Source organism: Epinephelus fuscoguttatus, linkage group LG19 (assembly GCF_011397635.1).
Source record: "Epinephelus fuscoguttatus linkage group LG19, E.fuscoguttatus.final_Chr_v1".
Taxonomy (NCBI): Eukaryota; Metazoa; Chordata; class Actinopteri; order Perciformes; family Serranidae; genus Epinephelus; species Epinephelus fuscoguttatus.
Window position 1 is genome coordinate 9,140,150 of NC_064770.1, and position 288,358 is coordinate 9,428,507.

Sequence of the window (288,358 nt, forward strand, 5' to 3'; positions counted from 1 at the left end):
ATTTAAAAAATTAAATAAAATGAACTTGATCTTAGAGGGGGGCGGGGGGTGCTGTAGGGGGTGTCGCCCAGGGCGCCATTTAGGCTAGAACCACCACTGGGTGTGGATGAAACAAAACAAAGCAAGTACACAAATTATTTTCTATTTGACTGCTTACGTGTGGTTTTTGGTGAGGATTCCTTTCTAGTCTTCATTTCTCTCGTTTTTTTTATATTCTTAGAGTAAGTAGTGGTCTCATATATAAAAATTAAGTGTCAGAACAAACTAAAATAGAATTACCTCCTCATGATTGCATGTCTCCACGTATACAGTAGGTCAAGTTGCAGTTACAGTTTACACCCATGTCTGTCCAGACTCATGTAGCCGTGACAGTTGACATTGCTTCAAAGAAGCTACAAATTCTAAAACGCAGATGCTTCACAAACATCTTCAACATGGCAGCACTGATGATCTACACAATTAACACAGTTTCAATGTGGGTACCAATGATTAGTGTCACCAATTCATTCATTCATTCATCTTCTAACCGCTTCATCCTCTTGAGGGTCGCGGGGAGGGGCTGGAGCCTATCCCAGCTACATTGGGCGAGAGGCAGGGTACACCCTGGACAGGTCGCCAGACTATCACAGGGCTGACACATAGGAACAGACAACCACTCACGCTCACATTCACCTACCTACGGACAATTTAGAGTTATCAATTAACCTAGTCCCCAATCTGCATGTCTTTGGACTGTGGGAGGAAGCCGGAGTGCCCGGAGAGAACCCACGCTGACGCGGGGAGAACATGCAAGCTCCGCACAGAAGGGCTCCGGGACCGAACCGGCAACCCTCTTGCTGTGAGGCGAGAGTGCTAACCACCACACCACCGTGCCGCCCGTCACCAATTCAGTATCTTACCAAATGTCTCCCCTTCTGTTCCTGAGTTATGGAGTTTAATAATGTCCAGAAAAATGTTTTTGCAGAACATTATGATGTCACAGTAAAATAAACCTTTTGGATATTAAATCTCATGACTTAATTATATTATTCTAATAGACATGTTTGAAAATTTTTAATTAGTTCATGAATTTTTGAGTTATGACCAAAAACATGTTTTGTGAGGTCACTGACTTAAGACCACCAAATTCTAATCAGTTCTGGGGAAGAAACTGGGGTTGGCTTTTTATTTCACTGGTGAGCATGTTCACGAAGTCACCGACAATCCTGCATAGTATATCTTAAACTCCTGAAACTACGATCAATTTTGGACCACAAAAGAAGACTTTTTTTTTTTTTTTTTTTTTACTTTACCATTCCTTCTTTTCTGTATTTGAATCCCCTTTAACCAGCCCCACCATAGACATACATGTCTATGAGCCCCACGCTCTTCACTTATCACTTATCCTGACCTCTGTGAGGGCATGCCCAGGCATTACATGTCAGGCAGAATTTGTAAAACTACACTTGAATATATCAGGTATCAGCTGGTCAGAAGTCTTGACTATTGTTATTTATTAATATATGTTCAGAGAAGTTGTTGCATACTATTTTAGAAGTTACCTGGCTAACTGAGTAATCCTACCTAATGTAATAGTTCCACCTGGACTCTAGTTTCTGACTGATGGACGTTGTGTACAAATCCAGAGCTAAGATTCCTGCACTTTCCCATGAGTAGTGGGGTATTTTATTTTTTGGTTTATGTATGACCTGTGAACAAGTGTGCACTTTTTGTAATGAACTCAACTGGCATTTTTTTTAATGGCATGTGACTTTTTTGTATATTTTGTTACAATAGTAGTTTGAACTACCTTTTCTGAGTAGCTTTGATTAACTAAACTAGATTGCTCCCTCGAATAGCTTTGCACTAGTTTAATGTCTGCCAGTGTGAAGCTACTGGCAGCTTGCAAAGCTATGCTTACAAAGTAGCTTCCCCAACACTGACAACATACTTCGGTGTCCAACACTAATGCCCCTCACAACAACTTCACTTCAGCTGCAGCATCATCACTGTCTGCACTGATGATAAAAAGTGTTGAAGTGCTTTTATTTTGAAAACCAACCCTTTCAGAAGAATAGCCTTCATAAAATGATGCTGCATTCATATCACATAACCCTGAAATTGAACGGTGGTGCAGTGGTTAGCATTGACGCTTCACAACAAGGAGGTTCCTGGTTTGAACCCAGGGTGGGGGAGCTCTTCTGTGTGAAGTTTGCATGTTGTCCCCATGTCAGCGTGGGTTTTCTCGTGGTACTCCGGCTTCCTCCCACAAACCAAAAACATGCAGATTAGGTTAACTGATTACTCTAAATTGTCCATAGCTGTGAATGTGAGTGTGAATGGTTGTCTGTCTCTATATGTCAACCCTGAATGAATGAAATTGAAGAGTTTCACCCTCTTTCAGCTACTGATACTTACTTGTGGGTGATGTCAAAACAAATCTGCAAAAACAGGTTCTGTCTCCATAACAGTCATTTATTGATAGCTACAATGAGCAATTTTAACAGTGTTTCTTCCCAGAAGCTGAGGGGTACAGCATTTTCCTATATTTCCCACAGCAACTGGATGCAGCGTCACTTTTGAGCAGTTTGTCCTTGTTTCGCTCTCATGCTCTTCTTCATCAGTTGGATTTCGGAAGTCTGTAGACGCCTGCAGAGACCATCAGTTGATGCTCCCTGACCTTCCTCTGCAGGAAGGCCTCTAGCTCATTGACGTCCATCTCTGTGACAACGGGTCCCGTGGCAACAAACATCCGGAGCATAGAGTGAATGCGGTCCAGCGTCATGCTGTCCAGGTTGGTCAGCATAGCCTGGATGTAGGCCCAGAACAACTGCAGAGACAGAGAATGAAAGCTTTAAGAGGCTTCAGGTAGTCCTTCACTGTGCTGTTGTGCATGTGTGTGTATGTGTGTGCGTTTGTGTATGTGTGTGTGTTGTGGGCACCTGCAGCTTCTCCTCCCTCTGCTCAGACTGGGTGGTGGTGTTGGAGTCTCTCTCCTCATCGCTGTCGATCAGCATCACACCTCTCTCCATCTTCTCTTTGGACGAGCCCGTCTCCACCACGTAGTAGCGGCCTCCTGCCTCCTCCCTCAGCACACCGTGCTGCTGCCACAGAGCCAGCTTCCTGTGCACCAGCTCCTTCGGGGCGCCCAGCTTCACGCTCAGCTCCTCCAACGTCCAAGAAGCTAATGAACAACAAACAGGTAACCAGTCAAATCACTGTTGTCCAGCTCTGATGCGATCATTGCAGGAGTTTTTGGTGGGAAAATTTTGCATCCACTTACATTTTTTTAACTGACAGCTAAATCACAGCATAGATTAAAAAAATATTAATTAGTGTCTTGTGCCTGGTGTTTTGTCTCAAAGTATGTATGATTACAAAAACTGGATTGGAATTGAGGTGGAATATTTATAAGTGAAGCAAATGTTAAAAAATATCCTCAATTCTGGTAGCTGTAATTTTCTCTTGAAAATTTAACTCTATTGACTGCTGTCTATTGATATAAACCAAAATCAAACTACCAGGAATGTGGTGAAATCATATGAATGTGTGAATTCCAGTAGGAATCCCACTGGAAGGATTTTATTGCAAAACAGCTGCATAAAGTGTTTCAAGAGTTTGACGGCTGCTTGTGCTACACTTTAGATTTCAACATTTATATATATATATATTAGAGTATATATATTAGTCACTCATCTTGCATACCCACAGCATGGAGCACAAATCACCCAAAATAATTAGATTACAGTATCATTTTAAATCAATATGATCTGATGTTATCTCTCATAAAGATAGCAAACAAAGAGCTTTTCAAATGTAAGCTACAATATGACTCCCTATTTCTCTAGTTATATTTCATACAGAGGAAAACTTTGTACTTTTTTCCTGAAAGTGCAGGATGATGGCAGCGTGGATGGGGGAGACGGTGATGTTGGCGAGGGTGCGGTCCTCCAGCTCCAGGTCCAGAGTGACTGAGCCCAGGTGAGGCTTCCAGCTCAGTGTCCTCATGGCCTGAAACACAGAAGAAAAACTGCTGGTAAAGTTTCAATCCAGAGCAGCACAGAAGTATTCTGTGGTGTCTAAAATAATGCAAATAAAACAGAAATAATCTACTGATTGCTCAACTAGTCAAAAAAAAGAGCCAAGGGCAGCCCTTATAATATGAAACAATACACGCATGAGCTGCTGACAAACTGTCTCAAAATTTAATCCAGAGAAAGCAATTAGCAAACATGGAGGCTGAAAATGATATGATGTGTAATGCAAGCTGTTTCTTTCATTTAAAATGTTGCTGTTAAGCAGCCAACTCTGAAATCTCAGGTGGTGCAGTGTCATTAAGTGCAACAACAGTGAAGCTTTTCAAAATAAAAATTGCACTTCTATGTGATAATTATACCTATGGCAAAAAAGTCATAACATTTTGGCTAATCATTTGGCTGCAGCAAGTCTCATGTCTAACTTAATAATTTACCAGTTGATTATATTATTATATACAGATACAGATGTACAGATTATATTAAAATTAATTTGAAGAAATAAGCTCAAAAGTGGGGATACACTCTGGAAAATGTTCATGTTTTAACAAAAAAATCTAAAACATTCAAAACCACCCTGTTGGAACCTATTCGTCCTTAAAGAATATTAAGAGAGAGGTGGTGTAAAGCGGCAGGTGAACTCCACCTTGAGTTTCTCATAGCGGTGTGTGTAGGCTTCCATGGCCTGGCAGACGAGTGGGGGGAGTTCCAGCTTCTCCTCCTTCAGTGGAGGCCAAAACTCAGAGGACAGGATGATGGATGACAGGGACAGTGGTGGCTGCTCCTCCTCGCTCAGCCTCGATTCCTCCTCGCGGATGTTACTGTTGATCCTTCGAGAGTCCGCCATGTCCTGCACAGGAGACAGGAGAAAGGAAGGCGTGAATATGACTATGGCTGACAAATTAATATTCTTATTCTTGAATCTAGTTTTCATTTTTTAGATTAATTAATTGTTGGGTTTGTATAATGTCTAGCACCAGAGGTAAAGTGTTGCATGTTTTATCTGATTAATAGTTAAAAACCCCAAGTTAATAAAAATAACATGTTATAAGATGCATGTTTGGGAGCTGATCGTTTTGGTAAGGGTGATGCTGCACACTGAACTGTTTAAAGGGGATTATAGTTACAGTGTTTACCTTCAGCATGACCTCGCAGTAATGCATGTGAGACTCCCCAAACCTGAGCTTCAGCAGCTCCACATTACGAATTTCCCTGCAAACACAAAAGAGAACAAAAGTATATGAAGAACTTCAGACTTTGATATTTTGGACAAAGCCCACATTGCTTCTGTCAGGAACAAACAGTCACAATGATCCAAAATACAAAAGTTAACTGATTTCCATTTGTACATTTTTCAAACAAGTTCTATAAAGCTCCACCTGCCATGATGCCACATTCCTGTCATATCAGTGTTATCATCATTTCCCATTTCCAGCTTGTACACCTGTACATAATTGCACTTATTCTCCATACATTATACTGTGAATGTTTGCACATTCCTGCACAAAACCGTTCTTGTTTTCTTTGCCGTCATCTTCACTGTAAAGGAGCTGGAAGGGACAAGTGAGTGAGTATGAACTCTTCTTTGTTCCACTAATGTCATGCACACAAATTGGACACACAGCCTGACCTGCAATCCTTGTTCCCCACCCACATGCCCCCAGCACTTTTCTAGTTTTTGTCTGTTTTGTATTCCTCTGCTTGATTTATTATTTTCACAGGGACATATCAGAGAAAACCTCAAGCTTATCTAGCTTAGCTTGCTATAGTGTGTTTGTTCAGTTGTACCTGGCTGTGTTGTAGTTGAGTTGGTGCAGCAGTCTGTCGGCCAGCACTGCTCTGTATTCATCTATAAAAATGTCCTTGCTGCCATAGATGCTGACCAGCAAGCTGATGATGTCTGATGAACGACGTTTTGAGCCCATCTTATCTGAAATAAAACATTCCACTCTCAGTAAAACCCAGGGGACAATAAGTACAAGCAGCTGAAAAAACATGGTGCATTTACTGACCGGGTACAGCGTCGGTTGGATCTGGAGTCCAGTCCTCTGGGTCGTTGCCTTCTTCATCGCTGTCCTGCATCTCAAGAGTCACCGGATCTCCTCTGGAAAGCTCAGAGGCCAAGTCTGTGCAGCCTTCAGCATCTCCGGTCAGACCGGCCACAATCTGTCTCACTGTGTCCTCCCGAGTCCTTGAACACACCACAGAAGCTTTAACAAAACTCAGCCTTAAACATGATGATCAGCTTCCTTAATTTATCAGCTCTTTTGTTTCAAACATTTTATGCAGTGTATTTAATTGTTCATGCTGTTAAGTGCTGTATAATCTTTCCTTAAAACATTTCTGTGTATAAATGAAGTTTGATACCAACTGATGTCAAACTAGAACACAAAGATCAGGGAGAGATTAAAGCTATCAGCCAGAAAGAGTTTAACTGAAGATAAAGCAGTGTTATAGAAACACACTCAAAATGTACTCACGTTAAAAAATAATGTTTCAAAAACCCCGTACGAGTAAAAATTGACTCACCTGAGGTACTTGCGGATTGGCTGGCAAGCAACCTGCAGGATGACCATGGATGGGTCCAGCTCTCTGAGGGCCTTGATGGCTGAGATATAAACCGTGAGGATGTCTGATGTATGGACTCCTGAGAATCAATGGTAAAACAGAAATGGGATGACGAAGATACACTTGAAAAAGCATCTTGTTCTGCTGTGTTATTACTAAACAAACACTTTACTATACTTTAATCTCAGCAGCCAACTAACCTGGGTGAAGCAGACGGCTCTCGAAAGCAGATTTTAATGATGTGAGAAGCTGCTGTCTCTGGTTGGTTCTTTCAAGACAAAACTTGAGATCTTCAATAGCAGCTTTAGATTCCGGGAAATCTGAAAGAAAGATGGGAAATATGAAAATAAGCACAAGAACAGGCAGGCAACCCATGCCTGTGAATCTGTGCATGTGAATGTAGTAAGTAAAATCTAAACCGCTAACTCCTATTAACTCCTAACTTATTTCACTACAGTCCACTGATTTAAAGATCAGCGACCTGTCCAGTACAGAGACAAGTCTAGGACCTATTTAGCCTTGCTTAGCACAAAGACTGACAGCAGCAGGAAAAAAAATCTATTTCATTTCTGCCAATATATCCTCCTAAATCATACACATTAGATCTTTAGATATTCTGTTAGTGCACAAAATCTTCAGTTTTGGAAAAAAAAATACAATACAATACAATTGTAATTCATTTCTAATTACCCAGAAAGAAAGATTTTTTTATTTGTTTATAGAAGAATAACATAAACACATTGACCTCCTTAAAATAAGCACAATAAACCACAGTCTTCTCTTTCACCTCGGATTATACTGAAGAGCTCTTCGATCCTCATGTTGACATAGATCCTGCAGAAGAACTGGTGCATGTGGCATCTCCACTGCTTCAGGACGGAGCTGCTGCCAGGTTGGCCGGTCTGAATGCTGGGAATACTTGGGGTACCAGGAACACCAGGAGCAGGTGCCAGACCGTCTCTGTCCGCCTCACTTGCAAACACTTTGCTCAGCCAGCCCAGCACCAGCTCCAGCCACTGCTCACACAAAACACAACAGCCAACAGCTAATGAAAGGTTTATCCAGACAAGACTTCACATCACATTCATTGATCGTGGGGAGATGGACAGATGATTTACCTCCTGGAACTCCAGCAGGAAAGAGCGTTCGTACTCGCCCCTGCAGTGCTGCTCCATTCGTTGCTCAATGAGCTTGTGGAGGATGGAGGTGACAGCCTCGGAGCTGACCCACTCCAGCAGGTGGAGTTTGGAACTATAACAACGTGAAACATAGCTGATGATATTCTGTATTTTTCTTCTTCTCATCCCAAACCAACAAGTCATTTGATATATATGATTTGATTTTAATATAAAAGGTAGTGATCAGTTCAGCCCCAGGTATTGACAAATGAAAAATGGCACTACATTATAAATATTAGCTGAGTCAAAATGAAAAGGGTATATACATTAGAAATTGAAAAGGTACATTGGAAACTGTCACCAGGATTTTATTTGTTCATTAATTATCTTTAGTATCCCTGTCCCTGAGTGAACTCACAGTATGTGGCTGAGCTCCTGCAGCTGCTCCAAGGCCTCCTTACACCAGCACTGCTGTGTCGGGACCCTGCAGCCTGGGCAGACCACTCGCTCATCACTGTCTGGAACCTCGGCCCCATCCTCGGCCTGCCCCTCCTGGCTCATATAGACAGAGAAGGTCCTGCTGTAAAATTCCAGCACTCTCTCCTGGAGAACAGGGGAGGGGGAGAAGAGGAGAAGAGCCCTGATGATGGTGAAGGCTCGCTCCTGAAGGCCCTTGTGACCAGGGCCACATAGACTGCCGCGGCCCTCGTCCTGCCACATCCCCAACCTCTCCAAACCACCTAGGATGAGGAAAGGGGGATGGTTGAATAATGTTGCTGTTAATATAAATCAGTAATCAGCATTGAACTAACTGACTCATTATGCTTTTTCCACTTGCCCAAGAAAGGGTCCAGTCGGCCTAACAGAGTCCGAAAAGCAGTGAGGAGAACCCAGGCCCTGCCTCTCTCCTCCAGCTCGTTCTCTGGCTGTTTGAGTCCAGCCCAGAACTCAGGAACCACAGAGGAGGACAGACGCATTTGTAAAGTCTCCAACAGCCAACCGCTCAGCAGCTGACCCAGACCCTGACTACACAGCAGGGCTAATGAGTCCGAGAGGCCCTGCTCCGTCACTGAGCAGCCAGGAGACGTCTACAAAATAAACCAAGATAAGTTATCTGTTCTGATAGACTCTGCTGAATTGTAGTAGCCTATGCAATCTAATATCTATAAATCTACTGATCTATCCATGCTGATGTCACATGAAAAACTACAAGATGCCTGGCGAAAGACATTACATAGACTGGACACTTTTCAAGGTGGGTTTACAAACATTAAGACTCCTTAAAGTGATGACTTTATTTCCACACCTGGACATGAATAAGAATACTTATCCGTTGGTGGGATAATCAAATTTAACTTGACTTAAGCTGTCCATAGTCTGAACTCTTTTTTGCATAGATACGCAGGCAAATGGCTAGTGTAGTGTTGCACATAAAGATGGATTAAAACATTAATGACAGGTAAATAAAGACAGAGACAAAGCCGCAAAGACATCATTACATATGCCGAATTCAGCCGGATACCCCTACTATTTATTGAACTGTCCTAAATCATGTCCTGTCGTGCATTAACCGGTGCTACAAGCAAGAAACTTCAAATCATTCAATATTTCAATGGATTCCGGCGACTTCAGTTCACTCCATGTTAGCGTCTATGCCCATTAGTCGACGTGAGTCCACTCACCAAAGCTGCGGTGACAGTTTCCCAAGCGTCAGCAACACCTTGTTGTGGTGAACATCCCGACGTTTCAGCTGAGTCCGACTCCATCCCAATCTCCTCCATTTTCTTGCACTTTCTTCAGAAACAACGAACTAGCTTGTGTGAGTGAAACATTTAAACTCTGGATTTGTTTTGTAGTTTTACAACGTCGCACGCGTTCATGTACAATTTCCCATTATGTGCTATATATATATATATATATATATATGTGTGTGTGTGTATATATATTACTTATTAATCTCTACAAAATAATAATTGTCAGTAAAACCCTTCTGCTATGAATTTGAAATATTGTTATATGGTTCTTCGAGCTCACGTATCGCGGGTTTACTTCTTCTTCGTCGTCTTCTTCGTATTCTTATTCTTTGAGTGGTTTACAGGCTAACTGTGCGCCAAGAAGCTCAAGGCTGCCCTCTGCAGGTAGGTTGGTAACTGCAGCTCTGCGTTGGTGTTAGTTTTATTTTTAAAGATGAAAGGAAGTGTTAGTAGTTTTGTAAATTGAACATATTCCAATATAACAGTACATTGTGTAGATACATATTTAATTATATAACACCGAAAAATGATCATTTCAACATCACGTGTCAAACAGCAAACTCAAACACAACAAAACCAAATTGTAATTGTACGAGGTAGATGAAAACCTAGATATAATACACCTCATTTGTTTGTATTAGATATAATTGTATCAGCTATTTGAGATGTCATAGTAGCTGTCTTTTTCATTGTTGTCTTATCTGTTAGCAGAGTGGAGGGGATTTTGTAATTCAACACAAACAGACAGATATTTGATGTAATCTGAAACACTTTAGCCTCATGGATGTGATACATGCCAACAAGACATACATGCTTGAGAACACTGTCGGTAAAAGATAAAAGGAGAACAGAACCCAGAATTCTCGAAAGTACACTAAGCTTGTGGAAATGTTAGTGATATTGTGTCTGTCTTCACTTTAACTCTGAGGGACTTGACAGCTGAGCTGAGTGTAAAATGATCTGAGTGCCCCGCAGTGGTCACAACAAGGAACTGCAGGACTCAATTTAAATGTCTGGCTTCACACAGTATTAATATTTGTGTAATTAATATCTATATGTACACATAAATTGTGTGATTATTGCAAAGATTTGAAGCATCAATATTTATAATGAATATATTAATACAAATAGTTTTATGAATAGACAAGGTGATTATGTGTGTATGATCTGAATCACCAGTGTGGCTGCCCTCTAGTGGCCACAGTGAATAACTACAATAAACTGGAGCGTCGTAAGCATAGTATTACTTCGGGTTAAAACATTCAATATAAAACTTTTAATACAGTTGTAGTTTTTTGGCCACCTCAGGGCAATGTATACTCATAGTTATAAATGATCAATCAATTTCAATCAATTTTATTTATAAAGCTCAATATCACAAATCACAATTTGCCTCACAGGGTTTTACAGCATACGACACCCCTCTGTCCTCAGGACCATCAAATGATGGAAACTATAATTTTACATTATGTAAATTAAAAATAAAACTTTTCTTTCTTTTGATTCGAGCACAGAAAAAAACAACAATATAGAAAAACAAAACAAGATATATAAAATGTACACAATAATAATATGAACAAAATAATTATTCTAAGAATTAAAAAAATACAAATAATTAATATTACACTGTGCAGGGATGATATACAGAAAAATCAGCTAATGCACCCAAAATAATTGTCTTTTTTTTTTTTTTTTTTAAAAATTGTTTTTAATTATTCAAATTTTATATAATAGTATATATTGAATTAAAAATATTTTCCCACACTTAACTTTTTTTTCTAGTGATTTTTATATTATATCAATCAATCAATCAATCAATCAATCAATCAATCAATCAATCAATCAATCAATCAATTTTATTTATAAAACCCAATATCACAAATCACAATTTGCCTCTGAGGGCTAAGGAAAAACTCCCCCCAAAAAAGCCCTTTAACGGGAAAAAATATATATACCACAAATTGATTAATGGCGAGGCACTGCCCTCCAGTGATCACAGTGAGGAACTGCACAACTATGTCAAAATCTGAGGTTAATACCAGCATAAGCATTTTTTTTATTAACAGGTAGAACTAAATATTACACGTGAAACAGGGGCATCAACATTTGTATGCATTGCACTGACATATAGTAATGTTTCAGTATTTTTTATGTCAGATCATAGAGTGTCAGATCTGTAGTTAAAGTCACTTTTTCCTGCCCCCCTAGTGGCCTTTGTGTGGAACTACAACAGCATGTCACTAGCATCAAGCTAGACTGTGGGAAAACTTCCGGTTAAACCATAAAATAAAACTTCACAGTTAGTGCAGGTAGGTGACCACCGGAAAGCAGCGTATCCTAAGAGTTGTACAGCTACACCTTGTTCTATAATGTATTAGTTTCTTTGACCTGTGCGGGAATGGTTTTGTTTTAATATCCGATCCCTTTCAAGAAATAATTGCAAAAAACGGAGATGCAGTTATACATTGTGTCCACTGGAGGGCGATGAACACCTTCTGATTTCAATGACCGGCAACTCTACAAACGTCAAGTCAGAAACATGACACTTCCGGTGAAGACATTCAAAATAAAAGTTTCAAATTAGACACCGGCAGAAACTCTCCCTTAGCCTACATGAATATGGATCTCATGCTGATAGCAGACGTAATAAAGGTTCAGTGTGTGGTGTCACTGCTGGATTTCTAGTGTGTTGAATCACTAACGATACTTCATGGCGGTGACACTTTTGTTTTGAAAGCTCCGCGTCGTACATCAGTTGTTTGCAGCAGCTAACTAGCTCAGCAGCGGCTCACTCAGAAAACATCATCATGGCAGCGGAGTGCGAGTGAGTTTGTTGACAGCATGATTTTTCTCATTTAAACCTCAAAAACCCTTCTGAGAACCATTTTATATGTTCAACAGCCAATATGGTCAGTGACTGTCATTGTGCTCTGAGTAAAATCTGATGAAATGCAGACGGTCTGCTGTTGCTAATGTTCACTAGCAATAGTGTGTGAGCTAACACGCTAACGCTAGCTTGATTTGTGTGAACGTTAACCTGTAAAGGCAGCAGGAAAAATCAAATATTATATTTATTTCTCCGCAGTGTGCTGTCTGAAATTGAGGTGCTGGAGTCGATCTACCTGGATGAACTGCAGGTCAACAGGAAAGAAGACGGGTGAGACAGCTGAATGCACATCAATTTGCTTTACTCGCTTTGATTATAAGTTATGATTAATTAATGCTTTACAGTACAGAGCAGTGGTGAAATGTAACTAAGCACATTAATTCAGGTACTGCATTTAAACATTCAGATTATAGTTCTTCATCCCCTTTCCTGTCCACTGAAAGACATGTATCTCCAGATGTATTGATGTTGAATGTTTCTGATAAACTGTTTATTTATGTGCTGAGAAAATTCTCCTACTAAAACCTCTTGGATCAGCTGGAAAATGCATCGTCACAAAGCTGAAAACAGGGCTGTATCTCTGACACCATGAAAAGTTGACTTCTTAACGATATGTGGTCCTCACAGGACAACCACGCGACTGGTACATGATGATTTTATAGAATATGATGCATTGCTGTAACTCAAACTACCAGCAGTACATAAAGGAGCTCAAATGACCGAAACCTTACACATCTACAGCAGTGAAAATATCAACTTTATTACTAAAACACTGACAAGAAACATTTTACCGCACAATACTTTTTACCTGAAGTACTTTTGATGCATTTTGCTGATAATACTTACATACGTTTACTCAAGTTAGCGTTTGAATGCAGGGCTTTATTTGTAGTGGCATATTTTCATTGTGTGGTACTAGTACTTTAACTTGAATAAAGGATCTGGACACTTCTCCCACCCCTGGTCCAGGATAGGGGTGAGGACTTATACAAGTGGGGAAGCTCTGTAATAAAGACACTTTATCAGTGTTTGGACCTGTATTGATGCCCCAGATTTTTGTGTTCTTCCCTAAGTCCCAAACCTTTGCCCTAACCATAACCCAGCCCCTGCAAAGATAACCACATCTGCATATCACGGTAACACTATTTGATGTGGAAACCTCATACAACAAAGCTGTCCTGGTGTTACACCAGATTTTGTGACCCAAATAGTATTAAGATAAGGCCTCAAATTTCTAAAGCAGTTAACCTAAAACTGTGTATATATATATACATACATACATACATACATACATACATACAGAGAGAGAGAGTCACACATTGTGTGCAGAACTGTGGGAGCACAAAGTTTAATGAGTTTAGGTGTGTCTGCAGAGCAGTAGCACTTCACTTGCTAACATCTACTCCACACTTTGGTCTTTTTCATCCAACTAATTGATCTGTAGTGGCACAGAATGCCATGGTAGCACCATTTTTTTGGCATGTGATCCAGTTTGGTGAAAACATTTGCAGTGGCACTATACCTGAAATTCATTTTCAGGTCACAGAATTTGGTGTAACACCCTCCCAAGACCTTAATGCAGCTTACAGCTAGCAGCTCTGTCGTCTCTACTTCTCAATTTAAACAGCTGCTAGATAAAATGAAAAATGATACAGAAAAACCAAAACCGTTCTCAGTGCTGTCATGATGAGTGGAGCTGGAGGACAGACTGTAATTAGCTCACACTGAAAACTTAACCAAAGCTCTGCTATCTAACAGGGAGAGTATCACACCAGCCTCCACTGAATAATTTGTCCGTTTAACACTGTAAAGTGCTCATCAGATTCACATACCCGTTAGCACATGACCTAATGTTTTTTGATGAACCACAACAAGTAAATTGGTGAGTACAGAACGCTCAAAGATTATTATGAACCAGATCATTTAATTCATATTTAATTTAAATAGGTTGTATTTTGAGAATGGGCAAATCTTTTCAACAAATTAATCTTTCGGTTAATTAAAGATCTTGTCTATAATGTAGAGTTTTTAAAATGAGCAAGGAAACAATTATTTTCACCTGTTTTTTAATAGAGTTGTGCACAGAGTGTCTGCACAGAGAAAATGATTTCTGTAGCTTATTGGGCCTTGTGATGCCGTGTTGTTGCATCAGCCTGGCTGATATCTGATGACACTTCAGCTCTGAGTTTTAACACTTTCCCTGTCTTCTTTGGCTCCAGATTTTTGTCTGTTTTGTTTAAGCTGCTGTTCTGTTATGTCCTCCAGGGGCTGGGATGTTAGCCTGGTCCTGTACCCATCCACAGCGGAGGACTCTGTCTCCCAGTTTGTGCGTCTCACCCTGACTTTGACCCTTGATCAGCAAGTACGCTCTCCATTATCTTATCCTGGTCCTTGTAGAGCTCAGCAGTGAGTTTCCGTAAGTGAAAATCCCATTCATACTCTGAATCGAGTATTTGATTATTAGCTGTAATGTCACAACCATCCAAAGTAGAGTTACCACAATTTTTGAAGTAGTGGTATATGCTCCTGTGGAAGCCACAACTCTGCAGTGGTTTATGGGTTGGGTAGTTCTATCACTCTTAGGGTAATTGGTGGCTTGGTTCCAGGCATAAAACTCTTTACTAAAGGTGGAGTGAATGAATGGGAAATTCACAGAACTAGAGCCGTTCAAATATGGTTTGTCGCTGTTGAGCTCTATTTGGGTTTCAGTATTTCAGTGTCAGTGTTATGTTTTATTGATACACTGCCAACATTTTCTCTCCATGACTTGGTGATAATTACCTCCGCCAAGGAAGTTATGTTTTCGCCAGGCGTTTGTCTGTAAAATAGCTCAAAAAGTTCTGAGCAGATTTTGATGAAATTTTCAGGAAAGGTTGATAATGGCACCAGGAACAGATAATACAATTTTGGTGTTGATCGGTTGAAGCGAAGTGGATAAAATAATAAAATGGCAGGAAATCCGAGCTGCCTGGTGGAGGTCTGCGCTCTCCGAGTGCTCTAGTTTATTTATCTATATTCTATTGTTAAGGACAGAACCGCTAAATTCTAAATCCCATTAAAAACACCAAAACCAATATTATATTTATCTGTCTTTAAATACTTTCTGACTTCCTGTCTGTGGCTTTGAGCTTCAAGCCTCTTTGTTTACTACTGAAGATGTAAATCTTTAAAAAATACCTCAGAAATATGTAGTTTCATTTAAAAAAAAAAAAAAAAAAATCCTAAAACAGCTGGTCACTGTAGTTTCTATCAAACAGGAGAAAATAGTGCATTTGTTGTATTGTAAGTGGAGGATTAATCTACATTTGGTGCTTTAGTGAATATTTTGGGCTGCAAAATGATGTGTGTTTGTTTAAGTCAAATTAAACTGGTGTGGGTGTGGGTGTGTGGGTGTGTTCATAGTAATGAAAGAACACATCACCTGGCGCCACAGTGTGACTCATCCATTTGTTTTTAATAAGTTTTGGACAACAATGGAGCTCTATGGCACAGAAGAAGACAAAAGCTTTGATACATAGATAATACTGGATATTGGTTTTGTTTTTTTCATGTTATTTATAGTCAGTGATAGAAAATGTAAACTATCACCAGAGAAATCATTTAAAGCTCAGCTCACTTGATCAGGAAATACTAATGAACACAAGTTTGACTCTCTCCTTCCTGTTTGGTGTGCTTAGTATCCCTCGTCCTCTCCAGCCATCTCCATTCATAACCCACGGGGGCTTTCTGATGACAAGATCAGCAGGTAATGAACTGAAGCTGTGGACTGATTAGATCAGTATTAGTTCTTTCTGCTCAGGAAATGTTTAATACTGAGTGTAAAATCTTGTAATCATGTGCACCCCTTTCTCTTAGTGTCCAAAAGTGTCTTCAGTTGGAGGCTCAGTCCTGTCTGGGTTCACCTGTGTTGTATCAGCTCATTGAGGTCACTATATTTAGAGCTTTTCTTAACATAACATTTGAGGGAATTTATGATTCCAGTGGATGATTATCTTTTGAATAAATACAAATAAAGTAATGATGAGCAGTATTGCTGAAGTAATTTTTCTAACTTTTCCTCTGTTTTTTCTCTCCCAGAAAGCTAAAGAAATCCTGACTGAGAGCAATATTCCTCATGGAAACTGTGTCATTTGCCTCTATGGCTTTAAGGTACACATGACAAAATAAAAATATGATTAATTTATAATGTCATCATATGTCAGTGTTGTGTTTACAGCTACTCCCTCAAGTGGGCAAAAAATTGAATACAGGACTGTATTCTGCAGATGTTTTGAGAAATGTTTCTGAAATTTGCTTCCGCTAAAAATCTTAGCAAACCTATTCATGCGTCTGTGTTCTGTGTGTCCTCAGGAGGGAGAGACGTTCTCCAAGACTAACTGCTATCACTACTTCCACTCACACTGTCTCGGTCGTTACGCCAGCCACTCTGAGATGGAGCTCCGCCAGAGGGAGAAGGAGTTAGAGGAGGACAAGACTAGAGAGAGAACAGACTATCAAGTCAGCTGAAGAGTTCTGGTCAAAGAAATCTTTTTGTGTCTTTCTTTATAAGCTATTTAATCACTGACTCCTCTCACAGGAGCTGACTGTGGTGTGTCCGGTGTGTAGAGAGCCTCTAAGCTATAGTTTGGACCAGCTTTTGTCCTCTCCTGCCCCCCAGCTGCCTGAGGTGACACCATCTTTTATAATCTTACAACAAGGTTCTTAAGATGTAGTTTCCAAGGTCAAGACGAAACATTCAAAGGCTTTGTGTTTTCTTTTGCTCAGATGGACGAAGCAGCAATCGGCTCAACTTTTCAACAAAAGTGGTGTGAACTCCAGAAGCTTTTGGAAAGACAGAGGTCTAAAGGTGGGATCATTGACCCGGAGGTGGAATCAAATCGTTTTTTCATCCATACCAACGAGGTACGAATAAATCAGAAATATATGGCTGCATATAGATGCATTTAGGTGCCACAAACCACACATGACATCTGTGAAAGTAACTGAATGCATCACCGAAGAGGTATATGGTATATATATGGTATATAAGTAAATTTGGGTTGTCTGTGATTCTGTCTTTTGATATTGTCTGACACACTGACAAATTTGGATACATGTTGCATGTCTCACCTTTCTGATCTTGTACCTTTTTTACCAGGAGTATGTGGGGTCAATGTCATAAGGCCACACACATGTTTAGAATTGTTTTAATATTGATAAGTTATTAACTTCCCAACGTAGATTTATTTCCTCAGTCATATATTTTAAAGTAAACCCTTTAAACAAATATAAAATGGTCTTTTCATCTACTTATCACTGACTTTGATAGATATGCATTTCTAAAATTTGTTTTGTGAAGAGTGTTAAAAATATGAACTCAGCAAAAGGTAGGAAATCTTCTTAGCGACTTCTCATTCTGAAAAACTGGGTTTTAAGTACCAAAAACTCAGAGTGAGGTGTCTTTCACTGCAGTGTAAAATCAAAGTTGCTTTCACATTTGCACAGTGGTGAAACAGACTGAGACAGAGTTGGCTTTAGTTGTTCAATGCTGCAGAGTGTGCTGGTCGGTCGGTCTTGTTTATTAACGTTGCTGCTGAGCACTGCCCCTTTCCGTTAATTTAAGTCTGAGTTGAAATATGTTGTATGAAAAAAAACAGGCCAACTTGATCAGTGGCCATTTGAGTACATTTGTGTCATACGTTTCTGTTTGCAGCAATATTGAATCAATATAGTCCAGACTGGAACCCTGTTCATTCTACAAAATAATACATCTTTTTAAAAAATTACATGTATTTGGCTGCATTTTAAACGTAAAAACTTCACGCTACTTACTAGGGGAAAATTAATCTTTTTGGAAATCCTCCTGTTTGCTGTCAAACCCAGAGTCACATAAGAAGATAAATATCATTTTCATCTCTGTGCTGGAAGAAAAAGCTGAAAGGAAGTGCCAACTGCTTACCTAGCTATCATCACCTATCAAATGTGTCAAAAATCCACCATCATCCAACTCCAACGCTGTGTTATCAGCACTGTTCCTATATAATGTTGTACAAAACACTTATAGTGATACATGTCAACTCCCACAGACTCCATCTGCTGCTGAAAATGGAAACCTGGACGCAGATGTCTCTCCTGGTCCCCCAGTACCCTCTGCGTCTAATGTTTCCTCTTATGAAACTGGTGTCAGAGCAGACCAGTTTGTTCCTGGACTGTCCCACTGCAGAGGCGGTCAGGGCCAGAAGCGTCAGAACCAGATGAGGGGGCCAAGGAGAGGAGGCAGGTCCAAACCACAACACCGGAGAGCTGCCCCCATCACAGAGCACCTGGATAAACTGTCTCTGTCCTCAGACTGCACTGAAAGACCAATAAAAGCCAAAGCTCAGGGTAACCATGGCCAACAAGTACAAGTAAATGCAGAATTATGTCAGTCTAAAACAGGCAGGGGTGTCCACGCAGAGCAACAAGAGACCTTAGTGTCTCCAGATGATCAGCCAATGTGCCAGGCAGCCTTGGAAACTGAATGCCCAAAAGATGCTGCAGACTCTGGAGGCGGTCGTGGTCACCATGGAAGGAGAAGGGGTCCTCACCGATCTGTCCCGGACAACGGAGCCCTTGGGCCCGCACGCTACCACTGGGATGGGCGAGCTTCTAGAAGCAGGGGAGGAGGGCCCAATAACCTGTACAGCAGAGGAGGGGGCCCCCGCCGGGGTCATGGCAGGGGCTTTCAGCACAAAGTGGTGGAGCGAGAGAGGGGAAGAGAGGAGGTGCTATGACAAAGGGCAACAGGAGGGCCAATGAACAAATGTATGTGTGCCTCCATTATCCGTTTGCATAGATTAAAGCCCTGCACCAGAAACGACATTCACTGTAGTATCCTTTCCTCCTGTACATTGCCGTTATTCTGGTCTCTGGTATGCACTTTAATGCACACTAATATCGGATACAGATGGTTGTTGCTTTTTGTTGTGGTGCAATATGACTTGGAAGAACTACAAATTAAATTTCCTCTGGATGTCAGTGCGTTGCAGAGTGTGTGTATTTCCTGTAGTTCTCTATAAAGAAGGTTAATTAAGTTCAGTTACACTAACTGCTGCAGCTTTGATTATGCTGTTATGTGAAGCAACTGAAATTGTGCAGGAAATATTAGCAGAGAAATACTCCAGACAGACTGAGGTCATACTTTTACTGTTATTGCCGAATTAAAGTAAATGATAAAAACTACAATACTTCTACAGTACTTTTACATAAGTATGTGCATGTTACACTGTGGCATTGCTACTAGTACTCTGGGAAATGATCTGAATAATTTTTCCTCCATAGGAGAAGAGATAAAGGGCCAAAAGAGACATGCTATAGACCTACAGTCAGTGGGGCTGAATTGGATAAACTCCCCAGCCCGACAGGACTTGAGTTATTGGTCTGAAAAGGACAATTTTGCCCTGAGTACTGTAAGTCTGGCACACAAAAATAGTGGTTTTATCCAAGTTTCAAGTAATTTTTGGTCATGCATAACAGATACAGACAAGCAATGATGTGCTTTGAAAATCTGGCGGAGGTCTGATACATTACAAATTGTTTAATACTTAACAATAGTGAATATACCACATGAAGCATAGTATAAAAAGTAGTTACAGAGGGTTGAAGGTGGCACCAGCATTAATGCATAGTCTTTCCCATCTTTGAGATGGATGTTGAGTTAAAATACATTTTTAAATCTTTATTATTCAGTGTCTATTGTGACATTTATTTTCATTCAAGTACCAACAAACGAATTTCTTACCAAAACATACACAATCAAAGTGGAGGAAAGCACAGCTGGAAATTTAGATTATTTAAATGTATTTACTATTTATGTATTATTTAAATTTTACTCCTCAGTTAGCCTAATGGGCAGTCAAAGTTGAGCACCTCATTTATTAAAGAGCAACTTGCAGGTCATTTTAGAAAAATAAATTCATACTTAATATTTACTGAAAAGTACTATTTGAAAGGTTATTGCAGGATTAAATATGGCAAAAATGTAAATAAATGTACAAATATTGTAGAGCTCAGGCTTATGGGAGATGTAGTTGTTGAAGCATGCTGGGAGGAAGAGAGGCGGAACCTACGTCCCACCGACGCCATCTTGGCAGTTTTTTTTTTCCTGTTGAAGACCAGCCCCTCTAAATAATCTGCGCAGGATCGCAGAGGCGTGTTGTTGTTTTTGAAACGACTGGGGTTATGACTGGCGGGAGCGACTTTCACAAAAGCTACAACAACAACAAGGACTCTGAGCTTAGAATGGATGTAGACATGGACTCTAGTCACATGGAAAGTGAGCGGGGGGAGTTGGACAGTAATATCCCGGCGGCGTGCTCCTCAAACGGCAGTGGCGGGGAAGAGGACGAGGCGGAGGCCGTTGGCCGTGTGAGAGAAGCCGGGGGCTCTAGTAGTCAGCACACCCCGGACGGAGGCGGAGTGTTCTGCAGCGGCAGGGAGCAGGAGGTGTCGGTCGAAATCGGGGAGACGTATTTATGTCAACGAGCCGACAAGACATGGCGTAAGTGATCTGGTCAGGATGTTTCACCCCGGTTTCAGTAAGCAGGTTGTTAATGTTTGTTGCGCGCACTCTCCTTTGTTTTTGGAGAGAAATTCACACCAAACTCCATTAAAATGTGGTGCTAAGTCTTACTGATTCTCTTGAAACCGTGGCGGTAAGACTCCATTGAAGGATTTTTTTGATTTACGATTGGTCAGCCGGTCTTTCTGGAACATTCGGCATGAATGATAAAACCATAATAGAGCAAACAACCCGCCAGTCAATTATAGAAGTTAACATTTCATAGGAGTACATAGGATAACGTTACAGTTTGGGGGATTGTGAGATTGCCGAATTGAATAATGACTCAGCACGTACCCAGTCACATTTTATCCGGCAAGATCACAATAAGCATGTTTGCTAATAAGCAAGGAAATATTCCAAGTCATTGAAATCTGAATGGAGTTTGGTGAGACGTCCCATCAAGGAGATATGAAACTTGCATTTGTACTTAACATAAATGACTTTGTTGAGAAGTCTCATTATCGAGTGGCTCTTGCTTTTCTTTTCAGACACAGCAGAGGTTATTCAGTCCCGCTTGAATGAACAGGAGGGCAGAGAGGAGTTCTATGTTCACTATGTAGGATGTGAGTACATCTTCTTGGTGAAGCAACGCATTTAATTAAACCTTTATTTCTACATCATCATTATCCTGTTCCACCCTCATTTTTGTCACTCTCATACCTTGATTTGTCTGTACCTTCTCTATCCTCTCACTTGCTGCTTTACAATGATCCCTGTCTTCATTCTTTTTGCATGCAGTCAACAGGCGCCTAGATGAGTGGGTGGGTAAGGCCCGCCTGGCACTCACCAAGACAGTGAAGGACGCAGTGAGGAAGAGCACAGAGATTGGAGGTGTCGGTGATTTGGGTGAACAGCCAGAAAGAAAGATCACTCGCAACCAGAAGCGCAAGCATGATGAGATCAACCATGTACAGAAGGTAGAGATATTTCCTGTAGTTATTTTGTGCTGTTTGTGTGGTGACACTCTTTTGTATTACATGGCTGATATTTATCTAAGGGAATTTTCTTTTGCAGACGTATGCAGAGATGGACCCAACAACAGCTGCCCTGGAGAAAGAGCATGAGGCGGTAAGCTGGTGTGTCTGTGTGTGTCTGTGGGTTTCTCTTATTAAAGTTTATGAAAGTATGTTCACTTCACTCCTGCTGAATCCTCTAAATCATTTGGTGAAAGTGGCTAATGTATTTAACTTCCTAAATGTTTTGTTAATCATTTTCGTCACTGCACCACCTCACATGTCTCTCCATCAGATCACCAAAGTGAAATATGTGGATAAGATTCAGATAGGAAACTTTGAGATCGATGCCTGGTACTTCTCACCGTTTCCTGAGGACTATGGCAAGCAACCCAAGCTGTGGATCTGCGAGTACTGCCTTAAATACATGAAGTATGAGAAGACCTTCAGACATCACCTGGTGAGTGCAGCTTTCACTTCAGTGTAGGATGTAGGAAAGTTTGTGATGTTTGTACATCCTGTGCCACCTGAATACAAGAGGTTTGACCTTTTGGACTTTTGTCTCCTTAGTCCCACTGTCAGTGGAAGCAGCCTCCAGGCAAAGAAATCTACAGAAGAAGCAACATATCAGTATATGAAGTGGATGGGCGGGACCACAAGGTGAGTACACCTGGAAAGTCTTTGCCACACCCGAAGATGGAAGCTGTTAAAAGGCCAAGAAACACCAAACCAACATCAAAGAGCGAGTGATGACAAAAGCAGGCTGTTGCATTGCCTCACATCAACTGTGCCTTGGCAAAAAGTTGCATATACACACATTGCAAAGACTACAGCAGACAGCCAACCAGCACATACTTTCTGCACCTGCGTGAAAGGCAATGACTCTCCACACCAGCAGATGGCGCTAGTCTGTAATTGTCATGCAAAAAGGGAAACCGTAAGACCGCCATAACGCTATTCAGCCAGTTAGCACGTTTTGCAGAGTTGAAAGAAGAAAGCATATGTACTGTGTGACAGTGAACAATAACATAAATCATCACGAAATGTTACTGTTAAAGAGCTCAAGAAAGAAAGAAAAATAATCTTATTCTATGTAACAAGTTTGTTTTAGTGTCAGTCCCTCTTGACTTCGGCTGTTTGTCTGCTATCCTCACTTTCGTTTCTGCCAGTCAATGATTCTAGTCACCGGTGAGTTCTGCTGTCTCTGACATAGGGCTGCTCGATTATGGAAAAAATCATGATCACGATTATTTTGGGCAAAATTGAAATCACGATTATGCAAATGATTATGCGGAGCACATGATGACTGATATTGTTTACACAACGGCATGTCATTTCTGTCTCTACATGGTCGTGCGTTCACAATTCTCCTTTGCTCTCTGTACCGCGGACGGCGGAGTTCGGCCTCAATGTGCACACAAACAGACACGTGCATGCACACACACACACACAAACAGACACGTGGGTGCACACACACATACACAGACCAACCTCTCGCTCTCCCTCTGCCATCTTCTGCACACTTTTTGAAATCTTCTGCGATCACCTGCCCTTTGCATTATTCGTAGTTCACCTACTTGACTGACTGGCTCGTGGAGTTAATAGAGGAGAGGAGGAGGAGGTATTGCACATGCACGACTTCTGTCCCTGACCAAAAATTGTTTACCCCCAATTTCATTAATTTTGAAATGGTTTGACCTCAAAATCGTAATCTCGATCACGAGACGATTTATTACACAGCCTTATGCTGACACTGATTCTGCATGCTGAATCAGGCACAAAAAAGCCAACAAGGGTCAACATGGGGCAATGGCTAACAGTTGGCTTGGTGTGTCAGGGCCCTAATGCTAAATAATATTGATTTGTTTGCTTCTGGTATCTGTGTCCTACTCTGTGTTTTTAGTGGAAATAAAAGTGGACTTCCATTTGACTTAAAGAAAATGTGTGGATTCTGTAAGAGAGAATTTTTTGTGATGATGTTCTTCATCGTTGTTTTTCATTGTTGGTCTCTGTTTGCAGATCTACTGTCAAAATCTTTGTCTTCTAGCAAAACTATTTCTCGACCACAAGACACTTTATTTTGATGTGGAGCCCTTTATCTTCTATATCCTCACTGAAGTCAACAAACAGGGAGCACACATCGTTGGCTACTTCTCCAAAGTAAGGCCTGTTTCTAATGCTTTTGACTCAAGTTGACTAAAAAATATTTACCTTTTTATATACATCTGTCACCCTTTGCAGTTAACGTGTTTTTTTTTTTTTTATCAGAACGTAATGTATGTCCTTGTGGCATGAGTATCATGTTTAATACATTTCTTTCCTCATACAACATTTGTAAAGCTGAACTGTTGTTTTCATCCATGTACAGTATTTCCTGGCATATTGCCCCAACCATCTGTTGATCAGCGAGTGTAGCAGTTTAAAAACTCTTCAGGGTTCCTTTAATTCCATTTGTACATTAATCATCACATTTTACATTTGTAAGAAGCTCACTGATGTAGTATTGTCTCGAAACCGTGAAATTGTTGAAATGTAAACATGCAGAAATGTTTGACTTTAACAGAATCACACCTCAAACTGGAGTCATTAACAACTGTCTTAATTTCTGCATTTTGCCTTTGCTTTTCAGGAGAAAGAGTCTCCAGATGGGAACAATGTGGCATGTATTCTCACACTGCCGCCTTACCAACGCAGAGGCTACGGAAAGTTCCTCATAGCTTTTAGTAAGTGAGAATATTTCTAAAAGTGCAGTCTTCAGATATTTGTCAAATAAGGTGGTCATTTTAAGGCGATGATCAGATGCAAACTAACTGCTAATCAGCATTAGTTGTCGGTTTGATTCCTGTGAATGACTGAGCAGTTTTAGTATGAATATAGATTAGGGTTGGGTCAGTATGAGAAAAAAAAACGGTCCGGGTTTTGTAAAAAAAACCAAAAAAAAACCGCATCAAGTCAGTAATACCAGATTTTCGCCACTTGGGGGCGCAATTGACTCATTTAAAATAAAAAAAACGACATTAGGACAACAGAATGACAGTAACAAGTTGTTTCTTTTATTCCTTACAAATAAATTTTGCAGCTTACTCAATCAGTGCAAACAAGGGTTGCCTCCTTCGTCTGGCTCAAAGCCAAAGTGTTGCCATAGTGGCGCATTCCTTGATTTTGTCGAGACTAAATTGTCCGCCATTATCGACTCCCCGTCACTATTAAACAAACTCCAGGCTACAGTAGAGGCGCATGTGCACTCGCACCTCCTAGCTCAGTCCCCGCCCCACCCCCCTCTCTTTCCTGCTTGCTGTGCGCTTGGTGAAGAGGCAGACACATGCTCACAGACTCGGGCTTACTATAAGCAGAGTGGACTACGTGAAACTGTCCGTGAAAAATCCCCGCGGTGTGAAAAATACATGCTGAACAGTCTTTTGTGTGACACTGGTGCGCAGAGCAAAGTCCGCGCGGTCGTGCTTTGCGCGCACAGGGCTTGCGGACGTCCACTTTTACCGGGCGGACCTCCACGGCGTCCGCTCCGCGTACGTTCTGCCCGAGTATGTGGTCCGGTCGGTCTCAAAAAATAAAACCCGGTCCAAGATGGAGTACCGGACTGAATTGGTATTACCAAGAACCGACCCAACCCTAACATAGATGTGCGCAGAGTCAAATTCAGGAACATCAGCTTTCTTTAAACACAATTTTGGCCACATGTATTTTAAGCAAAACACTGTTGGAATGTGTCTGTGATTGCTGCAGATAGGGATAGGACTCACAAATGAGTCATCTCCTCTGTACTAACATTTCTGTTTTTGTTGCTGTGTGTTTAGGTTATGAGCTGTCTAAGCTGGAGAGTGCAGTTGGGTCTCCAGAGAAGCCTCTGTCTGATCTGGGGAAGCTGAGCTACAGAAGTTACTGGTCCTGGGTCCTACTGGAGATCCTGAGAGACTTCAGAGGAACGCTGTCCATCAAAGACCTCAGGTAGACACGTGCATGCGCACACACACACACACACACACACACACACACACACACACACACACACCACCGTCAGACACCCGGTCATTCTTTTTTTTTTTATCTCTTAAGCTCTGATTTTTGATGCTCATATCAGATCCTCCGCCCTCTATTCTTGCTCCCCAGCCAGATGACCAGCATCACGCAGAGTGACATCATCAGCACGCTGCAGTCACTCAATATGGTAAAATACTGGAAAGGTCAGCATGTTATCTGTGTGACGCCCAAACTGGTGGAAGAGCACCTGAAGAGCGCCCAGTACAAGAAACCACCAATCACAGGTAAGCCCAGACCTTTTATATTTTCAGTTTGTGTTCTTTTATTCCCTAATTACTGACCTGGTTATAACATGGACAACCAAACCCAAACTTAAACTTTTTAAGGAGGTAGAGTCAAAAAAGGTTAAATGACTTATTTATGTTACAATTATTGTAACCCTGAAATAATGCTGGTAAATGCCAGTAATTAAGGCTGAACAAACTGAAAATTGATAGCCGCATTTAATTTTTTCTGACATTTTAGATATAGACCCAACAATTATTTTATTATCTGAAAAAAAGTTGATACATACAGATAATGAAAATATTGTTGAGTTGAAGCTCAAGGCAAAACACCTTATTTTGCGCTAGACAACAGAAGGACAGACACACAAACACAATCACTTTGGCTTTTCACAATTGTTATTACAGCATGATGTTCTTTTTATAGCAAAAAAACCCCCAAAACACTACATCTACACCATGTCAGCAGAATGGGAGAAACATAACTCCAACTTGGGCATACACATGCATGACTCCAAGATGGTTACACCCTCTTCGAGCTTTGTAGTTACTCCATTTAAGCAGCCTAAATTAGCTGCTCTCGCTGTGTTATTATGGTATTTGTAGCTGCTGACTAACAAGTGAAACCAGATACAAACAAACTTTGTCAAGGTCATTTTATATCAGCTGAATTTGTTTGATTTATGTTAATTTGTTATTTTATTTAGATTTAATTGGCAGCATTGGTAAATTTGTTGCTGGTTTATTGACACTTGTATAGTTTTTTCACCATGCGGGAGATATCGGCACTGTCAGAAATGACAAAATCTCAGTCAAAATTATGACTGAGGTTGACACGTTTTCCCATCAGTTGCTTATAAATACAGTCTGAGACTGTCTCTATTTCAGACTTGTAAAAATATCCCTGCTGCATTGTTTGTGTTGTTATACAGATATAGTTTATCTTGTGGTTCCTATTCCCTTTGTGTCTTTTGTTTATCATCTCTCTCGTATGTCGTCTCTTTCACAGTGGACACTATGTGTTTGAAGTGGGCGCCCCCCAAAAATAAACAAGCAAAGTTATCCAAGAAGTGAGAGGCGGAGCCAGTGATGACACACCTGTCCAACAAATCAACCTGTTCATACCATCTGCCAAGTTCCCCCTTTTCTCCTCACCTGGCAAAAACCCTGCTGTTATGAAAACCCAATGTATATAGTTATTAGTAGCATCTGTTGGTATTTTTTAAAATATGTTTAAAAAAACAAAACACACACTTGTCTCCTGATTCATCCTTTCCAGGGTATCAGCTAGTTTTAAAGGTCTGCAACATAGTCTTTAAAAAATCTGTTTAAGGCTACAGAATAATTAAAATCTTGAATTTGTAACTTAATAACTTTCCGTCAGCTCTTTTAATAGAATATATGTAGGTATGTTGACAGATAGATACCATAATTGTAACAGGAAGAGTTTGAGCTCTGTTGCTCATTAAAAATTTAAAGTTAAGATATACTGATGCATACATAGCCTAATGATGATCTTAAAATCTCACTGTAATTTATTATCTTACTTTAAAAAAAAAAAAAAATCGTCCTTATTAAAGAGACATGGATAGAGTTAAAGATGTTCAGCTGACCTCTGAGTTAAATAATGGAAGGACTACATACGTATGTCCCAGCAGACATTTTGAACTGTCAGTGGTGTAATTGATAAAGGAAGCTTTCCATTTAGGTTTTTCAGTTCCAGGGCTCTGATACTGTGCGTCCTGGGTGACTCGAAACACAACAGAGCCATATTGATGAGACTACCCACACCTAAGGCTTCTCCTGCTGTGTCGGGTGAAAATGTCTGCTCTGAGGAAGATGTGAAACAGAGAAAACGCGTTCAGTGAGATTTTTCCACTGCATAAGTTCAAAGCCGTTTATTCCAAGTGAAGAATGTAAAAAGGGGCTATTTATTAGAGATGGTATTTTTGAGAGAGCAACATGCACTCCTTCCCTGTTGGGTGAAGTTTTTTGTTTGTTTTTTGTTTTTGCAGAAAAATTGTGAATTGGTAACAAGAGTATACCAGTTATTTTTAATATTCTGCAGTAGCTGCACTGTTGACAGCTTGTTGGCATTAAAAAAGGGTCAGAAACACTTGCTGAAAGTAACAGTTCAAGTCTTAAAAAATATTAAGTGCTGTCATGTGGTGCTGTGTATCTCAAATTTAGAGGAATTTGATCCACAGTCCACAGCTTGGTTTCTATATTTTATGATGTTTTGTCAGTTTCAGATAATGGAAAAATTATGATTGCTAAGCTTTAACACTCCAGGTTAAATAGAAAAATGGAGATCAGTAAACTGAACTGGCAGTACATTGGCTGGTGTAACTATAATAATAAATAAATAAACACAAGGGGGCGGCAGTGCACCAGAGGACAGAGCAACTGGATGGCGAGTCAAGAGCCACAAGATCATATCCTGAATTAACCGATGACTCAGAAACACCCTTCCGTCCCTCTCTAAATCCTTATTTGCTCAGTGTTGTGTTTATAGGTGTATTAACTATTCTAGATAAATCAACAGTCATAAATTTACAAGCTATTTTACTATACTTGTCTACTACTAGGCCTACTACTACAACTACTGTAGTAATCTGTTATATTTGTATATAAATTAGTGTTGTGCAGTGCAGAAACACCAAAGTTAAAGTAATCTCCACTTTCGGAGGCTAATTTCAACATTTCTAGATCTGCATTATTAGGAATGGTTTAAAGAATGTCTGCTCACTATCCCCTAATTATAGTACAACTTATCTCTTCAATATATAAGGAACATCACTCACATAATCTATTTTATGATAGTATTATAAAATATATAATACTGCTAAACCATAATATTGGCAGATTCATTTCTGAGATGCTAATAATCTATTGTGTATTTTCCTTGTGAAAATGGCCTTTACAGTGTCATAAGTATTACTCCTGCAATATTCATCAAGAAATATATTTATATAATTATTTAAGTAAAAAAAACTCAAACCAAACTCAAAGAAACCATATTCATTGACTAAGTATTTGTTTTATTTTATTTAAAATTCGACCAGGAATAGCCTCATTGAGATTAAAAATCTCCTATACAAGAGAGTCCTGGCCAGAAGTTACATTTACAGTTACAGTTACAGACAATTGAAAAAAAAATCTTAACCACAGCATGCCAAGAAATCGGGTCAGCATATCTAAGATGACATGGGGGCAAAATCATCTTCAACCTGCTCCATCTTCTTCCAACTCCTTCAATCAAAAATAAAAAGTTCATATTCTGACTAAGACTAATAAATTAGCTATAGAAAGAAAACATAAATAAATATTCTTAAAACAATAGAACATGAACACATTGTGATTCCTGTATTTGTACCTCAATATTATTTTAATTAAAAAAAAAAAACAAGAACCAACAAATAATCATACAACATGAACATGAATTTACACTTAAAATCTCTTGTAAAACCATTGTATAACCATAATCCAAAATAAGCCAAAAACATGAAAATCAGTTTCTGTGTGTTCACAACAGAAAGTGATCAGTTTCATACAGATATGATGAAGTAATTACAGTCCTCTATAGACTTCTGTGTGTGTTTTAAGTTATGGCCAGGCACATGCAGACTGACAGATAGCTGCTAACTCTGCTGCCACACTATAATAATTAGCTCAGTCCCTCCAGCTGTGTGTCATCGATCAGCTGTATCGATGGTTCCATCACCGCTGGCTGTCGCTGCTCTTCACTGCAGATATGGAGCATTTGTGAAAGTTCAGTAAGAAAGGTTAAATGATCTTTTTCACACAAACTTAGCAAGGAAGATCTGAGTTGAGAAATCTCAAAAGTACTTGTGATGTTCTATATTTTTACTTACAACAATTCCCATAAAAAGACCAAAATCAACAATGTGTTAGATCGTCTCTCAATACTGTCTGACCATAGGCTCCTACTGAAGATGCAAATCTTTCACAACATAGAAAATGTGCATTTGTTGGGAACTATTTTCAGTGATGGATTAATCCACATTTGGTGCTAGTCACTACCATCCTGCTGCCCCACATACTCACCAGTCTAGTTAGTTTCTGGGGCAGCAGGACAGTGTATGTGGGATTGAGTCAAAATAAACTACAGTGTGTGTGTGTTCATGGTAATAAGGGGACATGTCACTCAGTGCAACAGTGCGACTCATTGATGTGTTTTTAATAGTTTGTGGACAACAATGGAGCTCTATGACACAGAGGAGGAAGATATATCAGGCTCTGATGCTTTAGTTAGTAGATTAGTAGATACTTTATTGTTTGTTTTGGTCTTTTCACTTACTGATGACAATGAAAAAACAATGGGATGCCACCAGACTTATAAAGCGTATGTCACAATTTAAGCTGCAGTTGCTCTAATGGTCACTACATGCTGCTCCAGGAAAATTGACTATGTCAAAATGCTCTCTATTTACATAAAGTCAAAAGAAGACACTCTCTCCTCAGCCCCACCCAGTTTCTGCCTATGAATTTGGATTTTCTGGCGCAGTGATTGCAACAACCAAAACTAAAACTTTAAAACGCCCTTTAAAAACTCTTTGATGATTTCACAAACACTGCAGCCACATTATTATAAAAAATATGATCAAAATGCCTCAGACAGTTCTAAAATAGCACTAGTTGCTTGCAACAAGTAAGTTGTGGGAAAAAGCAAACATAGTAATTCAGTGTTGTAAAAATGCCTCATTACATAAATAAGAGTCCTGGATTCTCAAAATTCTTAAGTAAAGTTATCTAAGAATTTATGTATTCATCAGTGGTGGATGAGGTACTTGACTTTGGTAGAAGTTAAAGTCACCTATTAGAACATCCATCCATCCATTTTCGTAACGGCTTGTCCTCTTGAGGGTCGCGGGGGGGGGGCTGGAGCCTATCCCAGCTGACATTGGGTGAGAGGCAGGGTACACCCTGGACAGGTCGCCAGACTATCAGAGGGCTGACACATAGAGACAGACAACCATTCACACTCACATTCACACCTACAGACAATTTAGAGTCACCAGTCAACCTATCCCCATTCTGGATGTCTTTGGACTGTGGGAGAAAACCCATGCTGACATGAGGAGAACATGCAAACTCTGCACAGAAGGACTCCCTCCTGGGCTCAAACCAGAAACCCTCTTGCTGTGACAGTGCTAACCACCACACCACCATGCTGCCCCTATTAGAACATACTTTAGTAAATTATCTGATATTTACTGTGTCAGAAGCAATTTTATTTCATTAAATGCACTTAAGTATTAAAATAACACGTAAATGCTGCTAATAAAAAAGGAAGTGGTCAGAATTTTGAGAATTATAAAGTTTGTCTTCTTGCCATGTGAACATTTTAAAAAAGCTGAGCCTACTTTACACTTGAAGTAAAATGATATCTTTTTTCACAACATAAAGGATTTAAATAACAAAATCCAGTCCGTTCCTTCCTACTCTCCTTCCTTCCTCCCTTGAGTAAAAGTACACATTTTATTTTGGAAATGTAGTGGAGTAAGAGTGAAAGTTGACAGAAATATAAAAACTCAGGTGAAGTACAGATGCTCCCAAAAAATAAATAAAATAATAAAAATAAAATAGCATTATTACTCTGTTACATTACACCACTGGTATATAAAAATAAATCTACATAACGTATTAAAAGTAAAATTACGTGTTAGGCAGAGTGTTACAATATGACACATTAGATTAGATTATTATTACTGATGCCTTAATGTGTAAGAATACATTTCTTTTTCACTAGGAAAAATACCCCAAGAGTCAGCGAGAGCAGGGGTGGAAGATGACTCACAGGTGGATCACACGGTAACAGACATTGGAACGGAGACGACTACGCATTGGATCTGTGACTCAGTGAAGGATAAGGGCACGGACCTATCCACCAGGGCTAGAATTAGCAGCACTCAGGGCAAGGCGAGCGCATCTGTAGAGGATAAAAGTAGCACAGTTGAGAACAAGATGCTTCAGGTTTGTCCTTGTGGCTGGCAGAAAGTAACATCAGTGAAAGGCCTCAGAACTCATCAGGGAAAGAAGAAGAAGTGTGTGGCAAAGAAAGGGCAGAGTAGCCGCATTGATCAGTCAGTCGGGTGAAGTCCAGCAGCAGGTAGAAAACCACAGTTTGCAGGATATCAGTAACGCTGCCACTGAGGAGGAGGAGGAGGGGGTAGTAAGAGAGGATACAGGTGACACTGAGGCCAGTGTGCCAGTTAGAGAGAGAACCATGGAGCAAAAGGTTGGAGTTAGATGGCCTAGGGCAAATGACAGTAAAGAATGGGAGATAGTTAATAGAGATTTGTCAGTAATCTTGAGTAGGCTTAGAGGAAATGCAATAGAAAGGTTAGAAAAGATGGGAGATATAATGTACTCATATGGTGTAGAGAGGTTTGGGTTGCATGAGAGAAAGAGGGGTGAGAGGGTACAGTCAGGTAAATTTAGGCAGCAAAGAGAAATAGAGGCGCTAGTCAAGGAAAGGAGACAGTTAAAAAAGGTGTGGAGAAAGGCTACAGAAGAAGAAAGGGAGGGAATTAAGGTGTTGCAAGAGGAGTTGAGAAGCAGGCTAGAAGTTCTTAGAAGGGCAGAGCATCTCAGGAAAAAGAGGAGGAAGAAGGAATATGCTAGGACAGGTTTTTTCAGCGACTCTTTTAAGTTTGTTAAAGGGTTGTTCAGCCAGGAAAAGGGAGGGCAGCTCAAAGCTGAAAGGCTAGAGGTTGAAGAATATTTGAGAAATACATATTCAGATTTAGAGAAGAATAGGATAGTAGGTTTCCCACCCGATATCCCTCCATTAGAAGGGATAGAGCATGAGATGGATGTCAGACCACCTAGGTGGAAGGAAGTTCAGGAGGTGGTCAGGCGTGCAAAGGCTTCTTCGGCCCCAGGACCTAATGGAGTCCCCTACCGGGTTTATAAAAGTACGCCTGATACCCTTAAATTTTTGTGGAAACAGCTAAGAATAGTTTGGGTGAAACAAATTATACCAAGAGCATGGCGTAGGGCAGGGGGTGTCCTCATTCCTAAGGAGAAGGAGTCTGTGGACCTTAACCAGTTCCGGATGATTTCTCTCTTGAATGTGGAGGGGAAGATTTTCTTTAGTGTAGTAGCGCAGAGACTAGCTAGTTACTTAGAAAGGAATAGCTTAATAGATACCATGGTGCAGAAGGCAGGAATACCAGGTTTTTCAGGGTGTTTAGAGCATACTAGCATGATCTGGCACCAGATTCAGGCAGCAAAGATTAAGAAAAGGGACCTGCATGTAGTATTTTTAGATCTTGCAAATGCGTTTGGTTCAGTACCGCATAGCCTCATTTAGAGTGTTTGACTACTTCAGAGTGCCACAGGTATTTGTTAACTTAGTGAAAGCATACTTTCAGGATATTAGGTTGTGTCTAAGTACAGCAGGCTTCACAACAGGTTGGCAGAGGCTAGAAATAGGCATCATGGCAGGGTGTACAATTTCTCCATTAGCATTTACTATGGCAATGGAAGTAATCATCAGGGCTTCTAAGTGGGTGGTAGGTGGGGAGAGACGGCAGAATGAGTTGCATTTTCCACTAGTTAGGGCTTACATGGATGACATGACACTGGTGACCACAACAATACCATGTACAAAGAGGCTACTAGAGAAGGTAAATAAGAACCTCAAGTGGGCCAGCATGTAGATCAAGCCTAGTAAATCTAGAAGCATCTCGATACGTAGAGGGAAGTTAAGTGATAGGAAGTTTGTCATAGATGATGAGGAAATCCCAACAATTAGGGAAAAGTCAGTAAAGAGCTTAGGTAGGTGGTACAATGTGGAGTTGAATGATGAGGAACAGGTGGTGAAATTTAGGAAAGATGTGGCAGAAGGATTGGATAGAATAGATAAATCAGAACTTCCAGGAAAGTTGAAGTTGTGGTGTTTGCAATTTGGGCTATATCGTTAATGTGGCCACTGTCAATTTATGAAATTCCAATATCCGTAGTGGAGAGAATTGAAAGGTCGGTTAGCTCCTATATTAGGAAGTGGTTGGGCGCTCCTAGGTGCCTAAGTAGTGTTGCATTGTATGGAAAAGGGATACTTCAGCTGCCAGTATCTAGTTTAACAGAGGAATTTAAATGTACCAAGGTCAGGACAGAGCTCTTGTTATCTGGGAGTAAGGACGTGGTAGTTAGGAGTATGGTCCCAAATCCAACCAAGGGGAGGAAGTGGAACCCACGATCGGCAGTTCAGGAGGCAGAGGCAGCTCTTAGGCATGCAGAGATTGTAGGTAATGTTCAGTTTGGCCGGGGAGGCCTGGGGCTTGGCTCAGGTAAACCAGTATGGAATAAAGCAGGTCTCAAAGATAAAAGAAAGCTGGTTGTAGAACAGATACGTAGACAGGAAGAGATGTTAAAGGGTGCAAAGGTAGTGGCCCAGGCTAAACAGGGACAGTGGTTGAATTGGGAAAGTGTAGAGAGGAGGAAGCTTAGTTGGAGGGACCTGTGGAGTTTGGAAGAGAATCGTATTAGATTCCTGGTAGGGGCTACATACGATGTGTTACCAACCCCCCAGAACCTAAAACTGTGGGTAAATGAGGACCCGTCATGCCCATTGTGTTCAGGTACCGCAACCTTAAAGCATATTTTGTCAGGCTGTAAAGTTAGCTTGTCACAAGGCCGATATACATGGCAACATTACCAGGTGTTGAAATGTTTAGCTGCGGGCATCGAAGGGAAACGAAGACAGGTGAATTCAGAAGGTGTTAAGGATAGGAGTTTAGTAATTCAGTTTGTCCATGAGGGAGAGAAATACAGAAGGGATAAGTTAGTGAGGAGGCAAGGGTGTGGCCGCCTAGAAGGTGCTTGTGATTGGGAAATGCAAGTAGATTTAGGGGGAAAGCTTGTTGTTCCCCAGGAAATAGTTTGTACCAGGCAGAGGCCTGACTTAGTGTTGTGGTCAGTGAGTCAACGGATAGTTTATTTCATTGAGCTGACAGTTCCTTATTGTAAACTTATTGTAGTTGCGGTCCACAGTTCCTTTAGAAACTCCAAATTTATACTTAATTTTACCGGGAGCCACTGATGCCCTCAGCAGTACCTGTTCATACAAGAGTGTGAAATAAACTGCACAGGCAAAGAATAAAGGGAGATTCAGTTTTATTTTCAAAAATTGTACTTCAAAACCGCTAAGGTCATTTATAAGGCATTCACAACAATTCGTTTTTGTTTTTGGACACTTGAGACAGTTTTTGATGCTTTCAGAGAGGGTTTCCTAAAACAGGAGTACAGCTAAGGCACAGCACTACTCCCAGAGAGAGAGAGAACGATCACGAAAAGCAAGAAAATAATAAAACAAAAAGGCAATACTTCAGAGATGGCACTGAAAACAAACAAAACAGGTTTGTTTGGTACTGGATATAAAAGAAACAAACAGCATTAAAGTGTGAGGCAAAAATAAAAAGTATGCAAAGAAAAAACCTCTCAGCTGGAATTTTCTTCCAGAATCTGAAGACTTTATCAACATCTTTGTCTTTCACACCAGAGAAATCTCTGAAAAACAGTCACATGATCTTTGTGGCACCATCATCCCAGCACTCCAAAGAGCCGTACCTTTCTATGTCATTAACTTAAAAACTGTACATAGTCTTTTGAGTATTTCGCAAAATACTGATTAACAATCGACTCACTCATCATATGAAAAATACCCATCAGACATAAAATGGCTCTTAATTTTCACATCAACATCAAGCAGGAACAGAAAAAAAATTAATTTCTTTTTCTTTATTTTTTTTTTTGTAATTTTCTCTAAAGTGTTTTAATTTCTGGGACTTTTTTGGAGACTGACATTATGCCGAAATGACTGCTGACATACAAAAATATTTTTTAAAAATGACTGTATGTATGGATCAAATCATGAAAGCTGCACGCGTCCATAGTTATAACAATAATGATAAAACCTAATAATAAAAATCTTTTTAAATCTAAGAATTTGTCTGAAATGAATGATGCAAGACTTAAACTAGACGAACTAAATTAAATCAAAACTAAAAACATGTACAACTTAAATGTAGTTTTGTCCCTAGTCAGGTTTTAACCATTTGATTTCAGCACATCAATAAGACTTGACTTCCTTTAGTTTGATTTACAGTCTGTGTGGAGAACATCTTAACAGCCTGTTTATCCGTCACACCACATACAACTATTCAGAATTCATTGTTGTTTATAGGCTATGGATTTAGAAATTTAATTATAATTATATTTTTGTTAATGTTTGTTTGGATATGAAATCAAAGGGTTAAAAATACCCTGACTGTATCTCTTACAACCTTATTAATCCTTAATCCAGTGGCAGTAAACGACGATCCTGTACACTACTGTATTGTTGGTACAGTCTAACAGAGACTGGCTCTTTCAGCGTTAAACTCATTGACACTGTGCTGATCCACAACCACAAATATCTGGTAACATCTGCAGCATACATCCATCATTTCAAATCATAAATTATATGTATAATAGTTAATCTTTTCTAGAATAAATACGACGTACTGTTCATGTCCTTTAAGTGCTGACAGTTAATTCTAAGAAAGCCCCCCACTACTTTCCAGTTTTGGTCCCAATAATATTGTCATATGGCAACTACACACACTGGAATAATAATAAAAAAAATATTAAATATTAGTTTTTATAGTAATGAAAATATAACTAAGTGAGGATGGATTGCACCAGCAAGGATTAAGATTTGTTAATTTAATATTACTTTCTACTAGTTTGCTTTCAAATCACAATTGGATAAATAAATGGTTAATGTTACGCTTGGCACAGAATTAAAAGTAATTAAGTAATATTTCCACCATTTTAGAACACTGGTTCGCTTTATTGAGAATTTGATAAGATCAACACCACTCTGTCTGTAGATTATCTTATCTTAGCATAAAGACTAGAAGCAGGGGGAAGCAGCTTATTCTTACAAAAACTGAGATTGGGGTTCACAGATTTCGCTATGTGCTGGACAATTTTTGGCTAGTTGCAGTGACTTTCTTAAGTTAACCAGTGAGCTTTGGAGGTGCTGTTGGGCAGACTTGCTGCTGCTGCGGCTTCATTTTTTACTGCACAGACATGGGATTGGGATCAATCTGAGCAGCCAACTCTTAGTCATTCTCAAAGTGATTAACTATTGCCTTAAAGGGGCTGTCAATATTAGCCCAAAACCCTTTTGATGCAAATTGATCTTAAATTATATCCACTTATGAGCAGAATATGATTGTTTTTTTTTTTTAATCCAAATTAAAATGTTAGTTAACAGGTTTAACTATTGCACTGATTTTAGACATGAAGTGGAGTTGTCTTTGTGAATTGATTAAACAGTCTTGTTTACGTTTAGTGTTTCTCACTAAAATTCTTAACATGTTGAATCAATGTCCCACCACCAGAAAACCATTAGCAAAGCCCTCTTAAGAATGTTAATAAACCTGTTTTGCTCTGGTCTTAAAAACCACACACTGTAACCTTTATCCCTACTGGTGCAGCCCAGACTTGCTATGAATATTTTATGTCTTGGCACAAAGTCAGTCACTGAGCAGCATGGAAATCTGAAGGTGCATCTAAATGTCTCGGGTGGCCTCCTCCTCTCTGCCTCCTCACCTGCTACATCAAACTCAACTCATAGGAAAGTCAGATTAAATAATATATGCATGTATAAGTAATGATTAGTATGGAAGGATTAGAATATGATTATTCAGATAAATATACAAACTATGAAAAGTTGTACACAGATTTAATTTTTGCCCATCAACTTGTTGGGGTCATTGCGATATGAATTTAACACAGAAATATTGAATCACTGTTGCAGCGATGTCTACATTTTTTCAAACACTTATAAATGTCAAGCTCTGAAACAACGTGCTGACTGGTTTCACAGAATATTATCAATTTATGTAATAATCAACCTTCTTCAGTTTAAATCTCCATAAATAAGATTTTCTGCTTTTATGTAGTGCCATATTAAAAAATTAAATACCTTTTGGGTCTTGGTGCATAGAGTACAAAATACTTTTCTAAGGCCTCGCTCTTGTATCTGCTGATAAGCATTTGCAATTATGTATTTTTTGCAAAATATATTTTATTTTAGAGAATAAACGGTTATGTTAAAAAGGACTGAAAGACCACTTAATACAAAATATTGTAACTGTTGCTGACAGACTCACAAACGTCCAGTCGGAACATCATCCTATAGTTTAAAATATGTAGCTGTACCTCAGCTCCGTGGTCGTAATAAACTTGTAGCTGTAAAGTAGTTGAAATGAGAGCAGATGAGTCAAAAGGCAGAGGAGAGGAGGCCAGTCCCAAAAGTGACCGACACAAACATTTACCATCAGTCCTGACAAACACCGGAAGGCCTTTAGAAACAAAGGCAGACGTTTTGTCTAAAAAAACCAAAAACAAATCTCACCCGCTGCAAATATCAGCATATCAAATATTAGTCACTGACTAAAAAAGAAGGAAAAAATGAAAATAAAAGAAAATGTTTTATATAAACTTCTGAATAAATTACTTGCGTAGCTGTTGAAGCATTGACACAGTTACATCAGTTTCTACAGCAAGAGCAGATGACAAATGTGTGTAAAGTGAAATAAAAGAGAAGGTGAATCTTTTCTGAGGTTCCAGCATAGCGGACGTCTCACACTTCAAGTCTGAAGGATTCAGACATGGCACAGAATATAACAAACAGCAGAATACAGAGCTGCTCAGTGTCAGGGGAGAAAAGTTTCAACTAGTTCTGAACAGGTGGTGTGTGAGTGGTGGAGAGTAACCAAGTACCTTTACTCAAGTACAATTTTAAAGTACCTTGAAAACAAATAATTTTTTCCTTCACTACACCTATCCACAGCTATAGTTATTGGTTACTTTGCAGATTCATATTTTACATAAATGTACAGTAGCTAGATTTAACAACCTGTCGACAGTATATAAAGTAGATAGAGTAGTAAAATTAGCTCCACCTTGATCAACTACATGTTAACATGCTGTTTCCACCAGTAATAAACCCATTATTATTATATATGTAATATCAAAATGTAGCAAAGGAAGACTCCTTCTCTGACTTTTGCACCTGACAAGAAGACAAACATAGGACAGTTTATTAAGACGCAGCTCATCCTATGCCTACCATATCCAATATCAAGACAAACATTAAAAGGGGCCTTTCTACAAAATTGGCACTTTGCTTAGTAACACTTCTGTGCTTTGAAGGTCTGGTGTGTAGGACTTAGGTGATATATTGGCTGAAAAGGAATATAATAAAATTTGTTTTCTTTGTATAATCACCTGAAAATAAGAATAATAAGAATCATGCTGAGCCAGTTATATCTACATAGGGAGCAGGTCCATGTGTGTGGCGTCCACAGTGCTGCATCACCATGTCTCTACAGTTGCCCAGAACAGACAAACCAAGACTGGCTCTAGATAGGGCCATCCTCACTTTTGCATCGGCCAATGTAGTTAGCAGCCCCTCTAGGATGAGCAGTTTTTGGAAAAACACTAATTTAGTAACATAAATCTGTTTTATTCTGTGTTTTTACAGGTTAACATTACTGAATCTGTTGTTGTTTTTCCAAGTGGAAGAACGTTATGGATAATCGATAATTTGGCTTCCAGTAGAAACCTCCTGAAAAATTAACACTGAAGGAAATCTTAACTGGAGAAGTTTCAGCTGGTTGTAATCTACAGGCCTCACAACTAAATGCCACTAAATCCCCCTAAATCTTACACACTGGACCTTTAACTGAACATAATGAATACTTCTAATGGTGGTTTTTTTTTTTTTTGGTAATAGAAAATTTACTTAAGTAAAGGATCTGAGTACTTACTCCACCACTAACAGTTAAACAGTGTTTTTCCAGTAGTAGCGAAAAAAAAAAATCATCTTCATAGTTAAAAGAAACAAACACTGACTGTTGTTAGAGAGGAAATGTTAACTGTGGTCTCTGCTGTTTTTAACATCAGACATGAGGCTAACCCAATATAGTAAAAAAGAAATATGTATGTAAACAGAAATTTAGTAATTTGCGTGAAAAATGTAACAGAATTCCCCCCTGGCACCTACCTGGCTCTGTATGAGAATATCCATAGTTGCTAATGATTTTCTAAGGCTCATTATATCTGGATCACAGCTGAAGAATTTTGTCATCTCAAGGACACAAATAGTGTTACTATCTGGTGTTTCAGGCCTGTTACCCCAAGATTTAAGTGCACCATTATCTCAAGAACTCAAACATTATATTTTGGTGATGAGGACTTAAATTATCAGCCGTATTCATGTTTTAATTCATGTTTCAGCCATTGGACCGTCAAAGCAAAAATAAGTTCAGTAGGCCCCCACAGATAGCTCTAATCTTAATTTTGTCATCTTAAGATAATAGTTTGATCTTCACAAAATAGTTTTTAATAAATTTTAAGCTTATTATTGTACATGGTAACATTTGGGGCTGAAAAAAGCCTTGACAATAAGTCAAAGCATTACTGTTGACTCTTAATTTGAATTTTAAAAAGAATACAAACTTGTGTCACCTGTCTTCAGCAAGTGCCTGTACATCATCCAAAATCATCCTAATTCAGCTTCACCTCATGCCTGAGCAGAGTTGAAACTTGAGGTTCTTGTGTTCACTTTCTTTCAGTCCTATGACTAGGAAGACTAAACCTTTGAATTAAATGGTCATCTTGGAATAAAAGTCTGAAAACAGTAAGTATGATCACTATAAAAACATAATTAGGAAATTTAAAATGAGGACATTGAGACCTAACTAAGCCGTGATGAATGTTTTTCGCAATAATGGGCCTAAGAATGAGCAACCAGGTGTGTTTTCAGCATCTGAACACACACACCTTAACCCAGGAAAACACGCACAAAAAGAGGTATAGAGTTCTTCTGGCACAACGCTTCAACACACACTTATCCTCTCTCTCTCTTGCTCTCTCTCTCACACACACACACACACGGCTTTGAGCAGTAGACTGAATGAGGACTGAAGGAGAAGACTTCCCCACTGTTTGAGTTTGTTTCTCTTCTTCCCGTCACTGCCGCCAAAGTTTCATCCATTTCCTTTCACACATGTTGCACAAACTTTAAATAAATAAATATCAGAAACAAACAGGACATTAGCCCCGTGTCTTCCTTCATTTGTTCCTCTCATCTTCCCTCAGTCTGTCTGTCTGCTACCTGATGCGTCCGTCCTCTCTGGGCGGTGTCAGTTCAGACTTGGTGTCAGGGCTGGCGGAGCTCCAGGCAGTGAGACGACAGCGCTGCATGACAGGACAGACGCTGGGTCCCATTGAGCAGACATCTGCAGCCGACCAGTGGCCCTCCAACAGCCCGTCCAGCCAGCGACGCAGAGGTGCCCCTGTCAGCCCAGCGTTGGCCTCAGCCTCCTCCACAGCGCCTAGGCTCACTGGCAGCCGCAACACCGGGTTCAGGCCGTGGAAACTCTGCTCCATATAGGAGTTTCTAGCTGGGCCGCTGTGCAACCGTAGCCCGTCCTCTGGATCCCAGGGCCAGATGTTAGGAGAGGGAGGAAAAAGATGGGGGAAAGAAAACAAGAATGATGAAGAAGGTGGATTAGGGAAACCTTTTTCCCTTCTCCAACTTCAACATAAACTTTTTAGGCATTCACCAAAAACTGAACTACCATCAAATTTCATGTTGAGCATCCAGTTTTCAAGTTTAATGCAGTATTTCTACAGACATGTGGGCACACTGGATGGAAACATTAAAAATGTTCTCATCCAATCAGACAGATGATGAAAATACCTTAGAAAATGCAAACTGCTGTAACTCTCCCAAGGTTTGTGCTGAAAATTCTATTCTATATATTCTATGTGACCGAGTCATGGAATTACATACGGAGTGCCAAGGTTCACCAGCAATCTTTAAAAAAATCCATAGAAAGTGAAAATGATTTTCACCCTTTTTTTCAAGTCCATAATGGCAGCTGTATTGCTTAGTTTTATATGTATATTTTTTGGTAATTTTTTTGTATTCATACTAAACAATGTATCAATATTTTGCTTGTCTTCTAAGATGGATGATCCAGATGGTTTGAAGTGTCTTCTGGAAATATCAGCGGTACGTTTTGGGTTATTCAAAGATCAGATTTACTGTATCATGTATGCTGCATTTTAATATGCAGGCACCTTTTACAGAGTGCCTGGATACTCCTGTAAAAACACAATGTCACAAACACACACTCCGATCAGATCACGTCACATGCCACCTTCACTTTATAACACTAGCCAATAAAACCTCTCACTGTCTATTCATATACCAGGCTTTACTTAGAGTTCTGCAGTTATCCCCTGTACACACACACACACACACACACACACACACACACACACACACACACACACAGAGGCCCGAGGAGGTCAAACAAATCAAACAGGGGAGGCTAATTCAGATAGAGGTGACCCTGTGTGTGCGTGAGTGAGTGACTGGATACTGACACTATAAATATGAGTATGCATGGTGTTGACGGCTGTGACAGGAGGGCTTCTGCTGTGTGTGTGTGTGAGTGTAATTTAGGAATTAGATCTGCCACTGACATACAAACTTCAGTGACCCCTCTAAAGCTGTTGAATATCACTCCAACTGGTGTTTCCATGAGAGTTTCTGCAGGTTGATGCTTAAACTTTGTGTCAAATGAGTAATATTTTACTGACTCTTTGAACAAAATAGTAGTAATATGGAAGCAGTGTTCACATGTAAGTCCACAAAGTTAGTGGACCCTGTCATAAGATTTTAGTTTTTCATCAAAAAGCTCTCTGAGCTGAATAAATCTATATGCATTGATTGAATATATATCTGACACACTGAAATAGCAGGTCTATGCTACTAAATCAAAATCATTCACGAGCTACTTAAAATACTCAAAGTCCTCATTTGATACTATGAAACTGAATAGCTTTAATTATTTTGATCACTGGTGCATTCAATTAATTTTTCACATTCACACATCCATTAAAATGTGTCCGGCTCAGGATACTCCTAACTACATATACTGTGCTGGAAGACATCTCTATTCAATGTACAACTCCAGTTCTGTGTGATCTGTACTGTCCTTACCTGATTTCCTACAGTTATCTATTTTCTTGTGGGCATGTAAACACAGTGACGATGTTGGATTGCTCACCTTGCTGTAAAGGCTGCTGTCGGTGGAACTCGAGTGGTGCCACGATGAAGGTGGTTTGGCCCAGTGGGTTCCAGTGGTGCAGCACCCTCAGTGTCCACAAGCCAGGCCTCAGCGGCGAGGTGAGTGGCGGTCGGTAGTGAGTGACCTCAGCCGAGGCGTCCACCAGGATGTCGTAAGTGGCAGCAATGACGTTGGTGGGATCGATCCACACCACAGTGGCCGTTAGGTTGCTCTGGCTTCTGCTCCAGCGTTGCACAGCTACCGGCTCATCCTTGGGCCCCAAGAGACCCCCCCAGTTCCTGAAGAGACGCTCCTTAGGATCCCAGTCTGCCCCAACCTGAAAGACAGGGAGCGTGTCAGGATCACTCTGACTCTCAGATTGCAGGGGTGCACAGTGTATCAGTCCTCTTAGCTGTATCTGGCAATAGCTGCTTAAAAATGATTTATAACATTGGCCTTCGGATAATTTTAGAATTAATTAAAATGTTTTTGTTCAATTTTAAGTATTACTCATCACCCCACTGTCGGGGTCCAGTACAGTCCCCATTGAAACGTAAAACAAAAGGCTTTCAATTTTCTTTTTGAGCCCAAAAAGAAAATCTGACATAAATATTTTCCACATTACAGCAACAGTGTGCATGAAATTAAAAATGTACATATAAACAAGCAGCTGAACAATATAGACATGCTGAACATGTGGGTCTATGTGGTCCAAGTAAATATGAATATATTAGCGTGTGTATGTGTTAGTGTGTGTCTGACCTGGACGTGCTGCAGCCTGTTGGTGGTGTGGGGTGGGCTGGCTAGGGTGAAGTGGTCTTTGGGTGTCACCCAGGTCTCCAGGCTCTCCAGCTGGGTGGAGGCTCGGTTAGTGGCCACATGACGCACCAGGTAGCCCTGGAACTGGTCTGACAGGAAGTAGACGTGGACTGACACTGGGTGGCTCATGGCCACATACCTGAGGGAGACGCATACATACTAAACTTCAGAATCAGAACTGCTGTATTCACCAAATGTACAATGTACACAGGAATTTCAGTTGCTGATGCAGAGCAGTGAAACAGTACATCTTACAAAGTAGACAGACAATATCGCAATATAATGGATACTTTCATCCATTAAAAGTTAAAGCTGGAGTGTGGGACTTTTACATATAAATGAGCATTCGTTATGTTCAAGCCCCTGGAGTTCACAAAATGTGAAAGAGTCAAAGTCAGATGTCTCATGCCACCAGGGAAACTCTGAGTTTGTTCCAAATTGCATACTTTTAGTATGTACTTCATCTGCCCTTAAAAAGTATGTACGGTTGCATGCATTATGCGCACAATCGGGACATACTACCTCTTCATAACATTGCGCACTGAACTTTGACCCTCTTGCTTTTATATCTGTTACCTTGGAGATGAAACAAACGCCACTCATTGAGTTCTCCAGAGACAGAGATCAACCCAGAGAGCTCTGCTGTTGTAACTTTGCAATGTTCTCACTGCAGTTCTCTCATTGTTATTTCTATAGTTATGTCCTTTTGTTGTTTGTAATATTTATGATTATTTTGTTCACTTAAACAATGAATATTCCTATTATTAATATTTGACTGGTCATCGGTTAAATGCGTTGTCATCCATCATTGCAACTTTGGACAGTTGTCAATGAGCTGTCAAGCCGTCATCTGTCGACTGAGTGACTTTCCCATTCTGGCACAACAAAGTGATGTGTTTTTCATCAACCAGCCAAAGCTAAAGGTAGCAGTAAGTGGGAAGAGACCATAACAATGGAGCAGAGCTACGAGTATAGTGGAAGCAGTGGTGGAAAATCCTAAGAAACGTATTAGAAAACTTTCTGGAGTGGATGTTCCAGTTAAAGGGGCAATAAGCAGAAATTCATCATTTCTAGATTGAAGGAATTAAAAAATTGCTATGTGAAGAACTAGACGTGTAATTTCATCTGGAGTATAGCATGACGTCACACACCCTCTCTCTGTGTTGATCTCCAGCCCCTTGTTTACAAGCCGGTCCGGCTGCACGTTCATGTACGTTCATGTGAATCGCCGCCTCCTCCCTCATCTCGGAGCCCTTGGCCCTCCCTCCCTATAAAAGGCTACAGCCAGTGAGCAATGGCAGCGCGTATTTTCGAAGCGAAATGGCGCAGAGCATAACAAAACGTTCACCTGAAGACGACCAGGATCCGACATTACCTCTAAAGAAACAACGGTCGTTGGCAAAGAAGTTGTCAGATAAAGACAGGGACAGAACCCAGATTAACATTGGCCTTGCATTTGCAAGGTGGAGAGCACTGTGAGAGCTAAAGGGGCTACAATTTGACTCAGAGCTAGCTCTTCTTCTCCTGGACAGGTAACATCCAGTAACAACACAAAGTAAAATGTCTGTTTTAATTAGTGTTACAGTAACGTTAGGCACATGTGGCTGTGTCGATTCAATTAAATTTAATGTTACAATCGTAGCATGGGTTAATGTCCGGAGCTTGAGTTATTAGCGGCTCGGCCGCAGCAATGGGTCAGGCCTTACGATCGTGTTAGGTGAGTAGTCCGGCAGCCCAGCTAACATTTACAATTAGCATTGTAAAATGTAACATTGCTCTCACTCACAGAGAAGAGTAGGAACGTTAGCGTTAGCGTTAGCTCCCAGTGTTAGCACTAGCCAGGATCCGGCGATGGCTCTAGCCGAGTCGGCTGCCACCAGCCAATGGAGTAACTTATAGCTATGGAGCGCTTCTACCAGCTCTTCTATTCACTGAGCCTCGCCTCCATCTCAGCAAATATATTACATTTATTACAGGTACCATCATCATTGAAGTAGGCAGGGGAATAGCTAAACACAGCAGAGACCGAGAGTGAGTGAAAGACATCCCTAACTGCTAAACATAAGTTTAGATGAGGCGAGTGGGGTGGGGGGTGGAGAGCAGAGGTAGAGGGAGGTGTGGCTCATGACACACTTTGTTTTGGTCTACAGGCAGTGCACAACAGCAAACTTAGCGGTGAAACGATTTCGCTTTTTGCCCCTTTAAGAAAGAAACTCAGTGTTCAGAGGAAGGATTAAAAAAACACCTAGTATTACTGCCTCGGAGTTGTATGCCTCTGCATACCAGTCAAGTTGCAGTTACAGTTTACATCCATGTCTGTCCAGACTCATGTGTAGCCATGACAGTTGACAATGCTTCAAATATGGATGCTGCTGTAAAGAAGCTACAAATTCTAAAACATGGATGCTTCACACACTTGTAGTGAGCTAACTTGCAGGCATATGTCATAAGCGTGTCAACAATGTTTGTGTAATTTCTGTTACTGCCAGAGGATTTTATTGCTACACCCAGTGGTGGAATGTAACTACGTACCTTTATGTCACAGTTTAGTATGTCGTAAATCATATAAATGTCATTAAAAAAGGCATAGTATAGCATAGTATATGCAAATATATATAGTATGTTGTCAAAAAAATCATACAACATACAACCCCTTTGGAAAAATATACATACTGAAAACAAGCTACAAAATTTAATACGCATCAGCTGTGTGGAAACATAAAATGAGTGATAACAGTGAGTCACATAAGACTAAATGGGAGAAAAGCAGTAACAGACTCTGTTTGTTGAAGTGTCAACTCCATACAAATACACTGCTTACAAGTTAATGGCAGCAATGCACAATTTTCCAAAACAAAAGAGGAAGAAGAAATTTCACTGTTCTCTTGTTTTGGATTTAGGGGCGTACCAAAATCTGCAAGGAAACTGTCAAAGTACTTATGTTGATGGAACCATGTTTCAAATGTATCCACATTAGTGTGTGTATGTGGTCTGAGATGTAGCTTGACTGAAATCACAGGTTAAAGGGAACAGACTAGTCCTGTTTTAACTCCCCCCTCATCTCCCCCTTCACACACACTTCCCATAATGCTGCCCCCACCCATTCTAGCCACCAATCCCCACCCGAACTCCAACAAGTACCTCCTTGTACCTACTGTGGGTCTCCACCCCACACACGCACACACACACACACTCACACTCACACTCACACACACACACACACACACACACACACAGCCGGAAAAATCCAGTCTGTGCAGACACTGTAGCCTGATTGTACCCCAGGACAAGCTGCCGTTATCTTTATATTTAATTTGGACTCACAAACACACACAAACACCAGTGGTGGTGAGTTTAGTGGAAAGACACATTTCATCTGCCAGTCCTCCTCGCTTCCCCCTAATTGTGCAGTTTCTCTCTCAGCCTAAATTTCCTGACCCAAGGATGGGATGACTATACAAAGGACCCCATTACACTGGTGACAGATGCAGACTGTACAAGAGGCCGATATTGGCTTTACAATTCCAGCATAGTCTGTTGTTCTTGCATCTTTAGTTTGCTTCATTTGGTCCAAACCAACTGAAAAATTATCCATTGTTGCCTTTTAGTCCTGGTCTGTTTCCTGTTCACATTGACTAATTACAAACAATCCGTAAACATGAAGTCACATTCACAGACAGGTAACTCACTGACTGATAGACTGATGGATCCACGTGAGAAATCAAATTTCTGGTAACTGACACCAAGTGATGCTGCACTTCACTGAACCGTAAGTGTTTATATATATTCTCTGAGTTCATAAATATGATAATTAATAATCAAGATGATGTTGCTTCCTAAACAATTCACAATAAGTAGGTGGATTTAAAAGCAGTTTTTCATTTGAACTTTTGCTAAAACCACCTATCTACCATTACTAAATCATGTTATTTGCCCGCTTTGCTTTCACATATCAAACAAACTGCACCAGAAATCTCTTGGAATCGAGCCATACCAAGGACCCCAAGTGTTTGTTTGAAATTAACCGAACAGATTCAGTGTGAAAGCATAGTGTCTCAAAACACCATTTCAGTCTTCTAGATATAGAGCTGGACAGTGATTGTATATAAACCAAAGATCAGTGTCAGTATTATGCACTTTTAACTGGGATTGGTGATTATATGGCTCAGCCAACACAAACACAAAATGGGTTTTGGATTTTCTGCTTGACCTTCACTTAACTGACTGCAAGGCTGACTCTGCCACATCACATCCACCTCCCAATAAATCCACATCTGGATGTTTATACCTGCAGCTGTTGTCATTGGGGTGGCCTTGTAGTGAGCTGGCAGCGCGGGACAGTCCCATGCGACTGAAGGCATGGTAGTGGCTGAGCATGGAGTCTGATAGGCTGGCAAGGCCATCTGTCTCCTCCTCATAGATGTTCTCCCAGTAGGCATGGAGGCCCAGGGTGCCTGAGTCGTACGATCCGAACAGGTAGGAGTCCAGCTGGTTGATGATCTCCTGACTGACGCTGGCCTCAAACTTTCTGGCAAAGAAGGTCGGTCTGGACGCTTGCTGTGGTCAGAAAAGACAGAAGGAGACAACAAGGGATGATTATTGTGTAATCAACCCTGACCAACCAGTATAAACTAGAATTACCACCATGCAGTTGTATGCCTCTGCGAACATGTCAAGTTGCACTTACAGTTTACATCCATGTCTGTGAAAACATGTACATCTTCCTCCCGGCAGCACGGAAGATCTATACCATTAGCACAGTTTCAAGGTGGACACCCAAGATTAATGTCATCAATTCAGTATCTGACCAAATGTCTCCCCTTCTGTTCTTGAGATAAGATGTTGAGTAATGGCCAGCAAAGTGTTTTTGCAGAACATTATGGTGTCTGCCTGTTTGCGCTCATGAAATGAGTTGGACGCAAGGTCACAGTGACCTTGACCTTTGACCACCAAAATCTAACCAGTTAATCCTTGAAAAAATTGGGGGAATTTCACTCAAGGTGTTCTTGAGATATCATGTTCACCAGAATGAGACAAACAAGGTCACAGAGACCTTTGACCTATGATTACCAAAAACTAATCAGTTCATTGTTGCGTCTAAGTGAACATTTTTGCCAAATTTTGAAAAATTCCCTCAAGGAGTGCTTGATTATGGGGCAGTTGGATAATGGATGCAAGCTATAGACAGACAAGCTGAAAACATAATCCCTTGGGCCACAGCTTTCACTTGAGCAGAGGCATTAAATTTGTCAAAATATAGAGAAAGCAATATATAAATAAGGCAGAAATGTATAACCCACAAAGGAAAAGTTTTAAAATCATGAAACAAAGTAAGAGAAAATAAGATTAACAAGTTAAAACACACCCTTTGTTAAAATGAGAGACATCCCAAGAGTGAGAAATAAACTCATGCAACACATTAACATTCAGGTTTTAGTGACATTCATTTCTATTTTTCCAGCTGTGAAATCACTGAGTTACAGTTTATGTAAAGCAAAGAGTAAAAATGCAAGACAAATCTCCAGGAAGCAGTTCTGACAGTTTTAATGCTTCACTTCAAAATATAAAAAAATTACAGGCTGGAAAGATCAACCAGTTTGTTTCAAAGTGTCACTACATATTTCCAACTGTGTCTCCGGGCTGAGGATAATGACCATCATGTAATCAAACAAACAAACAGCAGGACAAGTATTATCACACCCTCTAAATTGCCGTATATACAAACAATCCCTATATATTATCAAATATCCTACTGCCATTAATAGGAGCAAATATTTCCATAATTTTAAAATGTCTTTTTGAATGCCTCTTCTGTTAGTGTGGTGCATTTGATTTCAACATCAATGTATAGTTCAACAACATTTTACTGGTTCTCTTTTAATGATTGGCTCTAATGTAATATTTTGATCACATTCCATACAACAATACTTTGAACCAGAAATAAATTTGCTTTGACCACTTTACAGTCCTTATAAACAATAAGCAAGCAAGCAATCTTCAAGCAGGACTATTCTCATTTATAATGCAGACTTATGGTTTTAACCTAAGAGTGGTAAACAAACTTTTGCACCTTGGCAAATATGGGTCATGTTGAGAGTCCAGCAGCCAGCGTGGTAGGTGACTCTTTGCCTGAGGAGTTTATGAAACATGCTTATTCACTATTCTGCGTTTACATCTAACATACTTGCATGACCACTTGTGTTAATCGGATCTGAATCAAAGAAAACTGAAAATAAGCAGCATCAGAGCTTGATGCATTGTAGACATTCAAGTAGAATAGAACTACTGTAAAACTGTACCTAAATGCTGTTCATTAACACAGATTACGGGCTGATTCAGAGCCAGTCTGCTACTGATGCCACTGGGCCTTTCCACTGCTGCAGTTGGGGGTTAAATGCTCCTAAGTACCTTGTCACTAACTGTTGTAGTGGGAGAAAACAGTGAGGAAGACGGTGTCAAAGACAGGCCAGTGAGTTCTGCAAAAGGACAGCTGCTGACGGTCTACCGGGCTGGTTCTCTCTACGTGTTCAGTACAACTCACTGTTTGAGCCAAAAACAGACAAACTTTGTATGCAGCTTTACACATGTGTTAACAGTCACTGTAATGAGTGACCTTCCCCTATGTTCATCATACCCAAACTATTTATATTCAACAGAGGAAAAGCTACGGCTTGAGTTTTTATTCATCTTATATTAAACCCAAAACACACACACACACACACACACACACACAGAGTGAGTCTATGGCCAACACAGTTTGACAAACTTTAATGTGACTGTACGGTGGCCCTGAGAGCTCAAGGAACTGCAAACTGACCCTTCACTAAGTCCCGCCTCTCAAGCGTAGACTAGCAGAGCATCTGCCAGCTCTGACAGGGGGGCCGACAACTGCACGGCTGTGCTCCATAGACTCTTGTCCAATTGTGTCAGAGTCCCTTAATGTTCCACAGGTTTTATGGATTTTGAGCGAAACATTGTACCTGGGGCACATGTAGTAATGATACCTGTTATTCAGAGAAGTTGGAGGGAGATAAACTTTTCTCCCCTGTTCCAAAACCAAAATCAAACTCTGAAAAGTGTAGGGTTAGCTAGCTAGCCACTTAGGGTATAGCTTTCTGAATGTATACAAATGCTACTTTTGCTGAACAAAGACCTGCCCTGCTTTACAGGAACCAGCTCTTTGGCTTGTCGGCTATCAATCGGTGTTGGAGAATGATCTAAATGTTATGAGTTTTGATTTCTTTTTAATTGTGATGGCATGTTTCAGATAACATAACAGATATGTGCTGCTAGCCTGTCTTAGCGTTTTGCTTATTCAGGGTTTCCCACTCATTCATTTATTTGCGGTGGCCTGCCATAATTAAACCATCTGCTGCCACTTTTTGAATTTATGTTTTTGGAGCTGGACCAGTCATTAGGAGCACTGTTGGAATATATACACCATTCGGTTATTCATTGTTCCACACTCTCACACCGCAGCATATACTCTGGGCACAGACAGAGCAGCAGAACTTAAGGCACAGTCAAAGTGAAACTTAAGCATTCATTGCACTGGGTCTAAAAGTTAGCTGTCACTCACAGACAGCTACTCCTCTCATGCATTGATCTGATCTGATCAACTCTGATCAGACCGACTGATCAATTATTATATTATTACCTGGTGACACAAAGCTCTACAAACTGCTGCTGAGGGAAAAATAAGCTAATGAAGAATTCCGCCTGTACTGCGTTCATGGACCCAAAAAACCTTGTGTGCTGTGTGCATAACTTTTTAGTGTCTTTTGGAAACAGTTTCTGTTGTGTTGTTAGCTTCTCATGGCACTTTTTGTTGTCAAGTTGGTGAAGACGTTACTTCATTTGCATGTGTTTTCTTGATTTGCAGTGCGCTGAGCTCTTAGAGCCACCATAGGACTGATCAAGAAGGACATTTTTGGCCTGTTATGCATTTATCTTAAAGACGTGTTAAAATACAGTATGTGTACTACTGCAAAGATTATGTTTTTTAATAAAGAAAAAAATGTCATCCTGTTTTTTGAAAAGGCTCTCTGATGTATCAGTGATCAAGATTAACAGTATTATATATACATAAAACACTCAAAGACTCTTTACGTATGGGAACAGACAAAATCTATCTGACAACCTTCTATGGAAAACCAAAGTAAGGACAAGTGAAATCATAGACACACACACTTTGTCATGTGGTCCAGTCTGGAAGAAAGAAGGGCGTGGTTTATGATGTCATCAGGAGGGTGTGACCTCACCAAACCAGCTCTTGGTGGGCCCCGGCTGCACCAGCGAGCCAGGAAACCCCAACATAATGAGAGCCATGCGGACTGCCCAGGCTGCAGCGGAGCTCTTTATTCAGCAACACAGTTTTATCTGTGTGGTTATTCTGGGGCTGTTACCTTACGATCTGTGTCCTTACACAGCTAAAGACAACTGTGGCAACCACTAGTTACAGGGTCAGGAGGGATTTTTGTTTCCTTCATCTGAAGATCACAGGGAAATTATATAAAAGTGCCTTTACTGTATGTTCTTTACTCTCCCTAAAGGAGGTCAGCCAAATATGATTCAAGCAGCTGCTCTACTGTTGGAGCAGTTGAAGCTTTATTAAGTCAAGACTGAACAGATTTTAACCCTGTGAGTATTCTACTGTGGATTTTACTTTTTCTCTTTTTGGTTGTTTTAGTTCATTTTTTAATTTACGCTAGAGCAATAGTTTTTTCATTATTGATTTGTCTTTCAACTACTTCGATTTAAAAAGGTATAACAGTCCAAAACCCCAAATTCACAAAGATATGAGATATATATAGATTTTAAAGGCTCATTATACTAATATTAGGGCTGTAACAAGCAATCATTTTATTACTGATGGATCATTTGGTCGATAAAAGAACAGAAAATAGTGACAAATGCTGATCACAAGTTCCTAAAGCCCAAGTTATTCAAACTGCTTGTTTTAAACACTAACAGCCCAGAAATACGTCCGACTTTACGCTTGTAGAGGACCAGTAAATATTGACATTAGAGAAGCTGGAACCATTTAAAAAAACTGGCATTTTTTGCTTTAAAAACAAAACAAAACAGGAAGATGAGTAACTGAAGGATGCATTTCATAATCTCCCAGAGCCCAATGTGACTTCTTCAAATTAACTGTTCCAATAACTTTACAATCATATAAAACAGAGAAAGGCAACAAACCCTTCAACATTAAAGAAGCTGGAACTGGGAAATTTGCTTGGTGAATTATGATTTATTGATTATTGAAATTATTGCAGATTCATTTTCTCTCGATTGTCTGATCCTTTTAGCAGTAAGTTGCACTTCTCCTCACTTTTTGGTTTATGTAACTTTAACTGGATCTTGACTCTGTACTGTCTGTTGGATGTTGCTGATCCTTTTTCTCAAGAACAATAAAAAAAAAAATCTTCCTTTTTAAAAATCAGGTCTCCAGTTTATAAGAGTTCGAATCTAAAAGAGTCTCAACTGGTTACATATAGGGAAAAAAAGTGTGTGTATAGTACTGTAGATACTGTACAGTGTGTCCCTGACCCTTAAATTCAGGACTCAGTCTTTCTAGTTGGCAAAACCCAGCATTATGATAATGACAACCTTACAAACCTCAGCGGCAGCTAGCTACAAAGCTCTAAAAATATCAGCTGCCTCAAGTGTACAGCTGTTTCCAGGATCAGCTCTTCATATAGAAACCATCAGTAGCTCGACCACAGACGCTGTCTTAAGGTCTGTCGTTACAGGGAGCCAAAGACCGCCTGCCGTAAGTAAAAGCAGCACTGCTAATTTGTGAATACGAAGTTATTCTGGTCTCAGGCCACCGAGGCCCTGAGAAGGAAGGTTGGACAGTTCAGAGAGACTGAACACGATGACTTTTATCTCTATAGATGTTTTCTACCACTCATTATATGGCTGCCACATGATCATGTTTGATACAAAAAAAAAAAAAATCCAAAAAATGTTCTTTCATGTAAAGCTTTGTGATTACTGAGAAGTTGAAACCACATCTGTTATATATAGCGCCCAATTTAATCTATATCACACTGTCTGAAGTGCGTGGCACAAGTGCATTTAGGGTTTGTCCAACTCCACTTTGGCTATATGTTACATAATCTGGATGCAAAGTAAGGCAAAAAGGGCAAAGCCGTTGTGTTTAGTCCCTCAAAAAACAAGGTTCGCCTCTACCTGCCGCATTGCTATTTACATGGCGAATTCGGCAAATAGGAAAAGTGAGCAGTTTTCTCCTGAGAGTAATGCAGTAAGAGCAGTAACGCCACGACAGAAAATATTGTGGGACATTTAATCAGCAAAACTAAAACACAGTAGCTCTAAACTTGACAGAGGAAACAGAACTAAACATTTAGCTTCCAAAATAATCAATGAAGCTACGCTGCTCTTAGTGCGTAAATGCACACAGCATCTCATTAAAAGGGAAGTTGGACAGCAGCTCTGCTCTGATCTCTGCTATGTAATGTGATAAAGGCCAAAATATGTCCTGCAACAGACGATAAGGCTTGTTGTTGTTTGCTAAGCTGATTATCAGCCTCTGACTTGCTGGATAAGGGGAGTGAGGAGTCAGCAGTCATCGACAATTATGAATAACCACAAGAGGTCTTTAAGCATACAGTCATACGTATGCACACAAAATATGAGGCAGATTGGTCCAGTAGTTTTCAAAATAAGTCGCAAACAGACAGAAACACATACTCACTCAAATGCACACTCATCCCCTGATCCCCTACAGGCTAACAATGCTAAAAACAGGATAACAATAATGTCTTATATATAATAATATACCTCTGCCAAATTACTTATAGTGCGTTTCGCTGTTAACACTTCACAAGTCACAGGTCAGTGTGCCTCAGACAAATGCCACTATACTAGTGATGCAGAGCAGCACCACTAGTATAGTGGCCCTTAATCTTGGTCAGTAGCCTGGTGACAGAATTTCACCCGACCTGATACATTTGTGTAAGTGCTCGAGCAGGCAAACACATGCCTGATTCTTTCAGTATGCATATATCCAATAATAATATTCAGATTTTGTGAAATATTCAAAAGTCTCTAAAAACTTGGCCAGTTGGCCCAGAAAATCTTTTCTCACCTGGAAGCGTGGAAGGTCAGAGGGCTTGAAGTCGTTGGGTGAACAGCCACACCAGTCCACAATATGCTTGTACTGGCATTTACACCCCAGTTTGCGGTTCCAGTTGGTGAGCCTCAGGTTGTTGTCCACCATGGTCTCACAATGTGCGCTGTTCTCCAGCACGGTGTGGAAAAACGACTGGAGGTGGAGGCGAGCACAGGGAGACAGACAAGTTTATACACATCTTCCAATCTCAATAAAATATCTTATCTACAAACAAAATAAGACATAGGACTGAGTTATTTTTATGGTTTTAGACCGTTCTTAGGTTGTCCTAAGGGACAGCTCACCCCTAAATATAAAATACATATTTCTCATTCTACCTGTGGCACCATTTACTATTTATCTAGATTGTTTTTGTTGTGAGTTGCAGAGTGTTGGGGATATCAGCTATAGAGAGGTCTGCCTTCTCTACAGTATAATGGAACTATATGGCACTTGGCTTGCGGTGCTCAAAGTGCTTGGCCAGGACACTCTCGATAAAGAGAGAATTTCCTAGTCTAGTAAAAGTTGAAAAAAAAAAAATTTAAAAATTAGAATTTAGAATTAAAAATAGAACAAAAGATCCATCACAATTTGCAAAGTAATACACCAGTTTATTTTAGAGTAAAAAGTAAACACTTCCCTCTGAGATGTAGTGGAGTAGAAGTATAAAGTAGCATAAGAGAAATTCTCAAGTAATAAACAAGTACCTCAAAACTGTCATTAAGTAAATGTCCTCGTAGATGACAAATCCATTACAAGATGGATTATGCTGTTGATAATCATGTCCTCCTCTAGGGAACACCAGCAGATACATGCGCTGTATTTGTATCTTGAGTCTGAAGGGTTACTTGACTACGTGTGTGCGAGTGCGTTACCTCAGCAGGCAGCAGTGTGTAGGCGTAGAAGCGCTTCATGCTGCTGACCAGCTCGTCTTGGGAGTTGACCACATAGTCCACAAAGGGCCGGTTTAGCAGGAACCAATCGGAGCCTCCGTCCACCGCAATGCCCTCTGGGATCTTGCGGTCCCCAAGACGCCACATGTGGGTGTCACACTCGTAGAAGAGACGGTCCAGACCCTGTTTACGGATGAAACTGAGAAGACACACAGTCATCCAGTGTTTAGCTGATTACGCAAACTGACATACTGTATAAATACTTTCAGCTGAGACAGATTTACTTCCAAACTGTAAAGAGACATATGCACTGCATCTCTATAAGTTAATTAGTGAAGACAAGCTAACTATTCAGCCAGTGATCAGTTACTGATCCCTGAAGTGCTCTTGTGACCAAACCTGATTTTCAACCAAAAAAAAAGACTAAAGTTTCAGCACTTAAATAAATCAATAAATAATAATAATGATGATAATAATAATAAATAAATTGCTTTAGCAAGAAAGACGTAGAAAAGAAAAGATGTCCTAACATCTTGTGTCCTTTTACTGGATTAACCTAATAATCTGTAATTTTGGGGCATTTTTACTGACTAATTTTTGTGTTAATCAACTAATTGGCTAATCCATTGCAGGTCTACTTGTACATTGAATCTAAAAAGCAAATTAGAAGAATTAAAGGCACAAGGGTAATAACACTTTCTCGATAATTCAACTTGTACCTGATATTGCAGTTAACTAGATATTAAAACACCGTCTAAATAAGTGCAAACCACTACTAAAATCTCAATTAAACTACAATTGTTTTTAATAAACCATTTCCTCATGGGAATGGCAATAATATCTTTACATTTTGTTCAAAAGTCTGCATTGAACTCAAGACAATTTATTTGCTTACAAAAAATAACATCAAAGAAAAAGAGAGAGAAACTGTGATCAAGAGACACAGAGAGTGACCGACTGTCTCTCTCTCGCTTACCGTGCATTGTCTCTGCCGTGAGATTTGATGAAGTTCATGTTACGGTACTTGGACAGGAAAGCCACCAGCTGGTCATTGGTTCTGAAGGGAGACAGCTGCTGTCAATCATCAACTCAAGACAATCAGCTGCAGATCTGACATCACACCGATGAACTCTGGTTACACTCATATGTCCCTTTATTGATTTATGGGGCAGATACAATGTTTTGTTTTTTTGTGACTCTAGCTAAGTGGTTGTGGTGATGGCAATGTCAGTCGATCATTCCACCACTTTAATCCACACTGAAATATCTCAGCAACTATTAGATGGATGGCCATTAAATTTGGTGCAGAGTGAAACATTCATATCTGTCAATGCTTTTAACTGTCCAACTGTCATCAGGCCAAAAATTCCCACTTAGGAGGGAGAAATACACCAGTAAGCCATGAAATAAACAAGCAATGTACATTCCCAATAGCTGTTTTTTAAACAGTGCTCAAGGGGGGATTTTTCCCTTTAATGGATACACGTCTAGGCAGGATGCAATTAAATATTTAAACAATTCATGTCTTTCTTTTAAACAATGCAAAACAATATTCCATTTAGGGGAATTAGAGTGAGTCCAAGTGACTCTATTTGGGACAGCTGGACCAGTTTATTTAGCTTCCTCCTCCAGCTGGGAGCAAACAGCTCCGCTGCAGTGTGGGGCCTGAAGTGGAGGCAACACATTCAAAGAGCCATTCCCTGCATGTAGTGTGAGCTGTAAGCACATGGCTTGAGCCTGCTGTCGTCCCAGAGAGTAGACAGGATAGCAGACAGACGGATCGCTTTGATTACATTTGATTACAGTCGTTAAAACGAACCGCAGGCATGCATGTGTGCGTTTGTGGGCATGTTTGTGTTCATCAGTTACTCACACACATTTAAATCTGACTGAGACTGCTTCAACATATGGTCATATATCACAGAAGATGCTTCTCATCTAGGATTTTTATTTTTATTTTTTTTTGCAAATTATGATCTTTTAAATTGTCATAGCTGAATTAAGACTATAGATACCTGAAGGAATAGTTTGCTTATTGATGACAGCAATCTCATATCTCTCTGATCAATTTGAAGCTACAGCCAGCAGCCAGTTAGCTGCCAGCACCACTAAAGCCCACTGATTAGCATGCTATATCTAATTTGCACATAATGTGTGTACAAAAAACAAAGTGTAATGGGAGGGTATTTGCTAAACTATTTCTTGACTGCGTCCACTGGTGGATGACATATTCAGATTCTTCACTTCAGTAAAAGTACTAATTCCACACTGTAAATATAGTCCACTTCAAGTAAAAGGCCTGCATTCTAAACCTTCAAACCTTAAGTATGAAAAGTTAAAGTATTCATTGTGCAGTAAGATATTCCCAGCTGTTATAAATGATGTTTTTGGATCAATATTACTGCTGCATGGATCTCTTTTAGCTCACTGGCTGATCTTCAAAGAGTCCACTTGAAACTACTTCAAATAATGTTGCATTGTTTAATCTACAGCACTGCATTATATTCTATAGGATATTTGTTTGTAGCTTGGGTGATCCGTGAGAGCAGCAGATTTCTAAATAGTCAGCTTTTCATGGTGTCAGAAAAACAGCCCTGTTTTCAGCTTTGTGACGATGCATTTTCCAGCTGATCCATAAGGGTTTTTAAAGAGTTTATTAGCTTAAGAAGTGGGAGAATTAAATTAAAAAACACCTCACCCTTTAGTTTATCACTCTCACACACATTCAAAATCAACACATCAGAGATACATGGCTTTCACTGGACAGGAAGGGGATGAGAAACTGTGATATGAAAAGCAACTAAAGCTTTTCGCTCAGTCAATAATGTTGCAGTTAGCATTGTAAGCATCGTAAGCTGCTGACCACCGGCTCAGCCGGCTCTATGTTGAGAACTGTAAGCGGAAAACCCTAGCTCAGACTGAATCATACATATGCTCTGAATGTCGTATAGAGCTCCATTAAAGGTGCTGGTAGGGGGATTCTGTTCGAATTCGACAGGTTAGCTGTTTCCCCCTGTTCCCAGTGTCTGTGCTAAGCTAGTTGACTGTAGTATCAGTCTTCTTATGTAAAGCCTGATTTATGGTTGAGTGTCATTGGACACTTTTCTTTTATGTTGTGCACCAGTAAAATTTGGTTATGTTGCGCACATCGTCATATTTTGTCACACAATGTGATTGGTAGTATTACTATCATTGCAATGGAGATAGCAGTTTTCAGTCTACACCATTCCCACCTGTGTTCAGCGGCTCTGTCCACAGAAGCAGTCGTCTGTCAGCAGCAGCTACTGTGGAGCTGAGAGGACAGCGGCCAGTCAAACTGCCTTCACCAGGCTGACTGACAGCAGACATTAACACAACCAATATATTTTTCATGTCAGCTCCTCAGGAAGATATGTATTATACTGTTTGTATAGACTAGTTCACTGATTTCATTTCCTAGCCCTCCATAGCAAGTGAGAAGAATCTGCCGCCTACAGACAGACTGGGAGCTGACGCACGTAACGTAGATACGTTACTGAGTTAAAAATATATACAGTAGGATATTTGTGTGATTAAACAGTTGTCTGTGATTAAGCATTACTAAACGTGACAAAAATAGACTCTGAGTGTAATAAAAAAAAATGCAGGGGGTCTGGGTTACCATGAAAACAGCTTAAAACCTTTCACTGAAGCATAAATTGAAAATGATGTGCGACAGTTTAATTTCTGTTGAGCGGCACTTATGAAAAGCGCCCTGCCATAAATCAGCATGAACACTTGGACTACTCCATTAAATTCCCTATATTTTTCACTGTCTACAAGCTTTATGCAGGCATTTGCTTTCATGTAAAAGTATAGCCAATATTACATCCACTGCTAAAATCAGTCTAATTGGTTCTTTTTTTTTCTGTCAGTTGTCCGATCCTCTGAAGGCAGCTGCTTTTGATATTTAAAATGTTTGTGTGACCTTCTCTTGACAAAGAAACATACAGCGGCTACACACACACACGCACGCATTTGCACGCATTCGCGCGCACACGCGCGCACACACACACACACACACACACACACACACACACACACACACACACTCTTCCATTGACTCACTCTGCATGTGCGTCAGTGATGTCACAGCTATCGATGGTGTTGTGTAAATTCTGTGGATGTGCTATGGATTTTAGCTGGAAGGGTGTTCAAACAGTCACTTTGATGGGAGGACAATAAATGGATTAGTGTGCTTGCGTTTGTGTGTTCTTGCATTTCTATCCTTATGAGGAGCCCTAACAAGAGTAGAAACACATAGAACTTCAGAGACTGGAAGAAGAGAAAGTTTAGTGTTTAGCACTTTAAAAAGAAATACACCTTGGAGGAAAAGGTTAGTTTGGGAATAGGATTTAGTTTGGGGTCAAGAATGTAGTAAGGTTTAAGCAATCAACTTTATTTTACCTAAATTTAATTAAACAGCAACACAAGCTGCCAGAGCTTACATGCTGTAAACAAACCCCAGCTTAACCCAGTCATATCTAAATATGACTAAATATCATATCCGGAAGCAAAACAGAGGCACACCTAAAATGTCCATAAAACCTGCATACATACACAATCATGTAAATTAAGTACGAATGTTTGCTTAATCTAATGGACATTTACAACTGAGAGTTTGAGTTTGTTTGTGCTTCCAAGGAATTTGGTTTAGATAATATGGTTAAATTGGGGACTTGTTTAAATCCTGTTCTCAGCTTCAAAGCTATCCAGCGGTGTCACCAAATTCAAGTTTAAATGATTAGTCATGTAACCATAAAATTTATTGGTTTATCTGTTTTTAGCTTCCCCAACATGGGGATTTTTCTCTTCACATTACTATTAATTAAATATTCTTTAGATATTTGAATGTGTCAATTTACATTCTGGGAAACTGGACATTTTTCCGTATTTAAGGGACCCTTACCCTTATCAGATTAATCCTGAATGATGCACCACCATTGGCTATAAATGGGCTGATGGAATTGTACTAATTTCATTGATTTAGAACTTGATCCAAGTGATTCTTTCTGAGCTCACTGTTTGCTCAAATGACTTATACATGACTGTCGAGATGTAGGAGCTCCACAGAGGTCAAAGCAAGCTCATATGTAGTTCTCCATTTCTGGAACACAGCTGAGTTTACTAACACTCAGCTGCAACTGGCCCATCTCTGCTGGCTATCTGGTAAAGACAGAACCAGCTGGACCTCAGCCAAACACAAGAATGACCTCCATAAACCTCTACATGTTACCTCTTCACTGCTCCAGCTACAGTGAGCGAATCACCAGTCAATACCTCCGCTGATCACTGCCAAGATCAGATCCCATTTAAATCCCCAAGCAGCAAGACAGCCATTAACAGGGCTCTGCTTCATAGCTATAGACTCCCAATCCATTCAGAGTCAATGCACTTTAGGTCTATTGGCCACGTAACCTGATCCATAAGACCTTAAACAAAGCAAACAAGGCTTTAACAAATCAATGTGCTGTGTGTTTGGATGAAACTTGACATGATCGATAAATCTCCTACAGTCTTCTAGAGGGATAGAAAACAGGGAACAGTGGAGGGAATTTTCAACCAAACCTTTACGAATTAAAGAGTCTGTTCCAGTTATAACATTTTGGTTTAAGTTCAAATAGAAAACCTGCTAAGGGCCATTTGTGTACCGCGTTAGTTTTTTGTATGGTAACAACTGGTCGTGTGTTTCTGTTATCTGTGATAATGACATGAAAACATGAACAATGAAGAGGTGACCCCACAGCTGCTTCCTCTGCTGACCCAGTCTCTCACCTGATGGGATAGTCTGCAGCACTGAGGTTGATGAAGAAGTCCCAGGACCAGTCACTCATTTTCAGAAGGTCCTCCATGCTGCGTAGGTACATGGTCAACAGGCTGGCGCCGCCCCAGATGGTGGACATCCGCCAGGAAGTCACCCGGACGTTGGGATACTGGCCAGCCAGAGACAGGACCTCTCTGTGGAGGTAGTTTGACCTCTGAGAAGGGTAGAGAACAGAAGAAGATGAAGGGTTATATTATCATATATGTTATATGTATATAAATATATAATTTGTCCTGTATGGTTGTCTTGTCAGTTAAAGAAATATTCTGATTTAAGAGATAGTATATCGGTAAGTAATCTGTACAGCTTTGTCCATCTTATTTACATCTGTCACTATTTTTCTGGCTCTGGCTTATTTAGATGATGTCCCCATTTGTAATGCCTCCCAAAAAAGAAGTTGTTGGATGCTTCTGACACAGAATGAAAGTCAGCAGTCTCACCAGGTCTACATGGATGTAGTAATAGTGCGAGGTGTGGTAGATGGCTTTGAAGAGACGATGGAACTGACGAGAGGCTCGGCCATGGACGACCAGGACGAAGGCGATCCGTGCCGGCACGACCTGGGCAGCATCTGAGGGCTCCTCATCCCACTGTACATTCACATTAGCCTTACCTGGACAGAGAGGATAAGGTCTTCAGCTCATGAAACACAAAATTTTGTAGAGGGCCGGTAACATGATTTAAATCTAATGATGCTTTTATTGATGTGTTCATGTCCTGTTGAAAATACAGTTCATGTCAGCAGGTGGTGGGTACAATTGGCAACCATTTAAAAAGTCTTTTTCTTGAAGAACATTCTTCGGGTCCAGCTTGTTCAGTTGGTCTGACAGAAAAATTCCATTTTAAAACATCACACTGGGCTCCACAAAATTATAAAGTGCAATTTCCACAATTTTCTGACTTTTTATTGAATATTGTAAAAAATCGTGGCAGCCCTCCTGCGGTCCAAATGTAAACTGTAATACATTCATTGAAACAAAACAGACCTAATCAGCAATTTTCAGTGCACATTGTTAGTCACACATCTGAAAAGAGAACAGCAAGGCAGACACCACTTGTTGCATTATTACTTCTTGGTTGCAAGACAACATCACTGTCACTGTGAACCCTGCTCTCCACTCCGTCACTTCCATCTTTCCTGGAAAGATTGTGCTGTCTGTGGCTGGCTGAGCTAAATCTGCCTCTTGTATATACAAACCCTCTGACAGCCTAATGCTTCTCCATCATCACGCTAAAGATGGCGCGGGCTGAGGCCTGCTTGGCCTAATTAGTGACCTTCCCGGGTTGTGGGGCATGCTGGGATTGCGAGTTTGAAGAGAAATGACTGTAATCAGGCAGCTCAGTAGAGCGCTGCTGTGCAGACAGAGGGAGGCAGGGGGAGCGATGTCGTGCATGGACAGGGATGTATACTTATGTCTGCATGAGTACAGATACACAGAACTTTGTTTCAACAACCCTCTTGTTCTCTTTAACAGACTGAGCACATGTCAGTCAATCTCAAATGTCAAACCAAATCATCTTTCACTGCTGCTTGAGCCTGTGGATATAATGACTAGTGTATCATCAAAGCAACCTATAATCATATAAATTAAACCTCAAACGGCTCAGGGTGGTTCCGAAAGCATGACTACAAGTAAATCATTAGTCAGCCCTTCTAAAAATAAGATTACAAACTGCTTGTCTAATTGGGGTGTAATTACGTTGGTTGGGTATCATCCTTGCAGTGTCCATCCATGCTTTAAGTCCCTGAAAATAGAACTGGAAACAAACTGGATGCCTCTTCATTGGCTCTGGCACGTGCCGGGTTAAAAATGCTTCCCAAAGGATAAATTTAGGAAAAAAGAACATCTTTGACTTTTTGCAACCTGCCACTTCAAAGCAGCTGTTCATCCAATTCCTTCGCTTTCTGTCTTTCAGGCTGTCACCCTTTCATTTGTTGACTGGCTCAATCACCAGCTATGTTACCATGAGGGGATGAATCAGTCCTTAAATCATAGGTTAATACACATAAACCAACTATGCACAATAACTCTGTGTGCTCATATTCTGGATAACACCCGTAAGTATAGACTACATTAACCTGGAAATATGCTACACCAGTCTTGGTACAAATTCAGCCTAACAGGAAAATAAAAAGATTTTGTCAGCGTGATTTGACTTTATCTGACTTAACCTAACATCAGAAGCTACATGAAATAATGCATTTTGTAGACTTAAACTTCCAGGAAGAAATCTACTAATGTTTAGCCAACAGTGCCTGTTGTCTAAAATAAAGCTTTAAACTTTTCTTATGAAGCAAGTTTTTTAAGGTTTCAACTAATAATTTATTTTGTTGATTAAACAGACGATTATTTTTCTTATTAATTTATTAATCATTTGGTCTGTCAAAAAAGGCATTTAGTTAAAAGTTCCTATCCTTGCATTGGTTAAACCTCTTAAAAAACTCTGTTCATCAAAATTACTTATTTCATTTTTTATATCTCTGCAATGGCAACAGCTGTGGCTGGAGGCATTATGTTTTCAGGTTTTTCATCCATCTTTCTGTCTGTTTCATTCAGCTTGAGGGAATTCTTTCTTTTGCAGAGGCATACAACTGCAAGGCGGTAACTCCAGTTGTTCCATAAAAAAATCTCTTCATGTCCTAAAATGGCTTAGTATGTACAGATCTATAAATATGCAAATTAGCCCACCTCCCACCCCCTGCTTGCAGTTTGACTGTACATGTACCTGCTCTCCTTTGACTCAGCTCATCAAACACACAAACCCCTACTTGTAAACAGCAATATACAACATGAGCCTTCATCTTGAATATGTTATCAAACAGCTAATAATGTGTTGCCAATGTTAGATAAATCTTGCTCCTGATAACCAGCTGACAAGCTGAGGTGACTGTAGAATTAAAGGATTGGTTCCTTGGGTTTATAACATAACAAAACCTAGAAGTCTGGGTTTGACTTCTTATGTAGCTCATGATATGTCTTGTAACATATAAAACACTATATGGATATGTTAATGCGGTTAAAAAGTTGATTTTCACTGGAGGGGTCTTAAAATATCACATAAAACAAATGCAGCAATCGTCACTTTTGAGAAGGTGCAACTAGAGCATGTTTGGCAACTAATCAATTGACTTATTCATTAATGGACTATCGTTTCAGCTCTAGTTGAAACACATTTACTGTATGAGATTGCACAAAAAATATTGGGTTGGAAAGAGGAGCTAAAACAGTGTTATTACTCTCCCTTCAGCTACAAGAAAAACATGCATAATCCTTGCCCTTTTTGATCCCCCTTTCCCCCTTACAATTTCCCAACAGTTCCTAAAGCAGCTGTGCAAATGTGTCATAAAAGTAGGAGTTTGGTTGCTAACTCAAATAAAGCTTAATCTTAATCTAAATGTGTATGTTTTTCAGGACTTTTTTTCATAAATATAAAATACACTATTATTAAATGCATATTGCATATGCATAAAGTATTGGTTCTCTGTTCTCACCTTCTATGGGACAGTAGCGAGGCACTTTCTCAGGCATCAGCGCCTTCTCTTTGTGCTTGCAGTAGACCTCCACTATCTGCTGCCGACACTCGCGACTCTTGGCTCGGGACAGAGCAGAAATGGCTTCTTTCCCACTGATCTCACACTGCGGCTGCTCCTTCCTCGGCTCCAAACCAGGTGGCAGTGCCGTGGCTGACTTCTTTTCCTGGTACAGCGGTGGATCCTGATTGGACCCCTGGACCAGTGCTGGGATGGTTGGCACCTGAGGGTGGGGTTTATGGATGTTGGTTCGGTTATGATTGTGACCCAACCCTCTGGGTTGGATGGGGGGGTACTTGAGGACTTCGTTTGCAGATTTTCCCAGCATGCTTTGTGCTTGGACCTTGTCGAGCTTGCGTTTGATGTTTGCGACTGGCACTCGCTGGCGTTGTGATCGAGCTCCCAGGTTGCTGTTGCTGTCGATGGTGTCAAAGTCTTTGGGGACTGAGTTCTCATTGTTGTTGCTGTCCAGGCGAAGTTTTTCTTTTGGCCGGTGGGAATGGTAGACATCCTGTGAGGGAGAAGATAAAGTGAGTATATAAATCATGACAATGCCATCCTGTAATCCTGAAAGATAGAAGATAAACAGTCAGACATGGTGATATACTGAAGTTTCCTTGTCCACATGCTTTCCTTTCCACAAGATACAAAAAACCCCCAAAATGATCAAACCTGTTAAATAAAAAAAATGCTATTTGCAAACAAGGCTCTATGGATGGATCACAACAACTATTGGATGGATTGCCATTTATTGAAGACATTCATTTTCCCCAAAGGATGAATCCTAGTGACTTTGGTGATCCTTGGACTTTTATCTGGCTTCACCCTAAGGTTCAGATTCATGGCTGTGAGTGAGAAGTCTCCACAACTATTGGATGGATTGTGATGAAATTTGCTTCATGCATTCATGTTCCCCAGAGGATGACCTATATTAAATTTGGTGATCCTCTAACTTTTCATCTAATGCCATCATCGGGTCAACATTTTAATGTGTCCAATACTTTGGTTTATGACCAAATACCTGCAGAACTAATGGCATTCCTTCAGCCTCTGCTGTGCTTTGTGTTTATTGCTAATTGGTGAACATTAGGATCCTAACACTCTTAACTAACAAGGTGAACATAATAATAATAAACCCTCTAAACATCACTGTAAGTATTTTAGCATGATCACATAAAGCATTTAGCTTAAATCTTCACTTGTTAACCTATGTATAGTCCTAATCAAACAGTCCTGCTAATGTTTCACATTAAAAGCCTTTCAAAAGCAAACCACTGGGAGTATTATTGGGTTGTCGGTGCACATTTGAGACCATAGTGTTGTATCCCACACCACTGGCCCAGACACAGGTGACATGGGGTAATTCAACAGTCTGCCTTCATTGGCACTAGTTTCTTTAATGTCGGTTTGGTGTATCTGTAAACTGTTGACATTGTTTTAGAGGTTAGAGACGATCTCCTAAATCATGGTTTGGTTAAAACTGGTTTCTCCACATCTTTGTTAGTTGGGTTAGTTTCCAAAATTATTAAGGAAGAACAGTGAAGAAAGAGGCAGCCACACAGTGTGTGGAAATGGAGATAGAATACAGTTAAAATCATGTTACACAGACACATGATCATGTTCATACTTTTCTCAAACCACTTCCAGAGCAAATGATTAAGCTCCAGCCTAAAAAAAAACATTAAAACATGCAGGTACATGCACAGTATCTGTGTGAGTATATGAAGCCTTTTATTCCTTTTGGACTAAATCACAGTGTTGTCCCTGTGCTTCACAATAACAGTTCAGGTTATAAGTTTGGAATGCAAATCTTCCTGCTCCAGAAGGAAATCGACAGCACAGCAGGCAAATCAGTACTTTTGCATCAACAACGGATCAATGACTATGTTTATATGAAGGGCATTGCTCGTAGTGATGACACTACAGAGACTTATCACAAACTCTTGTTTGTTTACAGAGGGTTTTAGCATCTCTCAGCTCACTGTTTTGGTTTTATGGCCCAAGACTTTTATGTTTTTATTCACTCTGAACACTCAAATCAAGCAAACAGCAGACAGACACAGTTAGAGACTGACTGTCTCTAAGACAGCAACTAAAGGGACAGAAATTACCCTCAGGAGTTGCTGGAGACCAAAAGCCAATAGCAAACTGCCCACATGTTTGCCATATAACCATAAAGGTGATAACAGCTTGTAAATGCAGGTTTAAACAGTATTGAAATGTTTGTTACTTATGATGAAACCAATGGTTTGACATTCTTATGCTGAAGGAAGGAAATAAAGACAAACCCATAAAACTGGACCACGAAACTACCACAAAATACCTGACACTGACAACTATAAACATCATAACCCTTACACACCAGTCCTGAATGACTCCCAAAGGACACAAAGAGATGACAAGACATATTATCTGCTATAAAAATCATCTCATTTTCTGAAGGAATTATGATTGTCATTTTGTTAGGATATGTGCACATTTATTATTCATTTACTTAAGTCCCTGAGTTCCTCACATAGGTCAGTCATTAAATTCAGTTTCTCTTTCTAGAAAAAAGAAATGGACAGACATGAGAAGAGAAAAAGTAAAAGCTCAATTGAGCACAAGTGACCTTTGACCCCAGAGACACAGACAGATGTGGCCTTGACCTCCTGGAGTCAGGTGGTGATATATAAGAATGTGTGTGTGTGTGTGTGTGTGTGCATGTGTGACTTTCAGTGGCAAAGCCACATGACCTCGGTGGGTATTTTAATCCCACAGATTGCCCTATATCTGTCTTTTCCAGGGATAAAGAGTGTGTTTCTCACACACACACACACCCACACACACAATCAGAGTGCCTGTGGGAAGGCAGTAATATCAGCTCTTGCCACCTGCTCCTCAGACAACCTTTCATTATCTCATCTGTAGCCTAATATCAGCTTAAAAGAATGTGTGTGTGTGTGTGTGTGTGTGTGTGTGTGAGTGAGAGAGAGAGAGAGCGCACCTGTGTGTGTGTGTGTGTGTGTGTGTGTGTAGAGTTACAGCAAATATCTCTGGCTTTCCTGCCATTATTGTGAGTATGAAAATACAGAGGAAACCAGGAATAAAACCTCCAGTATACAGAGAGATTAAAGATTAAAGACTCACACACATCAGTACACACACTCTAGACAGAATTAACATTCTGAGGATTTATCTATTCTTAGAGCAAATAAGTGGTGTTAAAAATATAAAGTTCGGCCTGAGGGTGGCGCTAAAGGAATGATGTTTGGTATGTTTTCCTAAAATCTGGTAAGTTAGCTGCTGTCAGTCGTGGAAGAAATATTTAGATCTTTCTGTTGTAGCAATACCACAATATAGAAATACTCTGGTATGAGTCAAAGTCCTACATTAAAAAAAAAACTATTGACAGCAAATTGTATTTTAAGTATTATCAAAAAAGTATTTCGGTGGAATGGTACCCACTGATGCTTTAACACATTAGGAGCATTTTAACATTACAGCTGGTGACAGTGGGACATATTTTAACTGCTTTATCCTGTTGGGTAGTTCTATCTAGCACAGTATCATAATTTAATAAATGAATCATGTTTCGTCAATAAAATCTTAATGTTAGATAAATGTAGTAAAGTAAAAAGTGCAATATCTACCCCTAAGATGTAGAGGATTAGAAGTAGCCTGCAACATAGCAATAACTTTAAATACTCAAGTAAAATTGTACCTACATACAATACTTAAGTAAATATTTTTCCCTACTAGCTGCAGTGATAAGTTACAATCAATCAAATCTGCCAGTTATTTTCTTTGTTAATCAACAGATCATTTTATATAAAATGCTAACTTTATTAATATTTATATTTTTGTCTTACAGTCCAAAGCCCAGATACTACTATCAAATATCATTAACAAAATCAGCAAATTTTTTGAATTGTAAATTGGAATCTGATTTATTTTTTTTTTTGACATTACCACATCAAAATGGTTCTCTATTAACTTTCAGTTCATCAATGAATCGTTTCACATCTATTTCTTCAGCACCTCCAAGGGCTCCATGTCACGATCACAAGAATTAGCGCAAACTCTACCACAGTATGTCCTCTTACTGTCCAGGGGCCATAATCTACATCAGAGAAACTGAGTTTATAAAAACACTGATAAACTCTTTTACACGCCCTTAATGTACTGCCATGTGCTCATAGAAATGAGATTCACCCGCCGTAGCAAGTGTTTTGTTAGCCATTCGGACGCCCCAGAGTCAGAGTCTAATTTTGTCTATATTCTGATTTACAACTTACAAAAGATGCTAGAATTGAAGACTGATAAAGATGCACAACAGTGAAATGTCAGGCAAAAATGAAAAAGATAATCTTGTTTGAGCTTTTAAATTACTGCTTTTCTGTTTTGTATGATTGTAAATGGGATATCTGTATGTTTTGAAGTGTTGGTCAGACAAAACAAGACATCTGAAGACTACACTTTGAGCTCTTGGAACTTCCAAGTTGCAGTTGACTATCTTTGTCAGAGCTGAAACAATTAGTCCTTCAATCAACTAATCTGCAGCTTGTTCCAGCCTCCAGAGATTTCTCAGTCTTCCATTATGGTAGTCTGAACAGCTTTTGGTTCTGGACTGTTGGTTGCACCAAACAGGGAATTTAAATACATCACTGTGGTTTCTAGGAAGTTCCAATGGGCATTTTAGAGACCAAACAAGTAATGGATAATAGAAATAATCATTAGTTGCAGCCAAAATACAGATATTAACTGTCTTAAAAGAAATTCCATCTCTTGATAAATATCTCTCAGTAATTCACTTCTCCTCCTAAACAGAGCGTCTCAGTGTACTCTAACCTGTAAAAATGTCCTCGAGTTATTCTTTGATTCGCAGACAGAATAATACAAACTGCTGTTTCTCTCTACTTCACGGATCCTTTTGCGTTTTTTCCCAGAAGGCTGTGCATTCCATGGAGACAGACCACAGCTAAAATACCACTGCTTACCTACAAAGACATCATTCTTTATACTCACCACACACATATACACACACACACGTGCACTGCTGTCTTGCTAACTGTGTGTCTCTCAGCCTCTCTCCTCCTCAGCAGGTTCTTATTGAAGTCGTCTTCAGACCTCCTGCTGCTTGATGATAAAGGCGACAGAAAAGAAACAAGAGAGGCTGTTCCCTCAGGCGCCTGGGGCGAGAGGCATTAAAGAGGGGAGAGAAGACAGAGAGAGAGAGAGAGAGAGAGAGAGAGAGAGAGAGAGAGAGAGAGAGAGGAAGGGTGGAAGAAAGCAGACCTGTTGCTCTGACATATCTGTTGTTTAGAGGCCATGTTCACACTGATGCAAATGAATCTGAAAATGCTTGAGATATTTTCTAAATGTTTGCTCTGTGGGTGGAGGATGGAGGAGCGAGCGATACCACCTTTCAGTTACTTAAAAGGAGAAGATAACTGAGCCTTCTCAACATGCCTCATGTCTCAACAATCTCTATCAGATTTTATACATAATTTTCCATCATTTGAAATTTGACTGGAGCTTTAACAATTGCATCTATCATTTGTAGATGGAAACATACATTCATTTGCATTTTGTTTTGGAAATTTCCTGTAAATTTGTCTAAAATGTGGGCTACCTTTGGTTGGAAGCTTGGCTTGTGTTCAGCAGATGTTTTGCAGTGGAGGTGGTCTTTGGAAGATGTGAAAAGTTTGTGAAAAAAAAAAAGATAAGTAAGTCTTTTCAACTTGCTTCATGTCTCTAACAGCATCAGAAACTTGTGGCAAGAAAAAATTAAGGCAGCCTTAACTGTCAAATCAAAGTTCTTGTGGCCTGTCTTTTCCCCTGACATTGCAATGTGCTGCTCTGATTAATAGATGAGCTTCTGTGCAAAGTCTTCTCAGAGATGCGTGTGAAACTAGGGGGCAGAAGGCAGCACAGAGCCAAGCTCCACAGCAGAGATGACAAAGAGTTATAAGTTCATTAGGAGTTAGGTGTATGTATTGGGCCGTAGAACTGTCTTAGGTTTTTGTTTTTGTCTGTAGTACTGTGTTATTTAGTGTACTGCGGTGCACGGAGATGCAATGGGGTGGAGAAATGTGATGTTAAAATGGGGCTCCAACACTGATCAAAAGCATAGATATTTTTTGACCAAATACAGACTTTAGATGACGTTTAGTCGAGGTGCTTTGTAGCAAGTAGCAGACACACACAAGCCTGTGGTGACATAACTAGGTTAATGAGCATGAACAACACTTTAATGTCAACTCAGCAATAGTGTAGCTGGCTACGCTGTTGCATTGTTGCTTGTTATGTGGACACAACATAACTGAGAACTAATCTATTGATGTAATCGGAGCAGTCCAAGGTATCAATCATCATGTTCCGATAAACATTATGATCTTATCTTTAATATCACAATCCAAATCGTATCAATAACGTAAACTACTCCTATGAAGTGCAGAGCAAAGTTTTGTTGAGCAGGTATGCGGAGAATTGAGATGTGTGGTGTCAGATCCATGGAAAAGTAACGGTAAACTGGTTGGTAATTCAGGATTCAAAATTCACCCTTCACTCACTCTAATTTACTGAGTGGACATGCCGCTCCACCAGAAACATTTCATGCAAAGTAGGGCGCAGATTCTAGAGATTTTTTTATTAACATCTTAGTTCTGATTGATCTTAATATCAGTGTAGGAAAAAACAATTGTTGATCATCCCTTCAATCGATGATATACGATATGACTGCAAATTGGCACAAGCCTAATCCTGATGCATCTCATCCTATGATGTAGTTGCTGCTATAGAATAAAATAAAATACTTAAAATAAAATAATAAAATAAAATACTTAACAGAAGTTCCCAGAGCTCAAGGTGACACTTTTTTTTTCCTTTCTGTAATAACAAAACTCTAAAAAGCAAATATATTCAATTTACAGTGACATAAATCAGAGAAAAGCAGCAAAGGCACATTCGAGGAGCTGGAACCAAGAGATGATTACTGTTTCTTCTTAGATTATTATTGAAATGATTACTCAACTCATGACCAATAATTTGATCGATCACCTGATTATTGCAGCTAGTGTCTCCTAAACACTGTTCATTACACTTCATACATGTTTGCTGGCCACAGTGAAGTGTTGAAACATTGCACTGTAGTTAGTTAAGGATGGTAGGAGTGGGTGATCTAGAAAATCAATTGAGAGCAGTTTTTTTTATACAATAGCCAGCAGTGAGAGTCTGATTTAGATTAATTTGGTTAATTACCTGACAAATCAAGGTTTATTATCATATTGATGACAAAAAATCATGTAAAAATCCTATATTACCAGTCAGAGAAGTTCAGAAGTCCCTTCAAAGTACTCTTGCACACAATCAATCAGTTTAATGGAATACTTAAGTACAGCATGTCATAAACAATTCAACACTACATCTCAGCTGTGCAGCACATTTTCAATCCATCAGTCAAGTCAGTGTGATAAAGCTTTCCCTTCATATAGGCTATTTAGTATGTGCTTGGGTGGAGTTGGGCTTTATTAAAATAAGTATATAAAATTTTGTCAAATTCAGTTTTCTTCATGTAATTTTGTCAGTCAATGAGTTACTGTGGGAATAGTCCTCAAAGTGTAATTTTTGGACCATGCCTTTCAAAGTTGCCTTTGTCAATCCTGAGTAATGATTTTTTGAGGCTAGTATTTCATGGTTTTTAAGAACTCACGCATACAATTTTAAGAGAAACACTGAAAATGTTTGCAGTCCTCCTGCGTTAAAATATTCCACATAAAGACATATTAGCTTAAACATTGCAAAACAGCAGCTTCAAATCCAAATAACATCCAACTTTCTCACATTATTTGTCGTGCAGACAGTGAAGGAGGAAGTCAACTTTGTTTTCTTGGCAAATAATTACCAAGACAGTTTGTCTCTTCACGAGTAGTTCATAATGAATAGTTGAGTATGTGTTTGTTTGAGAGTGTATGTGTATGTGTGTGTGTGTGTGTGTGTGTGTGGAAGAAAGAGAGAGAGAGAGAGAGAGAGAGAGAGAGAGAGAGAGAGAGAGAGAGAGAGAGAGAGACCTTCATATCAAGCAATAAAGAGCTCTTTCACCAGGCTGTATACAGCATCAAGAGGCCCCAGTTATGCATTAATCAAAAACTTGTGCATGTGTGTGTGTGTTTGTACTTGGGATACCTGTGGGAACTTACAGCCAGGAATTTATTGCTGTTGCCCAGTGAAAGCCTTACAGTTTAGCTTGGCTGGGGTGGAAAGGTTTTTGTATTGATAAAAACAAACTGCAACATAGCGCAATGGAAACAGACGAAGCAAACAAATCATGACGGAAAGGAAACATGTGAAGAGACGAAAACATTTGTATGGAACGAGCAGGAGACTATAACCTTCCTCACATTAATGCATGAAACTAGGGCTGGCACAATATCACATTTTAACTACATGCCCGTAGTGGCCAAAAAGAGTTCATTATAATGGTATTATTGTAATATCTACAGAGAACTTGAAAAAAACCCACAATTACTGCTTTGAGGTTGTATGCCTCCACAAACCAGTCAAATTTACGAGTTTACATCCATGTCTGTGAAAACATGCTTTCCCCCGGCAGCACAGAAGATCTATACAATCGGCACAATTTCTTGGTGGACCCTCATGATTAGTGTCACAAATTCAGCATCTGACCAAATGTCTCCCCTTCTGTTCCTTTTAGATATAAAATGTCATCAACCTTGTATCCTATGAGACATTTGTGTGACTTTTTGTCATAATTAGTGTAAGATTTCTTGGGTTACTGTATGACCGATAACATGTTTTGTGAGGTCACAGTGACCTTGACCTTCGACCACCAAATTCCAATCAGTTTATTCTTCAGTCAAAGTGAAAATTTTTGCCTGACGAACTTCCCTTAAGTTGTTCTCGGGAAATCGCGTTCATGAGAATGAGATGGATTCAAGGTCACAGTGACCTTGACCTTTGATCACTCAAATCGAATTAGTTTGTCGTTGAGTCCAAGAGGATGTTTGTGCAAAATCTGTACAAATTCCCTCAAGGCATTCTTGAGACACTGCATTCTCGAGAATGGGAAGGCCGGACAACCCAACAACAACTCCTGCTGAGGCTATTGCAGACACAAAGGCAAAAAAACCCAACTAGGAGTCTGAATTCATGCTACTGTCTCTGAAACACTGCGAAACATGTTCATTAAACTCCACAATATGAAGGAGTGTGACGAAAACAACAACATACTGATGATTTAGTTACGAAGCCGAACTACCATGAAAAGAGAGAGAGGGAAAAAAAAAACCACAATGGAAGTGAACTGCGGGAATGGCCATCAGGTGAAACTCCTCTCTAAGTTTGATGCCAGCAAGTACCAGTACATTAAGTTGTTACATTAAGTGCTAGCTTGCTGTGCATCTGACTCTAGCCTGTCTGTCTTGCTAAGCTAAGCAGTGTATCCCTTGGTCTGTCTGTGTCCTGCTCACTTGACAGTCAGTGAAACACAACTATTTATTACCTTTGATAAACAGTGTGTTTATAAACTACAGCTCTAAAAACATAACTGAATCGTATGTGAACATGCCTTTATATGCAAACTCACGATATGAAACTTTGGGTTTTCAGCAGCAACCACTGTGGGGACCAGTCCAGACAATATGGACATTATTTGGCAGACATAGTTTTAAAACAGCACAATAATTATCTAGTCTCTCAGTCAAGGTTTAGTTACAACATTGGATTGATAAAAGATGGAAATCAATGGATTTACATTGACTATTGAATAAATATTGAATTTAAAATGATTAAAATTGTTTTACAGGAGGGAAGATTGTAGTGTGAGCACTGGGGTGTCAGGTCTGGCAGTGTTCACCATATGCATCTAAGAGTTAAATCGAACATTTATGAAGTGTTTTAGAGTAGATTTCAAAATATCGAGATATATCGTGTATCACTATATAGCCTACAAATACCACAACAATATTTGTCGGCCATAGTGCCCAGCCCTATAAATCTGAGGTATTTTTCCTTTGGGTATTTGAATTTTATTCAGCTTTAGACTTCTACTCCTCTACATCTTAGAGGTGAATAATGCACTCATTACTCCACTACATTTGTACTGTATCTGATTATCATTATCTCTCTTCATCCAGAAAACAGTCAATGGAAATGAATTAAAGTTATCTGTCTCACCAAAACGCTGAAAATAGAGCTGATGAGACAAAGGGAAAAAACAGAGACAGATGGACAGAAAGTAAGCTAAATGGACTATTCTGAGAGACGGGATGGTGCTGTGAAACCTGGCTGTAGTAGTCCCAGGACCCGCAGGACGACCCGGGATTACAGCATGGATTTAAGTCATCTATGCCAGATTTAGTGAGAATTATCTCAAAGAAAATAGAAAAAAAATATATAAAGCAGCTTTTTGGTTTTAACGTTAGTGCGTTGTGCTTAATCGCCAATAGAGAGAGTGACATGCCACCATGTCGTGTGCTATGCAGAGGGAACATCTGAGACACTACAACCTGCAATTCTCACTAAAATAATAAATCATTATAAATATCATAAATATATACCCCCCCCAAAAAAACTTGTAAGTATATTTCACAAAATAATCACAAGACAAGAACTATGATTAGTGGCGAATATCTGGTGTCAGAATGACAGTTTACATTTTTTTTCTACAAAGGTTTTTAACATGATCTACCAAACCAAAACATATTTAACACAAACTACTATCATCATTATTAGCAGTAGCAGCAGTAGCAGCCACATTGCAGGGTCTCCACTTGTGTGAGATAACTTGTGATAATCTGTCTAAAACAAAGATGATTCATTCCCCTTAAACCTCGGCCTCTCTTTTATTTTTAACTGGAATGAAAAAAATTGCTTTAGTGTCATTTGGAATAATAGGCGCTCAAGGCTGTACTTCTCCCTGCTCAACGTATTTGATGAAAGAGGTGGTTTAAAACCTTAACCGAGACAATGTGTACATAGTACTCAACTTCCTAGGATCTCCATGGCCCCAGAAAAAGTCTTCTATCGAATGGAATTAAGGAAAGCTTGGCATACGAGAAATGAAAGCATATCAGTGCAAACATCATTAAAACCACCAATGTCCTGGATGAGAACTGAATGCCACTACCACATCTCTAGTGAACTCAGTACCTGTACAAACAAATCTTCAGTTGTCAACGAACAAATCAGTATTTTTTAGCAGTAGAGCTCCCCTCAATTTAACGATTATTTACTACATCCTCCTTATAAAGGAATACTTCACCCACAAAATTACCATTTGTATATTAATTAGTCATGACGAGTTACCTTGAATTTGTGAAGAAAAAACTGTTTTTCTTGCATGCCTGAACAGAACACAGTTAACATATTGATTTAAGATTGACTGAGGAACACGCTTAACAACAGCAAAGCTATATTAAAACATCTGTTTACAAACTCTCACAGAACTCATGCTGTATAATCCAAGTCTCATTGTAATGTGTTCACATACTTGGCAAATAAAACTGCCTCTGATTCAGAACTGAACAAAACAGCTTAGACCACAAGTGGACTGAACGTTCAACTGAACTGAAGACAGCCAGAAACTGCAATGAAAATCAGGGCGTATGACAGGTGATGAGTTCACTTACTGTTGTACGTACTGAAGTGCATTTTAACAGTGATGCAATCTCTGAGTTTAGGAGAAAAAGTGAAGAAACTGTGTTGTCAGTGACTACGAATCTTAGAACTGATCGAAAAGAAACGATTTTAATCAGAAAAGGTGATTTATGAGTTCCACGTCAACGCATCTCATCTCATGGTTAATTTATATCTGTACTCAGCTGAAAAGAACTCAAATAATCCACACGTAATGACCACATAAGGATAGGATGTCCAGGAAAAGGTGTTGCTCTGAGTTTTTTGTTTTTTTTGCTGCTTTGAGCTCCACGGACCTTTACAAGCATCACAGCTACATTTCTAATCCAAATATATATAAATATCCTCACTTTCAAAAAAATGTTCTCACTGTCAAGGTCTTAAAATGGTCCTCACAGATACAGAAGAACAAGAGCTCTCTCTCAGACTCAGTCTCTCTGACACACACATGCACACATACACACACAGTATCTAGGGATTATCAAACAATCTAAACTAGATTAGAAAGTATAAATCCCATCAGAGAAACCTGATCCAAACCAATCCTTTAATCTGATCTGACCTGGCTGTTAGGATAGGAATCAGCTCTGATACACATGTGGTCAGCACTGTGTGTGTGTGTGTGTGTGTGTGTGTGTGTGTGTGTGTCCATCTCAAAGGTGTGATGAATGTGAGAGTTGTGCAACTGTGGCGCCATCCACAAGTGCTATAAACATACTCAACTGGACATCAACAGTCAGTACACATGTTACACACGCACACGCACGCATACACACACACACACACACACATGCACGCACACTTTTTCTTTTATTGGAAACAGGATGCTTCTTCCTGTCAATAAACACACACCTGGCCTACACACGCGCGCACACACACACACACACACACACACACACACACACACACACACACACACACACACACAGTTCATCACCTTCACACATGTTCAACCTTCACTAGAACTTTGACAGTATTACATTGGATATCTTTAGGTTGCGGACAAAATAAGTAATTACAACAGGCCTTTTTCTCTATTTTCTCACATTTCATAGACTAAACAACTGAACAATAACTGAAATAATCATTGCAGTCCAACATCAGCATCATATCCAATCTTTGAGACCCTTCTGCATATCGGCGCCGATCACGTTATTTTTACAAAATCGGAATCGGTAATAAAAGATCGGAGGAATCAAAACAACAAAAATGGCCAGGTTTTTCATCTATGTTGTTCATTGTTGCCTCCGCTTTCCAATGTATAATACTTCCAAACTGCTGACATTTTCGCTGCCATTAGCATGCTGGCTGTCCATGCCACAACAACAAGTTATCTGTCTGAACGTCACTCCCCCGCCTGCCCAACATTAACACGCTCATTTCGACACTCCTTTACGACAGGCCCTGCCGCAAAAGAGTGTTTTTATGTTGTGCAGGCGGGCGAGTTCAGATGGGCAGCTAATAACGGCAGCAAAATGTCAACAATATGGAACATTTATACACTGGAAGGCGAAGGCAGTACAACAGCCACTTGTAAAATGAGCAAGTCTAGCATTTCGCGAGGGGGAAAAGACAGAGCTCATTTCAACCAATTTGATACGCCATCTGGAAAGGAAACATCCATCACAGCATGCCGAGTTCGAGGCAGCAAGTAAAAAGCCACAGGACCAACCAACATTGGCAGAGGCTTTGAAAAGGAAAGACAAATTTCCCCAGGACCACGATAAAGCCAAAAAGATCACAGCCAAGATAAACAAATCTTATGGGACAACTTGGATGCATTCTTTTTTTTCCCTTTCTTAATGCTTTGCAAAGTATCGGATCGGACACTGTATTGGACTCGGTTTCAAAATAAAGGACTCGTATCGGATCAGATGCAAACAAAATGTGATCGGGACATCCTTACTTCTGCATTGTGCCATGTAATCAACACTGAATGTGAGCAAGTGGATGCAAAACATTTCCTGCAGGTGATGCAAACTGAGGCAAAGGCCTTTCTGGTAGAGTTCCAAGTCCAACCTGTTAAACAAATATCTGAGACCCATTCAAAACATGATGTGGTTCCAAATTTTTAATGGTGATAATTTGCTGCTTTTTGTTTTCTCTGATCATACATTAGGTTGAATATTTTGGGGTTTTGGACTGCTGGTTGGACAACAGGGAAAGCTGACATTGAAGATGTCTTCCTCAGCTCTGATGGACATTTTGACCTATTTTCTGATGTTTCATAGACAAAGTGACTCAATGAGAAAGTAGAATAGCAGAATATCTGATGATGAAAATAACTGTTAGATGCAGCCCTACACTCTTAGCCCACTCAAGATAAGAAAGCTAAATTATATTCATGTTGTTAAATCCGTCCAACTCCCTTCCCCTATGTAGATTTCTAGACCAAATGTGAAAGAAATTTTAGAGGAAACACAAGTGCCAGAGTTAATCGAGAGTACATTTGTTGAGAATAAAGTGTGTCAACACAGGCAAAAAATGCATTTATCTCAAAGCTGTTGGACACTTTATGGAAGTGTGGAAAAGTAACCAGGGGAGAGAGAAGAGTAGAAAAAAAAGAACAGGAGTTTTTGGAAAATTGTTGATTGTTTTAAGGTTTAAGGTTGTAAAATTAATCAAACTAAACAATGAATGAGTAAAATACTGGTAAGGTACGTTTGATTCAACATCAGATCTGGTCTTAATCAAACCAACACCGTCACTGAGTAATAAACAGTGAAGATATTTCATTGCTCAGCCATGTCTTATGATCTTTTTAATTACTCATTTAGCTCTCACATTCTTCTTTGTTTCATTTTATCCTGTGTACTCTCCCTTCGCCTCTCTTCACCTCCCAAACTCCTGTCCTATAAAAAGTGCTGGCATGTATCTCTACTGTTTTAAAAGCCAATAACTGTCAGGACATGATATTACCACCGCTCTCTCTCTCACACTTACACACTCACTCACTCACTCACTCTCTCTCTCTCTCTCTCTCTCTCTCACACACACACACGTACACACAGAGGGAAGATCACAGGGCATCCGGTTAACTGTAATGAAAGGACGTAAAAAAACGGATGCCTGCAATACAGCCCACGTCTCCCTCTTTCTCTCACACACAGAGCAGCATACAGTACATTCATGTCCTAACAACATGAGAGAACACCTGGATCTCACAGGCAAAGCAACACATAAACACATAACACTATTTTCTGAGCATAAAAACATGAAGGACATCTCCCCCAGATCCTATACATGAACTGTACAGTTATTAGACAGTAGATGAATGTAAGCCACACACATACACAGTAGGGTTGCAATGGTATGAGATTTTCACGATACAATAACATTTCAGAAATATTGCAGTTTCAAGATATGACAGTATTACAGAATTTGTATTGTTATCAGTCAGAATGACCCATAAGGATTAAAAACGGAAGGTTTATCGTTGGTTGAACAAACATGGGAGATTCAATGTCTGGCATTTTTTTCAGTATTGTAGATAAGCATATGTTCAAGGTATAATAACTGCCAACTTTTATATCACGAAAGCGGTATATCGCTGCAACTCTAAGAGTAAGAGAGCTTGACAGGTGATGTAGAGGATGCATACTGAGCTGAAGAAAGAAGACTTTTAAGTTTGCCTTGGCAAGCAACATGATATTGTTTCCAAGTTAATATAAATTGCCATTGTCTTTTTTATAGCTAATATCAGAAGGGAGACATTTCGATTCAGGAAAACGGCGTAATCATTTCCCAGTTTCCTAGTGTGTCTGTAGGGTCCCTTAATATTATCAACAGAAGGGATTTAATTAAACCCCTAAATCACAAATCTAGGAACAGACACTCGTTTAACAGTTTTATCCCTCACAGTTACTCATCATGTGCTGCAGTTACCTTAATATGAAAAGCTGAGATAACTGTTCAGGTTTAGAATTAATAGATTAATAAAAATAGGCCCATGTTGATTTGTTACACTGAAAGTAACGACAATTATTACAAGCGAGAGAGACTGTTGTCTGTTGAGTGGAGAAATGTCAAACGAAAGTCCGTTAACAAAACACACAATTATATATGCTCTTGAATTTCACCGAACAGACATATAATGAAGATAGGCATGAAGACATTTTAGGACAGTACCTGCTTTACTTTAACATTCGGCGTGTATATTATCTATAATCTGCATTTACTTTAGCAAACATCACCATTTTTTCTGCTCATGCTGACTGTACGCTAACACCAAGGAGTATAAGAGAATACTGGGTGAAACAAACACATTGATACTAGCTTTAAGTTATTAAATTGTTTAAATGCCGTTTGTACACTGGATATGATTGCACTTAACTGGTCAATGGCTACAAGCACCTGGAAAGGCAGGCGAGTTCCGTTTTACCAGATGTACTGGCCATTGATCGATACCTTAAATTGGCAGATTTTGATATTAAGTTTGGCCTAGCGACACATCTCTCCATACAAGGGAACGAAAGCGGCCAAATTGTGTTGATGCAAATGCCAAAACAACAGGCGAGCAGCTGCAGCCACTCAGTAGCATCTTCTCTGTGGCTACCATGCGGTTTCCCTCGGGGACAAACGTTCATTTTCCAGTCGGTAGAGGAAACACAGGTGTAAAAATCTAATTAAACTCACACAGCCCGGTTCACCGTGAATACTGAGGCTGATATCATTCAAACCTACCGCCTGCAGCTTGTGCCGAACAGCCGCCTTTCCGAGCGGCGGCGGCGGGTCGCCCTTCTTCTGCAGCCCCCTCCGCGGGTGCTCCCTGTCGGCTTTGTTGAGCCCCCCGGCTCGGTCCTCTCTCTTCTCCCGGCTCCTGGCGCCTCCGTCCCCGCCGGCAGAGTCCAGGCTGCTGAAGTTCCACACGATGAGAGTCTGGACCAGCAGGACGGCCAGAGCGGCGACCAGCAGGGCGGACTTGGAACGCCGGGCCAGCCTGCGGGCACACGGGTTACCGTTCATCTTTCTCCTCCTCCTCCCTCCGGCTCAAGCTGAGAGCCCCATCCGCTAAACGCCGACAGCGGGGTGTGAATGCTCCCCTACGCGGCCTGAGAGGGGCTACTGGCAGGCAGAGAGGAGGAGGAGGAGGAGGAGGGAGGAGGGAATTTGGCAAAGGCTTGAAATGAGGAGAGAGGTTTGGAGGCGGCAGACAGGACACAGAGGCCCTCATGTGGCCGTTAACGAGTCAACAGTTTAGTGAAAGCATTTATTTTGTCATTTAGAGCGAATGACGTCGCTGCAAAGAACCAGTGAAGAGGAGACGCATCAGGAGTCCCTGCCAGGGCCGGAGACAACATTTCTACGGCCCCGGGCAGCATATTCACACCTGCCATAAACAGCATAATGATAATAATAATAATAATAATAATAATAATAATGATATGGTAATAAGAATGATAGCAACGCAATTTGTTCAACACCTCTCTTAGGCTGAGGTATTTTACATTAAGTCACAAAAGAAAACTTTTTAAAATATAATTTTACAAAAACAAATGCATATGTAAGATAAAATACGATAAAACTAGGGATGCAAATTGTAAGTACTTTTCTTGATCGATTCTTGGTAAAATTAACAAGTGATTAGTTGATTGTTCAAAAAACATAACAACTTTGCTTATACCAAACAATACCAAATAATGCTCTTGTGAAAGTTCAGAGAGGAAGACAATACTTTCTCTCTCACCCTGCCATTCACTCCTTGCATGCATGCTCACTCACCATCTCTAGGTGTCATTAGCCCCTTTTACACTGCCAGATTTTCCGCGAATGTTGGGCCATTTTGCTGGCCAGCTTTGAGCATCTGTACACACAGAGGCGGAATGGCGAGTTCATCCGAGGCGCCCATTTTTCCACCTCGTAGGGTAGTTATATTGGCGGAACCCTTTTAGTTTAAACAGACCGAGGCGACCTTCCGCAACGGGAGGGGCTGTTGATGACTTGTGGGAGGAGCTGTTGATGACGCCACATGTGCAACCCACTGGCGGTGGATAAACAAGAAACAGCTGATAGCAGGAATTAGCAAGCAGCTAGTAGCAAGAGGGAAACGCAAACCTGACAGACACCGTAAAGATGAGCAGCTGAGGAGAGGAATTGTGCGCCCTCCTTGCTCTCGCAAACGAAGAGGCCATTAACCGTCACATGATGGGGACGGTGAAGAACGGCCGATTTACAAGAGAATCTGTTTTGAATTTGCCGCACTCCCTGATTTTGTTTTTATACTGCCAATGCTGAAAAAAGACTGATTGGGCTTCCCTGCAAATTTGCACAATTCCTATCTAAAAAGGGCTATTGTCTGGTTAGCTCAATTCAGTCATCAGCTTTTTTCATCATATTCACCATCAACCACCTTCTCTGTCAGCCTATCATCTTACTGCTCCTCATTTTAAATATGTATTCTTCTTCCTGTGCCGTAGTTCCTTCTTGCTGCTGTTCTGTGCCCTCCACCTCCCTATCACCACCTAGTCTTTACAGATTCATCATCCTCATCTGCCTCAGCAGTCAGCAGCCTCAAACTCAGCGGCCACCACCACCAGTGTCTGAACTCCATGGGGGGATTAATTTTGCTGCCGTCCAGATGTCCCTTGATCACAAAATATCTCCCTCAGGTGTCCAAGCGCCAGAGATTTCTGTTAAATCTTAATCAGCACAAATCATCTGTTAACGTGTACACTCATATTTTGTATTAAACATTATTTTTACGTTATTCTTCTGTCTCTCCACATTGAAATGTGTTTTTTCATCAATCAAAGCTCACAGCAACATATTGCATTTACTCTGACACCATTACATAGCCTATTGGTTGATTAAATTTCACATGTTCGATCAATTCAGAACGACCGATTAATGATCGTCGATTTTTTTATCATCCCTAAATAAAACCAAATTTAGTCTGCAGACACAAATATGTGCACAAATTTAATTTACACAAATGCAAGTACAAGAAGTCCAAATATTTAAAATATGATAATACATAGAATGAGCTGAAATACACCATTCATGGCAACAGCCAATCTGTAGCTGGCCAACAATACACAACACTACATAGGCATGTTATTGATATATATTAACATATGTGTGTATATATACACAATAAACTGACCATTTATTATTAGTTTAAGATGTTATTTTGAATAAGTAATTGAATTTGTATGTATCTAACCAGTGCAGTCAGTCACTCAGCAATGTTGGTCCAACTGATGAGAAATATAATGAAATTAGAATGATTTAGTAGCCTTGGACATATGATCTGAGAAAATGATTACCTCTCCATACTGTACATTAGGCCCGATGTATCTTCAACCAAGCAGTAGCACACACACACACACACACACACACACACTTAAGCAGTTCTATGAATTTTGCACTAATACACTTTCCACCAGATTAGTCTGATTTCATGCATATTGCAGAGAAGTGCCAGGAATCTAATTGAATGAACATCTAAAAATAGACATGACTTCTTCCCCTTTTCACTCTTTGCCCTCTCTCTCTCTCTCTCTCTCTCTCTCTCTCTCGCTCTCTCTCGCTCTCTCTCCATCTTCTTCCAGACATCTTGGAACTGGATCTTTGTCCTCCAGGAGACTTTTGTCTCTTTGTCTCCACCTGCGTGAACTGCGTCCTTGTGCTTTGCCTCTTTGCTACCTTCAACATTTTATTCACCTCAGTTATATTAAAATGGCAGTAGTCATTTCAGAAGTGAACATCACAAAATAAAAATATACTCATCACACTCTGCTTTCAACATAACCAGACAGCAACTGAGATTTAATATGAACCATTTATTTTTCAGGTTACAGTGACACAGTAACAAAGTGCAAATGTCTTTTACCTTTTATCCAAATATATAAAAATACATTTGAACATACAAAACAAACTGGTAACATCTAACAGAGCTCACATGTAGCATCGTGCACCATATCCAACTGAGGATTGGGTTGGCCGTGGTTTGATGGTTTTAAGGATCTTGATGCGACTGGGATCCCAGACACAATCCTCCTCCAAACCACTCTTCACCATTCCACACATGGGTGGCACCCACGCGGTGTCATATCCAAAGTCATGCCAGGTCTTCTGATGAGGGTGGCCTTGATAATTGATGGCGATGACTTTCCCCACATTGACCACAACCTTAATGACAATCCTGTCATACTCAGGGTGATTAATGGGATAGCGGCTAGCTTTCTCCAGGTCTCTGCTGAGGTAGACACCGGGGCCGAGCATCCCGCCAGCAGACCGGCGAAAACAACCGCTGGCCAGAATCAATTCAGCATTTCTCTTGGTGGTGCCATGGTACATGATGTACTTCTTGTTATTAACGGGCTCAGAGAGGCCCAGTCGACCCACCCCATCAGGCACATCAAAGTCATCTTCAGCCCACTCGTACAGCATGTTGGTGTCAGTGTCACTGTAGGAAAGAGGATTATTAGTGTTGAGACTTCAGAAGGATCAGAAGGAATAAAATCATTAAGATAACATTAAGAAATTATTCAGTGATAAGTGATTGCACTGCTTGATCAAAATTGAATAACATCTTGGGTCACCCTGTAGCTCACCTGGTAGAGCAGGCGCCCGTGTACTAAGGCTATGTCCCTGCCGCAGCAGCCACAGGCTCTATTCCAACCCAAAGAGATAAGATAAACAGTCTATAGCCATGCTAGCAACTCTGTGTAGTGTTTAGACAGAAAAAAATTCTGTGTCAATGGGGGCCAGTGTAAAGGTTCATCAGATGCACAGAGGTTTATATATTTTGTTGCAGTGATCACTAGGTAAACATTAAAACAATAGTGTTCACATTATGAAATACTCTACCAGGAATATGTGCTTTTGTATATCTGATTGGTCAGTCTAGCACCTTGCTGGATGACATCACATTGTGGTCCAGCAAAAACTGATCAAGATTAAACCTTTTGCATTTTTTAATCAGAGCCTCTGGGTTGGTACCCCAGTTGTGTCGCTGGACTGGCCTGATTTAAATGAAAGAGAAGGCTGCAATTTCCCTCCCACGGCCTGAACACTTTCCTAGGCACAGCAGTACTTTGAGTTGACTGTTCCCATCAGCATGCTAATGACATACAAATGACAATGCTAATATGCTAATGTTTTAAAGGTTTTATGTTTACTATGTTCACCATTGTAGTTTAGTGTTTTTGGATGGTGATATTTCTTAATTAGCATTGAACACAAAGTGCTTTTCCTGTAGCACAGGGGTCAGCAACCTTGAATATCAAAATAGCCATAGCCCATATTATTTTATAATGAAGTTAATACAACCTATTACAGGGAAACTTCGGTATTTTTTGACCTGGATCATATTTTCCCATGTTTTTGTTTAAGTGTCAATGGAGAAAATAATTCTTGAAATTGGTCCAGTATTAAGAGGGACCACTGCAGCTGCAACAGCGAAACAGGCTGCTAACATACTCCCTGTGGGCAGTTTGTGCACCATCGATTCACATCCCTTAGTAGCCTCTTGCTCGTATTTCCTATCAACAAGCTCAGATTGCTATTAGAAATGTCTGATAGCATTTAAAAGACCTTACACAGAAGTCTCAAGGAGAAGTCTCATTCTGAAATCTAGTGGGAGGTGACTTGTTGCAGGAAAACTTTGCTGAAAACATTAGTGAGAGTTGGAGAGGGAAGTGCCAGGAAAAGTTTGTTGTGTTGGAGTACAGAAAGCATAGCTTAGTGTTATCTCACAGATTGTCAGTGTCATAGCTGAATATTTAGCTGATTTCTGAGACTTGATTACACACAACAAACCAGATCCAAAAAAAGGTAGGGAACAATGCTTAATTTCTCTGTGGGATCTTTTCAGTAATGTTGTCAAACACTTCTGATAACAATTTTAGCATGTCAGTGGCAAAAACAAGCACTTTTTTTGGGGGGGGTCGTTGGCGGCTTAGTGGTAGAGCAGGCGCCCCATGTAGAAGGCTGTTGCCGCAGCGGCGTGGGTTCGACTCCAGCCCGTGGCCCTTTGCTGCATGTCACTCCCTCTCTCTCTCCCCCTTTCACACCTGTCTGTCCTATCCATTAAAGGCTAAAAATCTAGTATGTGCTATATTTGGTGTGTACAATATCAAGATCTTCTCTGATATCAGATTTGTGTTGAATAAACACATATTATCAAAAAAGAACAACTGAGGCTCATCATTCTTTTATCCATCAAAGTGAAGACTGACCAGAAATACAAGTTTTAACCATCAGCGTGGGTCCCTTATGGTAAACAATAGAGTTTATACTTGCTAAACATCAGCATGTTAACATTGTCCTGGTGAGCATGTACACATATGAGCATTTAGCTCAAAGCACAGCTGTGTCTTTGTGAAGCCTGACAGAGCTGTCAGCATTACTATAGATTCCAGTGAAGATGTGGACAAAAATGTAGGCGTTGCTTTTACTGGGGCCAAAAGTCATGATAGTCAAAGTGAAGTGAAGACTTTAAACCGTTCAGTCAAGTCAATTTATTTATGTAGCTCAATATCACAGATCACAGATGTACCTTTAAGACGCTTTAAAATCTGTACAGCATACAACACCCGCTGTCCATAGGCCCTCAATTAGGAATAAATCCCCCCAAAATAACTGATAAGTACACTAATGTATAACACTATTAGGCTTGTGCCAGTTTGAAAATTTTCCAACCGGTTTGATTTAAAGCCAAATATCTAACCGAACCGATATATCGAATTATATACCTAATTTTACCACTGGGGGTCGCATTTGAGCTTTTTTTTCCCAATAAAAGCCCATTGTAGGTGTAATGCGCTTCCAATCCACTAGGTGGCGATAATGCTGTATTAACCGCCAATACACACAAGGTTAACAAGAAGAAGAAGAAGAAGAAACAGAAGGACACCAAGAATTAGGGCAAAGACAGTGGATAAACCAGTAATAATAGTAGTAATAGTACAGTATAGTACTGTATAATACAGTAGTAATCCAGTATCTTTGGTTAGGGCAACAAACTGAAAAAAAATTTCTTCTTCGTTTATCCGGTTGACGTGAATTAAACTGGGTGGAGCTCTTAAACCGGACTAAACCGGTTAAACCGGAAATCGGCACAAGCCTAACACACTATCCCATTTGAGTGTAAAGATCACTCTTTTTTCTGCTTTGCATATATTCATAAAGTTCTTTGACATGGATTGCTTCTCAGTTTTCCTTGATCTTACAAAAATGTTGTTTTGCTGCAGCTTCTCACTGGGGTTAAAAACAGTTCAAAAGGAGCATTTGTTTAGACTTGCCAACACCAGGATACATGAACTTTTATTAGTCAGGAAGTTCAAAGCTGAGTCAGTCAACATATTCCACCAAAGGTTTAAAAGTCGGTTTCCACAAGACTAACTAACTTTGTGTCCTTGTACACACTGTAGGCCTATTGCGTCTGTAAAAATGCACCTTTGATGGAAAAACAAAGTGTGTTCACCTACCTCTCTCTGCGTTCCTCCAAGAATGCAGAGAGTGAGTTCACTCTGCTTTTTATAGTCAACTTCAGGCTTCAGGAAGAAATGTGCCTTTATCTTTCACTTTCGTTTCAGGTTTTGCATGATATTATAACTTTCGTTTGGGTGTGGTCAACAAAGCGGTTGTGTTTGTTTGGCTAGCAGCAGCAGCACAGTGATCAGTGGTTTCAGGGCTTTATTTGCGGATGTGAGCGTGGAAGTTAAGGGACTTGCCAGGTCTCCTCTATTAGGTGCCAGATGTGGGTTTTTACTGCTACACGAAAGCAAAAAATTATGTTTTTTGCCCAGATGTTCATGAACAGTGGCACATTTAACCAGTGCAGTGAGTCAGCCTCAGCAGTGTTAGTCCAAATGACAAGAGATTTAATGAAATGACATAGAAGAATGATTTAATATGATAAACAAACAAAGCCTCCTTTATATGATCAGAGGAAATGATCACCTTTCTGTGTCTTTAACCATGCAGTAAGCACACAGGAAAACACGCTCCAACGGTTCTATGAATCTTGCTCTGCTCCACCACTGCTTGCCTTCTAATACACTTTCCACCAGATTAGTCTGATTTCATGCATATTGCAGAGAAGTGCAAGACATCTAACTGAATGAACATTTAAAAATAAACATGATTTCTTCCCCCCTCACTCTTTGTCTTCTTTTCCTTTCTCTCTCTGTCTTTTTTTTTTTTTTTACTTTCTCCATCTTCTTCCAGACATCTTGGATCTGGATCTCTGTCCTCCAGGAGACTTAGGTTCATGTTACTGTCGATTATTATAGCTGTTGTAAAGTGTTAGTATGTCATAAAATGTCATTAAGTTAAGTCAGTTTTATTTAAGGTGTAATTAGATATATCAAACAAGATAAACATGAAATATCATATAAGATAATAAAGTATTGCATATATAAAAACAAGCAGAACATGATAAAAACAAACAAAATAAGATGGTATCATTATTCTTAAAAAAAAACAACAGAGATAAAAACAATAATAATGATACTAATTCCTGAAACAAATGAATATACACTTAAAAGCCTAACTAAGAGCTTCCAAAAAAGAGATATGTTTTTAGTTTTGTTGTGGCAGAGTGTAGTTCAGGTGGAAAAGAAATCCACAGAGTGGGAACATAATGACTAAAAGCACCACAATCTGATTGAGAGTTGGTGCAATGTGTAGACCTTTATTTGATGATCTAAGAGATCTCTCTGGTGTAAGCATGTCAGCAACACAGGAAGGAGCTAAACCATTATAACATCAAAAGACAATAGGAAGTATTTTAAAATCAGTTCTCTGTTTTATTGTGAGACAGCAGAGAAGATAAAATAGGAGTTATGTGGTAAAACTGTTAAAACTTAACAATAAAGAGTTCTTTTAAAAGTTATAGTATAAAAATGTCATAGTATAACATGTCACATATATGACACAAAACATGAAGAACCCCTGATCTGAGATTTTTGCTTTGAAAGGCAAATGACTTGATATCAGACCAACATGCTAAAATTACATAATCCATCAACTATATGCAATATTTGCTATATCACAGCTTGATTTATATAAAACCTTTATATAAAGCCAGATAGTGTTCACAACAAGTTACATTTATAATTAAATCGTGCTGGGGGAATAAAACAAGAGAGGATCCAACCAGTTAATGCATCCGTTGTCTTTAATTATTCATTCATTTGTTTATTTACTCCTACTCTCCAATATTGCTGTGTTCTCCGTCACTTACATCCTTTCTTCCACACTCTCTATCAATAGAAATCTGTGCATGTATTCTAGGCACAATATTAGTCACATAATTAGGTCATCAATCAGATTTGTCTGATGACAGCAGCTCAGGCTCTACTGTAACACATCAAATATGAAAGTGCCATTATTATGTATTTTACATATATCCATTTTGATCACATGGGTGGTATTGGATAGTTGTTCCGTTTTTCATGTTTAACATAAACATCATATCTGTCCAGACTTATATGAGATGCTCTGTGTCATCTATTTGATTTAAAGGATGTCACCATATGTCACCATCCATAGAAAAGTTGTAGAAGGTCCTCTTTTCAAATAGATGATATGTTGTATGAAGGGTTCGTTTTGTACATGGAGAACAAAACACTTTACAATGGTTCAACCAGACTGAGAGCTGAAAGAGACAAAGATCCCTCTGAGCAACAGTTCAATAAGAAGAGAAGAAATCAGCAGTCATTGAGACATGGGAGCAACAAAATGTGAGCAGGTGTAAATAGAAACAGGTTCCAGTTTCAGTGTTGGGTGCACATTGATGTCTATAGCTGGAATTAACAGGCAACATACTGCTTTAGTAAAGCTATTCTTTAGGACAAGTGTTCTGTAGATAAATACATCACCACACAGGAGAGTGGGTTGTAAGTGATGGCTGAGAGAGGTTTCTTTTGTGTGAGTCGATATATTGTTTTTATTTTGTTGTTTGTTTTGTTCAGCATAGTATGTCTTTAAACATATTCAGTCTAACCACTGAGTAGACTGCAGAGGACCCAAAGAAAAACAAATTAACTTAAAATATTTAGAGCCAGGTTGCACTATTGAGGGTCACTGACGATTCTCTGGACTGAAAAATTAATTCAGAATCCAACAGTATTCTCTCCTGTCAATGCAATGCTATGGGGACAGTGACTAAATGGACGTCTGATTTATTTGATTCTTCTTCTTTTGAGGCCACAACTGTTTTAAATGTAAAATATATGTTTTGTGTCTAAATTATACTGTTTTTTGTTGTTGTTGTTGTTGTTGTTGTTGTTTTTTTGTTTTGTTTTTTTTTAAATCTCTGTTAGCATAGTTATTATTGAAGGAAAGAAGAAAAACGTGAATATAACAGCCGACTCATGACTTTCCAACAGTGGTATACGAATAATAAACAATAATGCATATATGTAAAATCATTTAAATAGTGTACATTCATACCTGGGGATGATCCAACAACAATATCCAATATGGCCATTGTGACTCTCTGGGTTGTGTTAAATTGCACTCACCACCTCAGTCGTAGAGATCTGGAAAATCGAGGACTTGTGCTAAACATTGCAAATTGGGGCAAGTTGAGTGACTTGTTTCACTATCCTCTGCATGTTTAATTTCTTTACTAAAGTACTCTCTGACTTAGAGATATCTGAGAACGTCTCTTTTTCAAGGTTAAATGTACGCTGCTCAAAAAAATAAAGGGAACACATAATCATCACAGTATAACTCAAAGTCAATCAAACTCCTAACCTGTCCAGTTAGGAAGCAAAACTGATTATGAATCAGTTTCACCTGCTGTTGTGCAAATTGGACAGACAACAGGTGGAAAGGGGCAATTACTAAGACAACCCCTATTTAGGAATGGTTTTGCAGGTGGTGGCCACAGACCATTTCCCTCTCTGCATCCTTTCTGGTTGATTCTTGGCTAGTTTTGCATTTTTCCAGTGCCCTCACCACTAGTGGTATCATGACACAGTATATGCAGTCCACAGAAGTTGCTCAGGTAGTGCAGCTACTCCAGGATGGCACATCCATACGTGCAGTGGCCAGAAGGTTTGCTGTGTCTCCCAGCACAGTGTCAAGATCATGGAGGAGATACCAGGAGACAAGCCAGTACACCAGGAGAAGTGGAGGGGGCCGTAGGAGGGTAACAACCATAATATAACAACAATTATTATTATAACAACAATAATATTATCTGATTCATACCTGATTTTGACACTGTTTATATTGTATATATTTTGGATTTGTGTATTATTGTTACACTTATCTTTGCACTCTTTGTAACAGCACTCTTCCCACTTTCGAGTCCAGCAGCTTATCTTATTGCTGCATGTTATGGTTGGGTTCAAACTGGACAGTCTAAAAGCCAACTGTAACTCAAGTTTACTGTTTCCCTGTTAGGGCCAGCTGAAGTATGACAAGAAACCAAGATACAATTGAAGCTTGAAGCTTAAAGCTCACCAATTAAGATGTTACAATAAGGGACACCATGGCAATGGAAAAGGGATGGTTTGAATGACATTGATTCATCTGGGATCCCGGACACAAACCTCTGAACCACCTTGCACCATTCCACAACTGAGGCAGTGTCATACACCGGACCATATCTGGAGTCATGCCAAGTCTTCTGACGTGGATGGTGTTGATGATCGATGACGATCACATTACCCAAGTTGACCTCAACTTTAATGACGACCTTGTCATGCTCAGGGTGACCAATTGAAAAGCGTCTAGCATCCTCCAGATCTCTGCAGAGGTAGACGCCCCGGCCGAGCATCCCATCTGATGACTGGCGAAAACCACTGGCCAGGATGGATCGAGCATTTCCACTGGTGGTGCCATGGTACACGATGTCGTTTGCCATTACTTATAATAGTGCATGGCACACACACTTAGGATCTGAGAAGATGACGGTTTGCTGCAGCTTCTGACAGTTGAAAAGGAGCAAATGTTTAGACCTACAAACACCAGGATACGTGAGCTGTTATCAGTCAGGAGGTTCACAGCTGAGTCACACACATCAACATATTCCACTGAAGGTTTAACGGCACACTTCCCATCAGACTAATTTCCTTGTACACGCATTAATGATAATATTTACCATTAAAATGCACTTTTTGAGCTCACTCCCCTTTAGCAAAGACTGTCAAGCTCTGGGAGAAAGTGAATGTCTATCGCTCACTTTAATTTCACTTTTTGTTTCATGGCTTACAGTTAGACAGTATCTATTTGGGTGTGGTCAACACAGCAGCTGTGTTTAACACCCTGTGAGCAATAGGTGGCAGGGCCTTACTGGTAGATGTCAGTGTGGGACTTCCTAAGTTTCCCCTAGTTGACAGATGCACGTTTGGTAACACTTTATAATACAGCCTGTGACTTGTTAGTACAAAGGCCAGGCCAGAATTTAGTACCATCTAAGCTGGCAAAAACTCTTTGGTACCAGTTTGTATTTAGGGTCCAGATAAGTACTTTGAAAGATGATAACCATTTTAAATGAATAGCTTTACAAATGTTTGGGTTACAGTAGGTTTGTGTACAATCTATCATAAGATCGCATGTACTTATATATGCAACAATTCCGTTTGAATCACACATACATTTACACATGCATACACGACAACATATATACGAAGAATATAAACAGGTTCTATGAGTTTGTCCATGTACACCTAATGCTAATGGCAAGTTAACATGAAATAAGCTAACGTTTCATGCATCTATTTCTCTGGAATAAAATGACATAACATGAATTAATGTTACCAAATGTAAAGTGAATTAATGTGACTAACATAAGGTGAATAAAACTTAAATACATTTCTCCATCTGTGAACATGATTTCTGCCTGAGTCATATCAGATAGATTTTTATCTGCAATGCTGGTTGTTAACAGTGAAGACAACAACTCCCATGATTCCATGCTATTTTACAACGTCACCAAAGTTCATCTTTTGTTATCCTGTGGATTTTTGATTGAGAGACCACTAGCAGCAAAAAAGACATTTTTGCGTTTAAGTACAGTACTACAGTACTTAGTTACATCTCACCACTGGTATCTAACCAGTGCAGTCAGTCACTCAGCTGTGGTGGTCCAACTGATGAGAGATACAATAAAGGAAGATAAAAGACTGATTTAATATGATAAACAAACAAGGCCTCTTTATGATCAGAGGAAATCATTACCTCTCCATACATAATGTGTCTTCAGCCATGCAGTAAACACACAGGAAAACACGCTCCAGCGGTTCTATGAATCTTGCTCCACTCCACCACTGCTCGCCTTCTAATACACTTTCCACCAGATTAGTCTGATTTCATGCATATTGCAGCAAAGTGCAAGACATCAAATTAAATGAACATTTAAAAATAGACATGAATTCTTCCCCTTTTACTCTATGCTCTCTCTTTCTTTCTCTCTGTCTTTTCACTCTCTCCATCATCTTCCAGATGTCTTGGGTCCAGATCTTAGTCCTCCAGGACACATGGCCTTAACTTGTCTTTTGTTCCTCTTGTGAGTTGTACCCTCATGTATTTTGTTCTCTTCCTGGTCTCATGGTGAAGAGGTCATGAAGCTAACCTGTTTTTGGTGGAGCCAGGGAGTTGTGTTTCCCCCAATCCGTATTCTTCAAACAGATTTAAAAATAACAACAACAACAACACCTTGGACTTAAACACTGTTTATTAATATCTGGTGATAACTAGTAACAACCAGTTCTCAACTCTATTCATCCAGGACCTGCTTGTTGAGTTGACATTGTTAATAATGGAGCCACGGTGCCACCTGGGCATAACATGGATTACATCTCTAGGTGTACATGATCGTGGCATCTAGGTATATTTCATACATTACAATAACTTTGGCCATTCATTTTAAAAGTTTTACTACATACATGTTACATTTAGTCTTGGTTATACGCAAACACATACTAAGATTACTTTATATGACAATAACAACAGCAGTCACATCACCCCAACAATGAAATAAAAATATACTCATCACACTGTCTTTAACATAACCAAACTGACACAGATTAAATATGAACCATTTATATTCCAGATTACAATGACAAAATGCAAATGTCATTAACTTACAACCTAAATATGAAGAAAATCCATAAAAATATAATAATACACAAAAATGCACAGGTCCATGCACCACCTTCATCAGAGGGCTGGACTGGGCATGGATCGATGATTTTAATGATCTGGATTCGACTGGGATCCCAGACACAACTGTCCTCTGAACCACTCTTCAAGATTCCACACCTAGGTGGCACCCAGGCGGTGTCATACACCAAGCCATATCTGGAGTCATGCCAGTTTTTCTGACGAGGGTGGCCTTGATATTTGATTGAGATCACTTTCCCCACATTGACCTTAACCTGAATGACAACCTTGTCAGACTCAGGGTGACCAATGGGATAGCGTTTAGCTTTTTTCAGCTCTGTGCTGAGGTAGATGCCACGGCCAAGCATCCCGTCTGCAGACTGGTGAAAACCGTTGGACAGAATGGATTGAGCATTCTCCCTGGTGGTGCCATAGTACATACAGAGCTTTCTGCCACTATCACTGTAGGAAAGAGGATTATTTGTGTAAAGAAATTAAACATTATAGCAAATTAAAAACAATACATGAAGACATGTTGAGCCTTACTTTGAATAAAGACTGAAGATACAGAGGGAAACTGTTAACTTGATCCAAAGTGGAACACAAAGTCACAAGACGTTACAGAATAAATTGAGCTAGGTTCAACTTTTTAGCCAAACCGCTCTGTGTGTTTTAACTGCAGTTTCTGTGTTGGAGGACATTTCAAATAAATGAGGAGGCTGCATTTTTCACACAGGGCTGAAGTTGGTTCGAACATTTCTTTGGCACCGCAGTGTTTTCAGCGAAATGCCAACTTCAACATGCTCACAATGATAATGCTAATGTGCTAATGTTTAACCGGTATATATTTACTATGTCCAACATCACAGTTCAGCATCTTATTTGCATGGTAACAATTTCCAAAGTAGCACCAAACACAAATGTATCAACAACTAGACTTGATTGCCATGAAATGTGGTCCACAAATTCATGATGCTGAGACAATGAATCTTACTGACTTTAGTGATCTGTAAAAGTTTGTTGTAGTGCCACCAGCAGCTCCATATGCTCACTCATCACGTGAAACATCTCAGCTTTTATAGAATGTTTCCAGTAGCGGATCCTGATATCAGCCAAATAGGCGTGTACGCATCATGGCTGCCATGCGTATTTTGCAGTCGTTTGGCACGTAGGGTGCTCACTTTGACGCAAGGTAACGTGAGGCGTGTGCAAGATGCAATATTGACATGAACACTAGAGGCGCTCGTGCAAAGTAGACCTCTAGAGACCGTGAACGTGAGGTTGGGCTGCACACATCATCTCCGATGGCAGCTAAGACAACGCCTTTTCCTCTGCCAAGATCTTAAAAGACATAAAATTATAATCTCTTCATCGAGAGTAACCATGTTTGTGTATAGCCTACATCCGGAAATACAGTGTTACCGCCTTCTTCGCTTTTCGCTGTGTGTTTGTGTGTCTGTGTGTTTGTGTGTGTGTGTGTTTGTGTGTGTGTGCACACTGGGGCGCCATCGGGGGGTGTCGCCCAGGGCGCCATTTAGGCTAGAACCGCCACTGAATGTATCCTAATGACTTTGGAGTTCACCTGGCTCCTCTTGTTGCACCAATTATTTCAACAACTATTGGATAGATTGCCATAATTTTTGAGATTAGCTCCGTAGCATCCTGAACTACAATGGTATGGGCTGTATTCCTCTAATGCTACCATTAGGGGCATAAACATAACCATTGTGAACATGTATGTTAACATTTAGCTCAAAGCATATATACATATAATCCACACACATAAATGAGCCTAGACAATAAATTGGTAACATCTCGTGGATCTTACTTGTAGCCCCTTGCACAACATTCTTGGGAGGGTTGGACTGGGCATGAATTGATGGTTTTACTGATCTTGATGCGACTGGGATCCGGGACATAATCCTCCCCTCTGTCACTAAATTGAAATTCCCCCACGGATAGATCAAGAAAGATATCTTCATCCCACGCATACTCCATGTTGGAGTCAGTATCACTGTAGGAAAGAGGATTATTAGACTGAAGACTTTAGAAGGTGTCCATGTGAAGAAAATAAATGCCATTGCAGACAAAACAATTTACTGAAACCAGAACTTTAAGAAATGATTCAGCAACACATTTTAAAATTCACGTGTTTAGGCTTGTTTAGCAAAACGACTGAAGAGAGCGAAACTGTAATTAACATAGCTCTATCAAGTGAGACAAGATGTCACAAGTCAAGGCAGTCTAGCAAAAGTTGAGCCAGGAACAACTTTTTGGCCAGACCACTCTGTTTTTTTTTGTTTTTTTTTAAAACCACAGCCTCTACGTTAGCAGCCCAGCTGTAGGCCTACTGGTGGACTGGCCAAATTCAAATGAATGAGGATGCTGCAATTTTTTCACACAGGGCTAACATGCTCACAATGATAATGCTAATTTGCTAATGTTTAGGAGACTGTTCGTTACTTGTGAGAGGGGAGGGGTTGGTGCAAAACAAGGGAGGCATTTCAAATATTTTTTTAGTTCTAGGGAGGAGGTTCTGTTTTTTGATTTCGCTTAGGGGAGAAAATCTCCAAAATCACATTATTCATAAAGGCCAGAAATTGTGCAATATGGTTATTTTTGGTCGAGGGAGGGGTTATGTTTTTCTCCAGTCACTCAGGAAGGCTTAAAAAAATACTTGTATCTCTGGGGAGGGTCATGATACATAAAAAACCCAAAGTAACACCACAGCCACCCCCTACTCTGATAAACAAAGTACAGACCCTACCAGGTATAATGTTCACTATGTTTACCATCACAGTTTGGCATCTTGTTTGCGTGGTAACATTTGCTAATTAGCACTAACCACAAAGTTATTATTTCCCTCTCGACAAAAACTGTGTTGCTTTAACTATAGGTCCAAAAGTAATAATAATCAAGTGAACTGGAGACTTTAAACTTTAACTACTGGTGTTTTAACAATACTTTTCCATGTCAACATAAAGCTGACTTTAATTAATAGCTTAGCTTCTGAGAAAATGCAGCTTCTCACTGGGATTACACGCTGTTCAAAGGAAGCTTTTTTTAAGGCCTCAAAAAACAACAGAAAACATGAGCTTTTTTTTAGCCAGGAACTTCACAGCTTGGTCAGTCACCTCAACATATTCCACTGGAGGTTTAACTGCACAATCTTTTTCAGACTAACTAATCTCATAAAGGCAGTGTTGATAATATTCATTTTATTAATGTGCTTCTTAGTGAACAAAGCAAACTGTGCACTTACCTCTCTCTCTGTTCCTTCGATAGTGCAGGCTGTGAGTTCACAAAAACATCAAGCTGGGAGGAAATGTGTTTTTAACTTTCACTTTTTGTTTTACGAGTTTACAGTTAGACAGGATGTATCTATTTAAGTGTGGTCAACACAGCAGTTGTGCTTTCTGTCCTGCCAGCAGCAGCACAGTGATCAATGATTTTAGGGCCTTATAGCAGCTGCAAGCATGGGACATAATTGTACTGTAGTTGAAGTAAATGAGGCATTATGTGAAAATATTAAAATTAAGTACAAGTACCTTAACTTTGCACTTTTGTACAGAACTTACTGTTACTGGTAAATATATTAATTTACTTTAACTATCACTATGTAAACATGATGTGTTGTGGTTTTACTGGAGGTTATGTGCTCTTGGACTATTTCTTAGCTTGAAGAGGTGACTACAAAATGTTGAACTCTTTAAATGATTAATCTCACTTGCATCAAAGATGAAGCAGGGAGTCTAAAGAAAGACAAGGAAGATAGTTTAGGCAGATGTGCTTATTTTGTTTCAATCCCTGTCTCAGGTGCGATCAGTTGATCCTCCTGCTGGGGACTTCTATATTCTCATATTTAAGGGCAGAGCTGCTTTGAGTGACAGGCTGTCTATGAGGTGTCACTATAGTCTTTGAGTCAGATCCACCCCTCGCTCCCCCACAGTTCCACCCTCTTGCCCAGTATTGTCACTTCTGGCTCCAAAAAAACCAAGATCAAAATGGCAGTTCACAAACCAATGGGTGACATCACAGTAGTTGTGTCCATTATTTTGTACAGTCTATGACAGAAATTAAACATCATTATAAATAAAACAATACAGAATGGAAACTGGAACATAAAGAAATTATTCAACAGCACATTTTAAGTTGTGGATGTGTTAAGCATATCTTAGCATAAAAACTGGAGGAAACAAAGAGAAACTGTTAGCGTTGCTTGATCAAAAGTGACACTAAGAGTCTGTGACCACGCTAGCAGCTCTGTGAAAACAGGCTGTGTCAGTGGGGCAAAGCTTGAGTAATAAATCCAAGAGTTCAAAGGCTCATCAGATGCACAGAGGTTTATATATTTTGTTGCAACGACTGCCCGGTTAACATTAAGTCTACAGCCTTTACGTTACAACATATTCTACCAAGAACATGTGCTTGCATCTGATCGGCCTTGCTGGAGGACTACACATAGGGGTCAGACAAAAGTTGAGCCAGGCTTAACTTTTTTTTTTTTTTTTTTTTTTTGTTAAACAGTCTGGATATTGCATTTTGTGTGACAAAGGTGACCTGTTGTGCTGACTGTGTGAAGAGAGAAATGTGTGTTACTAATTATAAAAAACTGTAATGAAAAGAGTGAGTGTTTAGGCCTACAAATTCCTGGATAAATGTGCTTTTCTCAGTATGGAGGTTCAAAGCTGAGTCAAACATATTTTTACTGAAGGTTTAAGAGCACACTTTCCAGACTAACTTCATTTCCTCATTGATAATATTTTCTGCATTGAGAGGTTCGTGTACCTCACATGCATGCGTCAAGCAGGCAATGAGTTCACTCTACTTTTTAAAGGCAGCTTCAAGATTTGGGAGGATCTTTCAATTTCGTTTCACCTCTTGTTTGATGACTTTTGTTTTCAGTATGTTGAGGCGGCAGAGGTGAATAAAGAAAGAGTGAAATGATCAAGTTGTCTTCTGTGTTATTTAATTAAGTGAGAGAACAGAATAATAAGAGTTATAACAGAGTCAGCCTATTTCAGCTGAAAGGTCAGAGCTCTGACACCTGGAGAGTCCTCTGTAGGTCTGACGAAGAATCACAGATTCAGTGGCATAACATAATTAATACTTAGAAGTGAACAGCCAAAGGGAGGTAAAGGGAGGCCTCCAGTTAACTGATAACTGTCACGAGAACAGCTACAAAGCAAGCTTCTCATACACAAATGAAAACTCTCCAAGGACACATGAGGAGGCAAAATGCTACATGCTTATATATGGTAATGATTAATTTTGTTCCTACATTAATTGTCTCTGCTGCATTACAGTGGAGACAATTAATCAGAGACATCAAGAGGAAACAGGTTTGGCACCAGGGATCACCCAGAATCACGTTCACACCTGATGTGCTCAGGTTTTCATTGCTCTTGTGCATCTGCTTTTCAATTCCATGAAAAGGAAACTGTTTGTAACTGAGGTATATTTAAACATAGTGTATCTCACGTAAATTGGCTATTGTGACTCTCTGGGTTGTGTTAAATTGCACTCACCACCTCAGTCGTAGAGATCTGGAAAATCGAGGACTTGTGCTAAACATTGCAAATTGGGGCAAATTGAGCGACTTGTTTCACTATCCTCTGCATGTTTCATTTAGCGTAACAACTACTCCAGGATGGCACATCCATACGCGCAGTGGCCAGAAGGTTTGCTGTGTCTCCCAGCACAGTGTCAAGATCATTGAGGAGATACCAAGAGACAGGCCAGTACACCAGGAGAAGTGGAGGGGGTCGTAGGAGGGCAACAGCCCAGCAGCAGGATGGCTATCTGCTTCTTTGTGCAAGAAGGAACAGTAGGAGCACTGCCAGAGCCCTACAGACTGACCTCGAGCAGGCTAATGGTGTGCATGTTTCTGCCCAAACTGTCAGAAACAGACTCCATGAGGGTGGCATGAGGGCCCCATGTCCACAAGTGGGGCCTGTACTCACACCCTGGCACCATGCAGCCCAATTGACATTTGCAAGAGAACACCAAACTTGGCAGATTCACCACTGGCACCCTGTTCTCTTCACAGATGACAGCAGGTTCACACTGAGCACATGTGACAGACGTGACAGAATCTGGAGACGCCATGGAAAATGTTCTGCTGCCTGCAACATCCTCCAGCATGACCGGTTTGGTGGTGGGTCAGTGATGGTCTGGGGAGGCATATCCTTGGAGGGCCACACAGACCTCCACGTGCTAGCCAGAGGTACCCTGACTGTTGTTAGGTACCAGGATGAGATCCTCAGACCCACTGTCAGACCATATGCTGGTGCAGTGGGCCCTGGGTTCCTTCTGATGCATGACAATGCCTAGCCTCAGTTCCTGGATGATGAAGGCATTGATGCTATTGACTGGCCCGCCCGTTCCCCAGACCTGAATCCAATCGAGCACCTTTGGGACATCATGTATCGTAGCATCCACTGCCGCCACATTGCACCACAGACTGTCCAGAGCTGACCGATGCCCTGATCCAGGTCTGGGACAAGATCCCCAAGGACACCATCCACTAACTCATCAAGAGCATGCCCAGATGTTGTAGGGAATGTATACAGGCACGTGGAGGCCATACACACACTACTGAGCCACATTATGAGTTGTCCTGAGGAAATTCACAGAAGTTGGATCAGCCTGTGATCTGATTTTTCCACTTTGATTTTGGGTATGATTCGGAATCCAGTCCTTAATGAGTTAATGATTTTGGTTTCCATGGATGTTTCTTACATTATTTTGTTCTCAACGAATTACACTATGTAATCAATAAAGATTTTCATCTGGAATATGTCATTCATCGAGATCTGGGATGTGCGATTTAAGTGTTCGCTTTATTTTTTGAGCAGTGTATTTTAGAGCTCACAGGTGCAGCATGTAATGCCTTGCTACACTAATGGGAGGCAGCATTTCACCTCCAAGCCAACTACTAAATAACAGCTAGGCAAGAATATGCAAAACTCGACCAAACTGCTGAAACTCTGAGAGCCACCCAAAATAATACTGCTATTTTAAAATCATTATGTATGGTGTCGGCCTGTTGATTACATTATAATTAGTTTTGCTCACTTTGAGGAAAACAAAACCATTTATCAAAGCATTTGGGATGTTTTTGGGTACATTTTGTGTTATCATTAGTTGCACTGAAAGGCACAAAAGACATGTTTCGCTAAATAGCCAACATTAGATGTTATCCTATCTATGAGTCTAAATAAAATGTTACCAGTTCAGCACCAAACCTCATCTCTTTCCTCCCCAAGAGCTGTTTGCAGTGGTGGAGGGACACACCAATGTTTACTCTTATTTTGCTTTTTTTAAATTTAAATATCCCTTCTTTTCTCTGCCTGAACTTATCACACCGGGAGTTTGGGATGAGTTAGGGATGGTGATGAAGGTCGCTTGCCAGGAGCTTCCGCCACCTTTGTTTACCTTGCCACTAACAAGGGTCTGTACCATCAACAAGCTCTCAGGGCAGCTCTACCTTTTCATCCTTTTATGCTGGACTGAGGGCAGACAGACACTACAGTATAACACAGTGTCCCCTGTTGGAGTACATGTGATATTACAGGACAGGACAGGTCAGGGCTGGCTGGTTAGCATGCTCATTTCAGCAGATATCTGTGCAACACAATACATAGATGTCTTTAACATAATGTCAGGCTGTTACTTATTCACATTCTGTGGTAATGTTAGTTCATTTTAATGTTCATTCATTTTTTAATGTTTTTTTAATGTTGACTACAATTCTGGCCATATCATACACACTGCACCTTTAAACTCTGCATCGTATGCCACCCACCATATATGACTACAAGCTTTTCATCCCACCTGCAGGTGTGGACATTTTGGAACAGCCATAAACACAATTCTAGACAACATGTTGTATAACCAAGTTTGTTCCAAGATGAGGAACCTGGCATCATCAGGTGTGAGTCAGTTACATGTTCAAGAGTCTGAAAGAGTTTCCTTGTTCTTATGACTCATACAGTACAATATTCTGTCTTATTTTCAAAGTGTGTGTGCAGATCCATTATTAACACACTTATTTGTGTGGATGACACACTTTTTCTCTGCTCTCAGTGCAAAATAAAACACGGCTGTTCACATCAGCTGTGACTCACCCTGAAACAAACAACGAGCATGAAATGAACAAGTCATTTAATTTCCGCTGCAAGTTGTTTTGCTCTAAACAAAGTCACGCTCTAGTTTGTTTTTCAGCCTGAGATGTTGCCTACGAATTAATAAAAAGAGAAAGAGAGAAATTTAGTATGTTGCAAAAGCATCTCACTTTTTAGCTCAACATTATTTTACTAAAATGATGAAAATGTTAAACAGCAGTTGAACATATCTCAGGGAATGACTGATTTCAATTAACTTCCTCATTGTGACAAGACTCCTTTTTTTATTGGTCTCAGTTTCTGCATATTTTGCGAGTCACACAACTTTCTGATGTGTTTAAAGTCAGGCTGCAATACAAAATCAATTTTGCTAACAAATCAACCAGTACATAGTATCCTCAATATTTGCTTGAGCACCTAATTGTAATTGCAACACTGTAGTTACCAACAATAAGAAATGAGAGTTTCATTTGTGTTTCTCCAGTGACAGTGCCCCTGGGGTTTTTCATTTTTGGTTCCAACTGATGATGTTGTAATATGATTGGATAGATATCAGTGTACTGTAGGCAGGCACTTAAAAAAAAAAGTTAAAATGTCACTTTAATTGCAACAGCCTCACAGGCAGTTGATCGTGACCCTGTATGTTAAGGTGCCAGTATACTCTGTCAGAACTGCTTTTCAAATAATTGAACAGCTAACCACAACCCCCACACACATGACGGTTGATAACCATTCCATAAAATAAGTAATCATCCCATAATTGGGAACTAAAAGACATGCTCTCTATTGAACTGATACATAATGCACTTCAAAGTGTCCCATATTTTTGAGAATTAATTTAGTGCAAATCTATGGGTGGGAAATATTACTGGTTAGACTATTAAGACAGGGCAACTGGTGTGAAGTAGATGCACACCCTCCTGATCCGTCATCCCTCAGACTGTCTGTCATACTACATTCAAGCCCTGAGAAACAGCACTTGGCGTTGAGGCCAAACTGTGGAATTACAGCTTCTGGGGTCCATCACATGCCACTGGGTCAATACAGAGTTTTTCTCTTAGACTTACACTGTGAAAGAGATGTCTGTAAATCAGTGGATACATCACAACCACAGCTTTGCGATTGAGATTTGATCTGGGATGCGGGTAATTTTACACACAAAAATCTAATTGTTTTGGCTTCATGTGCCACTGAGCAACTTTGATGAACTGGTTCCCACATCCGACGCTGTATCCAATATTCTTTATACATCGATCAGCCAAAACATTAAAACCACTGGCGGGTGAAATGAATAACATTGATCATCTTGTTACAATGCAATATTCCATTGGGAAACCTTGGGTCCTGGCATTCATGTAAATGCTACCTGATGCGCTCCACCCACCCGAACACCATTGCAGACCAAGTAAACCCCTTTGTGGCAATGGTACTTGTTGATGGTAGTGCTCTTTGTCATGTTCCTCGGGCCACTCCTGTGCTGTTTTTGTGGTGTGGCACGGTGCATTGTCCTGCTGGGGGGCCACAGCTACTGGGGAGTGCCGCTGCCATAAGGGGGAGTACCTGGTCTGCTCTGGTGTTTAGGTGGGTGGAGTGTGTCTGGTGGCAACCACATGAATGTCAGAACCCAAGTTTTCCCAACAGAACATTAGACAGTAGTCAGTGCCTGATTTCACCCACATAACTCTTGTATGACCCGGATAACAGTCATGACTTAGTGGTTACGCTACGCATTTCAGTGGTTTGAATTTGTTGCCTGATTGCCGTATATCCATGGTTTTGTTTCACTACTGAAACAGAGAATCGTCAATGGTCATGAGTCACTCGAGTGACAGCGTTAATAGGTTACACTTGACATAGCAAAAATTTGAAAAAGGCAACCGATGAGCATAGCCCACCGGCAAAAAAAAAAAAAAAAAAAAAAAAGACTACAAAAATACAACGGGAAATGGGAAAATGCTTTCCAATGGCTGGGATGCGTGACTGTGACAATGTGTACAAGGCCAACTGCACTGTCTGCCACCCAGTTTTCTCCATTAGTCACAGAGGACCCCTCTCTACACCCTTTCCTTATTTCCATTCAGGAAGGTGGCAGCCCTACCAAACACATAGACGCACACACAACTTTACTTTACTTCACAGATGCATGAACACATTAATGTAATACACTGGAAACATAAAAGAAAAACCAGAATGGTTGATCACATGCAGTTTCCTCTCTGCTGTCTCGTGGAGTGTAACTATTTTGTGTGCGGTTGGGTCCACATCTGAAACAACTGCTGCCTTGTTTTTGGTCCAGTGAGTAAATGTGCTTGAGTGTCTTTTATATTTCAGTTCTGTACATGGATGGACTGTTGTCAACCTCTGCATTTGTACAACTGACCCATCCTAGGAGAAAATACATTTTCTTGACATTTCTTGTTAATTATTAATTAAGAATGACAAACATTTCCCTTTCTAAAAGAAGTAAAAGGTAACATTTAAAGCTCTGCTTTAGTGATACAGTACACATACACAGAGAGAATATGAAAACTCTACACCGAGAGAAAACCAGAGTCTGTGTCATGTATGGGGCACTATGACAAAACAGATTTTCTTAAACTGATAAGAAACATAAAGATTTCATTTATCTCACACTAACAGGTGCAACAAAGCTACCAGGAGAGTGGGGTTGATATCAAACATCCTGGAAGAGGTCTGCTCAGCAGAAATAAAGCTCATAAATCACCTGTGTGGGTGAACCATATGTGTGCAGAGCCATTTTCAGGCATCCTGGTGGCCTGACCAAGTAACTGCAACATCTGGGCAGGGACCTTAGCTGAACTTGGTTCATCATCTCACTACAGTCTCTGTCATCCAAGGCAAAAAATCCTGAAAGAATTGTGTGCTGACATGTGTTGATGTTCTGCCCATGGCATCATCAGCCTACCTGCTGGCACACCTATATATTACCTGTTTTTTTTCCTGACTCCTTTACCTGTTCCTGTTGATGATTTTTAAGTTCAATGTTTCCCCTGTTCCCCTTTTCATCTCTGTGGAAAAAAAGCATACACAAAGTGGACTCAAGAATAAATCATCATAAATAATAAGTCATTATGTGAATGTTTATTAAAACAGCTGAATGTTGACACACTGCCAGAGTCTCACAGCTCTGCAAACATCTTTGGTTGAACACCTCAAAAAATCTCCATATTACAAGAGGATTTTTTTTTTTAAAGTCTTGGCATTATTAACTGATAAAATAAATGCCATAAATGAGAAGACAAGAAAAAGTCTGTTACTATTTAAACTCTTTCCATTATCTTAGGCACGTTGTGTGTTGCTGCAGTAAACTGTAACAGCACATGGAGGGCGTTTAACATTATGCGACGCACATTTTTAAAACTAAGCCACAGACAAGAAGTTAGAAAGCACCGTGGACTACAACATCGTTAGTTTTGGCGATTACATTGTTTGTTTGTTTTTTGACAGTAAGAAGAATACATAATATTTCTGGCCTTATTCTTTAATGCATAACGGAACTTGTTTTCAGTCATGTAAAGGGTTAGTAAAGCCTTTAACTGATATGTACATCTCGTGTCTTATTTCTCTGTATATTGAGAATTTTATGTCTGGTTTCTACTTTGATCAGTGGTATTTTCAATTTTATCATGCTATGTCAGTGTGTTTTTTTAAATTCTATATTCAATTTAGGGATGTCAGTTTTGATTAATACGGTAATTGCTGAATAACATGCTGCTAGCTAGCTCCCACCAGACTTTGTTGATGTGTAGTGCAATAAACTGAAGAGTTGCATAATTAACCTACAGTCTGACATGTATAACTGGTCAAACATAGAGTACTATAGGGATGAGGTTTATTTGTAGGCCATATGGAAGTTAGTGTCGCCCTGGTCCCCTCAATGAGAAGCCAATGTTTTTTTTCCCTGTTGAATTTTGGATTGATGCACAATATAAGCTCTGTGGCAAAACAAGGTTAATGATACTCACAAGTTTTGTTCAGCAAGATAATCTTCACGTATCAAGACCACTTTTGTGATTCTTTGAGCGTAAATGCAATCACCAGAATTAAAAAGCTGATGTTAGGCTGATATTTTTTAAGACACATAAAGGCTTTAAAATGTACCTGTGGGGTATTTACGGACGTATTTATGGTAGTAGTACTAAAGTCTTTTAAGCTTGTTAACCACAGACCTTAACATCAATTCAAAAACCCCAGTGACGTCAAGACAAGGGAACCAGTGTGCCAAAATGCTAACTCATTTCCAGGTTTTAGGACTCAATTTTGCACCACTCTATACTGACAGCAGTTAACTAACAGTTAACTGGTCCCTTTTAACCTGTGAAGTGTTGCAGACTCTGCACGTGATGGAAATAACCTGAAGTTGAAGAGTGAACACTGGACTTAAGGTGGACACTAACACAACTACAAATGAATGATAATGTGCTAATGAGCAGCTAATTGTTAACACATTGGCCAAACTAACCTAATAAAGAGATTGTATGTCGTGTTTAGCTTGTTCTGCTGCCTCCAAGTGGCCAAAAATCTGCTATTACAGCTTTAAACCTGCTTTTAAGGGCAGCAAACTGCAATGACTGGTGACAACTTGTCACATCATCTCATCTTAAAAATAGGTTTCTCAACCATTTAAAAAATTGATTGGGACAGTGTAAAAAATTGATCCTATAAGATCCCAACAAGGCAAATCATGCATGAACAGTCGAGATGAATTTGCAGCCCTGACATGTTAAAAAAAGTCGATATTGGCTTAAAAAAACTTTTCATGTCAAGGTTTTTATTTACATCCCATTATATTTACAGAACAGTCACTTCTCAGTTGTGTGGCTCTTCATATGAAGCCTCACGTAAGTCTTTCGGTGGAAGCCTTTACCGCAGATCTCACAGCGGTGTGGTTTCTCTCCAGTGTGTGTGCTGCTGTGCTGTTTCAGCGTGGAGTGGTCACTGAAACAGCGGCCGCAGATGTTGCACAGGTAGGGTTTCTCTCCCGTGTGGGTCCTGATGTGTCGCATCATGTTGTGTCGGCAGTTGAAGGATTTGCCACACTCGCTGCAGAGGAACGGCTTTTCCCCCGTGTGGATCCTCATGTGCATCTCCAGGTTTCCTTGACTGTCAAAACACTTCCCACACACTTCACAGACTTTCCCGTTTTTGTGAGTTTTCAGGTGAAGTTTTAAGTTTTCCTGGGAATCGAAATGCGTCCCACACACGCCACAGAGGTCTGTTGCGTGACTTTTGGCATGATTCACCAGAGAAACCATGGAGTGAAACATTTTCCCGCATACTTCACATATGGTCTGAGTCTGCTGCTTCTTCTGTGATGACGACAATGTTTTCTTCTTCTTCTCCATGTCATTGCCATTTTCATTATTGTTTGCAGAAGTGTTAATTGAGTCATGGTCTTTCTTGTGCATGTGAATAAGGAGGTGACGTTTCAACGTGGAGTAGTCATTGAAGCATTTGCCACAGACAGTGCAAGTATACGGCTTTTCTCCTGTGTGTATCCTGATGTGACGCATCATGTTGTGGCGACAGTTGAAGGATTTCCCACATTCGCTGCAGTTAAACGGCTTCTCTCCCGTGTGGATCCTCATGTGCGTCTCTAAAGAGCTGGAGGCCCCAAAACATTTCCCGCAAACGCTACAGATTTCAGCTTTCACATGTGTCTTCAGGTGAACTTGAAAGCTGTCCTCAGTCTCGAATCGTTCCCCACACACGCCGCACACTTCTTTTGGGTGAACCTCCATATGATTCACCAAAGACACATTAGCGTGAAAGCCTTTCCCACAGACTTTACAGCAAATTCGTGATTTTGCTTTTTTAGTCGGGGGCAGTTTTGGAGCCATTGGTAGTCTAGGCCCCTTCCTCCTCTTCTGCTTGCCGTTGTGGTCACTGTCACTGTTGTCACTCTGAGATCCCGCACTGCCCCTCCAGTCCTCGTCGGTATCGTCGTGTTCAGTTGCAGAACAGCTGGAGGATGCTCCATCATCACCCTCTGCCTTCTGCTCAGCTGACGTGCTCGGCAGAGGATCTCCTTCTCCCTCAGTGCTCTGATAACTGGACTGAGGCTGGTCAAGCTCATTTTTCACGTACGGAGGAGTGAAGATGAACCTGATGGTCTTGTCCTCCTCCTCCCCCTCCTGGCTGCAGGAGGGGTCTTCTTGGCTCTCCTTAGTTTCTGGAGGCTCCTGGTCGTCCTGGTCTGGACCGGAGCTCCATGCCTGATCACAGTTGTCAGGCTGCTGCTGCTGGTTGGAGGGGAATTCCTCATCCCAGACGGAAAGAGCCAGCTGAGGTTGATCTGCTGGAAAAAATGCAAAGGAAGAAACTTTTATAAAATAAATTATCCATCAGAATATAGCAAATGAGTATTTAAAAGCTTCAATATAATTTATAATCTATACAGCCAATAAAAATGGTTAATATCTTACTAAAGCTAATAGTTACTTTTATTATCGATTAATTACTTTTCAATTAAACGTGTTACTGTTACAGTCATTACAATTTGAACTCTGGCTTTGTCTCTGAAATAGCCTTCTAGAGGAGGTCAGACTCTGACTCAGTTGTCAGATTGAAATGAAATCTTAAAACCTATCTTTTTAGACTTGCATGTATGTAGATTTTATTTAATTAATTGGAATTAAAACCTATTTTTTATTGTGTGTGTGTGTGTGTATGTGTGTGTGTGTGTGTGTGTGCGCTATACAAATTAAGTTATTATTATAAGTTATTATTTGGTAATATTTTAACATTGGATGCAAAATGACACTACCTTAAAATAAACAGCCCTTATTGAAATATCTCAATATACAAGCTTTGAAAATATGAAAGTATGGACTCAGAGATGTCAAAGATTTATGTAGCAAGATCTAGCTATGTCACATTTGTTTGAGATAAATCTTAGCAAACACTAGCTGGCTCAAAAAACATTATAGTTAATATGAGTTTGTTACATAAAAGTGACATAATTTTGACAGTATAGTTATTTGTGGATTATTATTATACTGGTTTGGCTGGCACTAACCAACCATACCACGTGACGCCAGACACCACTCAGTATGTCGATTAAATGATACCTTATTTAACCTACAGGCTTACATTGTCAGTTTAAGTCATGGAGGTTAGTTTTTTCCAACTCATTCGGATGCCATCTCTAATTCGGCATATGTAACACTTGCCAGTCTACACACATTACTTTATATTTTATGTTAATATCCACTACACCTATTCAAACCATACGGCCGTCTTTCTGTCCCAATGTTACCCCTCTACAACCGCCGATGATGATCAGACACAATAAGAGTTTATTTTCATCTAAATTTAAAGCTGCATTGTAAATCACTCGCATGCCGAATGTAATAGTATACATGTGCAATCAACAATATATCTTGAATCGCCGCCTAATAGGCACACACGTGCAGATGAACAAGCAAATGTTGCCTTTCTAGATATATCAACGGAGTTCGGCGCCTTGGTGTTCTCCCATTAGGCAGATATCATCTTACCCCGGAAGGGCCTGGTTAATATGAGGCATGATAACCTGGTAATGAACCTGGTTTTGCAATCATCAAATTTAGCTACCAGTTTGTTTAATAAGGAAAGACAAGAGAACGGAACTAAGCTAGCTAAAGTGACCAAATACTTCTGACACCACTTCATTTTCACCAGAAAAGTGGGCGTTGACGAGGCTCGCGATGACAGCGTTTCATTGCATAGTCAGAGCCAGACATGGTGAAAGGATGAATGCATGCCAATAATTCACAAACCTGACTGTTTGTTTATCTTTATTTCAGGGTGTAAAACTGTTCGCAGCATCCTGCGCTGCCGGCGGATCTCCCGTTTGGAGAGCAGGATCTCCTCCTCGTAGCCTGCGATGGTTTTTTTAACCGCCTCGAAGATCTCCTCGGCGGCCGCAGACAGCCGCTCGTTAACGAGAACTCTGAGCAGCTGAATGCTGGACATGATGCGGACAGACACTCGGCTGTGTTTACAGGCCGGACCTGACTGATATCCAGTGTTTCTACACGCCGTTTTGGTTGTGAATACGGCGGCTCGCCATGCAATGCTTGACTGTTGCTAAGTTAGCGTTTGTGTTCAGCTGCTTTGAAGTATTTCCGGTCAGAGCCCGCTATTTTCAAAATAATAGCGTAACTCTTCAACATGAAGGAGTAAACTGATTTTTTCCCTTTTGATTAAAACGAATCATATTAAAGATTAAAGTCTACACCTGAACATCCTTAAAGAAGATATAATATATATACATACATATATATTACAACAATACAGAACATACAAACCTTTACATATACACCCACACACGCACATACAAAGTATAATAAAACTATTACTGTATAGCATAAAATTATATTTCTCTTTTTTATGTTGATGTAGTCTGACTGTGCGTTGGTGTGGTAATTTTTAATTGTACCTTTTTTGTTATGTATACAGTTCATCCTCCAGTTCTTCTCTACCTCTAACTCAGGGCTCAGGGTTGCCAGACCCAACATTGCCACAGGTTTCAGTCCCTCCATCCCGCTGTGTGCTGTCTTCTATGCTCACACGTGGTGATGTTTTGGTTAGCCAGTCTCATCCAAGCTAGCGAACAGCACTCGTCATCTTCGCGGCAGTAAATTGCTGCACCGCTGCCGCCACGTTTTATTCTGTTGTGTTCTTCATAAACTTTACAGAATGGACAACCTCTTCCCTGCAACGTGTGGCTTTGTTTGAAGCGACACTTACCTTTCTGGATATTGTACGCTTTTCTTTGTTTAGGTTACAATTCTATTAATAAGCTGATGGCACACTAAAATGTAAGTGAATTCCACCTGAGATACAAACTCATAATTGTACCATTCTCATAGGGTTCTAAGAAAACTCTGGCCAATCATTGCATTCGGTCCTGTCTGTTACGGATTACTGTTAATTTGTTATGCTGATCTGTTCTGTACGTCATCTATTGCACGTCTGTCCGTCCTGGAAGAGGGATCCCTCCTCAGTTGCTCTTCCTGAGGTTTCTACCGTTTTTTTTTTCGTTAAAGGGTTTTTTTGGGGGAGTTTTTCCTTATCCGCTGCAAGGGTCATAAGGACAGAGGGATGTCGTATGCTGTAAAGCCCTGTGAGGCAAATTGTGATTTGTGATATTGGGCTTTATAAATAAAATTGATTGATTGATTGATTCTAATATAACATATAACATTATATGACAGCACTGCATCCAGATGGTAATGGCAAACGTTAGCCTACTGTAGCGTAGCCTCTGAAACAACGTTATCTTCCTTGACCTTGTGCGTTTACACTTACTATTAACATTAATGCTACTATCTAATGTTAGCACTGTAACCTTATTCTAAAACTCATCAGTCATCACTGACTCTGGTTGAGTTTTAAAACTCCGGGGTTGTGTTTGACTGTCTGGTTGTAACTTTAACGTTATAGTAACCCGACCTAGTTTAGCATATTTCCAGTGGACCTCTCCAGCGAATTAGGTAATGCTGGCTAATCTTTACTTCTTTGTTACTAAATATCTTTTATCCTCTTTTCTGCTCTTGTCTTGGCGTATTACACTCGCTCTCCTCTTCCGTGTATCTAACGTTACTTTAGCGGATAGAGGGTCATGAGCTTGGTTGGATCAGGGCTTCTGCCCTTTTCTGCCCGTCGTTGGTGGCTTGGTTAATGGCAGAGGCAAAAGCAGCAAAAGGACCTCAGACGTTAGAGAACACATGTGGACCAAGGCACGAAACAAGAGGAAGAAAAGACGAAAAGGGAATAAAATTAAGAATGAGAGAGAAGACTTGTGTCTGTTAATGTTGAAATATACGTGTGCATGTGGGTGATGATAGGCAGCAGTGGTGGAATAGTGTTCTATGTGTGTAGGCTGATAACTGGTTATGGTGGGTCGGGTGGGGAGATTTGGCCAACTGTAAAATGAATGACAGGGGGGTGGCAGCTCTTAGGTCTGTTTCCTGTATGGTTTTCTGGAGGGCATGATTGTTGGATGTTGTCTTCAAATATCTCTGTGCTATTGTTTGGTGTCTTTGTCTTATAGTCTTGATGCCTGTTACGGTGTCTGTGTATGTAATGGTTGCTGATGAAGTATTTGAAGATGATAGGTAAACTTTGATTACTGTGGAGGGTGATGCGGCATGCTTTCCGCAGAGGGCTTTGAGATGGTTGAGTCTATTGTCTGCTTTTTGTTCCAGGTTGTCAGTGTGTTTTGTCCAGGTCATATTGTTCTGAAAAGTGAGTCCAAGGAATGTTGCTTTATTACTGATATTTATTTTCTGGTTGCAGAGTGTTAGGTTGATGGTGTTTGGCTGCAGGTGTGGTTTTTGGTGAAGAGGATGCATTGTGTCTTGCCAGGGTTGAGTTTGATTCTCCACATGTTTGACCAGTTTTCTATTTCGTTGATGCATGTATGAAGTTTCTTGGCTGCGAGTTTAGGACATTTGGAGGTGGAGCAGTAAGAGAGATCATCAGCGAACTGTGAGACTTGGGCTATGATGGCTGGGGGGTAGTAAATGTATATGTACAACAGAAAGAGGAGTGGACTTAAATCTGCGCCCTGGGGAACTCCTGCTTGGGGGGTTAAAGGTGGTTGTGACTACTTTGACTGTGATTTGTCGGTTAGTAATAAAGTTTGAGATGATGGCTTGGGTGGGTTTTTGAAGTTTGAGGTTGGAATGCAGTAATCTGTATCTGAGTCTGTTGTGCCAGAGTTTGTCGAATGCTTTTTCAATGTCAAAAAATATTGCAGGGGTTATTTGGTTTTTGCTGAAATTTCTGTAGATGTCTTCTGATAGTCGGAGTATGTTGTCTGTGGTGGCTCTTCCTTTTCTGAAACGTTACCTTGCCAATGCCTACTCTATCATAGACGTAATGAGGATGTAATGGAGGAGGGGGGAGTAGGCCTTTGGTGGGAGGTGGAGTTGCAGGAAGAGGGGGATGGGACTTTAAAGGAAGGCGGGAGTTGTGGATGTTCAAATTTTTTCTAACTGCTGTGTAAAATGCAAGAAAGGAAACCATGCAGGGAAATAACACTCCCCCAGCTAGGTGTTTGCTCCACCTATTGAATCCCCCCTTCATTCCTCAGATACACCTGCTCCAGTAAAACAACGACATCAAAGGTACAAGCAAAGCACGCCAGCTGCTCTGTTGTTGGCTGCACAAGCGGACAAAAAAGCCTGTTTTTACTTCCTACGCCTGAGAACCTGAGGACCCAGTGGATTCATTTTGTTTTTGATGGAAATGTACCCACAACAACTGCTAAAGTGTTGTATGTGTGTGGTAACCATTTTACTATGGACTGCTTTCTCAACGAGAACAGTACAAAGCAGGACTCGATACATTTCTGAAGATAAAGCATGGATCCGTACCGACTGTCCGTGACCCAACTGAAAACATGGGCGCTGTAAGTTTGACCATTTTTTGTTGCTTTACTGTGAATACCATGATGGCTGTTGAATGTGTTGTTAGCATGGCAGCTAATGTGACTAATAATAGATATGTAGAATGTATACAAAAATAAGTAGTTCTAAAATTAAAAATATTCAAGAGAAATATACAGGAATAAAATAAAAATATCAAAATTGCAGGAGTAAAACAAAAGATCAATTATGTACACAACACAGTGAGAAGTGAGGTAGAGGTTGTAAAAAATGTGCAAAATAGCTAACATGTGTAAGTTTCAAGTGCATTAGTTTCCAATACAGACTAACACACTGGTAGTAAATAATATTAGGAGACGTTCAAGAGAAACTGTGTGAACATCAGCCTCACATGAGGTAACTTTATGGCCATAGTTGTAATTAGGACCGATTGAGGTGTGTGTTCCTACCGTCTGTTAGTCTGCTGGATAGATATGCATATTTACATTTTGGAAGATGTTGGTGTAACCTCTATTTCGTCTGTACATCCGTACAGTTTGCTGCAAAAAGGGATGTTGCATGCCAGACTGACCCACAGGAATCACGCACAGAGTTATCCTTGAGGACTCTACAGCATCACTTCAGAAGTACAGGTAGAACAGGAACAACTTTTTGATTGAATTAATAATCACTTTACTCTTGCCAGGCTTCAATAATTTCACTTATAATGTCATATTGCTCTGTGTTTGTGTGTCATATTGCTAGAGTTTCCTTAATAAGAGTTATATTGGGTTACAGGTGTCCAGGCTACTGTGTCCTGCAAGGATTTTGGTGTTGGGACATTTGCAGATGATCCTCTCTCTTCTTCATCAATACCTAGAAAGAGAAAAAGACTTTCAAAGAGATCTGCTCTGGACCTAGAGGAGGAGGAAGACAACGATGATCCATCAGAGGGCAGCTCTCCAGTGGCAGCTTCACAAGGGCTAGATGCGACCAATGACCATGCAGACTCTGTCACAGCCTTGACAGAGTCAACAGTTTTGTCGTAAGTTACTCTAATGTATCTGTGTGTGCGAGTGCGTGTGTGCTGATGATAGTTTACCTGCTGAAACTAGCATAGAGTGATACAACAGTCCTGCAATAAAATCGATTATCATGATCATCATGAATGAATTTCAGACAGATGCATGTTCATCTTCTGATGTAGTTTAGGCTCATGCTAAAATTTGTTAAATTATACTGACGTGAAGTTTTGTTTTTCACTGGCGGGATTGCCTTTGTAAAAGATCAACCTCTCTGTAAATTGCAGTACAATTCAACCGCACTGCAAATGACAAAAATTGAATATTATAACCTCTTTGACAACAGTTTTTATTGTGGCACTGCTGTTTTTTTACAGCATTGGTACACTGCTGAACACAGCTCATGCTGTTTGAGTGCTCCTAACGTGTTTATAATCTTTTTATAGAGAAGAAGCATCCACTCCCAGCCACAAGATCAAAAAATACATAGTGTATGAGAACTGCATTATGGAGCTGTTTGCTGTGTCCTGTGTGCACACGGGTGTGTGATGTGCGGATGCGGAGACTGGGGACATTCTTGTCTGTGGAGCAGTGGTGCTCACATTGTGAGTTCTACAGATGTCGGAATAGCCAGCCTGTCCTCAGAAGCACTCCAGCCGGAAACCTCCACCTTTCTGCAGCTGTGTACTTGAGTGGAGCATCTTTCTTCAAAACTGAAAGGGTAAATGACGAAGAACTACTCTCCCTCAGAGTCTCTGAATATGGCATGTAATCATGTTGTCTCTATCAAAGTCCATTCAGATCAGATTACAGGCAACAGAAACCTTTTGTGTCCTTTTCATCTACCAACAGGTCTTCAAAACAATGCAGCTGCAGCTATTCCAGTATGACACCTTTCGCCGGCATGCCAGCACATTCATTGGATTGCATTCATTCGCCATTGGAACAATTCACAGGATGTGATGCTGCAGCGGCTCAATCAGGAGGACAAAGTAATAGTTGGTGGGGACATGAGGACTGACTCTGCAGGTATCTATATTTTACTGAAACAGTAAAGTTTACACAGCCATTTGATATTGTGTGAGGTTAAAGGGAGATTGGCATTAACAACTGTTAACACTGTTTTAACAGGTCACTCTGCAGTTTGGGATTTACTCAATGATGGACCTCAAGACCAACACTGTTGTGGATATCCAGTTGGTTCAGGTGAGTAATAAGAAATCAAATTGCAACACGGCTATTCATTTAAATTTGCAATTCAATGTCCATTTGGCTTTTACCAATACTATGTATTTGCATTTTTGTGGTGGGGTGGCAGAGCAATGAGGTGGGTAGTAGCTTCCACATGGAGAAAGAGGGCCTGAAGAGGAGCCTGACACTGTTGGATGCACGTGGTGTGACTCTTGACTGCATTGTCACCGACTGTCATCCACAAATCCAGAAGTTCCTCAGGAAGAGCAAATTTACCCACGATGTCTCGCTTATGGAGAAAAGTACATTTCCTAATTTTCATGTGCAAACACGAGTATAAACACATAAAATTGTGTGACTGCATGGGTGATCAGTTTTTTCTTACAAAAAGTTTGTAAGAAAAAAAGTTTGAGACTGTTGGTATCTCAGACTTATTCATTTTAAAATGCAGGACTTAACATATCACGCAATTTTGGGCTTTTTACTGGATATAAATGTATTTTATATGCACTGTAGGAATTTTAAAGAAACTGGAGAAGATCAGTAAGCTGAAAGGCTGTGAAAAGCTCCAGAAGTGGATGAGAAGCATCAAGAACCACATGCACTGGACTGCAGCTTCCTCAGCCACTGGGCCAGAGAGAGTGGCAAAGTGGACCTCAATCATCAACCATATACAAGACATCCATACACATGAAGATCCTCATTTCCCCCAGCGTCAGCACCCACTGCACCAGACAAGGGATAAGAGGAAATGGCTTTCAGCAGGTGTGTTACTAATGTACAGACTAAAACCTTATCTCCTGACTCATCCTGTTATAACTAGTGATCATATATTATTATTATTATTATTATTATTATTATTATTATATATAAAGGATATAAGGATATCCACACCTAGTGATTCAGAAACTTTTAGAACTCATCACAAATACTGTCATGAATAATTATTACTATACTGTTTTGTAAAATATACATTTTTATTGTGTTTAGGAACTCCTGCCTTAAACAAGCTGAAGAAGTTGCTGATGAACAAAAGGACTCTAAAGGATGTGGCAAAACTGAGCCCCCACCACCAGACTTCATCTGTGGAGGCTTTCCACAGCGTCATCCTTCGTTTTGCCCCAAAGAATGTTCTTTCCATTTCTTGGAATGCTGTGCAGGTAAATGAAACTGTGGTTACTTAGAACTTGTCGGAGTGTGTAGCCTAAGGTTTTTGTCATTATTAACATCTTTGATTTTCTCTTTATGGTACCTCCAGACTCTACCTGGCTGCCATGTACTATAATGAAAACGCTGACCGAGCACAATGCCAAAGCAACAAAGGCGAACCACTCTTCAAGGTCCATTTCCCAAAAGCCATGGAGGGAGAATGCAGGGCTAAGCCAGTTAAGACTGAACCAACATTCAGTAAGTGTTACATGTGTTCATTTTTCAACCAAACAATATCTTTTGTAGTATTGTTGTAAGTATTGCACTCACGTTATAACAATTTAGATAAAGTGTCCAATGTCAGGAGGTATGAAGAAACAGACTTTCAGTCATTGTTTCATAAAACAAAATTTAAAAATGTAAACTAAATCTTTGTGTTGTATCAAACAGAATATGTGGCTGACATGGTGGACCTCATATTTGAAAAGGTCTCTGTTGACCCGACACAGTACACAGATGCTGTTTTGGCCATCCCCATTCCAGAGGACCTCATTGCACAGTTGGAACAGCCTGACAGGGAGGAGGCCATTGCCAGCTATGTGACTTCAATCGAGGGGCGGTCTGAAACCTGCGTAGTGGCTTTGGGCGTCAGGAAACTCCGTGCAGATGCGTAGGACCGCACAGGCCGGGATGACTACCCGGATTCTGTGACCAAGGAAGCCCCAGCACCAGCTCCCAAAACTCCCTGTGGGCTAGATGATCCTTTAACTTTGAAAATGTATGTCAAAACAGTCCTTTGCCATTAAAAAAACCCAAATAAGATATTTAAATAAAAGAAGATACATCTGATAAGACTGTTCATCTGATATCTGCACAAAGAGAGATAATTGTCTTGATGTCCATGAGCAAATCTTGTCTAGAAGAGAAATGTAATGGGGCAACTTCCAGTAGATGGCAGCCTCACCACAAAAACAACACCAAACTCCTTAAAAGCAGCAGTCCTATAAATAGTCACATAAAAATAATCAGCTGAGACATCTTGACTCCAACATTCAATAGTTTTATTGTGAAAAAGTCTTATCTCTTCATACCCTTGCCTTGAAACTGTACAATCAATAATTTAAAAAAAGAAAAATGTTCAGCTTAGTGTTTAAAGAACATTCTCACACACACACACACGCACACACACACACACACACACACACACACACACACACACACACACACTCTCACACACTCACTTCAGAATACTCAGCAGCTTTAGCCAAAAAACAGAATAGTGTTTTACAAGTGTTTTTTTTTGTCCGAGTCATCACCACCATCATCATCATCATCATCATCATCACAACAGTCTGCTCCTTTATACAAACACCCCCACAACAGGCAATATCAGAGGGTGTCCCTGAATCTCCCACCATCCTCTACACACATTTCAATCTTTTTTTTAAAAAAAAGTCCATGAAAATCAAAAATGTAAAGTTTGGGAAAAAAACAATTCTACAAAGAGTCAACAAACACTGAGGAGGTCCATTCAAAAACAAAAGGAAATGCAGGACCAAAACATGGAGGAAAATGCTTGAGTGTTATCACATAACACAAAGTGGCTGGATGTACAATATGACAACATCATTACACCCAGTGAAGGTTTTTATGTTCTGTGAGTCTGCAGCAGCAACAACAGTAAAAGCCTTTTCCTGTTCATCAGAGAGTGGGAAACGTCTTCTGAAAATCTTGGCAACAAGCTTGAGTCAAATTCCTTCTTTCTTAAAACACTGATGCTGACGAAACAAACGCTAATACAAAGCATGAGCTGTCTGATGAGCATCAGCTGTTTCTAAATCTCTGTCTCAGCCTTAAACTCCGGGACACGTAGAGAGTGTAGCCATGAATAAAACCGTCCTGTTAGGGTACAGCAGTTCATTTTTACCCTCTTTAAAAGGACCAAACTGTGTTTCTACACATTTTAACCCATTTATTACAAATTAAAGTAACTGTTAACTGTTCCCCATTTAAAAAAAATGTGTTCTTCCTAGCTTTATTGCAGCTGCTGGTTTCCAGTGGTGGAAGGTACATTTACTCAAGTAACATACTTACACACCCATTTGAGGTACTTGTACTTTTTTTTTTTATACCTAATACTTGTACTCCACTACATCTCAGAGGGAACTGTTGTACTCAATGTAACTTAATGATTTAGTTACTTTGCAGATTCAGCTTAATACAAAATATACATCAACTAATAAATTACAATTAAAATATGAGTACTTTTACTTTTGGTAGTTCAAGTCAATGATACTTTGACTTCAACTACTACTTACTTTTGTACTTAAAGGGAAAGTTCAGATGTTTTAGAAGTGGGGTTGTATATGTTTAAAAGAATTAGTACAGATTCACCAAAGCCACATAATAACACAAAACTAACACAAACTAACCAATCTAGGCAGCCGTAGACCAACTCTCATGCTCTGCGAGGTAAAATTAGTCTGGTGGCTTTGAAGAGAGGTGTACTTGTCAGAGCGGACTGTCTGATGACGAGGTAAAGCAGTGAAAATATTCTAAATATAGTGTACACTTAAACTGATTCTGATTTTTTTTTTTTTTTTTAATGATGGCACTTTTTTAGGGGGCCAACATACTTTTTGCTGCTGCCCCTGTCCACAGCAGTGCACTACTTAGCTTTCGTGTTAGTACTACCGCCTGTTTCTCTAGATTGGGGGCAGGCCAACTGACATATACTGTGGGTGATACACTGGCTGGGTAAGAACATCAATCAACTCCTTTTCAAAAAATTAGGACTATTTCTTCAAGTAAGAGCTTGAATGCAAGACTTTTGCTTGTAATTGAGTATTTCTACTCTGCATTACTACTTTTACTTTGATGAAAGTAATCTTTACCTCAAAACAAATATCTGATTAAAAAAAAAAAAAAAAACTTATCTGATTCATCTGAAGTTGTGAGATGGATAACAGCAGAAAAAACATAATTCTACACATTCCTTTTCTAATTTTATCTTGTTGTAGTAAATTACAAAATCATTTGATCTCTCTAGGTCCCTAAAAGGTCTTAAAATAAAATAAAAAAACACTGATGTAAAGAATAAATCATTTGTAGTAAATGGGTTAAAGCAAGTTAATAGCTTGGTGTGAATTACGCTGCAGGAATCTCACTCTGGATCAGTGGAAATCTTTCCTAAAGCGAGGAGACTTTACCGCGTGAGTCAAGATATCTCAAAGGCAAAGATGACTCCCTGAGATAACCGAGCGAAAGATGGAGAGTCCACAAACACACACTCCATTAACACAGAGCTGACTGGACTGGGCCAGATTTAGGAGGAAGAACACAGTAAACACCTGCCGAAAATGTGGTGTCAAATGGAAAGCAAGCAGCAGCACTTTCTCTATATCATAGAGAAACAACAGTGACAGGCAGATGCTGAGGAGGACTACTGGTGAAGATGAAGAAACAAACCACGCTGAGCTGAGTGGAGGATGAAAGAGCAACGAGGGAGAGGCAGAGCCGGGGCGTACTGATGAAGCCCTCAAGAGATCTATGAAAAGAGCATCTATTATTCAGCAGCTATGAATCATGGGACAGCGTGCGGAGGCGGTGGTGCAGATCAGAGGGAGACGAAAAAGAAGACATGCTGCATTCATTGCTATGGGAGATCCAGTCGGAGCAGTTTGGTAGTTAAAAAGCAGTGACTCGGAAGACTTAACATGTTTGATTACCTTTTCACACCAGTGACTGATACATTGGAGCAGATGTTTCCCTGCTGTTAAACAGTATTTACAACTCATCCACTCGTATTTGCCGTTTCCCACTGGACATGAATGCAGTGGACATGAGGGGAAAAACATGTGGCTGCTAATATTTTAAAAACATCCTGTTTTTTCATGATGATGACAAATAGTGCTCATATTTTAAAGACCAAACCGGTGATATTCTATATTTTTCTTATTGCCGAACATTCCCATGAACAGTCCAAAACTAGCACACAACTAGTGCATTACTAACAAATATTGAGTGTGTCCAAAGCCTCATAAATTTCATTCCTCTGTGCCACAGAGTTCCACTGCTGCCCCACAAAAAACAAGCAAAAGTGGATTAATCTGCAGCTGAAAACAGTCCTAAACAAACGCACCATTTCCTCCCGTTTGTTTGAAATGAACTAAAACTATTGGCTGCCTGGAAGGAAGGTAATAAGGGCTGCAACTAATGAGACATTTAAATATTAGTATTATAATTGATAAAATAGCCATTTGTTTGGTAAAGTGTCACAGAATTGTGAGAAATGCCCATGACAATTTCCTAAAACCTGTGGTGAAGTTTTCAAATGGCTTCCTTTTTCCTATCAACAGTCCAAACTCCCCCCAAATATTCCATTTACTATTACAAGCTTTAAATCCTCAGAATACCTAATGTTTAAAACAGCAACTGTTTTATATTTTAACTTGGCATATTACTTAAACAATTAATTGAAAATATAAAAGAAACTGAAATAGTTGGCGATTACTTCTCTGTTGATCTGTTATAAATAGTTCAATGTCACAGATCACTTATATCAGTCAAGTTTAAAATAAACCAGCAGCTTGCTCCTTTGGGAGATGAGGAGCTGGTCATAAAGGGGAGTGAGTGACATTTAGAGAAAACTAATAAACACGGGTCACTGTTTACTGTCAACATGTGAAATTTCCCATTTTACACAACATGATCCTGTCCAGCTACACTGACTGGTTTCTGTCTCCGCTCATCAGACCTTTCACTGTCACTCTGGCCATCATTTGATATCTGCGCTTCCTTTCCCTCCAGGCTCACGCTCGCTCCACCTCTAACAATTAAATGAATGTATGGAAAGCACGTTAGGACATACTATAACTGACAGTGTGGCAACAGTGTCCATTTTACCTACTGATTTTAAAATTTGGCAGAGAATAGTTAAAGTGACATGGCACTCAAAATCTTTTTACTGTCAAACACTCAACCTCTGTAGGTTTAAAAAGTTAAGTTTGTAGATTTATTTTTTTCAGGAGAATAGCAGCTGTGGTTGTTTAGATTCATGTCTTGTAATTATAAAGCTGATTCCCAAAATGACCAGCCTTCACTGTCTATAGAAACTTCTCTACTGTCCACTGTATGTTCAGCTTATTGCCTTATTATGCCTTAACAGTTAGTTTCAGTAGGCATTCTCAAATAACATGTTTTTCCCCAACCAGCCCAAAACCAAATATTCTCAGTTTTAAAACTGTTTTTTAAAAACATAAAACCAGGCAATCCTTGCATGAGAAAGGCTAAAATTCTACAGATATTTTAGCATTTTGACAAATGACTGATCGACTCATCATTTCAGCTCTAGTTCAAACACTTATTCTGTCCGTAAAAATACGACTTAACACTCTATTTCTACATAATTTGGTTGCGTCATAATGTGCACAGAGGAGGACATTTTTTAAAATGTAGAATTTCACTGGAGTATCAGTATGAGGGAGCAGACAGAACTGAGTGTGTACGTATGTCACATGAATCAGCCTGGACAGGTGGTGGTGTGTACATGTTGCTGCTGCATGACATGGGTGTGACATGACAGGTGAGGTGTGAAATCAGAGATCATGAAGAGCAGGTGTCCCTCAACATTTGGCAGAGAGGCAGAGAGGGGGGAAAGAGAAATGTGAAAGGAGGAGGAAGGAGTAACAGTAAAAACTAATCTCTGCCTAGATCCAGTCAGCACCTCTGGGTGATGCAGATGTATGCTTTCCTTCACCATCTCCACACTACAACTCCCAGAAGCTCTTGGGCCAAAAAGCACAACATCAAGAGCTTCCAATGGGATTTGTTGAAAAATGTGAAAAATATAGTCTTCTCCCATCGACTGTTGTTCTCAAGTTAAAAATACATTTTCACAGAAAGATGGAGACCTCAAATAGGCTGCTTATTTTTTTAAGCGTTGAGTGGTATCCATAGCAACAAGCCTCATTGGATCCCTCGTCAAAGTAGGCGGCTGTGTAAACCACTGAATTATAATAGAAACCTAAAACTCTAATGTGAAAACTGGTTACTGGGGAATATGACTCATCTGTGAATCTTGGGTTGTTTTGGTGCTTTACGCCTGTTTGTTGCAGGTAAGCTGGCTCATTAAAAATGCAGCATGTGTTGCTGAAGCTTACACGTTGTTTATGACCCAAAAAACACTCTATAAGAAAACTTAGGCACAGCAGCTAGTCTGGACCTGATTCAGGTCCTGGTTCAGGTTGCTTCTTTTGGGGGATTTTAGGGGAGTCGTGTATGCCTGAAGGCCTCCACTTCAACTACAACAGCAGGTGGGAAACTTCACTCATCTTGTCACCAAGATTTCCATTTTAGTCAGCGTTACTTAATTTTAAAAAAAAATTTAACTTCCAAAGCACAATGAGTGTTCAAACAACCATTACTGCCAGCTGAGGATAAAAAATGATTATTACAAGTGACCGTTTACTAGTGTCTTGATCATTAGCTTAGTGGTCATTAAAAAAGCAAATAAACTGAGACATGGACAGAAAAAGGTGGGGTTATGACCAGACAGACAGAAGAAAGAAATGTGAGACATAAGAGTGAGGATTTGATCTTGAGGTGATTTCTGTGATGCACTGACACAATGAGGCGTGCATCATGTAGAGGAATTAAATACGGTGGCTTGACTTGGTGAGGGATTTCTGTACATGTAGTATAAACTCCAGCAGTGAATGTGGAGTCTCTTTCTCTCATTTTTGCAGTTGGTAGTAGTGAGTTTCAGGTCTGTGGAGACCAAAAAGTCTGCAGTCTTTATCCTCCGATATCCTGAGGCACCATTTGAGTACCCTCCTCTGGAAAGTACTTCATGCTGTTTAACACGAAGGTGAGAGGTAGCACTCATTCATCCCTTTATCCATCATTCCTGCTCATCGGCTCTTCAGGTTCAGGGATGTGCTCTTTCCTCAAACTACTTACATCCTGTAAATCCATCTCCTGATCCCATGCTGTCATTTATTGTCTCTTATGGACCCTGCCCCGCCCCCAAGAAAGCCATTAATTAGGAGATTTTACAGTTGTTGCGGGTGCAGTTCTGTGGTGGGCTCTGCGGTGGACGGATGGACTTTGAGCGCTTCAAGCTGTTGCCCTTGGAGCCACCGGCCGGGTTGGCTAGCGAGTAAGAGCGTCCGTGCATCATGACGGCGTTCATGCCGTTGGCCATGGAGAAGGACTTAAGATGGGACTTGATGGCAACTGGAAGTGGAAGCTTGTCAATGAGGTGGACCGGCGTGCACGACACGATGGCTCTGCAGCAGAGGTCTTGGAGGCTGAACACTGTGGAAGGAAGTGAACGGTTAAGATGTGCTCATCCTGACATTTAGCACAAACTCCACAGCACAGCACTTACACGCTCTAAACTTTCAAAATTTGAATAGGTGCATAACCGAAATTCATTCATGACTAGACAAACTTAACACATTGTGCTGAGCTGCATCTCTAATCTTCAAGTTCCCATCTTTCAGATAATGTATACCACTTCTCAGTGGCACATCTTGTTGACCTGCTATCTCTATGGATCCCCTATCCCCCCTAGAAAGAAGAAAATGGGTTGATGTTCTCTAATGATTAATTCTTTGGTCTACCTACCCACTGCTCCTCACCCTGGCTCCCTTTCCACTCACCTCTGTTGGGCTTCCAGAACTTCTCCATGCCGTGCCTCATCAGGACGATGCGCGACAGCTCTGTGAAGGACTCGATGACGTTGAAGTTGCACAGAGGGCTCACCTCGAAGAAGGTCATGCCATTCTTCTCAGCGTAAGCCCTTGCCTGCTCCGTGGGAACTTGCCTTTTGAAGGCCAGATGTAGACGGTTACCGACGAGGATTCGAGGCACGCCTGGAGCGTGCTGGGAAGGAAAAAAATCAAAGAATTAACCTTTATCTGTAGTTGCACTTATGAACTTAACATCTTAGTGACATGTTTTGACATTCAAACCTGTTTAACATCATAACAATTATTCCTCTCTGTAACTTTACAAGCGTTCCCAATAACTGTTCTCTGCTAGTCTGAGCTTGCTTTCACTGAGCATGTTCCTTCTTTAATGACATTTTTCTCTTATTTATCAACTCTGGCTGTCCCTAATATTGTGTGTCTGTTTGTCCATTTAACTGTTAATAGAGCATTGCTCTAAAAGAGCAGGTATGTTCAGCCAACCTCCCTTCTCCCTTCCCTTCCCTGCAGCTAGAGCTAGTAAAGGATGACAATGACCATTTTGATCCAGAGCAAGAAATCCTAAAGGGTAACATTGGTATTTTCAACCTGGACCATATCTTCCCATGGTATTGTGTCTAAGTTATGAATTGTATAAGCAGTTTTTAAAAATGGTCCTGTTTAAGGCGAGACTGCTGCAGCAGCAACAGGCTGTAATATAATCCCTGCAGGCAACCGAGCATTGTCAACCTCCATCCATTAAATGTGCTTATTCTAGCCACTGACAGACTCAGATTGGTTTTCTAAGCATCTGATAACATTATAGAAATGATCCCTACAGACATAGACCTTTTTGTCAAAGACAAAGATCCTTTCTGTTTAACCAGAAACAGCCCTGAAATCTCTTATCATCAAATCAACCAGACTCCAAATAAACTTAAATAAACTGTAATTTTATCATTGTAAACACACCTCATTCAAACTCCTAGAAACCATCTTGGTTAGTCTTTCCGCTGTTACAACAATTACCAACTCCACAGCTCTATGCAGGCTAAGCTTTATTTAAATGGAGTCTGGTGTATTTGGCAACTGCGATTTCAGGTCTGTTTGTGGTTGAACGAAAAAGATTTTACTTTCTCAACAAAAGGTCTATCTCTATAGGGATCCTTTCCATAATGTTGTCAGTTGTCAGACACTAATAACAATCCGAGCATGTCAATGGCAAGAACAAGCACTTTTGGTGGACGTAAACGGCTGGTACCCAATTTTCCACTGGGATCAAAGCCTGTTTCGCTGCTGCCAGCTGCAGCCCTCTTACTCAATACTGGGCCAATTTCAAAAGCTGCTGCTCCCATTAATAGCTTACACACAAAAACATGAAGTAGGGTCCAGGTTAGAAAATACCAAAGTTACCCTTTAATAGTTACTGACAAGATTGCCTTGAGATATCTGTGTACGTCTTAAATGTGGAATCTTATCAAGATGTCATGAAGCTTGATTTATAGCTGAAACAAACATCTTCTCAAATATTACAAACTATTTTTATGCTCCCAATCCACAAATATTTCGAGGTGTTTAAATGAATACAGCTTATCCAAACCTTTTCAAAAATAATTTAAACAGGAAAGTTGACTACATTAAAACAATCTCAGTTACAAGGTACCTCCAGTTGATTAAAAGCTTCAGTCAGAGATAGAAAGTGACTAAGAGACATTGTGCTCACACACAGTGACCAGCGGAAGCTTGTTATTAATTCAACAAGTTCCAGGAAGCAGCATGTATCCTGTCCTGCCACTCTGGCTCAGGTCTCTCTAATTCATCCCCATCTGTCCTGACAAACTGAATGAAACATGATTGCAGCGAAAGGCCAACCTCTCTCCTTCTTCACTCCCCCTGACTGTCACCACTCATCAGCCTCTCTTCACAGTTTTTCTCCCTGTTGCCTTTTCATGCTCAGAGTCTCTACACCGAGGTCGGTCTTATACCGGCAGCAGCAGCAGCAGTCAGTAACAGCTGTGGTTTCTACAAGCATTAGGCTTTGTACTTTGCCACTGGCGAGTAAGATCTTTGGTAATAAATAGATGACTCTCACATTTTTGAGTACTGATGCTATCACAGATTTTTTGCTATATGTAAGCTAGTGTGGTAGGTTTTTAGTTTTTGTAGTTATGTTTGACATATTTTTATGAAATGTTTTATGTATCTTCTATGCTTTAAAGCTTTGGTAGACAGAAATCTGGAAAAGGCAAAAAAAAAAAAAAAAAAAAAAAAGATATACGCAATCACTTCATGCAGTAACCCAGTGTTTTCAATACATTATTTTATTTCATCGTCGCCTTGACCAGCTCTCTCTCTTTATCAGACTACAAATGAGACAAGCTTGGCTAGCCACCCCACTGTCCTTTCATCTCTCTCCCCACTGCTGTTGACTGCTTCACCAGGAGGAGAGCGAACACCAGCTGTAGCAACTTGAATTTGGCCAACATGAACCCCCCCAACACAGGCTTGCAGAGCAGGCTGGTGGCCAGCAACAGTGCCAAGTCTAACATGGGTCCCGGCAGCAACAGAAAGTTTTCTGATCGGGCAGGGAGTCAAGGCTATCTGGTCCCCTGGAGCTGGGGTTTTCCCTGGCTGGTTTTGGGTTGCTGCAGCTGCTGACAGGTAATCCATCTTTGGAGCTGCTGCGCGCTGTCCTTCTGCAGAAGTGGTCTGTAGCGGCGGGGAGTTAGGCAGAGGACACACTATGATTTGAAGCTCTAGCTAACGCTAGCTACATAAAGTTGAAGTGGGGCCACAGCTGTGAGCTTTTGGCTCTGGTTAGCAGAAGGCTAAACCATTAGCTTAATTTTCTCTCCACCTCTGAAACGCCTCACTGATGGTGATACATTTTATTTTTGGTTATTATCAGACCCTCTTTTAGACACTCTTTAAGTCTATAAGTCTGTCTTCCTTTTTCAGGTTGCTTTGCAGTGTAGGCAGTTGTTGCCAATAATGGGATAGCAACTTTCTCTGCAGGATTCTCCACCATTGAATCAGGCTTCCTCCGAAGGGACGTGCAAGTGCATCTGCATTTGTAGAACAGCCAATAGGAATGCCCTCTCTCTGAAATGACCTGTGATTGGCCCGAGTCTCCTGTCACTAGCCAGATTTTCTAAAGCCTGAAAACAGAGTGAAGAGGAGGTGCAGAAGTCTAGTTTTCTCCCCAAGACCACTTGAATTACAATTTACTCAAAGTTTATTATGGGATTTTTGCCCCATGACACCAAAATTAAACTGCCTACCTCAGTTTAAGGTTTATGTGTGTGTTTCACCAGGCTGCAAGACATATTTCCCTCTGAGGACAATAAAGTTTAAGTATTAGCTGTTAAAAAGTGACGTGTTTTATGTTTTTGTATTTGGATAACAACAGAAGTGGGTATGTTTTTTGTCACTGTGAGAGACAACAGCCAATTATTTCAGAATAATAGCTGTGCTTTGTTGATCTGACTACATAGTTCCACAGCACTGAGACACTGAGATAATGCCCAAACAACAGTTCATTGACAAAAAAAAAAAAAAGAAGTCAACATTGTTGATAATTGAGTAATCGTTTAAGTAAGTTATTGAGCAAAAATTGCAAACAAAACAAATTCACTGTCTTTGATTTTGAACAAAACTATTTCAGGAAGTTGCCCTAACCCCACGAACTGAAATATAGGAAGGGCATTTTGACCTTAACAGTGCACCTCTCTGCACACGATTTAACTTTCAACATCCAGAAATTTTTCATCCCTCCATCTCTACTTTATTTCTGTCCTTCAAAAGTGCCCGACAACCACACCACGTCCGTGGAGGTGGAGCAGGAAAGGCCAAACTGAAACATACATTCCACAGTCCAAAAATATCACGCCGCACACACACACACACACACACACACGCACACACACACACACACACGGACACACACACACGGACACACACACACGGACATCCTCTTTGTGTCGCAGTCAGCAGGAAGGACATGATGAGAGTAGCCCACACATCCTCGCACGCACACACACAGGTTGTCTTAAGTGATTCACTTAACTCCCTCTATTGACCCTTTGTCCCATCTTATAAATGGGAACATGAAGCCTAAAAGCAAAACAATCAAATCAATCGTCCATGAAACCTGCTGCATTAGACGATCCAGCTGGATTGCTGCAGCAATAAAAAAGGGAAAAAAAAATAACAACAAAAATTCATTCGATTGATGATGATTTATAGATAAAATATTTTTCTAATTTTTATATTCTTCTGGTGCCATCAGTTCTGCCCTCTTGCGAAAAAATTCAGTCTATTCATAGTAAAAGCTTAGTCTGCAAAAGGTTATTTTAAAGATCCAAACTGATCCACAACTGAGAGAAATCATCACTTTAGACAATATCAATAAACCTGTATCACAAAGGACGTTTAACTCTTAGTCTGGCTCTCTCTGGCTTTGTTGGCTTTATTGAGCTTAACACTGGTGATGCTGGATAACTGCATCATACAGCTGGATATCAAGTGGCTGAGTTAAATCTGGGTAAAAGCCATCAACAAACGGAGTGGAACCCCGAAATAAAATCAGCTCAATTAATATGCAGCTATTAGTGCCATTATTATGGCTGTCGGTGTGGTAAATTATCCCTCTGATAGAAGCATCTGTTGAAAGCCAGAATGGAAACAGGGTTGTGTAAAAAATAATCTCTAACATGATTTCCGTTTACAGCAAAGTGATTCCACTGATATATAAGAAGGTCTCTATTGCTCTTAATCACTTTTTTCCCAGTGATGTGATTGGTCAGTGGGCATGCTGTTGACAGATTTTAATCTTATCCTTTAGAACAGGCTGGCCATGCAGCATAGGTTACCATGTTGATCTACCCCGGTTAAAAGTGAGACGACTTTGTGATAATGGGAGAACCTGAGTTAAAGGAAGAGTTCACCCAAAAACAATATAAATTGTATGTAGTACTCACCTCCCTGGCCTTTCTATGGTCCAAGAAAAGTTTTCCATGAAATGGTGTTAAGGAAAGCGCATGCTTGCTTGTGCTTTGAATTGTATCATACAAGGATTGTCAATTCAAAGCATGAGCGAGTAAACACACACGCATGCATAACAAATTCCTTCATTGGAGGATACTACGCTTTAGCAGTTGTTTAATGAAAGTAGTTGTGTTTGGATTTCCATGAGCCCAAGATTGGATACAAGACATTTGGATAATGCTGCACAGGAATCTTCAGAACATTTTTCAGATGTTTTATAACCTTTTTTTCTGGGACCATAGAGAGCATAGGGGAGTGAGTATTATGTACATTTTATATTGGTTTTGAGTGAACTATTCCACTGAGCCCAAAGACATCAAAATAATCCCAAAATGACCAACATCTGTCAAATCAATCATCTATTCATCTATCAATCCATCTCCCGCACTCACCTCATCAATCTCTCTGATCCACCTATCGATTCCATCGAAGGACCACCGGTTGGTGATGTCATACACCAGCAGAATCCCCTGAAGAGAGACACACGCACACATACAAACACACACACAAAATCAACAGCAAGTCTCAGAGTGTCAGAGTAGCTGGTTTGTAAATTTGCATTTGACTAACACAATCAACACAACAGCATGCTTTATGTGACTCCTATAACCAAAGCTTGGACCTTTGGGTTAAGTCAAGCAGGTTTACTTTATGCGGAGTGGCTTTGTTTTCAGTTAAGTCTATTTAAGTTGTTTGTTCCTCACCTGAGCCCCGCGGGAATATGAGCGAAAGATGGTGCAGAACCTCCCCTGTCCTGACGTGTCCCTGAAGAGAGAAAGCAAAGGCAGAAAGAAGGATCATTACTCAAGTCAGATTTGTTCTGCTGCCATGAGGCAAAGCCTTTCCTTAGAAAAGTAGCAGGCTTCAGCCCTGAGGAAAAAACACTGGCCTGAAAACTGGTCTGAGTTTTACAATCCTTCCTTAGTTTCAGCAGAGGTGATTAAACTTTCACGTGTTGGCCCAAAGGAGCAGAATTTACATTCATCACTGGTATCTTTGTGGTACATTTCTATGGGTCAGTTTCATAAACAAATATGTGAGGGATAAAATATGACACAGCAGTCAAAATGTTTAGAGCTAGTTATATTGTCTTCAGTTAAAGTCTTGCCTTGAGCGATTTATAAAATCCTAATTTATAATATTTAACTTACACATACTATCAGCCTTACAAAGCCAGTCTACATTGTGCGATTCCAGTTTTCACTCAGAGAATGACTGAGGATTAACTAAGCCTGACAAATCCTGACAAGCCTCTCTACACTCCCAAACCCTGTGAACAGCTATTTAATAACAGGTGTTACAGATATAAAAGGAAGCACAATTTCACAACTTCATAGCTTGTTTTGCATTTCAGATTTATAAACTATTTTTTGGTGGAGTGTCTAAATAACAATTTCAGACCAACTGCTTTGCTTTTACAGTCTAGAAATAAATAGCAAAGCTCAGCCAGTTGTTTGTTCATCCAGACAGATGTTGATATCCAGTGCGTCTGTGGCTCAGAAGGTAGAGCTGGTTGTCCACTACTTGGGAGATCGGTGGTTACATCCCTTGCCCAAGTATCCTTGAGCAATCTAATGAATCCCGAATTGTTCCTCATGGTTGTTCCATCTGTGTGTGTGAGTGTGTGTGCGAATGGTTACAGAGCAGCAGGTGGCACCATGTATGATAGTCTGGGCCACCAGTATGTGAATGTGACATGTAGTGTAGAAGCACTTTGAGTGGTTGGAAGGCAAGACACGCACTATACTAGTGCAGTCTATTTACCATTTATTTACCATTTACCATCTGAGAGACAGTCATCTTTTAATCATCTACTATGCAGTCTACCAGAAATGACTTCCCTACTAACTATATGCTTATGCTTCTTAAGGTAGGTGAATGAATGACTAATACAGAGTAAAATTATGATCACTGGTCACACTGATGTTGGATAAAACTGACAGGCTGATATCAGTTTTAAATAAAAGGTGCCTCAGAAACCAGCAAACCAGTATTTGAGCCAGATGATGGATTAATGAATTGATGGTAATCATTTGTAGGCCATCACCTTGTCAAAGACAATCAAAGAGAGGTCGCCCTGGTGGTTATATTTAAATAAAATACGACTCTGGTGGTGGTGGAGGCGGACTCCGGGGTTTTTTCAGACCTAATTGTATTGCGGAGCACACCGGCGACTAGATCTTTGCTCTCAAACCACAAAAAAAAGTGATGGCACAACAGTCTCCTTCAGTACATTATTCTATGCTTTCTTTTGATTTTCACATCGGCTAGTCATCCTATTTAATTTGTCTTCTGATTAAATCGGAACCGTTGAAACAAGTTGTAGGAAGCCTCTGCAAGTAATTGGTTGCTGGCAGACACTGTGCTGCAATAAAATGGTTAATCAGCAGTGCCGTGCACTGTAGAGCCGATGCGCTGCTGGTTCTGCTGCCCTGAATAGAATATAATGTCTATAGCCTTACTGTTGTGTACAGTATTATAGACTGAGCTGAGTAGTGATGCGCGGGTCGACCCGTAACCCGTGGGACCCGCAAATGGACCTGCGGGTTGGGCGGCAGTGATCGTCTGTTAAATCGGTCTGTAAATGATACTTTGACATTATTGGCTATTACTGTCATGGCATCCGAAGGTACTGATGCGTTGAGCAGGTGACAGTCCGTGGCTGTTTTCAAAACACACTTGTGTCACGCACTCCAAAAGAAACTTGTTGAAACTTTAAACAATAATTTATTGTACAAAACGGGGGAAACAAATGTTGACAAAAATGGTTCCATAATTCATATTAAATTCAAAAGATAATGAAAAAACAGCTACAAGTTAGAGGGAATAGTGATAAAGTGGTAAAACTTGGCATTGACCCACAGCCTCAGACGGATGCGCTCAAGCGTGCCATGCGCACAAGCTCAGTTGGTATACTATATTTTCACATTTTTAACAATGCAATTTAAAAGTTTTGATTTTTATTGATAACCTACATTTACCAACAACAAAAAGACTACATTTAGCACCAAAAAAATATGTAAAAAAAACCCAAACAAACAAAAAAAACAATATTGAATACCATAATGAATATCACAAACTAATTTCATAACGAATACCTACCCATAGAAACGAATATTCGAATATCCGAAGATTTGGGGCACAGCCCTAGAGATATCATGCAAACTCCACACAGAAGGGCTCCCACACCCCATGGTATGAACCCCATTCGAAATAGTGCATTTGTTGGGGACTGTTTTTTTTTAAGCAGCAGATTAATCCATATTTGGGGCTCTATTAATATTAAGTGGAGCTGGACGGTGTATGTGGGACCAAGTCAGAATAAACTACAGTGTGTGTGTTCTAGGGCTGTCAATCTTCCCCCAAAAATCAGATTTGATTTTTTAATGTTTTTTATGTTAAAAATTCAAATAATATTCAAATATTTCCTTGGTACAGGCTATAGCCTAGGCCTACCACCGCATTTTTATATTTTTGTGTTATAATGACGTTATTTTAATATTTTTCATTACATGCAAAAGTGAGCGTCTCCGGCTTGTCAGTGCAGCGGTGTCGGTACTGACACAGACGTGTTGCTCCTCCTCACTTCAAGTCGCTGTCATTAACTTTTAACCTGCAAAGGCGGCAGTGCCGCAACATTGTAGGAATTTATGAAAGCCCTTGTGAACATTTCAATAGTTACACATTAACACAATATTTATTTGCAATTACTCTATTGAACGACCCCGAAGCATGAGCAAACGGGCTGTGTCACTTCGGATCAAAGAGATGCGCTCTGTCACTGTCGCTGTCAGCGCAGGGCTGACAGGGCACCCTCCGCTGAGAAGAAAGAGAGGAGAGGAGAGGAGAGGAGAGGAGAGGAGAGGGATTGTAGGTCTGTTTGTAAACGGGGCTTCTCTGACAGTCATATTTCCCCAAAAAACATCTCTTAAGTCACGGTTGAGCCCCCCCCCCCCCCCCCCAAAATATTCGAACCTTAGTTTCCAATATGCTTATTTTTACAATAATTCCAATTGTTTTCGAATAGCGAAGTTCGTTCTGACAGCCCTAGTGTGTTTATGGTAATGACGTAACATGCCACCCACTGCAACGGTGTGGCTCATTGGTGTGTTTTTAATGGTTTTTGGACAACAATGGAGCGCTATGGCACAGAGAAAGGTAATATATCAGACTTTAATACACACAGGTTTTAATACACACACTATACTTGTTAGTTAAATACATTCTGTGTTTGTTTGGCACTGCACATGGGATTTGTTGATAAGAAAAATAAAGGATGCCACCCCTTAATATCTTTAGTTTCTGCATTTTTCTCCTTTGTCATATGACAAAGATGGCAACAGAGACAGAAATAGAAAAGGGAGCAGAGGATGAGGTAAACAGTGTGAGCAAGAAGACAAGACAACATTTAAACACTAAAAAACACAGCGAGGAGTGGAGGAATGACTGTGGCAGAAAAATAAAGAAGATTCTGCATCATAGAGCTGCCTTTAAACTTTTCCCTCCACAGGGAAGACAAGGCGTTGCTTCTCCCTCGAGGAGTCGAATTCCTTGGCCTACTTCCACCAAACAGGCCTCGCCTAGCACTGCAGTGTGTCTTAACTGACAATTACACACATCTACTGCATCTCTACTGATGCAAGAATATTTGTGAGGCATGTAACAATATGCAGTGAATAAGGAGATGCACCTACAACATTTGCAGTGAAGTACATGCACCTCACAGCTTGGTATGTTTTTTTTTACTATATGCCATTCAATGTCTAAAACATTGGTTTGGATATTATATAATATCTAAAAGTTATCATTTGATGTATCTGCCAAACTGTTTTGTTTCTGCACAAGTATGCAATCATTATATAATACGTCCTACTTAGTATATTTTGGTATTTTGAGTTATGTATGCATCTCACTTGCCGATTTTAAAATGTGATGTGTATTATGTAAATGTAACCCCTTGACATGCACATTTCCCCTTTTTCCCTTAAGTAGCTTTCACTGTCTGCCAGTTTCAGATATATTCTGTATCATGTTGTTCCAGCTCTTCTTTGGCGCTCTATGATGTTTACACTGAGTGAAATATTCAGACTCGAGATTGCACCCTTCCATCAAGCTGAAATATTCAAGATGCACTCATTTTATACACATTTCCCCAAAATTCAGCCTGACATATTTGATATCTTTGGAAACTTTGGGATCTCAACCAGAATTTTAAATTAAGTTTTGTGGGTTTGAACAATGTTTTGGTAACACAGTGTGAGTTTGTAACAACTGGACCACAAGCACGTCAGAGAGATTTCAAATTAAAGGGTTAAGTGTGCCCGATTTACAATAGATGTGTTCAGATGAAACATGAGGAGAAATTTAAATGCGAGAAAAGATGCGAGCGGGCCCAGGGCGGCACAAAGTGAGGTGGAGACATGTCAGGTTGAGTTGAAAGTGTTTCAGTTTGATCAAAAAATGTGTGCTTATCCTGGAGCCTTTATGAATCTACTCCATGAATGTACAGGGACAAGAAAAGCAGAGACTTGAGAGTTCCAGTCATAGTCTGTCACACAAACACAGCACAGGCAAACACCATAGACACAAAGTCAGTGCATATTATTCTTTGTGAACATATTTTTACACTCGCATACCTTAAGTAAGGGGTCTTAGGGGTCTCCAGACATAAATTTTTTTTAAATGTAATTGCCAAGATTTCTGTCTATTGACTATTATTTATTATATACCTTGCTATATATGTTGATTTATTTGGTTATAAATCATATTATACCCATTTTTCTATTATATATTATGATACATTTCATCAAATATAATACAGGGGAATAATAAAGTATTCTATTTTATTCTACAGTATGCTAAAATGCTGCACCAAACTATATGCTGAACTACATGACTACCTTTCACTTTATATCACAGTATATCTCATATCCAGTACTAATATAATAACAAAATATGTATATATATTGCCAGTAGATACATAGAAACATCCCAGCAGGCTGTGCTTTGCAAGCATACAAAAAAGTTTCACACATGTGAAAATTATTTTTCATGCGTGTGCTTCACCTCTGCTGCTACAACTCCATCCTAGGGGAAACACTGCTGTGTGCGTTTTGTGCAACAGGTGGATGTGGTAGTCTACTGGTAGAGTAGAGAGAGAGCTAAGTAGCGTTGAAGTAGAGTAGAGCAGGGCAGAGAGATGGAAGCAAAATATATTAAACCCAGTGTTAATACAGCAGAACTGGAGAGAGGGGTGAAAAATAAACAAAGGTGGGCATGGCTCAAGTAGGGCGCAAAATTATAGACTGAGGACGATTGACAAATTTTTCACTTTAAGCCCTGACACTGTCATTATTGTGCAGGAATTAAGCTACAATACATGACATATGTTGTTTAATTAATAAATACAGTGTGAATAAAGATTACATAACATAAAAATAACTGCAGTCTTTGTTATTTGATAGCCGCTTAAATTAAACAATTTTTATAGGGCAAGTAAAAACTGACTTCGGGCAAGTAGATCTCTGACCAACTTGCCCGACCGGGCAAGTGAAAAAAAACCTTAGCGTTGAACCCTGTATTTGAAAACCCTTATATGTGCATTAGTGAGTAACAGGCAGATAGTTGTTGTATTGTTCAAAAGCCATTTGTCAAAGCTGTGAGCACCACATTCAAAATTCCTTTCACCTCCATTGTATCAGGTTTGAGATAGAAATCTCACAGAGAGATACTCAACCTTTGGGCAGATAATACTAAAACTTTCTTCATGGTTTGACACCACAAGATGATAATACTTCGGCTTAACAAACCCATAAACGTCTGGGAGGTCTAGAATAATACTATTTCGAGTTTAGATTTAAAAGCCCATTCCAGAAACAGACCAGCAGTCCCTCTCTCTATTGAACAGACAAAAGCAGGTTGTAGGTTCAGCAGTGATGTGTGCTTACCAAAGCTCCAGCTTCACTCTCCTCCCGTCCAGAAGAATGGTGGTGGTTTTATAATCGATACCTAGGCAGAGAGAGGGCAGACAGAGGCAGGCATTAGGCAAATAGATGCATCAAGAAGGCCAGCATCAATCAAGATTACAATACCGCAGTCAGAGACAAGCTGACGCTCAATAAAATGACTCATCATCTGTTTGAGCCACTTAAACTGAATCGCAGTGAAAATCTTTCCACAACACATCACAGAGAACTGTGATTAGCTCTGAAAAATAAGACAACTGTGTATTTACGGATGACAACATAAAAGATATCACAGTGGAGATCTTTCAGCTTGCCCTGAAAATAACATTTTTATCACGTCAGTTTTTTTGACTTGTTTTCATCAAAGGTAACAATCAGGCAGAGTCCCTCCCCATTCCTACTTTTCACCAATATCGCTAAGTTACAGTGAAGAATAACCTCTGCTTGTTCTTCCTCCTTTCAAAGTGTCTGTCCTGCTCTGAAATTCAGGCTGTCTTCTCTCTAATTTCTACCTAATTCTTGGTTGGTAAATACCAATGTCATATTTATTTAGTTGCTAATAACAATGCAACATAAGACCTATTAATAAAATCCAGCAGAATCTTTTAAGATGTCTACTCTGTAATCTTTGGACTTATTTTTTTCTTAATTCAATTTTATTTCAATTTCAAGGCTGAAATATGAAATCCATGATATTACATGAGCCATTTTGCACCTGCTACTCAACCAACCAACAGCACATCTAAGAGTCAACAGCCTTGCGAGTGGATCAAGAGGCTATACCTTGAACTGGACGCTAACATCAGCATGCTAACATGCACACAATGGCAACCTAACAATGCTAATGGTATAATGTTTCCAGTGGCGACCATGTTAGTTTAGCACTAAATACAAAGTCTAGTTGAGGCTGCAGGGAATGTCATTAAGTCTGCAGGTATTTGGACATAAACCAAAGTATACTGACCTGAGGATGGCTCTAGATTAAACAATTAGAGGATCACCACAGTTAATGCAATTCATATTGATAGGAACATGAACGTCTGAAACAAATTTCATCACAATCCATCCCATAGTAGATATTGTGACGTAGGCGCCAGTAACTACGTAGCAACGCTGGTGACGTGGCTTTCCCACGCAAAACATGCAAAATGAGGGTCTATCATTTCGCCTACCACACAACTACCAAACAAGTTGCAGTTATTTATTTCAATTTATATCAGCATTTGTCCACAGACTGTTGTTCTACATGCTGTCCTGCGTAGCGCTCTGCTAGAGGAAGCATACATTCTGCTCAGCACTTCCGTTACTCTGGATTCGATGTTGTCGTTATGTGTTGCTTGTGATGCAGAAGACACTTTGAATTTCAATTTAAGCGGCGGCGAGTGTTCTGACTGAGACTTTTTTTTTTTTGTGCTGTCCAGACCTTCCAAAATTAATCCGGATACAATATGAATATGGAAAGGGGATTTGAGCTGGTAGTCTTAAGAAGGCGGAACAGATCTTTGTTCTGGCCAGGTGCTTAGCTCACTACTGACAAACCTGTCTGACTGCTACACCTGTCGCCCTGCTGCTCCACGTCTCGACATGTTCACCTGAGTCTGCTCACCAGGTTCTTGTGGTTTTCAGTGAGTCTGGTATCACCTGGGGCCAAACTGGTGAACCACTGGATAAATAGTGTTTTCCACCCCCTTACAGGTGTTTATCTTCTACTCCACAGTTTTATGTATGAGTGTGTAGAACTGTGCCTCAACATGCTAACCAGTTACATGCTGTTTTAATGTCAGTTCCATCAAGACAAGAGTTATTAAACTGTTCAGGACATAAATCTTTGTGTTTACTGGCTGCTCTCAAAGGAAGGCTGGTCATTTTTTTATATATATATTTTTATCCTCAGCAAATTAAAAAACAACAACAACAACAACAACAACAAAGTACAATGTGTTTCCAAAGCCTGATGTATCTTCTTCCTTTACGCCACAGAGCTCCATTGTTGTCTAAAAACCATTAAAAATACATCAACGAGCCACACTGTTATGTATTAATCCACCACTGAAAATAGTCCCCTACAAAAACACAATCCCCTTGTTTTGGTTGATACAAACTACACTATGAGGCTGTTCTAAGAAATTGCTGACCCTTTTTAAATGTTAAACTATGTATTTGAGTTGTTTTTAAAGATTTGAGTCTTCAGTAGGAAACCAATGGGCTTGGAGCTGAGATCCACAGACACAAAGTCAGAAAGTGTTGAGAAACAGATTAAACATTGTTAGTTTTGGGCTTTTCATTGTTAGCAACGACGTAAATATAGATCAACACCTCAACTTAAATAATGAGCACTCGCTAAGTCTGAAAAGAATGATTTCATGATGATATTCATAATTCATTCATAATTATTTTGACTATGAATTATTTTAAATTGTAAAAAGGAGAAAAGTAAGTTGCATTTCCAGCAGATCTGAGAAACATATACAAACAAGCAAGTTGTTGTTTTTATGTTTGTTTTGACAAGCGACACTGACTAATTTTCACGCAATGTATCATTCCACATACAGCTTTGACCTTCATGCCCACACTCAACAAACCTATGCACCACCACCAAATGGATGTATTATTGAAGAGAGACCACTTTTAACTGGAAACCATCAGCTTTAACATTAAACATTAAGCCTGCTGGGAAAAACAGGCATCAATATCTCAGTAATGTTTAAAAACAGGGCAGCCAAAGAGCGAGCCTTCCCAGTTCCCAGACGCTCACACATGACTGCATCAGCCTCTGGCAGGTAGCAGCTGCTTGGCTAACAAAATTAGCAATATCTTCCAATTTTCCAGGCAACATAAAGCTGCTGCCGAGCTAAAGTGCTGAGCTCAGTCTAACCTAATTGAATTGGAGTGAGTGCGGGACTTTGTACCAAGTGCTTCCTCTCCTCTCATTGCCAGGGCTCACTTAGATATCCCAGATAATCAATAGCTTCTGTGATGTCTCTGACGTGTTAGCTGAACACTGCTGCTTCTATTCCGGGAGTCAGCTTACTTTGTTTGTTCTTTGGATGCACTCAGATCTGTGCGGGGCTTAAAATGTTCATCTTTTGTTGAGGCTGTACCAGAGAGGCACTGAATTAACTATGTGGTAATGTTTCAGATGATGTTATTATGTCAATGTAAGCCTTGGAGTGGGTGACATGGCTGAAATCCTCCTAGTATTAGTTTCTCTATTGACTTTCTATGTAATATATTACTTATGGAAACACTGACCAGAAAGGTATGTCTATTTAATTAATCTACTAAATGATTTGAACATAAACATATGACCAGTGAATATGAAAAACATATAGATGTTGTGAGGGAAAAAATGAAACAGGGAGGAAAAGAAATACAGAGGAGAGTGCAGAACATCTGATCTGACAGCAGTGAAACTACAATTACAGCTAAGCTCTGTGGTAACATTGAACAGTCAGTGTCTGTGCATCTTTCAAGAAGACAACCTTTGACCTTTTCATTTACCTATCAATTCACTGTCTTATACACACACTGTAAAACCCTCTCTCCTTCAGGAGGGCAGTACAGGGGGTTATCTCTGAGGTGGCATGCATCCAGCAATGACTGTTGTCTGTGGATATGGCACTGTCAAAACAGCCAGTCCATTGCCATAGGGAAACAATGGACTGCCGTGCCTGCGTGACCCCTGGGGAATATCCCATTGTTGCTGAATGAAAAACAGATTTAAGAGTCTCACTTGTCTGCCAGCTGCACTCAAATGTGTCTTTTCAATTTTGCATTTTAATTGGCTTCACCCCATCAAGCCTGATGTTATCTGATGGCTAACAGCAACAGACTATGAAATTCAAAACCTTATCACAGTGGGAAAAAGTTATCTGGAGATCCCCTTAGAAATTATCTGCAACCCAAACAGACCAGTGTTCCCTCCTAAAGCCTACCAAAGCCCACTTTAGTATCAGTTAGGGTTAGTTAATATAAAGATACATGCAGCGAGACAACAAAGATTCTGTTATACCAACAATACTGAGAAAGCAATCCCTAAAATATCTCTAGACATATCAGGCCATTGTAAGTAACACAGAAATTAATGTGCAGAAATGCTTTACAGTAACTCATAAATTAGTCTCGCCACCAGACAATCAGAGATCTCCGCCTTCTGATAGTCTGGGGACACTCCTTTCTAAAGTGTGTTTAACACACCGGAGAAAACAGCCGGCAACAAAGCAACGCCCCTTACATTTTTAAAAGGACAAGCCCTCTTGGAAATATGCGCTCCCCCTTTTCTCATCCGCTAGGAAACAAACACACAGAGAGCTTGAAAATGGATGCCAAGAGATTTAACTCCGTTTTATCAAACGTGCTCAGTCCACAAGATTGTGAAAATGAAGGACTTACAGCAACTTTGTTTAAAACTTTTAACGCAGTCGGACTATGTTTACGAGCACAAGAGTTCAGCGAGCCACCGAAGGACCGCCCTGCAGATTTACTATTGGTTCTGCAACGTAGGGAGTTTTTTTAAACTCTGAAATTGTATCCGCCCATCTAAACACAAAATCAGGGAGAAAGCCATCAGTCTTTAGTTAAGCAGTCTACTCATAAATATGCCATGAGGCACCTTGATTTGTCAGATATTTAATTCTTAGGGTGTAACAAAATTAACTGGCTCCAGCGTTTTGTGATAGTGAACCTTTTTTTTCATTCAAATAAATCAACTTCTGCTCTGGTAAATTGTGATTCACTCTGATTAGCTGATTCATTGCTTTGTCCATAAAATGTCAGAAAGTAGTGAAAAATGTCGCTCCAAATTTCCAACAACTTACACTGCAATCTTGTTTTCCCCCTGCCAACATTCCCATACTAAAATATTGTCAGTGAACTAACATATGTGGCAAAGAAAAGGAGAAGACTTCAACATCTGGAATCTGGACAACCTGGAATCTGATAATGTTACTGAAACGGTTGTAAGATTGTCAATACAGTTGTAGAGCTGCAAACGACGTGTTGATTCTACTATTAATCCATCGAAAGAAAATTAATTGCTAGCTATTCTGATAATCAATCTACCATTTCCGTTTGTTTGTTTTTTCAAGCAAAAATGGTAAACATTAGCTGGTTCCAGCTTCCTTTATGTGAAAATTTGCTGCTTTTCTTTGTTATTTATAACAGTAAATGAACAGTCTTTGAGTTTTGGCCTGTTGGCTGGACAAAAGACAGAAATGAAGACATCACTTTGGCCTTTAGGGAAATTATGATGATCATTTTTCTTTTTTTTTTTGGACATTTTATAGATCGCGAAAATAATCAGTAGATTATCGATTAATTTGACAGTTGCCTATTTCTGTTGACTAATCAACCATTTCAGCTCTGAGGAAGTGTCAAAAAAAGTAAAAAAAAAATTAGTCATCAAAATTTTTCAGGCCAAAGTTGACATTTTCAAATTGATTGTTTTGTCCAAGCAATGGTCCAGTACCCAGATATATTCAATATGATGTAGCTCTATGACAAAGTAAAGCAGCAAATACACATATTTAAGAAGTTGGAACCGGAACCGAAATTACTTAAGTGGTTAATTAATTATCAAAACAGTTTGCAATTAGTTGGTGATGAATCAACTAATTAAACATTAGAACTGCAAATACTACACTGCAAAACCACCTAAAAATCATCCCAGTGTGCATCATGCCGAATACCTGAGGGCAAAAACAAACTGACTAAAGTCACGAAAACCTTCACCAACACAGACATATTTAAAAAGGAAAATTAATTTGCAGTTATATGACTTGTTACTATTCTGATTAGTGGAACCAAATTTCTGATCAATAAAACACAATCAACGTGGAGGAAATGTAACAGACCAACTGCTGTCCTAAATCGAGCGGGGAGCCAATCATAGCCTGAGGACAATGCCGTCCAATCAAAATCTGCCCTTCTGTCCCGATTTTCTCCTCTTAAAATATTTAGGTTCCTCACGAGCGTCCTCCTTCTCTCCACCCTAATCTCTCATTGCCAGAGGGATGAAAATCAATAGCAGAGCTTCTGTCTGCACAAACATCCCAGCTGAAGCGTGTTCAGCTGCTTTCCACTCTGCCCTCCATATTTAATGAAGCTGTTTGAAGGCTTTTGATCTTGTTCGCATCAATTAGGATGTCTTCCTCTTTGAGAGACTCTTTGGCCGGGCTCACAGTTTGTCTTTGGAGGAATGAAATGTTCTCCATGGTTTGGTGCTCAGAAAATTCAACACAAAGGTGACGTCCACTCATCTTTAAATCACAACCACACTAATGCAGATAAAAATGAAAATGCTATTTAAGTGTCAAATTGAGTTTCATCTAGGCCTGGGCAGCAATATGGCATTTTAGTCTGGGTGGAGCTGTGACCGCACCGTGGTCACCTGATGCACCACTTGGGCTCTGATGCTCTCCTCTGTCTGCAATCACCACTCTGTAGCTTCGCTCAATGATGACCTCCCTCCCTAAATCACCAACAGTTTGGCTTTTAGTGAATGTGGGTGTCTGAAAACACACATGACCTGGGAAGATCTTCACGCTGCTGCCAAATGCCACAAGGCAGCATCACCCTTCAGCAGAATTCATTAGATAAGCACTGGTGAAAAGAGCTCATCCTGCTGACTGATGTTTATTTCATGAACAGTTTCTGTCATCCTAAGGGGAGGAGATGAAAATCTTCTTCATCTGAAAAACTAAATGAATACATAGGGAATCATTTATGACAGTATCTCTTAACAAATGCAGCTCACATGCACGTTTTAGCTTAAAGAAATAAGTGACTGAGCAGCTTTTATTCCACTACTAGTCCTTTAAAGTGGAGAAGAGAGTCAAATGCATGTGAAGATGTACTCGCTTCTTTTTGTTTTGCTGTGCCCCTCATTACTGTTCCTTAAAAAAACCAAACAACCTATTTTGCATAATCGAAGTGATTCCAGTGATACAAGATTTATTCACGACATCTTTAAGGACCAGCCCATGAGTTTTTACATGTTTAGGCCAATTAACAAAATTAATATATTATCGAAATTACTGCTCACTGTTTTCAAAGGAATAATATTGCAGTTTAGTGCTTTAAAATTATGGGGGGGTTTGTGCCTACCGTGCAGCCACTGGTTCATCTCATTCTAGTACACTATTAAATTAATTTGCAGAAATTTTAAAGTTGCCTAAATCGAGGTATTCCAGTACAGATTACATAATGCCTTCTCATTACTCATAAAGCCCACCATAACCAGGCCCCCTCCTACCTCACCGACCTTCTCCACTGCCTCACTCCTTCCAGCAGTCTCCACTCCTCTGATGCCAGCCTCCTGACTCCACCACTCAGGACCAAGCACCAGACCTGGGGTGACAGAGTCTTCTCCATAGCCTCCCCCTCCCTCTGAGACTCTCTCCCCATACACATCTGAGACTGCACCGACCTCTTTCAGCTCAAATCAGTCATCAAAACTCATCTGTTCAAAACTGCTTTTAATGTGTGAATGATGTTGTGTGTGTTTTACTCTATTTTATTATCTTTTAACTAATGTTAAGTGTCTTTGAGCAATATAAAAAGCGCTCTATAACTAAAATGTATTATTATCATTTATATTGCATTACACAATGAACAACATAAAAAAGGTTGTTATTTAAGTTAAAGTATTTGTCATGTTGATTATACGTGGGTGACACACCCAAATGGATCTACTTATTTTTTTGTTGGTATTTTTACATGTAATATTCTTTTCTTTCCTTTGGAGAAATGCAATTAAAGCTGCCAATTATTTAAAACAGTAAGGCAACAGCAAAGCAAACTTATATGTACAGGAGCAGGAGCAACATGTCATTTATAATGACCAAGCCCTATGACCGTTGATGTTTTGAATGGAGCTTTGAATCAATGTCGTCATATTTTACGCTGCCATCACCTTAAAAAACAAACTGAATCCTTAAGAGAATCCTCAGTTTGTTCCACTGTAATAAATGAGTTTCGCTTTAACTTTCTTCAATGAGTAAATGTAATTTATAGTGCTGTTAGATTGCTGCTAGACTGCCCTATTAATACCAGTGCATGCCTCCCATTTTTTTTTACAGCAAAATGGAGAGCAAACGTTTTTTGACCGCAGTAAAAATGTTGTTTTCTGAAAGGCTGAAGCCCAACAAATATGGACTGAAGCAGAATATTTCATTAGATACTATTCAGCCCAGCCCTACCAAGCCATGTCACAAATAAAGGCTTTTTATTATAAAAAGTATGGAAAAGTCACTTACATAACACATATGAGGAAAATATAAAAAACTATGAAAAAATGGTGTCTTGGGATATATGGTTTGTATTAAATAGAAAAACACTGTTATGGTCCTATAAGAACTGTCTTTTGATTTTTCCCTACCCTATCTGTTCCTCTTCGGGTCTTCCCTTTGATGGGAGTGTGTGAGTATGTGTGCACAGAAGCCACAGACCACCAGTTTACTGCAGCAGCAGCGGCTGCAGTGATCAGGCAGTGGCGGTCAGCCCCAGAGCAATAGCAGTGAGAGAGCCAGGTGATCTGAGCTTCTGCACCCAGGGAGGGATCATCTGACTGGGCACAGCTCCATCAGTTTTCCCCTTCATAGCATAGTCGAAGGAGTTAAACAAGCTTGTGTGCCTACTCTAAAGTAACAAATATATTAAGCAATTGTAATCTAATTCAATCTTCAAATCAAACCTACAGTAGATTTAAAAATACATACAAGTACCAAGGCGCATTGCTATAGTTGGGTTAGCAGTCTCCATTATTTTTGTAGTTGGACACCACTGAAGCTGTAAGGGAAAAAGGAGGAACCACCATCACACGAGGATGACAAGTGTAGGTCTAAAATCTATTGTCTGGTTATTAAATTCAGAGATCATGAAAACTGTTGTTTAGCAAGTGAAATTCAACAACAATCCACATACAGTCATGACTGCCTGACTCACTTCCATGTCAATGCTCTGTGTTATCAGTGTCAGAGAGCTCATTGTGCGTCTCCACAGTCCACACAGCAAAATGCACAGCTAGTACGTTCAAGACTTTTCTGATGAGCCAGCATGACATAACACAAGGAGCTCATCATCACAAGAGGACAAAACTAAGCCAGCAGCTCCCAATCAGCTGAAAGAAAAGTGACTCACCACTACTGTAAGCATATGGAGACTCGGCCGATCCATCCTGCAGGCTGTCCAGGATCTCTCCTTTGCCCACATCGCTGTCACCGACCAGGAGGAACTTGAGCAAGTAGTCATAGCTTTTCACTGGGCTGCCCTGGCTGCCCATTGTATCTCACATCTGAGCCCAGGGGCTGAAGATGAGTGACTGTAGACTTCCCCCTTCAACACAAGGATGGATAACCCCCTTGTATGTTATTCTACTCACTTGAATCAAAACAAAGACTTGTTATGCCATGAACTTGCTGAGCAGTGTATCCACCCGCATAAAGTCCTTGTTTTGCCCGGCAACTTTTAACAGTCCTCCAAACTGTGAGCAATTTTCAGATTAAAAAAGGTCCAGTCTCACAGGAATGTCCTCCTTGAAAAACAAAGTGGGTGCCAGAAATGTGGTTCTGAAGAGCAAAACATCCTTATTACTAAAAGTAACGGTAAGAAAAAAAATACAGATTGGTAATAGGTGGTGCTCAGTGGGGGTGGGGGTTAATTAATGTAAACAACTGGTACTGTCTTTCAAACTGATCTCTGACAGCTTATAAATAACCTGACACTAAAGATACTTACAAAGACGTTATCTTAAGTGACAGATTAAGATCTATTTGAAAGAAAAAGCACAGGCAAAGTCTAACTAAAGCTGTATCCGGACGGGATGACTCTTGTAGGCTTGGTGGTCTAACGTTATGTGGGAAAGAAAAACATGCTTATTGTCTTGAATGCTAATTATAACGAGCCCCTTTTCAAATTTTATGAGCAGATATCCTTGCTGAGATATGTTTTCTATAAGCAAACAAACTGCCTAAGCTACAGTCTGTGTTTTTGTTCCCATTTAAGAGAAGCTCTATGGCTAAGTTAACAGGGGAACAACAAGCTAGCCCTGCCTGAGAGCTAGCCAGCTAGTTTAGCTATTAGCACTGGCGCTAACGTTGTCAAAGCAGTTATCGGACACGATACGCATTAAAAGCCACTGTCACTGGTTATACATTATGCTGTACACTGCCACATATAACGTTGCCTTTTACAACCCCACTTCCCACTGGATAAAAAAGACTTGGTATTTGAAGCTAAATGCTAACTTAGCTAGTGCAGCCCGTAGCTCAACTTCAACCGACGTCTGTGTGATTTCAGGCCCCCTTGTCTTTCTTTAGTCCGGGATGACAAAGATTCCTGCAACTTCACTGCGTTATATCCAGAAAATATCGATATCCGCAGGGAAATCAAAAGCCCGTAGCCTTTTTACGTCCAGTCCAAATCTCTGTAGGTGTACTCAGTAATCTCAGTCCGTGATTTGTCCATTTTTCTCCATAATATTCAATCATAATCACAGCCGTGGCTCCTCAGTACCGCACAACAACACTAAATGTAACGTTACTGCTGACAGATCGGCTGATCGCCACTGCTGTCCCGGTGCTGGTTCCCGCCCTCTCTCTCAAAGACCCGCCTCTTTACGCATATGATTGGACGGTGAGTTACGAGGGTGGAATGCATTGGCTAAGCAAAACGTCTATCAAAGACTGCTGTCAACAACACGCAGATGGTGAGGGGAATGTGGATAACAAAGATGATTCATTTCTCTGTGAATACATACAGAACAATGGCAATCATCTAGATAAAACATGATTAAATTAAAGCTCTGAAATGTTTTTTTTCCCCCTTAAAGTAAAATTTTGACTTTCAGAGAGACATACTCTTGGGGGATTTGGGATCTCATTAGCCTTCTCCAGTCAATAGAAGAACATCAGTTTCAGTCGAGATGTGAGGAACACACTGATGTATTACTTATTAGGCTATAATCCAGTAATAAAACATGTATAATTCTGAAATGTGCCATTCTGCAAAATGAGGATTTTTACCGTTGGCACTTTAAAAATATTTTGATGCTAACGTTGGTTGTCAGTACCTATTAACCTTGTTAAATGCACGACTTTAACTTGCAACAGTATTTTTACACTGTAGTAGTGCTACTTTTACTTTTACCAAAAAAAGGTCTGAATACTTCCGCCACCACTGCCAATAGTCAGCACTAGAATATGTCAGAAAGAATTGTCATGTATCCCAGTATGACAGTTTGGCTAAGATGATCTAAAAGAGATTAAAAAAATTCAAATCAACCTTTCCATCTGACCAGTATTTCCTGAAATGTTAGACTATTCCCTTAAAAACTGGGTTTTATTTTGACACAAACACTTGCTCTGATATGAATGGATGGAAATCAGAGTTGAAAATGTTTGATTCATTGTGATTTTCTCTGCTAAAACAGTTACAGAACAGATCACATTTGTCACATCTGAGGGAGAAAATAAATCTCTGTAGTTTTAATTAGATTAGATTCAACTTTATTGTCAACACAGAGAACAAACACTGAGACAACAAAGCGCAGTTCAGCCTGTAATCATACATGCAAAAAGTAGAACAGTGCAGAATTGTATTTATAAAGGTAATAAATAAATAAATAAATAAATAAATAAACAGTGAGGGATAAATATGAATACACTTGGATACAGTATGAATGCAGCGGATCTGCATGGCAACATGAATAATATTATGTGATGTACACTCGTTGGCTAATTATAGTTTGATACTATCTGTATCAATCTGTTTTTGTAACATCATGAGTCACCTCTCTTTAGCTTTGCCAGAACAATCTCCAGAGAATAAACACCTACACACACACACACACACACACACACACACACACACACACACACACACATATATAATGAATGGAGCAGACTGGCAGCAACAGCTTGAATGAGATAATTAAAGATAACATGATGAGTAAACTGGTAACAGGTTTTGAGTATATCATACTTTCTTCTTTAAGCCATTTGGAGCTCACTCTTGTATGCTCTTGAAAATAAGGATTAATTGATCAGTTGATTAAACAGATTTATTAAAGGTCTTCAGAGTTACAGTTATTTCCCATAAAATGTTAATATCATTATGTTATATCATTAAAGCCTAAAGAAATTAAGAAATATTTTATACCATGAAACCTTCATATGCTCAGCAAGTACAACTTAAGCAATAAACATTAGATACAAAAAGCCAATAAAAGTAATTATAAGACGCAAATATTCTGGGGGCCTGCCTTTGCATTTTTTTGTTATCTGTGTGTGTTTTTTTCTCTGCAGTTTTACTTTCAAATCCTTTATTTTGAAACCCAGAAATCATGTCATCTGGAATCTGCCGGAACTATAACAGTAAAAAGAGAATAGTTTTTAAAGACCGGGCTGTATGTTAAGAAAAAGCACATGTATATTCTCATATAGAGAGAGAAGACCTCGGAGCACATAAGAAAAAAACATCAGGCCAGAGGCCGTCATACCCTCTATATGGTTAGATCTAAATCCATATTCAATAGGATGTCCCGAATTCTTCTATAGGACTTAACAATATCCACCATTACACATAGAGGACAGGAACAACACACCAAACCTGTCACCACATGGACAGATAGATCAAAAAGTACAAATAGTAAATTGTAAACTTTAAATGGTAACTTTTGGGATACTATTTTCAACATATGTGGATTTATTACTTGCATCTGTATAATTTTTTTTAATTTATTTATAGGGATTTTGTATTTCACCTGTATCATCATGTGACAGTCATGTGACTCTAGCATGTGTATTTAAAGATGGTGTCTTTAAGTCCAATGAAATCACTAAATCATAACTGCAAAACATTTATTTCATTTAAGATGTCATAGATTGATAGATTCACATTTCTGTATTATATATATGAAATATTCTGACATCGTTTCCAAAATAAAGAAATACTTTAAAAGTTTGTCAAACATTTATTGCATTGTATCGAACTATTTAGGAGATAAATCTGTTCTTCCTGCGGACACTGAGGTCCTTTGATGTGTGTGGAGATGCTGACCATGTTCTATCACATAGTGGAGTCCAGTGCACTTTTCTATGCTGCAGTGTGTTGGGGATGCATCTTGACGGACAAAAACTCCAAGCGATTGGACAGGCTGGTTAAAAAGCTCGCTCAGTGCTCGGCAGAGGGCAGGAGACTTGACCCACTAAGAACTGTGGTGGAGAGGAGCACATTGAACAATCTCAAAGCGTTCCAGGAGATCCTTCGTCCCCACGGCTAAGACTGTTTAATGCCTCCTAGATCCAGTCACACACACACTCACACACATCACATTAGCCACAACTGGACTGGACTGTGGAATGGACAATTTTAATTAAATTTTGATCAAATTTTTAATTTCTGTTTATGCACTCATTTTAATTTTTTTTTTAAAATTTTATATCTATTTTAATATTAGTGTTTTATTGTTGATGAGGGGATGAATAAAGCTCTATCTATCTATCTATCTATCTATCTATCTATCTATCTATCTATCTATCTATCTATCTATAATATACTGTGTATACATGCAATAAGGTGGGGACAGCTTCCCAAAAAACAATTTACATGAGAAATCGTGAATTAGCTTCTGTTTTCACTAAATCTGGAGTTTTCCAACAGGCCTAATAACACGGTGTGAACTGTTCACCTTAAAACTCAAAAATTATATGAATCTCCACACTGATAAGGCTTTTAGCAATGTAAGAGGCCGAATGAACAAGTAAACTACTAAAATAAAAGTTAAAGTTGTCTTACCTGCACAGTTGATGTCCAGCTCACACAGGAGCTCCTCCAGGGTCAGTGGTCTGCTGAGGGCCATTTTCGGGCTCTTCGGTTTCCCACAAAATGTAGTAATCCAAGAATATTTTCAAACTTTTTCCAACAAGATCTACTTTCTGCTTCAAAACTCAAAGAGTTTTGTTTTTTAGAAGCTTAAATACACAATAAATGAGACCTTCTAATGTCTACATAAATTACACATGCAGTGCAACATAATGACTGACACTTCAACACTCTATTTTATAATATTACATTTTTCTGACACATTTGAAAGTAATGAAATAGAAGACAGTACAGTGTTTGCCATTTATTGTACCTGCCATCAGCAGTTCAGCAATGGCTTCTACTGGGTTACAGCAAGACCACTTGCATAAACCACATGCAGAACTGCAGTACACAGTAATACTAGAAAAAGGAGTAACAATAATGGCAATTAGTCTAACTTATTTACATTTACTAATGATTATTATGGACAGAGGGATTACCTGTCATATCATAGCAACATTTTTTGTTATATTTTGTATCAATATACTGCAGACTGTGGTTGGGGCATATTCTAGCATGTTTGAATATTGGGGGTATTGACTTGTAATGCAGTGTTTTCATCATAAGTCTTCCAAGATCTTTCCACCATTTGTGTGACTGCCTGAAAGCCATTAAGGTAGAGCATGACTTCTATAATCTACAGCTAAATTTGGATCTATAATAATAAGAATGGGAGGTCACAGGATTCCTATAAGACTGGATACATGCATGCTGCAGCAGTACATATTGTTTATGGTTTATTGCTGTCAGAATAAATCCCATTGACTCTAAGCACATAAACTCTGGAATTAATTATTAATGGAGCAGTTCTGGGATTTGGCTCATATTGACATTACAGATCAGATTAAATCGTGTAAGACTGCCATGATTTCTATTCCAATTACTTCATTAGCTGTTTATGAACAGATAAGCCCCATCTGAAAAGAGGAGACACCAGTATATTAAATATGCATGAATTTTATTAAATGGCAATGGAACATTTAGTACAGATCCGAGGGAGATGATAAAATAAAAGGTGAACAAAAAACAGGTTTCAAATTTAATAGTTTAGCAATGAGAAATTGGTGCTAAGCACACTAAGGAGCAGGATGTAAAGAGTTAGGTAAAATAAAACAGGAATAATTCACATTAAAGATTCAGTCTGAAACTGACTTTCTGTTAACAAAAGCAGGTTCAGGTGGATTGTTATAAAGAAATCAAGGACAGTTCATAAAAAATGGCATGAATAGGCACATTAAAAAAACAAAGAAAAAACAAACAAATGCTGACAAACTGTGCCAGAGCTGAATGAGTCCAACTTACATTCACTTTATACCACAACAGTACAGCATGACGGTACATCTGTCTCTCTGACTCATCTGTCAGAGTCAAATAAGTCCAGTGTATAAGGGAAATATGGCAACAAATGAACCTAAAATAAAATACTTATCATTTCATTTTTGACTAAAACTCTAAAAGAATAAAACAAATAGTATTAGAAAGAAATTATAAAAATCAGTTTGTCGAGTTAAAATCATTTGAAATACACTCTTGCTAATACTTTAATAATATAAAATCTAAAATTTTATAAATAATGCAGTTAATGCATAAATACCTGATAACTAGGTGAGATTTTGCTCCTTTGCTCGTAGACCCAGGTTTAATAAAATCCTATAGACTGGAAAATTAGTTAAGATTCTTTTATAAATTTTTAAGCTGAATACTGAGTCGGTTCACTGATTTGATGACTCTTTATTTGAGCTACTGTTCTGCTACGTTTTAGTACTCAGCAAGTTGCATAGTCTCACTTAAACACGACTTACTCTCTAAAATCCCTCTAGTGGTGCTAACATAAAGGTCATGGGGTCATTAAAACCAAGATGTTTGGTTTTAATGGGTAGCATGAATGTAGTCTTCATATTTCATGACAATATACCGGTGAGATTACGAGGTATCTTGTATAACCTAAAGGCAGTGTTGCAGGAAAACTCAGTGACCAACACAGGATGGTGGCACACCATTTTGTTGTAGTGAATGGTACGGCTGTTGTTTTTGTTATGCTGCTGCTGTTTCATTTCAGAGACAAATATTGTACTTTACAATAATACATTCATTTGATAGTTACTAGTTACTTGGCACTTTTACATTATTTATACAAAACATAAATCAACTAATAAATTATTAGGTATTATTTGAGTTTGAAGAAGTAATTTCATTGCTGGAAAGATGGTCTTCTCATAAAACTGGGCTGTCAATGCAGTAGAAAGACAAATACTTTTAAATTTGGTGCTACATGAGTAGAGAAAACAGAGGGAAAGGACTGTGGCATTTGTTTTTTCTCAAAAGATGAAAAAAGCTGCAACTACCAGAATACAACGCACTGCCCTGGATCAATAAATGCTTCGGCTGGTGGGTGATGTAATGCGAGCTCATCCGTTTTGACACGGGAAACAACATGGCGGCTGGCTGGTAACAAATGATTTTGAATTACAGTTAAACAGTAAGCTAAAGCATGTTTCTGAAAACATTTCAGATGAGAAATAGGCAACGCACTGACAGAATCTTGGTTCATATTTGATCAGCACAGCTTAGTTTTACTCTTTGCCCTTATTTTTTTTCGGCCTCCGTTTTTACTATACAGGAAACAGTATGGTGCCTGCTTCCTGTTCATAAATTCTTGTATTGCAGCCAAATAGTGCATTTTAGGCAAGAAATGGCCAATATAGTAAGAGAATCTTGGTTTATATTTGATCAGCACTAAATAATTTTACTGTTTGATCTGAGTGTGGTCTGAGTTTGAAAGAGAGAGGGGCAGGTCTCAGATGACGCTTTTGGGTTGAGAGATGAGGAAGGAAATCTGGGTGCTGGTAACAGTGTTATCATACAAAGCTGGTTGAAAATCAGCAATGAATCTCTTTCAGATACCCAGTATATAAAGTAGTTAAACTTAGCTCAACATTTAACTTCTCTTGTTAAATCAGCTTCAGACAATAAATGGTATAAGAGTTTGTATATGACAGTGGGAAGTGGTATCTTGGATGATGAGTGATGTACTATTTATAAGTGCTGCGAGCCAGTGGAACAGCAGTGGCATAACACCAACAGTGACATACAATACATCCATGTTTGTTTCATAGCTGATTACACTGAGCTGAACTGCAGTACATGAACTAACACGTGAAAGCTTGTTGGTCATACAAACAGATAAGATTTCACTGATGTGTAGGGGAAAACAAGGTCATTTAGGCTTTAAAAAGAATATCAGCGTGTGGTGTAATTGTCAAGTCCCATCTGGGGATTTGAAATGAATCTTATTTGATAATGTGGAGTGTTCGTATCCCATATTCAAACACACAGTAAAGAATTGTTTTGGTCCTTTAGTGTTGTTTCCTTATGGGATTCAGTGCATATGAGTAAATTACTGATGATGTTACCAGTTCTCAGTTTTATGAACTAAATAAAAATGCTTGATGTCAAGTCCTTAACAGCATGATTCAAAATAAAAAATTCTTAAAAGAGCAAGACGTGACTACTTGCTGGTGTTCAGGTTTATGGCTGATAATGCCATGTCTGTCGTGCTCTAAAAAAATAGCTTATTTTTGTTCTTCTTCTTCATGTTGATCAGAAAAAAAGCATGGTGACCTGGCAGCTTCAGCTTTCTGTGACGTTCTTCCCATCTACCATGAAAGCAGCGCAACTGAAAGGTCTTTCTACCGATTTCACCCTCGTTTCCCATTTCCCATCTTTCCCTCCATCTGTCTGTTTCCATCTCATTATTTATTCAGTCACTTCCCTTTCCTTTGCTCCCTCATCTTTTCTTTTATTTCTCTCTCACACATCTCTGGTTGATGTGTCTCAGTCGGTCTTGGTGGTTTTGTGTCTCCAGGGATAAATCAGCTCCCCAACAAACAGTTTCTTGACCAGGGCCGCCCATGAGTCTTTGGGATAACAGCTGTAAGTCGGAGTGCGGTAGGTCTGGACCACTGTGCTGCACTTCAGAGGGTTCATCTGAGGAAGAACACGTATAAGCGTGATCATGTGATCAAATACTGACAATGTATTGGCATTGTACAGTCATACTGTACAATGCCAATATTTTGAGCAGTAGTGGCCTCTGTATAATGCCTTTTTGGTTTGATTTAAATGCACAAATCTACACTATTTCAAAAACACATAAACTCAAGTATCATGCCTCTATGGAGAGTCTATGGACTGGTCAGGAACAGAAAACTGACCATTGTATTCTCCTGAAAGTTGGCATTGAATGCTAGCTTATAGGAGAATACAGTGGTCAAGGTGATAGGAAATACGCAAAACTTATTCTGTTCTGATTATGGGGCAAGTGGAAGGACTTGAGGACACTAACCAAACTTAAACTTCTACATGTAAGATGTTTAAACCGAAACAAAATGTCACTTCTTACCTCCATCAGCAGGTGCAGGGCTGTCCCAGGCTCTTCACACAGCACCCTGAACTTTACACCCTCTGTAAAGTACATCAGTAAGGACAGGATGAGTATAGACTCAACTGTGTATGTTTTTTTTTTTTTTTTTTAAAATCATGTCATCCATCTGTTTATCCACCTATTAACTTAGAACTTTTATTTTAATACTACATGACCTGCAGATACCATGCGTCATGTTGTCATCCATCTGTCCAATCATTCTTCCACATTGCTTTAACATGAACCCATTAGGTGTTCACACATTCAATTTCCCTCCTAAATAAGCAAATTTTAAGCAGCAAGGTTGGTCTAAAATACAACCAGATCATCTGGTCTATGGGAATAACCTGTCAGCATGCAGTTTCATATATTATAATAAATGTTTTACAATCATTTTCTGATTTCTGAAGTGGATCCAAGATAAAAGATGATGTACCTGCCAGTCTGTAGGGCCGAGTGATGCGGAGGGCCACAGCAAACAGAGGGAAAGAGTTAATGAAGTCGACGCTGAGGTGGAGGACGCCCTGGAACAGCACCACCACCAGCCGCAACTGCACAACACATGAACACAAAATCGTTACAAACAAACCCATCCTAATGGGTACATGGGGCGCCTGCTCTACCACTAAGCCACTGACGCCTCACTAAAGTTGTAGCTGTCTTCTTCAAAAAAATACATCTCCTGTCAGTTTAAATCTTTTTTTTTTTTGGCTGTGTCACAGGTAAACAACGTATGCATTCACAATTCTACAAACCTCTGTCCTCTGATTGGATCAATTGTAGGCTTGGGTGGTATCATGATACTACTGTCTACCATGGTATTTAGAAATCCTGATAGTAAGAATTTTTGATACCATCAAAAAATAGACACTCATCTTTCTATTAAACTCATACGGAGATGCTGTATTGAGGGTGTGTTATTGTATGTCATGCACAGCACGCACCACCAGAGGCCAGTCTTTAAGGGTAAACAGGCAGCTGACTTGGGAAACATAGCAACTGCTAGTGGTGGGGATAATGTTACAGGACTCTAAAAAAAACAGCAACAGCAGAGAGAGACCGCACGGGAAAAAAACACATAAAGTGCCACACACAGATACCTTCATACACCCCAGTGAAACTTCAAGAGGGTATAAAGGTATGAAAAAACACATACTGCCCAAGCCTAATCAGTTGGTTTTCAAACGGGGAACTGCCTGCAAATAACACCAGACCTGTTTGAATACGAGTCAGCAGGTGTTATTTTGAGTATCTATCAGCTGATGATGAAGCAATAGCAGGTGGTGGTGTATTTTCCATTTAGATTCATAGCTACTGGTACACACAGATTTTGTTAATGAGCTGCACAGAAACATCAATTTAATTCATCCATGACCAACCACCTCAATGCCCTTTTTATTCTTTAAGGAAATCTGGGATTTAGCAACCATTCTAAGTTCAAAACGTACACATGGTGGAATTTTTTGGGTATATTCCCATATTTTACGACTCCCCAATACTTTTAGACCACTAACTAACTAACTTACTAACTAACTAAATAAAATGATTTGGTATTTCTCTACCACAGTTTCATTCCTCGGCAGTGTGAAGTCAGTTTGGAAACAGAATTTACAAGTGAGTAATAATTTCTAATGACTTCCAAGGAGGTTTAATTCAAAGAATATCTGGCCATTTTTACAAGGAAAAGTTTCCTTTTTGGTGTCTGTGGAGAGCTGTTATCATGATTCACGACTTTTCCAGAACCCTGTCTACTGCTCTAAATGTGGGCTGTGATTCAGTTGTCTGAAACTAGGCTGACACAAAAGAAGTTTATGCTGCAGAAACAGCTCCTTCACCTGTGACTCATCTTACCAGAGTGAAGACCAGGTAGTAGAGAGCTGTGGTGGGCAACAGGAACAGCAAGATGGTGAACAGCAGCGTCCCGATGAAGAGCTGAAGCACCACAAGATACAACCACACTGTAAATGTCTGTATCTCTATTATGATGACAGTGATGTGTGTGTACATGTGTGTGTGTTACCTGGTCCAGGTCATAGGAGCAGGAGTCCACCCTCTGTCGCAGGACGTTCCACTTCTTCCCTCTAAAGAGCCTCCAGAGAGATGAGAGGCCGTAGATCTTCAGACAGTACAACCTGACAGACAGATAGACAAAATTATACCAGTGAAATAAACTGGGACTCAGCTCCACAGTGGGTGTACAGAGACAGAAGAAATGTGGGAGAAAATAGAGGAGAAAGGCTTCAGCGAATGCAGAGAGGAGAGAGAGAGAAATGGGTTGGACTGTTGAATATGAGAGTTTAGTTATGCATTGAGAGAACTGAACCAAGTGGCTGATCATACAGTTAATCCTGATCAGCAACAGTAGGCCCGTTTCCACTGAAGAAGTTCCTGGTACTATTTGGGGGGCAGGAACTTTACAGGAACGTCCTCTCGATCGGCCCTCTCAACCGCCGTGTCTCCAATGAGAGAGCAGAGTAGGAGGAAGGTTCCTGTAAAGTTACCGGGCTCTGGATGTGATAATCGCTGTGCAACCATGCTGAGTTTTAAAAATGCCGGCAATTTTGTCGCTCTCCGTTCACGTCACATCCCGCCTTGAGTATATCCAATCAGCACCAAGTAACCCCCAAGCCCCAGCCAGGAGTCTTTCGGGGCCGTTCTGAGTACCTACTCTGAGGCAGGGACTTGTTTAGCACCTGTAAAGGTTCCGGAACTCTGTCCTTCGGGGGTGGTTCCTGCGGTGGAGACATGCACCAACAGCCCCGGCCCCGTAAAATTACCCCGAAGTTCCTGCGGTGGAAACGGGCCTAGTATTTTAGGAGTGCAGATTTCAGTGCTGGATTACAACGGGAGCTCTATATGCTACATATTTCTCACCTTATTGTGACAACTACATGTTCAAAGTAATGAATACATCTTTTTAAAAAAGCAGGAGAAGAAAACATCCAACCAAGGTAGTTATCTCTATAATCATATTGGATCTGCTATAATGTCCTCTTATAGTACTGTGGCACACATTTAAGGCACACTTTAAATCAATCACAAAGTAAAGACATAAAAAGCAGCTGACAATATTTCAAATATGGATGTTGCTGTGAAGAAGCTACAAATTCCAAAACATGGGTGATCTATAAAATCAGCACAGTTGATGGACAAGGTGGTCAAGGTGGACAACCGAGATTAGTGTCACCAATTCAATATCTGACCAAATGTCTCCCCTTCTGTTCCTGAGATATGATGTTTATTAATGGACAGAAGAGTGTTTTTGCAGAAGTTTATGATGTCACAGTGAAGTTGACCTTTAGGATATATAATGTTATCACTTCATCATTTTATGTTATTAGACATTTGTGTGAAATTTTGTCTCTGACCTTGACCTTTGACCACCAAAATCTAATTAGTTCATTGCTGGATCCAAGTGGAAAATTGTTCCAAATTTAAGAAAATTAATTCAAAGTGTTCTTGAGTTATTGTGTTCACAAGACTTGGATGTACATATGTATATACTGTACGTATGTATGTATGGACGGACGGACAACTCGAAAACATAATGCCTCTGGCCACAGCTATTGCTGCCACGGATAAAAATGGGGACGAAAGGGGAAACAAAACAATGTCAAATGAAAAACTGAACTATGTACATAGAACTGGAAGAAATGAGAATTAAATTACACAGCTTGGTTTCCTATACAGTTTTGTCTTTGGATTGTCATGTTCTGAAGCCATATTTTATTTCATTTTTATTGTTGAGATGTAGAGGGGAGTTGTCACCCTTTGGAGGGCACATTGGGGTTAGAAACTGGAGACAAGAAATAAGTATCATCTGAAATTTGGCAACAAAAATCCCATAAGCTGTAACTTGAGAAATATCGACTACTTTTCAGAAACAGCTGTAAATTGTCCTTTTCAAAGACAGAGAAGCTATGTAAAGGCAGATCTTCAGTACATGGATAGCTATAATTCATCCTCCCCAATATAGAAAGTGAATTGTGATCACAGCAGGAGATATTTTTAGGTCAGAGCATACAGATTTAATAAGTGACTCTGACAAAGGTTCTTAAACTGAATTTAAAAACACACACTTGCACATATTCCAAGAGCTGCTGGTGCATAAATATGCAACAAGGAAAGTGGGTAATATTTCATTATGCACCACGGGCAGGGGAGCCAAGCTATCTTTAGAGCAAATGCATAATTTAGTCAATCCTCTCTCCTCCATCCAAGACTATTATCACAGTGTTCAGCCTTCCATCACACCACAGACTCAACAGAGTCATTATTCAATAGAAGAGGACGGAAATAAAAGGAGCTGAGTGTAGCTGGGAGTTAACATTACAGCCATAATGTAGGAATATCCTCACTTTTACTTTAATCTACAAACAGGTTTACCGTGACATGTTAGGGCATGTCTATACATGCCTCAACATGTTATCAAATGAAAGAAGTTTGACAAGCTGGAAACACAAGAACCAAGTGACATAGTTTAAACTATATTTGGATCTTTGAGTCATAACAATGCACCAGGACATTTTTAAATTCCATGGAGCTGAAGTCATGAAGTCAACGACATGGAGAAAATCAAATATGATACATGATATATATTTTTTTTTACTGAAGACCTCAATACCGATATTGCAAAAATATTGTAGGTCTGACTATTGGTGCTTTCACAAAATATTTACACAATGAGATTTTTGATAAATAATCATTGGTAATGTGGATATAAGGTGTAAGTGGGTAAAGGCAAATAATAGAACAGCCCGAACAGTCTGAATAGTTCAGAAAATCACAACACTTAAATGTAAAGCAGCCTTTGAAACTAGTAAAAGACAACACTTACGCTATTACGATATCGAAAATATCAACATAATATAGATATAATGTCTAACTCTGTGATTAGCGGATATAATGTTCACCATGTTCACCATTTTAATTTAGTTTGTTTTCATGATAACATGTGTTTGTGTTTACATCTGTAAACAAGCCAAGACAAGCTGAGGCCGATGGTCATTAGTCGTGCAGGTATTTGGTCATAAACTAAAGTACTGGACAGATTAAAGATACTGACCTGATGATGGCCCTAAATGGAAAGTCATAGGATTACCAAAGTTTTTACAATTTATCCCGAGGGGAACATAAACCACATTTTGTGGGAACTACTTTTTATCACAACCCATTCAATGGCTGATTTCATTAAAAACCACAAATGTGAGCTTCCTGGTGGTGATAGAGGAAATGTCAGAGGATCTCCAAAGTTAGTATGAGTCATTCTCTGGGGAACATGAATGTGTGTACAAAAGGTCATGTTGTATAAATATTTCAGTCTGAACCAAAGCAGTGGACTGACCAACCAACATTGCCATTGCTAGAGCTGCTAGAACAGTTTCAAATAAATATGGAAAAGGGGGGAATTTCAAACAAAAAAATCTGATTTCTCATGGATCCAGTGACACCATTTACATGATCATTAGGTCCACTATACATGCATGTTCAAATGTCACTCTCTAATGGAGCGAAACATGCTTCTGAGTTATTCTACCAGTCAGCAAACACACCACAATTACAGGAGTTTCAATTCTTTGGATCAACCTACATGAAGAGTCCAGGCAGCTAAATCTTCATAATCTTTACCCTCTCATATCATCACTGACTGATATTGTCCTGAAAACAACAGGAAAAGCAAACACCTTGAGCAAACTGCTCTTCTGCTCGTCTCCTCTATACTGAGTGCGAACCAACTGAGGCAGACTGAAGGAAACAACCTGAAGCACTTAATTATTTTTTATAACCGTCTGACCCAGTTATACAACAATGACGTGATACAAAACATCCTGTTCTCCAAGTCAGATTCAGATGATTTGTGTTGTTGTACCAGATACAATGAAAGAGATAATAACAATGGTATTCTCTGCTTTCTCTGAAGGGAAAACACAACACAGCTACTTTTAATGAAAGCATGACTTCACACGCATTTGAATGTAGTGGGTGTGCTGCTGCGAGAATAGGCTTTACTGCTGTTGTTTATTCTTTGGTTACATTCCTAAACCATAGGTATGTTTTCCGGTTTCCAAAACAAATTCCCAGTGAACAGAATCATTGCACATTTTAGGACCAAGTTGCTTTGACTGACCAGGTCTTAAATTACAATTCACATCTTGCCCAAAGATGGTAGTAATAATGGTTGGTTCATTCTTCCATCACTTTATCATAACTATTTGTCAAATGCCATGATATTTAATATGATCATCATTCCAAGAAAATGCTTTCTAATATTTTTTGAGATCTCCAGACCTTGGTGAATAAAAACACTATGGTGACCATAAAAAGTATCAATATCCTAAGGCAGATAGCCATGAAACTCATGAAGGTGATTATTTTCCATTTTACTTTCCTGGCCTAGATGAAGGCATTGTTCTGGTCATTTTGAGCCCCCACCTCCACTCAAGCCTCATAATGACATTTAAAAAGGTTCAAATGAGACTCTGATGTACAGGTCAGTAAGAACTTCGTAATTAAAATGTCTCACTAGAGCAACACAGAAAAAGAAAGGTTGGAAAAACATGCCCCCTGCAGGTCATCAAAAGGAACATCTCACAAAATCTACAGTGTCCCAATCCAATAAAACATGCTCATTCTAAGCAAGCAAGTATGTATAGTAGTGTGTTGGCAGAATGTAATTAAAAAAAATCAAAAAAGTTATTATGTTACAATTGTGAATGATGGTGAGACAGCTAAAGAAACATCTTGGGAAAACAAAGAATATGTATCAAGTCTTTGGACAGACATTTTGGCATCTCTTAAAAATATAAAAATGATGATGGGATTTTTGCTGGGGTCTGTACCAAACAAGTATGTTTCCTTCAGTTCAGAATACGGTTTGCCAGTGCATCTTCCTAGCATCAGAATGTTTCATTTATAATGGCGTGCTATGACATATTTTACCTTCATCAAAAAACTGCAGGTCCTGCAATTTGGATATTGCAGTTAGCCATATTGCGATTTTGATAATATTTTAATTAACTGTGCAGCACTGTGTTAAATAAAAACGGCAAAAAATAGTATACTGAAGCTTAATATAGCGTAGTACATACATACAGTATATGTACAATTTCATTCACACAAAACACAAGTTCAGACTAAGCACCCAAGTTTATCACATGTCAATATGCTGAGCTTAAATAAGCAACAGAAAGAGCACAGCAGCTGCATTTAGACAGTGTTCCCCACTAAGAACAGGTCATACAGATGTGTGAGGGATTTCATCAAAATGTACAATAAAAACAAAACAGCTGCAATTCTTATAAAACACACTTGACACATGAGAGAGAAAAGGATGGTGTGTTTTGTAGCCTTTAATGTGAGATCTTCACAGTTCATAAGGGGCCTGTTTCACCAATAATTTCTTCTCATCTTAATTTTCACACATTTCACTAATAAAAACACCAAAACACCAAAGTAGTGAACGATTCATGAGCATGCAACCCTGCAGAACTTGCAAAAGCTGCACTTGTTCAAGCAGAGTAAATTTACATCACTAGGCGGCTTCTGTTACCTCGTCAGGTAGATACAGACTAGCTGTGCTCGTCAACATACACTTATAAAAGCTATAAGTTATTAAACCTCTAAAACCTTCGACCCTATTATGAGTTAGTAGCTGCCACTCTTAGTATAGTTTGTGATTCAGTCAGAGAAGCTAAATCAACATGGACAATACTTCTTAAACATAAAACTTCTCTGACAAGCAGTGAAAAATACTGAACATAAAGTAGCAGTTAGATGTATGCTGAGGTCTCACCTGGCTCCGTAGACGTAGAAGCAGTATATGTGGAAGGTGAGCAGGGCGACCATGTCAGAGAGCAGCGAGAGGGCAAAGGTCAGGCCGAAGCAGGCTGACAGGCCTCCATACCACAGGATCCCCTCGATGAAGGGAGACATCAGGTGGATGTAGCCTAGATGGAAACATTACAATCAAGGTGGAGGTCTGACCAGTACATTGACAAGTGTAATACTTGTTTGTTTAGAGCTTTTTAGTCCTATTTTCTGTATTTTTTATCATGAAAATGGTCAGATATAAACAGAAAGATTATCAGAACAATATAAAGCCCTGAGTGTGTGTGCCTTTTGTTTGTTTTGTGCTGTGACTCACTGATCCAGAGGTGAATGTGGTAGAGGAAGAAGCGGCCCAGAACCTGGTCCAGGGCCCGGTTCATCTTCAGCCCTGCAGGAGCTCCCATGAGCCACTGCAGCAGCTCCTGCAGCTCTTTAGCCACATGCTGAGGAAGAATCACACAAGTTAAAGAACATAATGACAATTTCAGTTTTTAATCACAACTTGTGTTTGTTCACTCAGCTGTCAGTCGACTGTGTGCTGAGAATTTATTTTAAATTAAACTACTATTTCTGAGGCCAATGACAAGGCATCAGGTTTAATATTTACTTGATTACTGTTACTAAATCAAATTACTAACCTAAACTTTCTTGCGGTAACTTGCAAAAGCCTTGTTTTCCATTAATAGCACAAAATGCTTTAAATTGTGTATCATCATTTGAACAGATGCCAAAAGTGGCAATAGTTGTTGACTCCTTATCATTTGATCATCCTGATATTCTGTTTTTTGTTCTGTTTTGTAATCTGTTTGAAAAAAAAGAGGAAAAATGTGCCATAACAATTATTTTTTAAAAGATTAATTTTCTGACATTTTGTGTAGTCTGATTTCTGTAACACACACTTACATCAGCTGCAGGCACCAGTGTGTTGGCTAACATGGTGATGTGGTTGTCTCTATAGAGCCACCAGATAAGCAACATGCCGAGAGCCACATCCACTAGGAACGACACCATGATGTTGGCTTTCCTACAGAAAGACAAAGAGACAGACATAAAGGTATGAACAGCAGGTGTACTGTCACTTTCAGCAAAGGAAAGTCCATAACATCAGGGAGTTTCTAGGTCACTTTTACAACAATCACCTCATGAACTGCATGTGTCCCGTGGCTGGTTTCCGAGAGCTGATCGTTCTCATGTGTTCGGCTCTGTAGCTGAGCTGGACGCAGGTGGACAGCTTACTGGACAGGAACTGCACTGGGTAAAGACTGAAGAGCCTAAATGTAAAATTTGATAAAGAAAATAATGATGGTGTTTAAAGAGTATTGCCTCTCAATGCCTGGATTTATATTAGAGTTCAGCAATCAGTGTCAGGTAAAAACACATCAACAAGACGTGTTGATGTGTTTTTTTGTTGTTGGTTTTGGACACTTTAATTGGGATTTGTTAACAATAAAAAAACCCAAACCATATATAATATGTCTGGCCTTATCCATTAAATTTCCTCCCTTCTCACCGGATGTTACAGATCCAGGTCCATATGGAGAGCAGCCAGCTGATGAGCAGGCAGAGTGGTACGGACACTTGTTTGAGCAGCTCCACGATGATGCTAGCCTCTCGACCCTCAGACTGCCAGTGTGTCAACTTAAGTGGCCCGTCGTCGTATCTGTCCAGGAAGAACAGAGGCTGGCTGTGGGCCACTGTGTGGAACATCTGGACCAGAGTAGAGAAAGAGCATGTTAGGCTACCTGCTTGCATCCACCTGTAATCTGAGTCACTATCATACATGGATTTTAGTCTGTACATCCTCTGGCAACATGTCACGTCACATTAAACGAGAGGCCAAACATTTGGTAGTTTATATTTCATGCAGCATCATTATTCTTTCCTTCAGGATTTTAGGCTGCAGTGTGAGAGAAAAACTAATTCAGAAATTTGTATTTTATAAGCTTGTGCCAGTTTTTTCAAAGAAAAACATCCTGAATTTAAAATTTACATTCATGTTACTTACATGACCAAAATCAGCAAACGGGAATTCAAATGAGAACCAGCACTTTTTCTCTTTGTACCTGTCTCAGCTCAGATGGTGCATCAGGTTTGGGGTCTGGCACTCCGTTCTCGATGGGATGGAGCTGTGACAACATCACCTTCCTCTGCTCATAGTGGACAAAGATCACCTTCTCCTCCTCCTCCTCCTCCTCCTGCTCTTCTTTATCACCTCCAGCCTCTCCATCACCCTCCTCAGCCTTCTCATTTTTCTTCTTAGTTTCCTGCTGAATTACTCTTCCATCTGGCCATGACAAAAGATAAATTCATTAGCAACTCTTGATAGCTTTCTTTGTTAGAAACTAGAGTATTTGCCACAGAGTTATTCTACATACATCTGGAAAAAAAATCCACCCCAAAACCTGAAAATTATTACATTACTCAATTAAATCGATTCTTTCCAAATTGCACAAGCCTCTGCAATGAGACATAACCTGAAACTAGTGATAAGAAGTTAATATCTGCTAGCAGAAACCTCCAGTACCACTGTATAAACTCAGTGTGAATCAGTCTGAGGGTCTTACTCTGATCCCGGTTGAGGATCTGGCAGGTGAAGCCTGTCTTGCCTATCTCGCGGTTGATCTGGAGCCAGCGTTCCTGTGGGAAGATGGTGCTCAGATCTCTGAGGAAGCTCTCCATGCCCTCCTGACCATCTTTGGGTAAACTCCATGAACCCAACACAGACAGCTCCACGCCACTCTGGGCCTGCATCTGGGTGAAAAAGATGGAGAAGTGTGTTGAGGGAGGAGGAGAGACTAATAAAGTCTTTTAACTTTTGTACGTTAATGAGGCAATTCTGGTTCATGTTGTGCTAATTAAGTGAAAAAGGGAAAAATGCCAGCACTCACAAATGTCGTTTTGGTAAATTTAATAAACCAACTTGGGTGGCAGTACCAGGAACACAGACGTTTCAACAGAAAGTCTTATTCAGTATGTAACTCAGGTTACGGAACTGGCGTTTAAGTATGCTCGAAGCAATCAGAGCAGGTGGAAAGACACTTTGCACTTCCTCCATACAATGTAGTGCCAACTCACAGGCAAAGACTAAACACAATAACAATACAACAATCTTAAACAAGTGTGTCACGGCAAAATAGCAGTCGATATACCAAAAATAGATATATATATGCATAATAAATTCTGCTCGTACAAAAAGGCGCTGTGAACAACAGTAAAACGTGTGCTTAAGGGGACAGATAAAGTACCCAATTTTCAAATAACAATCAGATCATAAGTGCACAGGAAAAGACTTACATAAAGTTACTGAGTAACTGTCCCTCTATTACCAATCAGATCACAAGTGCATATACAGAAAAGCACTGAGAGCAGCAACGGTGTGTGTATAAAGGGGCAGAGTAAGTACCAATTCTCAATTCACAATCAGATCATAAATGCGCAGAAAAAAACTTGCAAGAAGTCGCTGAGTCACTGTCCCTTAATTAACAATCAGATCACAAGTGTATAATAAGAATAAAGTGCGAAAAGGTCACTGAGTCACTGTCCCTCAATTAACAATCAGATCACAAATGCACAGTAAGAAAAATAAAGTGCAAAAAAGTCATTGAGTAGCTATCCCTCAATTAACAATCAGATCACAAGTGCACAGTACGAAGAATAAAGTACTGAGTAGCTGTCCCTCAATAAACAATTAGATCATAAATGCGTAGTAAAGTAAATAACATGCATCAAGACATTCTGAGTAGCTGTCCCTCGTTAAGAGACAAATGTCTGTATACATTAGAAATAGACAAAGTGTACAAATACATTCGGTCACTGTCCCTTACTTAATCAGATGAGTGCACAGTAAAATACATAGAGTACAACAGATCTGCGTCTTTATCCCATAAAGAACGGTTGGGAAAGAAGTACAGAAAAAAAAGGACTTCATAGAAATAGTCACTCCTCAGTTAACATTCAGATCATAAGAGCACAGTGAAAACATAAAGTGCAGATAGTCACTGAGAGGTTCCACTAACAGGTCATCCAAGTATGCACCGTCAGTACCAGAAAATTCATTGGGTACAAAGCACAGTATATAGTGCCCACACCGTATCATGGACGATACCATAAATCAGTCTATAGTAGTCACAGAAAACAACTTAACAGCAACTCTTCATTCATACCTTTAGGAAATTCTGTCTGCAAACTATGGATCCAAAAAGCCTCTCTCTGTAGAAGAGCTCTCTCTATCTCCCCCTCTTTTAAGTTGTTTCACTTTTTCTATTCCCTGAAATCTTAAAGAGCAAACATTGTGACCTGCTGCAGTGAAGTGTCTTGCTACAGAAGATTTTTCGTCTTTGGTTCTGATGTTGCTTTTGTGTTCAGAGATACGGGTCTTAAGCTCTCTTTTAGTCTTACCGAAATAGCATAAGCCATTTAATTAAGTGAAAAGACATGTCATCCCCAGTTATCCTTTTGGATTGGAAAAAATAGGAGCAACTTAGGAAACATGCTAAAAAACAGGTTTTATTGTGCACTGGATTTAATTTTTCTAAATCCAGATGTTTATAAGAATCCTTGAGGAGTCTGGAAACACCTTCGAAACAGCAGTGAGAGGCACAATCTGGGGCTAAATTTACTGTAACCCTTATCCAGACCTGAGAGGACATGGAGGTCTGTCCCGTGCTGCACTGACCTGTTGGATGTACTGTTTGACCTGTCCAGGGATGAACGGGTAGTGGATCACTGCCAACACCACGGCAGAGTCATGGCCAGAGATCCAGCGGCCGACCAGAAGGCCGCTGTCTGCCCGGTTACAGCACTGTGGGAAGAAGATCTTCAGCACCATGACTTCACAGCAGCTTAGTGTTCAGCCTCCAGCAGCTCTGATGATCTGAGAAAGAACAAGTCAGGTGACTTTTAACTCTGCTGCACAGTATAAGGGTCCAGCTAATGCTGTTCAATACTGATATTATTGTCCACAAAAGCCATGAAACACCAAAACCAATAACGTTTCAGTTATCTATCAATACTCTCTGATTTCGCTACCCTGTCTGTGGCTCTCAGCTTCAAGCCCATTAGTTCCTACGAGACAAATCTTTAATATATGAATATACAGTTCAGGCTCAGTAATTTCCAAGATGTTAAGAGGAAATACATGGGAAAAAAGGTCAAATTGTGTGCTATAACAAAAAAGCTGGTGTAAAGCTGATTCTCCAGGAGAGTGCAGTGAATTCAAAATGTAAAAATTCCCCTATCTTTTGAAAGCCAAGGGAGGAATTTGATAGACATTGTTGATATATGGTTCTACTCCACTACATCTCAGAGGGACATATTGTCTTTTTTACTCCACAACACTTATTTTCTGGCTTTAATTAAGAGTTACATTACAGATTCTGCTTAATAATACAAAACACAGTTAGCAAATACATTATGATATATTGTTTTTAGTAAAGGTAAAATCGTTACTTCCTGGCAGAGTATATGGTAAAAAAAAACAACAAAAAAACAAGCCCCACCTTTACCAGCTTTTACAATTAAGTGAAGTTCATATGTATCAGTAATCATAATCCATTACATTATCCTGAAATAAACCATTTTGCAAAATTAGTATTTTTTCCTGAAGACATACAGGAAAATACTTAAGGCATCTTATCATGTGGATGAAACACAAACAAATTAAAGCTCTGAAGTGTCATTTTTCCCTCCGATTTTTAACAGTTTGATGAACAAACGCGACAAAACATCACGTATTTATAAAAAGGAATTGTAACAAAATGTATAATAATACCTGATGTATCCCGAATCTAAGAATGGATCCTTATCATTTATGAAATATATCCCTGTTTTGTTTGGAGTTTGGTGAGCAAACGGAACTAACGACACTAACGGTTGACCTTATTCTTTGCCCTTCAAATATCGAGTTTCTAGCTTGATGTTGTGGCAACACACAAAGCCCTGGGCAGCTATTGATGTCAGTGACCAGTGATGTCAACTAACGAGCTACACAGGAAAGTAGGTTAGCGGCAGGGTTAGCAAGCAAAAAGGGGGAATTGCTGCTAGTATAAGACAAATTTACCAAACATTTATTTGAACAATGAGAGCGTTAACGAGGGTCGATTCTTCCTCAACAACTAATTGATGCTCCAGGTTCACCAGTCTTTTGACTGTTAATAAAATCAAACTTAATTATCTATGTGAATGAAACTAACGCTACGACATACAGCAGAGAGGTAAAACTGTGTGACGGCAACATGGACACCAGATATTTGTGTAGACAAGTAACTTACATTATTTACCTTCTTCAATGACGCGAAAAGCGTTCACCTTGCATTTCTAACGTCGAGCAGATTTCAGGATTTGGGCGCCATGTTCTTTGTTGACAGTCCATTCCATTAAAGCTCCGGTGAGAAACACAACGTTCATGTAAGTTCCTATTGTCGCGATGACCCTACAGTCGAGTCGTTATTAAAATTTTACTATTTAAGCCAAGAAATTTTACTAGACTATGACAAAACCAAGTACGAAAAAAATGTTTTTCTTTATTTTTCTCTCGACTCTGTCACGTGCATTATCAGTTTTGTCACTTTGATTTTTTTTTTTAAAAAATAAATGAAATAAATAAATGAATAGATAATTAAATAAATAAATGAATAAATAGATAAATAAATAAAGTAGAATACATACACAAAACATTCAACATGCTCTCACAAGGTAACAGGAGTCATGGGACAGCTCCAGTGGTTTAGAAAAGGCTTATTAATGAAGTCAAAATATTAATAAACAAACAAAAAAATCTCTAATATTAACCTTGTTTGCAGACCAAACATTTTTACGACTATTGTCATATGGGCTTGTAACTCCCAATTATTCATGTTTAATTGTTACAGGTGGAATAATGAAAACTCTGATCATCACAATCTTAATGATTATAACCTAATACAGTACAACAACAACAACAACAACAACAATGATACTACTACTACAACTATTACTAATAATAATAACAATCTAGATACTCACCAGTATAGACCCAGTGTGTGTGTTGCTGCTATCAGGGTTCTTGGTGAATGAGGAGTTGGCCCAACTGTAAAGACATTTATCTCCTCCTTCAGTGACACAGCAAGAAAAAGAGCGGGAAGAAAACCTCCAACAGCCTAAAAATAACAGAAATATTACTGAGAGATTTTTTGCATCAAATCCCTAAAGGCTAAATTGTCTTGCCACCATAAAAGATGATGCTGGGAGATTAAAAAAAGAGCTATTGTTGCTTTGTGTGTTCAAACAAAACATGATTAAAACATTATTAATTACTGTCCTTCCTCCCTTAATTAAAAGAGAACATGTGACTCCCCCTTGTATGTATTTACACTGGCTGTCCATGTGCTTTAGAACTGATTTTAAAACTACACTCAGCTTCCCATTACCCTTTTAAACTTTTTACTGCATGTTTTATACTGATGTAAAGTCTACATGAAACTAATTGAAATAGAAAAACTACACTACCCAGCAGGTCCGGGAAGAAACAATCGAAATGCATTATGGGTAAACAGGAAGTAAACACGAACACGTTGAGCATGGCTCATTCAGAGCAGAACCAAACTTCGGACAGAAACAGAGTTAATAAGACGGATATTTTACGGGACTTTCAAGTATCGTTTTTCGCAATGAGTCGTCTGGTTACATTTCCCTGGACTGTGAGTATGACCGGCTGCTGGAGGGTTTATTTTTTCTGTTTACATGCATCGTGTGGAGCAAATGTCACGACAACCTCCATTCAAATATGTGTATATTCGTGATTTGCTCAGCTGTAAACATACTCATTGTAAAAATATAAGTGAAATTATTTCACAGATCAGCGGACTCTGCTGCATACACAATAATGAATGATCTCAACCATCAGTTCAGAAGACCCCAGATTGACTTTAAAGTTTTATGGCTTGAATGTGCATGTAAAGAGGTCGAATTCAGTTTTAAATAATCTTGATAAATATTTAAATTTGGAAAATTATAAATATATGTAAATACCTGCCAAATTCATTACCAGTCTCCATTAATGTTCTGTGAAATAGTAAAGAGATTAGATGAATGTATGCAAAGGAGCCATGAAATATTTGTGATTGGCACATCTGCACCAGGTCTTGTGGCCTGCTGAAAAGGGATTCTGACATTAAAATTATTTTATTCTAAGATTAAAGGTCAAATGCTGATAATAAAGGGTGGGATTCTGAGAGACAATACAAATAGGCCTAGTGAGATTTAATCTGTAATTCTAAGAAAATGGGACATTTTTGAGTTCAAAAACTAATCTTAAGACTAATGTATCAGCAAATGCTTCTCATTAAATACTTTAAACTACTTCAGAATTCTAATTGATCATTTATGCTTTTCAGTTTTTAGAAAAAGATCTTGAAAGCAACAAATCATCAGACCTGATTTCTGACATCCTAAAACAGGTAAGTCAGCCTGCAAACAAACCTGTCACGATCTTAGAATCGTTAAGCAATTATCAATAAAATACACAGTAATGCATCTTTTGTGTTTTTCACAGACATGTCTTCACTCTTTGTGCCGGAAATTTCCACCATCAGTCAGATACAGGAAGCTGTTCCTCTCTGAGATCATCAGACGGGTTGGTGGACTGTCATTGTGTCTCTGAACAACTTTCATATACATTTTTGGCAAACATTACTTCCTAATAATTTCCCAATAATGGCTTTATAGTTTCCAGGAAATAACACAGTATTTTATTAATTATAGGAAAAATAAGCCCAGAGACTTATTTCAGTTAGTTTAGTTTAGTTTAGTTTAAAAGCTGTTGTGATTTCCAGAATAACTTCCTTAATAGAACGCAAGCGAATTCATCATTCACTCATTTAGGGCTACAGCTTACATTCATGTTCAGGTAATCTTCTAATTATGTTCTTAATTAATCACTCGGTTATTTTTTTTCTGTTAAATGTATAAAACTAAAACTCTTCAAATGTGCATATGGCAAATTATTCCTTTAAGTTTTGCTTATGTGCTAATGACAGCATGTTGGCATGCAAGTAAGCATTGATCATAAAGTACAGCTGAGGCTAATGGAGATTCAGTCCAGAAAGGAGACATCTCACTTCCTGTAACTGTGTCGCGTGGGTTTTGCCAGTGCCCTGTCCTTTTAGGAGACTAGCAGTAGGTCCTGGCAGATCATTAGAATATTACCTTTGCTTGAGACCTGTCCCTGTCTGTGCAACAAACTCCCACAAGATCTGGCAAACACTGACATGATTTTGTACTTGATTGATTTCAGATATTAGCAGATAAAAATTAAGAGCAAACATTAAAACTGGCACTGTATGAAGTGTTGTATTTAATCTGTTGTCAGTATCCACACAATGTTCACAACCCTTTTAAATGAGGTGGGGGAATGCGGGGCAGTAGGAAGTGTAGTGTACAACTTCATAATACTGGCACTACTAATGCATCATGTTTTGTTAAAGAGCATTTTTGTTTAGTTGACAATATTTTAAAGGTGTCCGGCCTTTAACTGAAGTGTGGGACAATTAGAAACTTTGACCTGCAGATGGCACTGGATGAAAAGTCTGTAAATGACCAGAGTTGGTAGGATTCATCCTCAGAGAACCATGAATGTCTGTACAAAATTGCATAACCATCAGGGAGCTGCTGAGATATTTCACTCTGGACTGAAGTGTTGGGTGGACATCACACCAGTAACACAGCAACAAATTTGGTGACCAAAGTAACAGTTCTCTTGTGTCGTCTCTCCTCAGCAGGAGGCTGCAGGCTGTGATCCTCTGGACGAGCTGTACGACGCGCTGGCTGAAGTGGTGGGAGCCGAAGATACGACTGAATGTTACAAAAACTACTTACTGGTACCAGACCTGCTGCAAACATCACTCACTGGATTACAGCCAGGCTTCTCATAGTGCAGAGGACTGTCTTATTTGTTGTGGCTTTCTGAAAATAATCACAAAGATGTATTTCCTCAGAGGATGATTTTTAAAGCTATAAAGCTGTTCTGATCTTAAATGAGTGTCAACAGCCCTGGACATCACCTGCTCAGTTCTGGACGGGGATCTAAAATGTCATAGAGACAATTTGAAAATAAAAAAAAAAAAAGTGGTTGTACGCTGTCCCTTCTGACATTAACATATCTGTGTTGGGTTTTGTCCTGCAGCCCAGTGGAGATGCTGTCAGCCTGCTGGAAAATGTAGCTCTGATCTCAGAGGGGACCACTGGCCTGGTGACCTGGGAGGCTGCTCTCTACCTGGCAGAGTGGGCTCTGGATCACCAGCAGGCCTTCACTGGCAGGTATCCAGACCCTAAAACCACCACGAGAAGGAATTTAGCTACAAAAGAAAAAAATAATATTCAATGAAAAAGGCCTGAGCCCTCCATGATTCAAATTTCTACTTTTTATTACTGCATCCTTTAACTCTTTATAAATCTGTTCCCTTTCCTTCCTTCTCTTCCGGTCTGTAGGACAGTCCTGGAGCTGGGCAGCGGTGTGGGGTTGACGGGCATCACCATCTGTCGCTCCTGCAGTCCAAACAGATACATCTTCAGTGACTGTCACCACAAAGTCCTGCAGAAGCTGAGAGACAACGTCCAGCTGAATGGTCTGACTGAGCAGACGTCTCCTACAGTCGCTGTGGAGGAGATGGACTGGACGACAGTGACAGAGGAACAGATCGAACAGATCGGGGCTGACACCGTCATTGCTGCAGGTCAGAGTTCAGTCTTATCAGTTTGAGCAGCTCTAAATGATCAATGTCAGAGATTTGTTTGAAAAAAACTCAGACTGAACCAAAGCAGTTACGTTTTGAGTGGTGACGCCTTTCATCAAATAATTGCAGCTCCTGTGATTTGGACATTTCACTAGGCCATATTGTGATTTTGATAATATTTCAATTAATTGTGCAGCCCTACTGACAAGACCTCTTCTCAGAAGTGTTTGTCTGCAGCCCTCCCATTCTCCTGTTCATTTGTTTTTTTAACATATATACAACTGTGGTATTCCATAAAGTGGAGTTTGGTGACCTCAGTAAACTCTACAGGGAACATACAGTCAGCCTCTTACCTCAACTGTGTGAACAATGACTAGATGCAACTAGATGCAGATGTTTCTTCCTTGTGCTGCAGATGTGGTGTATGACCCTGACGTTGTAGAAAGTCTAGTGAAGCTGCTGTCCAAGATCTTGAGGTGTTCGTCTCTTGATGTCCCCCCTGAGGTCCTCATCTGCTCCACCATCAGAAACCAGGAGACGTACAGCGGCTTGAAGCAGCAGCTCGGTAAGAGAGGTTTCGTTCTTACAGATGTCTTGAGTTTAACCGCACGAAGATCTGTCTTAAAATCCCTCTCCATACTGCTCTTACACAAGTCTTAAGACTAATGTGAAGCCAAAGATATTAGCTAAACAAATTGCCTGTCTTAATGGATTAGGCTGTTATATTATTTACACTTATTGATACCCTTTCCTGTTAACTGACTGAGTTTGTTCTGTTTTGACAGAAAAAGCAGGAATCAGCCATCATGTGATCACAGAAGCCGTCAGCCACGTGTTCCCTTACAACCGAGGCTCTGCTATAGAAATGATCAAACTGTACAGGTGACACAACTGTAGCACAGTAAAGATTTTATTTACAAATGTACATTGTATCAAAGAGTCCTTTATACATTCAAGTGCTCTGAAGTAGAAAAAAAAAAAACACTGGAATGAAAAGTTTTTGGATTCAGATCTAATCCTCTACCTCCATGTAACGAGACATCAAAACAAAAGATTCACCTACTGTCTTTCATCCCAAATATTCTAACATGACTTCTCTGCCATTTTCCCCGTCAAGTCATTTTCTGTTGGTTTGTCACACACTCCTAACGTGATAATAATGCTTCACCTCAAACGTTAGATGCATTATAGTCTAAAAATATTGGTATTGGTCAGTAAAAGTCCCTCTCTGGTCTTAACCTGGGGTTTATCAGGGAGCAGTGAGCAGAGGCAGGACGTTCTGGTCCCAGTTGTCGTCCCAGCTCTGCCCTCTGCTGGTGCGGAGGTTCCTCCTGAACACTCCCAGTCTGCCCTCTGAACTGGGAAACTCTGACAGGAGAGACTGAAAACACACAAATGCAAATAATAACCATTTAAAAGAAGTTTAAAGAGTGAAGACAGGGAGACAGTAGATCTCTGAAAGGTCCTAAATGATCTAAATAGAATTTATTAACAACACTAACGTCCTTTAAAAACAAGAGCTATAGTATTTTATACCTCTACCGCTGTAGCTCTGAAATGATTAAAAATACAGGTATACGTGATGTCAATATGGTTGTCTTTAATAAAAACAAATTTTGAGGTTGATGCAGAACAAAAACCGTAAACTGGTGCAGCGAAGAACAGTCATTTTCTCTTGTTTATATTTGTAGTAAAATGGCATATTCAATAAATAAAGGTTGTCATAAAACATACTAACTCAGCATCATTTCAATACTGACTTTGCACAATTGCTATTTTTTTTCTTGTTTCTATTTATATAATGTGCAAAAAAAGTTTTTAAAAAGCATCAATGCCTAAAATGTAGTGATGAACATACACTGTGTTGTGATGCTCTGATAAACTAAATAGGGGTCACAATCAGGAGTATAGCATTTTGTGTTCAGAAGGATTGTAACAAACCTGAAAGAATGAAATTGAAAAATACTATAACAAGTGTGAAATGCAGAACTGCAGATCCACTCTGATCAGTATAAATCCTGTCTGAATTACCCTGTCAGGTGTTTAAGAGTAACTTAACACCCCCTTAAAATCTCATTTTTGCTGACATTGTCTTTTAATGACTTACCTTGCTGCAGTGATTTACAGGTGAACTCGAGGACACAGCGACATCACTGAGGGATGTGGTTAAAGGTGGAACAGAGCTCACTACTGAGTTGAAAGGGGCTTGAATCCCTTAACCAGACAGGTCAGTGAAATACTACTTTTCAGCCTGGTGTTAAGTTACACCACACTATGTCTGTGTTGAAAGCTATGAATCAAATAGTCAGGCACTGAATCTTTTAGCTAAAACATTTTGAATGCCCTTTTATCGTACCTTAAACAATAATTTAAGTAGTTTTCAAACTGGACCCATTTTCCAATGTGCATTTTGTGCCCTCTCACTCAGTACTGGGTTGATTTTGAAAACTGTTGTTCCCATTATTCAATCAGACACAAAAACATGGGAAAACAGGATTCAGGTTTTCACGCACAGCACATATTTATGTGTCTGTATTTTGGGTACATGCAGGCATTCCTCTCACCTTGAGCTGCTGTGCGAGCTCCTGAGAGTCTCTGAATATCAGTCCGTTCTCCTCGTGCTTCACCAGCTCGTGTAAACTGAGGAAAATAAGAGACCGTCACGTTAGCTTCAATACAAACACACATGCAAGTTTTTTTTGTTAAATCAGATTTTCAAATATATGTTTGCTCCAAGAGTCTCCAGGGATTTTTAATGTCAACACTGATCCATAATCAAACATAGAACACTTGAATAATTTTTCTAAACCTTTCAGTTTATTTCTGAGTTATTTTGATTCAGATCATTTATAATCTACTAAGAATGCAGCAATGTGAATGTTGATAAACAAGTGCAACAAATGGACCCTCCCTAATGAAAAACAGTTAAGACCAAAAGACTAAAAGCTCTGTAGGTGTCCCTGACGAGCTGCTGTACTGATCATATCTCACAATACCCTTTATTTTATGAGTGATAATTGTAATCTGCTACTGCAAACCAACTACCCCACTGGGGACCGATTAAGTTATTGATTAAAAAGGCTGTGTGTAAAATGTAAATCAGACAGCCTGGGTGGAGCTCACCAGTTAAAGTGGATAGCACAGACGGGTAGGCAGCAGCCGAACATGTCCACCACCTTCATGGGGAGATCCAGACCGCTGGATGACTTGTGGAGACAAACACCCAGATCTGCTGAACCTGACAACACAAACATATGACATATTGTACTGTCTTCTTTCCATTCTGAGCCAGCTGTGTGAATGTGAATGTGTTTAAGACGTTTAGTCTTAAAGCTCCTCCAGCTTTAAGGTACAGGTTGATTTAGCTCATTTTCTTTGTAATTATTTGTGGTATTTTACATATGTAATCATGTTTAGCTGATCTGCTGTAAATAGCTGATTGAGAATATATGTGAGAAAGGGAAATTACTTATTGAATCAGGAGGTTAAACACAGTCTGACCTTCACTGTGACACATTGAACACCATAATAGTGTTAAGCCTTTTTCAGACATGTACTGCGCAACACAGCTGGCTTCATCTATCTGTGAAAGTAATGCCTTCTTTCAGTCAGATATACACCCAGCTGTCTCTTATGTTACAGCCAAAAGCAGACATGACAGGACCACGTGTAGAAATACATATTGTGTGCACACACCACAGTGATATAAAAGAAGAAGACTTGTTTCTATTCACTTTCAGGCTGCTGCACAGACACATTTTAAAACTTATTTTGATGTTGGATGCTCTTGCTTCTCCCTAATGAGCTCCCTAAGGCTGCAACTAACATTCTTCTATAATATAGATTAATAATGCTGATTGTTTTCTCAGTTAATCAATGAATTATTTGTCCATAGCAGGTCAGAAAATTGTTGAAAATTCACATCACAGGGCTTAAAGTGTCACATTCAAGTGTCTTTTTTTTAAGTATGAAGCAGAGATTGTGGTATAGGATGAAAGTCTGTTATTCTTATCATGATTGTGCTTGTATGAGCTTTTTATTTTCTCAACTGTTACATGTCGCAAGCACAATAAATATTTGTATATAATAATTTAAGACAAAAACATTAAAACTGACTCATTTGTGGTGTTTAATGGTTTATTTATGTATGACTTTATTACTTTATTTGTGTATGAGAGATGATTGTTGAGTGGTAAATTTATCATGCAGCTCTTAATCTCTGGGCTGCTTTAGACTTTATGTTAGTCTGAAAACATTCAGCTCAGACCTGAGTCACAATTAAACTTGTACAGAAATATCTGACCTTGTCAGATTGCTGTGTCTTGGTCGCTTATTCAAACATGAGCCCAACATTAAATTGCCTTCAAATTCATGTGAAGAGGTGCAGCTCTGAGAGGAGCTTAACACAAGCACACACAGTAAATATGATACGTAATGTTCATTATTCTTACCTAATAAGACTGGATAATCTTCTGCCTCCAGCCAGGGAGTGCAGATCTTCACATGATCTAAATGCAGAGATTCAATCAGCTTCTTGTAATGTTCCTTCTGAGGACCTTTACCTGCACACACACAAACACACACTCACTTGAGTGAAACCTCTTCTGAAATGAGACATTAGGATGAACAGTGAGGCAGCAGAGGGTTACCTGTGATCACACAGACTAACGGTGGTAATGAAGCTCCTCCTTTAATGAAACCTTCGTACTCTGTTGAGAACAATCAGGTGAGAAGTAATGAAACACCAAGTATCATATTTTATTCCCTGTGTTTAACAGCAGCAGTTTAAAACCTCTCGTACCTTCAAGAGCCTTCAGTAGGACGGAGAAGTCTTCATCCTCTGTGGGGAGAAGGGACATTTATTTAATTAGAAACATACAGACTAGGGATGCAGGATTTTGGATTTTTTGCCAATATCCGATATGCCAAGATATATATAACCGATGGATATAGATATTATTGCCCATCCTTAATACAGACTATTTTGGATTTTAAAATGTCTGATTTTAGAACGCTGAAATGAAACAGTGTCCGACTTAGTGTTTGAAGTTGGATGTAAAAACATTTCTACAAACAAAACCATCACAACAATTAGCAAGCTGGTGAGTAACTTGCTCATCTAAATAAACATCTTGTGATGATGTTCTACAAGTAACTATGTTGTTTTTTGCTTGTGCGAGGCAACAGACCATTAAAACAGGAACTACAATAATGATCGTCTCAAAATAAAGTCACATTAGAAATCCCCACAGCCCAAGGTAATCTATTTCAATAACTTGTTTTGTTTGCTGACAGTCCAAAACCCCAAAATGTTCAGTTTGTAGGTGAAAAAACCCCCCATCAAATCCTGAACATTTGAGAAGCTGAAAATTGACCAAAACAATTAACTGATTATCAAAGTAGTCGCTGAATCATTTTTTGATGATGGACTAACTGACTGTTTGTTGCAGCTCTGTTAAAGCACACAGCACAGCCTCACTTTTTTATTTGTCACCCTCATTTGCAAACTTTGATCCCTTCCCTTTGTTTGCACTGCTGGATGCAATACCCGTTTTCCCATAATGCCTTGCAAATCGATTCACTAATGCCCCATACAAAATAAACGGGTGAAATCTGCTTTGTGCCTTGTTGTGCTGCATTTGCTTGTTCTTCACTGTAAGAACAGAATTCCCTCCTCTTTTATTCCCTTTTTTTTTTTTTTTTTAAAAAGCCCTTAATGAGCCTCACTGCTGCTGTCTTTCCTTTAATTTAGAACTGCAAAAAAACCCATCTAAGTCAGAGGTTTCCAGTCACTAAATGTTCATCCAGACCTGTGAGAATTAGTAGTATGATTTATTCCTATCTTCAGTTAAAAATAATCTCATAATATATAAGGAAAAATAAATACTAAACTGAAAATGTTGATCACAATAATAAATTTGTTAGTTCATCTAAATGAAAATGCATCTTCATGTGTATGTTTATTCAATAAGTCATCTTAACATGTTCTCCTCTCACCTGTCCAGCTGGTGCTGCTGAGCAGCAGCGCTGGTCGCTCCGCTCTCAAGGTCACCGCATCACCAGTGTGGTCACAAACTGTGAAAACCGTTCTGTCCACATCCTCAGACCTGGGAAAAAACACAACAGCTCAGTCAAGGCTGTGTGTGTACTTCAGGGTAAACCAGTGTAGTACAGCAGCTAACTGACAGTCTGACTTTTACCTTAAATGTACAAAAGTGTCTTATAGTGTATACATGTTCCTGTCTCTGAAAACTTTGGGATCTAGACTAAAGTTTGAGATTAAGCTCTGTGGCTTTAAACTATACATTTGTTTGTAGTGATGGACCCACAGAAGTTCAGCAGAGTTGAAGATACACACAGAGAGAAAACAGATCTGAAATGCTCCTGCGGTGTTTCTCACCCTTTGCTCTGGAACTGAGGATAAGTGTTGGCCAGTCTCATGAAGAGCTCGTGCTGCAGCCTCAGTGGAGTCTCTCTGAAGATGGAAGCTGGTCTGTCGTACAGAGTCTTCGCCCTGCAAACAGTTAAAACGGTCTCTTTTCACTTTCCTTAATGTCAAATGGGCTGAGAGGTAGAACAAGTTTTTATCTTAAAGCTCATGTTTAGGTCCAAAGCAACTCCTATGCTGTTGAGACTCAAAGAATAGTTAAATTGTCCTTATGGGGAATGTTTACTAAGCATGGCTTGACTTATCATCAGAAATCTAGCATGACCACAATTTTTCTATTTAGTTTTGAACATAAAAAAGGGCCGAAAATCCAAAATAAATATCCTGTGTACTTCAACTTTCATACTGTTCAGGTGTAAGGAACATTACAGCCTCTCTACACGCTGCTAGCGAGGCTTCAGATCTTTATTTTCTTAAAGATAACACAACAAGTGCAAAACAAATCATACTTGATGCCCCAGTTTTTCTGTAAGTCATCTTTCATTGCGTTGGTAACACACAGGTTGTGAGTAGCCAGAGGGCCGAAGAAGTGTTCATACCTGGAAGAAGACAGGGACAAAAAATAATTTCTAAATCACACCACATTCTGAGTATTTTGTGACATTTAGGGACACTTTAGAAACCCAGAATTTATACTACATTTCAAATTCAAGAATGTTTTTCTTGTAGACTAAGCACTAGAAACCCCAAATTTATCTAAAAAAAAAAGTTGGTTAGGCAGAAACTATCATTCACGATGTGGAAAATTGCTTTGGGCTTCACCACAATCAACATGAATTACATGAGAATAGTAAAAAAACAGTAAAAACATTAAGAGAGCTTGCTAATGTGTAACTCATATAGATATTTAATAGCATTGTTGGAGGGAGCCTGAGTTCTAAGACTTTCATTGACAATAACCGCTTATCTATAGTTGTTGTGTGTATGACAATAAATAACTTGGAAGCATCTGTAGTCACCAGCGCTTAATTTTAATTATTAGTCTAAATCTAAAAGGTTCAGTAAACTGCCGTCACCAGCCTCACACAGTACTCACCACTTTGCCAGTCGGACCACCGGATGTGTCTGGCCATGGCTAAGGGCCATAATGGTGTAGCCGTAGTTGTGCCAGTCGATGATGAATCTGCTGCCACGCAGGACGCACACGAGCCAAGCCACTGCAATGCCAGGTAAGCCCGGGGGATTCTGGGATACAAATGCAATCAATAACATCAGTCTGAGGAGCAGGACAGAAAAGGTGTTACATTCAGTTTATAAAATTAATAAAACTAATTACAGAAGAAGTTACTCATAGGTTATATGCACCTATAAGATATGCAGTAAATAAGACAACATTTAATAGAAATAAAATGGCAACACTAGTGTGACCCTTCAATTACTAACAGTTTGGACAAAAAAAAACATGAATCAGCATTTCTGTAAATGTGCCAGCTGGTAAATAGTCAAATGCATACCATCCATTGATGGATACAAACTGTACATCACAGTTTTCCAGTACCTGCATTAGAATATGAGACTGAGTCTCCATGTTCAGCAGCACATAAAGAAGCTGGAGACACTGAAGGATCACCTTTGTTACATATGTCAGGATTTTTGGTCCAACTGAAAAAGGCAAGACAGCATTTTGTGTTAATAACATCATTACTTTTCTGGGCTTTTTCATCACACGTGGAAAAAATTATAAACAGACAGAGTAATAACATCATGGTTCCAGTTACCTCGAACACTTCTGACTTCTGTTATAGGTGCTATGCTTATTTTCTCCTCTCTCAGCACATCTTGATGAGGTTTAGTATCTAAAATGAGATTATTTCAAAGAATAAAATTCGTCACTGTGGAGTTTTCATTTGATCATCTCTTATTATGTTTGCACTGCTCAACTCAACTCAATACTTGATTCTAACGTCTGCGTTGTCCTAATTATACTTGCTTTCATTTACATTTTCAGTGCAGGACTTTCACTTGTAGCAGAATATTTCTTACAGTTTTATTTGAGTAGAAGATCTGAGTACTTCCTCCACCACTGTTGGATACTCAGTGTATTCAGTATTCCAATGTTTAGTAGTTTTTTACTTCTTTCGTTGCTGTGACATAGTAATCAATTAAGTTTACTAATTAACATCATCACGTGAAGTTTTTGTGAGACACTCTGATATAGGGAAACATATGAGTGTATGAGTGACAGTATGAGATTTCACTCTTACCTAGAAACCCAACAAAAGTAACAAAATATCCGTGTTTGCTGAGTGACAAGGCGTGATACTGCATCCGAGGGCTGCGACCCATATCCCCCAACACCAGCACACACACCCGCCGGTCAGTCCCGCCGTCCCGCCGCCGCAACCACAGCGACACCAGTGCAGTAATAACAACCAGAGACACAACCGGCCACGTTAAACCTGAACCTGAGGCGTAGAGCGCAAATAAAAGCGCCACAATTAACGTTAAAACAGTCAGGGAAGCCATGCAGCTGCTGCACGTCGCCATGTTTGTTTGTGACTTGTGATGACGCGGCTCAGTGAAGGAGGAGGAGCTAAATATTTAAAGTGACCGCAGCAGCATGCGTTCAGGTACACAAAAGGAAAAAGTACGGTCCTCATACATCTTTTTTGCATATCTATCTATCTATATCTATATCTATCTATCTATCTATCTATCTATCTATCTATCTATCTATATATACAAACAAAATACACAAATAAAATACAACCTCCAACATTGTTGGAGGTTGTATTTTGTTCTTTGTTGTATATATTGTATATATTTTGCTTATATTGTAGCCTGTTGTAACGATATGTGTAGTATATGACAAATAAAGCTAGAAACTTTAAAAATTGACTGTCACTTATTTATTTTGGAATTTGCCATCTGTCTATTATTTCCATAATTCATATAAAGCTCTTTGTCTTCAATTGGGGGAAACAACTTTTTTTTTTATTTTATTTAGTTAATGACAGCAGGAATTATAAGGACAAATTCTACCAAACAGATCCTTTTATTTTTGTGGTGACATTTTATATTGCTAAATGTAACTAACTGTAAACCTATTTCCTTGCTCTAACTTAACATAGAACTCTGTTCAAATCCAAAAGCTTTTTTTCCCTTCCTTTCATCAGATAACAAACCCACACAATAACTTTCCTGTCATATCCCTGTTAACTTCTTTTTTGGGGGCATTATTTCAGACTTCTACTGTCCCCACAGCTTTAAAAAATAAGGAGGTTATCATTACAACTAGATTGTTGTGCAAAACCTGCAGCACTGCGGACTGGAAAAACTGCAGTAAAACACATATTTGATCTGTTAATGGAAAACAGATTTTGATGATTTGTGATGACAGTTTTGGTCACTACATTATTTGTAAACTGCAATACTGCTATATTTCTCTGCACAAATAGACAACTGTATGATTAAATTATGACCCAGAAAGCAGCAAGAAAATTAACATGTAATGAAATATAAATGATGTGGTGGCCCTCTAAAAGAATGCAACATACATCACTTTATCTTTGATAAAACATTAAGGAGTAAGGGTGTTAATGCAGCCCAAGACTTGCAGTGGTGGATTTTAACTGTGTACATCCAGTACTGTACTTAAGTACAGTTTTGAGGTACTACTTAAGCATCTTTAATTTTCTGCTTTTATTCCATTACATCTCAGAGGCAAGTATACTTTTTCCCTCACTATCTGACAACATTAGTTACTAGTTACTTTGGACTCCTCTAATGTTGAGATTATTATAAAATATAAATTATGATGTTACATCATAAGCTAAATAAGATATTAAGATGCAGTATATAATTATATTCTACTAACATAATATAGGCCTATATTATTCTGAAATGGGCAGCTCTACTTAATGAGAACTTACATTTTCTGGTAATTTTAGTATATTTTCGTGCTAATAGCCTGTTTATTAACTATAAAGGTACTTAACTAAGTTTTTGAGTGCAACATTTTTACTTGCAACAGAGAAGGCTGTTTCTGTACAGTGGAATTGCTGCTTTACTAAAGTAACCTAAAAGATCTGAGGCTACCTCTTTCACCTTGTAAGGACTGGTTTTGGGCTACTTGGAAGTTGTATCGTGGAGTGAAAGTGTGTGCTACAAATATGCAAATAAAATTAGGCTACTTTAAAGTTGGGATTTCATAATAACAGCCCTTCTGACGTCACGACTGTTTCCTCCCCTAGCCTCCCTACTTTCCTCCCCCTCCTGTTTGAGGAGAGACAGCCTGTTTTCCGAAGGAGAGAAACTGTCCCGGAGCCTCCAGACTGGGATTGTCCGAGTGAGAACATGCGGGCAGCGGGGCACCAGCTGGCCGCTGTGCTGGCTCTGTTTGCCGCAGTGTTCGGGTCGCGGGCGGAGGTGATCGATGACATCTTGAACAGCCTCTCCAGGGGAGCATCCTTCCTGGAGCGGCAACATGAGCACATCAACCTGGATGGGGTGGTCGGCTTCCTTATGCTGCAAGGTACGTCAACACGCCCTGTGGTAAAAAAGCTGCAGGAAACATCTGGAAAATATCTGTGTTTTTGTTTATTTGGCCCAAGTGGGTCGCTTTTTTAGGCAAATGCGCTATAGGCACTACTACTAATAAGTAAACTATTCTGTGGTGAAATGGTACTACACTGCTCGATATAGGGGACATTTTAGGGGAATCATAGCCTATTGTTTAAAAGTTGAAGACTGTCAAACCTAACAGACACACTTTTGTCCCTAATTTGAGTTATTAAGCTGTAGAGGGATATAAAGTGCTTTTACAGCAAAGACAATACATTGACATTTTAAACAATTCAATACCTTTTCTTCTAAAAACACTAAATTGTGTTTTATTATAAGCATTTTGTTATATTTTTGCATTTTGTTTAATTAATGATGAACATTTGCCAACCAGTAAATACATCTACATTACAGCAGAATTTAGTTGTAATAATGCTACAGCTTAGTTTCTTAAATGAGAACACACCACATTATAATAATGTGTTATCTATCTATCTATCTATCTATCTATCTATCTATCTGTCTGTCTATCTTTCTATCTAATATCATTGAGTTACTATTCCCATAAAGTCAACAGGTTCAAAGTTCAAGCCTGGTGGTGACCGAGATTTTGTAACTCTGGGGGTCAGATGAGCAATCTCTCAAAACAGTTTAGTGTTTAAATGTCATCTCAACACCTGCTTATTTCAAAGGCATTTCATTAATTCTTTATTCTGTTTTTTTGCTGTTTTTTTAATTGAAATATCTGTCATTGAACTTTGTGACCTCGTGTAAGAAGTGCTATATTTATTTACAGTTGTGCTAGCAGCTTTGTGAAGCTGTACTAAGGTTCAGTGGTGGTTGAAGTAAAAGCTAACATTAGAATGCTAACATGCTCACAATGACAGTGCTAACATGCTGATGTTTAGCCTTTACAGTCTTTATCAAAGTTATTACAATTCATCCTAAGGGGAACATGAATGTGTGAACCACATTTCATCATGACCCATTCAATAGTTGTTGAGGTATTTCACAAAAAAATATAAATGTGAATCTCATGGTGGCACTAGAGGAAAACCCAGAGGATCACCAAAGTCAGCAGGGTTCATCCCCCTGAGAGCATAAATGTGTGTAATAAATTTCAGCCAAATAGCATGGAAATACGCCCAGTAGATTTTGAGATATGTTGAGGCCTTGAAGTGTTGAACAAAGCGAAGAGTGAACTGATGTGGTTGCCAGTGGGCAATGGAGCTGCCCAAAAATCAATATTAATTCAGTGCTGTTATTTCAACGTTGCCAAAGCAAAGAATTAATAATAATAATAACTTTATTTATATAGCACCTTTAAAAACAAAAGTTTACAAAGTGCTTTGACAAACAAAGCAAATGCAGGATATCTATAGCAACAGAGAGTCAAAACAGTGAGGGCAAACAGCTAAAATTGAGTTAAGCAAAACACAGACAGAATGATAAGACAGAATGTTAAAAGAGATAAGAACAATAAAGGCAACAATAAATATTTCTAAATACTAGAAACAAACGAATAGAAGGATAAAAAGACAACATTGCACAATGACAACAGAATAACAAAGAATAAACAATTAAAAGGAATAGAATAAAATAAATTAAAAGAATAAACAAAAAGAATAAATAAAAAGATGACATCACATAAAGGCAAGTCTATAAAAATGGGTTTTAAGAAGAGATTTAAAAGATGTTACTGATTCTGCAAGCATCATCTCCTCAGGCAGGTCGTTCCAAAGTCGAGGGGCCCTGATGGAAAAGGCGCGGTCGCCTTTAGATTTAAGTCTCGACTTTGGAATGGCCAGGAGGGCCCTGCCCGAGGATCTAAGGCTGTGTACTGGCTCATATGGGGTCAGCGTTTCTGCTATGTAACTTGGGGACAGACCCAGACGGGCTTTAAAAGTGATCAGTAAAATCTTAAAATCAATTCTAAAACGCACAGGGAGCCAATGGAGGGAAGCCAGGATTGGGGTGATGTGATACCATCTGTTAAAACCAGTAAGAAGCCTAGCTGCTGCGTTCTGGACCAGTTGGAAGTGGGAGAGTGATTTATGGTTTATGCCAGAGAGGAGTGAGTTACAGTAATCGAGTCTGGAGAAGATGAATGCGTGGATTATTATTATTATTTTTTTTTTAAGTCAGAATGTGGGAGCATGGGTTTGATTTTGGAGATAGTTCTTAACTGATGGAAGCAGGACTGGACAACTTTATTGATATGAGGTTGGAAGTTGAGGTCTGGATCGAATATTACTCCTAAGTTTCTAACTGCGGATTTGATGTTAACGGACAGGGGACCAAGGCTATTTTCAATGGGACTGGTGGAGTTTAGGGGAGTGAACAGTATGATTTCGGATTTGGAGTTATTGAGTTGAAGAAAGTTTTGGGCCATCCAACAGTTGATATCGTTGAGACAGTCTAACACAGCAGCTAGGCTTCTTGGGTCATCCAGTCTCAGCAGGAGGTATACCTGTGCGTCGTCCGCATAGCAATGGAAAGACACATTGTGGTGGCGGATGATCTGACCGAGTGGAAGCATATAAATAGAAAATAAAATTGGACCTAAAATTGAACCTTGCGGTACACCACAGGTAATCTGAGTTTTCGAGGATGTGTAATTACCTATGGTGACTGCAAAAGTTCTATCTAAAAGGTGGGAATAAAACCACCTAAGTGCAGTGCAATTATCAACACTTATTCAATATTATTTAGCGTTGAACAATAAAAATGATAATTTTGATGGTATTTCAATATTGAGTGAGTGACCTTGCCGCCTGGGATTAAACTTTCTGTTTAAGGCAGAAATACCTAATTATACCTTTCTTAAGTATATCTTAACCAGATGTTTAAATACAGGTATAAACTCCTCAAACTCCTCCTGCTCACCCATAAAGCCCTCCATAACCAGGCCCCCTCTTACCTCACAGACCTGCTCCACCCTTACACCCCTTCCTGCAGCCTCCGCTCTTCCAATGCCAATCTTCTCACCGTCCCCAAGACCAAGCACAGAACCTGGGGGGACAGAGCCTTCTCCGTTGCTGCCCCCAACTGACCTCCCATCATTCAAATCACTACTCAAAACTCACCTGTTCTGTTCTGCTTTTAATGTTTAGCTACTTTTTTATTCATTTATTTATTTATTTGTTTTTCACTCCCATTGCTATTCCTCTTTGTCTTCGATGTCTTTTGCTGTAAATTGTTTTTTGATGTGTTTTTAACCTATTCTGTAAAGTGACTTTGAGAACTTTGGAAAGCGCTTTATAAATAAAATTTATTATTATTATTATTATTATTATAAGTCAAATATACTTAGACTTTTTGTATACTTGTTGGTATAAGCCATGTACTCTTGGTAAGTCCATAAACTACATAAAAAGCAAACTGAAAGCATACTCTTTCATTATTAGTTAATAAAGTATACTGATAGCACACTTGAATAAAGTTGTTTTTTGTAAGGGAATCCATCCAATATTTGTTGAGATTTTTCAACCTGGACTGGCAGACAGAGCGACACCCATACAGCAAAGCAGCTTGCATAGTTAAAACACACAGGACATGACCTCAGTGAGCGTGTTTGCATGCACACTAATAAACTGATCATTGTCTGATTTCTGGAGTTACCTGATTATTCAAGTGGTCATGTGAACAGCATAATCCGATAGGCTTTATCAGATAAAAGCCATTATCTGATGATGAGAAATCACATAAACACACCTAGCTTTTCCCCCAATAGTCAGATTATTTGGTGCATGTATACCCTTTAATCTGGTTTCTTTCAGGTTTTGCTATTTTATACTCCCACTCCCACATTTTAGAGGGAAATATTGTACTTTCTACTCCACTACGTTAATCTGACAGCTTTTGTTTCCTTTCAGATAAAGATTTTACATAAAATAATATATTTTTATATTCTCAGTGTTTAAATTGTCACTTTTATTTTATCTCACTTATATGTTATGCACTTTGTGTGAGAAGTTTATATACAATACACTTGTATATTGCACTTTGCAGTACTTTTACTCCGAATCTACCCAAAGTATGTAAAATTGGCTCTACATTGATAAACTACACATTAGCATGCTCTCACATGTATTTGTTAATGATAAAAACAAACAGTACTGTAAGAATATAAGCTGTCAGCATGATGAGCGCTTTATTTTGCAAATATATGACTTGCGTACTTTTTGAGGTTTTTCAAGGATATGAGTACCTATTGTAACAGGAAGTTTGAGTTTTATGTCATGTACTTGAGGAGAAATCCAACTGAAGGACTGAATCATGTAAACCAGGTTTTTCTGATTATCAGATTATTGAAGTGCACGTAAACACGTCAAATCGGATTATTACCATTATCTGATTATTCCCAGTTATCTGATTATTGTGCGCATGTAATCGTGCTCAGTGTTAAGTTTTAATAAATTGCTTGCGATTTCCATTTGCATACAGCCGTTCTCATACAAACAGACACTATTTTTGCAAAGAATGCATTTTCTCTTTGACCCACTGATCCTGATTCTGCTGTTTTGTGTTTCAGCTGAGCTGAAGGAGGCAGTTCGGACGTGGCCTCACAGTGACCCGATCAGCTGGGCTCAGAGAACCCGCGCAGTCGCTCTGGTCAGACGTCTTGATCAGAGCTTCAACAAGGCCATTGCCGCCCTGCAGCAGAATGACCCCAAATACTACAGAGGTGAGAAAGACTTCATTTTCCAGAAATCCTGTGGTGTTTGATCAAATGTAACCAGACAAGCGCACAAACCCTTTGGTCAATGAAAGACCTGCAGTTATAACTTAAAACAGGTAAAACCCACTGTCACGCATGAAAAACTGCCAGCTCAGGAGGCCTCTGTTGTTAATAAAATAAAATGTTAATAAATGTGAATGAGCTTTACTAAGTAATAATAATGTTGAACTAGAAAATTTATAAAAAAAAAAAAAAAAAAAGACTGCTTGTCTGACACTTGGTGTGCATTTCAATGCGAATACTACCAGTATTAAGTAAGCTGTATCTTTCAGGTTCATGAGACACATGTTACCTGTGTGTCAGTCAGAAAGAGAAAATACAACGGTTGAGCAAAGGCCACTGTCACAATAGCTATATACAGTACATGATAACATTATTTCAGTCAGGAACACTTTTGTCTAAGATAATCTATGTCCATTTGCAGTATTATATTTGGCCGGATGGCTCTGTTCTGGGGCCTCTATGCCTTTCCTTGGGCCTACACTAAAGGCGTAAGGTGGAGAGAGCACACCTCTCTACCATTCCACGTCCTTACATGGAAAGCCTAAAGCAGAGAGCGCAAACCTTCCTGCCCTTCCAGCCAGCATCAATGACAAACAGAAATGACATTGATAAGTCAGACACAACATGAAAAGGAGGAGCTGGAGTGGAGGCCGGTTGCAAAGCAGCTTGCAGAGGAAGCAGCAACAGTAGACAGGTCGCAGTTTAAATAGGGCACCCTGAATGAGATTTGCCAATTGGTTACATAGGAAGGAATTATGTGATCTATCAGCTGACTCCCTTCCATCAATTAGCTGCTCCATCAGTAGCAGATGTAGCAGAGATGTGAGACAAGCTTGACATTGTGTCCTGCCTGACCTAACGCTATGCTCAATTAGTAACACCTGTGTAGAACTACCTTAAAGCTGCTGTTTGACATGTCCTGCAAGGAGAGAATAAAACAGCCACATTAAAAATGGCTCTGAGAGGAGCCTCTGAAGCTGAGGACAGACAGCCAACGTAACTGTCTGATATTAATGTTTATCAGGAGCTCACTGAGATCAATGTCTTTTTCACAGCATCTCTTTTAATGCACAGACAAAAGATGCAATCATGGAAATCCAAATGATTCCATCCAAAATATAAATTTCCCCCCTTTGGGTATTAATGAGGACAGAGGAGGGTCACACTCAACGACAAGAGGTCACTTTATGCAAGAAGACAAAACATTAATTTCAGTTAGACTGTAAATGATCATTAATACATAGTTTATGATGGTTAAGAACAGGCTTATACCTCAGAGAGAATCCCCTCCTGTGTGTCATGCAGAGTTTGAGCCCCTGCTGTCGTGGAGTTTCTGGTTGATTCCTCAGGAGTGGAGCTCCACAGATTCCAGCCTGGTGTATCCCTCTACCATGACCACCGAGTGTTATGATGAGCAGCTCAGCGACAAATGTCTGACCCTGCTGCTGGGAACCTGGTACGAACACATTTTAACAAACACCTGACATAGCACGACTTTATTTCACCACAAGCAATCTCAAGGAGACTGAGGTTCACAACCCGTCTGCCAAACACAGCCAGAGCCTGTGTCTTTTGATTACAACTACAGTCTTTTACTGACCTTAACCAGATGTAAATCATGGATCAGAAAATAGTTTACAGTATTCATTTGACTTACTAAAGTATCTCTAAACAGTGTCCACTGTCCAGCTGCTAAAAATGTGGACAAGAGGAACTCTGAGAAAATATAAATGTTGATTCTTGGTAGCTCTCAGTTATTAATGTGCCCTTGGACAGCACAGAAAATCTATACCAGGGGTGGCCAAAACTACGTCCCAGGGCCAACTGCGGCCATTTTTAAATGGCCTGAGGCAATTTTTAAAAAATAGATCTCAACATGGCTTGTGCATACTTGTAATAAATTGCACTTTATGTACATTTCACGGCTTAGTTAAAACACGATGGCCAACATCTTTAATAACTAGGTTATTACAAGCAAACCCGGCTATTGCACTTATTCATTTGAACACTGGATTGTTCTATTTTACCTACAATGATTTATTACTAGTCAAAAAACATTTACCTCAGTAAACAATGCGGCGTACCAGTAAAGATGACTGACTGACTGATGTATTTTATTTCAGTCATTTCAATCATTGCACATTACAATCTTTGCATATTATCTTTGCATTATAGTACACATCAGACTTATACTCTTTTTTTTATTTTTATTTTTTTAAATAAATAGACTACTGTAGATTGAAAAGGAAAAGGCTGAAGCTGTACAGCTTTTTTGTGCCTTCCCTTAAAGGGCCAGTGTGTAATATTTAGCATGGTTTATTGTCAAATCTGAATCTGAATCTGAATCTGAATATTCTACCCATTAATATGTTTATGTGTATAATTGCTACGAAATAAAATTCGTTTGGTTTTTGTAGCCTTAAAATTATGCTTTTATATATATATATATATATATATATATGTATATAGCAAGGGCCTTGCTTTAGAGAGGTCGCTATCTCGCGCCGCCATGTATGTACGGCAGCCTGAGCGGACAATCCAGCCAGCCAGAGAACGCGTTTCGAGTGTATAAATAAACCAATGAAGAAAGCGGAAGGAAGGAAGAAGGAGGAGGAAACAGCAGAGAGTGTTAGTAGTTCGTTGATAGAGAGTAGTGAAAAGTTTTTTTAGTTATAAAGTTTGCGAATGGACCACACTTAGCACGCAACAGGAGAGAATGAACCCGAACCGTTATCTGCAAGGAAAAGAAGACGCAACTTCACTCCTTGTGATGCGCTCTCTGCAGCGCTTTTCCTCCTGATGATATATCTCCCCAACGATGGGAGCACCGAATCCCATTCTGTGCAGCAAAATGGGAGCAGAGGATTCAGCCTCTCTTCTCGCCCGCTCAGCATCCAACACATGGAGTTCCTCATCTGTATACTCCGGCTCAAACAGGTATGGCTCTGGAATTGTGTCCGCTACAAGACACTCTTCAAAATCGCATTCAAAGTCGTCCATTGCAGCTACTATAGTCCGGAGATATTGCTAGGCTAAATAAACAGCTGAGTTTTGTTTACAGGTTACGTCTGTGCCTGCTCACCGGTGTATCCCAGCGGATCACAGTGCAGGACGTACTGAAAATTTTCATCTTATGTCAATAACAGACAATAGGATAGCAGTAACTTTACTCCTATGTACCCTGCTGATTGGATTCAAACCACCGTTTATTACTGAACAGTACAGGTTACTGTTGGCCATAACTACGCCAAAACAACCAACAAACAACAAACAACAATTTAGCTGTATCTCCAACTGTGCACTCCTGCTCTCTCCTCCAGCTCGCTCATACACACACCAGCAAGTGCACTCACACAGCTCTCATCCCCGTCACACTCGCACCCCGCCTCCCTACCTATACTCATTCAATCGCAAACATGCCATTAACTCACAGAACACTGACATTATAACAGAACATTTACTGCAGGGTCGCTACAATATTGTAGTGTAAGCTGTCAGTCAGTGTGCGGGCTGGAGATTGGTGGAGCAGAGAGGGGAGGGCTGCCCTGCTCGGTACTATAAGTGAGTATGTGTGTATGAAGTGTGTGTGCTACGTTGGAAGAGTCAGAGTTTGGGACGGAGTCTGTTACGTCCTACCCCCTGGAGTGTTACCGGAGTTTTTGGAGTGCTCAAATAAACGGGCCTTTTCCCCAAGCGCTACTCTGGTCTCCTGCTCGTGAGTGATTCATTACAATATCGTAACATGGTTTAGATTTCTAAATAAATATTCACCTCCTCACTAGATAGACCTACTCCTGAAAAACTTGTGTCTGCGCAAGGCTTTTTGTCCCTACGAGGCCACCGTCATTTACCCGACGGGAGGAGTGAGCGAGTGAGCCCTGCAATGTAGAATTTGACCACTGGTGTCACTGTTTTCAATGGTTTTCAACCCATTTTACATACTGGCCCTTTAATCCGTCCCATCAATAAATGATTGCAAGAATGGTAACACCAACAAGGAGAAAAAACAACAGAAAAAAACAAACAAACAAAAAAAACGGAAATGTATCCATCAAGAAAACGAATAGTCAATAATTAACAAATGAAACATAGATAAGAGTCACAATACACATTATGTATCCGATCGTGCACCAATTTTACTATACTTTTCAAGTAGAATATATTTAAACTTCTTTATAGACTGAAAGATATTCTTACTTTTTTTTCAGTTTGTCCTGTAAACTATTCCATAACTTCACCCCAATGACGGAAATACACATACTTTTAAGTGTTGTACGAACTTTAGATTGTCGGAAAATAAATTCACGTCTTAAATCATATTGCCTATCTCTGCCAACAATTATTTTTTGTAGTTTACTAGGGAGTAAATAATTTCTTGCCTTATATACTACCTGTGCTGTTTTAAGATCCACTATGTCAGGGAACTTTAATAGTCTTAATTTAGAAAACAGTATATTGGTGTGATGGTTGAACCTTACGTTATTTACAATTCTTATTGCCTTTTTCTGCATAGTAATAATAGGTTGTAGGTTGCTTTTGTATGTGTTTCCCCACATCTCAGCACAATATGTCAGGTATGGTAAAATGAGGGTACAGTACAGTGTGTGCAATGTTTTGTGGTTTAATATGTGTCTGATCTTACCTAAAATGCCAGTACTCCTTGCCATCTTCAACCTGACATGGTCTATATGGGTTTTCCAATTAAGTTTGTGATCTATTTTCACTCCCAGAAAAGTATAATCATAAACTCTTTCAAGGCTAAAGCTGCTACTACTTACTCCTACCTGTATGTTAGGGTGAACTGGTCTGTTTCCAAATAAAATAAACTTTGATTTATTAACATTCAGAGAAGGTTTGTTGTTATCAAACCACAGTTACAGTTTCCCTAGTTCAGTTGTGACATCCCCCAATAGCTGTTGTAAATGCTCGCCAGAACAGAACATATTAGTGTCATCAGCAAAAATGACAAATTTAAGAATATTACAGACATTAATTATATCGTTTATGTATAATATAAATAGTTTTGGACCAAGTATTGATCCCTGTGGGACGCCACAAGTGATATCTAAGCATGCCGACCTATACTCACCCAACTGCACAAACTGTTGTCTATTTTCAATATAGCTTTATACCCAACTAAGCCCCACCCCCCAATACCATACCGTTCCAACTTTTATAATATAATTTCGTGATTTATTGTATCAAATGCTTTCTTTAGATCTATGAACACTCCTACTGAGTACAGTTTATTGTCCAATGAGTTTGTTAATTCTTCTACCACTTCCATCAGTGCCAGTGAAGTGGATCTGTTGCTTCTAAAGCCATATTGGCTATATGTTAATAAATTGTTTATCTATGAAACTGTCCAACCTTGCAATAAATAATTTTTCTAGGATGGAAGATAGAGGAATAGTTTTTGTAGTATGTTAGCACACCAATAAACCACTGCAATGTCAAACATTAAACTGTTTAGTAGTGTTGCCTAGTAATTTGAAGGGAAAAGGAATTTTCTAGGGCAACTGGGCTTTTTTGGTCTAGAAACAGATTATTTTGCCATGTAACTGGTTGAAAACTATGCATTTACTATTGATTGGTCTATACAGTCAGCACAGTTTCAAGATAGGCACCCAAGATTAGTGTCACCAATTCAGGACCTTTGACCTTTTGGATATAAAATGTCATCACTTCATCATTTTATCTTATTAGACATTTGTGTGAAACTTTGTCATAACTAGCGTATGAATTGAGTTACGACCAGAAGCATGTTTTGTGAGGTCATAGTGACATCTGACCACCAACCTTGAATCAGTTCATCACTGGGTCAGTGTGGATATTTGTGCCAAATTTGAGGAAATTCTCTCAAGGCCTTATTGAGATATCACATTCACGAGAATGAGATGTGAGGGCACAGTGACCTTCAGACACCAAAATTTAATCAGTTCATTGTTGAACCTAAATGGACATTTGTGCCAAATTAGAAGAAATTCTGTATCATTGTTTTTGAGATATTGCATTCATTAAGAGGTTACAGTGACCTTGACCTTTGACCACTAAAACCTTAGCACTTCTCTGAATCCAAGTGGATGTTTTGACAAATTTTAAGAAATTCACTCAAGGCGAAGCATTACAAAAACAGTATTTCAAGTACTGTATGTTATGATTTACACTTAATATTCTCTGAAAAGCACATGAGGAGTTGTGTTTTAGTCCTCGACAAACTGATGTGTGTCTGTCTGATCAGGAAAATGAACGGGACGCCCTGCATCGTCACCAAACCATGTCGGGACACCATGACCCGCTTTGGCTGTCCACACTACTCTCTGTCCCACCAGCTGCTCTACTTCATGATTGGAAAAATGGTGAGATGTTTAACTGATTCACCCCAAAATTATTCAATCACTGAAAAGGATTTGTAACCACAGCTTTAGGAAAACATATATAAGATAATTTTTTGGCTAGACAAATGATGATGTCATGGATGTTAAAATATTCAGTGAGAGAAACTTTTCTTGCAGGTGGTTAAAAACTTTAAGAACAAGCTGGTATTAATATTGACTAATGCTGTGATGCTTTAGATTCTGTTTGAGTGAAAATATATCTATCTATGCATTTCGATTTTTTGCTCACTGGAAAAATGAAACTGCTACAATCCAGCTTCTAAGCCACAACAGAGTTAAAAGGGTCAAAGTATTTGTTTAAATATTAGATAGAGATTCACTTTTTCATTTTTTTTTTTTTTTGCCGAGAGCCAGCCTAATGCCTATGGCACCAGAGCTAGGAGGCGATTAGATAAGCTTAGCATAAAGACTGGAAGCAACTAACCTACCAACACTTCCAAAGCTCACTGATTAAAGGTACCCTGTAAAGTTTTTTTGTAAACTGTTAAAGGCGCCGTATGTAAGAATGTGGCCAAAACGGTTACTGCACTCAAATTCAAAATACTGCTGCGAGTCATGTCCGCCACCCCTCTCCTACAGATTCGAGGTTGCTGGACAGCGGCACGCTGGAGACTGATTTGCCCTGCCACGGGCGGCTGCCGTGGCAGGGCTGCGTCGCCGTGTCCTTGATCTTTGGTTTTCCAGTGGACCGTTCGAGCATGTCCAGCTTCTCTGCTGCTAACGCTGCTGCCGGGATGCAGCTGAGGAGAAGCCGGCTGCTCATGCTCTTATACAGTCTATGCTCATGCTATGTACTGGGACACTGCTAATGCTGCTTGCCGTGCTGCTGTAGCTCAGTCGTAACTGTAACTGATGCTGAGACTCTACTGACTGCATGACTGGTAGACGGCGGTGGGTAGTGCAACAGGCCAAAATACAAATTCAAAACATAAACATGATTTGCGGAACGCAGAATCTTTTTTTAAATGCGAATATTCTGGCTGTACTATTGTTGTCGGTGAGATCAGTATGTTATATGAACATTATTCCTTAGTCTCTGTGACATATTAGGAGGATTCTATGACTATTTGCTTTAGATTTCTTACATATAGCTCCTTTAAAGCAGGGGTGTCAAACTCATTTTAGAGATAATGGGCCAAATACAGCCCAATAAGATCTTAAGTGGGTTGTACCAGTAAGGAAGTAGTGAAGTAGTAGTGTAAGGAAGTACAAGTACATTCTGAAAACATCCATCCATTGACAAAACAGAAAATGAACAGCCTGAGATGTCAGAAAAAAAAAAGAAAAATAAGTGCTTTTTCAACAATATGTCAGTTTTTCCACATTCAGTCAGTCTACTACTCACTGTCATTACAAGTGCATTGGTCCATACATTTCTACTCCTCTGTAGTAATCTTGGCATCACAACACTAAACTAAGTAGAGCCAGGTGAAGTTATCACCTACATTAAAAAACATTTACAAATCTAAAGTTCTGGCAGTGCCATAGCCACAGGGTTCCACTAATACAGTGTCTGTTACAGCTGCTGATTGACATTAGTGTGCACTATGTTCAGTATCTTTAAATACGATCACAATAAGTACTCACTGATTTTACAGAGAACCGTAGCAGCATTGTACATGAAGTAAGTTTCTCACTGTTTAACTTGCTCCTACAACCTGTCACCTCTTAGCCTTGACAAGTGCTTCACTCTTTGGTGTGCAAAGTCATCCAGTTGGCTGCATTGGACTCTTTGGCAAGTTAAAGTTATGTTGACATTGTGTGAATCCTTGAGGCCAAAACACACACTGAATGCATTTACTTGCTCCTTAAACATACATTTTTCACATCCGTGTTTGCTCAGAGACGGTTTGGAAATGAGACGCCCATGCTAGATTCTTTTCCTGTATCTCATGGGTTTTATTACTGCTCTGCCCCTTTAGGAGACTAGCATCAGGTCCTGAGTTTATTGACTCTAATATGAAGTGCATGTGAGCGCAGATTATGACCACTTATTTTACCCTATAGTCACTGAAGTAAATACTGGGCCCTCTTTTTACAAGCCAGACATCTTCCAAACATTCCGAAACTAAAGCAGCATTTTTCAGACAGACATATCAGGAGAAAATAACTTCGTTGGAGACATGTCTCTGTCTTAGCAACACACTCTTGAGAGATCTGATATGATCTCGTACTCGGCTGATATCACATATTTAGCTTGTAGATAAAAACAAATGGGAAAATGAGGAGCAAACATTAAATTTGTCCTGTATGTAGTGTTGTATTGTTTTAAATGTGCTTTCAAAACAAAGAGGGGGGATGGGGGAGAGAGACGGCTGTGCCCTCTTAGGTGACAGGAAGTGTATACCACTTCATACCATTGGCGTGAAATATGTCAACTTTTGTAATAGAGCATTTTTTGGTTTGCTGGCTCACAGTCCTCTTCATTGCCTTTTTATGTTATCGCCACCAACTATCAGTCAGTGGAATAGCATCAAACTGGCATCCTTATGCTGGTGCATGAGAACATTAATAAAGGGACTCATTCTTAAAAAAATGCTCTGCAGGGCTGCAAGTGGTGAAGAACCACACCACGTACCTTTAGCCAGACAACAAAACAAAGTGAAGGACATTCAAACTAACAGTGCCCTAAAGGAGAGGAACATCTTTTTATAGATACCAGTAGTTACCTCTGAAAATACCCGCACAATGCAGGATTCTCAGTAGATGCTAAAATTGAAACACATCAGTAAATTAGCAGGAATAAGCAGAATCATTGTTTTATAACCTCGACTGTACTAAATTTCAGAGACACTGGCTGATTTGTGTTTCCCTCTCAGAGAGGCTGCACCAACCTGCTGAAAGGCGACACTCGAGCAACCCGAGCCAACATGACTGAACGCAGCTACGAGAAGATCTTTTGCTCCAACATGATGAAGACCAACCAGGACATCATCAGAGACGGTCTGACCGAGCAGACGGTGGACATCTTCATTGAAAACAGTGAGTTTTAAACAGGTTTCTCTCTTAGGGTTTTAATCTTCTTTTCTATCTTATCTAATAATTTATACTGGTTCCAAAATACATATATTTGCATAATATGTCTGGCAATTTTCATGCTTTACAAAAGTTTAAAAAAGACTTCCACCTCTGTTGGTTCATAAAACCCTTTGGAAAATCTAATAGCAATGTCTTGGTACATGTAACTATTGTTAATCAGATAGGGCTGTAACTAAATATTATTCTGACTGTCCATTAATTCTTCAGTTATAGTCTTGATCAATTAATTGCTTTGTTAGCTTCTCTCTGCTGTGTTTAATTTTTTTTTTTGCAAGGATTTTTTCAAGTTTAACCTTTCCTAACAAATTGTACAAGGGATGGAAAACAGCCAAAGTCAGCCTATGGGACAAAAATATTTTTAGTAACTTCCAGTGGAAAAAGACTTAAAGGTCTAGTGTGTAGGATTCATTAGCATCTAGTGGTAAGGTGCAGACCTGAAACATGTGCCTAGTGTGTAGGAGAACTACAGTGGCTGATTTGAAACCTGCCTCCACCCCAGCTCCTCCTTTTCATGCTGTGTCTGACTTATAAATTTCATTTCTGTTTGTCATTGATGCTGCTCTGTTCTGGTCTGGGGGTCTTTGCTGCTGCTCTCCCCGCCTTAGGCTTTCCATGTGGACGCATGGAAGGGCAGGGGGGTTTGCGCTCTCTGTCTCAGGCTTTCCTCATTTGCACATGGAAGGGCAGAGAGGTGAACTCTCTCAACTTTAGGCTTTCTACGTGGGCACACAAAAGGGCGGAGAGGTGTGCTCTCTTCACCTTAGGCTTTCCACGTAGGTGCGTGGAAGAGGCTTTCTGTGTAGTAGAAATACCACATATAATACTACAAATGGAAATAAAGTTTTCTTTGTCTAAAGTGTTCCCGACTAAACAATTCTTATTTTCAGGTTGATTTTAGACCACTGAAAACATAGTAATGAATATTATATACAATATTTGCCAAAACATGCCCCTAAATCCTACACACTGGACCTTTAAACTTTCTTGATTCATGTCCAGAAAATTACTGAAAGAAAGGAATCTGCACTGTGATCAAATTTAAATGTCATTAAGATTGAACAATGTTTTGACTGACTTGAGTTCCTCTGCTCTCCATCAACAGTCCTGATTTGTGGATTGGCTGGCTTCTCTGACTTCTACAATGCTGATTGGCTGCAGCATATCCTCAGGCTGCAGGATGAGGAAGTGGGCTGCTTTGGGAGAGACAGTGAGTGTTTTTTTTTTTACAGCAATTTAGTTGTAAAAATTACCTTGCCTTGTATCCGTGCTTCACTCTCAAACTGTGTTGAGACTAATGCACATCTGGATTTTTTTCTTTTCGGTCTGTTTAGATCAGAGGTGATAATCTTCTTCCTAGCTTGTCTATTTATACAGTACAGGCCAAAAGTTTGGACACACCTTCTCATTCAATGCGTTTTCTTTATTTTCTTGACTATTTACATTGTAGATTCTCACTGAAGGCATCAAAACTATGAATGAACACATGTGGAGTTATGTACTTAAGAAAAAAAGGTGAAATAACTGAAAACATGTTTTATATTCTAGTTTCTTCAAAATAGCCACCCTTTGCTCTGATTACTGCTTTGCACACTCTTGGCATTCTCTCCATGAGCTTCAAGAGGTAGTCACCTGAAATGATTTCCACTTCACAGGTGTGCCTTATCAGGGTTAATTAGTGGAATTTCTTGCTTTATCAATGGGGTTGGGACCATCAGTCGTGTTGTGCAGAAGTCAGGTTAATACACAGCCGACAGCCCTATTGGACAACTGTTAAAATTCATATTATGGCAAGAACCAATCAGCTAACTAAAGAAAAACGAGTGGCCATCATTACTTTAAGAAATGAAGGTCAGTCAGTCCGGAAAATTGCAAAAACTTTAAATGTGTCCCCAAGTGGAGTCGCAAAAACCATCAAGCGCTACAACGAAACTGGCACACATGAGGACCGACCCAGGAAAGGAAGACCAAGAGTCACCTCTGCTTCTGAGGATAAGTCCATCCGAGTCACCAGCCTCAGAAATCGCAAATTAACAGCAGCTCAGATCAGAGACCAGATGAATGCCACACAGAGTTCTAGCAGCAGACCCATCTCTAGAACAACTGTTAAGAGGAGACTGCGCGAATCAGGCCTTCATGGTCAAATAGCTGCTAGGAAACCACTGCTAAGGAGAGGCAACAAGCAGAAGAGATTTGTTTGGGCCAAAAAACACAAGGAATGGACATTAGACCAGTGGAAATCTGTGTTTTGGTCTGATGAGTCCAAATCTGAGATCTTTGGTTCCAACCGCCGTGTCTTTGTGAGACGCAGAAAAGGTGAACGGATGGATTCCACATGCCTGGTTCCCACTGTGAAGCATGGAGGAGGAGGTGTGATGGTGTGGGGGTGTTTTGCTGGTGACACTGTTGGGGATTTATTCAAAATTGAAGGCACACTGAACCAGCATGGCTACCACAGCATCCTGCAGCGACATGCCATCCCATCCGGTTTGCGTTTAGTTGGACCATCATTTATTTTTCAACAGGACAATGACCCCAAACACACCTCCAGGCTGTGTAAGGGCTATTTGACCAAGAAGGAGAGTGATGGAGTGCTGCGGGAGATGACCTGGCCTCCACAGTCACCGGACCTGGGGTGAGCTGGACCGCAGAGTGAAGGCAAAGGGGCCAACAAGTGCTAAACACCTCTGGGAACTCCTTCAAGACTGTTGGAAAACCATTTCAGGTGACTACCTCTTGAAGCTCATGGAGAGAATGCCAAGAGTGTGCAAAGCAGTAATCAGAGCAAAGGGTGGCTATTTTGAAGAAACTAGAATATAAAACATGTTTTCAGTTATTTCACCTTTTTTTCTTAAGTACATAACTCCACATGTGTTCATTCATAGTTTTGATGCCTTCAGTGAGAATCTACAATGTAAATAGTCATGAAAATAAAGAAAACGCATTGAATGAGAAGGTGTGTCCAAACTTTTGGCCTGTACTGTAGATACATGAGCTCCAAAACACATCTAATGTGGTTCATGTTTTTTTTTTTTTTTTTTTTATCACACGTAAACCAAAAAAAAGTGTTTTACCAGGTGGCATAAATGTAGACTTATTTGTTATTTAGCAGTCTGAGCACTCTGAACCGATTATTAGCTGGATAAAATGGATTAAGAGTTTATCTCCTCTGCTGTGTTTTTTTCCCAGAGAGCATCATCTCTCAGATCATCGGAGACGAGCTGCTGGAACAGCTGCAGCCTCACAGGAGAGTGAAGAGGAGGGAGAAAATACTTCCAGGTCAGTTTGTGACTGATGAATCTAATGTAATTTATAAGTCTGTCATCATACAGAGAGCTTTCTCTGCTGAGAATCACATATGGTATGTATCAACACTTTTGCTCCTGTACAATATTTTGGGACCCAATCACATACCAGTGTTCTCTTTTCCCCAGAATTTGAGTTTCACCTGTATCTCCATATTTAAAATCACTATACCACAAATGCAATTTGTAATTTTTAATTTTTATGTAACTTGAGGCAACTAGTAACTCACAGCAGAAGCAATGAATTTGACAGGACCTTAACCACAGACAAAAATATATGGTTGTTTGTAGTACTGAATGTACTCTTGAAACTATTTCTCTTCATTTATTTTATTGTCTTTTGTAAAGTTTTATGTTTTTCATTTTTTTATTTGGTGTATTGTTTATGGAACAAAGTCTTACAGAGTCAAAACAAACATCCTCACAGGGACATTCAAGTGTATTTTAATCAAAGCTGCCAAAAACATGCAAGTGTCCTAGTTAGTGTCAGCAAGTTGTGCAAAAATAACAAATGAATGAACGCTGAAGATAGACAGGAGTCAGTGATTGCTGTTGCTGTGAGATGGGTTAGTTTGAATCAAGGTATTATAGTTCCTGTTTCTTCAATTCCAATTTTCCCTCTTTTCTTTTAACTTCTTCATGGTTTGCACTTCTCTTTTTTCACTATCTATACTATTACTTTTGAAAGCAGAGATCCTTTTACTGCTAATACTTGTTGACTTTCAGCTAAGTAAAATTTTAAATGCAGCATTGTGACTTGTAAAGAATGTATTGGAGCATTTTATGACTGTGGTTTCTCTCCTCCTCCTCTGTTTATGTCTCATCTCTCAGATGGCTGTTCCAGTCATATGACAGCAGTGGCTGTCGGTGCTCTGGGAGGATACCTTAACTACTACTTGACAGAACAGGACATAACAAAGAGGCCACTCTCCTGAATGTCCCGACCACCACCCACCCTCTTCATGGGTGCGTTCACATGAGCAAAACGTTGTAGATCATCAGACAGAGGGGCTCTTCACGGTTGGACTCCCGACACAATGTTACTTTATGAACATAAGTCATAAGATGATGAAAATGCTTAATAAAATGCTGGGATGTGGGTGCTTGGCACAAAATGGAGATTTTCCTTCTACCTTTTTTTCCTATATTGTATTCTATGATTATAATGAGGAAGATGCTTTACACACCGTATGCTGAATCTGCTTTGCATCTAATTAATTCTAAATAAGATGTCTTTTGAAAGTAGCGATGCTCCAATCCAACAAAAACCATCAGAATATACTCCTCACAAATAACTTGAGCAGCTGAAAGAGTTAACGTGATCTCCAGGCAGCTCATGTTGCTGTCCATGTGGAGCTGGACATGGTTGCAGCTGTTGTCTCCAGATACAGTAACACAGGCTGTTATTTGGCCTGTGATTCAACATGCTAGCTAAAGAATTTAACTGTTTTTTTTCTCAATGAAATCAGGGTAAGCCAATGGGTCAGACTTAGCTTTTTGACTCACAGCTTTTTAACCAGTTTTGTAAGTTATGGTCAAAGGGATACACAGTGATAGTGTTAACTGTGATGTAATCTCCTGCTTGGTAGTTTTTGACTGAATTTGACATTTCAGGCTGCTCTGTGATCATTCAGAGACAAAAAGTTTGCAGAGGATGGAGACCTGCCCAGAATTCAGGTGGAAAAGACACCTGTTGATTTTGGAGTATGATAAGATGTGATGAATTAAAGGAGAAATATTGTACAGTATCACCTGGTTCTTATTCTAGTAATTGTGCATAAAATGGGAATGCTAGTCCCCAAATTCAGACATCAGAAAGGTGTTAGGTATTTCAGATGATGTTTAATGATCTGACAAGCAGTTTGTTTAAAGCATATTGATCTTTAGTAGTGGTTCTTTCAGGATCTTTTCTGCAGGATCTGTCTGTAAACATGCTTATCAACAGGTTAATATTAGCAACCATTAAAAGCCTGATTGGAGCATCCCTATTTGAAAGGCCAATTAATATTTACTGTAGCCTTAAAGAAAAACTTTACAAGTTGTTTTTTTTTGTCCAAAAATAACATTTTTATTTTAAATTAAATTATGTTTTTTCTTCTCACAAACATTTTATTGACTAAATATAAAGCCAAAAGAGAGGGCCAGAAGGCAGCTGCACAACCAGCACTGACCAAGAGGATATATGCATGAACTATGAATGTCTGTAGATGAACTTACTGTACATACAGAATGTTATCATGTATTTCATGTTAGAAGAAAAAACAACCAATAAAAAGTCTGCTCTATGTAAACAAATGTTATTCTCTACAACAGTATATAAATAGTAGTTATTAATGTAAATAATCTCTGATCACATTACTGGCTGTAAGAGTCTGTCAAGTGGAGCTTTTGTCGGAGCAGGAGGCCTTATAACATGAGAAAGAACACAAGCTGGTTATGTAAGATCTGTTGGAGCCATCATTCTGCCAAAACTGCCCCAGCTCAACTCAACATCAACATACAAGCTTCCCTTGGGGTGTGTGTGTGTGTGTGTGTGTGTGTGTGTGTGTGTGTATGTGTGTTGAGACAGAGGAAGGCAGAGTGAGTCCCAAAAGAAAGTCAAGAACTGGAAATAGTTTTGATTCCCAGAGATTTAAAGCGTGCACAGCAGGCCTTAATGTGTGCCCAGTGTCTCTTGATTCCAGTCAAGTCCAGTCCATTATTCTATATGTCAAAAACATTGACACAGAGAATAATCAGTGATTTTACTGATCTGGTAAAAACCTCACACTTAACAGTGACACCTGTGTGATGACGTCACTTGTTCCAGCCAATGACCTCGTAGAACAGCGCCTTGAGCAGTCGAGCCTCATAGGTGACGGTGTTCTTGCCAATGTGAATGCGGGTCTCCTCCAGAGGCTGCTCGATGATGGCGGGAACCTCCTTACCGTACGCTACAGGTGAGACAGATTAGTGTTGACTCAAACTAAACAACATATAAATGTCTGCTAGCATCTACTTAAGGTGGAAACAGAGTCCTGCATTGGGGTGGGTACCCTGACTTGCAAAGGGTGATTTGTGTTTGGTTTTTGTGCGTCGGATGATACATGTATTAAAATAATATGAGATACATTTTAATCCTCTGTCTGCTGACTTTGTGTGTCAGCTCTGTCTTCTGTGCCACTTGGATAATGAAAGCTGCATCAATCAGGTGTGTTAGTTAATTGTAAAGATGTGTTGCTCAATATTATGAGAATTAGAAAAAAATATTACTATTACTACTATATTACTTTAATTTTAAAATATCTTATTTTCAGGTGTATAAATATCCCAAAATAATCACTTTTAACATGCTGCCTAACCGAATAATTTGAACAGCACATGGTTATTGTAGGATTTGTGGTTTCAGTTTGGGCTGCAGATCTTGTATGGACGGGTTGGGTTGGGTTGCATAACTAATTGTGCAGGCCTCTAGGCTGAAATGTTGGTCACACCTTGCATTATAAAAAGGTTTCCTGGGGATTCTGCGGTTCTTAAAGCCTGACACACCAAGCCAACGATCAGCCATCAGTCAAAGATTGGCCTTTGGGTGAACATCTGCCACACTCATCAGTTGCCCCTCGTAGCCCCGTCACCTTTTTTTGCACGATTCAACATGTTCAACATGCTGAATGTTGAATCAGCTTCAGCACAGTGGAGCTCGTTGGTGAGCTTGTTGAGTTCAGCTTAGCGCATGAGAAGTCATAAAAGAAGTCTCTGCAAATTTAATAAAAATCTGACCAGAATTTGACCAGATGACCAGATTTTTACATTTATTGCATGGAGGTGGAAACTGTGACCTGCTGGTGGTGCAGGAGTAAAATTGATGAAATTAATGCATACTTCATGAAAATCTGAGCAACATACCTTGGATGGACAAAATTTCAGTACATTCAGTCAGCTTTACGCCTCAAAATGCTGAGTCATTTCTGAAACAATGGGGCCTGGATTTCAGACAGAAGTAGGCAAAAGCAGATTTTCACTTACACTTATATTTGATCAACTGTAGCTAGCTAGCTAATTGAACATTAGCTTCAGAGTGGATGAAAAGGTTGTCTCCATCTGACTTTAGGTTTCCAATTGACTTGTTTTAAAAGAGAATCCTTTAAAAGGTAAATAATATGCAAGCTGATGGCCTTGGAAGGTGTGCATGGTTACTACTATAGGAAGTTAGCTAGTTAGCTGGAAATAGTTACAGTTGCTGAACTATTTAGTTAATGGTCAAATATAACCTGATGGTGACACTAGGGGGAGCTCATGGGATCATGGGCTGTAAAATATGCATTCAAAAACAGAATGATAATAATTTAAAAACTGATGAGTGAAATAAGTTGTATTTGGAATCAGCACATCTATATGTCATTACTCAAAGTACTGATGGTGGAGATAATATCGTTACTGTTACTGCAGCAGTCCAGCATTTTGCAGGTGTGTGTGTGTGTGCGTGTGTGTGTGTGACTGCTGCTCACCCTCGCAGTGTTCCAGGAACTGGATACACTCCTGTACCACAGCGTCCCTCAGCATGACCATGTGTTTGGACATGTTCTCCAGCAGAGAGAGGAAACAGCGTTTGGCGTAGAACCATGTGTCCGTCCCCAGCTACACACACATCCAGACACACACAGTCTTTAATGTTCCTTGCTGTTGTACAAGTTCTGGCTTACATGTATTACAATACTTTAAATGTAAGTATCATTAATGTAAATAAAAGTGTTGCTAATGTTTTGCTTTAGTTGTAGTTATGATTCGACTTTACAGGATGGTATGTGACAGTGACGTCTTAATTCTGTTTGAAGGAATCAGAGTTCAGACATGATAGTTAGGTTGGGAGAAGCTGGCGTGACTGTGTGGCTGCCAGGCTTCAAATTCCTGAACTCAGCTCTGCTTTTACCATGAATGTGACTGTGTGGTGGTGATTGTTGTGAGGATGAGAGGGGGAAACACTCAGGATGACGGCTTGTGTTCTCAGCTGGAGCTTAGTGGACTCAGCTGCAGCCAGAGTCTGGTGTTGTAACTGGATAAGCTCAAAAGGTCCCAAAAAGAGCAGCTCAGCCTCAGAGAAGACCCTCAGCGAGAGTCCTGGAGGGCCCAGGTTTATATTTTTGGTTCAAAACTTAATGCTTGTCTTTCAAATGTGACATTTTAATAATAAATACTCTCATAGTTTTGTTTATGATCCGCTGTCCATCATTGAGCCTGTGAAACAGTGAAAAGATGCCTGCTGCCATTTAAATATGCTTTGAATGTAACCTGTCATTTAAGCACTGCTACAAACTATCAGAAAACCCAGAGAACTAATAGATGGCTGACCTTTTTATTGTAAGGCTCCAGGCTCTTGATGACACGAGAGATGCCAAAGTCGTAGTTCCCCTTGGCACAGTATAGTGTCCTGAAAGAAAACAAAACTTCAGACAAAGCAGTGATAAGAGATCATTTTAATCAACATCTATTTCCTTTTTCTGTCTGCATGGTTGAGCCTGGAGATCAATTCTTGAGTTTGGAAAAGATACAGAATATGTGAATATATACTCTAAATACTTCCTTCTTCTTATTCATCGAATAGAACTTGCTTATGTGTCACATGACCTGACTTAGTACCATACTCAGCTCAGTTGATGATACTGAGGCAAGGTGAATTTACTGAAAAAGACTGTGGAATATGGTTGACAGTTGCAGAAAAGGCTAGCAAGTGAACTTTGAGTCACAATATTTTATTACAGATTTGGATGGTTCTTTAAATGTAAGGTGCCTTTTGTTTTTTAATCCCTTTCAATAAGTCTGCTTGTATACATTTAACCTTAGTGTCATTTCACCTTCAGTGAGCAAACCCAGTCATGTGATTGGCTTTTTGCTCATTCAGAACAAAGTATCACACAGTTTTAAAAAAACATACTGGATTATTTTAATACCAGTTCATGGTTATATTACATATTTTGTATATATTTATTAAAATGACTTTCTACATTAAAGCTTACAGTAAAGATATATAGATGGACAGGTTGATAGTCTTAATTGTGTCAGGGGTAGAATTTGTTTTGAAAGCCAGGACACTAAAAACATATAAGACATAATATGAACAAGTGGTCCTAAATTCATGAGGTTTCAGGAGCAGAAAAAAATGAGGTGCACAGAGTGATGCAAAATCAGATTATAAAAAGCTTCAGTCAAAACTCTCTGCTACTAAAAAAGTACAAGCAGGCCCTGAGTCAGTTTTTCCAGCAGCCACAGCTAGAACTCACCCGATCACCAGGTTGACAATGCAGAGGTGGAAGACCTTCTTTTCGGGGTCGTCGTAGGAGATCTGCTCCTCCTCTTTCTCAATCTTTCTCATTAGCTCTTCAGCCTGTTTAAGGAGGAAACAGAGGAGAGACAAATTCATACCGTGTACTTCAGAAAAAAGTGACAAAAAAAATGACACAAGGCAGAAAAATGTTAATTAACCCTAAAAAAGTTCCCCCCATACAAACACACAAAGCAAAAACATCTACAGGCAACACATGAAAGTTAACTTATTTGCTTTAGCAAAATTAGCAAAAGTACATGAGTATTATACAGAACATACTTACAGTAAAGTATCACATGTAAAAGCAGTGCTGAAAAGTCGTATACAGATCCTATATTGAATTAAGTAACAACACACCTTACTAACACTCCATTACAGGTAAGAGCCCTGATTTTAAAATTTAACTTAAGTTAAAGGACAAAATCTTTTAGTAAAATGTATTTAAAGTTTTAAAATTAAAAGTAGTCATTATGCAGAATGGTATTATACTGTATAATATATCATGACAGTGAAAATAAATTTGATGATTTACCATGCTTTTTGCATACATTTATTATATTATCACATACTGTATATGATTATTTAACAACTGAAAACACTGAGCCAACTCTTTGCACAGTACCTCCTCATTCTGGCTGGTCAGGATGTAGGACACACACAGGTTGGCCAGGACCACAGCGCTCACATTCAGGATCTACAGTGACACACACACACACACACACACACACACACACACACACACACACACACACACACACACACACACTTTGGCTCATTTTGCAGAATATTTCCAGCCAGCACTCGGACCTTTAAAAACCTTTAAACCTTTAAATGACATGAGCACCACTGCAAACAAACAAGTCATATAAAATCCCCACACAAAAGCAGTAACAGCAGAAAATCATCAAAACAGATGTCATGCACACTTGCACAGACGTAAAGACACTGCAGAGGAACCAATACAGAGCTGTTTGGTCTCTAGTTTTACCGAGGGTTTGCACTTGCAGGGACACTCCTGAATGTTACACTGCTCCACCTGGACAGAAAGGCAAACTGTAAACACTTACGCCTGACCTCAGACTGTCAGTGGTGCTGATTAACAACTCTGTATTTGAAGATTTGCTTCAAAATACAATAAAGTGGTAATGCATTTTTCTCAGTAATGAAGCTTGCACTTAAACTGTGAATCTCCCTCCACATATTTCTTCATATTCTTCATGATTGTGACCAGCCATCTTGAAACACTCACGTTATCGTAGTGCTTCTTTACGATGGGCTCGTAGAAGCCGATGGCCTCCTTGTACTTGTTCTGCATGAAGAGCACGTGGGCTACGTTCAGCTTCCATGTGTCATCCTCATTACAGACCTCCACCGACTTGCGGAAAATCTTCTCCACCATCTGAAAGTTCTCCCTGTTCCAGTAGATCTTGGCCTGAGCCATCAGGACCACAATGTACCTGCGACCAGGTCAATTAAATGATGAATATGCTTTTGTATTTCTCCAAGACAATTCTTTGCTGTAATTTAACTAACTAGACTGATACCTTTGGTTAAAATTGTGAAGCATAATATATGTAGAGTATTGGTGTCCTGTGATCTAAATGGTATGTCAAAGGTTTCTTTTTTAAGCTCCAAACAACACAATTCTTCTTGTTATTGCTACTTCTCGCATTGCCTGAACATTGGTATATGAATAATTCAAGATTCAAAGGTTTCATATGTCACTGGCTTATACAACATGTGCAGTGAAATACAGGGTGGCATGCTCTGGCAGCTGTGCTAAAAAGGCAAGTGTCAAATAACAATAATTAGAGCAGAAGAAAGAACTAAGGGTTGGATATCTACATAAATATATGATTTATAGGTATTAAAGGCGTATAAGTAGGCTGTGCAATTTCTCATGTGTCATGTTAAAATATTTAAAAATGTTCAAATATGGGTGCAAGATATCAGCAATCAGACTCCTATTTTTCCATCTGTTTAGAATGCATTCAAAATACCTTACTTCCCACATCTCAGCACTGTGTGTGTAAATGTGTGTGTGTGTGTGTGTGTGTGTGTGTCCCCTCACTTCTCCTGCATCAAGTCGTAGTCCTGCAGAGCTTTCTTCTGCACTTCATCGTCTCGAGCCAACCTGGCCTCCTGCACCTTGGAGAAGACGGACACAAACAACAGTCAGCCAAAACTCCCTGAGCTTCTTTACATCAAAATCTATACTTTCTTTATAATAACAAGTTACAACGTATTGGGAAAAATCCCTGAAAGGCCAACTTTTAACTGTAAAATATGGCTGTAACTCAGCAAAGTGTTTCATTATGATTTGTCTGGAATGGATGAACAGACAGATAAAACTACATCAGCAGGTGTTTGTATGTCTAATATGTATTATCTACAAATTAAATATAGATATAGATATAAAAATAAACATACCTACAGTACAATACATAACAAATAAAAAATAAATATAGAAAGAAGATAAAGAAGAAGGCAGAGGCAAACAACCTGCTTGGCCAGCTTTCGTAACTGTTCTGTCAGTTTGGCGTTCATCTCATCAAACTTCCTAAAAGCCTGTGAAACAAAAAGATAGTAAATTCATTTCAGTAATTTAAAAATAATCAAAATTACAAAGTCAGCACAGATAGTTTTATGCACATCCATTGAGTGTCAGTGGGTCAGAAGCTGGATACAAAGACAATGCAATAAAAACATGAAGTACCTGCATCCTGAGAATTAAAGCTCCTCTGTAATTATTTGGTTACTTTGACCAGCTTACTCAAAATGACCCATAGAAACTTCAAATCTCATTTTGCAGGTTCCTTCCAAAACTTTTATTTCATCCCAAGTGGTTTAAACATGTTTGACCAAATGAAACTGATAACGCTTGAAGTGTGAAAGTGTGATGTCCACACGTTTCAAAATTCAAATCAATTCAAGTCCCTGCTTTCAGGAACCACCAAAGTGCAATGTTTTATGCAACTTAAACTGGCTCGTTAGTTTTAAAAATATTTATCCCTGGGACCAATGGACATCCTCTTAGCTACAGTATATACACCAACTGTTCCAACCATTTTGGGGCAACTGTACAAGCTGTTAACACAAAAGTGACATATTGTCACCTTATAAAAGTTGTTATGGTGAATTTATGAGCAAACCCTTGCCTGTTTAAACCAGCTTTACGATCGTTTCCTGACAACAGCGGAGTACTACTGTAAAAGAGTTCTGTGACTCAATCATGCAGTAAATGTGTAAAAAACAAACCATTGAGCTGAAAAATGCTAAAACACTGAGGAGAAATGCAGGGTTGATGATACTTCTCTGGGAGTTTGTAACTACTAATACATTACACACAGTCATTTAATCCATTGCAGCTTTGATGATAAAATGTTTTTCAATACCTCCTCCGGTGCTGTCTGGCAGGTCAACAAGGCATCAAGAAACTCATACATGTACTGAAAAGGACAAACACACAATTAATATGGATCCTGCCATGAGAAACCTGTCATGATTATTTAGTCAAGGGACATTTTGCATTTTTATATTTGTGTAGGCAAACGACACACAAAATAGGGCTCCTGAAGTGTGAATTAGGACCTGGTGTGATTGTTAATAAAAACATATGAATCAGTCCAGTAACTTACTGGCGAGAGGAACTTGTAGGTGAGATGGGCGTTCTCTGCCAGGACATCAGCTGCCAGGTCAAAGTACTGACAGAGAGAGAGAAAGAGAGAAAGATCCAGCAGAGACATTAATACCATTTTAATGAAAGACCCACACCTCTCTGTGTGTTTGGACCCCTTTCCAATAAGACTCACACCACGATGCCAAATCCTTTTCAAAACACTGCTACTCCCTGCATGGACTCTCACTGGTACCGTATGGTGGAAAATGCTGACACAGTCACGTCTTAGTGTAACAGAGGGGTGTCATGTTTTTGAACAATAATTCTCTGTATAATGAAGACAGCTCCACAGGATGGAAACTTTCATGAAGAGCTGTTCAATCTAATATCATTCAGTATAACAAGCCTAGTATGACCAAGGTTATCATACGCAGTTGTTGGCTTTATGTAGCTGCCAAAACTATTTAGAGGGAAACTTTTAATTTACTCAGGGAAAATAAACATTCACAAACAAATCATTCTCTTCAAACAGGTGTTTGTTTTGCTGTAGAACTGCATATTGATGTATTGTAATTCTGCATGTCCTTAACAAGAATGTCAGCAGCTGTTGGAAGCTATTTATGCATCAGTATATAACGGCTGTCTTGTGTTCAGTGAGCTGCGGTCCAAAGTGAGTCGGCCTTGCGTTGAAAGGAGAATTACACGAAGCGATCAGACCACAAAAAACAAAGTCAGGAGGACAGGAGAAATCTGTATTTCCAGACCGGACAGTTCAAAGTGTGTTAATCCTGTGTTTTAGATGAATCTGATGAATTATGTGTTATACTCCTCTGGAGTCAGAATAAAAACATTTTCACTGACAGAGAGGCCCTGTCTACACACATACAGATATCTCTGAAAATGGATAACTTCCTCTACATTTTGGCCTCTCAGTCACGCACAAAGTTCTAAGTCACTAAAACGCAACTTTTTGGAAACACCTTCTAAGGTGCAGATTTTTCAAAACTCAGGTTACTGTGTCTATGTAAACATCTAAAACAAAGCATTTGGGTAACAGTGACATAATCTCCTTAATTCGTGTATGTCCATTGATGCTTCCTGTAACAACCATGTGCCAGAAACTACAACAAACAATGGCAGTCTACCAGTTGGTTTACATTTTATTAGCACTGCTTGGTCTAATGACTACTTTACATCTTCATCTAGTAATGCTGCACCACTTCATGGACAGACAGAGGCGTTTGCTACACCCAGTGTTATTTGGTCTGCCTCAGTGTTTGTGGCTTAAAGTTAACCAGAAATGACAGTTTTGGATCAGGGTGGTCAAACCAGCAGATAGTGGGACAATTTCCAGAGTGGGATTGTTGTTGATGAGGAGAAAGAAAACTTTGCATGTCAAGAGCATTATATGTATCTTTGAATGAGCTCCTTTGTCCATATATCCAAAGGGGAATCAACAGAGATGAGAGGTATTTTGGACAAGGTAGACTGTACACTTTACTACCTTTGCAACAAGAAGAGACCATGGACGACAACCAGGGCTGCCCCTGACCAAATTGGGGCGCTAAGCAAAATTTTATTTGGAGGCCCCCATCCCAAATGTATCATAGGTACAAAATGACCGTACAACAACTTGCCATTTAACTTGACAACCTTTACTGGCAATAACAAATGTATTGTAGATACAGTAGTTTGGCTGTATGAGTCAAATAAAATAAAAAATTCAACCTGAAATAAATAAATAAATAAATCTGAGTCACAAATAGCCATCAATTACTCATCAAAAGAAAGTAACTTCCACCACCTCAATCCCCCACCCTTGATTAAACACTGAAAATAAAATAAAAGAGGGAGACAGGTTTTTCCTATTGAATCTTATTTTGTTATATTTCTCCCTCTCCCCTCTCTGGAGGCGTCCAATCTCCCTCAGCCCTCCGCCTCTCCCACCTTAATTAAACACTGAAAACAGAAATAAAATACAGAGACATTCTTTTCTATTTTCATCTTATTTAGCTATATTTCTCCCTCTCCCCTCTCTGGGAGCATCCGACCTCCCGGCCCCGCACATACCCCCGAGGCTCGGGTCTCCCCCTCCGTCGAACCCGCCTGCCCACCCGTCCCAGCACACACTCCTGAGGCTCTTTTGGACGACATGTCGACAACTCTTCACCTGCTGCAGCTCTGCAAGTGCCTGCCAGCGCACGTCTCTTATTGGTCAGATGTCGAGTGCTGTCAATCATTGCAGCGACACATGGGCGGTCAGGTCTCTTCTCTCCTTCCTCGAGCTGATTCTACGCGCGCCTCACGGTACCGCATGTGCGCATCCATTGCGCATATGCGTCCCCTCGCGCAAAATGTGGCCCCCCATGGAAGATGAAGCCCTACGCACAGCGCGTGTTCTGCGTTTCGGGAGGGGCGGCCCTGATGACAACTAACACCTATGAGCTTTTATAGTCGTATTTAAGTTGTAGTGTTGATTGAGATATTTAATAAAACAAAGGTTGTGTGGACAGAATTCTTATTCAAAATGGAGGGGGAAAACACCATATTAAAAAATATCTGTATAAGTGTAGACGGGGCCTGAAAGCAGAGATGTTTGGCTGGATCATGGTCAGTAATGGACCATTTGACAGATAAAGTTACTTTGTGTGAATGTGGATGTTTTTCAGTCCCAAAATATAGTGTGGAATTAGTTGTGTCACAAACTTTGGGGGAAAAAAACACACTTTTGTCAAACTGCCACAGGCTGGATGTCAAAGTTCTTTGTAATTGTTAAGTCCAGCCGTCCTTAAGCAGGTAACGATTCCTTTCTCTAGAACAATTAAAGCCACAGTTGATTCAGTGTGGGACCTTTCTGCAGGCCGCCCTGTTGCGTACCTCGTGTTTGCAGTAGAGCAGAAGCAGGTTTCCAAATGTGACTGGGGGGAAGGAGGGCTGCTGCAGCAGGAAGGCCAGCTTCTCAAAACCCTCTGATGGCTTTGTGTCCATGTTCACCAGAGCCTGGTTGTGGAGCGTCACTGGGTCCAGCTCCTGCCAAAACATGCACATCACAGCATACAGTATGACACACTATGTTTCATGCCTCTGTAAAAGCATTCTCTTTGTACGCTTTACAAACTATTAGGTGAAAACATTTGGGATTTTTCAGTGAATGACCCTCAAACATGATTCTGCAGTCTGTTTAGAAGCATAGAAACTGTGACAACTTTAGAAGGTATTACATTCCACTAGGGGGCACTAATTGTACACATTTCCAACTTTCAACTCAGGTTGAAAAGTGTCATGACTCAGTGGCAGTTACACACTGGACCAAGGACAGTGCCCCATCTGCACATTAATTTTAATGAAGCAGTTTCAAGACGATAAAACTATCATAATCACCTCCATGTAAGCCTTCACACCTATGTCTCTATCCTAATATTCTATTAATCTCTGTTATCTCCAGGCTGTTAGCAGGGCAGGTCCAGGCAGCCCTAATTCAGATTATATCAGAACAATCACACCTAACCAAGGGGTGTAGAGAATCCAGCTGCACGCACGCACACACACACACACACACACACACACACACACCTCCTCTGATCTGGGTGGCATGTCTGTCAAAGCCTCCTGAGCTCCTTTCACTGCAAGGAAATACACAAAACAAAACAAAAAAGAAAGTGGTTAGCTTTATTCTATATCAGTGTTTCTCCTACACGTGTCTTTGGGCAATGAACAAATTATGTAAACTTAATTCAAAGAAACTCAAATAATCAACACTTAAAGGTGCCCTGTGGAGTTTTCCTTTAAACAAAAAAAAAAAAAAAAAAAAAAAGTTTCAGTGTTTTCCACCACAGTGCACCGTGTGTATGATTCCTGAGGCCTAACAAATGTTTTTAAAACATTTCCTTACCAATAAAACCTGCAAAGCACATTTTTATGAAAATCTAAAATCCTGTATTGTTTTCACTAGGGCTGCAGTTATAGATTATTTAAGTAATCAAGTATTTTACTAATTAATCCATCAATTAATCGAGTTATCGGATACAAAATACTTTTGTTTGAATGAATAATTGGTTTCCTTTTCAGAAGAATCAACATTTCGATTGTTTAAACTGCATACAATAATTAGGCTCCAACTGCCACTTACACCATCTGATTGCATTTTGGGGTACTTTATGTATCACTGTGAGGAGGGTAGGTGTGTGTTTGTGTGTGCATTTTTGTTTGTGTGATTATCATAATAACACGAATGAAGCTCAGGATGTTACAAATTGACTGTAGTATTTTATTGTCTGTGTCTGTATCCCTAAGTTGGCTAAGCTTGCTTGAGAAATCAAAATGCTGCAGTCAATTTGTGAAAGCCTATCTAGCCAGCGTATTAACATTCTTAAAAGAGACACTTTGTCGCTTTTCAACAAGCTTGGTGTCATCGCAGTGTGTGCAGATGAATGGTGTTTCCCTCAGTGCTGCCCTGAGCTCCCTGCTCATCTGCTGGCAGGGGTCCCTGGGCAGACTTTTACTGGCGGAAGAGCAGGGAAGCTCTAGGCGCTGGCAGACCAGAGGAAGGCTGAACGTTATTAATTTGCATTTAACGTTAGTCTACATTGCAACATGTGAAACACAGTGTGCTCTACGTAGTGATATGGATTCAAAAATGATATTCAATGATCGAGCTACTCAAGTTTCTTGAGGAGTTGTTTCAGCTCTTGTTTATACCAGTATGTACCAGGTTGCAGTCCTCCTCATCTTGGCTTGTAAAAACACTGCTTTATGGTGCTACTAGTGGTCAAAAACTTATTGTAACTTAGAATGAGCCATTATATCTACAAACAGAGTGGGCCCTCTTCTAGAGTCCACCATGCTGCTCTACAGTAGCCCAGAAAGAACAAATCAAACACTGGCTCTAGACAAGGCTATTCACGTTTTTGCATCAGACACTGCAGTTCTCCTACACGCTTGGCACAAAGTTTCAGTTCTGCCAATAAATTCCTACACACTAGACCTTTAAGTCACAAGGCAATTAAAAATATGTAGACTGGCTGAAGGTTAAATCACTGTTGTGTTGTATTATTTATGGAGATGCAGTCAAAGAATTAATTCTCTGTGAATGCCCCAAGTTATGACTTTAACTGGCGTGTTTTTTTTTTGTTTTTTATAGCTAGGTTATTTTGTGAATATGAAGCACTCTCATCTCTCCCTCCAACCTTCTACTTGTATGTATATCACATGCTAAGTTATAAAGTCAGTGAGTGAGGTTCATACAGTTCTTTAGCTGGTATTCAATGGCAGCTTTGAGGTTGAAGGCTTCAATCAGGGCTGTCTGATGCAGCACCAGTGTGTTGCCCACACTGTGGACGTCAATGCCCTCTGTTGTCATCCCGACACTCAGCTCTGGTGCACAGAAACACAAAGTAAGGTCATCAAATAATGTAACTAGACTCATTTAACTTAAGTCAAAATTTAAAAAGATCGAACAAGTGCATTGTTAAAAAATTACATTAAAAATGTCACTCTGACACTCCAACTCCTGTAACGAGGAGTGAGTCTGTTTGTTGAATTATCATAGATGAGAAAATTACAGTTCCAATGTGACTAGTTTTACCTGGATGTTCTCTGATGCCTCGCTCGATGATCTCCCCAATGTATTTGAGGGCCTGAGCATAGTTCTTCAGGCTGTAGTAACATAGGGCGATGTTGTAGGACAACGCTGAGAGAGAGGAGGGGCAGAAAGACAGAGATGACAAGATGAACTTAAATGGTGCCTATAAGGATGATTTTTGACCAAATGTTGATCTGATAGCCTACGAAATTTTTTCTTAAAATTCGTGATGCTCTGATTAACGACCGCAAAGCGAGCATATGAGGTCATGATCAATCAATCACTGGCACTTCAACTTAATGAGATCCCAAAGCATTTTATCTTGTGATCAGTCTAGTGACCTTTGTTGGGTGATGTGACACGTCAGCTCTTTTTCTCTGTTAAAGGTCATGTCAACATACAGAAAAATGTGCAGTATCGTGTAGCAACAGCCACTGAAGGTGTATTCATGTGTGTGTCTTTGATAACTACCTGGCACATATCCCAGCACTTGCATGGCAGACATAAGCTTCTTGCAGGCCTCCTCATACTTGCCGTCTTGGTAAAGCAAACAGCCCATATTGTAGACGTAGTCTGGGTCTTCCTGGGGCAGCTGCTCCAGCAGTGACTGCACACACACACACACACACACACACACACACACACACACACACACGTACACAGAGTTAGTGCAGTTGGTAGAAAATTAATGGATGTGCATATTTGGCTGCAGATAATAATGATTCAAACTGCCACCGCACTGAATGGAAACTGTATAATTTGTATGCATTAACAGATAATGCTAGAGAGCTTGTCACCTTGGCAGCAGAGTAATCTTCCTCGCAATATTTGATACAGGCTTGAAGCTTCACCATCTGTGCCAGAGAGAGAGAGGGGATAAACCAAAGGTAAAGGTAAAATGCTGGTTTGACTTTGGGGCAAATAATTACGCAATAGCATGAACTACAGACTCTGATCCAGGCATCCATAATTCATTTTCATCAGCTGGAACCTGTTTTTCCACAATAAATTCACACATACTCTGTGGGAATTACATGATGTTCCTACTTGATCTCTCATATCAATACCATGAACTTGAATTCAATTTGAAGGCAGCATTATTTTGGCTTTCTGGTGAAACAATGTGTTCCCTGTTGATGAGCTATACACATTTTTGTTTATTTCATTAGTTGTGCATTTGTGGCCCATAAGCATTTGTTAGAGCACTCCTGTTGAACAACAGCTCCCAGTGATGAAGCCCATGTAAATGTAACAGATGGAGGGAACAGAGTGAAAAATTCCAATGTAAATAAGGTGGAGTTGTTGTTAAATCCAAACAGGAAGCAGTGATTAAACACCTCACCCCAAATAGAAAACAATGCAGTGAGTCTTAGTGGAGCTGCTGAAAAGTTGGCCTTTTGGCAATACAAGGTTTTCACCTCATCCTGCTTTTTTGAGCCTGGCAGTGTGTACGCGCTGTACCTTGATGTGACTGCTGGGGTTGTCGAGCACGAAGGAAGCCTTCAGCGCCTCAGGATAAGCACCAGCTTTGTAAAGCGACTGGGCATAGTACACCTTGTACTCCTCCACCTCTGGATGCAGCTGGGTGAGCTGCTCATAGCACTCTGCAGAGTTGGTGAAGTCCTGGATGTGATAGTAGCAGTAACCCAGCAGAGACAGCGCTGCCCTGGACTGTGACACAATTAACAGACAGAGTGAGCTAAACTGACAGTTGTCTGTAGTGTTTGTAACATGAGGCTGTGTGGATAAACAAAAACACACCATCTGAGCCTTTCACAAAGCATCTACAACAACAATAAAATATTAAATGGAATGTCTGTCAAGTATTACAGCATAAAATGTACTTTTAAAAAAAAAGTTTTTTTTTTATAAAATAAGTATAAATCATAAATAATCGATTTATATAAATGAGCATAACCTGTATTTTTTTAAATCATGCAATAGATTTTACATTAAAGACTAAATCACATCATTGCCATTAGGGCTACAAATAAGATGATTTTTATTATTGATTCATTTGGCAATAAGTTCTTTGTTTAATAAATTGCTTTGTCTATTATATGTGAGAAAATACACAAGTCACAATTTTCTTGAGGCCCACTGCAATATCTTTAAGTGTCTTGGTTTGTCCATCCTATGGTACCAAAGCCCCACAATCATTTTCATTATCGATGAATCTGTCAATTATTTTCTCAATTGATTGATTACTTGTTATGTCAATAAAAAAGCTAGTACAAGTAAATATTTGGCATTTTTGCTTAAAAATTACTCTAATAGATATTTAAATAGTAAACAACATTTTTTATTGATCAATTAATATATTACTCATTTTTGCTTTATTTGCAATGAAATAAAGCAGACAAATCAGCAAATCCTTGCATCTGTAAAACTGCCAGTGAATTTGGGGATTTGCTTTGAAAAGTGATTTAAACAACTGATTGATCATCAAAAATATTTGAAGCTTAATTTTCTGTCGATTAAGTAATTGTCTCGATTTAAGGTAATGTTAATTCAGTTACATTATAGGCTCAATATTTGTAATAACAGACTTATAAAAGACCTGCAGACATCCTGAAAGGCATATCCTACCGTTATACATGTTTCACACAGTTTCAAACACTTACCTTCGTGTGTTTTTGAAGTTGGCCGTTCAGGATATGAATTGCCTCCACATACTGGCCGTCTTTAATCTAAAAGACAGAAAATGAACTGTGATATGATGACAGTTAATACAGCATTCCCAATAACTATTGTTCACATTGGCGTAAGTTAATCTTGCAGGGAAACTGCTGCTGATACAATCTGTTTAAAATGACGTTATGTGGAGTCTAACGTTAACTTTAGCTCACCATTTCATAACGTTACGCTGAACTACAGTTAAGAGATTCTTTTGTGACGCAGTATCGATAACGTACAATAATACAGCAAAAGTTTAACTTTTAATGTATATTTCGTATTTGTTGTATCAAATGTAGGCTGAATTTACACGCAGTCAATCGCAATTCCGAGGGTTTTATATATCGAGTGCGTGCTTCTCAATAAACTAAACTAATAAACACTAAATTGAACGACTTTTGACTGGAGAGCTAACGACGCTAGCTGACCAGTAAGATAAGAGGCTAACCTCAACCAAAAGGACAATATTCTCACCAGTTTGTAGATTGTAGACGTGTACTCTCCGTCTTTTATAGTTGTCATGGCTTCACACGAGTAGTTTTAACGACAAAAAATCACTTGTAACGTGATGCGTTTCCAAAATCTGAAATAAACCACCTGGCTAGCTTCTGTTTGGTGGACGGATGGAGCGCATAGGAGTTGTTACTAAGCAACCGGACAGACCGGAAGTAGTACATTTGACAGACGTGTTTGAAAACCAATCCCGCCCTCCAACCTTCCATTTTTTCCCTCCCAAACCTTTATTTAACTGTTGAGCACTGCCACACACTGTAACTTTATGTAAAATCCACGTTTTCCGTTAAATGTCATGTATATAAATTATTTTCACAAGTTTATACAAGTCAGTGTTATTTCTTTAGTTGAGCAGTTTTTATTATTAATATCATACTATTAATATTTGCTTTTATTTTATTTAAAAGGACAAGTAGCTAGGTCAAGAGCAACCTGTGTAAATCTCAAAGATGCATCTCAACCTTAATTCAGTATTCACCCTGAAACCTGGGGTGAACCCCCACAAATGTGTAGCAATCCTGTGAGTTTTCACTTTAAAGGAAAGGTTCAGGTCCTTCTTAGGCTATCTGAGGGTGAAAAAAATAAATAAAAGATAGGGACACCAGCTGCATGCAGTTAGCCACCAGGGTGTAGGCAGTCTATATGACTGCTGCTTCATGTTTTCTTCACTGGAAGGGCCACTAGAAGACACTTCTTGCACACTGGGTCACCACAGAGAGAATCTTATAACGTTTTATGTACCAACAGGGTCTCCAAGAAGGCTGCTTTTTAAAAAAAAAACAAAAAAACAAAAAACAAAACAAAACAAAACAAACAAAACAGGCCTGTATTGTTTTAGTACATTGTAAGATCTTTTTACCTATTAAAAACAAAATAAAACATGGCTTTAACACTATCTGATTCTTGGTTTATGATAATTATATTATTATTAATTCTTTAAATAAACCTATTATATGATTTGGATATCATTTAATAAACCCTTTTGAGGAAAGGTAAGACCATATCAAAATAAAAGAAAGGACACATTTAAGTTTTTGAGTTTTTTCTAAATCCTCAAACAGTTAATAAAACAATTAAAACCTTCTTACATATATCAATTATTATCTTCCTTAATTACCCTAAAATTTGCATCTTAACTGAAGAATTCAGGTCCTTTAAAGTACTAAGTAAAGTGTAGTTACCTGTATTGTTATTTTGTACATTTTAACTATAAGAATACTCTTAAAAGGAAAGGTAGGATTGACTTAAATCAAAACCCCTTGAATTTTCACCTTAATCAAAATTCAAGGTCCATTAATAGTACAAATGAAGGTGTACCTGCAACAGTGACCCAGCAGACTCAGGCTGTCTGAGGGGCAGAAAGAAAACTACAAGGGGCACCAGCTGCATGCGGTGGGGCACCAACACATAGAAGGTTTTCTGGAATGTAGGGTGTTTTCTTCGCTCGAAGGGCACCTCATCACATTTTCACAAATATCCCTACAGACATTTTTAAATTAAAACTCATGAATAGAAACACAGCAGCCTGATTCTTTCTTTCTTTCTTTCTTTCTTTCTTTCTTTCTTTCTTTCTTTCTTAGCACAAGCACAGACTGGTAAAAATCAACAGTGATCTCATATTTGAAGGATTCAGGATGTGACTGTGATGGATCACAGCAAAGAAGAACACATACAACCCTGTACTTCCACACAGTACTTGTGAGGACCCTCATTGACATATTGCATTCCTTAGCCCCATCCTAACATAAACCATCACAACTATGACCCCACCCTGATGTCTGTGCCTACTCCAACCCCAAGTTACCATCATATGGGACCAGAAACTCACAAGCAAGTGAAAGAGACTCAAACAAAGCAGGGTTGTGAAGGAGGAGATGCTTGGACCGTCATCTTATTCCCTAAAGCAAATCCTATATCCTTTTAATATCTTTAAGATTTTTATAAGGATGTTATATAATTAAGAGACTGCCTTTCCTAAACCTAACTCTAACCTAAACCTTAAAACCAAGTCTAAGCCTTTAAAAGTCTGTCTGAAGAACTGGACAAAATGCCCTCACTCTCAAGGTCTAGAACTCATACAGGCTCTTGCAAAGATAGACATACCAATACATGCCAGAAACACACACACACACACACACACACACACACACACACACACACACACACACACACACACACACACAAACACACAGAGTAGTCAAAACAGATGAAACCAACCAAGGTGCTGGAGCTTCGCCTCAAACCTAAACCACACTGTACTGACCACTGGGCCTCCATAATGATGGTGGAAATAGTAGATGCTGTGTGTGTGTGTGTGTGTGTGTGTGTGTGTGTGTGTGTGTGTTTGAAAGTGAGAGTATGATTTTTTTCATGTGTATATGCATGTGCATGCATGCTTGTGTGCAGTGTGGGTGTGTATTTTCTCTCTCTGTCTGTCTCTTTCTCTGTCTGGACTTTGTGCATGCCTGTTACTGCGTTCTGTTGGGACGATAGGAAAGCGTGGAAGTAGAGGAGCTGCAAAACAGGTATACATTGCTATTAACCAGGTATGTGCTGAGAGCAGGATTTTTTTTTTACATATTCACATGTTGGTCATTTTGATCAATGATTCCAAATTTTTTAGCATTTGATGAAAAAGAAAAGGCAGGGGAAAGTTGTTAAAGGGTGGGGTACCTGTTCAACTATGACATCAAGAGTAAGGTATACTACTTTATTTATTTGATTTTCTGCCTCTTTATTTTCAAAATTGCTTCATTTTAATTGTAATCAAAACTAAGAAAGTTAAAAAAAAGTGCTTATGGAATAAAATTTCAAAAATTTATTTTTTCTGGAGGCAATGTTGCTGCTTTGAAATAAAATATGACTGCATTCATGCTGCATAACAGCATGAGCACTGTAAGTGCACTGCATGCTTGAGATGAACTCAAATGGGACTCTTTATTAATGTTGAGCATGAATTTGAATAAGGCATCTGCCATTTAAATATTGAATGAATCTAGGAAATTCTGTAATTCCTCCATGTGCCTTCTTTCACCGCAGGGCCAAACTTATTTCATGGTTGCCAGATTGAGCCCGGTTAGAGCTGATGAGATTTTGGTGGCTTGAAAAAATTCTGTGCCGTTGAGAAAACCTGCAGCAGAAAGAGCTTTTGAATGAGGCTGAAATACTTTTTCAGTCTGATTGTGGTTCTTTACGTGTGTGTTCTGGTGTGTGTGCACACCTGCAGGGATAGAGGGGGTTCATGTGTGTTTAATTTTGGAATAGTTTGTTCAGCATGAAGTGATGAGATACCAAAATTATGTAGGTGTTCCTGGTATATCTGGGGCATATGTTGTGTTAAAGGACAATACTGGTGATTCTATATTTTACTTTTTGTCGACAAATCCCATAAAGACACTAAAACCAACAATGTGTTAGTCCGTCTCTCAGTGCTGTCTGACTTCCTGTCTGTGGCTCTCAGCTACAAGCTCATTGGTTCCTACTGAAGATGTAAATCAGCTCATCACTGTAGGATTGACAAACTTAACTTAAACAGAGGCAAACAGTGCATTTGTTGGGGACTATTTTCAGCGGTGGATGAATCCACATTTGGTGCAGTAGTGAGTAGTAGGACAGCGCATGTAGGACTGCGTTAAAATAAACTACTGTGCGTGTTCATGGTAATGAAGGGTCATGTTACCCTGTGCAACAGTGAGGCTCACTGATGTGGTTTTTTTTGTAGTTTATCGACAACAGTAGAGCTCTACAGCATAGAGGAAGAAGAGAGACTATGCAAACCTTTGTCTAGACAAAAATGTCAGTGTTGTTGCTTTCTAAATTTTCTGCGCATGTCAGCTACATGTTAGGAAAAGACTGTGGCCATGGCACATAATATATGGTTCAGGTATGGTTATAAGCCACACGGGCAGCTGTGGGTCAAAGGAGGTAGAGTGGCTTGTTCACTGACTACATGAAGTGTCCTGCAAGACACTGAACCCCAATTATTGTGTTTGGTCTTTTCATGGGGTTTATTGACAAAAAGCAAAGTTAAATCACTGGTCTTATCCTTATATTAAAGGTATACAACGCAGGATTATCCGAAAAAACAGCGTATGGCTGATACAGAAGTAATCCATCTCAATCATCACTTATGTCCCACTAGAAGTGTGTGGTGGTGTATTTTCCTGCAGAGACTCTGCTCTCTATCTGTATTTGCTTATTGTCTTCTTTTATTTTCTGTGCTTGGGACATTTATACCCCCCAGCGCTCAGGTGAGGTTGGGGCTTTACAAAAAGGTAGCAAGCAGGTGTCAGACTGTAAGCAGCAGATATCCAAGAGACACAGTGCCAAAAAAATGAAAATACAGTGAGGTGAAACAGCATGAAAGAGGGAATCTAGGCTTAGCTTTTACTTTCACTTCCACTGGCAAGCATGTTAACAAAAAGTAACAGACAATCCTGCATAGTCTACATTTACAGTCAGTAAAGTGACCATGCACAATGTCATTTTAACTGCAAATAGGTTTTTGTTAAGACGCAGCTGAAATGATGGTATCCAGGTCTTTTAAGCTGCTGTTCCTTTGATGACCAATAGATGGTGCTTGAATCTGACTGTGTTTAGGTGACAGGCAGAACTTCTCCGTTAAAAAAGTCACTTAAGTTTTCCTAAAAACAAGTTACAGCTTCCCCTTCTGGTGCGTTTGATGTTTATTGTGATATCATGCAGCAGTGTCATCACAATAGAGTTGTGCAAGGTTGAAGTAGGTTCTCTTGTATGTCGACCTGAAAGTTAGCATCGCTCTGGTTCCCTCAACAAAAAACAAATTGTATTTTCTACTGGATTTTAGACAATGGCGGATTTAGGCGGGGGCCAGCAGGGGCCAGTGCCCCCGTAACTCCGAGTCCGGCCCCCCCTGTGGCCCCCCCGCCGAGGAGTCGGAGGGGGAACGCAGAACTAAATCGTCTCAACAGGTTGCCGGTCGGACCACTTAAAGAGGCGCACCCAGTGAATCATGCAGAATACACCACACAAGAAGGAAAAGGGCCTGAGTTTTCTAGTGTTTAGTGTTTCCCATACATTGACTAATTTGCCCTGCCACAGTCTCCAAAAAATGGCCAGATATAAAATGCCTCCGGTAAATGAACGTCACTCTGTAGCGCACCGGCTGGAGCTCCTACTGGGAATTCTTCGGCTCCCCCCTCCCTCCCCCTCACCCTCCCCGGCCTCACCACAGACGTCGCTCTCCTAGCGCTAATGTGAGCCTGAGTTGATAGAGCAGACCGCATTTCTAAGCGGAATATTGAGGAATACTGACATCCACTTCGTGAGCATTCTTGAAAACACCCAGAAAACATCAGTAGAGAATTGTGTGGCTGTATTTAAGACAACTCTGAGCCTGCACGGCAACATACAACACCATTGAGGTAAGCTCTGAAAACAAACGTTTTCCTTTTCATTTGACTCATGCCTGTCACATCATGTTTGTGTCGTGATGTGAAATACGATCCGGAGTTTTCATGGGTCTTTTATTTTGAAAATCGACTGGATACTCTCGTCTTTTCTGCGCCTGACTTCCTGTTTGACTCATTTGGTCTGTGCAAATTGACGCGCCGTCAGAAATAGACCCGGCGCGTAATTTTAGCGGAGCGGAGCCCCGAGACGCTTCTAGGCCGCGGCTGGTGGAGCAGCTTCTTGAATGGCTGCTATTAGCTCCAGCACCCGCGCCTCGGCCGGATCGCGCACGCCACGGATCCAGTGGGTTGCTATAAATGGGCCTGTCCCAGAGGCATTCAACTACCTGAGGGCTTTTGAAATGCTCTGATTCAGGGTGCTGTACTTGCAAATCGAGAGGGAGGGAGGAAAGCAGTGATTTGTGCCTGTTTGTGTGTAATTTATTTGAATCTCACCTTTTGTTTTCCTTTCGTTTTACGTATTTTGTATTGTTTTGCGTATCTGGAACTGTACTTGTGAGTGTGAGAATTTTAAAAGAATATTTTGTCTGCACATGATTTTAAATATTAAAATAGCTCTCCAGAGGCAGATCAGTACGTCAGTCATTTTTCTTTTGATTACTGAACTGTTTAACCACTAATACTTGGCTGTATTTTAAGTGTAACCCTTCACCATAACATACAACTAGTGTTTTTATCAGTAAAAATGGAACATTTTTCACACATAAAAAGCACAAAGATGTTGAAATCTAGGCATATTCTGCCATCATAACTTTGCTCTCAGAATTCACCAGATTGATGCCTTTAAATCAAATACAAAATTTTCTCCCGGGGGAGCGTGCCCCCGGACCCCCTTACACATATATATATATATATCTTATTGTTCAGACTTAGATATTTGACCGTACTTGTATGTGCCCCTGTATCAAAAGGACTGGCCCTAGCTTGCCCCCCCCATTGAAACTGGCCTAGAACCGCCACTGATTTTAAATTATTGCAGAAAATAAGCTCTGTAGCAAACAAAAGTTTATGATATTTACACGGTTTGTTCAGCAAGATAATCTTCTTTTAATGAAGAGTGAATGCAGTTGCCAAAGGTAAAAAGCTATTGGTAGGCTATAAACAAACTATACCGTGGTCGCATGACTTCATTGTCATCAGTAGTTTATTTACTGTATTTAAGTCTCTTAAACTTGTATTTACCACAGACCCTGTTTCAGGTATCTTAACAAAAACATATTCAAAAAACCCACTGACTTTGAGACGAGGGAACCAGGAGAGCTAAAACGCTAACTAATTTCCACATTTTAGAACTTTTCTGCAGCACTCTATATTGTTTAATGTTCTGACACTTTAAAAGTCAGTGCTTTGACTTATATTTTAGTGAAAATAACATGTTGGGAACAAACTATATGGATGAACAGAAGAGAAGTGTGTGATCTTGCAGAAGAGGACTGAAAAGTTTGTATGGACTTCTTGTCATAATTGGCCATTCTGACTAGTGATAACAGGTTGTACGCACTTTTCAAGCCTACAGAGAATTACTGTTTGGTACTTCAAAAAAGAATCTGAAATGTTAAATTTAAGGTTTGTCTTGTCACCATCAGCTTTCCGCTTGAGCCGACCTATAGGTCTATCTCTCAAATATGTGACAGTCGTTTAAACACATGTCCAAGATGGAGTTGGATAGTTGGACAATCTGCCAGAGCCTCTGTGTATTATTGGAGCTGTGTGTGTTTTTGTATGTGTGTGTGTGTGTGTGTGTGTGTGTGTGTGTGAGTGTGTAAAGACCATATAACTGGAATAAACATGAAGTTGCTGAGGTAGTTTGTACTCGGCATGTCTCTGCAGCTCTCCTCCTAGTTTTCCAAGTCTCTCTGTCACTTCAGTTTTGTGTATCAGCTCTCTGACTGCTGCTTGGACTCATTCCTTAATGTGAGCTGACTGCGGGAGCTGAGAGTTTAGCCTCAGGGCTTCTTCTACTGTTCCACCCTCTGACACGCCTGGAAGACTTAGAAGTTTGTTCTCAGAGAAGTTAGATTTCCTTTTTTCTCTGCTTTATCAGGATTGATAGCCACAGTGGTGGCAAAGCCATACAAGGTTTAACACAGTGCTGAGGAATAGTGTAATACCTGCAGCAAGCTGAGTCAGGCTGTGCAGAGCAATATTTATAGACTAGAATAAAGACTGACAAACAGAGCTTAGAGGACGTTGTGCACTTCAAGCGCAGAAGAGGAGACTCTAAGAAGAGAGAACCAAAAAAAGCAGCTTTGATACATGATTTAATTATTGATAAGTGCAAATAACCAGACACATATACTTGCCCTGGCTCTGAGTCATTTCACTTAATGAAGATGGAAAGTATGATGTAATTGAATTGCTACTGTGCCTGCTATGAGCTCAATCTTTATTAAACAAACTGTGGAAAATTACTTCTGAAATCAATCCCTCAGTAAAATAACCAGCGTTTACGTAGCACAGTTTTTACAAGATGTAAGTCAAAGTGCTCATTAAAATCAAAGTTGCCCTAAAAAGGGTCTTGATGAATAAACAAAGAGGCATAAAATAAAAACGGATCAAACTAGACAAGCGAGGCAAGTTTATTTGTAGTTCATTTAAAACACTGTCATGACCAGGCTCCTGAGCCGAGACAAATATAGCTGAGACACACTAGACACACACTATTTCAAAGTTTTAACAGAGGTGATATATTTCACAAAAGCAAGGGAATTAAATATATAAGCTAACATAAACAAAGCATGGAGTGTGAATATCAATAAATCCAGGAGTGTAAGGTGTGCATGAGGGATGAGGTGGTGTGTGAGTGTTGTAAAGTGCACAAGGGGAGTCAAATAGACAAATGGGGTAAAGCTGTCAGCCTCACACAACAGGCAGTGTGCCTGCAGGAGAGAAGAGGAATAAAGAGTCAGTCGAGCAGACCAAGAAATTGAGAAATCATGAGTAACCAGACCACCCTTTTATAGACTGGTATCACTGGGGCCAGGTGATAGCAAGAGGCACCAGCTGACATTCTGCCCAGCAATGACATAAACTGCATCAGAGCACACAGACACTGCTGCTAGACAACAGCAGGGGTCGCCACAATAAGACATATAAAGGGATTCACTCCAGATATAAATGGAACAGAATGCCATATGAAAAGAGACATGTAAAAAGCATTATAAAAGAGTAAAATAAAATTCATGGACATGAACTAGAATTGACTTCAAAAGATGAAACTGGAGAAAAAAGTTACAGCTGGCTTACACTGCAGTGCTGTGGAAGATATAAATGGATCATTCTAAATTTAATTTAATGAATTGTGATGAAAAACAGAAACGTTTTAAAACTTTGAATTAAAGACATTTGTGGTAATTTGTTCCAGATATGTGATGCAGTTTAAAGCAATGTAACAGGCTGAACACCAGAACCAACAATGGAGATCAAAAATGTTGTAAAACTGCTAAAGATAAACAAGTCAACACAAGTTACATCTTTCACAATACAAATTGTCATTTGATCCATGCAAATATGAAAAGTAGTGCTTATTGCAGCTTTAAATGATGCTGGAAATAAATCGGTATAAGTGTGTGCTTCATCATTAGTGTACTCTCTTGGTACCTTGTCCATTTTTCTTCGCCGCAGGTTCTGGTCCGATCATGGCTCCCAAACTGAGTGTGCTGCTGCTGTTACTGGTTGTTGCCACAGTAACAGTTCTGGCCCAGGAGCGACGCCCACCATCGAGGACCCCCACCACCACCACCACCGACGATGAGTGGAACTACAGGGATGGCTGTGAGCACCCAGATTAGTCTCTTTGTACTTGGGGTCAAAGGTCAAGTTCAGGGCTAATCATGATTATGTCAAAGATAGAGGTGAAAGCAAAGCTGTGTGTCAGTGTGTGGATGCCTCTTTGTTTTGATTCCAAGCTTTACTGGTCCATTGAAACAGATGTGGAAAGACAGAAAAGGTGCAGATCATTGCTTCTGACCGAGCTTGGCTAGCAGTGTCCTCCTGCCTTGAGTCTTTGTGAACTTTATATAAACGCGCACAGAGCATCAGCATTAATGTAATGTTTGCAAGGTAACCAAAAATAGCAAAATATTTTTTATACACGATGGAATAGACTGAATCACAACGTATATTTACAATATGTTCAGAGTAGAGAACCCCTGCATCATGTAAATCAAATGGTGCTGAGCTAATGCTGCCTCAGCTGCCTTTTTAGCCACCTCAAAAAAGTCCCACCTAAAACAGTCAATACTATGTACTACTATGAATTACATGTGACATACAGTCTTTAAAACTTAAAAGGCAGAAATAGCAAAATATGTGCAGTTTTTTATAGTTCCTGTATTCAACATACAGAGCATTAATGTAGAAGCAACACCCTATTTATTATGAAAAGATATAGTGGAGTAATGGTTCCCGGAGCAAAGACCTCTCTCACACTCCCTCTTTGTGTTTTAATCCGAGCTTCTCTGTTCTTTGTTTTGGAGCCAGTCCAGCCGTGCATGCATGTTAGTACATGTGAGTATCTATGTGTGTATCCCACTGACTGTGTATCCTGCTGCCTGGACCCATGGTGGCAGAACAGCGTCATTGCAGAAGCATAACATTTACCCTCTGGTTCCCCACCATGTTAATATCATAACACTGTTAGCTCTGTCAGCACTGATTGCGCTATTAGCACTTTTGGCTGGTAGCACAGTTAGCTGCAAGCTGCCGGATGTTTTCTGTGTTGAGTCTACCATGTCATCTTTCATTACCACTTAGAGTGACTCTTTTAATGACTCAAGATATAGTGGCTCTCCATCTATAAATTCTTTGTCAGTCAGAAAGAGCAGGGAACCTGAATACAGAGTTACCCGTGGGTTCTGATTTCAAAGGGACTTAAAATTACTTTGTGTGCCTTACTATGTTGAGATCCCTGTTGTATTTGTGATTTCTTGTCCCAGCTGACAGGGTGAACATGCGCGGCATAGCCAACCTGACTCAGATTCTGGACAACTGGAGGTTCGATATCCTGGGCCAGATGAAAGGACTTCTGCAAAATGACCACCAGTCTCTCTTGCCTGACTACGCCAGGTATGGAGGGACAGAGAGGACAAGGCTATCAGGGGAATAAAACCCATAAGTTGTACATTTTTGTAATAATATAAATAGTTCATAATCTTGGAAACAGCAGTAGACAAAATCATCTCATCACAAGATCTATTCAGTAACTGTTATGGAGTTTTTACTCATATTACATATGCATATGCATCTGCACATGCACTTTTGTCAATTGTCATGGGACTGTAGATTGTGATTTCCTTTTTTATCCTCTGTGACTAAACAGTATGTACAGTATGTAGTGTAGTCATCATGAGGGCTCACAGTTGTAATTTGGGTTTTGGATGCTTTCTGTCTCTCTGCAGTTCAAAAGGTCAGTCTGAATGAAGTTTGCAAAATGCTTTTGGTTTGACCCTTAGACTATATAATAAAGATGGATGACATGACAGCTCTGCAAAGTGAAGCCAAAACATCTTGACTGCCCCCTGGTGGCTGGCTGAACTTCAGGTTATAAGGCCCCTACATGTTAAAGGATGGGACATGGGCCAAACCAAAAACTCCAAGTACATGTCAAATACTTTCTTTTGTCCTTGGGTAGCATGGTGTGATCACAATAAATAATACTGCTCATGATTGATTGGTTGGTGGGAACTTGAGAAAAGAGAAAAGCCTTTTAGAATTCTTGACTCCATCACAATGGGAAGTCTGTGAGCTGGGTGGGAGCTTGTGGGCGAGGCCAGTGGGAAAACACTGCTACATACTGGAGAAGTAAACCTGGAAGGTAGAAACTTTTTCTGGTGTTTGTGCAAGGCCCCCAGGAAGCGTGCCAGGCTTCAAAGCCAATTTTATAGTGGCCTAACAGTGGTAATGCACTCTCCAGGGTCCATCACATGATGCCACTAGGCCCAAAAAGACTCTTTCCCATGGACTTACATCAGGAAAGATACGTCTGTAAATCAATGGATATATTTTTTTGAGCATCACAACCCCTGCAAAATGACCCGTTTCACTATCAGGACATTTGGAGAGTCTGGAAGAGCTGCAAGATTAAATCATCTTATCCCCATTCAAGTTAGTTGAGTGCTAAACCGGAGGTAGCTGGCTTGGCCGGGGGAAGTCTCTAGTGCACTTCCTCCATGGGCCCATTGATCTAGAAATAGTGCCAATCATCCAGGTAATATCATACTACAGAAACAGGGCTGTTTTGGCTTCATGCACCACTGAGCAGCTGTGCTCTATCCAGGTCTCGTAAAGCATCCGTAGTATGTGCCAGGAATGCAGCAGCCTCTGAGGCTGACAAATGAAGGCAATGCGGAGGTGCCGAGTTGAGTTCCTCAAATGGCCACTTGAGGCTGCCTTCAAAATTGAGTAAATACCCATAGATCCCCATGCTAACATGGCCAACTTTACAACAGAAATGAACATGTTTATAGTCTAGCACAAAAAGGAGTTTTGGTCTCTATAGCTGATTTCAACATTCATGACAACTGAACAGGGAGTAATTTTTTGAATAACTCACCCATTCACATTTAATCAAGGCCCCAAGTTACGCATGTGTCAGGACACAGCCGCTTGAGTGACAGGGTGTCTGTGAGGCATCACCACTGTCTGTAAGTCAGATCAACCCCTTACTCTACACCTCCAACCTTTCATCCAAATATGGTCACTTCTGGCTCCAAAAAAACCAATATGGCGACAGCTGAAATGCCAAACTCGAGGCTTCAAAACGGCAGTCCACAAACCAATGGGTGACTGCATCGTAGCTCCGTCCATTATTCATACAGTATATGGCGCTTATAATACACTATGGATACTTTGGCTTCATTTTTGTGCAGTGGGAGAAAGTGGAGATGCATCTTTATATACAGTCATTGGTTTGATCCATGAGAACTTATGATAATACTGATCTTTATGGATTTTAAAGGAGACTGAAGACTGAGTAAGAAGTCATATAAACAGGCGATTAGAATCAGTATATGTGTATCTCAGAGACAACTAATGTTGCACTGATCACTTCTGCCTTTAATTAAACACTAGAAGATCACATCTGACTTTTATTTGATACAAACAACAGCTCAGGAAAGCAGTCTAAATAGAATATATAATATAAAACAGTTACAGCTTTATAACTCATCACAGACTTATAATTAAAAATGTATATATGAGGCAGAAAAACAAAAGTACAAAAACAGAAATGTAGAAAAATGAGAGCAAAATAAAAAAAAAACATTTTATGAAAAACTGCATACAGAGGCCAAATGAAAAGAATATAAGGCAGAGAATATCCCATAAACATGGCTACTCCATCACTGTTTATGTAACTACTGGACCATAATGACGTCTGGTCCTCTAAACTGTGGCGAGAGGCAGGAAACACCAGATTTCCTTGTGGAAAACTGGAGCCCGTTTTTCTTTCACACTGAATAACAGCACGTTTCTATTTTGACTTTTAAATTGTAGTTTCAGCTGCAGTTTATGACGGCATCAGCCACAGAGCGGACCCAACAGACTCCTGACTTTATTCTCAGCCTGAAGGATAAACCAAATTCCTGTGGGGACTCTCAACTGTTTTATTTCACCCATGTGGAATAGTCTGCTCACTCAAAACACACAGGAGGAGAGACATGTGCTTTGTCAAATGCAACAAAAGTTAGTGAAATAAACTCAGCTGTCCTCTTTATCACACCATCTCTTCATCACATTTCTCCTCCTCATACTGCCTCTTCATACAGTATGTCTTCCACAATTGTGACATTTAATAGATGCTGAAAACCCCAAGATGAAATTTAAATACCACTGAATAATTCTACTTTGAAAACAATCTGAATTTATGTGGTTCAAAAGAAAGTGAAATTCAGATGCTTCTGAATCTGAAATGTGAATCTGTGAAGCATCACAAAACAAAGGTTTCTGAATTTGTTTCCCCAGAGAAGAATGACTGTTTGGGTGAACAAAACTGGAAGGGCTCTGGGACCAAACCAGACTGCTGTGATGAAAGACAGAAAAAACAGGAAAACAATAAACCTAAAAGCCTTTTCGCCTCCTGACACCAGATGAACTAACTGCTCTCTGTTTTCCTGTCCAGGATCCAGCCGCTGTCTGAGGCTTTAGACGACCTCTACAAGGAGTTCAACGCCCTCAAAGCTCACCTGGGCGACCTGACTGAGAAGTTTACCGCCATAGAAACTTTCATTGATGAGGTCAAGGCCAACAATGCCAACGCTGGGCCGGCCCCTGGCCCGGCTCCGGCCCCTGTCCCCAGACAGACCGGGAGGAGGGTGTTGAAGAAGAAGGCCACTACTTCTTAAGCAGACAATGATGTGCTTCTTTTATGTTGATGTTTGCTTCTTCTCAGGCTGTCATGTCTCCATTCATCTTATCTGACAGTGCTGAAGCTAATCCCCTTTTAACTTTACCATGTTAAAATTCTTATACCAAGGCACGCTCAGTTGAAAGCACAGATGTCTAAAATTGAAATATACAATACATTAAAGATTAGAAATATAAAATGTACAGTAAATAAAAGATGTCACTCACATATAGTGTGGAATAATGATGTAAAAAAGAATGTAAGATAGCTGCACTCTCTGCACACTTTTCAATATATATTTTGAACATGATCCACAGTTAACAGTTTTCCTCATAAGAAATATGTTTTTTCTAAATCTTGAAAAACATATCCAGGGATTTGATTTGAAAGATTTCCTGTTTGTTGTTTAAGTGCCTGGAAAGTTCAACAACACATGCTGAGTGATGTCTATCTTGTAGCACAGCTGAGCTGTTTAGGAAGCACTTGTTCTGTTTGTTCTGAATGCTTTTTGGACAAACATGCTTGTTGGTTTGGGTTTACTGCTGCATTATATGAGCTCCAAATAAACAAACTTTTTGCATTCATTCATTATTTCGGTAACTGTTTCTTCAAAATAAGTTTCAGAGAACAGCTGAATGGGGTAAATGATGCCAACTAGTGATAGGCAGACCGATTCTATTAACAGCATTAGTTCCTCCTAGTTAATAAGTGTAAATACATCAAACTTTTCGAGTTTTGATACTTTTTGCAAAATATAATGTCAGTTTCTCAGTGACACTCCATTATAGTACATGCACATCGCACACCTAGTGCTGCCTTCCCCACAAAACTTCTCTTCAATCCATCACCAGTCATCATGTAGAAGTTTACACTAATAAAGATAAAATATTCATTTTAATGCATATATTTAGCATCCCACCTGTGTGCAACAGATGTTACAGAGATGTGATTTGACTGCATCAGTTTCTCATCCTTCCCAGATAAGTAGCAGCCATCCAACTTTGAGAGAGCCGTTCATTTGGTTTTGTTTGGTGAGTGTAGCTGCCAGGCTGTCTTGACTCGAGTCCGATTCAATTGCTTCTCATTCACTTGATGTAGCAGTCCACTATGATCAGTGTTGGGTAAGGCTTACTTTAAAAGTAATCAAAGTACGTTACTGTGTTACTTTTTAAAAAAGTAACCAGTTACTTTACTGCGTTACTCCCTGAGTAAAGTAACTCAATTACTTTAAAAGTACTTCCCACATTACTCCCTGAGAAAAGTAACTCAAGCACTTTTAAAGTACTTTTGAGTATTCTACATTTCCTATTGGGCAATGGACCACAGGACGCTAAGCCTACATTTTTTGTCTCCAAAATTAAAGTTATGGACCACTTGCCCTTCACTGAGATCCAATTCTCCCATCACAGCCGTCACTTTGACCAGTAGAGACACAGAACGATCTGCTGCCGTAGACAACTGTATGACAACAACACCCCAGCATTTTTAATATTTCCTCTAGGGATGTTACCACACAGAGTAAAAGGGGGAAATGATGGTGTGAAACAGCAGAGGCACTTTGTCAACCCGCTGAGTTAACGTTACTGTCATTAGCATCAAGCTAGCAAACAATGGTACATCCTCACGGTCGGACATAAAGTAATAACATTAACAAATAGCGGCGGGGCTTTTACTCACCACAACTGCAGAGGCTCCCAGCTTCATTTGAAACAAACTACATTATAGACGGTCCGTTATTTATTAATCCCTCTGTGTGTTTATATATTTACTTTTCATCCGCTCCGTTGTCTTTGTAAAGTTAACATATCGCACTGTCATTTCAAATTCAACACTTGTTTCAAATTAAAAGCCCCTTATAACCTCGGCTGAGAGAATCCCTCCATTTTCTAAATAGGCTTTTATTCTGAAACATTTGTCAGAACTTCCTGTGGAGGATACAGTAGCTTGACAGTTTACGCATGGCGCTTCAAATGTAGCTCCTGCCATCTGCTGACGCTTTTAGGTGACTACAACAATATGTCGGCTGGCACATGAACACACACAGTTCTGGCAGTGACTCAAATAATAGTGAAAGTAATAAAAATAGGACAAGAATAACCCGATGACATCACGCACGTCATGAAAGACGACCAGGGATAATTGGTGAGTACTAGCGTGTAGTGTGTACCAGGCATAATGCAAGTCCTGAGTCTGAAATATGTCTGTCAGCAAGTCCTACTCCATCTATTTAGACTCCATCGTAGACAACAGCAGCATTTCTCCGACCACGTAGCGAGCCACAAGCTCCGTGGCTTCTTTCAGACTGATAGGTTTAACGTTATCTCTGTTATTATAACCAAACGACAGCCGTTGCTGTTTCGGAGCTGAAGGACCAGCGTTCTAAAAGTAACGGAAGTAACTGATGATGTTTGAAAATGTACTTAAGTATTTGATTACTCAAACAGCAAACTAACGCGTTAGGTTACTCGTTACTGCAAAAAGTAATCAAAGTACTCTTACGCGTTAATTTGTAACGTGTTATACCCAACTCTGACTACGATAACAGCAAATAGGCGAGTGGGAAAGGTCAGGGATTCGTGAGCACTCAGACAATCACAATCAGACTGCCCTGGTACATACACTAAAAAGAGTCATTCAAAAAGATTTGTTCATTCATTTTCACCCATCACTAATGCCAGCATGTTTCTGTTTTAACATTAGAATCCTGAGATGAGATGATACTGATCAATACTCCATTTATTGTGTTTAAAACGATCCTGCTCATTCTATGTTGAAATATGATGGAAAGTTTTATTGGTAATGTAGTGTTTCTTAATTCTCAAATTTTCTTTTTTTGGATTAGAACCTGCAAATTGTTTTATAACAATGAGACAGATAGACAGATTATTCTTTATTTAAATTTACATGTGGTCTGGCCATTATTGCATGGCAGGGAGAGAAACCTCAACAACTACCCATTTTCATTAATGTGGAAATTTGTAATGGTGAGTGTACAGATACAGGGTGTGTCTCAATTTACCCACACTAATTAAAACATTCATGATGGGTTAAACAATCATTCAGTTTCCTTTAGGTGAGCTGTGGTATACAAAATTCTGGTGAGTGTGAAAGAAAATGAACAGCAAAACACAGAAATGGCAAATTAAAATGATTCTAAATATGTAAACTTGACAGTAACGTCTTTATGGAGAAATTTAATTTCAACTCCTCTGTCTGTGTGAAATATAAATTAAACTTTTTTTTTTTTTTTTTTTAAATTTTATAGGACCTCCACAGATGAAAAATCATTTAAAGGGCCAGTGTGTAATATTTGACATGGTTTATTGTCAATCTGAATCTTAATCTGAATATTCTACCCATTAATATGTTTATACAAGTGTATAATCGCTATAAAATAAAATTCGTTTGGTTTTCATAGCCTTATAATTATGCTTTTATATATATTAATAGCAAGGGCCTTGCTTTAGAGAGGTCGCCATCTTGCTCCGCCATGTATGTACGGCAGACCGAGCGGACCCCACTCGGTATGGTAAACGAGTATGTGTGGAGTGTGTGTGTTACGCTAGAAGAGTCAGAGTTTGGGATGGAGTCTTTTACCCCCTGGAGTGTTACCAGAGTTTTTGGAGCGCCCAAATAAGCTGGCCTTTTTCCCGAACACTACTCTGGTCTCCTGCTCGTGAGTGATTCATTACAATGTCCTAACATGGTTTAGATTTCTAAATAAACATTCACCTCATTGCTAGATAGACCTACTCCTGAAAAACTCGTGCGCAAGGGTTTTTGTCCCTACGAGGCCACCGTCATTTACCCGACGGGAGGGGTGAGCGAGTGAGCCCTGCAATCTAGAATCTGACCACTGATGTCACTGTTTTCAACCCATTTTACACACTGGCCCTTAAAATGGTTCATATGTTTTTTATAACTTCCGTAACAATTCAGTAAATAATATCCTAAATAGAACAGAAAGGTGTGTATGAAGTTGTGATAACTGATTTGGTGCTGCCGTGACAATACATCACCTTTATGGCCCATTACTGGCTGATTCAATGCTTGAACAGGGGCATTTTGGGTAGACATGACTGAGGTCTTAATTTTAGCTCTAAAGATTCACACTGAGTTATTTTAAGCTATTTTATACAAAACTTTTATGTCCTATCTTTTACTCAGAATGTTTTGAGTTTTTATCAAAGTTTGGGGCCACGTCTTACAGGTTTTATATACATGCTTGTATGTAAACACTGAGCTTAGTGGGGCTTTTTTATCCTGATGAGATAAACATTTTTTTTTTTAGAGGAAGTAATGAAATAAGATGGCCTCAGAACTGTTAAGTCTAAATATCTGTGGGCAGTAAATATAATCTGCCAGACACTTCAATTCTAAATATACTGCCGACCAAAAACTCTACATTATCCCAACTCTACTGTATCTGGGTCTCTGAGCTGTGACCCAATTTGTATTACATCAGAGCCACTGAGAGAAATATCAGTAATCCCATATACTGTAACACACTGTGTGTAATCTGGCGTTGCTCTCAATTCTGACCCACAGTGAGGCAGCAGAGGAGCCGAAACAGGATGAATGTTACAGGAGTTAGAGAAAGAAGTGTCAAGAGTGACACTTTGATAAACATGCTTTGAGGCGTCACAAGCAGTTTACAGGCAAAATCCTTTTTAACATACAATATTCATTAAATGAAAAGCAATAACGAGACGCTGAGACAAGGCAAAGTGTTGAACAGATGACGTAACTTGACAAAAGTAAATTTCCTCAGGCACTTGTAATCATACTTGAGTATCTCCATTTTTATGCAACTTTAAACTAATATTCCACTTTATTTTGGAGGTAAATATTCTATTTTCACTCAGCCACATATATTTGACATCTTGATAATTACTAGCAGTGGAATTGAACGGAATTCTCAGATGTTTTACTTCCATAAAAAAAGCAAGACCACAGTGTAAAAATACTCTGTTACAAGTAAAGTTCTGCAGTTAAAATCTTAAGCAAAAAAAACAAAAAAACAAAACAAAAGCAATTAGCACTGAAAGATACTTAAACTACCAAAAGTAAAAGTACATATTATGGAAAATGGCTCATTTATGAATCATATATATTATATTAGTGCATTATAATTTTTGATGCATTAATGTGTTCATCACTTTAATGTTGCAGCTGGTTAAGGTGGAGCTCATTTTAAATATCTTTAAATATATATTAATGCATCATCATTTATTAGCTAATGTATGGTTTGTATTAATAATCTGAATCTGCAAAGTAACTATCAAACTATTTCAAATGATGCAGTAACAAGTATAATATTTCCCTCTGAGATACAGAGTAGAAGTATTCATTCATTCATTCATCTTCTAACCGCTTCATCCTCTTGAGGGTTGCGGGGGGGCTGGAGCCTATCCCAGCTGACATCGGGCGAGAGGCAGGGTTCACCCTGGACAGGTCGCCAGACTATCGCAGGGCTGACACATAGAGACAGACAACCACTCACGCTCACATTCACACCTATGGACAATTTAGAGTTATCAATTAACCTAGTCCCCAATCTGCATGTCTTTGGACTGTGGGAGGAAGCCGGAGTGCCCGGAGAGAACCCACGCTGACACGGGGAGAACATGCAAACTCCGCACAGAAGGGCTCCCACGCCCGGGATCGAACCGGCAACCCTCTTGCTGTGAGGCGAGAGTGCTAACCACTGTGCCGCCCCAGAGTAGAAGTATAAAGTAGCAAAAACACAAAATACTCAAGAACCTCAAAAGTGTACTTAAGTGCAGTACTTAAGTAAATGTACTTAGTTACACTACACCACTGATTAGTAGTTACTTTGCAGGTACAGAAGAAACTAAAATGCAGAAGGTAGAATATGAGCTTGTAAAAATTAATTGTTCAGTTTGTTGTAATTTGTTAAAATCTCTCCAACATTATAAAACATTAAAATGCTGCTTGCCCATGAATAACACCAAAGGTACTATGCTGTCACCTATCACTGCTTTTACTGTCAGTAATTTAAGTAGCTACATTTTGTCAACAATACTTTTGTACTTCTACCTAGATACAATCATGAGTATAGGGTTTTTAGTAAAATCTTTAGTTCATATTGAGGTATTGCTTATTTTACTTAAAGGGCCAGTGTGTAAAATGGGTTGAAAACAGTGACATCAGTAGTCAGATTCTAGATTGCAGGGCTCACTCGCTCACCCCTCCCATCAGGTAAATGACGGTGGCCTCGTAGGGACAAAAAGCCTTGCGCACGAGTTTTTCAGGAGTAGGTCTATCTAGCGAGGAGGTGAATATTTATTTAGAAATCTAAACCATGTTACGATATTATAATGAATCACTCACGAGCAGGAGACCAGAGGAGCGTTCGGGAAAAAGGCCAGCTTATTTGAGCACTCCAAAAACTCTGGTAACACTCCATGGGGTAAAAGACTCCGTCCCAAACTCTGACTCTTCTAGCGTAACACACACACTTCATACACACATACTCACTTACAGTACCCAGCAGGGCAGCCCTCTCCTCTCTGCTCCACCAATTTCCAGCCCGCACACTGACTGACAGCTTACCACACTCACCACTGCCCCAGGATCGCTACAATATTGTAGTGACCCTGCAGTAAATGTTCTGTTATAATTTCAATGTAACAGGCATGTTTGGGATTGAATGAGTATAGGTAGGGGGCGGGGTGCGAGTGTGACGGGGATGAGGGCTGTGTGAGTGCGCTTGCTGGTGTGTGTATGAGCGAGTTGGAGGAGAGAGCAGCAGTGCACAGTTGGAGTTACAGCTACGTTGTTGTTTGTTGGTTGTTCTGGCGTAGTTACGGCCAACAGTAACCTGTACTGTTCAGTAATAAACGGTGGTTTTAGCTGTACTGAATCCAATCAGCAGGGTACATAGGAGTAAAGTTACTGCTATCCTATTGTCTGTTATTGATGGCGACCTCTCTCAAGCAAGGCCCTTGCTATATATATATATATATATATATATATATATATATATATAAAAGCATAATTATAAGGCTACGAAAACCAAACAAATTTTATTTTATAGCGATTATACGCTTATATAAACATATTAATGGGTAGAATATTCAGATTCAGATTTGACAATAAACCATGCCAAATATTACACACTGGCCCTTTAAGTAAAATATCTCAGTACTTCATCCACCAGTGAAAACATGTGCAGTAGGCATTCAGTCCATTGATGATATAAGAAAATATTGATTAATGCAGCTTTAAACATAAGTGGTTACAAATACAAAATAAACTAATACAAAACCTAAGAAAAAAATGCATTAAATACACATAAAAGTGCTGATTATGACTGACAGTGTAAACTTGTTGATGTAACTCTATATGAATAATAAATTATTAAATATTATGTGAGTTGGAATCATGTATCTTATTCCACTTGTTCATCATGAACTGACCATGTATCTCCTCACACACAGCTCTACCACAGTAATCCAGTTTTATCCAATGAGCATATTTGATACGAGCAGATCAGAAGTCAAAGAAGTCAGCCATGATGTTATGAATTTCATTGTTCTCAGGTTAAATGCTGTGATGTTTTTATTAATGTCTGTGTGACAGCTCTAAAACTAACCTATGAGCTCCAGATTCTCTCAGTTTATTAGTGAACTGACTGTACAGTATATCATGTGATGAATACAACATGAAGGCAGGTGGTGGACAGAGAGAGAAAACCCCCCCTCAAAAGCCAGGACTCACTTTCACGCCATAATTCATCGTTACACAGTTTTATTGGTTTGCCTCACTTGACCAGTTCACAAGTGGATTCACTGGCTGCAGCTCTTCAACTGTCCTCCTCACATTTCTGTGTCAAAGGGGAACTCAGATCAATAACAAATTTCATGCTTTGTGGTGTCAGTGACACGCTGCAGTGGTGGCAATATGACTGAAGAAGAACCACTTTGCTTTTTGAAACTTTTATGTCTGGTGTCTCAGACCATCCTGCTGAGAAAAGACGATTTTCTGAAGCTGAATAAACTAATAATTAAACTAAACCACAAAAACATCTTGTCCTTCTTGTGTCCTTGTACACTGTGACACTGGTAATTCCTCTGACCTCTGACCCTTCATTGTCTTGTGTCACTGTATATCAAAAGGCTCAACCAATCAGATGTGGCCATTGATTTTACAACTATTGATTTGCCTTTTGAACTGTTAAAAACTGTTAGTTTCACCTTGAATCAGCTGCTGGCAGACAGTAAATTATACTCTTAATGACAGCTATAAAGTCATTTTCAAGTTTCTGCTGTAAAGAAATGACAAATTGTTTTTTAAAGGATGAAACTGAAATGTAAGTACATGCCTTGTTAACCGTCTTCCCTGGAGTCAGATGAGAGGATGGATAGTAAGTTTGTCTGTGTGTTCAGTACAAAGATAATAGCCCAGGATACATTTAGAAAATACGTACTCATCCCATCTTGTGAAATATCACCGTTTTGTTGGCATGTCTACATATGAATTGCTAGGTATCCTCCTATGACTGCTGTTGGTGGTCTGGGATGCCGCATCAATTTATGTTTGTTACATGCATTGTGTTTTTTCAAAACACAATTCCGTTAGTTGCATACAGTCTTTTTCAAAATAAACTTACAACGCCAGTAAAACACCTCGTATTTCTGTTTATTTCCTTGTTCAAAAAAAGCACGTGGTTAGGTTTAGAATTAAACAGCAAACAGCGGGTTCCCGGATGACAGTCCAGGGTTTTTGGACCCATCCACCTACCCTCACACCCACCTTATAGGGACTCCAGCTCCTTATATTGTTTTGTTACCAGTGGCATTTCAAACTGACACTGTCTGGCAGTGTTAAAAGCTGAGGTCGCCTGGCAGCGTATCATATTGACATTGTTACCTGTGGTGATTTAAACTCATGCTGCCTGGCAGCATATCATACCACCTTTTTGTGCTGGTGTCTGATGCCAACACCACTAACAAAGCGGCAGTATTTGATGACTGAGAACTTGCTGGTTTAGCCTAGCTTAGTACAAAGACTTGAAGCAGGTGGGAACTGTTAGCATTGCTAAATTAAAACAAGACTAATGCTAAGAATACAAAAAGCAATGCTAATATTTACAAATCCCATTAAGACCACTGTCTGTCCCGAATTGCATACTATGCATTACACTTCCGATATGTGTATCGTCCCACATACAAACATGCGAATTAACAGTAGTATGTATCTTTTCGAACTGAGCTGTAATTACCCCGTCCTTTCCTAGGAGCCTCCTTGCTGGTTGGAGATATGCTATGATGATAACCCCTACCATCCTCAGCTCTACTTGTATCTGTAATACCTGACAGCAAGCATGGTGATGTTAGCTATGTCTCCCTTCCCCCACTCTTTTATGTCACATAACATTACTTATGCTTGCTTCCTAATCAACATTTGGTAACTCCTAGTTAAGTCAGTTAGCATTGCAACCACATTGCATTGTGGGATATTGATGCCAAGGTAGTGTCCAGTGTTTGCAGACTGTAATATTTCACTGGAAATAGTGTGCAATTCATGTACTGTTGGTTTTCATACTACGGTTTCAGACAAACTTAAAAATCTCACATACTGTTTTAGCGTACTAAACAGCATATTAATATGAACGTTTTTCCATCCCTTATTACTGTGTGACTTTCTGTCTGTGGTTCTCGGTTTTGAGTCAACTGGCTCCTATTGAAGATGTAAATCTTTAAAAACAAACAGCAACAAAAAGGCTCAGTAATTTCCTCAAACAGCTGGTCACTGTACTTTTTAGTCAAACAATCAGGAGGAAATAGCGTATTTGTTAGGGACTAAATACACATTTAGTGAGTATTTGTGGCAGCAGGAAGGTGTATGTGTGATTGAGTGTGGCTTTGGATACACACACAATAATTGTAACATTTATTGAAAAACTTATTTGTAAGAGAACACAAAGACAAATGGTAAAATGACAACTCAATCTGCCCATTGTAAGTATCCATCATAATTTACAGGCCTACTCCCTACTTGCCCATTGCACCTCTCTGTCCCTCCTTCCAAACACATTCCTGCCTGTCCCACTCACCTGACTCCCACCCTCATGGATCCTCATACAGTGGTTCTTTTATCTTACGAAAATGCACACACAATGGTTTGTATGGTATCTATCTAATTAGTGCCCTACCAATGGCATTATGTACTCAATGTAAAGTAACATAGGTTAGGTTTAAACAAGTAAAGTTAATGTGGGTTAAGAAAGAGAAAGATGGTGATGACGAACCTCGACTCAAAGTTCACTTGGTTTCACAAGGTTCCAAATACTGGTCTCCTGGGTGAAGTCACTGGGGAAAGTCTTGTGTTTTGTGATCCATCCACCATCCCTTCCTGCCTCCTTACAGGAACTACTTCCTACTTTACTCAGCACATTGGTCACATGATCATAGCCTTAATACATGGGCTATACACAAATTACTGGCTCATGACGTCCCAGACATCCTAGCTGACACTGTGCGAGAGGAGAGGCACACCCTGAACAGGTCACCAGACTGTCACAGGGCTGACACATAGAGACAGACAACCATTCAAGCTTACTTTGACACTTCTAACTTATTATGAGTCACCAAACTAACCTATCCTGCATGTCTTTGGATTGTGGGAGGAAGCCGAAGTACCCATGAAAACCCATGTTGACATGGGGAGAAGATGCAAACTCTGCACAGAGGTTTAAAGAACACATATTTCTACAGCTCAAAGCTCTAAAACATTGACTTGTTCATGTATTCATACATCTTCAGGCACAGGAAGTTCTTGTCCAAAGGTAAGCTGATGATGTAAACAGTATTTGTATGACTCCAGTAAAACACAGCATGCTTTCAGTCTCACCTGTCGGCCGGAAACGGGGAAATTGCATCATTTCTCCTAGTGACGTGCCCTCGTGGAGCTGTTTGCATTTCCTATAATCAAGAACCCCTTCGCCGATAAAGTAAACAGACTTTTATTAGATAGTGCTTGATGGAGAGAATATTCTTGACAGCTTGTGGCATGACTTAACAGAAAAAACACCGGGTGAAAGATGACAGTAAGCTTTCATGAACTCTAGCAGGGGAATATTGCATTGGAGGTCGATTCATCAGCTGCAGCATATGTAGTCCTCGGTGTGTAGCGGGATGTAATAGTCTGCACAGACATCTCTTTTTCTAATGTAGTCTGAGTTTCTGAAAGATTCAATTTGAGCAGCGTCTTACATGAATTAATTAAAGTCAGCACTCGGAGGAAAAAGAGGAGCTACCACTTTGGCTATCTTTCATGGTGTCTTCTGTGGATGTCTCTCGGACAACTTGATATATTTCCTGTCAATTCCTCACCCTGCGTGATTCCTACAGTAAGTAGTCAGACAGTTTGAGAGAGAGAGGATGCTGCAGCTTTTGGCTCGTGTTTGGACCAAATTTAAATCAGAGTGTAAATCTGCAGTGCTCCCAGGGGAGGGATGTGACGAGCCGCCCCCCCCCTTAATTTTAAGATCTTAATCTGTGCGAGTTGGAAGACACTTTACAAACTGTTTGCAGAGCGACCATCCAACAATCTCTTCATGCTGACTTAAAGTGATATCTCTGCTTTCCCGCATGCAACGAAATGGGTGAGGTGAGGTTAACAAACTAGATATCCTGCTGCTTTCATCTGAGTTGTGCTCATCCATTCAACAATGGATACAAATATGTCAAATTAGAAAAATGTAAAGAGAATCTGTAAGCCACATTTCTGGCTTAATAAGCTAAAGGTACCCTTAAAAAGACATTTTAATGTTGTGAGTGTCTCTTTAGGTGAAGATACTTGTGAAATAAACTATGCTATGCTTTGCATCAGCAATCAGAGAGACAATCTGTATCTAGTTGTCTTGTCTGGATAAGGAAAAAAACATGCTACTGCAGGTGTAAATGCACGCAGATATATATTGTATATATACAATATATTGTATTCAGTCAGACCACATCTGCAGGTGGCCCTAGCATGCAGACTTCAGATAACAAGACTCATTCACACCAAGTGTATGTAAGATAGACGATAGAAAACTTTAAAGGTTCAGTGTATAGGATTTAGGGGGATATTTTGGCAGACATTGAATATAATGATAAGTCTGTTTTCTTTAGTATATAATCACCTGAAAATAAGAATCATTGTGTTTTTATTACCTTAGAATGAGCTGTTTATATCTACTTAGGCAGCGGGTCCGCAGCTATGGACTCTATCATGTTGTATCGTCATGTTTCTACAGAAGCCCAGAACAGACAAACCAAACACTGTTTCTAGATAGCGTTGGAGAAACACTTATTTGTTATATGAAACTGCTTTATTTGGTGTCTTGACCGGTTTTAATCACCTGGTCTGTTTGTTTTGGAGAGGAAGAGACCTCTGCGAACAATTCAGCTCCAGGTTAAAAACCTCCTGAACAATCAGGAGATCTAACTGGGGGTTCACATTTAGCACATAGACACAATCTACACTCTAGATAAAGGTAAGGGTGGGCTAATTCATAGGATATCATATGCACTGTTCTATGATGTAAATACAAACAAAACAACCTGCTGAGCTAGATAGACTCATTATTTGGTTAAAAATGAATGCAGCACTAAACATGCTTCTATATTCTTACTTAAAGGGGGTACAAAGTCCTTTTAGGTCAGTGGTTGGAGTATTGGATTGGTCAAACAAATACAGGACTTTAATCCAGGAGTCTGGAATTCATGTCGCATATGAAACCAAAAGTCAACACTGAGTTATTTTAAGTTACCTATGTAGTATGTAACATGAAGTCATCACTTAGTGTCACGTCATGATTCATTTCCTAAACCTTAAAACCTAAGTAGGTTTAGTAGGTGTAGCTGAAATAGATTTTTCTGCTTGCAGAGCCTGAATGGGATTTAGTTTCTTTGTGTCTTACCTGAGATGCCTGGGGGGTATTCCATCAACGTAGCTAAGAATATCCAGTCTAAAGTGTAACCTTGAAGTCTGACTAAACGCCAACTCCCAATCTAGCTCCAACCCGTTCCATCAAGTGAAATCAGCTGGCTCCAACTGACACTAATTCAAGCCTCACCTGTTAAGCCTCAACTCATGCACGCGCCCAGGGAAAATAAAAAGCCCAAACTTGTCGAGTGCCGAAAATGTTGCAAAATGTCAAAAAGCAAAGGAAAGGAGTGAGCGGAGGCTTTTTCTACAGCGGAGCAAAAGCTCCTTATGGAAGTGTATGAGGACTATAGGACATAATTAAGAAAAAGGCAATACTGCAGTAATTAATAAAGCAAGGGAGGTGGCGTGGCGGAATATTGCCAACAGGCTTAATGCGTAAGTGACAAAGAAAATTCAGCATTTCAGCATAATATCATGTTATATAAATCCTGCATCAAAGGGACAAAATATATGTAGATAAGAACACCTATTAAATCTAACAGTTCAAGTATGCCTGATGAAATTCACCAAATGTGTAAATTAATATTAGTGATAGACTATTTATCACATTTAGCTGCTGATTCCTATGTACATTTCAGATGATGCATTTAATCAAACTATTTTATGTCAATCATCGCATTTATCACATAACGGATTGTAGATTATGACATTTCCGAAATGATCACTTTATAGGAAATAATCACATTACATTTATCTATTGATTGTAGAAAATTCCATTTAGCACATCCAATTCAGATGGAGATGAGGAAAACTATTAAGTGAATGCAGGTGATAGTGAATCAGTTATCTATTTCTCATCATTTGGGAGTCAATTATAAGCTCTATCCTTTATTATATCAAAATAAGGAAAATCCCCTTAAATGTATGGAGTGTGCTATAGGATGAGGAACAGACAGACCACAGTGGTGTGTGTCCCATTTTAATGTGGCTGCTTTGTGTCATGGTTAATTCACAAATATAAAAGATAACCTATGTTAATGTGAACAAATCAAGCCCTATGCATGATGTATGGTGATGCTAGAAATAATCAAAACGAATAGAAAATACACCCTTTTTACCTCTCTGCAAACAGTTGCCTTACTAAGCCTCTCACCATCACCAACACTATACAGAAATGTACCGCGAGCAAAGAACCTCAGTGCAATACAGACTGACTGCACAGTGGTCAGAGACTGGCTGCGGCGTGTGACCTTTATAATGTGTGGTTCTAGCAAACTGCATAGATACACTATGCTCTGCCTGCTGAACCGGTACCTCTCCCACAGATAGGAATCTGTCTGTATCAATGGGTTGGTCCTGTCCTGGAAGACCCTTTGGGCTGGTGGTGGTTGGAAGGCCCTCTGGACAATTTGAGCCTCCTCATCAACAGAATCTTCGATGAAGGGGCATGCCATTATTTCCTAATTTACTCTCTCTTGCTCTGTCTCTGTGTCTCTCTGGGTGTATCCCTCTCCTTCTCTGGCCGTTGTCAGTTGACCTTAGTTGGCTGTGAATTTGCTAGCCAATTGGAAACAGAGTGGGGTGGGGATGGGAGGGCAATCACATATTCATGTACAATCTTTTTTTAATGCCTCAGTTTCATTTTATTATAGTTTTGTTTTTATTAAATTGATTTTGGCTTTACTGTTGGAAGTGTTTTTTTTTTTAAATTATCTTATTTTTATTACATTTTAATTTGTTTTTAATAGTTAATTTTTATTTATTAATTATGTTATATATTTTATGATCATCTATTATTTTATCATTACATGACAGCTGTGAGTGTGTAAAAGCACTGGCAGAACTGTCTTTTAGGTGTCTGTTCTTGTCTATTGAACATTTTTTGATCATAGATGGAGCTAATCCTCACCTTAATCCTGCTACAGACCAGGATTGCCTGGCAGCATAAGTTACCATGGTTACTAGGCTGGGATTCAGGTTAACCACCTTGATGGAACGGAGTTGTGGCTCAGGTTGATAGAACGGAAACTGGAGTTTAGCTCAATGTATCAGGCTAAGCCAGAACCATGGTTTCCATGGTTACTGATGTGAGGCTAATCTTAGCCACTTTGATGGAACAGACCTCTGGCTCACATTAGCCAGACTTGGCCATTTAAGCCTGGATTTGCCTTTAGCCTGCTTGATGGAATACCCCCCTTTGGTTTTTAGCTGCATGAATTTGGTGTAATAAAGGTATATCTATTTTTCAGATGCTGTGGGTCACCTCTTTCTTTCATTTCCTTCATAGACTGCATTAACTGACAACTTTAAGTAATATTGTATCCCAAAACAATATAAATTGTATATAGATAGATATCTATGGGCCGGCTGGCATCCAATTTAAAGGCTGCCACCTAGTGGACTGGACGTGGAACAGTAGATTATCAGGGAGAAAAAAGAAAAAAAAGAAAAAAAGAAAAAACGGTGATGACTGCGTGGCAGTCGCTGGCCGTCCTGGAGTACCGGCAGTTATGTGATTCTCCAGAACCTCCAGATGGCCAGTCCGCCCCTGCACACCGTGCGCCTGGCGCAGCTACTCCTCCTTCCCGCCTCCGTCCCTCCTACCTGTGCAAGTCAGAAAGAGGAAGGAGAGAAGGTGTGGAGTGGGTTTTACACACGTCACACCAATCAAATGAGCTCCTCTCCTCGCCCTTAAATGCGCCGCACGAAGGCGTAATGAGAGTTTACTCAATTCGCCATGGCAGAAGAGAGCAGCAGCGCGGCCAAACTTCTCCCAGGAGGAAACTGATGTTTTGGTCCGGGAGGTCCAAGCTCGCAGTGTCCGAATATATGGAACTGCGAGCAGACCAAAGGTAGCCTGGGAGGAGGTCACCACAATTGTAAATCAATGTTGCGTTTCTCTCGTGCGCGTGCGCTCTCTCTTTCTCTCTCGCAGTCTCACTCTGTTTCTTTTCTTTGGACTTTTCTAAGATGACAGATGCTGAATATATACTCCCTATCTGATGCTGTGGCTGTTTGTGGTTGGCTGAGAGGGATGTGAACTCATTAGTTTGCAGCTGTGTTAATCAAATCAGATTGGGTTTCCATTACGCGTGCCAAACGTGCCAAACGATGCCAATCCCCTTTGATCTGACATCAGATGTGACGGGACAGTCGGTATAGAGATACATTTATGTGCTGATTGCAGATAGTTGCATTGAATAGTGGTTTTGTGGGTATTTATTGCATCGTTAATGCGCCTGACATTCTGGAAACCTGCCTGTGAGGTTTTGGTGACGTGTGCGTACTGTCCGCCGGTCAGCCAAACTTCGGCTTACACCGGCTGCGCGCCGCCTGCGTTGACAGTAGACCTGGTTTCAGCTGGCGAGCTTTTAGCGCACCTTCGATGAAGCCTTTTGGCACGAAACTGCCACTGCGCCAAGCTGGATCTGTCAACACCTCCCCCTGCTGCACCGCCACACCCATCTCAGCGCACCTCGGTCTGCCAAACTACCAAACTGAGCGCGCCTCGGGTTGCGCTGCTCGAAACTAGCTGTGTGCGGGGTTCGCCACCCTGCGCCTCCCTGCGCTGCGCTGGGAAACTAGAGCCCTTTGTGTTTAGATTTCTATGAAATCATTATTTTTTTTAGAAAGTTATTTGGATGTTTTATAATGATTTTTGATATCTTTTGCTAAGACTGTCGAAGTGTGTTTGCACTGATATGCTTTCATTTTTGGATGCACCCCTCAACGCCATTTGATAGAAAACCTTTTTTGGGACCACAGAGTATAGGGAGAAGAACACAATATAAGAATTGCATTGTTTTGGGGTGACCCATTCCTTCAAGTTCATGACAGTAAATAACATTTAGTATTTTAGCTTGATGGTGTGCTAGTTTGTTTCCAAACATCCAATAGTTGTTGAGACAAACCAACTCCGCCATCTCTACAACGACATCACTGGCATGGCTAAAAAGTTAAAGTTGAATTATCAACCACGACTCCTCTGATCATTTGTATGCATGTGATTCTTTTCTCTCTAACCTTTTCTAAGGTTAGTTCCACTGAGATCCAAAGAGTTTTCTCTAGAGTTTCTTCTTTTCCAGTTCACTGATGTCATTTACTGCAACTTGAGAAGCAGCAGCTGTACAGCATCAAAGGCAGGAGGAGTCGGCTTCGTTTGCATTCACTGCAGTCAGAGTGAGTCTCGCTGAGGATCAAATTCACCTCTCTGTTTCCACGGACTGTCCATTCATCACCCCATACGTTTGGTCATGGAGAATATTGTCACATTTTTTTAATAAATATTACAGTTTTATGTTGACTTCTTTCTCCCCCCCCCCCTTAATATCTTAAATTACCCATCGTACCGTTATGTTCCTTTTAATGTAAAACTTTTCTTTTTATCTGCATTAAAGTTGCCAAATGAATAAATATTTAACATGTCCTCACTTCTGTCAACCATCTCTCAATCTGCTATGACTTCATGAAGTCTCCTCAGCTCTGCACAGACATCAATATCCTGCTCTGATTTCATTATTCATCAGGTGCAGATCTACAGTTCTCTGTATTGTCTGAATTCACTCAGTCACAGATGTAGATGAAGTTCTGATGGCGTTTTTCAAAGTATTAAGCTGCACTCCTATGCATACTGATGCTCACCAAAAGGAGTGATAACACATGCATATTGAAAACATAAAATAATCAATGAGCAACCTTAGTACCAGGATAAAAGAAAATTAATTCATGGAAGTTTTGGCCTGGAAAAACAACTTGTAGAGGCTTAATATAAATGGTTTATGTAAATCCATCACAATGAACTTTATGTCAGGTTTAATGACTTGAGATCCAACAGTTCTGACCAATGGATTGGTAAGGAGGGGGCACTATGATGTGCACAGACAGCCACCTTCAGGCTAGCTATTGTTCCAGTGGCTTCTCAACGCAACCGCCCGTTCAGCATTTATCGTAATCTTTATGTAAAAATTGAACATATTCCTGCAGTTTAATAACCAAATTCTTAGATGAATGATCATCTACTACAGGAACTGTTATCTTGGCTGTAAGCCTTATATTGTGTGTAACAGAGAAAATCGAAAAATGATATATTGGTCTAGAGATTTTTTAGACACATAACATTTAGAAACAATATTTAAGTAGGTCCCTTGGATTTATGTGACGAAGACAAATTCTAACATATAGGTTACTTTATGTAAATGTTAATAATACAACAACTTAGAACAAAACAGTCAAAGATAAAGAGCATTTAAAAAACCCTGAATACTTATAAAATAATGAGAAAAAAAAATCCTATACGATAGCAATACTATAGTATAGATAGCAATACTAATGAAACAATAATTTACCTTAACACTTCAGTTAATAGCCTAATCTCAATTTAACACCCAGTCCCCAGTGTGGCTATACCTTTTGACAAATAAACACCTGTCTCACTAGACATCCTGTCTGGCTGCCAAACAGTTCATTTTCTTTTCATTCATTCATTCATCTTCTAACCGCTTCATCCTCTTGAGGGTCGCGGGGGGGCTGGAGCCTATCCCAGCTACATCAGGCGAGAGGCGGGGTACACCCTGGACAGGTCGCCAGACTATCGCAGGGCTGACACATAGAGACAGACAACCATTCACGTTCACATTCACACCTACGGACAATTTAGAGTCACCAATTAACCTAGTCCCCAATCTGCATGTCTTTGGACTGTGGGAGGAAGCCGGAGTGCCCGGAGAGAACCCATGCTGACACGGGGAGAACATGCAAACTCCGCACAGAAGGGCTCCCACGCCCGGGATCGAACCGGCAACCCTCTTGCTGTGAGGCGAGAGTGCTAACCACCACACCACCGTGCCGCCCCATTTTCTTTTCTTTTTTTTTTTTTTTTTTTTAATAGAAGTTTGCTACTTCAAATTATGTGCCCATTCCTTGATTACCCTGTAAGTTATTCATATGCCTTTAGTCAGTAGGGGTCCTCAGATCAAAAGAATCAAAAGGGTTTTTCCATAAAAATTAATCCAAGTTGTGAGTATTGTTTTAACAGGATAAAGTGGTGTTGTGACGGTAGGCTGGGTGCTGTATCTCACTCTCTCTCTCTGACTTGCTGTCTGTTAGAGCTGGATGAAATGAAATGAATAATTCATGATTGATAAAAGTAATAGTAAAAGAAATATTCATACTGGTTTAAATAAACAGTTTGATTGTATTTCCTATCTTTGCTGAGCAAAAATTTGTGTAAAAGGAATTAAAGGCCTGTCCCATATAGACACCTGTCCCAAATATAGGCCTGTTGATTTCAGTGATTTAAGCAAATAATAGCCCAGGCTATTAATTGAAGTTTTACAGTAACTACAAAGTGGGAGAATTCATATAGACATATATACTCCACATCCACATTGACAAACTACAATACTAAAGTGCTCTTTCATGCATTATGTAGTGATAAAAACAGAATACAATACAATACAATACAATACAATTATATTCTATAATAAAAGAGTCATTTTGCGTAATGAAAAAATAATTACTTTTTGGTACTTGAATCATGTTTTGCTGATAATACGCCTGTAATTTTACATAACATTTTGAAATCAGGATTTACTTAACTTTAATGGAGTATATTAAAATTGTGGTAATTGTACTTAAGTGAAAGATCTAAATACTTCTTATACTTGCAATGTTATGAATTTAAATAAGGTTTTCTTACTTGTTGAATTGAGCCTGAAAGTCAAACTTTGCGTGCAGGCGCCTGTTTATGAGCCAATGGGAGTCGCGCATGATGATACAGACAGAAAATGTGCACTTAGCCACATTTAGGCTAACATGTAACAGTTTGTAATGTACAACTACAATTTTTTACAGTTTTAAAATGCAGATTTTCTGTGGAGCATTGTTTTTATAAGCTATAAGGATCAATTTGCATTTATTTCCCTTGTGTGCTTGTGTTTGTCACATAAGACTGAGGCACAGTGGTGCAACAGGAATGCTGCATTCACTGTCATTAGGAAGCAGCGATGCCCAAAGCTCCTTCACCAGTTTGTTTTTGCATCTGTTGCCTTAAAGCCGCTCTGCTGAATAATAATAATAATAATGATATTAATAATAAGCATTGTGATGCTGAGGATGGTTATTAAAGGGCAATGACTCCTCTGGTCAGGGACAAAAAGATCAGAGACATCCTCACGCCCTGCAGATAACAAAATATTTATCTGCCATACTGGAGAGTAATTAAATGTTTGCTGCCTCATTTAAACAGCTTCACACTCTTTCTCTCATTATTCACCAAATTATTCCGAGGAGAAGTGAAAGCGGAAGCATCCTAAAGGAATCCAATCTGGCTAATGACGAATTTGCAAATATTAACATTTATGTTTGCCATAGGGAAACAAGATTTCTGCTGCTTGGTTAAACAGTGAAACACTGTAATAACAACAGGCTTTATTAAACCTAATGAAGCGACAGACATGATATGAGATTTATGTAATATTTGCTGAAAAGAATCAGAAACTTGAACAACTAAAAGATTCATTTCTGAACTGAAGATTTAAACACTTTCTGTTAATGTATCATCTGACATTTATCACATATATTTTATGAGGTTAGTAGATTTTACAATATGTTTACACACATCTCGCAGACTTATTAATGTGATAACTAAATGCTTAAGGTGATTGAATCCTGAATAACACAGCACTGATTAGATACATTGACAGTTTACTATTTCGAAATATCAAATAAAAAAGTAAATGTTTATTTCATATAATAATCTTTCAACAAATGCTGATGATTAGTTATTCAATCAAAAAATCAATAGTCAACATTTTTTATAATTAAGCCTCAACTTGTTTTGTACATATGCTAACATTAGCATGCTAACATACTCACAACATGCAAATGTGTAGCAGGCATAATGTTTACCATGTTCATCATCTGTTTAGTGTGTTAGCATAATATTTGCTGATTAGCAGTGAACACAAAGTCGAGCTGAGGCTGATGGGAATGTCGTTAGTTCTGCAGGTATTTGGTCAAAAACCAAAGTACTGGACACATCAAAATTTTGAAAGATGAAAAGTCAGAGGAGTTATTACAATTCATCCTGAGGAGGCCCTATTTATGGCAGAGGTGGGAACAAGTCATTGTTTTGCAAGTCATAAGTAAGTCTCCAGTCTTTGCACTCAAGTCCCAAGTCGAGACGGGCAAGTCCCAAGTTAAGTCTCACGTAAATTTTGAGTTTTGAGTCCTCAACAAGTCATAATGCGCTCTTAGCCTAATGTAATGCCATTTTAACAGCAGATTAATAATAAAGCCATGCTTTTCAAAATTTGTATGTATTTGTAAAAACAAGATTGTTAAATGGTTACTTAACAGTTGAGCTAACATTATCTAAACATTATCATCACTTCATTAGCATTTTGGGCTCCAGTTTCCCGGCGCAGCAGTTCCGTATATTCGGACACTGCGATCAGACCTCCCGGACCAAAACATCACTTACCTCCTGGGAGAAGTTTGGCCGTCTGACGCTGCTGCTCTCCTCTGCCATGGCAAATTGAGTAAACTCTCATTACGCCTTCGTGCAGCACATTGAAGGGCGAGGAGAGGGGCTCATTTGATTGGTGTGATGTGTGTAAAACCCACTCCACACCTTCTCTCCTTCCTCTTTCCGACTTGCGCCGGTAGGAGGGACGGAGGTGGGAAAGAGGAGTAGCTGCGCCAGGCGCACGATGTGCCAAACTTGCAAAATCTGCCTGGCCACACCCAGCTGGCGAAGCGCAGGTTTGCTGCGCCCCCGCCTCGCCCAGTCTGCGAAACTAGAGCCCTATCTCATTAACTACGCTATGATATTGGTGCTCTGTCTTTGTATTTGTGTAAATAGAATATCCATATATTGTACTCTTAGGAATCTTAGTATGTCCATTTTCAGTCATTCTCCACCTCACAATTTACATCCCATGCCAGTAGGAGGAGGTTTGCGACACCACCTATCCCCCACCTATAATGCTGTTCTTTCATCCTTGCCCAGGAGATTTAACAGTTTAACCTCTAAAAACAATGGTCGCTCACAAATGGCCTCATGTGACTCCAACGACTCCAATGACCACTGTTGCAGCAGGAGTTTCAATGACCGTCATTGATACACCTTTGGAGCACTAACGAACCAATGGCATCACTGGCCTTGTGAAGACCTCCTCAGAGGTTAAATACCTGGGTTTTTCCACACCAGTTTGTCAGATTAGTTCTAGCCTAGTCAGACAAGCATGAACTGATGAAGCCTCTTGGATAAGAGGTGAAACGTCTTCTAAGACAAAACTAAGTCCACTTGCGTTCAGTGTGGTTAGGTGTAACCACAAAAACTACTTAGTTGGAGTTAGGAAAATATCATATGAAAATACCCACTTTGGTCGACACAATCATTGCCGGTCATTTCCTAGACTGTTGTTACAAACACCTGCTTTGTTGTTGGTCTTGAACAGTGGTCTGCTGCTGTCTGCCTCTTGGCAGCAATTTCACCTTTGTGTCACCCCATCCACCATCCCCTCCTCTAACTGATGAGAAATTCAGCCAGCTCATATACATGTAATCTGAACTATGTCATACATATAAAATACACAAATGTTACATATCAGAATCTTCTCAACATATAAAGGGACACTTCATCCTTCAGGTTATCACAAACATTCAAAATTAACAAATCTGGAGATACATGGTTTTCACTTGACAGAAATGAGATGAATAACTGTAATCTGAAAAGTAACTAAAGCTGACAGACAAATGTAATGGAGTAAAAAGTACAATATTTACCTCTGAGATGTAGTGGAGTACAGGTATAAAGTAGCATAAAATGGGAATACTAACAAGTACCTCAAATTTGTCCTCAGGTACAGTACTTGAGTTACTTAGCTGCACCACCACTGCGTTTGCCTTTTTAGCAGACGTATACACAATCACAATTAGATGCATTAAAATTCAAGGTTTTGCTGAACTGCCAAGTATTGATGTTTCTGTCTGGCAGTAATCAGAGGTGGAGGATAACATACAAACACTGTTAATCTAGCTTTCAATAATTGAGGAAGAATTTACACTGATGTATAGGCTCTCTCACATATTTCCTGGGCCTAACTGTTGCTTCCCCTCCTCTACAGTCACTGCTGAGAAAGTTGGTGCTGTTTCACTGACAAATCATCTACAATAATTTCCAGTTTGAAACAGTTTGAATTGCAGCCGTTTCTCAGCTTTAGCGTGGTTTTTCTCTTTTGTGATTTTCCAATAGTGGAGCAGACGTTCAGGCCAACACACTCAGCCTCTATAAATCTTTTTTTTTCTTTCTTCTTCTTCTTTCTCACTCATGCAAACAAACTAAGGCAGGGAAGCTGAAACCAGGCAGGCAGAGTAATCCCCTCTCCATCTCCCTGTCATGGCTTCTAATCCAAGTCCCAGATGCCCCGGGCTCCTTAGCCAACTCTGTATGTGTGTGTGTGTGTGTGTGTGTGTGTTGGTTAGGTCGCCGGAGCTCAGCACACACCAACAGAGGGATTTTGTTTGGAAACAAAGCAGGAAACAGCTGGAGTCGGGGAGTGTCTTGTTAATTTGTTTGGAGACTCTGCAGAGTTTTGGATGCGAGTCACAAACAGCAGAAGGTGTTGCAGCAGCTCAGACCAGCTAATTGCTAACTTTCATGTTAAACTAGGTAAACGAGTTGGCACCCTGTCAGCTGAGATGAGATGAATCACGGAGGCACTGGATGAAGTAGCAAACGAAAAAGCAGCGTGTAATAGATGTGGTGCAGTATGGGGCAGGGTTTACTCATTGAATCTATATTTACAGAGGAATAGGAGAGGTTGTGTTTCACCCTGCGCTTCATCCATGTGAACAAAAAGACAAATATTACAGCTGTACCTACAATTAGGAGATTGCATGGTATAAAATAATAACCATCATCCCAAAACGATTTATTATGCACAGAAACCTTTACATTTATTCCAAACCACAGATCCTTTGAGAGCCTCAACACGGATGTTCCACCTGTCACATGCCACAAGGCAGAAGGTGCTGCAGGAGAAAGCTCATAAACCTGAGTGAGGGAGCTCAGGTAGGGTGGTGCTGCTGTGCTAGCGGGAATTCAGCATTATGGACTTGAAATTGATGTGAGCACAAACAGGGAACAGGTGGAGAGTAATGAAAAGCGGAGTGACACGAGCTGTTTTTGGCTGGTTGAGGACCAGACGTACTGCCGCATTTTGGAGCATTTACAAAGATTTTACTGTGCATGCTGGCAGCCACGCAGTACAGAAAAAAAGTCTTAAATAAAGGACTGTAACCAGAATATCAGAATATGTGATCACTCCCAATTTGTGAAATAAGGCAGGTTGGTCAGTGGGCCTACACTTCAAACTATAGCGATCTTGTGATGATAGTGTTCTTTCAAAATTAACTTCAGTGTTTATGGGAAACATAGAATTCGTCAAGTACTGAAGGTTTAGCCAACAAAACTACTTGGTTAGGTTTAGAAAAAATGATCCTTGTATAGATTAAAATAAGTGGCCTATGTTTGTTACGTAACATATGCCAGTAACTTAAAGAGTATGTCACGTAACGTTAACTCTTATGTAGTTAAAAAACAATGCATAGTTTTATTATTTCACACAAAAAATGCTTTAAAAAACATCTAAAACAGTTAAGAACAAGTTTTGAGTTTCAAGAATGAACCCGTTTTACACTGCCTCTTCAAGGCGGAAATTTTACATCAGTATGCCGCCTCGCCATTCTGTATGGCAGAGGCGGTTTACTCAAAGAAGAAGAACGGCGGCCGAAAATATTTGCAAATTAGGAAAACAATAATGTCAGGGAGCTCCCTATCCTCTGAAGAGAGGACGAGATAAGCTGCCATATAACAGGGACGGTAAATTATTGTTTCCCTGAGGCCTAGACACACCAAACCAACATCAAAGAACTATTGGCGACAAATGTTGCCTGTGTCTCGGCCAAAAAGTTACACTTGAACACACAGCAAAGACTACAGCAAACAATCTGTTAAAAAGGGAAATCAGAAAACCGACAGGACAGATTCAAGATGCTGGTTAGCCAGTTCGCACATTGACAGCACAACCTGATGTTGAAAGAACAAAGGGTATTTACTCTGTGCTAGGAAACAATAATAATAATGCAAACCACCTCTGCTAAAGGGTTCAATGTCTAGAAAAATAATCTTACCTAACAAGTTTGTTTTAATCTCATGCCCTCTTGACTTCAGCCGATTGTTTGCTTTCCTCATCTTTGTTTCTATTCTCATGCACAGAGCTGAACTGACGGGCTCCACTGGCTCCAACATGCTGAATTGGCCGAAAAACAGCCGACAAGGGCCAGCTAGTGCCAACGGTCGACTGTCAGCTTGGTGTGTCAGGGCGCTCAGAGCTCTGACTGAATATCTGTTGATCATCAAACACAAACCCCTCTCTCTTTCTGCTTCGCTGTCCATTTTTTCCTCCACGCTGCTTGGCCATGTGCATCCCAAGCCTGTATGTGATGCAGATTTTTTGTCAGCATTTTTATATTTTTTGCAATACATTAAAAAAAAAAACACAAACAAAAGAAAAATGTGTACAATGTTGAGATTGTATATGAGAAGAAACAAATCAGTATGTGGTCTGCAGTAGGTCCGGCATCGTATCATCTAAAATGGGGACAAATAATGTCACATAAGAAATATTTTATTTGAAATTCCTTATTTACACAAAGCAGTAAAAGTGTTTATTTATCCAAAACACTTTGGATGAAACTTGGGTTGAAAAAAGTCTCATCTTAATGTGGTATTTCTGTCACTAGGTTTGCGATAAGTTTTCCATCTTTTTTGTACACTTTCACATAATGACAGCTGATGCAATCTTTGTCACATTCCACAGTGAATTTTAAATGTTTGGACTGTGAGAAGCCAGATAGCTATTCAGTTGTCAGAGTTGCCACAATGATTCAGTTTTATGAGCAGGTTTAAAAGCTTTGGTGGATAAAAAATAATAATAACAGTGATATTTTTTTTTCAAGCTTTTCCTGAACTGACAGGCCTGCTTTTTAAACACGACGTGACACAACGCCTTTCACAGGACACTCAGGGGTGAGGCCTCTGGGAGGAGGCTCTTTTCATCTGAAAATGTTAGCCAAAAAAAGAAAAGAGGACAACCATTACGTACGTTATGTGTTTCCTATCGGGAGCAGCCCTTGACGGTTCCTCTGACATTTACAGGGGCCTCAGTGACATCGGGTCACAAGCTGTCTTTCAACAGGACGACACATCTGTCACAGGAGATCTGGAGGACAAAAATGTGACTTTTCTGAAGCCAAATTGTCGGGACAGATGGGCTGGTTAGTGTGATTAGGAGTCACAGACGATGGCAGCTCCATTTTCTTGTGGAGGCAGTTTGATTACAGACACTTTGATAAACAAGTAGGCGACACCTGAAGCGGAAAATTTCCCTTGTCAAGTTGATTCTCTCATATCTGTCTCTCTCTCTCTCTCTCTCTCTCTCTCTCTCTCTCTCTCTCTCTCTCTCTCCCTCTTGTCAATTCCGTCTAATAATGCCTTAACTGTGGTCCTGATAGAAAGCATTGTGCTGTGACTGCCCTATAGTAACCTCATGTGCCTTTATCTGCCTGCTGGAGCTCATTTGTGATGTTTCACAGGTTAAACGCAACAAACTGCCATTAAACCACTCAATGTATAAAGTAGTGTGACCAGCTGCAACATTAAAATGCTGCTGATATGTTAAGGCATCTATAATACTAATCCATAATACCCTCAAAGGAGTAATTATGCACTAATGCGCAAATGCAGGACTCTTACATTGTCATGAATTAAAATGTTTCTTCCACCACTGGAGAAAACACACAGCATTCAGGACATTCAGATGTATCTTAATGGCATGATACAAGACATAGCATGCTTTTTTCCCCCACTCTAAATGAATTACAGAAGTGACAATGAGCATGAAGTGTCAGCTGTCAGCACAGACTTGTATGGTGATTCATGCTGTGTTTAACTTTGAACTCACAAGGTCAGACAGTAATTGACCTGCCAGGGATTCGCTGCCTTTGATTTAAGACAGTCCTGATATGCAGCACATATTCCTCTGCAGGGACATAGAGGTGGAAGTAAATAATTCCGTTGCTGTGTCTCTCAACAATAAACAACAAAAATCATTTCAGGAAGGAAGAATGTGGACACTCCCCTTCATTTGTTTAAAAACAAACTAAAATCTGATCAGATCGTCTGTTTATCTTGAGCTTGAGTCCCATTTTTTTCTGCCAAAGTAAGAACATAGATAGAAATGTGAGGACTGCCCATTTTTCTGACAACTCATAATTACAAAGCCCCAGTGGGCAGTCTGAAAAATGTCCCACTGGACCAAAAGGCCAGACATGGGGGCCATTTCTCCAAACAGAAACATGAACATGGCTAATTATTAAGTACAATGACTTCATTGGGCCTTTCTGCTATGGTGAAGGCATGACCCGCCCTACTCTGCTTCTGACTGGCTAATACTTGTTGCCTTTGTTGTTTGGGTTGGTTAGGTTTAGGCATGGTAAGTAAGACAGGCCCAGGTAAGGGTAAGAATATCAGCTAAGCCACTGAGAGGTGATAGGATGGGTCATGCCTTCACCAGAGTGGGAAGGTCTGCTTAGGCATGTGTTTCTGAACCTGTGTAGCCTATTTTCAGAGAAATGATCTTAAAAAAAACTGCACTTTTGTTTTCAAGATACAGTGTTGAAGAACAAATGGCCTTAAGGCATTAAGAACTGTTGGACTAATCAGAAGTCCCCACATTTCTATCTATGTTTTACTTTGGTGGGAAAAAATGGGAACTCAAGCTCTGCCAGAAATGTAACAGTAAGTATGACAGCAACAATGGAGATGAATACCTCATTAAATATTACAGACAAAAAGACAAAAACAAAATGCAAGTATATAAAAACAACACAAAACATGTTAATAGAAAACAAACCCACTGAATTTCTAAGAAAAAATGACATGAAAGTATTTAAAAAACATTCAAATGTAAAGCGAACCACACAAGTATATAAAAAATATACAAGTATGAAAAAAAGATGAAAGATAAAAAAACCCAACAAGCATGATGGATGTATAAACATGCATATAAAAGACCATGAAGGGTGAAAAAAAACCCCCTGAAGTTATAAAAAAAAACATGCTATATAAAAAACACCCAAGTATAAAACTATACAAGTTATAAAAAAATACACACAACAAAATGTAAATATATAAGAAAGGTGGTTTGCTTGCAGTGGAGAACCCATAGATGACTATCTCTGCAGCTTAGTTTGTTTTTGCTTCTAGATTAGGTTTTACACATAGACTGTATAAATTAATGGATGTTTCTGTGACGTCACCCAGCCGTAAGTTGTTTCATCTGATTTTGCACCCGCTGACAGGTACGAAGAACAACTATAGAAATAGCCAGTCTTCTCGCTGAGGGTCATTTGCATATGTAGGTCATATAGAGGAATCAATGTTAAATTGATTAAATTTCATTAAAAACGCCTTCAGATTCAGATTCAGACTGTTTTATTAATCCCACCAGTGGGCAAGTTGATTGAACAGCTTGCTTTCCACACATACTATAACATAACATACAGTTAGATATCGACATATAAATAGATGAGTAAAAAAAAAAAAAAAAAAGAATAAAAACAAATAAAAAATGTGCCAAGGAGTTCAGTGTAATAAAGGAATCTATAAATAAATGATAGATAGACTGATTATCAATAAAAGAGATAAAAGAACAATAAAAATTTACAGAGAATTTAGAAGACTAATTGCTAAGGGAGTAAAGATTTTGAAAAGCATTTAGTTTTACAAGCAGGTAAAACGTAATGATGCCCTGATGGCAACAGAGAAAATTCGCCTGCAAGAACATTTCCTGAAGAAACTAAAATACTTTCTGCAGGATTTGTTGATTGCAAAAACTGGTCAGTTAGTTGTGTCACTCCTGTGATCATAACAATGCTGTTTAGACTGTTTCTGTCTTTCAATGTGAGGCTGTGAAACCAACCAGCAGATAAATGAAAAACAGAGGAGGCTCTCATTAAAAGACTGATAGAAACAGCAGAGGATGACGGGAATTTAGTTCACAAAAAAGGTGAATTCTCTGTTGCCCTCGCTTCACAACATCTCAAATTTAAGATGTTCATGAAAAAGGTACCAAGCATTTGTAAGAGGTGACCCTTTCCACAGTTTCATTGTGAATACTTCATTCTTTGACTATGTCTTTGTTACGTCAAAAATAATCAACTCCTTAGATATAGATACATTTAAGTCCAAGAAATTATTATCACAACAAGAAATCTAAAAGAGGATTCCCATGGTCTGATTCTGATCCACGGAGGAGAGACAGCAATACGCTATCATCCAAGAATTTGACCAAGTAGCTGATCAGCTGACCTCGTAGTCGTTAAAAGTTCAGTTAAAAAATTATTTTTTTAGAAAAAGCGCAGGCGCAAGATGGACACAAAGTGCAGGCAAAGCACAACCACACAACCACAAGCTGCTCCCGGGTCGCACAGGTGGCGTGGGTGCCCTGGAGCTGCTTGTCACTACAGCGTTGATAATTGCATTGATAATTGCTTAACTTCCACAAATCACACATTGTGATCAATTATATCATCAGCGTCCATTCAAAACTCCTGTTGGTCCCAGTGTTAGTGAAACTATAAAACTGTAAATAATTTAAGTGAGTTTAGAGAGAGGGGATCTCAGTTCTGTCTCCTGGGAGATGTGTCTGTCTGTGATCCTCTTTTTGTTTGAAGCATCTCAGTGAGAACGGATTTAACAAAGTCCAATCAGTCCAAACTGAAGCTGCTGAGTCCTTGGAGTGTAAAATTGGGTAAACTGGGAACAACATAAATCCCAGTCTGGGATCAATAAAACTGCACAAGTCAGCCAACCTGCAACTGAAATATGAATAAACACACAGCTGAAGACATTAAAATCGATGCTTTCCCTATTTTAATGGTATCCTTACAAATTAATATTTTTGTTCTTTTCTAATTTGTGAATAGGTAGATGGGGCACATACACTGAATGAAAGCATTTCCTTTATGCAGGAATCACGTCACATATGTACTGTGCCAATGTTATAGAAAGTTGTGAAAAATGCTATAAAATAAAAATGCTCGCAATCCCAGCATTTTCTCTTTTTTACTTGTTTTCCTTGGAAGTTATGAAAACAAACACAGAAATGACTAAATATGTAAAAGAATAAATAAATAAATAAGATACCATGGAAATACAGACAGGACAGAAAAAGAAAGAAAATGGGTCCAAATGACAAACTATAAAGTATCTATAAAGTTAACAAACTGTACATTTGCACAACAATAACTTTTTTGGAGGGGTAGCCTATTATATATTCTGTGTTTGGTGCCATTTCTACGTTTCTTCGTCCTACGTTTCATTTGTTAACTCTACATTTTCAGCGGCAACTCTGTCTTGTGGTGTGCCCCCAGGTTCTGTTCTGTGTTTTCCTTGTGCATGGGAGAGTATAAGGTAGGCCTAATATATCACACATCACTCTTTTGATACTGTTTTGAGGGTTAAAAACATGAGTGTAGTGCTATTTGCATAAGTACTACAGCACATCTATAGTTGCATTTCCTCCCAGCAATTTTGGTGTAAAGAGCCTGTATGTAACCTGTACCGACATGTACCTCAACCTTAGATTGGTTATGTGCTTTCACAGCCAACAGAACTCTTAAATGCAGGGTGGGTTGTAACTGGATGGTGATAGCAGCACCACTGCCTTGTGCAGCTCTTGACGGCAGTGCAGAAGAACATCTGCACCTCACTGATTGACCATGGGACGAGGTTGCATGCCGACAATTTCATACTAAAAACAGAACAGACCGAAGTGTTTGGAGTCTCTGTGGCAATCAGCTGGATATTGTCAAAAAAAAAAAAGTTGTGGCTTGTTTCAAAAGTTAGATAACTGCTGTTTCTATGGTGGCAAGTTTACATACATTAGTCGACTATAAATATAAAATTAAAGGATGTTTTGCTGCCTTTTCATCTTTGCCATTTAACAGTTTGCAGTTATAGACAAAGAAAAATGACTTGGAAAAAATAACTGTGCTGTTTAAATGCTATACTGCCAGCAGCTTCCCACAGCTTTTAAGGTGGAATGTCTTCTTGCATGTTATTAAATGAATGAGCTGACGTCATAACTTTCACCATTCCACTTGGTTTTATTGTCTCTCTTGGATGACATATGCTTTAGTGATGATTGGATCTTCAAGTGCTTAAAATATGTTGATGAATTTAAAACGGATTATGCAAACTACGAACATTTTTTTTCCTCACCTGGAGAAAAAAGTGTCGGAGCATTGTTCCAGTGTGCTGTAGCCACAATACACCCCTAGTTAAAACCTATTGAGCCCTAAAGTCCCCTAACTGGGGGACCTCTAGAGCTGCTAATAAAGGCATGGTGTGTATCAATACACTGATCAGAAGAATATAGTTATGTTGCCCATTAAATTTAACAGCAGAACCTCAGCTACAAGGCTGTAAAAAAACTTTTTATATGCCCCAAACTCAGTTTTAACATCAACTAAATAAACAACAACAACTAACTCCAACAACTCCAAAAAGCACCGATATCCCGACCCACTCTGTATATTTCGGGCTCTAACTCGACCACACGTTATTCAAAACACACGTCGTTCATCTCTAATGAAATGAATATATCTCTGCAACCACAAGGTCTACTTGAACTTAAATGAATGAGCTGACGTCATAACTTTCACCATTCCACTTGGTTTTATTGTCTCTCTTGGATGACATATGCTTTAGTGATGATTGGATCTTCAAGTGCTTAAAATATGTTGATGAATTTAAAACATTTTTATTTTGCCCGTCTCAACTATTGTAACTTCTTCACTTGTCTTAAGTCTCAGCACAGCATCCTTGGATTGATTATTAGTGGTCCACAATGTTGTTGCAAAGCTTCAGACCAGTTCCACAAATTTAAAATTAAATTTTTAATACAGTGGTATTGAGGCAGTCAAAAACTGAGACTCCACTCTTTCCACATGTATACTCCAAATCACTCTCCCTTTAAACCCTTGTGTTACCCTTCAAAAAAGTTAAATCCATGATCCTTCAAGTAGACAAAAATGTCCATTTTCTAGAAACTTTTGTAGTGTCCAACAAAAGGTCACAGGGGGGTGTTTTTTTGGCAGGGGGGTGGGGGGGTGGGGGTATTTTGGGTTAAATTTGAAAATCCCAACTTTCAGCATGAAAATCCATTATTTGACCCTGTAATGCATTTTTATCCTTTCCATGACCCTTCAAGTGGACAAAAATGTCCACCTGTCATTTAGCCATTTGTTACTGTTGCTGAGATAAAAGAAATGAACCTTTGCAGAGTTAATGTTCACATATTGTACTATGATGTGATAGAGGTTTAGAGCTGCTGCTGCATCATTCCAAAGGGATACTCATCCTAAAAATGTTTTTTTTTTTTTAGGCGAACCTCAAAATGTTTCATTTGTGCTGTGTGCCATCTTCATTTACTCTTCACATATAACACATAACTGATATTTACACATCTTAATAAATCTCACAAGTGTTCCCTTTACCATGACACCAAAAGTATTCAAATAGACCTTGTGGTTGCAGAGATATATTCATTTCATTATGGATATGCAATTTTCGAGCAGAGGCCTATAAAATAGGGTCAGGGTTTAAGGAATGTTTCACTGACTGCCTCAATACCACTGTATTAAAAATTTAGTTTTCTTAAGCTTAATGCTGATTATTAAACAGAAGCCCTTCGCCCCTAGAAGTCTTGTCCCTGAGGTGCAAAGAAGTCTTTTGACTTGCATGTAAAGGTTTTGATTAATTACTGTATTGTATATTATTAAACTCGAGCCTATTGTTTCTCACATTTTTATTTTGCCCGTCTCAACTATTGTAACTTCTTCACTTGTCTTAAGTCTCAGCACAGCATCCTTGGATTGATTATTAGTGGTCCACAATGTTGTTGCAAAGCTTCATACCAGTTCCACAAATTTAAAATTCTTCCCTTTTAGAGCTTTGTGAGGTCAAGCATCCACCTACATGAGAGATCTACTGCAGCCTTGTGTCACTTTCATATTGGGTCTTTATTTTATGTCCTGCTCTCGTCTCTTACTGTGACGCACATTGTAATGTATACAGCACTCTTCTAGTTCAGACGTCACAAAGTGCGTACCAATAAAAGATGAGAGCAGGACATAAACTAGATGCACAATAATGAAAGTCATAAATAAAATCAATGATATTGTTCTGGCCTTGTAGCCGTTACAGCTGATAGATATTGGGATGTGCATACGCTACTTTGAAGTTGTTATGAGTTATTTTGGTCATGTTTTTTTGTTTGTTGGAAAAGAACCATGCTGGATGAGTTGTTTTCACACATATCAGACAAAGCATTTTTCAAATTTTATCAATTAAGTTCAGTTCTTCTCCTGAAATCAGTGTGTTTGTGTTTGACTTCAGACAGAGACGAGTTTCTTTCTTCCAGTGAGACACAGAGGAGCCTCTGCTGTCAACTGGTGCCAACCATGACAGATGTACACACACACACACACGCATGCACTCACACAGGCACGCACACAGGCACACACACACAGACACACACAGACACACACACACACACCTGTGCTGGAGCAAACACCTGTAATTCATGGTAACTGCACTGTATGACTCCACATAAATACAACACCCACTGCCTCCACACTGAATACAAACATGCACATACAGCACACATGTATACACACACTTTCTTTGCATGTATGCGTCTGCGCGTGCACACACACACACACACACACACACACACACACACTACATATGTCTTTCATTCATAGGCCAGTCACGAAAACAGAGCAGACGGTGGAGGTTGGAACTCGTAGTGAGCTCTGTGTGTGCATGTGTGTGTGTGTGTGTTGGCCCTGGACTGGAGGCCATGTGGACCCCACAGGCGGTGGGACAGCAGCCCATCCAAAGGCCTGTCTGGATGTCAGGTTGTGTAAATTTTTGTAAATGTGTCGCACAAACATCACATCACACAGTAAACCACCGTCCCAGAATATATGTGTGTTTGTGTGTGAGTTTGTTCAGATCAGATGGAACAAAGTACTGACAGACACACCGAAACTCAACTTAAAAGATCATTCTGGTTTATTATGACTTGGCTTAGTTTCACTAAGTGCTAATTAATGGCTAGCTAAGATCTTGTAGTCTGAATACTTGAGAGCAGACTGCAACATATCATGTTTGATATGTATCAAGGCTGATAATACTTTGTTACTGTCAAGAAATCCAAACAAAAAAACAGGAGGAAATGGTGTATTGTTGGGGACTATTTTCAGCAGCGGATTAATCCAAATTTGGTGCTCTAGTGAATATTTGGGGCAGCAGAATGGTGTATGTGGGACTGAGTCAAAATATACTGCAGTGTGTGTGTTCATGATGATTAAGGAAGATGTCACCCAGTGCAACAGTGTGACTCACTGAAGCGTTTTCAATAGTTTTTGGACAACAGTAGAGCTCTGTGACACAAAGGAAGAAGATCAGACTTTGACACACACACAATAGAGAGTAGCTACTGTGGGTGCATTTACTAATGGGGATCTAAATAACCAAGCACAGTAATCAATACTTCATTCCTGTGCAGGTGTTCGTCTTTGGTCCACGTCGCTCATAATCAGACCCAAACACTCTGTGGCCTCCCTCCACAGTTCTAGGCTCCATCTGGACCCGACAGCTCTCTCAACAACAATATATTTATCCTGCCGATGAACAGCACCCCTGGGTGTCCCGGGAGCACCACAGTACACTGACATAGAGCCACACTAGTGCTGCAACATATGGTTTGAAAACCCTGAGGATGTCATATAGAATAACAGTCATGATGGAAGTCTTGCATACTAAATCTCTTCTGCATTGATTTCCATGAATACTGCAGCCTCTTTACCTGGTTCACACAGGAGGAAAGAAAAAGTCTCACTTCTCACCTGAACTGGAAAATATTTGCTATGTTTTGCTCAGGTTTGGTTCAAACAATAATGTGAGTGTTACTCAAATACTTAGGTGTCATTTAGTGAGACCATCTTTTGTCACAGCTACAATTTCATAAAGACCTGAGGAAACTCATGACATCATCATACTAGTCCTGTTCTGTAATGGATGGTTATAATTATGAGTAAAAGATGAAAATGAAACAGTCGCTCTTGATCTCTTGACTCCCATAGATGGAATGTTGTTCACCGCCCTCACACCACACAGGCAAAACATTTAAGTCGCTAACAGTCCCCAGAGTTTCCCTCCAGCGTTAATGGCTGGTGTGCGCTCTGGGAAAGCTGTGCTAAACTGGTTTTGTTGCCCCCCCCACTTCTGTTGTATCTTTGTAGCTAGTCCCACCACATTTTAACATCTATAAAAATCTGAACGCAATCATTGTGCTAACATGTAATGCTTATAATCTGACTGCTGTCCAAAATCTTCATGGTTTGGGCTCTCAAAAAACACACTGTCAAAAGCCAATATATAATCTTTACCAATGTATCTTCATACCACGGTTCGTATGATAATGAGTTAGTGCTCCACAAATTATGTTTCATACATAATGTACATACTTAACGTAAAGTTACATAGGTTAGGCTTAAGCAAGTAAAGTTACATACAGTAGGCTATGTTTAGAAAAAGAAATATGGCGATGACGTACCTCAAAATAACCCCAAGTTCACTTGTTATTACACAGTATCAAACAGTGGTCTCCTGGAGGAAAGTGATGGAAAATCCTGTGTTTTGTACCCATTCACCACCCCAACCTGCCTCCTTCTTTAGTTACCTCAGCGCATTGGTCACATGATCACAAATTTTGCATATGTGAAAATATTATCTGTAATGTAGATGTCTTATACATCTAATCAAGTTTCCCCTTTCAACCAATGCAGAGACCTTTAGTCAACCAAAATTTGACAATAAATTCAAAAATATAACAGGATGAGGTTGGCCAAATATGATACAAACAAGCAAAGACATTTGACACACAACTAAGACTAAATTAAAAAGTAGGTGACAAAATTATCATCACGCTGTATGTGTGTAATTGTGGTATTACAAGATGAGATCGGTGTGTCCCATCTTTTATTGTGAATCAGCAGCTAAAGCATGAGCAGCGAGGGTTTTATCAAAGATAAAATCAAAACGGTTATGTTAAAGTACATGCCAGCATTATTCCTTTGTATCCTGTGAATCCTCTATACATGTAAAGATAATTTAAAAAAAGAAGGAATGGCGGACAATAAAAACTACTATATAGCAAGAAAATTACTTAACAAAATCCACTGAATGACCCTCAATAGTATAAAAAATAGTTTTATGATATATAATATATAATATTAATAACTATGTTTTCATCAGTTTATAATCACCTGAAAATAAGAATCATTGTATTTTTGTCAACTTATCTATGTACCAAGCGGGTCCTCTACGGAGTCTGCCATGTTGTTCTACAGTAGCCCAAAAAAGACAAACCAAACACTGGCTCTAGACAGGATCATTAGCATTTTTGCTTTTGCTTGGCACACAGGAGAAGTAACAGTCCTGCAATCTCACCACTAGAAGCCACAAAATCATACACACTGGACCTTTAATATAATGAAAATCTTACATCCAATGACAAAACACTCCATGCCTTCTACCCCATATCAATATAGTGAAAGCCTCACCGGATGACAAAAAACAAACAAACAATGTATTGTGAATTAAATTCTGCTTAAGGTAGTATAACCTGTATAAGTATGAAGTATAATTCTAACCTTTCAGCACACGAACACATGATGGACAAGTGTGATTACACAGAGAAAACCCAACAGGTGTTTTAATAAAGGACTTCAACTGGGTGAGAGCTTTGATGAGATCACACACACCCGCACACACACACGCACGTGTGCGCGCCCGCGCACACACACGGACATAATGTCATTCATTTCATCTATAAAAGGATACTTAAAGAGCGCCAGGTGGCCGGTGTCACACTTCACCACCTGTGTCATCCGTGAGACCAGATGCTTCCTGCCGCTAGTGGCACTCTATAAGTATGTGTGTGTGTGTACACGTATGTGTGTGTGAGACTGCAGGAACTCACCTAGAGATCATCTCCCTTTATTATTGTCACCACAAGGTCTGGAAGTCTGTGTGCGTGGGTGTCGTCTTCAGACAGTGGGGAGGTGATTCATTAACATAGAAGGATGTCATGGTTCACTGATGATGAGAAACACCACACTGAGCCAAAGCTTCACCCCTCAGAGTTTGTCCGGCCTCCTCTTGTTGCTGTAGGTTTCGGCCGAAGGACGTACAGGTTAGACAAACTATGGGCCAAATTGCTGCTACCTTACAAAGACTTAAACTAATGGTGCATTCAGGTATTTTCTATTGTCTTGTAGTCAAGAACTTCAGAGTTGATTACCTTTTTTTTTTTTTTGTACATGGGGTGCCTGCTCTACCACTAAGCCACCGACACCCCACAAAGTTGATTACCTTGAGTTTACCTTGAAACATCTGACTAAGTAATATTCGTGTACATTTAACACTTGGTCAGTCAGCACTCAGCACTTCCTGGAAATCCTTGAAAACCCTTTAATTTTAATGTGGTGTTTTCAAGATTTGAAAAGTTCTTGGATTTTGGATAAAGTGCTTGAATTTGTAATAAAATTATTTTCATAAACCACTATCTGAATGAATAATGTACTTTGTAGAAAAAAATCTGAAGGAGCCTAATTTTGTCCTTCACACAAAATGAAGAAGACTCTGCTTGAATCTCACCTGCCACTCAGTGCATGCGTGATCTGTCAGTCTTTTTTGATGTGTGCTCTCTGATGGAACCGTGGGACGCTAACATGCTGGGAGGCTGCCGTTTCAATGAGTGTTGCCTTGAAAATGAAAAATACAAATCATGGTTGAAACGAGGACCAAATCCTTGAGCAGTCACTGTGTGAAGTCTGCAAAAAGGAACTTGCAGCTTTTCTCCATGGGAGAGTCAGCACTTTGGAGCCACGCCAAAGAAAAGACCTGGTATGGAATTTTTGATTGGGCTAATGTTACACTGAAGTTGGTTTTAAGTTTCTGTGGCTAGCAAATTTGCAGGCTAAATTTGCATGTAATGGAACCAAATGTGCTAGGTCTGAATATCACACAAGTAAAAGTGCTGCATTCAAAACCTTAGTAAATGTATGTAAGTATTATAAGCAAAAAGTACTTAAAGTGTGAAAAGTAAAACTATCCATTGTGCAGTAAAATGTTCCCTGTCAGCATTTTACTTTATATCTGATGTTTTTGGATTAATATTACTGTTGCATTTACTGTGTAGATGTTTAAGGTTGGGCTAATTTTGACTCCTTTATATACTGTTGGGTAGTTTAATCTGCAATGCAGCAATGCAGCAATACATCAATGCTTGGCTGTCCTCTGAACACCACGTATCTCTAAAAAGTCAACTTTTCATGGTGTCAGAAAAACAGCCCTGTTTTCATCTTTGTGATGATGCAAAGCTGATCCAAGAGGGTTTTTATAGAGTTTATTGAGCTTAAAGAAGTCCTATGATGCTCATTTTCCGAGTCATATTTTGATATTTGGGGTCTAGTGGAATAGATTTAGGTGCTTCAATGTTAACAAAACACATTGTGTTTTCTTACACTGCTCATTTCTGCAGCACCTCTGTCTGAAACACTCTTTTTGGGCTTATGTCCCGCCTCCCCAGCAGCACAGTCTGCTCTGATTGGTCAGCTTGGTCAGTTTGTTGTGATTTGTGCAATGCTTAGAACATGTATTGGAAACGTCACGCCCCTTACCTTAATTGAATTTCACCTTCGGAGGCTACATGAGTTGCTAAAAACATGCTGTGGCTAAGCTAACAAGGCCCTCAGTTCTTACACATCAATTTGAGAGAAGAAACACAAGCTGATAGACTCTGAACCACCTTCGCAAAAAAGACTGGAGCAGGACGTTTCACAGTGGTAAGTTTTTATTTTGTAGCTGTCTTATATTTCAGCTGTAACATTATAAGTGTAGCTTATCTGACGTGATGGTAACAACTGTATGTCTGTCCTCTGACTGAATGAAGTGAAACGTCTGCTGCAGAGTACAAAAGGTTTCTAACAATAAAGTCAGTTACTACATAACGTGGAAACACCAACAGTAACACTCAGATGTTAAATGCAGTGGTGTGAAGCATAACTCCTTTTTGTATCAAAGCAGGCTTATCTAAGATCAGACTAATGTAGCTCGTGTTGGGTAACAATACCAAAGTAATTATAAATTCGGCTACTAACACATTCCTCGTTGAAACCACAACAGTTTTAACCCGTGAATTCATCAGTTTTACCAAGGCAGATTGAGATTACAGATTTCTGTATTATATTTAAACAAATTAATAAAAACTACAGGTGTCTTAGCTGTCATGTTTACTGAAACCATTCTACTAAAATGTATCTGCATTTTATAATGATCTTCACCTTATGTTTGTAATCTACAATATGTACAATGTACCAATGTATCACAGTTTCTCCACAGCATTTATATGAAATCAAAGTTTCACTTCCTGGATCAGTATTTGTTCTATGCAGTGATGTTGTCTCCTGAGTCTTTATTTGCTTACTTATAAAACAGTATGCCTTGTCTCTTTTTTACTTATTAGGTTGAGAGTGAGTTTGTATGACATGTAATGAGATACAACTGTGTAAACTCAATTCTGAACACTAAGGTTTCATTATACCCCAAAACACACTGATAAAGAAATGACTAATACATTTTTTGTCAAAAGAACTTTATTTTTAGCAAATGTAAAAAATGAAAACTATAAAAAATTAGTAAATAATATAAAACAGATAGATACATAAATATGAACACACCAGCAGGGGCGTTGCTAGGAGTTGAAAACATCAGGGGCCGGTTGCACCAATTGGTCTTTACTACGCCTTGTCGTAACTCCTAAGATGGTCTTTGTTAAGACCAGTCTTAAGGAGTGGACTTAGCTACGCTGGTTTTAGCTGTGCGTGTCCATGTGAATGCCCCTGGAATGCCCCACGCGGCCTGCCTAGAGGAGCGTGGTGACGTTAAATGGCGTGCCGCTGAATCACCCCGTGTCCTTGACAGATGACAATTGACAGTTGACAGCCCCTCTCATCTGTGTTGACAGTTTATTTACAGTTTAAGATTTGAAGAAAACATGAAGGATCAACGAAAAACTTTACCGACACTGAAATTAGAAAATTAATCAAGCTGTACAGCCAGCACAGAGACGTATCACAAATAAGAAAAAAACGTCGGTATGGACAGAGATAACGGGGCACATCAATACGTGTTCAGACTCTGGCTGCCTTCATACAGAGGCTGACATGAGGAAGAAGTGGAAAGATCTTCTCAGTAATGCAAAAAATACATCTCCTCCAAAGAAAAATCATCCAACTGGCGGGGGTCCTCCCCGAAAACCTCAATTTACAGTGACATCATTGTTGACGTATCTGGGGAGGATTCCTCTGTCTGGTGGGAAGGCTGGTGGTAGTGCTGCGTTGCAGCCCAACACAAACTGTAAATCCAGTGACAGCTCTTCAATAAGTTCAAACAGATCTCTCCTACCGAATTGAAACCTCTCAATCAGCTCCTCGTCATTATATAGGCTATGTCCAATTGCTTCTGTCCCTAATTACCCTCTGCTGTCTAAATGCCCGCTCGTATACAGACGGTGGATGAGACGTGCCATAATCAAGTTGCACTCTCTGCACTCTAGAGTGCATGAGCGCAGCTTGATAATGACCTTACACCTGCTCTTGACTAGGTGTAAGATTTACGCCCAGTCTTAGTGAGAAGAAGGCTTAAGCCCTGTTGGTGCAACCAGCGTAACTATTAGGTCAGACTTAGAACGCCAAGTTACGACCAACTTGGCTTAAGACCAGGCTTAAGACCAGTTGGTGCAACCAGCCCCTGGGGCTTTAGCCCAGAAGTGGGAACAATTCTTTACCCGGGGGTTCGGGGGCTTCTCCCCTGGGAAAATTTTGAATAATTCCATGTGATTTAAATGCATTTTGACAAAGAATGAGCCCTCGTCTTCTATTATTAGGTTGCCCAAATTGTTAGTTAAAACCTGTTAAACCCGAAAGTCCTTTGAGAACTTTTGGACTTTGAGAATGACTTTGCAAACAGTGTGAAACAATGCACTAATCATGAAGAATATGCTGCACATCAAATTATACAGCAGAACCTGGGCTACAAGGCTGTAAAAACCCTTTTACATGCCCCAAACACAGCTCAAACAACAACTAAATAAATAACAACAAATTAAACTCCATACCCACTCGTCATATTTCGGGCTCTACTGTGACGCCACGTTATGCAAAACACACGCCATTCATCTCAAATGAAAGCAGAGACACTGCTTTTTCCACACATATGCGCCAAAGCACTCTACGCCAAAGCATCAGAGAGATAAATTTCTCTTACCGGCCACATGGTACGTTCCAGTAGACCGACGTGTTGTGCTGCATTCAAATGAATCCGGGTGAACATGATGGGCTTTAGGACCCGGGGGGGAGCATAACAATGACCGCATTCAGCAGCCGGCACCTCCCACACAGCGGCGTTCTGTTGACTCACTGATTGGCTTACAGTGCTATCAATCTCGTGTTGGTGGGTATTCTATTGGCTCTAACGAATCGAACAAAGTGTCAATCACTCAAAACGACCAATCCGTTGTGGAGATACGGGCCTCCAAAGCACAGAAGAGTAAATTTGCATAGAACATAACACTTGATTCTGATTGGTCAATCAACAAAATTCTGCTGTGTTTATTTCTTGAGGTATCACCACTGCTCTGCTGCTCTGTTGTTAGGGACGCCATAACAATGGCCTTAGACTGAGGAGCATCAAAATTAGTTAACGTTAGTCCACACAGGCCAAATAGGATCGGAGTGGCAAAATGCAGCATTTTCAGGACATCACTTTTAACATTTTTGGAGAGGACAAAACGCTTGATGTTTGGCTAAAAAATGACGTCCCCAGCAAAAAAAAAAAAAAGAAAGGAAGAGAAAATTGCAGGGCCGTCAGGAGCAAACTGGCACAAACAACTAGAAGTAGTAGTAAGCCATGTTCTAAGTTGGATAATGTATAGTGAGCTGGTGACAGTTGAAAAATAACTCCCGAAAGGGGAATGGAACCCCGATGCGCACATTACCCCTTACTTCACATTTAGATGTGCGTGTGTGTGATCAGTTTGGAGTGGGAAATACATGAAAAAAATGAAACGGACAGTTGTATGTGTATATACTAAACATCATTAGGGATTTACAGAAACAAAAAATTAAACACATAGTCATGTACGTATGCCATGTAAGCTGGTGTGACAGTGAGTGTGTTGTGCGCTGCTGTGCTGCGTGCGTTGCTGTCTGTTGTGCTCCCATGCCGTGCCGTGGACTTTATGCTGAGGTGCTTTATTAGTAAAAAAAAAAAAAAAAAAAAAAGAAACAAAAACGGCTGAGCCCAAAAGATCCGGGGCTATAGCCGGGAATGCCCATGTCTAACAACATCCATGCACAGCAGTGTTTTATCTGCAACACTCGCAGTGTCCAGTTCTTTACATTAGGGCGTTCATCCCGTCCTGTGTTGTACTCTGGATGTGCCAGGAGTTTCCTGATCCAGCTGGTCACTGCGTTGGCCTCCAACTGCCCCTTGGCCGAAGTGAGAGAACCACTTCCTCCATTGAGGGTCTCTCATACTGGGATGCCAGGTCCTTTGGGATGGGGATTTTCTGCATCTCCTCAGCAAATGGCGCTGGGTTTTCAGACACCTCCACAGAGACGAGCCTCGTCAGGTCATTTACAATCTGTGAAATATTGAATTTAAATACTGATTTCCTTGTGTTTTTGAATGAAGATCCACCTTTCTTGTATATATTTTCAAGTGTTGCCATAACTATTTCATATCTTTTATCTGATGTTATTATGTTGGTAATAAAAATAAAATTATTTACAAATTACTGTATGTACGGTCTGTTTTTACAGCCTTTGCTGGAGGTAAAACTAAACTAAAAGAATACATTTTTACTTTTCCAACATTTTTTTTAAAAAGATCTGCTAATAGCTCATAGTAACATATACACAAAATATGAAACCTATGAAATCTCAGATTCCTCTGCAATAACAGAGTCACCAGGGTAACATGTTGAGTAATGAGGGTCTACTAGAGCTGGGACTTAAACTCATGATTAATTAATTACAGAAAAAATAATGTGTTAAAAAAAATCACGCATTTAATCACACCTTTCTCAGTTCCCTAATTTCTGACACACAGTAACACTGATGCACACGCTCCAGCCCAGTAGTTGGTGGTAATGCACCTAAAGTTCGTTTGCCAGCCGCAAAGAAGATGCACAGGATGCATTAAGTGAAGTCAGCATGCAAGAAAGTTTGGTGAACAGTGATATAAAACGAGACAGCATTGTTTGGCTTGTTGTGCAGATAGTTGTTTTTTTTTTTTTTTTAAACTTCCAGATAAGAGCACAGTTGTGTGCAAATTGTGTAACAAAGAGTTTTCTTTTTCACATCAAGCCTACGGTATCACCTCAATGCAAAACATGTTGTTTCGAGCATGGATACCAGAGCTTATGTTAGCAACGACAGTCCTGGTACAGGCAAATGGTGTAACCAGCCTACATCTGGCAAATGAACAAACTCTCTGGCGAAATGAATTGCAGTGGACTGTAGACCACTTTCGGTGGTACAGGACACACACACACACACACACACACACACACACACACACATATATATTACAGGTGAACAACTCCAGGTATGGGCAGAGTGCCAGGCAAAATAAGTCCTTTAGCAGTGTTGCCACTCATAAGCAGGACAGATACTCTTATTAATATTATTATAATGAAATATATATTTTGTTTTCTATATTTTCCTCAATTATATTTTTCATAAATTTAACACCTGCATTATTCTATGTCCTAGATTCCTTTGTTTTTGCGTGTTTTTGTTCTTTTTTATACATCTTTCTTTGAACATTGTTGGACAGAGATCTAGGCTTGTTTGTAATTGTTTTGCTTATGACAAAAAATAAGTTGAAACTTGTGGATACACACTTAAATACCAGAAAAATAGGAACACCTGTACATAGTCATCACTTTCTCCTTGTGTTCACTGTACAGTCAGTATTGAGGTTGTAATTTGTGATGGTACTAACTTGCATCAGAAGTGTTTCTTATATTTTTTCCACAGTGGAGAATCAGACTTTATTTTTCTGATATTATTTCAGTGTCAGCTCTTTCAGTTTCTCCTGCTTCTGGCATGTAGGTTTAGGTAAATACATTTTGTGCACATCATCACACCAGTGTGTTTGAAATCACAGTGGTACTAGAGGACAAGGCGTTCACCAATCAGTAGGATCCATCCTCTGGGGAATATGAATGTCGGAAACAAGTTTCATGGCAATCCATTTAATAGTTGTGGACATATTTCAGCTTGTCTTCTGGGTTCGAATAAATGCAAATGTATATGTGCATGTTGGCCATCAACATGAAATGACTCATGATCATCCTTATAATAGTTCCTTATAAGAATGCACCTTGTCTGACTTGCTACACCTGAAATACTGAAATTTCCTCTTAGAGAACAACCATCAAAACACAAAGAGTCCCTTGCAGTCCTGTAGAGTGAATTTGTAATCCAACATTTGAAACAGTCTGCAACATCTGCTACAACTTCACACCCTCAGGTAGGAGCACAAATGACAACAAACAAATTAGCATACTGCCAAAAAGACAACATTGTTCATCCCGCACAATTGACCTTTTAAATGACACATCATCTTCTCGGTAGAGGTGTCTCCCTTCAGGCTTTGCCGCACCTGAATGTGGGCTGTAACCTTTGTTGTTATAGAAATCAAACACCCAGCGGTTTGATCAGGGAGTCTCTGTCTGTTTGTGTCATGCTGTGAGAGGGAATCTCTTGTGGACGTCACTCAGATGCAATTGGAGGTAGGGTCTTAACCTTTCCCTGGTGTGATCCCTCGCTGGATCCCAGCACCCTGCTGTCCTGCCCCCAACAACACCAACACCTCAGGCTGGGTGATGTCAAACACTCCACCTCCTGTTGCTTTATTCCCAGGAGACAGAATTACCAATTTGTGTCTGCAATGTATTTGCATGCAAGAGTCAGGGTGACTTATTTAGGCATGTTTGTCTGTGTTTTACTGCAAGATTTAAAGTCATTCTGTCCGTCCGACACTTCTCTTTAGGGCAACATGTCTACAACTACATGCCAGATTGCTGTAAAAAGTGATTCAGACATTCATGGTCTGCAGAGGATGAATCATAACAATTTTGGAGATAACAGACTGTTCCTTCAACACTATGAACTCACAGTTTTTTACCCAAGAAATATTAGAACTACAAGGGCATTTGGAGAGCAGAGACCTTCGCAGAACCCATAAATCCTATCTTACAATGTCAAGGGTGGAGTAATAGCATCCTTAACACAGAATGAAGTCACGCTCCCTCTGTGTGTGTTTTGTGATGTGGGTTTCTCTGTTCTTTGTTTTGGTTGTTGGGCCAGCCATGTCAGTGCATTTCAGTCTTTCTACTCCTCCCTTACTTCATGGTTATGTCCCCCCTGGTTAGCTAATTGCTGCCTCACTGTATTGCGCACTATCTCAATGATTGGAGTGCTTTGGACAGCAGTGCTCATATGACGGTTACAGTTGATAATGCTGTCCCAGTGGCGGGACGCAGGTCAGGACATAACACCCACCATGCGGTTCCCCCTCAGGTCACCACGGTGAGTGTGAGCTTGTCCCCATTAACACTGTTAGCTCTGTCAGTACTGCACTACTACCCACAGCTATTTCGGCACAGCCACCTCCATGTTTGCTTGTGACAACTGTAACCAAAGCAAGAAACCACCTCCTTGGTGGAAGTGATAAGTGAGCAGTTTACCATATATCATATTTCTACTAGTTTTACCAAAACAGTGCCAAATTTTAGATCCTAGAATGTGTTCCTGGGCCTAGGAGGGCCATCAACCTCGATAATGATTTTAGGAATGAGCCAGGTACTCGTATGAAATGAGTATCCGGTCCAGATAATGTACTTTTAACGAGCACGAGTAGCACCACAGTATCACCATGTTTTACTGATACTGACACAGTAAAATGTGTCAATATCCGTGCTCCTGAGGGGTATTCCAGAAAGCAGGTTATGTGAAAACTCAGAGTAAGTTAACCCTGAGATGAGGGAAACTCTGAGTTATCCGTTCCAGAAAGAGAGGTAACTGAAACTCTGAGTCAGTCACCATGGTAACAGACTCTGTGAACATAACCTGCTCGCTGACAGGTTTTCTTCAATAAACCCTGAGTTTTTCTCTGTCTCCTCCCTCTTACACGCGGTTTCATTTCCTCATTCATTCAGTCCATGTCAAAGCTTGTATCGAAGCACATTAATTAGCGGAGATTTACCGTCTGTCACAGTCTAAATCCTGCTGGATATTAGTTTGTTACTCAGGACTGTCTTAAGTCACTGAATTTATGCACATCAATCATTTCTTTGGACATCAGTTTTTGTCTTCAAATATTCAAATATTACACAGCGAGAATTCATCCTCAGCTCAGAATCAAACCTCTGTCCTTTTTATATTCATTATTTTTGATAACACTGTGCACAAGGATCAGACTGTCAGTCTGTTAGAGCATCTTAGAAATGTTTATTGCACATAATGTGTAGGTCTAATTATTTAAATTTTAAAAATCGGTATGAAGCTTTAGACACGTAGTATCAGTGACTAATGATCTCTATCACTGATGTCATTGGTCGCACTGATGGAACATAATTCCTATAGCCTAATATTGGGGATTATATGTTAATATTTCTGAGTGAGCAATGGTGCAGCATTTCAGTGTCTTTAAATTTACTACATTTGTAGCTGAATTAAAGTCACTGAATGCTGTTGAGTCAAGATACAAATAGATGTCCAACATTTTAAAATCTACTGTATTTTAACCTCAACGCCTTTTCAAGTGCAAATCACCAAACATATTATTACTGGGTCAGACTGTGAGTTTACAGTCATGTCTTTATGTCTTTGATCTATAGCCTAGCCTATATGTTTTAAATCTTCCTATTTTTCAGTTGCTGCCTCCTGTGTTTTTCCCCATCAGATTAAATCTGAACAAATATATTATTGTATATTATTAATATAATGTAGCCTAATGTGTCGACAGCCTGATACACAGTCAGATTCCACCACTTTATCTTCATTAAGAACTATGTAAGTCTGATAAATGATGAATAAACGGACAACTCTGAATAAAACTTTTTATTAACTTTATGGTTAACTTATTTACACTTTCCTCGCTCTGACTCAGGCTCTTCTTTTAAAGATAAATGTGCACCGTCTGCTACACATGCATTAATATCTCTACATCCACTGGATTAAAATGGCGCTGTCTTTTATTTACCTGTTGCCATGGTGAATCGTGGAGTCAGAGCTCCATTGATGATGGCTTTTTATGGTTGGCTTAACTCAGAGTGAACATACACAGAGTTGACTGAACTAACTCAAATCAGCTGTTCTGGAACCGGATACTCAGAGCTTCCCATCTCAGGGTAAGTCAACTCAGAGCTCAGGGATAGACTCAGAGTTTGTTGAACCTCCTACCTGGAATACCCCTCTGATTAACCAAAACAAAACATCACAATGCATATTTAGTAGCTCTTGTGTTTCCTCTCATATACAGTACGTCAGACAGCCAGCTACACACACACACACACACACACACACACACACACACACACACACAAGTAAGTAACACAAGTAAGTTTTCCTCTTTCAGCTCACTCCTACCTCTGTTTGTAGAAAATATCTTAAGTCAGCTGAGTTAGTTGGATAACTTGGCTCATACAGGACACAATGCTCGCGACTTTCACTTTTTTTCTCTCCATCAGCTGCTACCTCAGTTTAAAAGTCAGTCAGCAGCATGCTTCAGAGAAGAATACAGTCACAGGGCTGAATGCATGTCTGTGTTGGACTGCCTACACGAGCTGTGTCTTCATAATCACCCAGCTTGACATCGTCAGTTCATGTGAAGAATATAAATAAAACCAGAGTAATGATTTAACCAATTGCCTAAAACGCAAACTTCCGGTTCAAGCCCCGCCCCTCAAAGTCTGGATACAGATACTGCTAATTTAGTTGGCTGAGCAGATACAGATACAGATAATGGTGTACTCGCTCAACCCTACTTATTTTTGAAAACAGTCTAATACTGTGTGTATAGCGCTGCACAGTTTATTTCACACAAATGTGAAGCGCACACACACACACACACACACACACACAACTGTAATGGGTGTAAATTGGACCCAAAAGCAGTACACTGGGATGCTGGGATACTTTAGTCTGAGAGGCCACAAAACATCAGACAGGTTTTAAACAAGCCAATAGTTTATTTAGATTATCTAAACAAATTAAAGTGTTGGTTATAGTCCTTCCACAACAACTGCTTTTCTAAAATGTGTTTCAGATGATGACTGATAACCTGCAGAGCCTTCCCGCTTTCTGCAAAATACATGATGATTCATTTTTGGCTCATGCACCCTTGTGCCAGGAAAGAGTAAACCTAGCTTATTAAAGGGGAGCACCACTGAGGTCTGTAAAATTTTATCCAAAGGCATTTTGGTATATGGTCATTAATTCAGTTTTCAATTTTATTCAATTTCATTTATAAAGCCCGATATGACAAATCACAATTTACCTCAGAGGGCTTTACAGCATACGACATCCCTCTGTCCTTTGGACCCTCACAGCAGAGAAGGAAAAACTCCCCCAAAGGAACCTTTAATGGGGGAAAAAAAAACATGCAATAGATGTGGAGTGTACTGAACAGATCAACATAATACATTTACAGTAATCCATGTGACGAAATGATACATAAAGAGAGGGAGAGACAGAGAGAGACCAAGAGAGATAGAGACAGAGAGAGAGAGAGAGATGCAGACAGTAATGATATTAGCTTACAACAACATTAATTTTAGTAATAATATAATAATAATAACAGTGATTGTGGTACAATATGTTGTAAGTATATATTAATATATGATGGTATATGTATGTGACAATAATAATCATATGTGTATAATAACAGTAGAACTATGACTAATAATAACAGCAGCAGCAGGAGGCATCAGGCAGGACCACGGCAGCAGCACAACCACGACACACCATCCAGGTGTAGCTGCCATACGAGGGAACCTGCGAGACAGTGGAGCACAAAGGCTCCAGAGAAGAAGCCGAGTTAGTGACATGCAGTAATAGGATGTGAACGATGGCAAGTGAAGAAGAACCAACTTTTCAGAAACTGAGAGTGAGAGAAGGAGCTTGGTGTATTATAGGAGGTTCCCCGGCAGACTAGGCCTATGTCGGCCTAACTAGGGGCTGGTCCAAAACAAGCCTGAGCCAGTCCTAACTATAAGCTTTATCAAAGAGGAAAGTCTTAAGTCCAGTCTTAAATGTGGAGACGGTGTCTGCCTCTCTGATCGAAACAGGACGATGATTCCACAGAAGAGGAGCCTGATAGCTGAAGGCTTTGGCTCCTGATCTACTTTTGGAGACTTTAGGGACCACGATTAACCCTGCATTCTCAGAGCAAAATGTTTTGGTGGGATAATGGGGCACTATGAGCTCTCTAAGATATGACGGAGCCTGACCATTTAGAGCTTTTTAAGTGAGGAGAAGGATTTTAAATTCAATGGATTAAATGGATTCAATGGATTAAATTCTGGATTTTGCAGGGAGCCAGTGCAGACAAGCTATACAGGAGAATTGTGATCTCTTTTCTTAGTTCCTGTCAGTACACGTGCTGCTGCGCTCTGGATCAGCTGGAGAGTTTTTAAATACTTAACTACTACCTGATAATAGGGAATTTGCTGAATTGCTGTAATCCAGCCGAGAGGTAACAAAAGCGTGGGCCAATTTTTCTGCATCTTTTTGGGACAAGATAGACCTAATTTTTGCAATATTATGCAGATGAAAGAATGCAGTCCATGAAGTTTGTTTTATATGGGAGTTAAAATACAAATCCCAAATAATAAATAGAGGTTCCAGATTAATTCATATTTGCAAATAGTCCTAGTGATGTCAAAAGCTGTAGTGGGTCTGTAAATTGTGATGGATATTTACAATGGACAATTAGGATTGTAATTTTACGATTTGTCTTGTTTTCTCTTCAAAATAAGTTTGCCAATGAATGTATCTAATAACAAGTATTGTGTGTGTATCAAAGTCCGATATATCTTTATCATCTGTGCCACAGAGCTCTATTGTTGGTCCAGAAACTATTAAAAACACATTAATGAGCCACACTGTTGCACTAGGTGACACTGCTGAAAATAGTCCCCAACAAATGTACTATTTCCTGTTTTTTTCTTTCTTTTTGGTTAAGAAACCATATATTTGTGAAGTTTTCAAACATTTAAGCCTTCAGCAGGAAAGAAATGGGCTTGGAGCTGAGAGCCACAGACAGAAGGTCAGAAAGTACTGAGAGACGGACTAATACATTTGGGTCTTTACATGGGGTTTATTGACAGGTCAAAATATGAAAAAAATATTAAATCATTTCGGCCTTATTCTTTAACATGTTTAGTAAAATATAATTTTGACTCATAGAAGTATCGATTTATAACAAATATGTTTTCTTTGTGTAGCTAAAAATGTATTTATTTATTTATTTTGTAAGCTCATCTGACTGTTCATGTTGCTGCCCTTCTAAACTCCAGTCCTCCATCCACAAATGTCAGCAGTAAATACAGACACAAAAACAAAACAAAAAAACAACAACAACACCAACTTTAATGTTGTGGTTACCTTAAATATTACCTGTCACGCTGCTCAGTAAATAAAAGTCTACTGCCATCCCCTTCACTCCAGCTTCAATTGGTTGGGCTAATGATCAGAGTGGAGCTTGATTTAATTTAGGGAGAGAAAGAGATGGAGGAAGGTGTGTGTGTGTGCGTGTGTGTGCAGACAAAGTGGAGGTCGTCGGTCCATCGGTCATCTCAGCCCTAATTTGATTAATTTTGCCCTCGTGGCATTGGAAGGTCTAATCTAAACAAGGTGAAATTGGAGAGGAAAGGATACACACACACACACACACACACACACACACGCACACACACACACACCCTGAAAACAATCACTCGTCTGTACTCTGGTGTCTCCCTCAACGTCTGTGGAGAAGTAAAGAAGGAAGGTGTCGGACGGCAGAGGATGACAACCTCCATTGATTCATTTTTGTGCTTGAACCCACCAAGGTTAATGGAGGCTCAGGTTTTGACAAAGATGACATTCAATCAGGCCATGTGTGATCATGATTGAACAAGACCGAAGCTTCCTCCAAAACTTACTGTGCAACCTGTGGAGTCTATGTGCGGTTTTCTTTGTAAGGAGTTTAAAAGTTGTGGGTTTATTTTGTTCTTTTTTGTCCTCAAAGTACAGAAGTAAAACTCTGCATGAATCAATGCGTGGTTATGAGGGAGAATCCAGGCGTTTTAATTATAATAAAATATGACGTTAGAGAAACAGGCTTTTGGGGTTCAGGTTTAATTCAGGTGAACTGATTTAAAGATACAAACACAAAGTGACAGGTGACAAGAGAGGGGTTCATGTTAATTCATTTTAGAGTGTATTTAGATAAAGATAGTTTGGGAGTTTTTGCCATAAGAAGATATAAATTACTTTTCCCCTGATCTGAGGCTCCTATCAGCAGGACATCATTTGTCAGTGCCTCCACAAAACATCACAGATCACTGTTACAAAAATGATTCATATGACTATTGTTTGATCTGATAGCTTGAAGTGTAGACACAAAAACATCTTTGTTAGGGGATAGGGAAACATTATGTGTTAAAGTACTAAGGCTGGTCAATGAGCCTAAGCCTTTTGTGTCAAAGTCCAACATGTTGTTTGATTCTGTCATTTTTCTTGGAAGGACATTCTCACCAGAGAAGTACACCAATAATCTACTGGCCCACAAACATGGAAGCCTACAGAACTTCTTTGGGGGGTGCTTTAGGTGTGGAACGTTATCTGGGATAAATATGGAACATCTTGGAACATCCATGGCCATGGATGAATTACTGAATGGGCCTACGGGGCACAGGCTCAGGGGCCCAAAGTGTCTCAGGTTCCCTTGGCCTTCACCTGAAAAATATCACTCAAATTAACACATACTGACTAAAGAGAAACTCAAAATGACCACAAAGAGATGCAAAGAAACTGAAAAGAGACAGAAAATAACTACAAAAAAAAACAAACAGGCAAAACAGCCACCAAGAGACACAAAATGACCATAAAGGGACATGACAGGACCAAAAAAACAATACAAAACAAAACAAAAACCCTTGAAATTACCTCTAAAAAACAAAAAAACAAAAACAAATATTCAGAAAAAGATGCACCACAAAGTCTGCAACATATTGTCATTGAATGGTTCATATGAATCCTACGAATGTGCACCCCACAACTGACATTATTTCCTTAACTCACAGTTACGTAATTAACATAAAGTTATGAAGGTTAGGTTGAGGCAATAAAAGTTACTGTGGTTAGGTTTAGATGAGGTTTAGGTGAGGATATACCTTAAAATGACTCAGAGTTCACTCGAAGTTCACAAAGATCAGAACACGTGACTCCAGGGAAAAGTCCACCGCAAAGGTCTGTTTTTTTGTGACTCATCCACCCCCTCAACCTGCCTCCTTACAAGCACACTGCTTCCCTGTGTACTGCTGTCAGCGCATTAGTCATGTGATTGC

At 39.6% G+C, this 288,358-nt stretch overlaps 14 protein-coding genes and 1 long non-coding RNA gene across 23 annotated transcripts; 7 read left to right on the forward strand and 8 right to left on the reverse strand.

The window, feature by feature from the left end:
- Positions 1 to 2,433: 2,433 nt before the first annotated feature.
- On the reverse strand, positions 2,434 to 9,769 carry anapc2 (anaphase promoting complex subunit 2). Its single transcript, XM_049562280.1, has 14 exons — positions 9,382 to 9,769; positions 8,538 to 8,787; positions 8,118 to 8,439; positions 7,700 to 7,832; positions 7,369 to 7,597; positions 6,782 to 6,901; positions 6,543 to 6,660; positions 6,026 to 6,204; positions 5,802 to 5,943; positions 5,150 to 5,225; positions 4,660 to 4,863; positions 3,858 to 3,990; positions 2,922 to 3,163; positions 2,434 to 2,809 (listed from the first exon to the last, which is right to left on the reverse strand). The coding sequence occupies exons 1-14, from the start codon at positions 9,478 to 9,480 to the stop codon at positions 2,600 to 2,602; spliced, it is 2,457 nt and encodes an 818-aa protein (XP_049418237.1). The 5' UTR covers positions 9,481 to 9,769; the 3' UTR covers positions 2,434 to 2,599.
- A 2,262-nt stretch (positions 9,770 to 12,031) lies between these two features.
- Positions 12,032 to 19,336, forward strand: rnf25 (ring finger protein 25). The gene is made up of 10 exons (XM_049562001.1): positions 12,032 to 12,277; positions 12,539 to 12,610; positions 14,606 to 14,702; positions 16,018 to 16,085; positions 16,196 to 16,265; positions 16,418 to 16,489; positions 16,691 to 16,837; positions 16,917 to 17,006; positions 17,105 to 17,242; positions 18,406 to 19,336. Exons 1-10 carry the CDS (start codon positions 12,261 to 12,263, stop codon positions 19,090 to 19,092), a joined length of 1,458 nt encoding a protein of 485 aa, XP_049417958.1. The 5' UTR covers positions 12,032 to 12,260; the 3' UTR covers positions 19,093 to 19,336.
- A 1,106-nt stretch (positions 19,337 to 20,442) lies between these two features.
- On the forward strand, positions 20,443 to 27,408 carry kat8 (K(lysine) acetyltransferase 8). Its single transcript, XM_049562201.1, has 11 exons — positions 20,443 to 20,858; positions 21,410 to 21,484; positions 21,660 to 21,838; positions 21,936 to 21,989; positions 22,170 to 22,334; positions 22,445 to 22,534; positions 23,894 to 24,034; positions 24,504 to 24,597; positions 25,690 to 25,840; positions 26,003 to 26,157; positions 27,167 to 27,408. The coding sequence occupies exons 1-11, from the start codon at positions 20,540 to 20,542 to the stop codon at positions 27,229 to 27,231; spliced, it is 1,488 nt and encodes a 495-aa protein (XP_049418158.1). The 5' UTR covers positions 20,443 to 20,539; the 3' UTR covers positions 27,232 to 27,408.
- Positions 27,409 to 35,307: 7,899 nt separating this feature from the next.
- Positions 35,308 to 82,435, reverse strand: LOC125879665 (xylosyltransferase 1-like). Its single transcript, XM_049561634.1, has 11 exons — positions 81,872 to 82,435; positions 65,513 to 66,062; positions 62,460 to 62,632; positions 61,971 to 62,173; positions 57,154 to 57,234; positions 56,160 to 56,376; positions 55,261 to 55,437; positions 48,433 to 48,701; positions 44,088 to 44,283; positions 43,326 to 43,662; positions 35,308 to 41,678 (listed from the first exon to the last, which is right to left on the reverse strand). Exons 1-11 carry the CDS (start codon positions 82,151 to 82,153, stop codon positions 41,356 to 41,358), a joined length of 2,808 nt encoding a protein of 935 aa, XP_049417591.1. The 5' UTR covers positions 82,154 to 82,435; the 3' UTR covers positions 35,308 to 41,355.
- A 12,380-nt stretch (positions 82,436 to 94,815) lies between these two features.
- On the reverse strand, positions 94,816 to 98,624 carry LOC125879666 (uncharacterized). 2 transcript variants are annotated; one of them, XM_049561636.1, is made up of 3 exons: positions 98,517 to 98,624; positions 97,083 to 97,268; positions 94,816 to 95,716 (listed from the first exon to the last, which is right to left on the reverse strand). In XM_049561636.1, the coding sequence occupies exons 2-3, from the start codon at positions 97,250 to 97,252 to the stop codon at positions 95,236 to 95,238; spliced, it is 651 nt and encodes a 216-aa protein (XP_049417593.1). In that variant the 5' UTR covers positions 97,253 to 97,268; positions 98,517 to 98,624; the 3' UTR covers positions 94,816 to 95,235. The 2 variants fall into 2 exon arrangements, with proteins under 2 accessions (XP_049417593.1, XP_049417592.1); XM_049561635.1 differs by lacking the exon at positions 98,517 to 98,624 and having other exon boundaries at positions 97,083 to 98,442.
- A 7,867-nt stretch (positions 98,625 to 106,491) lies between these two features.
- Positions 106,492 to 111,488, reverse strand: LOC125880054 (gastrula zinc finger protein XlCGF57.1-like). Of its 2 annotated transcripts, none has more exons than XM_049562288.1 (2): positions 111,162 to 111,488; positions 106,492 to 109,696 (listed from the first exon to the last, which is right to left on the reverse strand). In XM_049562288.1, the coding sequence occupies exons 1-2, from the start codon at positions 111,355 to 111,357 to the stop codon at positions 108,204 to 108,206; spliced, it is 1,689 nt and encodes a 562-aa protein (XP_049418245.1). In that variant the 5' UTR covers positions 111,358 to 111,488; the 3' UTR covers positions 106,492 to 108,203. The 2 variants fall into 2 exon arrangements, with proteins under 2 accessions (XP_049418245.1, XP_049418244.1); XM_049562287.1 differs by having other exon boundaries at positions 106,492 to 109,699.
- A 2,924-nt stretch (positions 111,489 to 114,412) lies between these two features.
- LOC125879555 (uncharacterized) lies at positions 114,413 to 115,778 on the forward strand. The gene is made up of 3 exons (XR_007447950.1): positions 114,413 to 114,802; positions 115,315 to 115,411; positions 115,639 to 115,778. It is a non-coding gene; the product is annotated as an uncharacterized LOC125879555 (long non-coding RNA).
- Positions 115,779 to 116,941: 1,163 nt separating this feature from the next.
- Positions 116,942 to 118,972, forward strand: LOC125879540 (uncharacterized). Its single transcript, XM_049561480.1, has 6 exons — positions 116,942 to 116,986; positions 117,099 to 117,273; positions 117,488 to 117,736; positions 117,962 to 118,131; positions 118,230 to 118,378; positions 118,571 to 118,972. Exons 1-5 carry the CDS (start codon positions 116,942 to 116,944, stop codon positions 118,254 to 118,256), a joined length of 666 nt encoding a protein of 221 aa, XP_049417437.1. The 3' UTR covers positions 118,257 to 118,378; positions 118,571 to 118,972.
- Positions 118,973 to 119,429: 457 nt separating this feature from the next.
- On the reverse strand, positions 119,430 to 148,372 carry LOC125879551 (ras-related protein Rab-40C). The gene is made up of 6 exons (XM_049561497.1): positions 146,961 to 148,372; positions 137,805 to 137,865; positions 131,562 to 131,622; positions 131,250 to 131,327; positions 125,785 to 126,007; positions 119,430 to 125,437 (listed from the first exon to the last, which is right to left on the reverse strand). Exons 1-6 carry the CDS (start codon positions 147,100 to 147,102, stop codon positions 125,163 to 125,165), a joined length of 840 nt encoding a protein of 279 aa, XP_049417454.1. The 5' UTR covers positions 147,103 to 148,372; the 3' UTR covers positions 119,430 to 125,162.
- A 4,267-nt stretch (positions 148,373 to 152,639) lies between these two features.
- Positions 152,640 to 170,316, reverse strand: pigq (phosphatidylinositol glycan anchor biosynthesis, class Q). 2 transcript variants are annotated; one of them, XM_049561488.1, is made up of 14 exons: positions 170,214 to 170,316; positions 168,611 to 168,808; positions 166,500 to 166,686; positions 165,999 to 166,219; positions 165,446 to 165,642; positions 165,075 to 165,206; positions 164,839 to 164,959; positions 164,252 to 164,378; positions 163,901 to 164,054; positions 158,129 to 158,240; positions 157,960 to 158,040; positions 156,545 to 156,659; positions 156,088 to 156,149; positions 152,640 to 155,672 (listed from the first exon to the last, which is right to left on the reverse strand). In XM_049561488.1, the coding sequence occupies exons 2-14, from the start codon at positions 168,761 to 168,763 to the stop codon at positions 155,520 to 155,522; spliced, it is 1,815 nt and encodes a 604-aa protein (XP_049417445.1). In that variant the 5' UTR covers positions 168,764 to 168,808; positions 170,214 to 170,316; the 3' UTR covers positions 152,640 to 155,519. The 2 variants fall into 2 exon arrangements, with proteins under 2 accessions (XP_049417445.1, XP_049417444.1); XM_049561487.1 differs by having other exon boundaries at positions 170,205 to 170,297.
- Positions 170,317 to 171,470: 1,154 nt separating this feature from the next.
- Positions 171,471 to 177,156, forward strand: eef2kmt (eukaryotic elongation factor 2 lysine methyltransferase). 2 transcript variants are annotated; one of them, XM_049561494.1, is made up of 9 exons: positions 171,471 to 171,611; positions 172,308 to 172,370; positions 172,466 to 172,546; positions 173,688 to 173,789; positions 174,095 to 174,228; positions 174,400 to 174,644; positions 175,060 to 175,209; positions 175,430 to 175,526; positions 176,762 to 177,156. In XM_049561494.1, the coding sequence occupies exons 1-9, from the start codon at positions 171,492 to 171,494 to the stop codon at positions 176,799 to 176,801; spliced, it is 1,032 nt and encodes a 343-aa protein (XP_049417451.1). In that variant the 5' UTR covers positions 171,471 to 171,491; the 3' UTR covers positions 176,802 to 177,156. The 2 variants fall into 2 exon arrangements, with proteins under 2 accessions (XP_049417451.1, XP_049417452.1); XM_049561495.1 differs by having other exon boundaries at positions 173,691 to 173,789.
- alg1 (ALG1 chitobiosyldiphosphodolichol beta-mannosyltransferase) lies at positions 175,533 to 183,599 on the reverse strand. The gene is made up of 13 exons (XM_049561490.1): positions 183,297 to 183,599; positions 182,811 to 182,888; positions 182,591 to 182,694; positions 182,129 to 182,277; positions 181,542 to 181,631; positions 181,045 to 181,158; positions 180,642 to 180,751; positions 179,446 to 179,484; positions 179,294 to 179,353; positions 179,096 to 179,206; positions 177,768 to 177,882; positions 177,209 to 177,284; positions 175,533 to 176,025 (listed from the first exon to the last, which is right to left on the reverse strand). The coding sequence occupies exons 1-13, from the start codon at positions 183,577 to 183,579 to the stop codon at positions 175,894 to 175,896; spliced, it is 1,461 nt and encodes a 486-aa protein (XP_049417447.1). The 5' UTR covers positions 183,580 to 183,599; the 3' UTR covers positions 175,533 to 175,893.
- Positions 183,600 to 185,296: 1,697 nt separating this feature from the next.
- lg19h16orf89 (linkage group 19 C16orf89 homolog) lies at positions 185,297 to 204,193 on the forward strand. The gene is made up of 8 exons (XM_049561493.1): positions 185,297 to 185,566; positions 190,130 to 190,282; positions 191,645 to 191,795; positions 196,581 to 196,698; positions 199,557 to 199,719; positions 200,879 to 200,983; positions 202,963 to 203,052; positions 203,910 to 204,193. Exons 1-8 carry the CDS (start codon positions 185,389 to 185,391, stop codon positions 204,011 to 204,013), a joined length of 1,062 nt encoding a protein of 353 aa, XP_049417450.1. The 5' UTR covers positions 185,297 to 185,388; the 3' UTR covers positions 204,014 to 204,193.
- A 1,051-nt stretch (positions 204,194 to 205,244) lies between these two features.
- On the reverse strand, positions 205,245 to 221,908 carry flr (fleer). 3 transcript variants are annotated; one of them, XM_049561484.1, is made up of 20 exons: positions 221,730 to 221,908; positions 221,204 to 221,269; positions 220,041 to 220,250; positions 219,377 to 219,433; positions 219,051 to 219,186; positions 218,583 to 218,687; positions 218,243 to 218,371; positions 216,572 to 216,621; positions 215,876 to 216,028; positions 213,018 to 213,083; positions 212,775 to 212,828; positions 211,882 to 211,947; positions 211,451 to 211,527; positions 210,629 to 210,836; positions 210,368 to 210,415; positions 210,002 to 210,073; positions 209,336 to 209,439; positions 208,407 to 208,485; positions 207,566 to 207,695; positions 205,245 to 206,011 (listed from the first exon to the last, which is right to left on the reverse strand). In XM_049561484.1, exons 1-20 carry the CDS (start codon positions 221,775 to 221,777, stop codon positions 205,875 to 205,877), a joined length of 1,995 nt encoding a protein of 664 aa, XP_049417441.1. In that variant the 5' UTR covers positions 221,778 to 221,908; the 3' UTR covers positions 205,245 to 205,874. The 3 variants fall into 3 exon arrangements, with proteins under 3 accessions (XP_049417441.1, XP_049417442.1, XP_049417443.1); XM_049561485.1 differs by lacking the exon at positions 210,368 to 210,415; XM_049561486.1 differs by lacking the exons at positions 205,245 to 206,011; positions 207,566 to 207,695 and adding an exon at positions 207,723 to 208,292.
- A 2,294-nt stretch (positions 221,909 to 224,202) lies between these two features.
- Positions 224,203 to 236,146, forward strand: si:ch211-76l23.4 (uncharacterized). Of its 3 annotated transcripts, none has more exons than XM_049561500.1 (4): positions 224,203 to 224,314; positions 230,843 to 230,992; positions 232,156 to 232,285; positions 235,338 to 236,146. In XM_049561500.1, exons 2-4 carry the CDS (start codon positions 230,857 to 230,859, stop codon positions 235,558 to 235,560), a joined length of 489 nt encoding a protein of 162 aa, XP_049417457.1. In that variant the 5' UTR covers positions 224,203 to 224,314; positions 230,843 to 230,856; the 3' UTR covers positions 235,561 to 236,146. The 3 variants fall into 3 exon arrangements, with proteins under 3 accessions (XP_049417457.1, XP_049417459.1, XP_049417456.1); XM_049561502.1 differs by having other exon boundaries at positions 224,203 to 224,293; XM_049561499.1 differs by lacking the exon at positions 224,203 to 224,314 and adding an exon at positions 226,756 to 227,170.
- The last annotated feature ends 52,212 nt before the right edge of the window (positions 236,147 to 288,358 follow it).

Excerpts from the sequence above, each read along its gene's own strand:
- flr (XM_049561484.1), bottom strand. The coding sequence starts at position 221,777 with ATGACAACTATAAAAGACGGAGAGTACACGTCTACAATCTACAAACTG. Across the intron at positions 211,948-212,774 it reads GCCAGACAGCACCGGAGGAG|GCTTTTAGGAAGTTTGATGA; the intron begins GTATTGAAAAAC and ends TTTGTTTCACAG. Across the intron at positions 207,696-208,406 it reads TGGAGCCTTACAATAAAAAG|CTGGGGACGGACACATGGTT; the intron begins GTCAGCCATCTA and ends ATGTGTGTGTAG.
- LOC125880054 (XM_049562287.1), bottom strand. The coding sequence starts at position 111,357 with ATGTCCAGCATTCAGCTGCTCAGAGTTCTCGTTAACGAGCGGCTGTCT. Across the intron at positions 109,700-111,161 it reads AAAGATAAACAAACAGTCAG|CAGATCAACCTCAGCTGGCT; the intron begins GTTTGTGAATTA and ends CATTTTTTCCAG.
- LOC125879551 (XM_049561497.1), bottom strand. The coding sequence starts at position 147,102 with ATGGGCAGCCAGGGCAGCCCAGTGAAAAGCTATGACTACTTGCTCAAG. Across the intron at positions 137,866-146,960 it reads TCCATATGCTTACAGTAGTG|GTATCGATTATAAAACCACC; the intron begins GTGAGTCACTTT and ends CTCTCTGCCTAG. Across the intron at positions 125,438-125,784 it reads GTTCTGGAAGCCCAACAGAG|TGTTCAGCCTCCAAGACCTC; the intron begins GTGAGTGGAAAG and ends TTCCTTCCACAG.
- LOC125879665 (XM_049561634.1), bottom strand. The coding sequence starts at position 82,153 with ATGAACGGTAACCCGTGTGCCCGCAGGCTGGCCCGGCGTTCCAAGTCC. Across the intron at positions 55,438-56,159 it reads ACACACTGCTGCCTGCTGAG|TCGTTTTTCCACACCGTGCT; the intron begins GTAACGCACTCG and ends CTCCACCTCCAG. Across the intron at positions 43,663-44,087 it reads ACAGGCTGCAGCACGTCCAG|GTTGGGGCAGACTGGGATCC; the intron begins GTCAGACACACA and ends CCTGTCTTTCAG.
- LOC125879540 (XM_049561480.1), top strand. The coding sequence starts at position 116,942 with ATGGACCTCAAGACCAACACTGTTGTGGATATCCAGTTGGTTCAG. Across the intron at positions 116,987-117,098 it reads TGGATATCCAGTTGGTTCAG|AGCAATGAGGTGGGTAGTAG; the intron begins GTGAGTAATAAG and ends GTGGGGTGGCAG. Across the intron at positions 117,274-117,487 it reads TGTCTCGCTTATGGAGAAAA|GAATTTTAAAGAAACTGGAG; the intron begins GTACATTTCCTA and ends TATGCACTGTAG.
- eef2kmt (XM_049561494.1), top strand. The coding sequence starts at position 171,492 with ATGGCTCATTCAGAGCAGAACCAAACTTCGGACAGAAACAGAGTTAAT. Across the intron at positions 174,229-174,399 it reads CAGCAGGCCTTCACTGGCAG|GACAGTCCTGGAGCTGGGCA; the intron begins GTATCCAGACCC and ends TCCGGTCTGTAG. Across the intron at positions 174,645-175,059 it reads TGACACCGTCATTGCTGCAG|ATGTGGTGTATGACCCTGAC; the intron begins GTCAGAGTTCAG and ends CTTGTGCTGCAG.
- LOC125879666 (XM_049561636.1), bottom strand. The coding sequence starts at position 97,252 with ATGGAGTATGCGTGGGATGAAGATATCTTTCTTGATCTATCCGTGGGG. Across the intron at positions 95,717-97,082 it reads TGTTGTGCAAGGGGCTACAA|TGATAGTGGCAGAAAGCTCT; the intron begins GTAAGATCCACG and ends TCTTTCCTACAG.
- anapc2 (XM_049562280.1), bottom strand. The coding sequence starts at position 9,480 with ATGGAGGAGATTGGGATGGAGTCGGACTCAGCTGAAACGTCGGGATGT. Across the intron at positions 6,902-7,368 it reads GCTCTTCAGTATAATCCGAG|ATTTCCCGGAATCTAAAGCT; the intron begins GTGAAAGAGAAG and ends TCTTTCTTTCAG. Across the intron at positions 3,991-4,659 it reads ACCGCTATGAGAAACTCAAG|GCCATGAGGACACTGAGCTG; the intron begins GTGGAGTTCACC and ends TCTGTGTTTCAG.
- kat8 (XM_049562201.1), top strand. The coding sequence starts at position 20,540 with ATGACTGGCGGGAGCGACTTTCACAAAAGCTACAACAACAACAAGGAC. Across the intron at positions 21,990-22,169 it reads TGGAGAAAGAGCATGAGGCG|ATCACCAAAGTGAAATATGT; the intron begins GTAAGCTGGTGT and ends TCTCTCCATCAG. Across the intron at positions 24,598-25,689 it reads AAAGTTCCTCATAGCTTTTA|GTTATGAGCTGTCTAAGCTG; the intron begins GTAAGTGAGAAT and ends CTGTGTGTTTAG.
- pigq (XM_049561488.1), bottom strand. The coding sequence starts at position 168,763 with ATGGTGCTGAAGATCTTCTTCCCACAGTGCTGTAACCGGGCAGACAGC. Across the intron at positions 166,687-168,610 it reads TCAAACAGTACATCCAACAG|ATGCAGGCCCAGAGTGGCGT; the intron begins GTCAGTGCAGCA and ends TTTTTCACCCAG. Across the intron at positions 165,643-165,998 it reads CACCATCTGAGCTGAGACAG|ATGTTCCACACAGTGGCCCA; the intron begins GTACAAAGAGAA and ends ACTCTGGTCCAG.
- rnf25 (XM_049562001.1), top strand. Across the intron at positions 16,086-16,195 it reads TCTGATGACAAGATCAGCAG|TGTCCAAAAGTGTCTTCAGT; the intron begins GTAATGAACTGA and ends CCTTTCTCTTAG. Across the intron at positions 16,490-16,690 it reads TTTGCCTCTATGGCTTTAAG|GAGGGAGAGACGTTCTCCAA; the intron begins GTACACATGACA and ends GTGTGTCCTCAG.
- si:ch211-76l23.4 (XM_049561500.1), top strand. The coding sequence starts at position 230,857 with ATGGCTCCCAAACTGAGTGTGCTGCTGCTGTTACTGGTTGTTGCCACA. Across the intron at positions 230,993-232,155 it reads GTGGAACTACAGGGATGGCT|CTGACAGGGTGAACATGCGC; the intron begins GTGAGCACCCAG and ends TTCTTGTCCCAG. Across the intron at positions 232,286-235,337 it reads CTCTTGCCTGACTACGCCAG|GATCCAGCCGCTGTCTGAGG; the intron begins GTATGGAGGGAC and ends TTTCCTGTCCAG.
- lg19h16orf89 (XM_049561493.1), top strand. The coding sequence starts at position 185,389 with ATGCGGGCAGCGGGGCACCAGCTGGCCGCTGTGCTGGCTCTGTTTGCC. Across the intron at positions 190,283-191,644 it reads TGACCCCAAATACTACAGAG|AGTTTGAGCCCCTGCTGTCG; the intron begins GTGAGAAAGACT and ends TGTGTCATGCAG. Across the intron at positions 191,796-196,580 it reads ACCCTGCTGCTGGGAACCTG|GAAAATGAACGGGACGCCCT; the intron begins GTACGAACACAT and ends CTGTCTGATCAG.
- alg1 (XM_049561490.1), bottom strand. The coding sequence starts at position 183,579 with ATGGCGACGTGCAGCAGCTGCATGGCTTCCCTGACTGTTTTAACGTTA. Across the intron at positions 181,632-182,128 it reads GTGGTCCGACTGGCAAAGTG|GTATGAACACTTCTTCGGCC; the intron begins GTGAGTACTGTG and ends GTCTTCTTCCAG. Across the intron at positions 181,159-181,541 it reads CAGAAAAACTGGGGCATCAA|GGCGAAGACTCTGTACGACA; the intron begins GTATGATTTGTT and ends AACTGTTTGCAG.